Source organism: Plecotus auritus (assembly GCF_963455305.1).
Source record: "Plecotus auritus genome assembly, chromosome: 6".
Classification (NCBI taxonomy): domain Eukaryota; kingdom Metazoa; phylum Chordata; class Mammalia; order Chiroptera; family Vespertilionidae; genus Plecotus; species Plecotus auritus.
This window is the reverse complement of record NC_137773.1, coordinates 97,444,658-97,648,470: the sequence shown is the minus strand read 5'-3', so window position 1 is coordinate 97,648,470 and position 203,813 is coordinate 97,444,658. Positions and strand designations below refer to the sequence as shown.

The 203,813-nt window shown below is 52.2% G+C and overlaps 8 protein-coding genes and 1 long non-coding RNA gene across 27 annotated transcripts; 5 read left to right on the top strand and 4 right to left on the bottom strand.

Annotated features, from left to right (window-relative positions):
* Positions 1-271: 271 nt before the first annotated feature.
* HOMER3 (homer scaffold protein 3) lies at positions 272-8,311 on the top strand. Of its 4 annotated transcripts, none has more exons than XM_080676018.1 (10): positions 272-422; positions 2,103-2,184; positions 2,266-2,422; positions 2,652-2,783; positions 4,724-4,831; positions 5,616-5,740; positions 6,372-6,528; positions 6,822-6,932; positions 7,039-7,125; positions 7,824-8,311. In XM_080676018.1, exons 2-10 carry the CDS (start codon positions 2,171-2,173, stop codon positions 8,013-8,015), a joined length of 1,083 nt encoding a protein of 360 aa, XP_080532144.1. In that variant the 5' UTR covers positions 272-422; positions 2,103-2,170; the 3' UTR covers positions 8,016-8,311. The 4 variants fall into 4 exon arrangements, with proteins under 4 accessions (XP_080532144.1, XP_080532142.1, XP_080532145.1 ...); XM_080676016.1 differs by having other exon boundaries at positions 284-422; positions 6,822-6,947; XM_080676019.1 differs by lacking the exon at positions 272-422 and adding an exon at positions 586-1,067.
* A 550-nt stretch (positions 8,312-8,861) lies between these two features.
* On the bottom strand, positions 8,862-15,794 carry DDX49 (DEAD-box helicase 49). The gene is made up of 13 exons (XM_080676021.1): positions 15,637-15,794; positions 14,712-14,835; positions 13,658-13,743; positions 13,448-13,569; positions 12,938-13,125; positions 12,625-12,765; positions 11,872-11,947; positions 11,526-11,602; positions 11,243-11,340; positions 10,187-10,261; positions 9,637-9,725; positions 9,468-9,539; positions 8,862-9,381 (listed from the first exon to the last, which is right to left on the bottom strand). The coding sequence occupies exons 1-13, from the start codon at positions 15,749-15,751 to the stop codon at positions 9,154-9,156; spliced, it is 1,491 nt and encodes a 496-aa protein (XP_080532147.1). The 5' UTR covers positions 15,752-15,794; the 3' UTR covers positions 8,862-9,153.
* A 273-nt stretch (positions 15,795-16,067) lies between these two features.
* COPE (COPI coat complex subunit epsilon) lies at positions 16,068-30,007 on the top strand. Its single transcript, XM_080676022.1, has 10 exons — positions 16,068-16,240; positions 21,404-21,466; positions 21,674-21,774; positions 23,500-23,652; positions 24,726-24,779; positions 25,264-25,345; positions 26,732-26,887; positions 28,493-28,561; positions 29,602-29,676; positions 29,775-30,007. The coding sequence occupies exons 1-10, from the start codon at positions 16,115-16,117 to the stop codon at positions 29,820-29,822; spliced, it is 927 nt and encodes a 308-aa protein (XP_080532148.1). The 5' UTR covers positions 16,068-16,114; the 3' UTR covers positions 29,823-30,007.
* A 3,161-nt stretch (positions 30,008-33,168) lies between these two features.
* CERS1 (ceramide synthase 1) lies at positions 33,169-54,525 on the top strand. Its single transcript, XM_080671606.1, has 8 exons — positions 33,169-33,493; positions 35,731-35,890; positions 39,951-40,131; positions 41,971-42,132; positions 42,413-42,560; positions 42,776-42,885; positions 52,481-53,117; positions 53,694-54,525. Exons 1-7 carry the CDS (start codon positions 33,245-33,247, stop codon positions 52,521-52,523), a joined length of 1,053 nt encoding a protein of 350 aa, XP_080527732.1. The 5' UTR covers positions 33,169-33,244; the 3' UTR covers positions 52,524-53,117; positions 53,694-54,525.
* GDF1 (growth differentiation factor 1) lies at positions 52,793-54,525 on the top strand (the record flags this gene model as incomplete). The annotated part of the gene is made up of 2 exons (XM_080671605.1): positions 52,793-53,117; positions 53,694-54,525. The coding sequence occupies 2 exons, from the start codon at positions 52,793-52,795 to the stop codon at positions 54,482-54,484; spliced, it is 1,116 nt and encodes a 371-aa protein (XP_080527731.1). The 3' UTR covers positions 54,485-54,525.
* A 284-nt stretch (positions 54,526-54,809) lies between these two features.
* On the bottom strand, positions 54,810-97,099 carry UPF1 (UPF1 RNA helicase and ATPase). 2 transcript variants are annotated; one of them, XM_080671604.1, is made up of 24 exons: positions 96,583-97,099; positions 80,471-80,613; positions 78,687-78,776; positions 76,389-76,556; positions 75,845-76,025; positions 71,256-71,417; positions 70,561-70,645; positions 70,283-70,381; positions 69,432-69,540; positions 69,176-69,335; positions 68,947-69,065; positions 67,705-67,869; positions 67,496-67,610; positions 66,864-67,007; positions 66,243-66,456; positions 61,993-62,110; positions 61,495-61,651; positions 60,749-60,891; positions 59,588-59,762; positions 59,146-59,227; positions 57,879-58,040; positions 57,576-57,793; positions 57,086-57,208; positions 54,810-56,492 (listed from the first exon to the last, which is right to left on the bottom strand). In XM_080671604.1, the coding sequence occupies exons 1-23, from the start codon at positions 96,811-96,813 to the stop codon at positions 57,089-57,091; spliced, it is 3,360 nt and encodes a 1,119-aa protein (XP_080527730.1). In that variant the 5' UTR covers positions 96,814-97,099; the 3' UTR covers positions 54,810-56,492; positions 57,086-57,088. The 2 variants fall into 2 exon arrangements, with proteins under 2 accessions (XP_080527730.1, XP_080527729.1); XM_080671603.1 differs by having other exon boundaries at positions 70,528-70,645; positions 96,583-97,078.
* Positions 97,100-122,109: 25,010 nt separating this feature from the next.
* On the bottom strand, positions 122,110-126,774 carry LOC308251261. The gene is made up of 3 exons (XR_013960909.1): positions 126,640-126,774; positions 122,476-122,605; positions 122,110-122,360 (listed from the first exon to the last, which is right to left on the bottom strand). It is a non-coding gene; the product is annotated as an uncharacterized lncRNA (long non-coding RNA).
* COMP (cartilage oligomeric matrix protein) lies at positions 126,649-134,282 on the top strand. The gene is made up of 19 exons (XM_080674402.1): positions 126,649-126,854; positions 127,128-127,213; positions 127,438-127,489; positions 127,896-128,065; positions 128,755-128,892; positions 129,170-129,244; positions 129,346-129,504; positions 129,591-129,695; positions 129,827-129,934; positions 130,123-130,282; positions 130,948-131,066; positions 131,266-131,318; positions 131,416-131,597; positions 131,784-131,962; positions 132,089-132,137; positions 132,397-132,593; positions 133,244-133,416; positions 133,870-134,009; positions 134,118-134,282. Exons 1-19 carry the CDS (start codon positions 126,770-126,772, stop codon positions 134,162-134,164), a joined length of 2,277 nt encoding a protein of 758 aa, XP_080530528.1. The 5' UTR covers positions 126,649-126,769; the 3' UTR covers positions 134,165-134,282.
* Positions 134,283-134,603: 321 nt separating this feature from the next.
* On the bottom strand, positions 134,604-199,428 carry CRTC1 (CREB regulated transcription coactivator 1). Of its 15 annotated transcripts, XM_080674281.1 has the most exons (17): positions 199,270-199,425; positions 165,678-165,794; positions 164,454-164,501; positions 162,858-162,995; positions 161,887-161,948; positions 159,859-159,953; positions 157,674-157,759; positions 155,497-155,537; positions 154,391-154,611; positions 149,879-150,015; positions 147,377-147,529; positions 147,218-147,268; positions 145,036-145,140; positions 141,762-141,848; positions 141,027-141,207; positions 139,364-139,571; positions 134,604-136,499 (listed from the first exon to the last, which is right to left on the bottom strand). In XM_080674281.1, the coding sequence occupies exons 1-17, from the start codon at positions 199,393-199,395 to the stop codon at positions 136,427-136,429; spliced, it is 1,929 nt and encodes a 642-aa protein (XP_080530407.1). In that variant the 5' UTR covers positions 199,396-199,425; the 3' UTR covers positions 134,604-136,426. The 15 variants fall into 15 exon arrangements, with proteins under 15 accessions (XP_080530407.1, XP_080530395.1, XP_080530409.1 ...); XM_080674269.1 differs by having other exon boundaries at positions 147,218-147,529; XM_080674283.1 differs by having other exon boundaries at positions 134,604-139,571.
* Positions 199,429-203,813: the final 4,385 nt, after the last annotated feature.

The following is a 203,813-nucleotide window of genomic DNA, read 5'->3' as shown; positions in this document are numbered from 1 at the left end:
GTCTGCCCGTCTCCTGTGTCTCTGCCTCTCTCCCCAGTGTCTCTGCCTCTCTCCCCAGTCTCTCTGTCTCTGGGTCTGGGTCAATGTCCCTCCCTCACCCCAGACCCCTTACCCACCGTTACTCCCCGCCCTCCCAGCCCTTTCTCCATTGCACCGGGTTCTCCCAACCTCCTTCCCCCGCCCCGCCCCGCTGCGGAGGGCCGGCAGGGGGAGCTGCGGGAGACCTCGGGGATGTGGAGGGGCGGGGAGGCAGGGAGGCGGGGCGGCGGCTGCGTCGGGACCCGTTGCAATGGGACCGGAGGCGGCGCAGGCGGCAGCGGCAGCGCAGACAAAGGCGCGGGCGGCGCGGAGGGCGCGGGGAGTCGGCGCCGCGGGCCGCACCCGACTCCGCCGGGACACTCACGGGGAGCCCAGCCGGCAGGGTGAGCCTGGCCAACAGAGACTGCGTGCTGCCGCGGGGGGCCCCGAAGTTGCAGGGCCGAGGGAGGGCGCGGGGGACCCCGAAGTTCTGGATATGGAGGCTGGGGGCGGTCCGGGAAGCCTGAAGCACCCGGTCTTGCGGGGGCTCAGGGGCCCGAAGTTCCGTAGCTCGAGTCAGGAAGGGACAGTGAGAGAGCTTCCCAAAGTTCCTCGCCCAGCCTTGCAGGAGGCTGCGAAGGTGTCTCCGAAGTTCCAGACCTGGGGAGGGCGCGAAGGGACCCCGAATTTCTGGACCTGGGCATGGAAGGGGGCAGAGGGTCCCGACAGTTCAGGAATCGGGGCGGCGCGGAGGATCCCCGAAGTTATGGGCCTGGGGTTGGAGAAGGCAAATAATATGGTCCCGAAGTTCTGGACCCGGAATCAGGGACGTCACGAGGATCTTGAAATCCCAAGGTTGGGGACCGCATATCCCGAAGTTGTGGCACGCACCGGGCGCCCCACTCCTGACGCGTGTGGGGACTCAATCCTGACTGGGGCACACGGGGTGGGCTTCGCCCGCACAAGCGATTAAGGATCCGGGGCACCGGGCGGGGTCGGGCCCCCTCCGGGAGCCTTATGGCCAGCGGCGTGAGGGGCATGACGAGTTGGTGAGTAACTTTTCCCAAACGTGCAAGTCACAGCAGAAGCGCCCCGGCCGGAAGGGCCGGAGTTCCTGGGACCCCGGAGCCCCAGCCTGACCCAGGACTGCCCCTAACCTCGGCCAAAGCTGTCGCCCCTCCCCCACCAGGGGCTCGGATTTCAGACCCCGTGACCAGGACAGCAGCTGCCCAGGACTCGGGTGGGGGTGCAGTCCCCCTCGGACCACGGAGACCACTAAGCCCGGGTGTCCCTTCCCCCAATTTGCCTCCCCTCCCCCAGGTCCCTCCTGAGTCCCCTGCAGATACCCTGGATGCAAGTTTGAGGGGCAGGGGGAGGGTCAACCCCCCCCCCATGTCCCTGTCCCCCGCAGCTATTCCTGGCTTCTGTGGGGTGGTGGCTAGAGAGAGGCGTGTGGGGAGCCCATATCCCAACCTTGGTTCCGCTCAGCCCCCTTGGGAGTGAGTGGTGATGGGAGATCTGGTAGTGGGTACCAGGGTGGTCCTGTTTGGCTGCATCTTGTCTTTTTGACAAGGATGGGGGCTCCCTAATTGGACTTTGACACTAAGTCTGTGCCTGTCCTAGAGTGGAAATGAAGGGGTCCCTCTGGGAGGCCAGTGGGATTGGTCTCCCAGTAGGCACCTGGTGATGCCACAGTTTTTGCTGGAGGCTCTGGCTTGAGGAGCAATAGGTGAATGTGTGGGAAAGTACTGAACGGGAGCTGGCTTTGGCCTCCTCAACCCACCCTGAGATTGAGGGGGCTTCACCAAGGATTTAATAACCCAGATGATGCTAGGTTTATGCTGAGATGTCAGGGGCCACCTCTCAGACTCCTCTCAGAGAGCCATCTCTTGCCCAGGGTGTTGTAGGAGCTTCTCCAGGTGGAGAGAGTCAGGGTCTCCTTGATCTGAGTGATCTACTGATTCTCTTACCTTTTTGGTTGAAATTCCATGAATGGTGCACCTGGTGGTGAGTCCTGAGGTTGGACCTGCTTGGCCTCCCTCAGCCTGTCCTGGGGGGACACTCACAAGTCCTTTCTACCCCAGAGGCCGAACCAGCAGCTCCTGCCACCTCTCTGGCTGCCCCTTGGAGCCCACCTAGCCCAGCCTGACCAATGTCCACAGCCAGGTGAGCCCCTGCCTCCACCGGCTTGGCCCTGAGCCCTCGGGGGAGTGCCTAGTGCCCACTGAGCACCCTCTCCCCATGCAGGGAGCAGCCCATCTTCAGCACAAGAGCACATGTGTTCCAGATCGACCCAGCTACCAAGCGGAACTGGATCCCTGCGGGCAAGCACGCACTCACTGTCTCCTACTTCTATGATGCCACCCGCAACGTCTACCGAATCATCAGCATTGGGGGTGCCAAGGTCCTGGCAGGGCCTGGTTGGGGTGGTGGGCCTGGATCTGGTTGTTGCCTTGCTGTGTGCCCAGGGACAGGTCTAGAGGAGCCCTGACCCTTTCTGGGCCTCAGTCTCTTCCTCGTGAAATGGCTCAGACAAGGACCTTGGAGGCACTAATAGAAAGTGATACCCTAGTTGCTCTCATGTTCATTATTAACAGTTCCATTGACCTTGAACTTTCCTCTCCTTTCCTCAGGCCATTATCAATAGCACCGTTACCCCCAACATGACCTTTACCAAAACCTCCCAGAAGTTCGGACAATGGGCAGACAGTCGTGCCAACACTGTCTACGGCCTTGGGTTTGCTTCTGAACAGCATCTAACCCAGGTGGGCCTCAGGGGTACATGGTGGGGGGGGACAGGGCTGGGTATGTGTCATCTCTTGGGTGCACTGGGGCCCCTGGTCAGGTGCTGGGCCTCCACCTTTCCAGCTGCAGAAGTGGACAAGCCAGAAGCCCTTCCCTGTTCCCTGACTCACATCCCAGCTCTGCAGGACACCTACAATTTCAACACACCTTGCCCCTCTCTGGGTTCCAGGAATGGGCTGGGTGCTTCCCCATACACACTAGCACTATATCATCCCTTCCCTCCACCCTCTGCTGTCTTTAGACATCAGTATTGTTTTACCCATTGTTTCCCTGGATGGTTGGTTTGTGCTTTCTGAGTCCCGCTGAGGGCATGACGATTTTCTTCTATTAGCTTTTGTTTTCCTTTCATATTTAGGGCTTGAATTTATTTCTGTGGGTAGTGTATGGTAGGAGTATTTATTCCCACAGTAGTATCCAGTTGATCTTGGGCCATTTTATTAAAAAATATATATTTTTTTATTTTTACAGAGAGGAAGAGAGAGGGATAAATAGATAGAAACACCCATGATGAGAGAGAATCATTGATTGGCTGCCTCCTGCACACCCCCTACTGGAATCCATAGGTTGACGCTCAACCACTGACCCACACTGGCCCGGCGATCTTGGGCCATTTTTGAAAAGACCATTTGCCCCCAGTGAATTGTGCCAGCCCCTTTGCACAAATCAAGTGGCTGTATATCTGTAAATATTTCCTTTATTTTTTAAAAAATATTTTATTGATTTCAGAGAGGAAGGGAGGGGGACAAAGATAGAAACATCAATGATGACAGAGAATCTTTGATGGGCTGTCTCCTGCATGCCCCACACTGGGGATTGAGCCCGCAACCCGGGCATGTGCCCCCGACCAGAATTGAACCTGGGACCCTTCAATCCACAGGCTGACGCTCTATCCACTGAGCCAAACCAGCCAGAACTAAATATTTCCTTTAAAAAGTATTTTCAAACTGCCCTAGCTGGTTTGGCTCAGTGGATAGAGCGTCGGCCTGTGGACTGAAGGGTCCCAGGTTCGATTCCGGTCAAGGGCACATGCCTGGGTTGCAGGCTCGATCCCCAGTGCGGGGCGTGCAGGAGGCAGCCAATCAATAATTCCCTCTCACCATTGATGTTTCTATCTCTCTCTTCCTCTCCCTTCCTCTCTGAAATCAATAAAAATATATTTTAAAAAAGTTATTTGCAAACTAAGGAGATTTATTTTAAAGTAAAAAAATTAAAAAAGGGTATTGTACCCTAACTGGAAAGCTGATATGGGCAGCAAATGTAAAAACATTAATACAGCCTGGCCGGTGTGGCTCAGTGGTTGAGCATCGATCTATGAACCAGGAAGTCATGGGTTGATTCCTGTCAGGGTTCAGGTTCAATCCCCAGTAGAGGGTGAGTGTGAGGCAGCTGATCAGTAATTCTCATTATTGATGTTTCTATCTCTCCCTCTCCCTCTCTGAAATCAATAAAAATATATCTTAAAAACAAACAAAAATTAATATAAAATGAGAATAGGACAGTCACTTCCTCACTGGCTAGGGCTGAGACCCCAAGACCTGCTTTCTCTTTGTCATACAAGGATATTTGCATGTGTTCCACATATTAAAGACAGATTAGCACCCACCTGAGGCTTTCCTTGCTGAAATAAGCTTGATGGAGAGGGAAAGGCGATTCCTTTCTCAGGGTGCCTCAATGTAAGCCTCCCCCATGAACATCCCACCCCCTGCTCTCAAGCTCACTCTGCCCTTTGGGACATCATTTTCCAAGCCTTTTTCCACTTTCCCAGTTCATGAGATGAGGGGATGCACAGCATTCCCTTTGTGAGTGACAGGGATGGTTCTGGCTGGATGGTAACTGGCTGGGGCCCCAGGGGAGGGAGCCAGGGGTTTGTTGACTGATTGTTTCTGTCCCCCCTCCTCAGTTTGCTGAGAAGTTCCAGGAAGTGAAGGAAGCAGCGAGGCTGGCCAGGGAGAAATCTCAGGATGGGGGGGAGCTCACCAGTCCAGCCCTGGGGCTCTCCACTCACCAGGTCAGCACTCCCTGTCCCATGTCTGCCCAGCAACAAAGGGAGGAGAAGGGGGGGTCTGTTCCTGCGTTGTGATGTGCTGGTGCCCAGAACCAGATGCTCACAAATTGTGGCAGGGACCACGGAGGAGGAGTGTGGGTGCCATGGAGCATGTCAGGAGGAATGTGGCCTAGCTTTGGGTCAGGGAAGACCAGAAAGCCAGCTCAAATGGCCGGAGTCAAAACCTGGAAGTTGAGATGGCTGAGGGGGTGGAGTAAAGAACTGTTCCCAGGTAGTTTCCCCCATGAATTTACTCAGTGTAATTTATTAACCACCTACTGTGTGCCAGGCCCAAAGCTGGACTGGGGTTACAGAGATGAAAAGGCAGGCTGGTCCCTGTCCTCAGGGCTCCTGAGGTGAATTCATAAGAAATTCAGCATGGTGGAAAGGGCTTCCTGAAATGGATGTTGAAATTTGGCCCCAGGGGGGTACTGTTCCTAAGGTTTCAGATTGCTCCTCATGCCCCCCAGGGCACATTTCGAGTATCTCTGGGTTTAGACTGACCTGCGTCAGGTTTGCTGCTGGGGAATTGGTGAGAGCTCAGGCAGGCAAGGTTGGGGGCCAGAGTCCAGAACTCTGGTCTAGGGGGACACGGGGAACCATGGAGGATGGGTGAGAGGGGAAGGATGCCTGCTCTCAGCCATGACCTCAGTAACATCAGTCTTGACCCTAACCATGATCTTCTAACCGGTCCTTGACTGAAATCCGCCCCCCCCCCCCGTGACCCCGCTTCTGTCCACACCCTTAGGTGCCCCCGAGCCCCCTGATCAGCACCAATGGTCCCCCCAGCGACGAGAAACTGTTCCGCAGCCAGAGCGCGGAAGCCCCTGGCCCCGCAGAGCGAGAGCGGCTCAAGAAGATGCTGTCAGAAGGGTGAGGGGGTAGGGCGGGGTACAGGGTCGCGGCAGAATGTAGGGCTGCGCGTGCAGCTTCTCAGAAGCCGCCCAGGCGCGACGGGCGGCGGATCTGACCCTGGACCCAAAGCCTGGGGACCCAGAGGCGGCTAACCCCAACAATCCTGCCCCTTCCGGAGTTCGGGAGCCGACCGCGCCCTTGCACGCGCTCCGGCTTTGGCCACGCCTTCCGAGGGATGACCCTGCCCCCGCCCCGCTCACACCTCCTCCGGTTAGTTCTAACCCACGTAGCCTCCCAGCCCCACCCCGTTCTGGCTAGGTCCCCTAGGGCTGACGCCGGGCTCAGCCGCATTCCCATTGTCTCACTGAACAAACACCCGGCGCCTATACTGACCCCGCCTACGACAGGGATCGCACCTCCCAGTTCCATTCACCCCTCCGGCAGGACCTGCCTGCCCCGGACTTTCGCGCCTTGGCTCCGCCTCCACGCCCGCCCCGCCTCGGCCCTTTGTCCAGTTACCAGCACTGTCCAGCATGGCCCCGCCTCCTAAACAGCCCGCTCTAGCTCCGCCCCCGCCTAGTGCTGCCCCGCCCCTAGCCTAGCACGGCTGGTCTGGCTCGACCCGAAGCCGACCCCTGCGTCCCCGCAGCTCCGTGGGCGAGGTACAATGGGAGGCCGAGTTCTTTGCGCTGCAGGACAGCAACAACAAGTTGGCGAGCGCCTTGAGAGAGGCCAACGCGGCCGCCGCCCAGTGGAGGCAGCAGCTAGAGGCACAGCGCGCAGAGGCCGAGCGGCTGCGGCAGCGGGTGAGGGGACCCTTCTTCCCTCTCAGAGACCCTGGGCCTCAGGCAGCTGTGGAGCCCCTGCCTGAACATGTCCTGTCCTGTGTTCACCAACTGGCTGTGTGAACTCTATAAGTTACTTTCCTGAGCCTTAGTTCATGCTCTGTAAAATGGGTCTGATTTAGAGCCTACCTCAAAGGGGTGTCAGATCCTAAAGTCTTCCCTGCCAGGGGTGGGGTGGTAACCCCAAGCAGAGGGTGCGGGACTGAGCAGAAGGCAGATTCCCCAGAGAGTTGCTGATCATTCTGTCCACCCAGGTGGCTGAACTGGAGGCCCAGGCAGCCACAGAGCCGACCCCAGTCAGTGAGAAAGAGGGGCCAGGCCAGGCGCTGGAACAACTGGAGTCCTTAGTGCAAACCAAGGACCAGGTGAGCACTGAGCATGTGAGTATGTGTGTCCCCAGGCCTCACCTTCCCTGACCTCCCATGGGAGAGCCAGGACCCCCAGAACACCCTGGGAACTCTTCTCCACTAGGAGATCCAGACGCTCAAGAGCCAGGCTGGTGTGCCCCGCGAGGCCCCTGATGCAGTGGATCGGGAGGAGACGCAACAGAAGGTGCAGGTGTGTGTGGTTGCCAGGAGATGGGGTGACTGCACTTGGGCAGCCAGCTTCTGGTGTGAGACAGATTTGGTATCTTCCCTTCCTGGCCGGTCCCTTTAGCTTGTTTTTCCATCTGTAAACGGGGTCAGGAAGACATCTACCCTAAGGTGAAGGATTGGGAAGAGCAGATGCATGGAAGGTCTGAGGTGGTTTGTAAACAGTTGTTATTGGTACAACGTTTTAGATCCATTTACTCAACAAGCACTTTTTGAATCCCTGCTGAGCTTTCTTGACCCCAAGTCCTCACACCTCCCCAGCCTGCATTTGAACACAGGTCTGGCTGGCCTGGCTGTTGTTAAAAACTTTATCCAAGAAACATTCATTGGGCATATCCTCAAAGGCTCTGAGATAGGGAGGATATCAGTGTGTCTAAGGAACCACAAAGCCAGTGAGGCTGAGTTGGAAAGAGAAAGGAGGAAGGGGATGTGTAGATTTCATCCCCAGCCTGATGGGTCACAGGAGGGCTTTCAGAAGAGGGACGTGATCAGTTCTATGGTGTTCAAATTGGCTGGGGGATCAGGGAGTGTCTTCAGCACAGGTGGCAGGGAGGAGATCAAGAGATGGAGGGGGACTTGGCCCACAGTGGGAACTGTGGAGATGGCACTCAGAAACTGATGCCCCAGTCAGGGCTGGTAACCCTGCCCACTCTCTCCCTGCAGGACCTGGAAACCCGCAATGTGGAGTTGGAGCACCAGCTGCGGGTGACAGAGCGCAGCCTGGAGGAGGCTCGGGCTGAGCGGGAACGGGCAAGGGCTGAGGTGGGCCGGGCTGCACAGCTGCTGGATGTCAGACTGTTCGAGCTGAGTGAGCTGCGGGAGGGCCTGGCCCGCTTAGCTGAGGGTGCTCCCTGAGCCTGGCCACCAGTCCTTGTAGGAGCTGGAGCCTATGGGAGCAGGTTCTACACAAATGCTTCCCATTTGGGGCATGGGCTGGCCGCAGGCGGCCCAGCAGGCCACTTGCCCTGGCAGGGACCAGGGCTGACAGCCAATGGAGGGCCTGGCTGCTTACAGCTTAGGGGCTGTTGGGGGCTTTTCATTGTATAAGATTTCTAGACTCTCCACCAGGGCACATGCTGGTGCCCAGATTACATTTCTAAGCATGACTGTGTGTGTGGTGTGTGGACACTAAATGCTGTCATTGGACCTTCTCCCGTCTCCTCTCCAATACATCTTAGCTGTCCTCTGTTCATGTAGGGCTGGAAAGTCACTTGAGGGGAGCAGGATGAGGCTCAGAGCCCAATGGGGCCGGTGCCTAGACCACACAGCTGCCTGGTCCTGCTGCCCCCATCCCCTGGGGCTCAGCTCATGTTGTCTAGACCAGTTAGGACTTAGGTGGCCCTAGTTAAGCCTCGCTTCACTCCGGCTGCAAACCCTAGATTTGATGTGGTGCTAAAGCTCCTAGACCACAGCCATGTTCTTGAGAAGAGGATGCTCTCACCAGCCTCATGGCCACATTTGAAGAGGTGCAGTTGCTATGTCCATTTTCAAACGAGGAAACAGACCCTGAGGGACTTCATCAACCCAAGGTCACCCACCTGGAACAGCCAGCACTGCAGTTCAGTTTTGGGCCTGGCCCAACTGGAATGAAGAACTGCGGCGGGGGGTGGGGGGGAGGAGCGACATGAGGTTCCTGGGGACTTAAAAGGCACAGGAAGCCATACCCTCCTCTCCTACTCCTGTTCCCCGAGTCAGACTGGGTAAGGCAAAAGACCCGTTTATTATCTCCCGCAAACGACACACCTTCACGTTTGGGTCCACAGCACCCCCTTCCGTGACCCTGGGCTGGAGTCACTGTTTATGGAGATGGGCCCAACCACATGGCCAGTGTTCTTCCCTTTATAGCTTGACTTTCGGCCAAGGCTTCGAGAAGGGGCCAGCTGGGGCCACAGGGTAGAGCAGCCATGTACTGTACAATGTGGGTGTCCATGGGCTCCACTGAGGGGGACTGGGCAGCTTGGGAGGGGGAAACTGCCCTCCAACTCTCCAACCCTCAGTTTGATGAAGGAGTCTTAGGCTGGGCAGGTAGAGGTGGAGTGGGCCTTAGGCGAGGCCCTGGGGCTGAGCGGGCCTCAGATTGAACCCTGGGTAGACGGCCCCTGTGGCCAGTCCCACCGGCCTTATGCCGCTGCAACGCGTGCTCCACCTGCTCCTTGAAGCGCTGGTTCTTCCGCTTGATCTTGGCCAGCTCAGCCTTGCGCTTGGCCTCCAGGTCAGGGTCCTGGCTCGGGGAGGACAAGAAGGTGGCTGAGCTGGTTACTCCCTATCTCAGGAACCTTGCCTCCCACCTGCTGGCTCAGCCCTCACCTTTCCCTCCAGGATCAGCTGCTTCCGCTTGTTAATTTCCTTCTTTTCATCAAAGTTGGCTGCCTCAAGTTTCTGGGGTTGGGGGGGAGAGGGAGAGGCTGTCATGGGGAGTAGTTCCCATCTTGAAGAGAGCACCCCGGGTCCCAAGGATCAGCTCTTGGACACTCACAATCTCACATTCTCTCCGCACCACGTTGACCTGTGTGAGAATCTGCAGCACCTCAGCCTCCTCCACCAAGAACTCCTCCAGCTTCTTCTCTGTGGGGACAATGGTGGCGGGGGGAGGAGGCAGACATGACAGGGAGAGGAATTTCAGCCAATAGTGAGTTCCCAGTGTGAGGGGGCGGGAATGCAAGGTGTCTGGGGGTCTTAACAGATACAAGTCAGGTGGGCAAGATCTGGGACTTCAGACCTAAGTAAGATATAGACTGCTCTTTAGTGTGTGTGTGTGGTTACCAACGCTAAGAACTGGATCGGGGGAAAAGTACTTTTTTTGGACAGTATTCTTTAAAGTCAAGTTGTTTCTGAATTTGAGGACAGTCACTGGTGATTAGACATGCCCCAAAGTCCCTGCCCACCAGATGGCCATTATGGGGAGCTTCTCTTTCAATAATTGGGCGAAAGAAACTTCTTTGGGGGTTGTATAGGAAGGAAAGTGCAGTCTAAGTTTGCTCGTGTGAGAATGTAGGTGGGTATCCCACTCCTGCCCCCTTACTCACTGATTTGCTCCTCGATGGCATGAACCAGGTGGATGTCATACTGTGTCACCAGTGTAATGGCCTGTCCCTGCCGCCCTATAAGGACAAACCACAGTCACCTGCTATGTGCCAGGGGCCAGGATGAGGGGTCAAGAGACAGGTCAGGACTCCTCTTGAGAGGAACAGAACTTGGTGGGTAGGTGGGGGCAGGTGAAGGAAGCCTGGGGTATCAGGGCTTGACCCCCAGCAAGACCTGTGTAGTGGGTGATCTGTCTCAGGGGAGCTGCAGGACATCAGGGAGAGGTGGCTCTCTTGCCAGCTTGGCCCTAGTTGGAGGCAGGTGATGTGGCCGATTCCCTTTTTGGCATGGCTGCCAGGGAGCCCAGGCTGAATTATGTCAGCAATAAGCCGTGACAGGCCTCAGCCCAGATTTCTGCATGCCAATTTCTCCATCCCGTTTCTGTGACAATGACTAGTGCTGGATCAGCACTGACAGCTGACAAGGCCCATGATCCTTGGAGCAGACATCATGTTCTCGTTACCCATCATTTGACAAAACAGTAAGGTCCAAAAAGCTGATGTGATCTGCCTGAGGCCACAGGACAGGAGAGAAGGGGCTCCACTCCAGGCATGAGAAAATCTCACAAATGCAGTACCCCTCCCTGTTAGGGCTGAGGATCAGAGAGATGGATGCCTCCTTGGTCACTGGCTAGGGTCACAGTGAGGGGTTAAACTTGGACACCAAATCCCACAGGCAACATCACATCCACCAGGGCTCATGCACCCACTCACTGCAAGGTCCCAACTGGCAGCCCTGATAGCTTAAGAGGACTGAAGTAAGCCAGCAGGGACTGATGAGGATTGGGGCAGTATATGCTATGTCCCCAGAAGACATGTAGGTTCCATGAAAAAGCCAAAGTACCCCCACCTTTGCTTTTAAAAGGACAGTTCCCCAACAGCTTTCACCTGGGGCTGTATCCCCACCCCCCACATGCCCCACTAGCTCATGACTTTGGCTCCTCAGGGTGTGGGCAATCTGGAGGGATGGCTCCCCGAAGGCCATCCCACCCTACTTACCTGCACGGGCTGTCCGGCCAACTCGGTGGATGTAGATCTTTGGGAGCCCAGGGGTATTGTGGTTAATGACCACCTGCACTGTGGGAATGTCCAGGCCCCTAGAGGCAGAGGCCGATCAGCACCACTGTCCACATGGTAAAACCCATGCTGGGACTCACCCAAGGTCACTTAGAAGTGAAACGGGTTGCCTAGTCCTTGCCCAAGGCCAGCCTTCCTTCCCCTCTGGCCCCTCTGGGGGTGTCACCGGGCCAGCATGTAGGAGGGAGTGTTCTGGGCTGCTCACCGGGAGGCCACATCTGTTGCGATCAGGATCCGATAGATGCTGGACTTAAACTTGGCCAGGGCAGCAAAGCGTTCTTTCTGAGCCGAATCAGGGAAGAATTGGGGGAATGGGGGTGGGGGTCAGGTATCATCTTAGTCAATGAGCACTTATTGTATGAGGCCTAGGACAAGGCTGAGGCCAGGATGGTCCTGCCCTCACAGGGCTCACAGTCCAGGGAGGGGGAGGACTGTAAAAAACCAGACAGGGCAGAGGGGGTGGCAGGAAGTGCTCCAGGCAGAGGGAAGAGCCTAGCAAAGGCCGGAGGCTGGGAGTCTCAGGCAAGGAGGGCAGATGGGGTTCTCCTCACCTGTTTCATCATAGAATGCAGAGCCACAGTGGGGAAGTTGAACTTGCGTAGCATCATGCACAGGACCTGGCAGGTCCTGGTGGGAAGAATGCACTTTCAGCCCCTACAAAGCTGGGGTCCTGGGAAAGCACTCTTTGCCCCCGCCCCGGTCTAGGACACCAGGCAGGTGCCCCTGCACAGATAAGTAAGGACAAGCAAGGTGCAGGGTGTCTTGCCCCCTGACATCCTCTCTGGTGACTCCTCTCCTAGCCTAAGCCAGCAAGAGCCAGCCCCACACCCAGACTTTTCAGGTAGCCAATAAGTTCTTCAGGGTCCCATCAATGGGTTATGGACTGCCCACCTACTGGCTCATGTCAGAACAGTCTACAGTGTCTTGACAATCCCTTCACATGCTTCAGAAGAGTCTAAAGTCCCCTGGGACTATGGAGAGCACAGCCCCGGGTGTGGGTGCTGCTGCACTGGGCCTCAGGGACCTTAGACCTAGTGAATAGGCTGCTCCAAGGATGGGGACAGCCTGGCCTTTCAGGTTAAGGGCAGATCTGAGGAACCCCCATTCCTGGCTCCACCTTTAGAAGAGGTGACCCTGGTAAGTGGCTTGTTCTCTCTGAGCCTCTTTGAGCAAATCTCCCAAAACCTCTGGTCTGAGCAGAGGCCCTGGAGTGCAGAGACTGGCTGTGTGCCCCCCGCCTATGACCTCAGGCCACCTGTGGGGCCTCTATGAAAGTCTGTGGGAAGCGGGCCCACCAAGCTCACTTGCATGTGTTGGTGAAGATGATGATGGACCAGTCTTCATGCTCATCCTGGAACTTCTGGATCAGGTGGACCAAGTAGGCGTCCTTGACCTTCTCAGGCACCAGCAGGTAGCGCTGGTCTAGCTGTTCTACCGTGCGCACCCTGGGAAAGGGTAGGCCTCAGTTTCCCCTTCTGTTGAATTTGGCCAATGCCCTGCCCACCTATGGGCAATAATCTTCATTGGGTGTATTGGGTGTAACCCCACCACCACCTCTGCCTGCCCGCCGCCCCCCCCCCACCCTCCAATACCCCCAGAATGTGGCTGTGGACTCACGGGGCTTGAGCCTCCCAGAAGAAGGGCTGGTTGGTGGCCAGGCCCTGCAGCTCCCTTAGTGTGTCAGTCAGGGTGGCACTGAAGAGCAGCATCTGCCTGCGGGCTGGCACAGCTGCCAGGATGGCTTCCAGGTCTACGGTAAAGTCAGTGCAGCCCTGCTCCAACAGCCGGTCTGCCTCGTCCATCACCTGCAATGCCAGCCGTAGTGGGTAGTGGTAGTGGGTCTGGGGTGAGTGTGCTGTCCAAGGCTGGCCTGCCTCCCCCATGTTCCTCCTTCCCAGCTTTGACCATGAGCCTGGGAGCACTCTCCTTTGAGGTCTTGGAGGTCCTGCTCCATCACCTGTCTCAGCTCAACTGTTACTTCTTTAGACAGGGCCTGCTCCCAACCACCCTCACTGGGTCTACCTCTTGTGGGTCTCTGAGCTATCCTTGTCACATTTCTAACATTCTACTGGATGGCCTGTGGGACACGTTTTCCAAATGGATGAATCAGTGCCCAGGCCAACTCACCAGGAAGCGGATTTTCTTGATGCTGAACGTGTTGGAGCTGCGGAGGTGGTCAGCCAGGCGCCCTGGCGTGGCAATGACCACATGTGGTTTCCGGGAGAGCTCTAAGGCCTGGGCCACCATGTCTGCAGGTGGAGGGCAAGAGATGGGGCTGGGCAGGTGGTCCAAGACTGCAGGGGTTCCATACCCAAAGCCTCCCTGGGGCCCTCGTACCCATGCCGCCAACGATGATGCAGTCTTTCAGGCCCAGAGGCTTCCCCAGGACCCGGAACTGCTCTGCGATCTGGTAGGCCAGCTCCCTGTGGGTGTGAAGGAGCCGGGCTGGGTAACATAGAGGTTCTGTACCTGTCTCCCATTCCCATCTCCACCCCCAGGGCTTCCTGACCTGCTCTCCTCTGTTCACATGCCCTCCATGGCTTCCAGTCTCCTTTGGACAAAAACTCTGACAATTAGCGTTGGAGGCCTGTGTGGACCCTTCCCCCTTACCAGACTGGGCCCCAGAACAGCCCAGGGCCCCTCCCCTACTAGCCTCTCCTCCTCCCATGTTCTCAGCAATGGCCTTGACACCAGTCACCAAAGCCTGAAACCCTCCTCCCCTGGGGTAGCCAGTGTCCAAGTGCCCTCCTCTCTGCCCCTTGGCCCTGGCTTCAACCAGGCCTTTCCTCAGCCCACGTCCCCACTTCCTGGCCTCTTGTCTTGCCCTCTCCCTCAGAATCAATTCTAACCTGGCATTCAAGGCCCTTCCAAGCTGGCTCTAATATGCCCAGCCCCCAATGCCCTTCCTGTTCCCTGCCCCTCACACCTCTGCATGAATGTACTAGCAGTTCCCTCTGCCTAGATTACTTCTCCCCAAACTTGTCCCTTTGGGAGACTCTTCTCATCTTTTAAGGCACCCCTGACTGAAGCCTTCCTTGACACCTCCCATTCCCAGGCCACACTCTCATAGCATGCAGTGCCTACCTCTCCTGTCATTACAAAACTTACCATGTCAACCACCACATCTTTATGACCAAGCACAAGAGATGTGCCTATTCTTAAGCTACAAGGCTACTGACAGTTCCCGCCTGGCCAGTGCTTGCCCTGAGTCAAGCTCTGTGCCAAGCTTTTTTCACACACAGTCTTGTTTAATTCTGCAACACTCTTAAGAGGGGGACATGATTTCTGTCCCCACTTTGCACACAGGGTGAGTATGGCAAAGCGAAGGAAAGTCGCTTGTCCAAGAGAACACAACTGGTTAACTCACCCAGGAGGCCTATGGGGGGCTCACCTGGTGGGTGTCAGGACAAGGCAGAAGATGCCATAGGGATCCTCAGAGAGCTTCTGCAAGATGGGCAAGACAAATGCTGCCGTCTTGCCACTGCCTGTCTTAGCACAGCCCAGGCAGTCCCGACCTGGGCAGAGGGCAAAGCAACATCAACAGTTTAGGTGTAGACAAGTATTCCATTGAACAGTTACTGATACTAGCCCATGCCCTTTCCATTCCAGGCATACTGACAAATTCTAGGAAGGAGAGACCATTACCATTCCCATTTAACAGAAGGGGGAACTGACACTCAAAGAGATTTGCCCAGGGACACAGCTGGTGAGTAGCAGACTGGACTGGAACCCATATCCATGACCCAAGATGCTACTAACTAGTACCTCATTTTGACAACCCTCCCCACCACCACCGTCATCTGAGCCGGGGGAACTTGGAATGCCCTCCTCCAATCTGCATCTTATGCTCCCTATTGATTCTTTCACCTTTGTTTACGAGCATTTAGTCCAACTTGCCACAGCCTAGGCTTCCTGCGGGCATCTCTGCAATGGCAAAAACTGGCTTGGGCCAGAAGAGTAGGGAGAAGTGCAGTCACGGAATCAGAGTCCTGGATCTACCAGTAATCGTGACAGCCTCGGTTTCCATTTGTAAAATGAAGACAGTAGTGCAAGTTCTAATCAATTTTCCCAGTACTATCGGTTAGTCATTCACAAAAACCTCCGAGTTCTGAGACTACAGAGGTTTCAGGGTTACATCACTTGTGCGCGGACACACAGTGAGTCGTTAACAACACTGCCATGTCTGCCTCCGGAACCAGGCTCCCCGAAACGCCCGAGGCTGCCCCTCGCCTCTCCGGACCAGCATGGGTAAAGAGAAAGGAGGCGGCAGCAGGAGCGGAGATGCCTCCTAGGGAAGAGGCCCGGCCACAACTCACCTTCCAGGATGGCGGGGATGCAGCCGAGCTGCACGGGTGTGGGCTGCTTCAAACCCAGCTGCCGACATTGTTCCACGAGCCACGAGGACAGACCGAGCTCAGCGAACCCGGCCATCCTCGCTGCCTGACGCTGAACTCCTGTAAGCCGCGCTTCCGGCGCGTGCCAATGACGTATGAAAATTTCCCATTGATTGGTCCGACTCTCTTAAACTCTCTATGCCATTCCCAGTCTCGACCATATCCTTACCAGGTTTTCCTGAATCCCATTGGCTCGCAGGATTAAATCAAACTACAATTCCCGAAATGCCCTGAAAGACGCACTTGCATCACCCGCCCCTTTACTCTGGTTTAGGAATCTCTCATTGGCTCATCTTCAGGCCGGAACGAGTAAACTACATTTCCCAGCGTGCCCCGCGGTGACTCCCCACTTCCTGTAGACGTGTCCCTCCGGAAGAGGAGTGGGTGACAGCAGAGCGACATGGCGCCTCCGGCTCCCGGTTCGGCTTCCGGCGGCTCCGGAGAAGTGGACGAGCTGTTCGACGTGAAGAACGCCTTCTACATCGGCAGCTACCAGCAGTGCATCAACGAGGCGCAGCGGGTGAAGGTGCGGCCGCTTTGGGGCCGGGGACTGAGGTGGAGGAGCTTCCTGCTGGCCGCGGGTCGCGCTTTATTTTTAAAAACTCTTCTGGCGGCGTTTATCCCCCACGCATCTCCTCAGAGGCGGTGAGGAGTAATCCTCCCATGACAGAACCCGAAGCAATAGCAGTTTTTACTTCTCAGAGCGCCTGCTCTGCGTCCTGGAAGGCGTTTGAGTTAGGGGCTTATGCCACTATAATAACAATGGCAGTAATTCTCGTTTGTTGGGCGCCCACACTGGCCGCCATACCCTCAATCCCGGTGAAGTAGGGACTGTTGATCTCATTTTACAGATGAGAATACCCACTCTCAAGAGAGAAATGACTTCCCCAACGTTACCCTGCCCCACTAGCCCGGTTATTTCTTCCCAGACGTGGTCATTCATTCATTCCTCAGTGAGCATCTCCGTGGGTCAGGCAGAGTGTTCGTGCTGAGCTCAAAAGAGTCACAAAATAGACAAAATTGTCAGCTCTCTTTTGGGAATCTTAGCCTGGCAAGGGAAACAGTAAACAAATAAATTAGTAAACAAGTCAGGAGGTGGTGTGATGGAGAATGAGGGAATGAGCATGGCCGTTTGAGAGCTAGGAAATAAATCCTCAGGCAGGGCCCAGCCAGCAAGGAGCTAATGGCAGGAGAGGGAGCACAGCAAGGGCTGTTAGCAGGACCTTTAAGAGAGGGACATGGACCTTCTGTCACTTTGAGTGAACCATTGGAGAATTTTTTTAAGAGTGGGGAATATGGCAGGGTCTTTGTCTGTGTTCACAGCCTAGTATTTCAAAGAGAGTAAACAAAGAAGCGAGGGAATAGTACAACTTGAGCACTATGTGTGGGCAAGGGGAGATAAAAAGTACTCAGTCCGAAATTGGGGAAGGGGTGGCTGCTTAAGGTGGGAGTGGTTCAATCAGGCCTTGCCTTTTCCATTGTCATTTGAACCTGAGACTGAACTTTGAGAAGCTTCTAACCCCGTAAGTTACTGCAGAGATGCTATGGCAGGTGTGAGCTTAGGGTAGTCAAGGCATAAGAGGCCAGTGTAGCAGAAGTAGGGGGGAGGTGTCGAGGGGGAGGATGGAGAATGGTGTGGGCAGGGTGAGAGGCAGCAGGGTTTTGAATTTTATTCCAACTGATTAGGATGCCATCAGAGCACCAGAGAAGGGAGTGGCAGACATCTTCACAGAGGCAGCCAGATGATTGGGAGGAATTTGGATTCTGAAGTAGAGAAGGCTTGCTTTCCATGCTTCTCATCTTCAGCAGTGAACCTGAGGTCTCTGAGCATCTGCACAATGGGGACTTCAGGAAGCTGTTAGGGTTTGTTGAGATAACATTTACACCATTGTATTAATTTTCTGTTGCTGCCTTGACAACTTACAACAAAGAGCACAAAACAACATTAATTTATTAATCTCTCACCGTTCCTTAGGTCAGAAGTCCAGTATGGCGCTCACCATGCTACATTCAAGGTGTCATCCAGGCTTTGTCTTTTCTGGAGGTTCTAGGGAAGAATCTGCTCTCAAACTCATTCAGATTGTGGGCTCACCACCAGGGGTCACTCTTAGCTCCTAGAGGCTTTTCTCCAATCTTCAGCCTGCCTGCTTATGCTCCACCCGGTCCAGTCCCCAATTCCCTTCTAAGAACCTGCCATGGGGAAAGTCTGAATTTCCCCTTCTGCTGCATTCCTTCTGCCTAGTCTCTGCTTCGAGGGCTTCTGTGATTAGACTGGGCCCTCCCAGGTAACCAGCATACTCTTTCTATTTTAATCATATCTGTGAAGTCCCTCTGGGCAACCTTATTTGCCCGCCATCAGAACTCTATGTACCTCCTTGCTAGGGTGGTCTAGATTGTGAGAAGATTGAGATTGACCTGGGCTCAGATCCCAGTTCTTTCATGTTGTCTGCAACTGGGGCTGAGCTTCTGTTTCCCCTCCTGACACCTCTCTCAGTAGGGTCACTGTGAAGTTCAGCATTGCACTCATGTTCACCTTTTGGCTTCTGCCATGTGTCTGTGCTGCTTACGTCATAGCAATGCATTATTTGAGTCTTCTCACATCATGATATGCAAACTTTACATCGCTGCTGAAGGAACCAGTGTGATCTGCTATACGTAGGGAGTGACTGGAAACAAAGGAAACCGTACCAGTGATCCCCCTCGCTGGAGGCACACACAGCCCAGCTTCTGAGCCAGAGACATTGCCAAGACATATCTCTGAGGAATCCGGAGAATGGGAGCACTGTCCCTGCCAAACCATCTACTGTCAGTGAATTCTGGTCCATTGGAGCACCTAAGCCTCTTAGGCAGCTGGTGTTGCATTGAATGCTACCCCAAAAAGATATGTCCAACCCAGATCCTATTAATGTGACTTATGTGGTTCAATGAAGGGTCTCTAGATGAGATCAGCTGGGGTTTAGGAATGCCCTAAATCGTGTAATTGGTGCACTTCGAAGAGGAAGGCAGAGTGAAGTTTGAGGCAGACAGGGAAGATGGAGGCAGAGGTTGTGGTGATACAGCCATAAACCAAGGAATGCCTGGCACCACTAGAAGCTGGACGAGGCAAGCAATAATTCTCCCCTAGAGCCTTGGGAGGGAGTGTGGCCCTGCTGACACCTTGATCTTGGACTTCTGGCCTCCAGAACTGTGAGAGAATACGTATCTGTTGTTTTAAGCCCCCAGTTTGTGGTAGTTTGGTACAGTCTCCCCAGCAGCCTCAGATGGGCAGGACCTGAGGTGGTTCCAGGTGGAACACTGGTATGTCCTAGCACTATGTCACCATCATGCCCCTGTTTGTTGGACACTTTTCAAGCGCCCAGAAGATGGCAAGCACACCAAGGTATTGGGGACAAAACAGAAGAAAACCTCAGAGGAGCTGACATCTAGTGTGGTCAGGTGACTCTCATGGCCAGTAAGGGGAGGGGATGCAAACACCCCCCACCCACACTCTATCACAGGCCTCCCCAGATAGTACCTCTTGCTCTCAGGCTTCACTGCACCTATTCACTACCTGGGGGCAGGTAGGACCACCTGGTGTCAGACAGCATTGACAGGCATGGGCCTTCTGAGTTCCCAGGTAATTCACATGAGCTGTCAGAACTGGGGACCCACAGTCCCACAGAGCGCTCAACTGACCTGGTGCCCCTAGTCTGTACATCTGTCCTTTTTTTTTTTTTTGAATGTTTTTATTGATTTTTTTAGAGAGCTAAGGGAGAGGGATAGAGACATAGAAACATCGATTAGAGAGAAACATCATCAATCAGCTGCCTCTTGCACGCCCCCTACTGGGGATCTAGTCTGAAACGGGCATGTGCCGTGACCTGGAATCGAACTGGTGACCTCTTGGTTCATGGGCCTATGCTTAACCACTGAGCCACACCAGCCTGGCTGTCTTTGTTCTTACGCCTTTCAGAAGCTCTTCTCTTTCCGACTGATTGAGAAGGTCCCAAGTGTCCACATGTGGCTCTTTGGTAAGACCTTGGCAGTACTGCAGGGTTGGTGATGGTGGTGCCCATTTTACAGATGGGCAGGCTAAGAGTTTCCTCTGGGACTCAAGGGTTCCCCTAAGGTTCCCCCATTGTGTCCTTTTTTCGAAGACACCAAGAGCCAGCATGTCTGTTGTTTTTTTAATTTAATTTTGTTATCCTCACATGAGGATATTTTTTTCCCCATTGCATTTCAGAGAGAGTGGAAGGGAGAGGGAGAAGGGGAGAGAGACACACACCAACTGGTTGCCTGCCGCACGTGCCCTGACAGGGCAGGGGGTGGGGGGAGGTGGCAACTCAAAACCTAGGTGCGTGCCCTTGTCCGGGAATGGAATCCAAGACCCTTTGATGCATGGACTTTGTTCTAACCATTTCGCCACACCAGCCAGGACAGCATGTCTGTTTTTATACTGAAAGTAGTGTGGGGCCCCCATATGGGTTGTCCACACCAGTATCCATCTCTGAGCGTCATTTGAAAGTCACTTATTCAGCAGATGTGCCAAATCATGGCCAGATCCCCAGCCTGGTCTCCAAGGTCGAGAAAGCCCCTGGGACCCTGCAAGTGAAGTAGGCCTGAGTCAGGCTGGGACCAGGAGCCAGGCTTCCTGTTTGTGGTCTCCCTTGGCCTGAGAGGAGGACACTCGCTCACCAACCTCACCCCCACCCCTCAGGCTGGGGAGAAGAAGGCATGGTGACAAGGATCTGGTTTTCACCTGGGGGAGGGCAGTCCTGCTGTGTCCCCACCTGTGGAACCCCAGACCCTGTGCTGTGGCAGCTGTATAGGCCATCTCTCTGTGCTTGCTGGAGAGGCCACCTGAGGTGGCTGGGCCCTCTTCCCACCTCACTTTTCTCTCCCAGCCCCTCAGGTAGCCTATGCCAGTGCCCCACACCCTCTGGACTATGCTGCTCTGTGTCCACCTGTCCTAGGCATCACAGGGCCTCCGGGAAGTTGGCCAGCACCCTGGGGTCCAAAAGCTGTTCTCCTAAGAGAGGGTCCCTCGCCTGCCTCCAGCCTCCCGGGACCTTCCTCACAGTCCCACAGTGAATGCTGTATGAAGTCACCTCAGTTCTGCTCCTTGGCTCTCTCTAGTGGTTAGGCCGAGGCGGTGCAGTCCGTGGACCTTGTCACCAAGTACAGGGAGGTCCCCGAGGTCTCACCTGGACCAGACTAGACACAGATGTCCTTGTGCTGGGGCAGCAGAGCTGAGCTCTCCCAGAAAGGTCTTTTGTGTGAGGCAAACCTTTGTCTCTTATATGTGTCATGTTAAATTAAAGTTTTAAAACAAAAGCAGGACAGGAGCAAGCTACATGGAAATATTTGTCACAAAGTAAAGTCCTCGTCACACATCTCCACCCAGGTCCCATTGTTCTCCTGCATCACCTGTCCCCTTGACTTGTGGCTAGAGCAGTTACGGCACTTTTGGTGCCCAGTTCCTTACCTGAATGAGTGCTGACAATTGAGCCTCCTTCCTGGGTTGATGTCAGGATGGGACAAGATCAGGTGCCCACCATGCTGTGTGCCCTCCGTGGAGGCTGCTCTCCTGCTGCCCAGGGGCACAGGAAATGGAAAGCCAGAGCCTGGACTCCACCTTGTCTGCTCATGGCCTCTGAGGGCCTGTCAGGCACATGGCCCTGTGGGTCCTGACCTGCCTCTGTTTCCACAGCCGTCGAGTCCCGAGAGAGACGTGGAGAGGGATGTCTTCCTGTACAGAGCGTACCTTGCACAGGTGAGCAGAGGCTGACTCCAACATCCCTGGGATGGGAGAGTATGGAACAGTGCGAAGTGGGAGTTGGGCAGGATGAGGAGTCCCTGGGGGTGGTGGGTGTAAGTTCTAGGCATTGGAGCTTCATTAGGGTGATGCTGGAACCCTGAGAAGCTCTCTGTGTTCCAGGGCAGGGCGGGTGGAGCTGACAGCGTGCTTGTCTCACCATAGAGGAAGTATGGCGTGGTCCTGGATGAGATCAAGCCTTCCTCAGCCCCTGAGCTCCAGGCTGTGCGCATGTTTGCGGAGTACCTGGCCAGCGACAGCCAGAGGTGAGGATTGGGGGTTGCGGGGGAAGTCCTTCCTCCCTGCCCCCTCACCTTCCTGTGCTTCGGTCTCCCCTACCTGGGCAGCGATGGATTGTGCTGGCACCCAGAAACTGAATGTGACTTCACTGGAAATGGGGTCTTTGCAGATGTAAATAGTTAGGGTCTTGAGGTCATCCTGGATATAGGATGGGCCCTAAGTCCAGTGACTGATGTTCTCATAAGAGGAGACAGAGGAGAAGGCAGATGCAGAGATTGGGGTGAAGTGGACATACCAACAACTGCTGCGGCCGCCAGCACCAGGAGAGACCTGAAACTGACTCTCTGTTAGAGCCTCCAGAAGGAGCCAGCCCTGCCCACACCTTGATCTCAGACTTCTGGTCTCCAGACCTTTGAGAGAGTAAATTCCTGTTTTGATTCCCCAGTTCATGGTGCTTTGTGCTGACAGCCTCAGGATACTAAGACAAGCAGCCATCGATCCTCCCACCCTGTACTTCACTAGTCAGGGTGACGAGCCCCATTCTCATATGGAAGGGGAGATAACCCTGGGGGCCTTCAAGGAGCAATGACTGCTGCAACCATTACAGAAAAGAACCCACAAGAAGCACAGGGCATGGGGCGAGTGCTCAGGAAAACAGTGGCACCTGGTGCCGCCATCCCTTCAGCACAAACTGCTGCCCCCTGCAGACAGCCGGCAAGCAGACGGTACAGACAGCACCAGAGCCCATGAGGCTAACTACAGTATGTGACAGGAACAACGTACCATGCTAATGTCACAGCGACAACAGCAGGCAGCATGTCCACACCCTGTGTGCCAGGAACCAGGCAGGAAGCTTCCAGAGATGGCTTCAGGGGCTCCTCGCTCTAATCCCAAGTGGTCTTTGTACATGATCCCACCATGCAGGGCCGGAAATAGGCTCGTATGAAGTCCTTTGTCCTTCAGCACCCCCTTGGTGGGTGTGGACAGTGACGGGCATGTCCCTGCCTTCTAGAGGCCCTCAAATGCATGCACTTGGCCAATAGCCCCCCAGCACCTTATGGCACATGCATTTGAAGAGACTGGACCCTAAATAGCAGTGGTGATGCAGGCTGGACCCACACTTCCTTTCTCTTGTCAACTCTAGAAGCCCACGACCTCCTTTAAAACACGGGGTCTTAGCTCCATTTTCCAGTGAAGCAGAGCATGGCTCATGCCCCCCTGGGGCTGTGGGGTGTTTAGCTGATCCTTGGTCCAGCCTCGGTTCCAGGTGGGCTGCCAGCCCCTGGCCCAGCATAGCATGGCGCCCACCTGTCAGGAGTGGCTTGCACGCTGGGCCGGGACACAGGACTCCTCAGGAAGGCAGCGACATCACTGGTGTGAAATTCACTTGTGTAGCCTCATACCCCTGCACAGGCACCCCTGACGAGTCAGCCTGTCCCTCTGTGTCAGGGCCACAGCAACCTGGTAGCTCTGAGGGCCAGAGGACTCTAGGCCTGGGTCATCATTCGTGCTGCCTAGTGGGCATGGCTCCTCCTACACCACATCTCCCCCACGAGGCCTGGGTTTCCCCGTCTGTGTGAGGGTGAGAAGTGCCTCGTGGGAAGGCGGTGAGGCTGGCATGCAGTGGTGCTAGACAGAGACAGCTGGTCCTGTTCTGTCCCTTCGCTGCTGTGCACCCCTGGGTATGTTTGCTCGTGTAGCAGAGAGGCTGTTTCCTGCCGCGCTGGGCCCTAAGCACCTTGTCTTAACAGGGACACAGTCATCGCTGAGCTGGACCGAGAGATGAGCAGGAGTGTGGATGTGACCAACACCACCTTCCTGCTGATGGCTGCCTCCATCTACTTCCATGACCAGAACCCGGATGCCGCCCTGCGAGCCCTGCACCAGGGGGACAGCCTGGAGTGGTGAGTGCCCCAGGCTTCAGACTGCTCGGGCCTCTTTGTCTGTTGTCATGGGGATGGTGAGGTGGAGGCTGCTTTGAGAGATCTGCAGGGTCCAGGCCTCCATTCAGGCTGCAGTTCCCATTCTTGGTCCTTTCTGCATGGCTGGGCCACTGCTGAAAACCCTGTTCTGACAGCAGAGCAGAAAGCACCTTTGTCTTTGCCCGTGGTTTCTGCATACACACCCCCTTTGTGTTCTGGCCCTGGCCTTTCCACAAACTCCCTGGGCCCCCCAGCCCTCCCCTGAGACAGACCCTTGTTTAGGGCACTCCTGGGCTGGGGCAGTGCACCGCATGGTCAGCTCCACCGCCCACTCCAGGAGGCCACTCTGGGCCTACGCTGCATCCAGGGTGCGGTGTCCAGAGCTCTGGTCCGAGGTTGCAGCTGCCCTCTCCCATGAGCTCTCTGGTGCCTGCCTTCCTGAAGTTAGTTGGTCACCACATTTGTTACGTATCTGTTTACATCCCAGCTCACTCCAGAAAGGGGTTTGCACCAGCTTAGAAACAGGTTGTGGTGCAGAACAAACAAGGCAGTGGACCCTGTAAGTGTTTCTCAGGCTCCTATGAGGGCTGCTAGGTCATGTTCTGATGGAAAAACTTGAGAATGAGTGGCCACATAAGTAGTGGACAGTCACAACTGTCTAGGGCCAAAAGGGAGGAAATGGGTTCAGGAATTGTGACTGAATTTGGGAAGGGAGGTGTGTGGCATCGGTACGGTGCCCAGCCTGGACAGAGTGCCCGTGGGCCTGGAGTCTGTACCCTTGGTACCGCACAGAAGCTCCCAGCCCAGGCATGGTCAGTGTGAGATGTGGGAGCCAGGGCCCTGGGAGGTGGAGTGGGGCTTGGCCCAGTGAGGGATGCCCAGGTCTAATCCAGCTCTGCTGGACTAGTGGCCAGCCTCAGTGTCCCCCTCTGCAAGGCAGGGATGGTGGCCTGAGCACTCATAGGAATGTACTGGAAGATGGCACCCACATGGAATGAGCCCTGATGAGAGTGGAGTGGGGAGGGTGTCCACTGACCATCTGCCCTGTCCCATAGCATGGCCATGACAGTGCAGATCCTGCTGAAGCTGGACCGCGTGGACCTCGCCCGGTAAGCCCCTCTCTACCTGTCCCCACCTGGGGCTGCTGGACTGGGGCCTGTGCATCAGGTTGTCTGAACAATGACAAGTCCACATCAGGACCCCATGTTCTCCAGAAACTGGTCCTCTACCCTCAAGGGGGCACTCAGAATGGGGACTGTCCCAGAACCCACTTTGAGACCCGGAACATGGTGGCATGATTGTTTATCCAATTATTTCATTCCATTCCATTGGATGACACACCATCCTCACCTGCTTTCCCTGCAGGATTGCGGGGTGGTGATGCCCATGCCTCAGTTTCCCTCTGTGATGTAGGTGTTGGGGTGGGCTTTTTGAGTGTAGTGGAGCTGGCATGTCCAAGCCGAAGGTGGGGGAAGGGTGGCTGGGCCAGAGACCATGAGCCAGCATGTGTGTGCACCCCATGACTAAGGAACACGGGTGTGTTGGGGGGCACCAGCCATGTCACTTTGCTGCCTCCCACCTCTCCACCCCCAGGAAGGAGCTAAAGAAGATGCAGGACCAAGATGAGGATGCCACCCTCACCCAGCTGGCCACTGCCTGGGTCAACCTAGCCGTGGTAAGCCCCTGGCCGTGTAGGGCAGTGGTCAGCAAACTCATTAGTCAACAGAGCCAAATATCAACAGTACAACGATTGAAATTTCTTTTGAGAGCCAAATTTTTTAAACTTAAACTTCTTCTAACGCCAGTTCTTCAAAATAGACTCGCCCAGGCCGTGGTATTTTGTGGAAGAGCCACACTCAAGGGGCCAAAGAGCCGCATGTGGCTCGCGAGCCGCAGTTTGCCGACCACGGGTGTAGGGGACTTGCAGGCAGGGTGCAGGAGCATCGGAGCGCCCGGAGGTGGCCCCCTGAATCCAGTGCTGCTGCTCCCATGGGGGAGTACAGATATGGGGTTCCATGGGTACACTGGACTGATGCTTATTTGGTGCCAGGGTCCCATTACCCAGAGGAACCGCCCTGTCCAGGCCACCCCTGGCATGTTTCCCACTTTACTGAGCCTCAATCTCAACCCCATTCCGGGCTTCTCGCAGCCAAGTGGCTTGGCCAGAGTCAGAGTGAACAAATTAGGGGCTTCAGCCAGACTTGGGGCACATCTGTCCACACGCCTCTCCAGGGATGTGCCCCCTCCAAGGTCTAATCCTGTGCCTGAAGCTGCTCAGCTTGCTCTCTGGGCTCCTAGCACTGGGCGCTTGCCAGTGTCCCCTGGCACCTTCCTCCATGCCCAGCCCCCTCCTCACATGCCTGGGCACCCCATCTCTCGTCTCCTGGCAACAGCCCCTTTTCTGGTTTCTGGCACTTGGCTGCTGTTCCCTGAGTTGCTTTTTTGTGCTGTTCTCTGAGTTACATTGTGAGCCTTGTAAAATGTGCTCTTCACCTGTGTCTACACTGCCCTCGGGGGTGAGGCCGCACCCAGGCAGGTTTCTAGTATGTGTTCGGTGTAGTTGGATGAACCCTCTGACAGCACTCTCTGGTAGCCTTGCCTGTTTTTAAAAGCACACCTTGGTCTCAGCTTCCCTTGCAAACGTGGCCCTGCACCTTTAGCAAGAGGGCAGAACTCAGAACCTGGTGGGCAGGGGCAGGGCTGCTGGTTACAGAGAAGAGGCCACCCTTGACAAACCATGTGACCCAGTGGTGTCCACTTGACCTCGGCCTGGATGCCCATGGGCTAACTCTCCCTTTGGAAGCTTCAGCTTCAAGTCTGTAAACTGAGGGCTGGGGGAGCCAAGTATGAGGTGGCTTCTTGCTCTTTTGGCCCCTTCGGCAGAGCCCAGGCTGTGTGGGGTCTCTGCACAGGGTCAGTGTCCAAGGAATGACTGCCATGGGCTGGCCATGCCAGAACACCCATTGCAAAGTGCTGGAGTTGCTCTGGCTCTGAGGGAATGGGCTGGTGTAGGGCCAGGCAGCAGGGTGACAAAGCAGTGATGTCAGAACTGTCCCCACAGGGTGGTGAGAAGCTGCAGGATGCCTACTACATCTTCCAGGAGATGGCCGACAAGTGCTTGTCCACTCTGCTGCTGCTCAATGGGCAGGCGGCCTGCCACATGGCCCAGGGCCGCTGGGAGGCTGCTGAGGGTGTGCTGCAGGAGGCACTGGACAAGGTAGGGCCGGCCCAGCCCATTCCCCAGGGCTCCTGGAGAGGATGGCAGGTGACATGGGCCACATGGGGATTTCATTGCTGAATCAGCTAAAAGTCATGATTATAAACAAAGATCCTGATTCAAGCTTCTCTTGGAAATGGGAGGACCTTGTCAGCTGGGGTCTGAGTTGGCCTGAGCTGAGCAGACAGCCATGCCCCAGCCCTTCCTTGCTGTTACCTTGGCTGCCTGGTCTGGGGGCCTCAATGTGACGCCTCATTTGGTCAGTATTTGGAAGAGACACCCACTATTCCCTATGAGGGAGGGGAGAGTGGGCTGCAGGCAGGAGGTGGGCCTGGACCTTGTCAAGAAGAGGAACCAAGAATATTCCTATGGGGTGGCCACACGTCTCTTCTCGCCCCTGACACCTGAGATCTTTCACTGTATTTTTATAACCAGAAAAGATATCAAAGCTCCTTCCATTTTTAGGGAACGTCTTTTTTGTTTGTTTTTTGTTGTTGTTGTTGTTAATGCTCATCCAAGATATTTTTCCATTGACTCTTTTTTTTTAATTTATTTTATTTTTAAAAAATATATATTTTATTGATTTTTTTTTTACAGAGAGGAAGGGAGAGGGATAGAGAGTTAGAAACATCGATGAGAGAGAAACATCGATCAGCTGCCTCCTGCACACCCCCTATTGGGGATGTGCCCACAACCAAGGTACATGCCCTTGACCAGAATCGAACCTGGGACCCTCACTCCATAGGCCGACGCTCTATCCACTGAGCCAAACCGGTTAGGGCGACTCTTTTTTTTTTAGAGTGGAAGGGACAGGGAGAGACAGAGAGAGAAACAACGATGTGAGAGACTTTACCCCGTCGATTGGTTGCCTCCCACACACACCTCGAGAAGCCGGGTCTCCGCAAAGAAGGGCAGCATGGGTGGAGTGGGCCTACAGCGGCCACGCATCCTGGATGGTACATCTCTGCCCCAAGTGCCCCAGCAGGGCTCTCCCCCACATCCTTGCCTTATAGCCTCCAGGGGCTCTGGCTGAGGTTCCTGGCGGAGGCATTGGCTAACCAGTTCCCAGAGTTTTCTGTGCCTTGGAACCCAGCATGGGCCAGTGGGATGATGTCACCCTCCTGGAGGTTCTGGTAATTTCCCAGCCGCTTCCTGCCAAGACCTCCAGGGAACAGGTGGGGTCTGAGACCGCAGGCAGACCCCACCCTCCAGCAGGAGGGAAGCTGGCTGTGGCAGCACTGAGGCTGCCTCTGGCCGGGCTTTGTTACTCTGAGGTTTGAGATTCGTGTAGTAAATAGGCCCCTCCCAAATGGTCCCAGGCAAGGGGCACTGTCCTAGTTTGATCTGATGAGGCACCAAGTTCAAGAGGGAGAGCAGGTGGGAGGACCCTGAGTCACCACCTTGCAGACTGGCCAGTGTGGGGAACACTCAGGGTCTTGGAGCCTTGAGCCTGTCCCACCTCTGAAGGTGTGACCTTGTGCAGGTCACATCCCCACCCCAGGACGGTGGGGGAGGGCCATCGTCCTGCCCGAGATGGGGGTGAGCAGGTCGAGTTCGGGGCCTAGAGATGCTGACCCTGCTTGCCCGGTGTCTCCGTGTTTTTAGGATAGCGGCCACCCGGAGACGCTGATTAACCTCATCGTCCTGTCTCAGCACCTAGGCAAGCCCCCTGAGGTAGGTCCCTTCCCCCAGCCAGGTGCAGGAGGGTTGTCTGGCCCTCACGAAGCCAGCCTGGGGAAGGTGGGGGTTTTTGGTGTGGCCTCTGCTCCAGAGGAAGTTCGGGGCCTCAAGGTCTGGACTTCAGGGTTGGCCTGGGGTATGGGCAAAAAACTACTCCCCGTGGGCAGGTGCAGTTGCCATTGCTAATGGGGCCTTGGGGGTTGGAGTTGCAGCTGCTCTCCCAGGGCCCTCACCCTGGCCAGGGCCACAGGTCATCTGATCCCAGGGTCCTATGAACAAGTGGGCCGAGGCTTAGAAAGGGCACTAGGGCTGGGACCCTGACCTGTGTGTGCTACCTCAGGGTTGGGGGTGGACAACAGGGTGGAAAAGGGGCTCAGGGGAGTGATCCTCACCTTATCAGGGTGAGGCGGGAGGAGGATGCTGGAGCACTGCTCATTTAGGTGACTGGTGTCTGGCCCAGCTGGCCAGGGGCCCAGCCAGGGATCCGTGGCAGTCACTTCCTGGCCCTTATAGAAGAGTTCTTGGTCAGCCTCAGCTAGGGTGATGCAGGCAGCTAGGTTGACCCTTCCAGTCACCATAGAAACGGACCCAGACTCCTGGTCTCAGGGAGACAGAGCCAGACAAATGCCCCAGCCCCATACAGTCAGGGCTGGGCTTAGCGGGTGAGGCAAGGCTGCCAGCAAAGGTTCTGCTGGGGGCTATGTTTCAGTTCCCAGGCCTCTGCGTTCCTCAAACTCATCTTCCTTCCCAACTCCATTCCCCCTGACCTACCCTCCACTCTTCCTGGCCCCCCGCCCTCGGCCAGGGCTTCAGGTCCCTGTGTAGCCCACTCTCATGAACGCTGTGGTAATCCCCCATTCATGTCCAAGCCTGGGCACTGTTCCAGGGTGGGGCAAAGGAGGACATGTGGGGAGATCCGGGCTCCTGGCAGGGAGTCTGCTGAGTGGCCCTTACCCCACCCCACCCCTGCCCTGCAGGTCAGAGCTACAGGGGGTCCCTGTGTTCAGTTAACCTCAGTCTCACCTTCCCCACAGGTGACAAACCGCTACCTGTCCCAGCTAAAGGATGCACACAGGTTCCACCCCTTTATCAAGGAGTACCAGGCCAAGGTGAGCCCCAGACCCCCCAGCCCACCAGGGAGGGCCTGGAACTCAGGTTTTGACTCACTTGTGTTTCCTTTCTCTTTTGCCCCCATTTCGTGTTGAAGGAAAATGACTTTGACCGGCTAGTACTGCAATATACTCCCAGCGCCTGAGGCCGGCCCAGATGCACTTTCCTCAGTGGGAAGGTGAGGCCCAGCCGTGCTGCCCTCCCGCTGGGCACCCGCCTTCACCCATTCTCCCTCACTGTGGCTGGTAGGGGCAGACGCTGGAAGCCCAACCCTCTTCTGTCAATAAACATCTCCACCCCGGGTCTCCCCACCTGAACCATGTTTGCTTTAACCACTTTGAGAGGGGCGTTTGGGAACCAAAGCTGGGACAGGAGGGGCCTGGGCACAAGGTCCTGGAGACCAGGGTCTATGAACGGCAGCTGAAGGGACTCCTTTGCTCCTCAAAAGAGCTGCCCCATGCTGCTGAGCTGAAGGCACAGCTGTGTTCCCTAAGCCCAGTTGGCATCCAGGGACACTGAGGCACAGCGAGGTCACAGCCATCAAGAGGAGCAATAGGATTCAAACCCAGGACCTCCAGGTGGTCTGTAGGTGGTGAGGGGGCTGGAAGTGCTCAAGCCTCAGCTTGGGTAAGCAAGGAAGGAGTGTACTGGGTCCCTGTGGAAGTAAACATCAGCCTCCCCAGGCCCCTGCTCCTTGGAGTCATCAGCCAAGTTTGAGACCTGCTGTGATTAGGGCCCTGGGTGCTGGAGCACCAGGGTGGAAAGAGAAAGGCATAGTGTTTGCCCTTCGAGATAAGAGGAAGCAGGACAACGGAGAGGGGTGGGTAGGTGGCCTCTGGGATGAGGTTACCATCAAGCTATGTCCACCCAAACTATAAGTTGCTGCCAGGCCGGTTCTGGGGGACAAGCATCTTAAGCAGCAGGAACAGCCCATACAAAGGCCCTGAGGCCATACTGGGCTCCAGGAGCTGGACAGAGTTTCTTGGCCTTTGTCCCTGGACCAGTCTCTGGTTCCTTCCCAGGAAGGAGATAAGACACTTGGGTTCCCCGTGCCTGGCCTCATCTGCCCTAGGTGGCTACCCAAACTCAGTCCCTGGTTGCCAGGACAGGACACAGCAAGGGACCCCCTTCAGTAGAGCTGGCCCCTAGCCTTTCCCTGCCTCTGTGGAGCTTAGCAGGGCAGAGGTGCAGAGAAGGCCTCCTCAGGCAGGGGCATCAGTGGGGAGAGAGGAGGCCTGCCCTCTCAGTTGGGGCAGGGAAGCAGCACCAGCCATGGGACTTCAGCAGCCCCTTACCAGGCCCCTGGTGCCTGGGAGCCCTGGTTTCCAATTGCCAGCACCAAGAGCTACTTTCCATTTTGGCCCTGCACCTACCTGTTGGTGGCCTATCTGGGCCCTGCCAAAATGAAACTAGAGGCTGAGCTGGGCTGGTGGGCAGAGCCCTCTCCCATTACTGATGGACACTAGATAGTGCTGGGTGGTTGGGAAGACCCAGGGCTACTCCACAGGCTGAGTTGGACCTATGGGGGCATATCCAGCCAGCCCAGGACCTCTGAGCCTCTCTGCCTGCCAGGTTGGCTGTGGAATTAGTCACCCAATGGGATGGGTGGAACACCGCCCCCCCCCCCCCATCCATTGCACATTCAAAAATAGGAGGTACAGCAGGACAGATGGTGACAAGTGCCAAGGAGAAGACTGATTGGGAGTGGGGGTCAGGGAGGTACACTGAGCAAGTGTCATTTGTAGGTAAAGCCTGAAGTTAGGGAGATGCCCTGCCATTACCTAGGGCAGTGGTCAGCAAACTCATTAGTCAACAGAGCCAAATATCAACAGTACAACGATTGAAATTTCTTTTGAGAGCCAAATTTTTTAAACTTAAACTTTTTCTAAAGCCACTTCTTCAAAATAGACTCGCCCAGGCCGTGGTATTTTGTGGAAGAGCCACACTCAAGGGCCAAAGAGCCACATGTGGCTTGTGAACAGCAGTTTGCCAACCACGGACCTAGGGGAACAACATTCTGGGCGGAGGGAACAGCCAGTGCAAAGGCCCTGAGGCAGAAGTGTGCCTGAGGTATTAGAGGACCAGGGAGGAGCCCAGTGTGGCTGTAATGGAGCAACGTGGAGAGGAGGGCAAGAGGGCAGGTGGTGAGTCACAGGAGTTGGGCTTTTACTCTGAATAATGGAAACCAGGAGGACTGTGAGCAGAGAAGGCTCCTGCTGACCTCTGTGCGGGGTAAGGAGAAAGCCAGGGTGTCAGATGGGGCATGAGGTGGCCAGGACCACATGAGACTGCAGGTGTAGAGAAGTGGCTGCATTCAAGAACATTTGAAGGTGGGCCCACAATGTGCTGCAGGACTGGTTGGGGGAATAAGGTGAAGAAGAAATGAGGGCCCTTTGACTCCTACCTGTTTTCACCTGTATACCTGAAAGTCAAATCAGGCTGGTGGCTGCATGGGATCTAGCCTAGCTCCTGCAGAGCCCACACTGATGCCTGCACACTGCACCTCAAAGGCTAGGGGATAGCATCCCGGAGGTGGGTAAAGGAGGAGCACAGGTGGGTGGGAGCCCTGGGGACTGGGATGGGGGCTGTCAGTGCCCTCAGTGATGGCTGTTGGGGGGCTTCAGGCAAAGGGCCCATCAGTGGATAGTGGAAGGTTATCTGGGGTGGTCCCAATAAAGCCTGGTCTTGATCCAGCCTCTGAGTACCCGCCCCCCAAGTGGGCACCCACTCCTTTGGCCTCCCCACAGCCTGTGTTAACCTGCTGCAGGGGAGTCCTGCCAGGTCCTCAGGGTCATGGAAGTCTATCAGGTGGACTTCAGACACGGCCTAACCTCTCAGGCCCCCCGGCCACTCCTCCAGCGGACCCCCTGATGCCTGCAATCTACCTTACACTTGAAACCCCTGAATCCTGGTAGGTGCAGAGGAGCAAGCCTGAGTCCACATTCAGGTCCCTAGTCCAGGAACCCTGGGTTGGAGGGTGGAATCTTCATCAGGTGTTTCTTCACCCTAGAGTGGTCAGTATTCTCTTGAGAACAGAGGCCTTCATTTACAGTAAACCTACTGAATGTAGTGAGTTCACTGGATGCACCAGGTCCATGTGCCTGGCTTCAGGGAATGGTGAGGTCTGAGGGTGGAGGGCTGGGGAGGAAAAAGTGCCTGCTTGCTGGTGCCTCCTTGCCCCTTGTCGTGGGCACAGCATAGGGGTGGTGGGCACAGCATAGGGGTGGTGAGCCCTGGAGGCTCTGCGCCTGGGTTTCCTCCGCTGGAAAATGGGGCCGAAAATGGGTTTCCTCTGCTGCAAAATGAGACGCAACGCGGCAACACCAAGACTTATCCGCTGGTGGTCCCTGCCACTGCCTCCTGGGGACCCAGCACCTGCGTGCCCCCAGATCGTGGACGCCGCGCCTGGGCCCAGCGTCCCCTGCTAAGGCGGAGCTTACGTCTGCCCCGCCCCTCTGTCCCAGGGCTCCGGCCGGCGCGCCCCCCGCCCGGCTGCAGCGCGTGACGCGGGGCGCGCAGCTCCGGCGGGCAGGCGCAGGCGGTGGAGACAGCCGGCAAGCGAGCGGCATGGCGGCGGCGGCAACCACGGTGGGCCCGGCGGGGCCCGAGCCCATGCCAAGCTACGCGCAGCTAGTGCAGCGCAGCTGGGGCAGCGCGGTAGCGGCGGCGCGGGGCTGCGTGGACTGCGGCTGGGGGCTGGCTCGCCGGGGCCTGGCCGAGCACGCGCACCTGGCGCCTTCCGAACTGCTGCTGCTGGCGCTCGGCGCGCTCGGCTGGACGGTACTGCGCTCAGCGGCCACCACGCGCCTCTTTCGGGTCAGTGCAGCTAGGGACCCGAACATGGGCTGGGGGACCCCGGGCCGCTGTGCACCCCTTTCTGTCTCTGCGAGCTGGGTCACAGAACGTGGGGGCCTCGGGCTGTAGGAGCTCTGGATGCGGGGTCCTGGGCCGCCCCGCGCCCTTTTCTGTCAGTGCAAGATGGGGGTGGGGATGGATGCGGGGGTGTGGCCGGCCCGGGAAGCCCGCGATGTTGGATCCGTGACACGGGTGGGGTGTTCATGATGTGGGGGAACTGGAGCACGACCCGTTCCGGTCAGTGCGGGGCAGGAGGCCTCTGTGTATAGCGATGGAGGCCTGGTGGCATAGGGTCGGTCAGCGTCTGGAAACTCCGGGCCATGCGGGGGAGGGCGGGGGGGTGGGCTTGGAGCCCAAGCTGGAGCGGGTCCAGGGCCTGTGCAGCCGGCAGAGCCCCCTTGTCTGTGGCTACAGGATAGGGTCAGAGTTGCCCTGTCGCTGCCTTGCGTCTGTCTGGAGTCAGCGCCCGCCTCCAGGGAGGCAAAGACCTGGGTTCATCTGCCTCGCTGGTGGTCGCAGCCTTGGGGGGGCGGGGTGGAAGGGCCTGAGGCTGCCTCCAAGAGGCGCTGACGGAAATGCCCAGTTTTCAGTGAGCCTGGAGAGGCCACGGCCCCGGCTGGACTGGAGGGTGACCATGAGGTGACATTGGCGCCTGGCCTCCCTCCCATCCTTGGGGAGGGGTCTGCTTTGGGAGCTGCTGGGAAGGGGTTTGGCCCCCTAGCTCAGCTGCCACTCCCTCCTGGGCCAGCTGGAGTCACCGCGCCCCAATCTGGCTGGACGTGGCAGGGGCGCAGGGACAGAGCGCCCAGCACCAACAAAGGGGCCTTTCTCTGCTGGCTGGGAAGAGGCTGGCTCTTGTTAAGTTGGGATAGGGTGTTGTCTGGCTGCTATTGACCCCACCCCCTCCCCACATCACCCACTTAGGAGAGACCCTGGCTGTCACCCTGCTCAGGGAGGCGGAGGCAGTTATGACAGTGTCCCCTCCATAGTTAGCCCTGGTCCCAATTTGGCTTTATTGCTCCCCCACCTTCCCAGTCTCCAGCTGGAAATGGGAAGTCCAGGAGGATGAGGGCCAGTGCTCAGGAGGGGGATGTGGTCACTCTGGGGCCACCAAGGTGGAATGGGGTCCCCTCCCATGTTCCTGAGGGAGCTGGGCCGGGACAGCAAGGTCAGGTCCCCCCTGACTTTTGGAATTTCTGGAGGTCGGGCTCCCTTCCCTGGCTGCCCTCTCAGCCTCTCGCCCCAATTCGAGGCTCGCCTTTCCCAAGAATAGGCGGAGGGGCTGCGCAGGCCGCCAAAGCTCATCTTTTTGGCAGCAGCCTGGTTGCCAAGGGTTACCAGAGCTGGCTCTGGCTGTCTCTATGACAACTGGAGTTGCTCCAGCCCCCTCAGCCTCTGGGAAGGGGGCAGGACTTGGCCCGACAGCTCTAGAGCTCCGCCCCTGAGGAGCTTGAGGCCCCGCCCCACCCTGGACCCCAGAGTAAAATTCCTCAGCACCTCATCATTGCATGTCCCCACCTTCCTCATGTCTTCCCTGATGGCCCCTCAGGTCACCTCGTCTCACTGTGCTGCCCTTTCCTTGCCTCATTATCTCTTGGACAAAAGGGAGAATTTCCTCATGTCCTCCCCCAAATACCCACTCCATCTTCCCCAGGCCCTGGTTCCTCTCTGGTCTCCCTAAATTCCTCCTCTGAGGCACCCTTTCCCTCACATTTCTGCCCCATGAGGATCACTTGCAGTTCCAGCCCTCCACGTTCTGCCAGGTGTTCCCATATTCCCCACCATGTTCCCTTCACAGGCTCACAGACAGCTACAGCCCCTCCATGTCTTTTCCTTAATCCCCTACTGTTTGTCATACCCCCAGCTCCCCATTACCCCCAAGCTGCTTGACTCCCCTGTGCACACCCCGGTGACCTCCCTTGCTTTATGCTCACATGTCCCCCTCTGGGTCCTCATAGCCTATCCTCACATTTCCCTCAGATCCCCCCATCACTCCCCTCTGCACACCTCAGCCAGACAGCTGGGCACTAAGTTTAGCCCTTGGCAGACACACATGGGCTCTGGTTACTCCAGGCGGCTGTGGGTATCCAACGGCCCCTCCCCAACACTGCCCAGCTCGGGGAATCCCTGGGCCTTGGTCTCCCCGCCCCGAAGGAATGGCTCCTAGCTCTGATGGCCACCCATCTTCTCACCCACAGCCCCTGGCCAAGCGGTGCCGCCTCCAGCCTAGAGATGCCGCCAAGATGCCTGAGAGCGCCTGGAAGTTCCTCTTCTATCTGGGCACCTGGAGCTACAGTGCCTACCTGCTCTTTGGCACTGACTACCCCTTCTTTCACGACCCGCCCTCTGTCTTCTATGGTGGGTCCCTAGTGGGGTGAGGGATAGTTCTGCTCTAAACACTGAGGAGAAGGGTACATGGGGAACTGGCATTCATCTGCCATCCCATTCTGGATGTCTGCCCCAGACAAGGGTGATCAAGGGGGCCTGGGGACATGAAAGGGGCACCTGCACGTATTACAGCTCAGGGAGGCATTCTAGAGGAGGTGACCCCTTTTGTGGGTCCAGGTGGGCACTCCAGGTGTCAGGAACAACACTTGCAAAGACCCTGGGGCATGCACAAGCTTGGTGCGTGAGAAAGAGAGGAAGGTAGCAAAAGTTTGAGTGTATTCTAAATGGGATAGTTTATGGATTATAAAAAGCTTCCTCTGGCTGCCATATGGAGATAGCAATCTTTTTTTTTTTTTTTTGAGAGAGAGGAAGGAGACATCGATTCATTGTTCCACTTACTTATGCATTCATTCGTTGATTCTTGTATGTGCCCTGACTACGGGTCAAACCTGCAACCTTGGCGTATCAGGACGATGCTCTAACCAACCAACTGAGCTACCTGGCCAGGGCTGAGATAGCAAAGTCTTGGGTGAGGATGGTAGCAAGGCCCAGGGGGGAAGGGAGGGACCAGTGTGGTTCAGACCAGCTTGGCAAAGAGAGAGAGACAGAAGTGGCTGCACCGTGGATTGGGTTCGATGTGGGGGTAGTCAGGCCTGAGCTCTGGCGGGATGGACAGGAGGGTGACTGCAGTGTCCTCTGTCACCAACAAGCAGGCCAGTATGGAAAACATGGCCTGTGATTTGGGGTGGGAGGGCTCTGTTCCTATGCTGACCATCCGGGCCGTGTATCATGGATGTGCTTCCTGCCATGTGACATAAACAGCCTGAGAGGTGGCACTGTAGGAGGGCCTGGCATGGAGCCCTGCATTGCAGGATCCTGGTAACAAGCACTGGGTTTACTAGGCACCCGGCTATCTTCACGGGATTGTGCTGCCCACATGGCCATTTTCCTGTGTGCCTTTCCCACGTGATAAGTTTCTAGAGGAGAAGTTTTAGCTGTTATTCAGTGTTCCTTTATGCAAATGAACCATAATTGAACTCCCTTAAAATTTCAGGCATGGGAGTTGCCTCTGGCTTCTTATAAATCATGCTACGATACCATGCTTGCAAGTTAACTGCTTCTTTGAAGGCTCATTTTTTGAGTACCAACTGTGTACCAGGTCAGAGAAAGCCCCCCCAATGGACGGTGAAATAGAAAATCTGTTAACAGTAAGTGCTGATGAGAACACTTTGGGGAGTGTGGGGTGTCTGTGAGGGGAAGGCATGTTCTACAGCAATGAGGATAGCCCCACCAAAGGTGGCTTTTGAGTGAGGACCTGGAGGAGCCTGAAGCAGATGGGAAACACATTCCTGGTGCATCAGGAGCAGAGAGCTCACCTGGCCAGGGCAGGGGGTGAGGAGGGCAGGTGGGCAGAAAGGGTATTTACCAGGGGGCTGTGAGCAGAGGAGGGGGCTCCAACCAGGACAGGACTGAGCAGAGGAGAGAAGTTGTTGGTTTGAGAAATGTTTTAGTCTGGCCAGTGTGGCTCAGTGGTTGAGTGTCGGCCTATGAACCAGGAGGTCACAGTTCAATTCCTGGTCAGGGCAAATGCCCAGATGGTGGGCTCGATCCCCAGTAGGGGGTGTGCAGGAGGCAGCCTATTGAAGATTCTGTCATCATTGATGTTTCTATCTCTTTCTCTCCCTTCTTCTCTCTTGGAAATCAGTAAAAACATACGTTTTTAAAAGAAAAATGTTTTGAAGGCAGAACTGGTAGGATTTGCTGCCAAACCAGAGATGGGTGTAAGAGAGGGGGGTCTGGGCTCCTCAGTGAAATGGGGGTCAGTAGGGTTGGGTCTAGGGGCAACCAGGAGCTGGGTTTGGGAAGCCCAAGGCTCTGATATTGGAGGTGGGAGAGGGGGTGATATGAAGTGCCCAGAACAACAGGTGGGACATATGAAGAGGAGGCTGGAGGTCCATGGACAGAGCCCGCCCTCCAACATGTGGGGTGGGGCAGATGAAGTCTGGACGGTGAATTATATGCCCTCCCTCCCCCCTGCCTCAGATCTGGGGCCCGAGGCTGGAGGGGGATGCTCATCCACTGTAAGTCTTACCGGTGTAATAGGGGGAAGATTTCCTAGTGGACTCTGTGCATCCAGGCTCTGCATGCTTTCCTTGTAAAGAGGTACAGAGGCATCTGGCAGTTGGGCTGGGGGGAGGAGGGCCTCCATTGCAGCATTCCCAATTTGCTGTCAAACTTTGAGAGGCCCCTGGACGTGTTAAAGTGGGGGGGAGATTAGATCTGATTCATGGGGAGTTTTGCTTTCTTTTATTAGGTAAAATGCTTGAAACATAAAAGTAACCATTTTGGCTAGACACAAAAAGACAAGTACTGTGAGTCCACTCATAGGAGGTCCCGGAGGAGTCAGATTCATAGAGACAGGACCTGGGGGAAGGGTCGGGGGAGGGGGTGTTCAACAAGGACAGTTTCAGTTTTACAGCAGGAAAGGGTTCTGGGAAGGATGGTGGGGATGGCTGCACAACAATGTGAATGTGCCTAATGCTGCAGAACTTAAAAATGGTTAAGAAGGTTAAAGTGTAAGTGGGCCGTCTGTTTCTGGCTTCTTTCACTCAGCATCGTGTTGTTTTGTTTATATATATATATATATTTATTTATTTTAAAATATATTTTATTGATTTGAGAGAGGGAGAGGGAGAGAGAGATAGAAACATCAGTGATGAGAGAGAATCATTGATCGGCTGCCTCCTGCACACCCCCCACTGGGGATTGAACCCACAACCTGGGCATGTGCCCTTGGCCGGAATTGAACCTGGGACCCCTCAGTCTGCAGGCGGACACTATACACTGAGCCAAACCAGCTAGGGCTCGGCATCGTGTTTTCTGGGTTCATCTACACAGTGTGTCAGTGTGTCTGTCTTTTTTATGGCTGAGTGATATTCCACATGTGGAAGGACCACATTTTGTCTGTCCTTTGTTTGTTGATGGGTTGTTTCGACTTTTTGGCAACTGTGACTAGTGCTGCTGTGGACATGCATGTACAAGTGCCTGTCTGAGTCCGTTTTCAGTTCCCTTGAGCACACGCCTAAGGGTCTGTGTTTTCACAGCCTTTGAGCCCCCGTGGGGAGAGAGTACAGTTGGGAACACTCTCGGAGGCCAGGAGGAGCTGGGGCAGTGCTGGGGGCCTGGACCAGGGTAGGGGCAGTGGGGGGCCGGGGAAGTGAGCTAAGACATGGGCCGAAGAGGGCCCCAGATGGGGATCTGAGTGGATCTCCTTTGCAGGAGTGGCCAGAGCACAGATGAAGGGTCATGAGGCAGGGGCATGGGTACAGTCTAGGAAACTTAGGGCTCCAGGGGGTCACTGAGTTAGGGCTGGGGCAGAGGAGGAGCGCCCAGTGAGCAGAGAGTCCCAGGGCAACTGGCAGAGCCCTTGGCCCTGGTAATGGGCAGAGAAGAAAGGTGGGGGGTCAGCGTTGCCAAGCAGGGGTGAGACCTGAGTGAAGGTGGCACAAGTGCCAGGAGTGAAGGAGGCAGCAGGAGGAAGGGAAAGGAGGCCAGGGCCCTCCTGGGAAGAGCCGTATTCCTTGGCAGCAACAGGGTCTGTGACTTCTGCTTCAGCTGCTGTGCCAGCACTGTGAGGTGGGCAGCAGCCTCCATCCGGTTGGGAATTTGCTGGGGGGGCCGGGGCGGCTGGAACAGGAACGTGCCCGCTGGCTGGAGGGTGCCTGGTAATTCAGAGAAGACGGGAAGGGCAACCAGGGCAGAGTCGGAAATCCTGCAAGGGACTGATTTCCGGGGTAGGAGCACCTTCTTCTGTAAAACTGAAACTGCTCTAGAAAATAATGCTTATTAATAAAAGGTAACAGGTAGAGAATTGGGGATGGAAAACCAGTGGCCGGTACATCTGCAGAGACACGCGGCTTGCCCCGGCACAGGGAGGACTCCCGCCTGGCTCGAGAGCGTGTGGGGGTCACTCAGGTCACTCGTGTGGAGGCCCTGCAGGTCCCTGATGACACAGTCTGGCTCTCCCCAGACTGGACACCTGGCATGGCAGTGCCACGGGACATCGCAGCCGCCTATCTGCTGCAGGGAAGCTTCTACGGCCATTCCATCTACGCCACGCTGTACATGGACGCCTGGCGCAAGGACTCAGTGGTCATGCTCGTCCACCATGTGGTCACCCTGGTCCTCATTGTCTCCTCCTATGCCTTCCGGTGAGTCCAGGAGGCGGAGGGCACTGCATGAGCAAGGGCGGGAGGCTGGCACAGGGCAGCGCTAACGCCTGGGGGGAGCATGGGGGCGGGTTCCAGAGAGATTCCAGAAGGATGGGGTGGAAAAGGTGCAGGGAGCCCCGTCCCACCCATCCCCCTCTACCCCCACCCAGATGGCACCCTTGACCAGGTCACATAGCCAGTGTTTCCTGAACACCTGCCATGTGGCAGGTGCTGCTGGGAGCACAGCCATGAACAGATAAACCCTGAAGTTTGAGAGCCCACACGTGGTTACTGATCCGAACTACGACCTGCTGATGGTTTTCAAATCCACCCCATTTCAAAGGCAAAGGAATAAAAATATCTCGCCAAGGCCTTTGTTACATCCATCACATGTTGAAATAACAATATTTTGGGCATACTGAGTTAATTAGAACACATTATTTTAATTTCTCTCTTTTTTTAACATGGGTGATAGAAAATCTAAATGAGGTCTACACTCTTGTTCAGTTCCTATGAGCCTCATTGCTCTAGCTGCACCCTCCAATATAGTAGCCGCTGGTTACAAGTGGCTATTTCAACTTTAATGAAGCTTAAATAAAATCACACATTCTGCCCCAGCCGGTTTGGCTCAGTGGATAGAGTGCCAGCCTGCAGCCCAAAGGGTACCGGGTTCGATTCCGGTCAAGGTCATGTACCTTGGTTGCAGTCTCCTCCCTGGCCCGGGCCCTGGTCAGGGCACATGCAGGAGGCAACCAATCAATGTGTTTCTCTCACATCGATGTTTCTCTCTGTCTTCCCCTCTCTCTTCCACTCCCCCTAAAAAAAAAAAAAAAAAATCAATGGAAAAATATCCTCCGGTGAGGATTAACAACAACAAATCACACATCTGTCCCTCAGGCACACCACCCACATTTCAGCTGCTCAGTGGCCACATCTGGCTGGTAGCTCCCATGTGGATAATGCAGGTATAGAACATTCCTGTTGTTCTAGAAAATTCTTAGCACTGCTCTGGAGGATAAAATCAGATAACAGCCCCCACCTCCCAAAAAAGGAAAACGAAAGAAAAAAAAGACTAATTTGTTTGAAGGAATTAATGATGGAGAAAAATCAAGTCAGAAGGTAAGGACTGCAGGGATGGTGAGGTATAGGTGGGGTGGGTGGTATGGGGTGACAGGTGAGAGAGATAAGGAGGTGAGGGAAGACTCTGCCAACACCAGGAGGTACATGTTAGGTGCTGGGAACAGCACGTGCAAAGGGCTTACAACAGGAAGGCCAAGTGGGGACAGAGACATGGTGAGAACGACCCATGGCCCATGCAGGCTGAGTTCAGGACGCTTGGCTCAAGCAGCGGTAAGGGGGACACCGGGGAGGGAACAGGGACGGCTCTCAGGCTTCTTTAGCCCCTAGTGGGAACCTGCATTTCCTCGGCACCTGCAGCCCACAGCCAAGTTCAGGTAAACCCTGTAGACCTGCGAATGTCGGCACGTGTACGGGGATCTGGACACAGAACGGCCCTGGCCTGTGGGAGTCAGTCGTCATGGTGGGTCAGAGGTCACAGAAATGAGGAAGGATTAGAGAAAGGACTTTCAGGCAGGCTCCTGGGCCACCTGGAGGTGAGGTGAGGTGAGGACCCAGGTGGACTGTCCCCTGGTGAGCGCAGTCTGGGTGCTGCCACTGACCTGGCCCTTAGGGGGGTTGGGCAGGGCAGGTGAGCCAGAGGGGTGGCTCCGAAAGGCAGGGAAGGTGTGCCCCAGGGGCCTGTATTGGGGTCCTCAGTGCAGGGATTTGGACCCTATGTGACCTGCCCTTTCCCCTCTCCGGCCCGGCTTCCCTTCTCAGGTACCACAACGTGGGCATTCTGGTGCTCTTCCTGCATGACATCAGCGACGTGCAGTTGGAGTTCACCAAGCTCAATGTTTATTTCAAGTCCCGTGGAGGCTCCCACCATCCTCTGCACGCCCTGGCTGCGGACCTGGGCTGCCTCAGCTTCAGCCTCAGCTGGTGAGCTGGCGGGAGGGACAGGCTTGTGGGAAGGGGTGGGGCCTGGTGATGTTGGCGGGGCCTGGCAGGGATGGGGAGATGAGTGGAGTGGGCAAGGAGTGTGGTTGGGCAGGAAAGAACAGCAGGAATAGAGATAAGGGTGGGGCATCCAGACAAGGATGGGTGAGGATGAGCAGGGACAGATAGATGAGGCCAGATGGCATTGGACAGAGACGGTGGGGCCACCACCCACCCGCCCTCTCTTGCCCACAGCTTCCCTGACCTGTTCTTCCCACCACAGGTTCTGGTTCCGCCTCTACTGGTTCCCACTCAAGGTCCTGTACGCCACATGCCACTGCAGCCTGCGCTCTGTGCCTGACATTCCCTTCTATTTCTTCTTCAACGCGCTCCTGCTGCTCCTCACTGTCATGAACCTTTACTGGTTCCTGGTGAGTCGGCCTCCAATTCCCCCCTCAGCTGGCAGTCCTGTCCCCTCTCCTGGGCCGTGGTCCAGGTGTAGGCCCTTCTCAGGCACACCGGGGGCGGGGCACATTAGGCCACGGGAACAGCCGTGCCAAGGGCCTGTGGCAGGAGTGCGTGGCCCTCCGAAGGGCAGCGTGGTCGGGGAAGGCTCTTTTCTTACCTGTGTCTTCCCCTCCCACAGTACATCGTGGCTTTTGCTGCCAAGGTGCTGACGGGCCAGGTTCAAGAGTTGAAGGATGTACGGGAATACGATGCAGCAGAGGCCCCGAACCCCAAGCCCAGCAAAGCTGAGTGAGTTCGGAGGGGCTGCCGCCCCGAGTTTGTTCCTTTAGTCACATCTGTCAGCCTGAGTGCGCACTGCGGGCAGGCACTGGAGACACAGCAGCGATGAGGCTATAGCAGACGCTGCCCCTGGAGTCTACGTCCAAAACAGAGACTGCAGTAAAGGCATGGGTGACGCAGTGATGGAGACAGTGCCGTAAGGATAGATATCAAGGAGGCAAAAGGGAGGTCAGGGTGGAGCAGAGGGGTGAGGGGTAAGAATCAGGGCGTCATTAGTGGAGCAGTGAGGGCCAAGCCAGGGAGCCCTGTGGGTGGTAAGGAGCAGCCATTGGCCAGGCAGTGGAGGTAGGGAGGGGGTGCCACGGGCAGCTTAGGCAGCCCATGCTCTGTCCATGCTGCTGCTCCCTGGCCCCCTGACTACCTGAGCGGGAGATGGCCCAGGTGGGAGTCCTAGGGAAGGAGAGAAAAAGGCCTGGTCAAGCATCCTGGAGGCAGGATGCCCAGAACTTGTCAGCCCTGGGATCGAGCCCCTGGCCTGCAGGGCCCCAGGAGTGAACAGAGGCAGGTTTGTGTGTAACAAGCAGGGTCCAGGGTGCGCAGTGCCCCAGAGGCAACGTGAGGGGTGTTTGAGCAGGTGGGAGGTCAGGGTGCTGACCAAGCAGACCTCCAATTTAGCCTCTGGAGGGAATGGCGGTTGTGGGAAAGCAGAGGGCTCACGGCTTAAGGAGGTGGTCAAGGTGGGTGGCCAGGAGGATGAGAGGAGCAGAGATTTTAAAATCTACGTGAAAGACGGGAGACGAGAAGCAGAGGCCGGGGCATTGCCCGATCGGAGCATGGGATCAAGGGAGGGCTCTCAAGGCCTGTTCACACAAAGGGAAGCACTTTGTACCACCAACATGGGCTACAGGCGGGGTGCACCTAGGCCAAAAGCCAGCGCTCAGGGTAGGGAGGGATCGGACAGGTGGATGGAGATCACGGACACGAGAGGGCTTGGCGGCAAGTTGGGTCCCCCGTGGTTAGATCCCAGCTCCGTTGTAGAACTGACCAGACTTGCCTTGGATGTAGGCAAAACTGAAATAGAAGAATCAAAGGTGACCCAAGACTTCTGGCTCGAGCTGCCATTTACCAAAATGCCATTTACCAGGCAGGGTTCTGTGTGCCGGTGGGGTCGGGCAGGCGTTCCTTTGGGGGGTGTTTGTTGATGTCCAGGGATCATGAGTCAGGAATTCTGCTGAGAGATCAGTGAGGCCTCAGCAAGGAGTCTGACTGACCCTCAGAGGCATCCGGAAACAGCAGTGGCTGAGGGAACTCCAGGGGCGGGGAAGGAGAGGCTCCCGTTTGGCCAAATCTAAAAATCTGAAAGCTCTTCCTGCTGCAGAACAGTAAGCATCCGTTGGAGAGTCCTTGTAAATGCAGAGCCCAAGGCCGTACCCCTAGCCTCGCCTGGTGCTGCTCCCTGCTCTGTCTCCCAGGGAACGTCCGGCCAGAATGTGGGTTGAGGGCCTGGTACCTGCTAGCATTCCCACTAGGATAGCAGAGTATGAACTCCACACAGATAGGACAGGGTGTGCCAGGGGACACACTGCACGGTCAGTTCCGTGGGCAGCACCAGCAGACCTCGATTCCCCAAGGATGGCTAGCGTCGGCGCAGTTGGGTATAAAGATGGGGTGGTCAGGACGCCTCAAAACCATCAGGTCATGGAGAACAAGGAGACTGCGGACCTGTCCCAAATGAGAGGACTGAATGCCAGGTGGGATCCTGGACCAGAAAAAGGACAGCACGGAAAAACGGGAAGCCTGCAGTCAGTTCGTGGCAGTGTCCCGGCATTGGCTGCTTAGTGGTGACACGCGTTCTGTGGAGATGTCAGATAGTAACACCGGGAAGCTGGTCAGTGCTCCACTCGAGTTCTCTGGACTATCTCGGCAACGTTTCTGCAAATCTAAAATTATTCCAAAATAAAAAGTTTATTCAAAAAATAAAAGGCACGAGTGACATACAAAACAGCACTGGATGTTACATTACTTTCCTGGGGCTGCTGTAACCAAGTACCACAGACTGGGCGACTTAAACAACAGAAACTTACTCTCTCACGTTTCTGGAGGTTCAGAGTCTGAAGTCAAGGTATCGGCAGGGGCGCCCGCTCTCTGAAGGCTCTCGGGGAGGGTCCTTCCTGCCTCTTCCAGTTCCGGGGGCGCCAGGGTCTCCGTGGCTCGTGGCTGCATCACTCCGACCTCTGCCTCTTTCTTCACATGGTCTTCTCTTCTCTCTTGATTTTCTGTGTTAAACGTCACTTAATTACATCTGCAAAGGCTCTTTTTCCAATAAAGCCACATTCACAGGTTCCAGAGGTGAAGGTGTGGACCACCCTTCAACCTGCTAAAGCTGTTAGGGCTCACACGATTAGACAGCTGAAGAGAGAATCAGTAAGTTAAAAGCTGTGAAGAAATTACCCAGAAGCAGCAAAAACAGATGGCAACTATGGCAGCTAGAATTTTAAGAATGACCTGGTCTAGCTGGATTCTAATAGGAGACAGGTGTGGAGAGACAATATGAGAGACATAATGCTGAGAATTTTCCAGAAAGTGGCAAGACATCAATCATAAGCAGGATGAATAGAAAGGCATCCATGCCCCAAACACATCATAGTGAAAATGTGAAACAGCCGCAGAAAAGAAGAGATGGCCTATGAAACAGACTAACAACAAGGGATGCTGGATGACTATGGAGTCAGTATCATCCCAAGTGCTAAGACGAAATAACAAGCAACGAGGAATTTCGTACACAATTTTAAAAATAATTACTCAAGCCTTGGACAGTGTTCCCCGTGGTTAGAGCTTCTGCCCACACACTGAAGAGTTGTGGGTTCGATTCCCTATCAGGGCACCTACCTGATTGTTGGTTGGGGAACATGTGGAAGGTGGTCAATCCATCTCTCTCTCTCTCTCTCTCTCTCTCTCTCTCTCTCTCTCTCTCCCTCTCTCTCTCCCCACTCTCTCTCCCTCCCTCCCTCTCCCCCCCGCCCCTCCCCCGCCCTCTCTCCTGCCCTCCCTTTCACCCTCTGGAAAAAAACAATCGAAAAAATATCCTCAGGTGAGGATTAACAACAACAAAACACACACCAAAAAAAAAGAAGTTACTTAAGAGACAAGCAAACACTAAGAAGTTATATTTCAGGAAACTTTCTCAAGAAGCAGATCAACAGAGAAACTGACACATATCTGGGTAAACATTTTATTTTAATTCCCTAATTTGAGAGAGAAAATAATCGGAACTAAAATATTAAACATCAGACAAGGATGGGGGTTCGCATTCTGCAAGGGGTGGGGATTACCTTTCAGCGGTATTAGGGACTGCGTTCACACTGTCAGAGTGAACAAGAAGCAGGCACCAAGGAAATGCACAAAAGAAAGGCTAGAAAAGGCTGCATAAATAATGCAACACAATTGGGTAGAATCTCAAATATTGGGCATCCAAATAAACACATGAATAATCATGACAATTAAGAGATTGGCCTTAAAATATATATACTGTTGCCCTAACTGGTTTGGCTCAGTGGACAGAGCGTCAGCCTGCGGACTGAAGGGTCCCAGTTTTGATTCTGGTCAGGGGCACATGCTTGGGTTGCGGGCTCTTCCCCAATCAGGGACATGCAGGAGGCAGCCAGTCAATGATTCTCTCTCATCATTGATGTTTCTATCTCTCTCTCCCTCTCCTTTCCTCTCTGAAATCAATTATATATATATATTTGTGTGTGTGTATATATATACTGTTAAAAGTTAAAAGACTTCAACTCCAAGGTACATAAAAGTTGCAAGTGAGCCCTAACCAGTTTGGCTCAGTGGATAGAGCATCGGCCTGCGGACTCAAGGGTCCCGGGTTCGATTCCGGTCAAGGGCATGTACCTTGGTTGCGGGCACATCCCCAGTAGGGGGTGTGCAGGAGGCAGCTGATTGATGTTTCTCTCTCATCGATGTTTCTAACTCTCTATCCCTCTCCCTTCCTCTCTGTAAAAAATCAATAAAATATATTTAAAAAAAAGTTGCAAGTGAAAAAGGACAAGGAGAGAAATTCGGGTGTAATTCTTGATCTGGAATGTTCCACATGACGCAGTCCTGAACCTCGGGGTGATGGGACCCCGAGAGGTACAGTTCATGCTTTGTGCTCCTCCCCCAGCAACTCAGAAGCAGGTGAACAGATGTTCTTTCTTAACACAGGCACATTTCTCAGAATTGACCACAGCAGGCCACAGAGCAAGTGCTCATAAACCAGGATCATACAGACCATATAAATAAAAACTCAGGTTTGAAAACAGTGAGACACTGACAACTGAGAATCACTTTGAAGTAATGCAGGGAAACAAACGGTATGGCAATTGTGTAGTACTGATCCCTTCCTCTCCCAGCCCCGTCTTCACTCCTACTCCCTCCCTCCGTTCTCTCTCCTGATTCACCCCCACAGCTGGGCCACTGGTCATCTGGTAGACCAGTGGTCGGCAAACTCATTAGTCAACAGAGCCAAATATCAACAGTACAACGATTGAAATTTCTTTTGAGAGCCAAATTTTTTAAACTTCTAATGCCACTTCTTCAAAATAGATTCGTCTAGGCTGTGGTATTTTGTGGAAAAGCCACACTCAAGGGGCCAAAGAGCCGCATGTGGCTCACGGGCTGCAGTTTGCCGACCACGGTGGTAGACCATCCTCCTGGACCGATTTCAGCCCCCTGGGCTGCCCCCTCCCCCCCGCAATGCCCTGGTCATAATCTGGCACCTTGGTCTGAAGGGCATCATCCTCAGGGGCGGCCGGGACTGCCATCCACCAAGGGCCCTCGCCCCATCCAGGGTCTGGACCTACCAGATGACACCTGGCTGCTTTGTACATCCAGTTTTCCAGCACTGCCCCCACCGTGTCCAGTGAGCTGTGACTCGTGTCTGGCTCATGCTGCTGCACCAATAATGAGCCAGAGGGTCCTTGGTGATGCCCACACAGTGCCAGCATGCCTGCTCTTCCTTGGTTCTCCCTTCTCAACCGTCAACTGCCATCACCATCATCCCCTGGCTGACAAGCTGGCCTGTGTGTCCCCAAGGAAACAGGAGTGGCTGGATGAGACATCCACCCTGCACTGGCTGGCTGCTTCAGTGGATGGTCCATCTCCCTCCAAGGCCACCATCCAGGGCCAGGGACGCCCAGCCTCTTGCCTGTTCAGGACATTCTGATCCAGGAGAGAGGCCTTCTTTCTCCAGCCTTCTGCACCAGCTGCCCACTTACTGCCTCGCTTGCAGCAGAACCCCTCCATTCTCAAACCCACCCCACTCTGAGTCCTCCACCCACTACTCCCTGAGACCACTCCTATTTGGCTCCACCAAGGCCTTCTTGGTGCTAAATCCAGGGTCACCTCCCCTTCTTTTTTTTTTTTTTTAAAGCTTTATTGAGACAATTTCACATACCATATACTTTGCCCATTCACCCTGTATAATTAAATGTTTTAGTCCATTCACAGAGTTGTGCAAACATTACCACAGTCAGTTTTAGAACATTTTCATTACCCCCAAAGAAGCCTTACACCGAACCGAGGACCCCCCTCAAGCATTTGTCAGTCTACTCTGTATTTTTTTAAAATTAAGAATTAGTATTTATTGAACAAGAAACAACAACAGATCTTGAAAACAAAAATATGATGGATGACATTTTAAACCTGCACCAGAAGTACTGGGGACAAGTCAAGAGCAAATTGTTATTATGATATAGAGTGGACTTCTCCAAAATTAGGTAAGATGTTCAGAATGTATGAACTGAAAGTTAAAAAACGTGTGATAAATGCAGAAATTCCAACATGTGACCAATTGTTGGTCGAAAGCAGAAAATAGAGTGGAGGGGAAGTAATAATGAATACTATACACTTTTCTTTTTTAATATATTTTGTTGTTTTTTACAGAGAGGAAGGGAGAGGGATAGAGAGTTAGAAACATCGATGAGAGAGAAACATTGATCAGCTGCCTCCTGCACACCCCCCACTGGGGATGTGCCCGCAACCAAGGTACATGCCCTTGACCGGAATCGAACCTGGGACCCTTCAGTCTGCAGGCCGACACTCTATCCACTGAGCCAAACCAGTTAGGGCTATACACTTTTCTTTAAAAAAATATATTTTTATTGATTTCAGAAAGATAGGGAGAGGGAGAGAGAGATACAAACATCAATGATGAGAGTCATTGATCGGCTGCCTCCTATACGCCCCCTACTGGAGATCAAGCCCACAACCCAGGCATGTGCCCTGACTGGGAATTGAACCGTGACTTCCTGGTTCATAGGTCAACACTCAAACACTGACCCACACTGGCCAGGCTTTCCCCACTTTTCTTTTTTAAATATATTTTTATTGATTTCAGAGAGGAAGGGAGAGGCAGAGAGAGAGAGAGAAACATCAATGATGAGAGAGAATCATTGATAGGCTGCCTCCTGGGGACCCTCACTGGGGATCGAGCCCGCAACTTGGGCATGTGCACTGACCAGGAATTGAACCGTGACCTCCTGGTTCATAGGTTGATGCTCAACCACTGAGCCATGCTGGCCAGGCCCCACTTTTCAATGGAAGAACAGTTCCTATACATGAGACTGTACTTGCTACTCAATCTGACGCTGAAGTTCTAAGTATTTTTTCAAGTCATCCAAAATGTGTTAGGCGAGTCTTTCTGCTCAGGCCTGCCAGCTGGGTCCGGTGAAGAACACAGGAAGAGAGTCGTCATCTTGTCCTGGACTGGCTGAGCATGGAGGTTTCACAGAGCTGTTAGATTCAGCAGGGCCGGCTGGATCGAGCACCTATGGTTTCCCCAGGCAGCTGTGGGACTTCTTCTACAACAGTTGGGTCTTCACTGCTGGATCCACATGGAGACCGCTTCTGGATCCACCAGGAAAGCCACCGTAAGAACTATAATTACAGCAGACAGGCCCAGTCGGATGAGGCTCCCTATGGTGTAATCTGATATGGCACCTGGGGAATCTGTCACCCAGATCGAGAGCTGATCACTGGACTCTGAGGCCAAGAAAGGAGCCCTTGTTTGTTAGCACACGCAGTGTAGTCCCCAGGGCCACTGATCGTCACCCTTTGAAGGGAGAAGCCTGTCTCCATTCCTACTAGATCTGGAGCTTTATGGGTGTTGAAGCCTTTTTTCACAAGAGCAAACTTGTTAGATTCAATCACAGGCCTGGGCTTCTGGCACTGCAGAATCACGTTTTCTCCTTGGTCACCTTACCCCTTTGGTGGGCTTGGAGGGAAGCTTTAGGTAAATATCCATCTCTTCTTGTGTCTCTTTGGCCAACACACAGCCCAAATAAGAGGAGGGAAAGGAATTCAGGGCGCATGCTGACGCTGATGCTTGACCCAAGGACCCGTCTTCAGTAGGGGTTTTAAACCATAGGAGGGAAGGAAAGCTTGATGTGGGTGGTGGCATCTTTGCTCTGCTTTGCTCTTCTGAAAAAAATTTTTTATGAGTCTATTTGAGCCAAACTGATGACATATGCCAGGAAGCAAGTTATCTAATGCTCCTCTGCTCCCCATTCTTGATGTTCTTCACTCCCTCTTGGTGCTTCCTGCCTGGTCTCTGGCTTCCCCACCAGCCGCCCTCCCCTAGGGCCCTTTCACTTAATCCACCCAAACTTCCAAGTTTCTCTGCTGGCTCGCAGTGCGCCTTTGAGCACCTTTCTGTCTCCAGCGTCTGCTTGACATTCTAAGCAAAATGTCATTCTTCTAAAATATCCCAAATCAACCCCCAGGCCCACTACCTCTCCCGAACACTTGTCCATCACAGGTGAGGGCAACTCAGGGTGAAAACCTTGGGAAATTCCAGGAAGCCCCCTCGCTCCCCTTTTCCTCCTTATTCTCCAGGAAACATCCAGAATCCATCTCAGTTACTGGCTGCCCTCTTGTCCCACCTTCCTCCCTTGCGTGACTCTTTCCCCACAGCGGTGCACTGAAGCTGGAAAGTTTAACTCTGATATCTACAGAGGCAATGACCCCTCCCCTCCAAAAAAATACTAAAATTGTTTTTGATGAAAGAGGGGCACTTGTTCATAAAACAATCCAGAATCACCAGGAAAGCTCTGATAAAAAGGCATGGGGCAGAGGTATGATCCCTAAAGGCATTAAACGTACTATAGCCCTACCCAGTTTGGCTCAGTGGATAGAGTGTCAGCCTTCAGACTGAAGGGACCCAGGTTCGATTCCAGTCAAGGGCACATGCCCGGGTTGTGGGCTTGATCCCCAGTGTGCAGGAGGCAACCAATCAATGATTCTCTCTCATCATTGATGTTTCTCTCCCTGTTTCTTCCTCTCTGAAATCAATAAAAGTATGTTTTTTAAAAAGTACTATGAAAGTACAGGAATTAAAAATGTGGGGGAACACAGCCAAATCATCACACTTGAGGTCACCAGGAGGGAAGGAAGGACTGTTGGAACACAGTGGGACACTTGGTAACCATCTGGAGATTATCTCGCATCAGTTCCCAGGGCAAACTCCAGTGGTTCAAAGATGTTGACGCAGAAGTGGAAACTGTGAACTCCGACCAGAGCCAGAAATGGGACACTGTCATTGGGCAACTGAACTATGTATTAGAAGAGTACAGAAGCCAGGAACCTCCTTCTGCTTGTCTACAGGACGGACAGGCAAAACCAGAAAACAACAGACACATGGAGATCCATGTAGGGCTTATCTATAACCTCACAGATAAAGAGCTCCTGCTGGTTCAGTGAGAGAAAGAGCAGTGACCCACAGGAAAAGCAATGAGGATAGAGTTAGTGCTCCCAGGAAGGGACAGCCAGTGGCTCCAGCCCAAGGGAAGGATGGATTAAAGTGACCTAAACTATCATCTCCAGGAAAGTCTTCGTTCTTATGTAAAAGAGTGTCTGCTAGTGTCTATAAGATTATATCCCAGGATGTCTAGATCATGAGAACATATTATTGGTTCAAAAAATTTAATACGCCCAGCTGGTGTGGCTCAGCCGTTGAACGTTGACCCATGAACCAGGAGGTCATAGTTCAGTTCCCAGTCAGGGCACATGCCCAGGTTGTGGGCTCAATCCCCAGTAGGGGGCGTGCAGGAGGCAGCTGATCAATGATTCTCATCATTGATGTTTCTATCTCTCTCTCCCTCTCCCTTCCTCTCTGAAATAAAAAATAAAAACATGGAATGAAAATAAGGGCTGCAGTGTAGACAGATGGTGGATGGAGAAGGACAGGGCAGGGAAGCCTGTCTAATGGTGCTCTGAGCCAGCCAGCGCCACTGGAGCAGGCAAGCCTGCCTTGGAGGGTGGCAGAGGCCTCTGGCAGGCCTGCATTTTTGGAGGGGAGGAGGATAAAGTGCAGGGTTGATCCGGGTTGAGGAGGTGGGAGTATGTCAGGCAGAGGTGGGTGGGTGGGATTTGCTCTCCAGTGGCCGTCCAAGGGCCCAGGGTGGGAAGGAAAGGGGGAGGAGAGAGTTTAATTGCGGGGAGGAGCCAGACTAGGAACTAGACTGGGAAAGGCAATGTGGACGGCAAGGCAGGCGGGTCAGGGAGTACGTGAGCGTGTGGGGTCCCTAGGCTAACCGGAGTGGGTTTTGGCCCCCAGGAAGCCGCTGAGGAACGGTTTGGTGAAGGATAAGCGCTTCTGAACCCTTCGACGCCCGTCCCGCTCCCCTGGACCTCACCCTGCCCCACCTTGCCCCCTGGGACGGCTCCCCTGCTCCCCAAGACCCTGGCTCCTTCCAGCTCCGCCCCTCCCGGGCCTTGGCCACTCCCGGGACCCCTGCCCCGCACCCCGGAGACCCCGCCCCAGGATGGGTTCCTGGCAGGATTCAGCACTCCGGCCACGCCCCCGGGGACCCTGACCCAGCCCAGCCCCGGACCACGAGCACTCCTCCGGACGCCGCCAGCGAGAAAGATGCCACCGTTGCTCTGCCGTCCTGGCCACCGCATTCTTCTCCTCCTCTTCGCCCTGCTGCTGCCCTCGCCTTTCCCGGCCCGCGGCCCCGCGGCCCCGGGTCCCGCCGCCTCTCTGCTCCAGGCTCTCGGGCTGCGCGACACGCCCCAGGGCGCACCAAAGTCCCGGTCCGTACCCCCCATCATGTGGCGCCTGTTTCGTCGCCGGGACCCCCAGGAGGCCAGGGTCAGCCCACGACGGACGCCCCCGGGGACCACCGTACGACCGTGTCACGTGGAGGAGCTGGGGGTCGCCGGAAACATCGTGCGCCACATCCCGGACCACGGTGAGTGGTGCCTGCTCTGGGGATGTGGGTCTGGGAGGCCAATACCTCCTTGGGCACCCCAGCCCCCCACGAGCTTCCAGTGACTTCGAGGGTCTCCACCTACCCAATCCAGCCCACGAGCAACCTGAACCCCTGTACTCCATCCCTTCTCCCGTGGACACCTGCGGGGACCCGGGTGAGTGGCCACAAGGCCAGGCTGCCTTAAACCCGGCAAGGCCTTTTGCTTGCAGCTGAAGCCCTGCCCCCACTCTCCCTCACTCCCGCTGCTTCACAGCATTTGAAGCCTTCCTGCAGATGACACCCCGCCCCAGCGTCGCTTACCCAGGCGTTTGCTCATCTCTGCCCCCTGCCTGTGTTCCCGACTCGGGCAGGCCACCCTGCATTGGGCAGGTCTCTTCCATGCAAGCGATGACCCGCCCACACTCCATCTCCCCCTCCTTCACACCATATGATGCCAAGTAACAGATGGTGCGCCCTCAGCCTCAGGCACTAACCTTCCCTCCAAGTTCCCAACGGAGACACATCGCGCGTAGGCGGTGACGCAACGAGAGCTGAGCCCTCTCCCGGCCTCCATAGGTGCACGCGCCCGGACCACGGAGCCTTCGGCGCCAGAGCAGTGTCCGAAATGGAGTCTCATCTTCGACCTGTCGTCTGTGGAATCCGCCGAGCTCCCAAGCCGAGCCCGTCTGGAGCTGCGCTTCGCAGCGGAGGAAGCGGCTGCGGCGGAGACAGCAGGCGGCTGGGAGCTAAGCGTTGCGCAGGCGGCCGAGGAAGTGGGCGTAGGCCCAGTGCTGCTCCGCCAGGTAGTGGTCTCTCTGCGAACACCAGTGCGCGCTGAGCTGCTGGGCGCCACCTGGGCCCACAACGCCTCAGTACCACGCAGCCTCCGCCTGGTGCTGGCGCTGCGCCCCCGGGCCTCGGGCACCTGCGGGCATTTGGCTGAGGCCTCACTGTTGTTGGTGACCCTTGACCCGCGCCTGTGCCACCCCTTAGCCCGGCCGCGGCGCGAGGCTGAGCCCTCACTGGGTGGCGGCCACGGGGGTTCCTGTCGCACCAGGCGGCTCTACGTAAGCTTCCGCGAGGTGGGCTGGCATCACTGGGTCATTGCGCCTCGCGGTTTCCTGGCCAACTACTGCCAGGGTCAGTGCTCGCTGCCCGCCACGCTGCCCGGGCCCGGTGGGCCGCCCGCGCTCAACCACGCCGTGCTGCGCGCGCTCATGCACTCGGCAGCCCCCGGTCCTGCCGGCCTGCCCTGCTGTGTTCCCGCGCGCCTGTCACCTATCTCCGTGCTCTTCTTCGACAACAGCGACAACGTGGTCCTGCGGCACTATGAGGATATGGTGGTGGATGAGTGCGGCTGCCGCTGACCGGACAGGAGCGGGGACACAATAAACACTGGGTCGTTTGAGCTTCTGTCTTTGGGTCTTGTCACCTGGGGCTGGGGGAGTGCTGAGACATCCATCAGGTTGGTGGGGGAAGGGCGGTCTGGAGCCACCGGCCATCTTAGAAGGCTGTATATAGGGGGACCCTGGGAGTCGCCCCCCCACCCCCCACAAGCACAGGCACAAGGGGCAGAGGTGCTTTCCAGTCTGCTGACCCAGCCCTTCTTAGCTTTGCCCTTCAGATTGCAGGACCCCAGACCAAGTGCTCTCTCACCCCCTGTAGCTTATCCAGCTGTGACACATGCAAGAGTTGTTTTTAACATTTTATTGGTGACAAAAGAGCTTAAAACAAATTGACCAAAAATCAGAAGTGACATTGCCTTGGTACAAGATGCTCCTTGATTTGGAAAACTCAAGAGTAATTGCTGCTAGAAGGTGAACAAAAGCCAACAGCACAGAGCGAGGTAGAGCACTCCAAAGAAGGAACAGGGCAGTGCGAGGGCACACGGGTCACAGCAGAAGCCTATCCAAGCGCAATGCCTCTAGGTGGCCTACCAAAAGCCCTACAGCAATGGGACAAAGAGGCCTTGCCAGAAGGAAGGTGCTTGTGTGTCCCCGTTTCTCCGTGTACCAGATGGCATCTGGAGGTTTTGGGATAAAGGCCAGTGTCAGACGCATGGGGAAGGGATGCTGGGGGTCGTGGTCACTAGGACTGGGTAAGCAGGAAAACAGTTTTCAACTTGGTGGTCACCAGGGTGATGAACACCTACCACACAGGGGACCTTTCCCAACTACAAGAACTTCCACAATGCAGATCCAGGTTGATGCCCACTTGTACAGCTGAAGTGACACACTCCCCCAAGCACCTTCAGCACAGAACCAACTTATTTCTGAAACTTCTTTTCCCAAATAAAGTGAAAACCACCCCAACTCATTGAAGCTATGCTCACAGGTAGAAGGGCTCAAAATTTGGGAGTGGGGTGAAGGGGGTGGGGGCGAAGGCTGTCGGCTTGTCTGATGGCCACAGGGCCTGTGGGCACCTCCCTGAGGAAGAAGCCCCTGGGCGAGGAACAACGACCTCCCCACCCTCCAGCCTCATGGCTGGCTTTGCTGGGGCCCTTCAGGGGACTGAGTCCACTGCATGTGAGAAGTGCCTTGCTTCTCGGAGTCCAGTGGGGCCTGTGGGCCCAGGTGATGTTCTCACTGCCCTGACGCACAGGGAGAAGCTGATGGAAACTAAACTGAAAACAAAAATCTTCCTCTCCATGATCGCGTCACAGGTGTTCATCCTAACCTCGTTGTGTGGCTCGTTTAAACTTCGTTTCTGGAAGCTTCTTGCATCTCCCAGGTCCACCACTAAGATTTGAGAGACAAACTCAGGAAAGTATTTTTCAGTACTCCTTTGAAAGAATCTTTAAAAAACAAACAGAAAACCCCAAACACCACATTTTCTTTAAATGAAAACCCTCTCAGAACACAGGCAGCGTGACTACAAGGTCTCGGTGTGGACAGAACACGCGCCTCAGCGGGGCTCTCTAGGCAGCGGGGCTCTCTAGGCACGGCTGCAAGGAGCCTGTTCAGCACAGAAATGTGAGTTGTTCCTGGTAAAACGTAGTCCCCTTTCAATAAAAGAGAAAAAGAAAGAAAGAACAGAGGAAAGGGCTACTCTGAGATGAGGGTCTTCCTCCCTCCTCCTGGTCGCAGACCCAGGTGTAGACGCGGCGAGCTGGGCCTCCTTGGCGAGCTGGCTGCAGGGCTCTCGGGCTGGCCGGCCCCACCTCCGCTCTCCCTCTGTCTCCTCGCCGCGGTGCCAGCAGTGGGCGCTCACTATCTCGGGCTGCTCTCCCTCGGGTGCTCCTCTCCCTCTCCTGTTGCTCACAGTGGTGCTTCAGTTTTAGCAGTGGAAAACAGGTATCCATTTATTTTTATTTTTTATTACCCAGAATAAGATGCTGATGGACTAAGCCACAAAGCTTAGCTCTTCCGCTGCCACCTATAGAGAGAGAGAGAGCACAGACTATCAGAGAAGGTAGGAGCCCAGCCTTGCCTGGAAGGCAAGGTGCTTTCTCCCTACTTCCACTAAGCACCTATGTTTTCACCTGTAAAATGGGACCTCACGTGCTGGACAGCCCTCAGACCACTGACTTTCCAACCACAGACAGAAGGCAGTCAAAAGCTAAGGCTACAGCCTGTGCTATAAGAGTGGCACCCCTTCTCCCAGCAGTACCAGCACACAACTTTTCTTGGCACACCAACAGATGGGAACTACAAGACATGACTCACAGGCACCTTCTGCACAAGTTCTGTATGCACCTAGTGCCAGGACCCGTCACCCTCACAAGCTGTCAGTCAGGGAAAGGGATGTCCTCCTCCCTGCCTGCCCAGGGGACTATGGGCCTCCACAATCAGCCTTTCTCAGGAGTTCTAGGACTCTCAGGAGAGGACATAACACAGGGAGAGGTGCAGGGACCTGAAGTGACAGGTCACAATGATGAGTTGGCCCCTCCTGGACTTGAGACTCCCACATTTCCTGAGTTTTCTGACAAGTCCAGGGCCCGGTGAAGCCCTCCTCTGGAGTTGGCTTGCCTTCTAGTACTGGGACAGCCCCGTCACTCCACCATGCTGGTACGCCCGCTCCCCCTGGTACGTGGAATCTTGCGACAGCGCCACATCAATCTGGGACTTAAATTCATCACCAAGGTAACTGTCCTGAAAGACACAGTTGGAGAGATGAGCAGCCAGAGAACTGGCTCATGTCCTTGCAACTTTGAGAATAAAGTCGTCCTGAAATCTGAGCAGCAAGAGACCCATACTGGTTACCTCACCACTGAAACAGGTGACAGGACTGTTTGAAGGGGCAGCATCATGGATAGAATGTTCTAAACCCGTAACACCACTGCTGAGGGCAGCCATGCAGGAGGCCATCCTCCTCCTGAGTCCTTTGGGGAGGGTGTCAAGGGTAAGGGTGTGTGCGTGTGTTCATGTGTGTGCGTGCGTGCGTGCGTTTAGGGCACCCTGGGTTGGCCTAACTTTTCTGCAAGTGGGATGTGTTTCAAGTTCAGTGCAGCCAGCTCACCTGGGACAGCTCAGGCTGGGAGAGACCAGGCTGGCTCATCTGGGAGGGTTGGCTCATGGAGATGTAGCCCTGTGTCAGGGCCCCCTGAGAGAAGGGCTGTGATGCCACATCCTGGCTGGCCTGGCTGCTGGGCAGGTTCGTCTGGCTGGGCCCAGGAAGGCCAAAGCGGTTCTTCTGGCGTCCACCGCGACCCGCCTTGCCTTTTGGGGTGCCTCGGCCTGAAATACAGTGTCCAGGATTCCTTGAAGGAGGTCTAAGCCTAAATGACAAGTGATTTTGCTCCGAGGCCTGGTGCTCGCTCACCTGCAGCTGGCCCATTAGCCTGTCCAAAATACCCTGGAGGTGGCATGGGTGGCATGACCAGGTTGAAGGGGATGGGAATGTTCATGGCGGCCACATGGCTGGGGCCAGCACTGATCATGCCGAGCTGGTCGTGGGTCTGGAAGTACATGTTCGAGGGCCGGCCTGTAAGAGAGGGTACATGGCAAGTTCTCCACTGTGTACAGGTGAGTCTGCTGCCTACTTCCCGTCAGCTACTCTGCCTGCAGTGGGATGCCTATCCCATCCTGTTACTGCTCTGCTTGCAGTTTTTAGGGTGTCCCCACAGTGAGAACTACCTGCTGCAGATTCCCACCATCAACCCCTTCTCAACCTGCTGGAAGGGGGGGGGTCTGGGAAACCACCTTTTTTTCTAGGGGATTCTGACACAACTACAGGGACCTGACAAATTGAGAACTACCACTCAATATTTCAAATAAAAATGGTCCTTTCTGTGCCAAAACATATGTTCATACCACACATACCAAAAAGCAAGAGAATGCCTAAGCTCCACAGCAACTTGCTGGATGTGCTGATGAGAGGATTGTTGTTGTTAGAGAACACGATCCAAAATCTGAACCCAGAGGCCAGGCAAATACAGGGTCAAAGAAAGGGGGCTGCCGAGAACAGGTGAGAAGAGGAGCTGGGGTACACCTGCCCTCAGGATGAATACCGAGCATAGGAGGGAACAAAGCCCACAGTAAAAAACGTGGGCAGGAGGCACTGAACTGAGTGACAGGGCGCTGTGTCACCCTCTGTGGTGATTGGGGTGGGGAAGGGTCCCAGCAGGCAGGAACCTGGGGGATGAAAGGGAATCATCTACACTGGCTCAGGCAGGAAGAGGTGTTCCAGCCAGCAGGGGTCAAACTCAGCCTTTGGACACAGAGATTCCACGTAGGAGACGAGAACATGCTCCCAACTCAGAGCTCTGACAAAGCAGAAGGAGACTTCAGGAAGGAGACAAAACCTGAAATGAGGTTGCAGGCCACTTGGAGGAACTGCATGTGAGAGTTCCCATTGAAAAGGGGAGCACAGGGCAGGTGGGGTGGGGGCATGGGGGCAACCCGGCAGAACTGGGTTATTTAAAAATATCTTATTTTTAGAAACTGCCAAAGACCAACACTTTGATCTCAGAGGAGGGAAGCTGAGAAGGAACTCGTTGTCAGGCAGGTTTCTGTGGACAGATGCAGTGCAGGCTTGGGAAGGGTCAACATCCTCAGTGCTGGCCCAGGCTCCCACAGAGAGGGCTTACCCTGGCTGCTCCGATCATAGACCGATCCTGGGATGATGGCCTCCCGGGCATCATACATAGCTGTGGTCATGAAGCGGGCTCCCTGCAGAGGGTTTGGGTAGGTGAGAAATCCCACTCCTCTTTAAATAGCTCAGCCTTTGATACTCAACATTCCATCTCTGGCTTCGGTTCAAGCAGCCTTGTACCCTTCACCCCCCAAGGCACCCTGGGTTCACAAGGTTTCCTAACTGCCTGTGTCTCACTCCTAGATACCCCCAGGACTTCGCCCGTACACCCCCAGCCCTCAGGACACTGGTGTGGGGAGCCAGCACGCATTGCTCCTCTTCACACACTGACATGCACACGCTTTCCACAGGCTACACCAGCCATTGCTCACTGCCAGGTGCCAAAATGGGGGCTTGGAGGAAAAGGGGTCCCATCCCTCCTATCGGCCACAGCTCACAGGGTTGATGGTGTTGACCAGCTTCCGGGGCTTGCTGAATTGCATGAGGCTCTCCCGCAGGTTATTCAGGGGCCCCTCCACCAGCACCTTCTGCTCCTTGTAGTAATTCAGCAGGTGGTTCCACAGGGGCTGCTTGGACAGGGCCTTAGGGTTGCCCACAATGATGACCCCATATCTGCAAGGTGTGGGCGCAAAGAACATGGTGCTTATGGCCTCATAGCAAACACCACATAGAACAGTCTGAGGCCAAACAAATTCAAAACCCGAGTCCAAAGTCACTGAGGGCCACCCTCAGCCTCCCTGCCTAGATACCTGGCACTGGAGCCCACCCGACAAGCTGTTAACATTGCACTGAGTTTATTTGGAAGTGGATTTCTAAGGGCTCAGATGACAAAAACTCCGGTTGGCAGGTTAGCTCAGAGACTAGTTTCCTTGTTGTAGCCTCAAGTCGGCCTAAGATGCCTCAGGGAACCTGACAAGGCATGTAACTTGATGCCTGAGACTGGGCCTAGCTTCTGTGGACACTTACCTTCACCCAGCTGTGTTAGGGACACGTCCCCATGCTGGCCACCTAACCATAGTGTACAACAGAAAGGGGTAACCATGAAAACCAAGTGTCCTGGGTGGGGAAAGAATTGATGTAGGAACATGAGCCTGACCTTCAGCTGGCACAGGGGCAGCATGGGAGCCTCCTCATTCTCCAAGTCTCTTATGCTGTTACCATTATTTCAGAGCAGTTACATCCCAGAACCAAAAAGGAGTCAAGGCTAAAACGTTAAGACTCATAGTTCAACAACTCAACAGGGACACATGCCTGGCACTGGGTTTGAATCTCAAGTCAGAAGGGTCAGAACGAACATTGTCCATGAGACTGAGACCACAGAAAACCACCAGAAACACAGAAGCAAAGTACTTGCAGGTGAGCTCTCCTTTCTAAGTTGTTGCTGTAGCCCTTGGACCTCAGGAATTGGCGAAGCCCCCATCCCAGGCCCTGTACTGCCAGCCCAAGGTGTGGCTGGGGTTCGAGGACTGTTAACAGGACGACCAGTAAGTGAGAGGCCTCCCAAATTCACACCCTGAGTAAAAGTCCCTCTGAAGGACCCTGAGACAGGAAGGTGGCAATTGCCACCTACAAGCCCAGACAGGATTCAACCATTGTACCTTGCTCGGGTCAGGGCCACGTTAAGCCGCCTAGGGTCATTTAAAAACCCAATGCCTTGGTGCTCGTTGGCTCGCACACAGGAAAGGATGATGAAGTCCTTCTCACGTCCCTGGAATGCATCCACACTGGCAATCTCCACCTCCTGCAGGCACACATGGTCATGGTCAGTCAGCAGGCTGCCCTCAAGGACCCCGTAGGCAACATGAAGCATGTCCAAATGCACCACTGAATTCCTGGTCCCTGGCCCTGCTCTCCTGGCCTTCCCGCTTTGTCTTTTTATTTTTGGTAATCTGTTTCCCAATAATAAAAGCATACTTGCTCATCATAACACCCAAGACTATTCCCAAGTTAACAGAACAAAGACCACATGTCACTGTCAGAACCATACTTTATACTATGGTTCATTTCCACATGGAAAAATAATTATGTTGTCCTGCACCCTCATGAGATACACTTAAGACATTTTACCCAGGTTTTTACCCAAAAGTGGACAGCATTTTCATGGATAAGAAAAATCCACTACAAAGTAGCACACACCACAGCCCTAATGGTCAACCCTGGAGCCTTTTAATGTTATGCTCTGAAAAGTATCCTGAGAAAAACAACTTTATGAACCTTGTCTCACACTTCTAACTCTTAAGACAGTCTTGATTTGCAGGACGCAGCAGAAAGGTTAACATTCGAATGCAAACCTCCCTGGCCAGGTGATCAAGGTCAGTGTGGCAGAGGGAGATGAAGCTCGCACCTGGTACAGCTTGGTGTGCAGGGAGCCGCTGAACTGCATGTATTGCACCAGGTAGGAGCGCTGGCCCTCATAGGGTGTGATGATGCCAATCTGGTCCGGCTTGGCACCTGCCTTCAGCAGCTTTGTGGTGATCTTCTCAACATTTGCAGCCTCCGTCCTAAGGAAACCAGGCATTCAATTCCTTGGGGTGCACCTGTGGGCTCCTGAGACCAGAGGCTATGGGAGGTGCAGGGGCAGCTATGCCCACGGTGGGGCGATCCTGTCCTGGACCAAGAGAGTCATAGAGGACAGAAAAAGCTCACCACACATACATACAAAAAGAATCTGCTCAACATAAAACAACACACTGAAAAGCAAAACGAGAACATGCTGTGGCCTGAGAAACCTGAATAGAACAGAGTGAGGAGGGCAGTTTCAGGCTAGCATCACATACATTAATTAAGAGATGGCCAAGCTGCCACTGAAGCAAGCTGCTGTGGCAGGCAAACCTCTGCATACCTGTTCAGGTAGGAGGTACCCGAACTGGCGATCTCCTCCTGGCCCTGGGTCACATAGAAGAACATCGGCTTATCAGGTTGGGGCCACTGGAAGTCAAACCCCTTCTTCACTCGATCCGCTGTCATTGGGGTGGGAAAAGAGGCAACACTTCCCATCAGAGAAGAAAAACACAGCCAGAAGCCATCCGAAGGATCCCCTGCCCAAGAGGCAAGGACTGAGTGAAGTTGTGCACATGACACTCGACAAAGAGCTGCTCATTCCCTGAACAGGTCTTACTGGTTAGTGCTTTCTACAGCTAATTTACGAAACCTATGCTCATGCCCATGAAGATGTTCTCCTATTTCCTTCTAGAGCTTTACTACTGCCCTCATAGGACTCAAAAGCCTCTACAATTGGCTTTTGTGGATGAGACACTGTTGAGCAACCTCTCCTGTCAGAGGAGCATGTCTATCCAGCAAATCCTTGTGAGGAAACCAATGTTTCTGCATGACAATAGCCTAACATCGACATGCAAGTATACATGGTATGATGCCTTTGCATGTCAAGCTAGAAATGAGATCAAGTTTGTCTCTATCATTCAAGTGACGACAGAGGTCAGCTGGTGAGTGCAGTCGCCCATTAGCCCAGGGTCTGCTGCCAAATGTCTTTTTTTTCAAAGTTTATTTTATTGTTGAGAGTATTTCAGATGTCCACATTTTCCCTTTTGCCTCCCTCCACCCATTGCCCACCCTGTCCCAGGCCTTCACCTATTGTCTGTATCCATGGGCTATGACTAATTTGTACTTCTAAATCCCTTCACCTTTTTCACCCATACCATTTACCCCCCTCTAATCCTGCAACCATCAAAATGTTCTCTGTACCTATGAGTCTGCCTCTGTTCTATTTGTTCATTTTGATCTTTGGATTCAATTGCTGATAGATATGTATTTATTGCCAGTTTACTGTTCCTATTTTTATCTCCCCCCCCCCCTTCTTATTAAAGAAGACCCTTTAATATTCCATGTAATACCAGTTTGGTAGTGATTAACACCTTTATATTTTTCTTGTCTGTGAAGCTCTTTATCTCACCTTCAATTCTAAATGACAGTTTTGCAGGGTAGAGTAATCTTGGTTATAGTCCTTGCTTTTCATCACTTTGAATATTTCTTGCCACTCCCTTCTAGCCTGCAAAGTTTCTGTTGAGAAATCAGCTGACAGTCGTATGGGAACTCCCTTAGGGTAACTGCTTTTCTCTTGCTGCTTATAAAATCCTCTTTGTGTATAACCTTTGGCATTTTAATTAGGATGTGTTTTAGTGTGGGCCTCTTTGGGTTCATCTTGTTTGGGATTCTGTGCTTCTTGGACTTGTAAGTCTATTTCTAAGGGACGTTTTCTGTCATTTTTTCAAATAGGTTTTCAGTATTTTGCTCTCTTTCCTCTCCTTCTGTCACCCCCATAATGTGAATGTTGGTAAGCTTGAAGTTGTCCCAGAGGCTCCTTATACTATCTTCATATTTGTTGGGTTCTTTTCCTTTTTGCTGTTCTGATTGGGTGTTTTTTGCTTCCTTATATTCCAAATTGTTTTTATTCTTGGCACCCTCTACTCCACTGTAAATTATTAATTTCATTTAGTGTATCTTTCATTTCTGACTGTTCCTTTTTTATGTTGCTTATGTTTTCATAAAGTTCCTTCAAGTTCTAAGTTTCTTGAAGTTCTCAGTAAGTTTTTTAAGCATCTTATAACAATTATTTTGAACTCTGTATCAGGTAGTTTTCTTGCTTCCATTTCATTTAGTTTTTTCTGAAGAATCTCCTTCTGTTCTTCCATTTGAGACAATTGTGTCTGCATTTTGGCTGCTTCCCAGTGTTTGTTTCTATATATTAGGTAGATCTGCTATGTGTCCCGGACTTGGTAGAGAGGCTTTCAGTAGTAGGTGTCCTGTAGGGCCCAGTGACTCAGCCTCTCCACTCACCTGAGCTGGGCACTCGGGTGTGCCCCTGTGTGAGCTGTATGCACTGTCCTACTGTAGCTATGCCTTGATTGATGTTGGCATCACTGGGAGGGACTGACCCCCAGGCCAACTGGTTGTGAGGATCAGCTGTGACTAGAACTGAAGAGCTGCTGTACAGGAGCCAACCCATGGAGCAGGACTTTAGTGGGGCTTTGGTGCTCACCAAGTCCACCCCTTTGAGTGTGGTAGGGTTGTAAACTGGCATGGTCTGAAGCTGACCACCAGGTGCACAGACTCTGGGGCCTCCCGGGAGGTACAAAGTCAGCCACTGTCTATGCCCTTTTTGGGGCCACCCAGCATGAGCTACAAAGCAATCTGCAGATGGCTGCTACTTGTGTTGGGCTTGAAGATGTGCAGGAGAGGCCAACCTCTGTATCAAGGAAAGCTGTTGCTAGTGCTCAGCCTGGGGTCACTTACTGAAAGATATGGGGCACACTCAGGCCAGCTGCTGCTTGCTTGAGAAATTTTAAGAAAGTCCAAAGCCTGAGGCAATAGAGGCCAGTTGTATGGAAATAGCTTGGATGAGCCTGCAAGTAGGGAGGTGTGGGGTTTCAGGGAATCACCAGAGTGGGGTGAAAAGTATGAGCCAGGTTGATGGAGATTTAAACTATGGTGCCCTGCCTACTTGGCTTGGGGGTGGGGGTTGCGGCGGGGGGAAAGGGCTCAGCAAAGAAACAATGGCCTCGCCCTAGCCGGTTTGGCTCAGTGGATAGAGCGTTGGCCTGCAGACTGAAGGGTCCCGGGTTCGATTCCGGTCAAAGGCACATGCCTGGGTTGTGGGCTCGGTCCAACCTGCAGGAGGCAGCCAATCAATGGTTCCCTCTCATCATTGATGTTTCTATCTCTCTCTTCCTCTCCCTTCTTCTCTGAAATCAATAAAATTATTTTTTTTTTTTAAAGAAAAAGAAACAATGGCCTCTGCCAGCATTTCTGTCTGGGAGAAAACTGCCCCTCCAGCTCTTGCTCTAATTCTAGGCAGGTTGGTTTCTCCTTGAATGTCTCGGTTCCTTTCAAGCTGCTGCCCCAGTGCTAGAGCTCAGAGGGAGTGACTCCTGAGAAAGAGCTCTTTAAGAGAAACTGCCTGGGGCCAGCAGTCTCCATGCCACTCAGCCACAATTCCTGCTGATTCTACAGCTAGGAATTGTGGGGACTTCTCTTCTGGTACTGGAACCCTTGGCTAGGGGGCCTGGTGTGGGGCTGGGCCCCTCATTCCTCAGGGAAACCTCCATAGCCAAGATATCCATCCTGATTTTATTTTATTCTAAAAATTTTATTGATTTCAGAGAGGAAGAGGGAGATAGAAATGATGAGAATCACTGATTGGCTGTCTCTTGCATGCCCCCTCCCCCTCCACTGGGGATCGAGCCGACCGGAATCAAACCTGGGACCCTTCAGTCCACAGGCCGACACTCTATCCACTAAGCCAAACCAGCTAGGACTGGTGACATATTTTATAGCTTTTCCCACAACTGTGGGATTCACTCAATTCTCCACCAAAGCTGGACAGATGGTGCCGGGTAGGCCTGTGATGAAAGCCTCTCTCCTCTGCCCTGTGCACGGGACAGCCTTTGACCCAAGTGACTTTGCAACACCCTCGCTAGCCGTTAGGATGAGAAGCACCTACTGACTCCCCTCACAGACACTGTCACCACCTTAATCTCATCAGAAAAACTAGTCAGCACTGGGAACACTTAGCTCATGCTAAGGGACATGAGGATTCTAAAATATTAATTTTTGTTGAATCCTCAGATTTTATCACTAGTGGTAAATACTGTTAGTTGTTTTTCTTAAAGTCATAAGTTTGCTTTGTTCTCAGGAAAATAAATACTCCCCCAGCTGAATGACCAGTGAGTCCTTCATTCATCAAGTACCTTGCATACCCACCAGTGTCACAAGAATATGCACTTAGGGTGTTGGTTGCCATAGCGTGTGGCAGTGATGACATACAGTAGTCTGATGGCACCATCCAGACTCCGTTGAAATCCCTGCTGGTTCCCAGTGCTGCTTTTGAACAATTAGTGCAAGTGTCAGCACAGCAAAGGGCATATGCCAACTTCACTCTGAAAGGAGTCTTGCCTTCCCATCTTGTGGACCCCAGGGCATGCGCTCTGAGAACTGGCCATCCACTCTGCAGAGTGGACATGCTGTACTCCTGACCATGGCACCTCTTGGAGGCACCCCTCACACACAAATGGTTGCTAGTAAAGCAACTCAGGAAGGAAGTGACCGCATGTTTCCACTGACCCCGTCGAGTATTACCTGCAGTGACACCGTTCTGCAGAGAGCCCTCGTAGAAGATGTTGGAAGGGAAGGCACTGAGTGCAGGGTGCATCCGATACTGAACTTGCAGGCGGATTGGACGAATGCCGAGCACCACCAGGCGCTCAAACAGTGACTGAGACAGCCCGGCCTTGGCTGCCTTCTTGCACATCACCACGGGGCCCAGCTGGCAGTGGTCACCCACAAGGATCAGCTGTGATGAGAGGCCCACACAGGTGAGAGGTTCAAGCATGAAGCAGCTGGGACATCCATTCTCAGAAGACTAAGGGGCCCGGGGTCCACATAACCACCAAGTCATGCAAATTCCAGTGGTAAGATACTGACTGGGCATGGGAAACTGTCCACCACAGACATGAAACACAACTCAGACATTCATTCAGGACCCACACAAAGATGCTCTTGAAGACCCCTTAAAAGGCTCACCATGCATCCTTGAGCTCTGTCAGGGTGTCCAGGTTTTTTTAAAAAAAACAAAAACCCAGCCTCACAGGATGTTAAAAATTACACACAACCTCCAGCATTAAGAATTATACAGAACTGGAACAGGAGAGAATGCACACCAGTTTTCAAACAAGAACACCATGAAAGGGGTTGGCCCACCTGTTTGGCTCCAAGGACCACAGGGACCATGCACTCTGGCTCCGTGGCCTGGGTGCTCTCATCGATAAGAATGGAGCGGAACTGCATCTTGGCAAGCCTGGGGTCCCCTGCACCCACACACGTGCAGCAGATGACGTCCGCATTCTGGGGAAGAGAGTGTGTGAGCATCAGGGGCACCTGTAACAGTACAGGTTACCAGGCGCCAAAGGGCAGGTAGGCATGACAGAACATGATACCACTCTGGTCCCTGCCCTCCGGACAACCACGAAAACAAGCTGTCTCTCCCTGACAGCACTCACATAAACTTTTGAGATCCTAAGTGGTGGGCCTTACCAGAGAAAACCTCTCAGCACAGACGGCTCGGTGCTTAAGACAGCCTCTGGGGAGCAGTGCTGAGCCGGGGAACAGGTGCTGGGCTGGGATCCACTTTTGGTTGATTGCTCATGAAATAACAGACCTACCCCGAGGGTACAGACCAAGATCCCAAGTTCCCAGCAGCAGGGAGGCTGGCAGGCAGTAGAAACTACTAAAAAATCATGTCTGCATGGTCTCAGGGTACCTAAGCTTTCTTCCAAAAGCAGGCACAACCTAACTAAAGGTGCCCTTATATGCCCTAAGGCCCAGGACCTCACCATGAGCAGCTCCCTTTCAGCTGTGCGCTTCAGGGCTCGGTACCGCTTCTCATCGGCAGATGACAGCTCCCCAGTCTCGTCCTTCAGCTGCTGCAGCTTCTGCAGCTCTGGCATGCTGGAAGCACAGGCACAGCAGTGGGCATGGAGGACTTGCACCAGGGCCACACAGAGGAGACCTCCTCCCCTGCAGCCAAGTACCTGACACCCACCTATCCATGTTCCTGATCTGGTTGTGCAGGGCCAGGAATGATACCGGGGAGTCAATGGCCTCGCGGCTCTTAGCGCAGAGCCGCACAACTTTCAGCCCAGTCTGGTGGATCTTCTCAGTCAGCTGATCCACAGCTATGTTACTTGGAGCACAGACGAGCACAGGCCTTAAACATAAAGCGAATGAAGATCTCAGTTCTTGCCCAGAGGAGATTAATGAAATGCTATGTACCTAAGACTGTTGTTTTGAATCACAGGCAGTGCAGACAAATCTAAGATTAAAAGCCAGGAGCCTAGCTGGTTTGGCTCAGTGGATAGAGCGTTGGCATACTGACAGAAGGAAGGGTCCCGGGTTCAATTCTGGTCAAGGGCACATGCTCCGTTGATCCCCAGTAGGGGGCGTGCAGGAGGCAGCCGATCAATGATTCTCTCATCATTGATGTTTCTATCTCTCTCTCCCTCTCCATTCCTGAGATTAAAAAAAAAAAAAAGAAAAAAGACTAAAGCCAGGAGTGGCACAATGCAGGAGCTAAAAGCCCAGCCAGTCCAGGGCTCCCTGTCCCCAACCAGTTTTCACTCTACTCATGCAAAGTATTGCTAATAACAGACCTGCATCCTCACCCCTCTCCATCTCATGGTGAAGACTTTCCAAGCTGAGGTACATACAGCACAGCACCACCTGGGTGAACTGACAATACTGCCTTTAAGAGCAGCAGGCTTGCCCTGGCCAATGTGGCTCAGTTGGTTGGGTGTTGTTCCATGTACTAAAAGGTTGCTGGTTCAATTCCTGATCAGGACACATGCCCAGGTTCGAGGCTCAGTTCCCATTGGGGGACATGTAGGAAACAGCTGGTCAATGATTCTCTCTCATCATTGATGTTTCTATTTTCTATCTCTTTCTCCCTTCCTCTCTCTAAATCAGAAAATATGTATATGTACACACACACACGTATATATAAATCTTTCTTTTTAAATATATATTTTTCATGTTGTTTTTTAATTTCAGAGAGAGCCAAACAACTGGTGTAGCTCAGTGGTTGAACGCCCACGCATGAACTGGCCATCTCTCTAAAAAATTTAAAAAAAAATAAAAATAAAAGTAAAAATAAAAATAAGAAGATCAACAGGCTGCAGGTTGTCTTGTTAAAAGCAACCAGAGGCCTGATCTAATACAAACAATGTAAAACACAATGAGCAGGTAACCCTCCCAAAACATTCCTGCAGTCAGGCCTGCTGATCCCTACCCATTGCCCTGCCGTGCCAGGTGGTAGACAATGGTGGCGGAGGTCACTGTCTTCCCTGTTCCTGGCGGTCCCTGGATCAGGCTCAGCGGTCTTTGCAGCACAGTCTTCACAGCGTAAACCTTCAGATACAAGTGGCCATTAGGGGGTACAGATGCCCTCGGGGCACCCCCCTCCCCATATCCAGCAGCTCTTCAGGCCAGGCCCCAACCATCTCCAGGTTGATAAGAACCTGAGAGTGGTTGAGGTCAGGCAGCCCCTGTGCAGTGAAGCGCTTGGGCAGCTGGCACTTGATGATTACGTCCTCCACCTCGTGGCCAAGCAGTTTATGGTAGATATAGCCTGATACAGAAGTTTCATCGACGGCAAAAGTCTTCAGTGCACTCTGCATCCTGTGGCGAAGTAACAGGTTGGCTACATGCTCATGTAGGCTGGTGGTAAGCCCACCCCAGGAAAGGAGAATCATCTAGAGCTGGAGGCAGACGCACCTGTCAAATGAGGTGGACTTCCACACGAAATCCACCTGGAAGTTATGTGTCACCTCCACAGGTGCACCCACACTGCTCCGCAGCTCAATGGCAATCTCATCGCCATAATCTGCAATGCTGAGTTAAGGTTCATCCTTGTCATAAACTGGGTTTACCTTTCTGAGGAGCTCTTATTTGGTTACTGAAAAGACATATCCCTCCCATTGTTCCAAAAGGTGACAACACAGCCAGTGAGACCCATGTTCTGACAGATTCTGTCCAGTGTCCCTGTCCCCTGCAACTTCCCCCCACCCAAACTACCCCGTGAACCTTGGGGTGTCATCCAGGATGCCAGGATGGATTGGCCATGTCTAGGATCCAGGTTCTGACTGTGAGCTTCAGAGATGAGGTGAACATCTCAAAGCATCCTGGCTCTAGGTAAAGCAGTGCTTCTACTAGTTTTATATAAATGTGTGCCCTCAGCCCTAACCGGTTTGGCTCAGTGGATAGAGCATCGGCTTGCAGACGGAAGGGTCCCAGGTTCGATTCTGGTCAGGGGCATGTACCTTGGTTGCGGACAGATCCCCAGTGGGGGGTGTGCAGGAGGCAGCTGATCGATGTTTCTCTCTAATCGATGTTTCTGGCTCTCTTTCCCTCTCCCTTCCTCCCTGTAAAAAATCAATAAAATATGTATTTTTAAAAAAATGTGTGCCCTCAGAGTCCAAATGAAGGGCTCAGTGGCTTGAAACAAACATGACTCAAAGGGGTCTCTCCAGCCATGGCCATACTCTCCACCCAAGGCCCCAGGACTGGTCTCCACAGTGACCAATACACAGAAACCCTGTGCTAGCTATTCTTCACACAAAGGATACTATCAGGGACCTTGATGACGTGGCCGATCCCTTTCCACAGGGGCGCCAGGTCCCCTTTGTACCGCAGGCATATCTCATCCCCTTGCATGAGCCGCATATCTTCCAGGAAAAAGAGAGCAAAAAAGTTAGCGTTTTCAACATGCGCCTAGGCTACCATTGAAGAGTTTAAATTAAGGGATATTTTACAAGGGCAAACTAGGAATTATGCTATTTATGGTCACAAATATTTTAAAACTTAAAATCACCTCTTAACCAAATTATGACTAAATCCTCATTACCAGAGTCAGTCTTGGGTAAAGTGAAGTAGGCGATTCTCTTCTTGTTAAGGCCCAGGTCCCACCTGACCGTGATGTTATCTTGAGTCTGAGCACATGAAAAATAAGAGCCCTGTTAGCCTGTGACACAGACATGGCCTGGACTCCTGTGTCTGGGTATCCACAGGCATGTGCCCTACGGCAACTCCATGAGCCATGATGCTGGGGTGCATCAAGCAGCATCCAACAGCCTGAAACACCAAGGGCACCCCTGGGAGAGAAGTCATTAGGACCTGAGAACCTGCAGAAGACAACCAGGATCCCCCATTCGACGTCTGCTCTCAAGAGATCCTCAGAAGAAGAGAAGGAAGCCAGCAGCTGAGGACACGGCCCAGGAGCCCCGCGGCTCTTACTTCCTAGACATGATCTTCGTGGGACTAGCACAGAGTGCCCTCTGCAGACCGCAGCTCCTTGGATCTGACGCTTGTGGCAATGGGCAAAGACTGCGAACCCGACTGTGAGGGACTTTTGTGGAATTTAAAATCAGGCTAGTGTTTAGCTCTGAGTGACAGAGCATCTGCCTTCGATCCATGGCTCCGTCTCTCTAGGCACTGGGCCAAGGCCCATGACAGTGTTGGCAGCCTGCAAGTAAAACCATCCTAACAGTCTCAGGAGAGATGTGTTAAAACAACCATACCCTCCTGCACACACCACATCACCTGTGACTCTTTCAGTTTCTTGTCATAGTCAGCCTCCAGCTTGACCAGAGGCCCAAATATGTTCTGGTACTGGTAGGCATCCTCATACCGCAGGAGGACATGCTGCGGCTCCTCATCCACTCCGGGCTTCTCTAGGTCCTCCAAAGTGGCAGAAGGATTCTCCTAGAAGACAAGACCCACACCGAGTTTGTCCCCAATTTCACCTGTGTATGAAATTAACTACATGCGAGCTCACCAGTCACCAGAGGGATGGGGAAACACCCATCACTTCTCAGGACAAGCCAATGTTGGGCTGATGCTGAGAAGGGTGCCAGCAGTCAGTGGTGTCAACCCTGTGGGAGAGCCCTCATATCAGGAAGTTCACGTGGCATAGGGAGCTGGATGCCGGTTGTTCCTAACATTCCCTAACAAGGTTACACCAATAGGGGTAAGTCTTGGTGATGATACTCCAGGAACACAACTAACATACCTACACCATCAAATGGCTGCGTCCTCCACAATCATCTGGCCCTGAACTGGGAGGGACAGCACTTCTTCCAGGCTGCCAGAAAGACCTCCAGCTCCTCTGGCTGTGTGAGCAGAAGAGGAGCCTTAAACCTCCCCATTTCCTCCTGATCCTACATTGCACCAATAGGGCTACACACTCTTCCCTGGCAGGGACAGAACAATATCTGGGCTGCTGAAATATAAATAGGAACAGTGAAAAATTGTGATAACTTGAAAATGGAAGTGAAAAGACACCTTGCTAGACAAGGTCTGAAAAACAATCTTTTAAAAATATGTTTTTATTGATTTGAGAGAGAGAAGAAGCAAGAGGGAGGGGGAGAGAAAGGGGGGGAGGGAGCGAGGGAGGGAGGGAGAGAGAGAGAAAGAGGGAGGGAAGGAGGGAGGGAGGGAGGGAGGGGGAGAGAGAGAGAGAGAGAGAGAGAGAGAGAGAGAGAGAGAGACATCAATCAGCTGCCACCTGCACATCCCCTACTGGGGATTGAACCCCGAGCCAGGCATGTGCCCTGACTAGGAATTGAATCAGTGACCTCTTGGTGCATGAGATGATACTCAACCAACTGAGGCACACTGGCCAGGGCCTGAAAAATATTTTAACTTGCACTCGAAGTAAAGATAAATTTACATTTAAGATTTCTGGTTATACGAGTGCCTAATTAAAATTTCTATACTTGTTATTAAAACTTTATAGCAAAATCTAAACAGAAAATCAGAGAAGGGCTTCCCTAGAGAAATGGCTATGCAGGCAGAGCAGGTGCCCCACCATGACACCTAAGGAAGGCCCCTCTCTCCTTCAGCTATTGGGTTGAGGGTCTCTGACTTTTGGGACTGTGATCCCTTTCCCACTGCACACACACCACAGTTTGGTATTTCCCTGGCTCAGATACATCAAAGGCCCAGCAAAGTTTTGAAATGCACCCACAGGGGAGAGAACCAAGATGGCAGCATAGGTAAACACCTATATTTGCTGCCTCCCACAACCACATCAAAATTACAACTAAAATACAGAAACATCATTCAGAACTGCCTCAAAGTTGGCTGAACAGAAGTCCTACAACTAGAGAAGTAAAGAAGAAAGCACATCGAGACTGGTAGGAGGGGCAGAGGCCGAGAACAGGCTGTTCTAACACTCACGTGTGCCTTTTTTTTTTAATCAGGAGGGATATAATCTCTGCAGAGGCTGCCTGTGAGGAACAAGGGGTCCCAACCCTACCAGCCCAGGGTTCTAGAGCAGGGAAGAGAAGTCCCCGTAACTATGGGCTGTAAACATTAGCAGGGGTTGTGGCTGAATGACACAGAGGCTGCTGGAGACCCAGGTGTTCCATTTAAAGAGTCAGAACACGAACTTACTCGGACTCCCAGCACCAGGTGGCTTTGGGGGACTCAGACACATATGGGGAGCAAATGGATTGTCTGGCATCAGGGCAGAACTCAGGGGCGGCATTCTCCCAGACAGGGGTATCACAAGGGTCATTGTTCCCATGCTGGGGCCTCCCATATCGCAGGGCTGGCTGGCAGCCATATTTGAGTCTCCATCAACCTGGAGCATACTGTTTGCTCCATTCTGGGGATTCCTTGAGACCTGACCCCATCCAATTTGCAGTCCCACCCAAGCTGTTTGCAGCAGCTTTTCCATATGAATGGCCTGTCCTGCGTCAAACTTCAGACTTTGCTAAAATCTCTCAAACAAGCTGCAGCTGGTGACAATGTGCCCCAAACCTATCAACAAAAGGCCCAAGACCTGGCATTAGCATCAGTCTACCTTGCTTCACAGCTGGGCCTTCCCTGGGCACCTCCAAGCTCAGTACAAATAGCAAATAGCAGCTGCCTACAGAACCCTCTGTAGCTCCTGCCAGGTGGCCCCAGGCAGTGACTGACTGCACCTCACTGGAGGCCCTGGAGCCAGTGCACCCAGTGGACAGTTTCAGACCATTACAGATTACAACTCTACTCATCCACAAGAGGCAGACTCAGTGAGCACCAAAGCCCCAAATAAGCAAGACCTGCACCATACGGGTGTTTCCTGCACAGTAGCTTTCCCACTGTAGTTGCAGCTGGTCCTTATAGCCAATTGGCCTGGAGGTCAACTCCTCCTAGTGACACCAATAGCATTCAAGGCTCGACTACGAGACTGTGCACACAGCCCACACAGGGGCGTACCTAGAGTGCCCAGCTCAGGTGACCGGGGAGGCTGAGCCACTGGGCCCTAAAGGACATCTACTACATAAGGCTATTTTTATTCTACCAATTCCAGGAGACATAGCAGCTCTACCTAATACATAGAAACAAACACAGGGAAGCAGCCAAAATGTGATGACAAGAAACATGTCACAAATCAAAGAAATAGAAGCAAACTACTGGATACAGAGTTCAAAACCATGGTTATAAGGTTACTCAGGATCTTCATGAGACTTTCAAGGGATCTTAGTGCAAATTTCAAAGACATGAAAAAGGACCAGTCAGAAATTAACATGTTAAGTGCCAAGCCTGTTTTGTCTTCCTTTCCGTTTAGCCCGCGATATCCAATTTCACCGATATGCTGGCAGCACCAGTGACTGACTGGTCTGGACAGAAAGTATAATGTCAGTCACCGGTGACTGATATGGCGCTTAACATGTTAAGCATACACTAACTGAAATAAAGAATAATTTACAGGGATTCAACAGTAGAGTAGAAGATTTCAAGAATCAAGTCAACAATTTGGAATATGAGGAAGTAAAAAACACCCAAGCTACCATAGCCAGTTTGGCTCAGTGGATAGAGCATTGGCCAGCGGACTGAAAGGTCCCGGTTTGATTCTGGTCAAGGGCACATACCCAGATTTTGGGCTCAATCACTAGTAGGGGGCGTGCAGGAGGCAGCCAATCAATGACTCTCTCATCACTGATGTTTCTCTCTCTCCCTTCCTCCTTGAAATCAATAAAAACATATTTAAAAAAAAAACAACACTCAAGAGCAAGAGCAAAAGGAATAAAAAATATGAAGATAGTGTAAGGAGCCTTTGGGACAACTTCAAGCGTACCAACATTCACATTATGGGGGTGCCAGAAGAAGAGGAGAGAGAGCAAGATATTGAAAACCTATTTGAAAAATGACAGAAAACGTCCCTTACCTGGTGAAAGAAATAAGACTTACAAGTCCAGGAAGTACAGAGTCTCCCAAACAAGAGGAACCCAAAGAGGCCCATATTAAGACATCATAATTAAAATGCCAAGGGTTAAAGACAAAGAGATAATCTTAAAAGCAGAAAGAGAAAAACAGTTAGTTACCTATAAGGGAGCACCCATATGACTGTCAACTGATTTCTCAACAGACTTTGTAGGCCAAAAGGGAGTGGCAAGAAATATTCAAAGTGATGAATAGTAAGGATCTACAACCAAGATTACTCTACCCAGCAAAGCTCTCATTTAGAATTAAAGATCAGATAAAGAGCTTCACAAACAAGAAAAAGCTAAAGGAGTTCATCACCACCAAACCAGTATTACATGAAATGTTGAAGGGTATTCTTCAAGAAGAGGAAGAAGAGATAAAAAATATGAACAATAAAATGGCAACAAATACAATATCAACAATTGAATTTAAAAATAAAAATAAATGAACAAGAAATCTAATGAACAAAATAAACTGGTGAATAAAATAGAATGAGAGATATGAAAGCATGGAACAGACTGACAAATCTCAGAGGGAAGGGGGACGGGAAGAGATTAACCAAAGATCTTACCTATGGACCAGACAGTAGGGTGGTGAAGGCCTGGGGAGGGATGGAACTAGGTGGAGGGGAGCAATGGGGGGAAAAAGGGGACACCTAGAATACTCTCAACAAAAAGATTTTGAAAACAAAGAAAGAAAGATGGAAACAAACAAACAAAAAATAAAATGCACTCACAGTCCTATCTACTAAGGCCCAGGCTCCTCTGGACATGTCCACCCATAGCTGCCCAGGGCAAGTTCCTGTCAGGACTCCTCCTGGTAGAAGCTCCAGAATCCTTCCAGAATGTCCTATTTATGAAGACAGCACCCCTTGCCCTGCCCCAAGTCTATAGGAAACTAGTGCTGAGGAAGACTGCATTCTCAATAGGCCTCACCTTCCAAAGCTCCTCCAACTTGTTGATCTGCTGGGCGGTAATCTGCCGGGCCCGAAGCTGCTCCTGCTCTGAAGGGATCTTGACCAGCCAGGAGAGGAAGCAGCGATCCTGGATCAGGGGCTGCCACTGCGAGCTGTCCCAGTTGATGTCCTTGAGGCTGCTCTGACTGGCACAGGGCTGCCTATAGAAGCCCCGAGGAAAGAAGAGCCCAGGTGAAGATGACCTCCACCCCAAGACTTACCTTTCACCCCAAGGTGGCAGTCCCTATCTTTCATTATGTGATCACATTACCTTTAAATTGTTAGTAATAAATTGCATCTCCCCACACACTTGAGCTCTGAACTCTTAAAACTCAAAACAGACTTTGGTTTTATAGAATCATTTTTATGATTTAACCAGAATACACCCGCAGAGTTACTTGACAGTCCTAGCTCTCCAACAAGCCCCAACCCCCGAACATCCCAACATCTAGCCAGTCAACAGAAACTATTTTAAAGTTCCACTGAGTCAGAGCTGGCCCCCAAGGAAATTGGGGAGCCCTCACCTGCACAACAGCACCACCACTGAGTCAGCCTTGGCAGGGATGAAGCCAAGCAGGAAGACGTTGCGGCAGCCACAGTTGTAACACTCCAGGACTGTCTCACCAAGGGGCCCATCCTTGTGCAGAGTCACCTCTTTGCATTTTGCCCTCACAAGGTGATTTACAATGTGGCTTAAATCAGGAAATGATAAATAGTTAACACTCAAAAGTTTGGCTTTTCACCACTTCCAATTCTTGAGTCCCTGTTAAAAGTTCCGGTACCATTCACGGTCCATTAGCAGGGTTGGTCACACCTCATCCATCTGGTGTCCCAGGAGACCAGCCGCCCCTGAACTGGCTCCCCATTGAGCACAAATCCGCCTTGAACCACTTTTAAGGAAAACTTTCCTAACACATTTCACAGTTTCTGCCTCTTACCTCCCACCCCCTCCAGTTCCTGCTTTCTTAAGTCCAACTATTGGGCCTCACTGAGTCTACAGCTGCTGCCCCTTTCCCAACTCCTCTTGCTCCTCGTAGCTTCTCTGATGCTTCTTTCAAAATCACTTCTCTGGCACAGGGCTGCCTACAGAAGCCCTAAGGAAGTGACCTCTGTGCTGGCTGCCAGGAACAATGACTCCTAATATGCTGCAGGCCAGGAAACTTGATAAGCAAGAGTATTAAAACCTGAGGATTATAAAAAATATCAAATGGGGGGCTCAGGACTACTCTCAGGAAGCACAAGGGCCAGCAATGAAATCCTCAGGAACCCTGCTGTCTCGGTGTGTCCAGGACTCTGCCATTGTTCTCATTCCCAGGCTACAACTCACCTAATTCATGGACTGTGCCACTGGGGCTCACGGATGGTACAGGCCCTACCTCGGGCTTTTTGTAGGTTTATGGAACACTACTTGTGGCAGCCCTCTCTTCACATCAGTAAACCCTTCCTGTCACGAGGTTAGGCTAGAACCCTCTCTGGCCCCACAGTCTGTCATCAGATAATCTAACCAACCATCACCGCTCTCAGCACCCCCCAAAATCCTCCACTCCTCTCTGGAGCCACCGCCACTGGGCATGTTACAAGAACCAGTGGTTTCCTCTTATACCATCTGTATCCACTTCACCCCCCTACAGTGGCAACAGGACCCTGTCAGCTTTCACTCAAGCCTTGTAAAGAGCATGTGATGCTGGTTGACTGAGCCTGTTTTCTCATGGAGGCCCTTCCCTCACTTCCCTGATCTTAACTGCTGACCAGAAGCTAGGGTTGCCAACTAAGACAAGATTTATTTAATTGCTTTCCCTGCAGGAGAGGAACTAATGCAAGCATGGTAACACAAATTGTCCAGAACGTTCTGAAAATAGGACTAGAATCTCTTTTGGTCACCTTAGAGATGCTTTTCCTTTTAAGTGTTTTAAAAACATTAGCCCCCTTTCTTGCCTTGCTCAGAACCCCACAATTTGCATACTAACTGTGAGATGACCCAAGACCCAATCACTCTGTGTCCTTAGGCAGCATGATGGTAAGGCAGGGCCCACGGGTGCTGAAGGTACAGGAAGGGTGGATGGGGCTCTGTGCACATAAACCTGCCTGTAGATTTTTGTCACTTTACTTCTCCAAAACATGAACCTCAGAAGATGCTGCTTCCTTGCTGGAGACCTGGAGCCCTGGCCCACTGAGACTCTGCTCTGCTTCTTGTGGCATTGCAGTGAACCCGAGGTAGGGGCCAAGGAGTCCAGCACTTGAGCTAGACAGACCGACTCTCCCTAGAAACTAATCACCACCACCACACTGCTCTCACCCCAATACCAAACACAAGCACGGGCTCAGTCACAAGTGCTGGTGATCAGGAGGGAGTCCAGAGCCACCGCTGGTCAGATGAACTTGATTTAATCTGATGATTCAGGATCTGGCCCGTGTTAGCCTCTAAACTACTCGATGAGCTCAGGCCTGAGGGAGCCTTCTCAGGAAGTGGCTCTCATGGATGCCCGTTACTGTCTTGGGAACATCCTCCCCGGGCACCCCATAATGAAGATGAACAGGAATGCAAGGAGCTCATCTTGCAGAAAAATATAAATAAAAACTAGGAATGAGAAATTAAGCCAACCATACTGGCATAATAAAAAGAATGAGAGAATAAATCAAGGGTAAATACATTAAGGCATTCACACAGCACCATCTGTTTCAAGTTAAACCCGTCACAGAGAAGGAAAAAAACCCAGGTTTGTTAGCATGATTTTATATTGTGCTTCACTTTAGCATTTCCATAATTTACACACAAATCTGAGCACAGTCTGATTAAAGACACATGGTAGTCTGATACCTACCTGCCAGAAGTATTTCCACGTCCATTACAGAACCACTTCTTGCTGGTATTACAGTAAACCACGCAAGCAGGATCATGTATTCCGCAGTAACTAAAAAGTAAAAATGAACAGTTAAAGCTGGAAGATCGCTCTCTGGTTTTAATTTGGTAGAATGTAAAATTTTTTCCTCTTACAACATTTTAAAGTTTTTCATTAAAAACATACTCAAACCCAACAATCCTACTAACAAAATCCAATCAGTTAACTGTTGAGGTTTCCTGGTCCTGTGAATGCAGAAAGGAGTTGGGGTGCTGTCGAGACGCTCAGAGATAACGCAGACTGCAGCAAAACCCCTTCCAAGTGGGGAGCAGGCGCTGTAAGTCCAAGTGAGCCCAACACCCCAAAGGCAACCTGGTCACCCCTATGGCCTTCAGTTTCATGAATGTAACTTATGAAAGGGGTGTCCATAGGTAGCTCTGGGCACTTGGAAAGTGAGCTGTGACTATGCTTTGCTCACACTCCAGCAGAGGGCATCATGCTCCCAGGAACGCTCAACTCAGACCCAGCAGCAGAGGCTCCTGGGTGATAGAGCTCAGCTCCAAAAGAGCACATCAGGAGCGTCCACCACCACAATACCCACCCCCCATCTTGTTTTTCTGTAAGTCAACATACCAAAAACAAAACCACTGGCTCTCCAAAGAGTCTGTATGTGTATGAAGCCAAGACTCAGTCTCAAACCAGAATGTGCTCAACCAAGAACCTTCCCCCCAAACCCTCCACACATGGACAGCCAGGAGGGCCAAGGGGTTGTATAGACTTTAACCACTTGCAGCTTCACCAGGACTGGCAACTGTGTATATAACAGGAACACTAATACATCACTCATATATATGCAAAAACATTTGTAAATGAGCCCTGGCTGGTGTTTCTCAGTGGTCAGAGCGTCAGCCCATGCACCAAAGGATCACAGGTTTGATTCCCAGTCAAGGGCATGTACCTGGGTTGTAGGTTCAATCCCAGACCGTGGTCAGGGTGGGAGGCAATTAAGTGATGTCTTTCTCTCACATTGATGTTTCCCTCCCACTCCCCACTCCTACTCTAAAAAAATCAATGGAAAATAATATCCTCCAGTGAGGACTAACAAACATTTGTAATGAGAGTGAACAAAGAGCCAAAATACGGTAAACTGGGGGAAGTGGGGGCGGGAGGATGCAGCACTCTGTCCCTTGGTGGGTAGACACTGGGGGCAGTGTGCACAAAGGGCAGGCAGGGCTGAATACAGCCCCAGGCCCAAAGCTGCCCCAACTGGCTGAGTGCCCTAAGCAAGATCATTTCACCTCTTTTGGTCTCAATTTCCTCTTGTGCGTGTAACAAAAAAGCAAGAATAAGTCTAAATGTAAAGGATGGGTCCTGCTCTAGATGAGAATTCCAAATTTGGTCAATATGCAGGTCTCCCACTGACTGTCCACTTCCAAGTTTTCAGGAAGCAGACATTTTAAAGAATCCAACAGTAATCTCTGTAAGAGAAATCTTAGTGGCTCTATTTACCTTATAAACCCAAATGCTCACCCAACGAGAAGAGTTCTTCCTGATGAGTGAGTGAGGCAGGTACCAGGAACACCCCCAGGACCTGAGGAAGGCTAAGAGGGCAACCTTTCCCTACCTGCTGGAATAACCAGGGGTGACAGAGGGTACTGAACCCACCCTTCTGCCTGGTAACGTGTACACAGGCCTAGCAACCTCTTTATTCCCAAGGACATGTGACCAACAGCAGTCTCTGGGATGCCTCTGCTGTTGATGCTCACCTGCAGGCATGTACTGGTAGGTCCTTTGTGTAATAGGTATCTTCTTCATCTTCTTCGAAGTTCAACTCGGCCAGCAACTGGCTGGTCTTGGCCACACTGTCATCCACAGCCCCATTCTGCAGGATGCCCTCAGGTCCTCCAACCTACCACAGAACAGTAGCATCACCATGCAAGCCTATAGCCTTCAGGCATTGGGCATGTGGCTTCTCCCCAAGTGAGTAGCCATGGCAACCCTCCTATGAAGCACTGGCCTGCTCTCCACTTTGAGACAGTTTAGTATCTTCTGCTTTGACGTTTCACACTCTCCCCTTCCCTATCAAACCTACTCAGACCTACCCTAGCCAGTATGGCTCAATGGGTAAAGCGCCAGCCTGTGAATAAAGGGCCCTGGGTCCAATTCCGGTCAAGGACACGTACCTTGGTTGCAGGCTCCGTCCTGGCCGGGGCACTGGTCAGGGCTCATGCAGGAGGCAACTGATTGATGTGAGAGAATATTTCTATCTTTCCCTCTCTCTAAAAATCAATGGAGCCCTAGCTGGTTTGGCTCAGTAGATAGAGTGTCAGCCTGCGTACTGAAGGGTCCCAGGTTCGATTCCGGTCAAGGGCATGTACCTTGGTTGTGGGCTTGATCCCCAGTAGGGGACATGCAGGAGGCAGCCAATCAATGATTCTCTCTCATCATTAATGTTTCTATCTCTCTTTCCCTCTCCCTTCTCTGAAATCAATAAAGAAATATTTAAAAAAAAGGAATGATATCATATTTTTTAAAAAATCAATGGAAAAATATCCTCGGCTGAGGATTAAAAAAACATCAGAAAACAAAAAAAACTATTCAAACCGAAACAGGGCAGACAGACTCAAGCTCCATGGAACCACAGTAACAACCAGGATGCAGAGGGAAATGCTTTGTTTCCATCACTGAGGGCCACAGAAGCAAGAGAACTTTCTACAAGCCAATTATGGTCCCCTCTGGGGACAGCTGCACAATGTCAGGCTAGAGGACCTAGAATCCCATACAGTGAAGGGTACGCCCAAAGCCTAAGCCCCTGAGTCTAGGTTGTGAGCCCTGGAAAGCAGTTATCTCCTTAGTAGACAGACTTCCTCCATCCCAGTACCCTCTCTGGAAGGCAGCCCTTTCTTGATTACAAATTAGAAATTGACCTTCCGAATTCAGTTAATAATCTTACTAAATGTATTACCTTTTATGTTATAACAACAAAAACACACAGACAACTTTAAGTAACTAAGCCATGAATTTCACAGGCACTACTGATAAGCTCACAAGTCCATTCAGGGGTGCACAGACTCAGCTCCCCCAGGGGAACAGGAATCCTAGCATCATCCCTATAGGAACCTCAGGTGGCAGTCAACAGTCTGGTCATCTCCTCCCAGGGGCCACACAAGGCTAGGTCAGGCAACAGGAGCTTTGTGTGGTAAGGAAGCCTAGAGAGGGATGATAGGAGCCCCAGGGCAAACATCAGCCCTACTAGTGACCCGGTGCATGAAATTCGTGCACATTAAAAGGAGATTAATTAGAAGAAATAATTTAATATTGCTATTTGCCCTTTCTCTATAATAGAAGCGTCAGAGATGAAAGAAAATTAGCAAAATGTATATGAAAACGTTCCTCCTGTCAGAGTCTGGGGCTCACCACGGGACCCAGAGTCAAGTCCCCGCCCACCCACATGCACCTCAAAATCGTGAGACCCAGACCAGGCCTGCCCCCCGCCATTGGGCTAGATCCAGACCCGGCCAGTCCCACTCTTGTCAAGCCCTGCCATGCAGGGGGCGTGGCCTCAGGTCCCCTGGCGGCCTGAGATCCCCTGGCAAGCCCCGCTGGGTGGGGGACATGGCCTGAAGCCCCCCGTCAATCCCCACCCGGCGGGGGCGCGCAGCCTCAGGTCCCCCAACAAGCCCTGCTGGGCAGGGGGCGCGGCCTGAGTTCTCCCGACCCAGCACTAGGGGTGCACCTTGAGGTCCCCTGTCAAGCCCCGCCAGGCAGGGGGGCGCAGCCTCAGGTACCCTGGCCCGGTGCTGGGGCGGGGGGGGCGGCCTGAGGTCCCCTAGCCCAGCAACAGGACGGGAAGCACACCTTGAGGTCCCCCATCAAGCCCCGCTGGGTGGAGGGCATGGCCTCAGGTCCCCTGGCCTGGCGTGGGGGTCGCGGCCTGAGGTCCTGTCAAGCCCCGCCAGATAGGAGGCATGGCCTGAGGTCTCCTAGCCTGGTGCCAAGGCGGGAGGCACGGCCTGATCCCCCGGCCTGACGCTGGGGTGTGGGGAGCAGCCTGAGGTCCCCATCAAGCCCCGCTGGGTGGGGTGCGCGGCCTGAGGTCCCCCAGCCTGGTGTCAAGGTGAGAGGCGTGGCCTGAGGTCCCCTGTCAAGCCCTGCCAGGCGGGAGGGGGTGCGGTCTAAGTTCCCCCGGCCTGGCGCTGGGGCGGGGGGAGCAGCCTGAGGTCCCCTAGCCCAGCACCAGGATGGGAAGTGCACCTTGAGGTCCCCTGTCAAGGCCTGCCAGGTAGGTGGCATGGCCTGAAGTCACCTGTCAAGCCCCATGGGGCGGGGGAGGGCACAGCCTCAGGTCCCTGCTGATTGCTTGTTAAGGCTCCTTATGGGAACTTGGCCTCAGCTGTGGGTGCAGCCATCTTTGTGATGGAGTGATGGTTAATTAGCATATTCCCTCTTTATTAGATAGGAGGATTCCCTTGCAGAACTCTGCTACCTAGAGCCAGGGGACCAAAAACCAGAGCCAGCACAGCCTGAGCCAGCAGTGCCACACTGTCTGAATCACCTGTACAGCCCCTAAGGACAGCTATTCTCATGAGAAGGGCATTACATTTGGGGTGTCGGGAAGTCAGCATCCTGTTATAAGAACACTTATGTCTGCAATGGTCTCAGCCAAGATCAGAACCCTATTTCAGTGTCAGCCACCACATTAATATACTTTTTCAGGACAGCAGCAACCAGGTTAATTATAAGACTAGAGGCCCGGTGCACAAATTTGTGCACAAGTGGGGTCCCTTTCCCTTGGGGTGTCCTGTGTGGATCAGGCCCCAGCTCATGCCCCCAGGCTCGCAGCCCCAGCCTCACAGCCCCGCCCCCTCATCTGTTTTACCATCCCACCTGCAGGGCGACTGGTTGCCCCCCATCAGCGCCTGGGAGCCAGGCAGCAGCCCCACCCCCTGCCGCCACTGCGGCTGGTCACCATCTGCAGGGCAACAGGAGGGGTGATCAGGCCCTGCTCACACCTGCTTTAGCCTGATGCCGCCTGCTCACCTGCTCCACCATCCCACCGCAGTCCCACTCTCATGGGGGCCCATCGGGGCTGGCAGTGCCTGCACTGCAGCCCGCTGCCAGAGCCACATCGCTGACACCTGCCATGTTCCGCCCCCTGGTGGTCAGCGCACATCATATTGAGGGGTCAAACTCCTGGTCTCCCAGTAGAACGACCGCCTGAGGGGACAATTTGCACATTAGGCTTTTATTATATAGGACTGTATGCTTTGTTTGAAAAACATTTTTTTTTCAGAGTCAAAATCAACTTTTAGATTTTATGCAAAAAAAAACAAAAAACACAACAAAACTATAACATCATTGCAAATACCTCTTTGTGAATCACTTACTTTCTTTTGAAAAAAATATGATAAAATACACAACATAAAATATACCATCTTAACTACTTTTAAGTATACAGTTCAGGGGCATTTAAATATATTCACATTAGTATGTGACCATTCTCACCATCCATCTCCAGAACTTTCCATCTTCCCAAACTGTGTTCCCATTAAACACTAACTCCCCATTGCCCTCCCCCCCGGCACCCACCATTTTATTTTCAGTCTATCTGAATTCGACTCCTCTAGGAACCTCATATAAATCAATCATAAAGTATTTGTCCTTTTGTGTCTGGCTTATTTAACTCAGCATAATGTCTCAAGGTTCATCTATGATGTAGTATGTGTCAGATTTCCCTTCCTTTATAAAGCAAAGTAATATTCCACTACATAGATTCACTCCATTTTGTTTATCTAGCCATGTGTCAGTGGACACTTGGGTTGCTTCTGCCTTTTGGCTGCTGTGAACATGGTTGTACAAATATCTCTTTAAGAGACCCTGCTTTCATTTCTTTTGGTTATACACCCAGAAGTGGAGCTACTGGGTCACAAAATCATTTTATGTTTAACTTTTTGAGGAATCGCTAGACTATTTTACTCAGTGGCTATACCTTTACATTACCACCATAGTGCACAAAGGCTCCAATTTGTCCACATCCTCATCAACATTTGTTATAATATTTCTGTTTTTGTTTTTAAAAAAACAAAAAGCCCTAGCCGGTTTGGGTCAGTGTATAGAGCCTCAGCCTGTGGATCAAAGGGTCCCAGGTTCGATTCCGGTCAAAGGCACATACCTTCACTGCAGGTTCCTCCCTGGCCCAGGCCCTGGTCAGGACTCGTGCAGGAGGCAACCAATCGATGTTTTTCACATCGATGTTTTTCTCTGTCTTGCCATCTCTCTTCCACTCTCCCTAAAAATCAATGGAAAAATCCTCAGGTGAGGATTAACAAAAAACAAAACAAAATAAAAACAAACAAACAAGAGTCATTCTAATGGATAAGAGGTGGTATCTCATTGTGGTTTTGATTTTCATTTCTCTGATGGCTACATCTTTTCATGTGCTTGTTGGCCACTTGTATATTCTCTTTGGAGACATGTCTATTAAAGTCCTTTGCCCAATTTTAATTTGATTGTAAAATTTTTGTTGGATATCACTTCAAAGAGTCACCTCTTCATCTAGTAATGCCTCTTCTGACACATACAGTGGCAACACTGGTGTGAGGCTGCCAAGAGGACTGGCACTGCTGGCTCACAATGTCTCTTGATGTGAATGTACCTAGACACATTCGTGTTGGTTTTCTGAAAGTGTGTGGCCAGCTCATGGCACCTGGATTTCAGTTCATGGCAGTGTGGGGGGCATATACACTGAGTGGCCAGATTATTATGATCTCTGAATGCATAATAATCTGGCCACTCAGTGTATATCCTATATAATAAAAGGCTAATATGCAAACTGTCCCCTCGACCAGGAGTTCAACCAGCAGGCAGGCCGGACCCCACCCATGCACGAATTAATGCACCGGGCCTCTAATACACACACACACACACACACACACACACACACTGACTGGCCAGATTATTATGCGTTCAGAGATCATAATAATCTGGCCACTTAGTGTATATCATGTTGCAGGAAGGCGCTAAGAAGGTAGTCTAGACCAGGATCAGCCTGCAGGCCACCCTCTTAAGCTCCGAATAGTATTTATATTTTTAAATTGGACTAAATACCTAATAATAGTTTCAATTTTGTTTCTTGTCCCACAAAGTCTAGTGTATTTACTATATAGCCCGTCAAGAAATTGTTTACTGACTCCTAATCTAGAAGAACTCCTAAGATCTCTTATCAGGTAGTACAAGCTTTAACATATAAAGAAATAGCCCAGGTGGCGTGGCTCAGTGGTTGAGCATCAAACTGTGAACCAGGAGGTCACAGTTGCATTCCCAGTTGGGGCACATGCCCTGGCTGCAGGCTCAATCCCCAGTATGGGGCATGCAAGAGGCAGCTAATCAATGACTCTCATCATTGATGTTTCTCTCTCTTCCCTCTCCATTCCTCTCTGAAATCAATCAATCAATATATATATATAAAGAAACATTCTTGGTGGTATCTGAATCTTTTCCTGAAACATCAAAATTACTAGTAGTATGTGAAATAAAAGAGGAAAGTGCCTACCACCTGGGTGGCCCTCATCCTACCCACTCCTGCCTCACATTTCACCTCCCCTTGCCAGGGAGAGGGATAAGGCACCTCAGGAGCATGTGAGGCTTGTAAGGGAGCCTGACCAGCCAAGCCTGACTAGCCACGTGGCAACCCTCTCTAAACCACACTGATCCCTTCAGGCTTAATAAGGGGCGGAAATCTAAGTCCACTTTTGGAACTCCAGGGAGACAACAGAATATGGATCCAAGTAAGGGGTACTATCCTCACCCCCCCATTAAAGTCAAGGAGAAGTACAGATTTCCCAAGGCCCCAGGGCCCTGAAGCTGCCTGGCTGGGGAGTGTGGTATGACACTCCTCACTCACATGCCTGAGTGCACACATGCATGTGCAAACACTCCTAGCTCCCACTAGCCCTACTCCTGCCCAGCTGTGAGCTGGCAACAACACAAACTGACCTCTATAGCTGGGTTGTTAGTTTCTCCCTCTAATGCCTGTAAAGTTTTAATATAACATTAACTTCAAAAATACATGTGACCTTGCCGTGGCCAGCATGGCTTGATGGTTGGAGCATCGGGCTGCGCACTGAGGGTCTTGGGTTTGATTCCTGGTCAAGGGCACATACCTGGGTTGCAGGTTTGATCCCTACTCCCGATTGGAGCAAGAGTGTGAAGCAACTCATTGATGTAGCTCTCTCACATTGATGTTTCTCTCTGCTCCCTACCTTCCACTCTAAAAAAAAAAAAAAAGTCAGCCCGGCCAGTGTGGCTCAGTGGTTGAGCACAGACCTATGAACCAGGTCACGGCTCGATTCTGGTCAGGGCACACGCGCCGGCTGTGGGCACAAGTTGTGGGCTCAGTCCCCAGTAGGGGGCGTGCAGGAGGCAGCCGATCAATCACTGATGTTTCTATCTCTCTCTCATCACTGATGTTTCTATCCCTCACCCTTGCTCTCTCTGAAATCAATAAAATATATATTTTTAAAAATCAATAGAAAAATATCCTCACTCCTCAGGTGAGGAATAAAAAATAATAATTAGCTCTGGCTCGTTTGGCTCAGTGGATAGTGTCGAACTGTGGACTGAAGGGTCCCAGGTTCGATTCCTGTCAAAGGCACATGCCCTGGTTGTGGGCTTGATCCCCAGTCTCGGGGGCGTGCAAGAGGCAGCCAATCAATGATTCTCTCTCATCATTGATGTTACTATCTCTCTCCTTCTCCCTTCCTCTCTGAAATCAATAAGTGTATTTGAAAAAAATAAAATCCTCACAGCTTCATTAAAAATAAAATAAAAGCATTGAGGATTAAAAAAAGTTTTGACCTCAGAAACCGTAATTTAAATAAGTTAAAGCACTAGAGAGTAGCTGGCACAGAGAAGGCCCACATCCCATGTCAGGTGATACAACGGGAGGAGTGCAGGGTGTCCTCGTCCTTAGCTGGCACAAGACTGAGGTCCTCCAAGGTCACCAAGCCCTCACTTCCAGTCAGGACCTCTGGATCCTGCTGGGCTCAAAAGGGGCAGGGCCTCCCTGCACCCATGGGCACCCTAAGCCTACCTTAGGAACCACATCACTGGGTAAACAGTTCCCTCTTCACCTGTGTTCTAGACACTCACTATATAAAGTCTATCTATGAGCTGCTGAGCTGATCAACGCCCGAAAGGGTTTTCTACCAGAGTCAGTTCCATACACCCCACTACAGAACTCAGACGGTGAGTATCAGAGCGTATGAAGAGAGGTCATTTCATTCTCACAGAGGAAAAGCATGTACATTCAAAAACTACCACTCAATGTGCTGGAAAAAATTATACCAGTATTTACTCCAAACTTCGTAAGCATCATACTACTCAATATGAAACAGACCTCAGTCTCTCAGCAGGAACCAGGGGCCCTTGCCACTCACTGTCCCTTGGTCTCTGCACACCTGGCTCCTGGTCCTTCGGGTCTCAGTCCATAGGGCACGTCCCAGGGAGGCCTACCCTGATCCCATCTGGGGGAACCCAGTGAGGCCACTATGCCTGTCCTGCTCCCTGCTATGACCCTAGCACCCAGAACTGAATCTACATCCCAGGAAGCTCTCATACTAGTAATGTTGGTTAAATCAATACTTCTCATCCAAAACACAAAGGCTGTAAAGTGATTCATCATTTGTTCTTTTATACCCAGGGTTTAAATATAAAAGAGGGAGTGGGAAATCACCTTTCCCTCAGAGTGGCCTAAGGCAGAAACCTCTGAGCCCTGCAAGAAAAGAATAACAGAAGATTCAGCTTCCCCCAACTTTTGAAAAAGTTTCAAAATGAAGTACCCACATACCTGGGACCGGGATCCATTTCGCCACAACTGCTCTTTCCTTCTCTACACACACACTTTTATTTTCCTGATCCACTTCAGAATTGTGGAGCCCAGGACAATGGCTTCCTCCCCATAATCACAATAGAGGCATACCATGTTTTATTGCGCTTTGCAGATCTTATTTTTTGTTTTTGTTTTTTAACAAATTGAAGGCAAAATCTCCCAGCAGCAAAAAGATTACGAATTACTGAAGACCCCAATGATGGTCAGCATTATATAGCAATAAGTATCTTTAAAGTAAGGTATGTGCATTATTTTTTTAGACATAAAGCTATTGTACATTTAATAGACTACAATATAGTATAAACATAACATTTATACACACTCGGAAACCAAGACAGTGGCATGACTGATTTCAATGCAGGGGTCTGCAACTGCACCTACAATGTCTCCAAGGCATACCTGTACAGACATCACACTCAGGAGCAATACTGATATAGTACTGCTATCTAATACTCACAGGCACATTTCCCAGTGTCTTAATAATGTCCTTTATGGTTGTTTAAATTCAAGATCCAATGAATGTCTTACTGGCGATGTCTCTTAGCATCCTAATCCATTAGTTTTAACCACATGAAATTGTGAGCTGACCATTTTGGATTTACAATGAAGACATGGTCCCACCCAACAGAGAGCTGGGTTCTAGATAAAAGGTACTCGCCCTCCTCCCCCTTAGTGGACCCTTGTTTTGATCAGCATGCTGAGTCCACCTCTGTAATTCATTTCCATGGTCCAGGATATTGAACATGCCCCCAGTCACCTTGGGCTGCCTCTTGTCTGCCCAGCAAAGGAGCCTGAGGAATGAGTAGGAACGCACCCCACACATATAAGGAGAAGAAGTCAAGGTGTATCCAGAAGGCAGGACACCTCACAGGGCAATGACCAAACTGGACACCAGCTTAGTGGCATGAAAAGAAAAGAATGGGGCTGCCCTGGAGAGCAGGACAGGTAAACATGACAATCACATTAACGCTGGACCTCGAAGGGGTTTAGACCAAGCAAAGGCGACACTTTCTAACCCGTGAAGAATCTGATTGTGGAGAAAGGAAGCCCCATGTATTAGAAGGTCCCGAAATATTGTTGACACCATTCACCTGACAACAGCAGTAAAACTACGAAGGAGAGGTGCCCTTTTTTGTTTCTAGAAATACAGACTAAATACTATAGGGCAGTGGTCAGCAAACTGCGGCTCGCGAACCACATGCGGCTCTTTGGCCCCTTGAGTGTGGCTCTTCCACAAAATACCACAGCCTGGGCGAGTCTATTTTGAAGAAGTGGCGTTAGAAGAAGTTTAAGTTTAAAAAATTTGGCTCTCAAAAGAAATTTCAATCGTTGTACTGTTGACATTTGGCTCTGTTGACTAATGAGTTTGCCGACCACTGCTGTAGGGCAATGGTTGGGCATCGCTAATTCTCATGGAGCAATTAGCTGAAGGAAGGAAGCTGAAGTGACACTTTAAAACATTTCAGTGAAGAAAAACATAAAAAGGGGGAGAGGAAAACCTTCATAACTGTCAACTCAAGGTAATGGATGGACAGGGTTTACTTTCACTACTTACACATTAGAGAATCCATAATAAACATTTTTACACAATATAGGTGGCGACCTGAAATCCCCAGAAGCTCTATCAAATGCCTCCCACCCAAGGTGAGGAGAGCCACCTCTCCAGGCTCACTGTCATCCCTGGCAGCTGAGCTCTGCAAGGAGCTGAAGTAGATAGGCAAGTGCCATCAGTGACAAAGGGCTCAGAGCTCAGCAGGCAGCCTGCATCTGTTGTATGTCTAGAAGCCTCCTGGCAACAGTCCACAGGGATCCTGAGAAGCCTGGCTCAGTTGCCCAACTTGCAAGCTGCTACTGGACCAACACATATAAAAAGGCACAGGACCCTTCGCAAGCCACAGGTCCACTCGGCCTCTCATATTTATCAGACGCAGCAGCAGCAGCAGCAGCAGCAGCAGCAGCATTCTGCTCTCAAGGAAAGCTCTTCTGGCAAGAAGAGTTCAAGGACCCCCTGAGACCTGGAGACTCAGCTAGACTCACTGTCCCCTCTGCACTTCCCAAGGCCACACTCTGCTCTGGGTCCCATTGAACTGTGAGCTGGACAGTTCTGCACCACCACAGCTGCCCAGAATCTGCCTCCTCCAGCCCCCATGCTCATCACTCTGGTGGGGCCACTCCATCCAGGAAGGCCCTTGCCCCTTTCATGTGGGGCCTCCAAAGGGTATGCTATCCTCACTCATACCTCCAATCCAAGGGGAGCCTGCCTCAGCCCTGGGATCCTAGACCCTGATTACAACCACAGATACAAACTCATGTCTGCTCTAGTCATAACTCCTTGTGAGGACTCAGAGGTAACGAGGCGTCCAGTGCAGAACAAGCATATGCCCAGGAGGAGGACTGACCACTGCGGCAGCCTGGTACCGTAGTAATTGACACATTCACTTGAGTGCACGCAGCACACATCCAACCACAGCGCCGACTAAACTCTTCTCCTGGCCTAGGCCACACTCTTGTAGGGCAGACCACTCCCTTTTCTGGGCCCTCACCATCCCTGAAGTCAACTACAATCTGGGCAGCACCTGTCATTTCTAACAAAGTAGCTGCAGTTGGCAGAGGACTCACTGCTTGCTGTGCCTGAAGACGGCACAGCAAGCAGAATTGCTGAGGGCAGGAGTTAGGGACCAGGCTAAAGAGGTTGCCCGATGGCCTGCACAGAGGGGACAGAAGTAAATGTGAACAGACCTATGAGGATGCCCAGGCCTCAGTTCCTGCCTCTGAACAACCCCTGTGCAGAGTCCAGTACACGGGAAAGCACATCTTCTTAACATATGACTGGGAATGGCTGAGTAGGGGTCACCCAATTTCCCTGTTACAGCTATTGACCAAAGACTATAAAGATGAGCAACAGCAAAAATGGAGGAGCCCTGTCTTGTGTGGCTCGGTGGGTTCATTTTTTGGTCAAGGGCACGTACCTGGGTTGCAGGTTCAATCCCTGGCCCTGGTCGGGGATGGGGGGGGGGGTGTCAATTGATGTGTCTCTCTTACAGAGATGTTTCTCTCTCTCTCTCTCTCTCTCTCTCTCTCTCTCTCTCCCCCGCCCCCATCTTCCATTCTCTCTAAAAATCAATGGAAAAATATCCCCAGGTGAAGATTAACAAACAAAAAATAAATTTAAAAATGGAGAAAAAAAAAGGTGGCGTGAAGGACAAATCAAAGGCAGCAAGTGACTATGGTGATGGTCAGACATACTCCGGAAATTTACTAGAAAAACACTGACTTGCACATTTAAAAATGAGAGGGCTCTACAGTATGCGATCATACCTCATTGTAGCTATTAGAAAGCTGTCTTTTCTGGTATGTGGAAGCTGGACTGAGAGAGAACTTTAGTTTTTAGTTAATATTGTTATTGCACTGGTGTTAATTTTCTCCATAATCTTCCTGAATATGGGTGAAGAAATGGGTAAATTGAGTAATAAGTAATTTCATTTATTCACCATTAACTGACACAAAACCTTCTTTTGTTCTTATTGCTAGTTAAGTTCTCAGTATCTGGAAACAAACCTGGGAAATACAACAAGGGGAAAGTGATGGATGAACACTTCTTGGACTCCTGCAAGGTTACCAGTGTCTTATCTCTGATTTTCTCAAGGCATGCTGAACTGCATATTCACAAAACCAGATGGAAAAAGTCACTTTTAGGAACCCCTGAACTGTATCACTCCTCCTCTTCATAAGCTACAGGCCAGTAAGCAGAAGAAAATATGTTTCCCTGATGGTCAAAGATATGTGGGGGACAGCCTTCCATGAATTCTGAAGGCAGCAGGAGTATGGTTTTGAAGAACAGGTTACAACTCTTTATTAAAGTATCTTCCCACTTGAAAAGGAAAAAGAAGCCCAAGTTTGTGTTCTCAGGACTGCAACTGAGGAAGAGTCGTCGTGTATCTGGTCACCTGTTCACAGCCACTGGTTGTTTCCAGTCTGGGGCTCTCATGAACGAAGCTGCTGTAACACTCTGAGCAGCCCCACATTTGGGCAACTGCCTTGTTTCTCTGCTGGGCCACAGAGCTGTGGGTGACCAGTAAGGTATGAGAGTTCCAAGTGGTATTTCCAACTTTTTAAAACCAAAAAAACGAGCCACTCCAGTAAGTGGACAGTGATATCTCCATGTGGTTTTTACCTTACAGCGAGATACAACCGACATACAATAAATGACATGTTTAAAGTGTTTAATTTTATAAGTTGACAGATGTTAATGGATGTAAACACCCATATTCACCACCCCCAAATCCCCTAGTGCCTTTTGTCATCTCTCCTTTCTTTCTTCCCTCTCTCAACCACAGACCTGCTTTCTATTACTCAAAGTCCACTAGCACTTTCTAGAACTTTATATCACCAGAATCATATAGAGTATATACAGACAGTCCCCAGAATTATGATTTTTTTTTACTTTATGATGGTGAGAAAGCAATGCACATTCAGTACAACCATACTTTAAATTTTTATCTTTTCCTGGGCTAGTGATATGTGGTACGATATACTCTTAAGATGCTGGGCAGCTGCAGCAAGATGATTTTGCCCAACTGTAGGCTAATGTAAGTGTTCTGAGCAAATTTAAGGTAGGCTAAGCTAAGCTATAGCATTTAGTAGGTTAGTTGTATTAAATGTATTTCCGAATTATGGTATTCTCAACTTACAATGGGTTCAACGGGATGTTAACCCCATTATAAGTTGAGGAGCATCTTTTCTTTTGTCAAGGTGCTTTTTTTCACGCAGTGTAATTATTCTAAGATGCATCCACATTGTTGCATATATTGACAGTTCATTCTTTTTTTTTGATTGAGTAGTACTCCCAAATCTTAGATTTTCACCATAATTCCAATGCTTGGAGGAAAAAACAATTATAGAAACAGTTAAGAGGAAATAATTCAACTAGACAGACCAGAAGGGTTGTAACACCAGCTATTAGGCAAAGGACTTCTGAAACTACCTTTCCCTGTCCTTTGAGGGTGGGGGAAGGACCCACAAAAGGATCAGCTGTGCAAAAGAAAACTGTCTTAAGGACACTTGGCAAGGCTGTGTCCTCACCACTTTTCATTCCAAGATCTGGAGGGATCTGAAAAATATCATTTTCATTTCACAAACAAGAAAATAAGTCTTACTTGAACCAACTCAAGAACTCAGCAGGTGTCATCCCTGCCTGCCATTCTCTCACCCTGGCTGGGACATTCTCTCATTCTGCCTCTAAACAAACTTTCAGGTAAAACCAACTGTGCAAAACTGACAGTCAGGACTATCAAAAGTGGCTTCACATTGGATAACAATCTGGCAGCTCCTGAAGGAGTTACCCAGCAATTTCACTGAAGACATACATCCACAAAGAACCTTGTACACCAAGGTTCACAGCAGCACTATTCATAAGTAAAAGTGGGAACAATCCAAATGTCCACCAACAGATACTAGTATGTGGATCAGGGGTCTTCAAACTTTTTAAACAGGGGGCCAGTTCACTGTCCCTCAGACCGTTGGAGGGCCGGACTATAGTTTAAAAAAAAAACTATGAACAAATTCCTATGCGCACTGCGGGCGCGGGACGAGTCGGCTGCTAAGCAGGACAAGCAGCGGCACCCGGCGGGCCGGATAAATGTCCTCGGGGGGCCGCATGTGGCCCGCGGGACCGTAGTTTGAGGACGCCTGATGTGAATAAACAAAATGTGATCTGTCCATACAAAACTGGCTACACAGCACTTGATGCTTTACAACCAACCACTCATGCAGTAAGATCAAAAGGCATTCAGAATAGGAGGTTTTTTGAGTCTCTCTGAAAGCCCCATCATACAGTTGGTTACACAGATAACTCCTGAGGACAAACAAAAAATCTTTCCAAATGTTGTAGGTAGCCAATGCCACCAACTGGCAAAGGAGATAACCAACTTTTTTTCACTTTCCTATTCTAGCCAACTTTCCCTACCCTAAATTCAGGGTCTCCTCTTTGACAAAGGATATTACTCCCCTCCCCCAAATACAAATCAAGTTAGGCTACAGGAGAATGGGTATCAGGGTTAACTACCAGTAAGAAAAAGCAGTCTCTTTTGATATCATCAGAACTCAAGTGAGCTCAACTGCAATGTTTACCTCCAGTGAAGTTTTAATGCTTTTATTTTGTACAGCTCAGTGTTCAGGTGGAGGAAAGTAAATCGATTATTTCAACTGAAAGAGAAGGACATGCTCTCAATTAATCAAAAACACCAGGAACAAAACTAGAACCAGAGCTGCTCCAGGTTGGCTATTTTGTTTTGGCTACAGTTAAAAAGGATTTGTAATAAAACCATTACCTTTTACAACCCTGACGGACCTAGGGCAGGTCACCCCACAAATGGTGGCACACTGCTCAACCAAGAAATCTTTATCCTAGGGCTTCCAGACACAACACGGTGAGCACAAGTTACAAATAGTACTTTCTGGCCCATTCATACTGGAGTCCAGATTTCATGTATGTTTAAAAGTTACAAAACTAAAACTGCTATGCCACGTTTTATAGCTGTGGAAACAGAGAAGTCTAGAGTCAAGACTACAGGTATGATCACCCCATTCTTCTCTTCAGGCAAACTCTCCCCTCTCTCCTTCCTCCCTCCACCACATATAAACAAAACTGAAAAAACAAAAAACATACATACTTGCACACCTGTTCTCCCTGATGCCCCACCCATCAGACTTCTATTTTTAAGGAATCGGGTTAGAATGAGTCAAATGTTTTCTGCTTCTAGAAGGGACTAAAAGAAAGCCCAAGTGGGTGGCCTACCCACAGGAGTGACTCAACCAACTAGATAGACACCCAACCAGAATGCAAGCCCTCATCCCCCAGGACAGGTTTTGAGTTCACTCTGGCTGAGAAAGGGGTGGCTCCCCCAGCCTTGGCACTGGGTCCTCAGGCCATGGGACACCTGTGACAAGGTGAGCCTTGTAGCTCTTCCCTGGCTGAAAATTCAGGAAAATAAATCTGAGGGAAATGCCAGGCACAGGAAAACCTGCTGAATGGAATCTGAGGTCTAGAGGATGATGGGGACATTCCCTGGGACCGCAGCCCAAGACCCTAGCCAGGCCCCACACAGATCCAGGAAGTGTACGCCTGATATTTCTCATAACCCAAACCCAAATTTAAAATACCCAAGCAGCTTTCGCTAAATGTTCATATCATTAAAAACAAATTTCCGATGTAGCAGATCCATTTACGTAAAACCCACTATCACTGCCCACTGGAGGAACAAACTCAAACCTAACTTTTCCAAGGCAGAGCTATGGAGTTATGTAACACGACAGTTTCAGCAACAGGCAATGCAAGCAGGAAAAACAAAATGCAACCTGCCTTTAGAATAGCATCAATAGCCAGCGAGAATGGGGTTCTCCACTGGAAGCAAAAATTCCCTTTCTGCTCTAGGAGCCTCCACTCTCCCCTCGCCAGAGTCCCTGGGCTTGGGGAAATTTGATCTGGAGGCTTGGTGTGTGAATGCGGGGTGCCCAGATGGCTGCGACCACAGGTGGGGGTGGGGCAGGGCTCCGGTTCCACCGAAGCGCCGGGACCCAGGTGGAGGGGCACCCAGAGACAGGTCACCCAGAGACAGGTCACCCCGACTTGGCCGGAGACGGACCTAGAGCAGGTCACCTCGGACATGCTCAGAAAAGGACTTGTGGCAGGTCACCTAAGACCTGGCCTGAGCTAGATCCGGACCGGGTCTTAGAGGTGCTCACGGCCGATCACCCAGACGCAGAGACCTGGAGCAGGTCTGCCATGCGCCCAGTAAGGAGTGCGGCAACCGGAATAGGTTACGCTGGACCTGGTCAGAGTAGCTGGTCCTGAAACAGATTACTTCGGAACCGGCGGGAGTGAGGGATCCGGTACAGGTTACTTGGGGGCCAGCCTGAGTCGGGGAACCGGAGCAGGTCCCCAGGCGCTAAGGCCTGGCCCGGTTTCCGGCGCCGCCATGTGCCGCTCACCTGAACGTCAAGCTGTCCGGCCCCAGCGCCAGCACCCGCGCCGACCGGGACCCCCGGGCCGCCACCTCCGGGGCCGCCGGGGCCTCCGGGAGGCGTCTGCGTCTGGCTGGGGAGGGTGAAGTCTGTGAACTCGAACTCGGAGCCTTGTGTGTCGGCGCCGAGAAGCTCGGCCTCCTCGGTGTCCAGGAAAGTGAGCGTCTGCGAGCTGGGCCCGTACGCCTCCACGCTCATGGTGCCAACGCGCAGGGCCCGCAGGCCGGCTCCGCGCTGCACTCGAGCCCGCCGCCGCGCTGAGGCCTAGGCCGCAGGCTTTGGGCCGCAGCCGCCGCCTCGCCCGCGCCCCTGGACCGAACAGAAACGCCCACCGCGGCTCGAGCCTGGCCGCGAGCCGCCGCCGCCGCCACCTGTAAGCCCCTCAGCGTCGCTGCTCCGCTCGTAGCCGCCAGCCGCTCGCAGACCCCCACAGGAACGGCCACCACTGCCGCCGGTGCTGTGCGCGTGCGCGAGCCCGACGCCAGCGCAAGTGCGCGTGCGCGAGCCCGACGTCGACGCAGGCGCGCGCGCTCATTGCCGTCGCCTCCAACCGCGCCGGGACACAGTGTTTAGCGAGCCGACAAGACGCGCAGCACGCACGCGCGAGGGCGGGGCTTCCAACTGCCTGCGCGTTGGCTGCCGGGACATGTGGTCCCGCCCCAACCTCTGCTTCCTGATGACGGGGCGGCGGGCATGGGGGACGGATGGTCTTCGTCCCTTGGGTTAATTGAGCACTAACCGAATGCCCTACGTAGGTGGAACACCCAGTTGTGGAGGCTTGGCGGGACGGCGTAGCTCTGTCTCTCAGAGACGTCCCCTGTAAACTGGGTTGCCTGCACAAAAATAGGTATTCAGTGTGCATTTGTTGAATAAATGAATCAGGACCTTCCTTAGCACGGAGCCTGGTGCTGGGAATGGTGTCTGTTGCTTCGGATAATAATATTAAGAGGCAGTATATAGCAAAGTGATTGGGAACACTTGCTCTGGGGTGAAATCCTGACCTGGCCACCTTCCGGCTGTGTGACTTTGTACAAGTGACTTCACCTCTCTGAGCCTCGAGTTTCCTGGGAAAGGGAAATAATAACCATTAAGATGGGATAAAGAATAAATGAGCTTGCCTGGCCGGTCAAGGGCACGTGTCTGGGTTGCAGGTTTGAGCGCCAGCCGGGGAGCGGGGAGCGTGCAGGAGGCAAGCAATGGATGTGTCTCTCTCACAATGTATGTTTCTCTCTGTCTCTCTCTGTCTCTCTCTCTCTTTCTCTTCCCTCTTCCTCCCTTCCACTCTCTCTGAAAATCAATGGGAAAAAATATATCCTTGGGTGAGGATTAACAACAAAAAAGAAAAATGAGCTACTAGTTACTCCCTTAATATTTATGAAGTTCCACGTGGACAGGGGTTGGCTTTGTTCATCACAAGGTCTTCCTCATGCAGAGAATAATAACCACATGTAATAGGTGCTCAGTAAAAGGCTGTCCAAGTTCAGCCACTGGTTTATGAACCTTAATCTCCTTAAATTCTGAGGCTCAGCTTTTTGGAAAGTTGTCTTGGAGAACCCCCCACTTCCCTTTCTGTCCCAAGATTCTGGGGCTCTGTAAATATGGGCAGTCAGCTCACAGGACTCCTGGTTCCTGATCCTTCATGGTTCCTAATTTTCCAGTATTCCTGTCATGACATGATAAAAGGTTCCTTTTTCTTTTTTTAAAAATATATTTTATTGATTTCCCACAGAGAGGAAGGGAGAGGGATAGAGAGTCAGAAACATCGATGACAGAGAAACATCGATCAGCTGCCTCCTGCACACCTCCCACTGGGGATCTGCCCGCAACCAAGGTACATGCCCTTGACCGGAATTGAACCTGGGACCCTTCAGTCCACAGGCCAACGCTCCATTCACTGAGCCAAACCGGCCAGGGCAAAAGGTTCCTTTTTCTTAACATCTTTTCTGGCCTCCTATGCACTGAAATGTGGGGATATGGAAAATTAATAATTAGGTCCTCCCTCTCCAGGAAGATACAGTTTAAGGGGGAATCCCAATAAGTCAATAGATAGTTTCAAATAAATCCAAAGCCCATCCAACTAATCATTTCAGGTGCCTCAGGAGGGAGCCCAAACAGATAATGTGGTCTGGATCAGCTGATCCTCAGGCCCCAGTGACATGGTAGCCAGGATTCCAGATCCATTACTTAGCCCTCCTTTTCCTGTCACCCCAAAACCTTCCTCTCCCTTCCTCTGATGGAGCCCTCATCATAGCTTGCATTGATCATAACTGTGATTAAATTATTGTCAGTGTGCTAATTTGTCTAATGGACACCATTTCTTAAAATATATTTTTATTTATTTCAGAGCGGGAGGGGGAGGAAGAGAGAGATAGAAACATCATGATGAGAGAGAATCATTGATCAGCTGCCTCCTTCACACCTCCTGCTGGGGACCAAGCCTGCAACCTGGGCATGTGCCCTGACCGGGAACCAAACCCTCACGTCCTGGTTCATAGGTTGATGCTCAACCACTGAGCCACGCCGGCCGGGCTGGACACCATTTTTGTAAAGGATGCTGTGGGTGCCTTGACGAGAATTTTTACTGGCTGGTGCATCCCTGTGCCAGCTACTGCAAGTATTGGCTGCTAAGAGCTCATAGCCATCCCTTGTGAATTGACATTGACCAAACTGCCTCATCAGGATGGTCCCACACCTGCCAAAACACACACACACTAGGGAAGCTCACACCAAGGACTGAAGGGTATGGGACACAAGAGGCCAGACCCCTTGCACCAAAATGGGAACACTCTAGTGGTTGTCAAATTCCAGGGCTCCGCCCTCACCCAGATCAGAGCCTCCACTCCAATTGAACCCACTTCCTTGCCTCCTCCTTCCCTAACTTGTCCTATATCCCTTACTCCCTCACACATTTCCCCCAAACTCACATGAAAGTGAATCCCATCTCAGGCTCTGCTTCTAAAAAGCAGTAGAAGCTAGTTCTCTGAGGGCAGGAACTCTGTCAGTATTGTTTGCTGTTTATGTTCAAGGACTGGCACAATAGGGAACACACAATAGGTGCTCAGCAAATGTTTTACGGGACAACTCATGAGCCCTTGTCACTGCTTGGAGAGAAAAAGAAAAAGTCCTATTACCCATATTTATAAGTTGAAGGGATGACTAAAAAGATCACATTTTGTAAAAATCTTCTATTCCCAGTCACCTCTAGCACATTTCTCCCACAACCCCTCCCAGAAATGGCTATCATGACAAAGACTGACACTATTATGTGCTGGCAAGGATGGGGAGGAACCACAACTTTTGTCTAGGCTGCTGGATATACAAACCAGTGCAGCCACTTGGAAAGGCATTTTGACAGTTTCTTCAAAACTTAAATGTGCACCCATCATGGGAGCCAGCCATTCCCCTTTTGGTATTTACCGAAGAGAAATGAAAGCAGACCTTGAATACAAATGCTCACAGCAGTTTTATTTGCAACTAGAGGCCCAGTGTACGAAATTCGTGCACGGGGGAGGAGGGTGTCCCTCAGCCCAGCCTTCACCCTCTCCAATCTGGGACCCCTCGAGGGATGTCCGACTGCCCGTTTAAGCCTGATCCTGGTGGGGATTGGGCCTAAACGGGCAGTCGGACATCCCTCTCACAATCCAGGACTGCTGGCTCCCAACTGCTCACCTGCCTGCCTTCCTGATTGCCCCTAACCGCTTCTGCCTGCCAGCCTGATCACCCCCTAACCACTCCCCTGCCAGCCTGATTGATGCTTAACTGCTCCCCTGCCAGCCTGTTTGCCCCTAACTGCCCTCCCCTGCAGGCCTGGTCACCCCTAACTGCCCTCCCCTGTAGGCCTGGTCACCCCTAACTGTCCTCCCCTGCAGGCCTGGGTCCCCCCCAATTGCCCTCCCCTGCAGGCTTGGTCACCCCTAACTGCCCTCTCCTGCAGGCCTGGTCCCCCCCAACTGCTCTCCCCTGCAGGCCTGGGCCCCTCCCAACTGCCTTTCCCTGCAGGCTTAGTCGCCCCCAACTTCCCTCCCCTGCTGGCTTGGTCACCCCTAACTGTCCTCCCCTGCAGGTTTGATCACCCCCAACTGCCCTCCCCTGCAGGCCTGGTCCCTCCCAACTGCCCTCCCCTGCTGGCCTGATTGCCCACAACTGCCCTCCCTTGTAGGCCTGGTCCCTCCCAACTGCCCTCCCCTGCTGGCCATCCTGTGGCAGTCATCTTGTGTCCACATGGGGGCAGGATCTTTGACCACATGGGGGCAGCCATTTTGTGTGTTGGAGTGATGGTCAATCTGCATATTACTCTTTTATTAGATAGGATAGAGGCCTGGTGCACGGGTGGGGGCCAGCTGGTTTGCCCTGAAGGGTGTCCCGGATCAGGGTGGGGGTTCCCTTGGGGTGTGAGGCAGCCTGGGCGAGGGGCCTGTGGTGGTTTGCAGGCCGGCCACGCCCCCTGGCGACCCAAGCGGAGGCCCTGGTATCTGGGGTTTATTTATCTTCTACAATTGAAACTTTGTAGCCTGGAGTGGAGCCAAGCCTTCTGCTTGCTCTGTGGCGGCAGCCATTTTTTTTTGGATTTATGTATCTTCTATAATTGAAACTCTGTAACCTTAAGCGGAGGCCTGGGCCGGCCAGGGTGTGTGGAAAGCTTGGCTTCCTCCATCACCGGGGCAACCCTAGCCTCCTGCTCTTTCCAGCTCTGTGGCTGCCACCATTTCTGTTTGGGTTTATGTATCTTCTATCATTGAAACTTTGTAGCCTTGAGTGGAGGCCTAGGCGGCAAGGGCAGGCGGAAAGCTTGGCTTCCTCCATCGCCGGGGAAACCCAAGCCTCCATCCTGCTCTCTGTGGCCGTAGCCATCTTGATTGGGTTTATTTGCATATTTGCTCCTGATTGGCTGGTGGGCATGGCTTGTGGGTGTAGTGGAGTGATGGTTAATTTGCATATTACTCTTTTATTATATAGGATTGTCCCAAACTGGAAACAACTATAATGTCCATCATCAGGAAAATGGATGAACATACAACAAAATACTTCTCATCGATGAAAAGTGCGAACTACGGGCATTCAAAACAATACGGATGTACCTCCAAGGCATTATGCTGAGTGAAAGAAGCTAGCCCTAAAAGGCTAACACTGTATAATTCCATTTATAAGCTTTCCTAGAAAGTACAAATGAATGAATGTAAACGGACAGGAAACTGGTCAGAAGGTAGTCTGGGGAGGGGTGGAGGGACGGGATGACAAAGGCAGGCGAGAACATTTGGGGTGATGGCTGTGTTCATTATCTTTTTTTTTTTTTTAAATATATTTTATTGATATTTTACAGAGAGGAAGGGAGAGGGATAGAGAGCTAGAAACATCGATGAGAGAGAAACATCGATCAGCTGCCTCCTGCACACCCCCCACTGGGGATGTGCCCGCAACCAAGGTACATGCCCTTGACCGGAATCGAACCTGGGACCCTTCAGTCCGCAGGCCGACGCTCTATCCACTGAGCCAAACCGGTTTCGGCTGTGTTCATTATCTTGATAAAGGTGACGGTTTCACAGGTATAGACATATGCCAAACACACTGAATTGTACATGTTAAATGTGTGCAGTTTTTGGTATGTCAATCATAAGTTATTAACACTGTTTTTAAAAAGTAATGTCCATGACAGTATTATCTGAAAAATGTGTGTGTAGGAAAAAAACAGGGTAGGGCAAAAGTAGTTTTACAGATGTTCGTATGGAAAATAATACAATAACTAATAAGTAATAATAGAAGAATAAACTGTTTTGCATCCTGACCATTGCAAAGCCACTTTTGCCCCACCCTGTATAACAAAGAAATTAAAAGCTGTGACTCACAGATCCTTGTACACACATGTGCATAGCAGCACTAGTCACAGTAGCCAGAAGGTGGATACAAACCAAATGTCCATCAACAAATGAATGGACGAACAAAAATGGTCCATCTATACAATGGAATATTATTCAGTCATGAAAAGGAGTGAAGCGCTGATGACACACTACAACATTGATGAACCACGAAAATATCACGCTGAGTGAAAGAAACCAGACTAAAAACCACAGAGTGAATGATTCCATTTGTATAAAACTAGAGGCCCGGTGCACAGCATTCATGCACTGGCAGGGGGGTCCCTCAGCCCGGCCTGTGCCCTCTCGCAGTCCAGGACCCCTTGGGGAATATCTGCCGAGGGGTCCTTAGCGCTGCAGCGTTGGTGGGAGAGGCTCCTGCCACCTCCACTGTGCTCTCCAGCAGTGAGTCCAGCTTCTGGCTGAGCAGCACTCCCCCTGTGAGAGCGCACTGACCACCATGGGTCAGCTCCTGCATTGAGCGTCTGCCCCATGGTGGTCAGTGCGCATCGTAGTGACCAGTTGTTCTGCCGTTCGGTCAATTTGCATATTAGTCTTTTATTATATAGGATATCTGGAACAGGCAAATCCATAGTAACAGAAAGTGGACGAGAAGTTTCCAGGGACTGGGGAAGGGGGAGATGCTTAATGGATACTGGGTTTCTGTTTGGGGCAATGAGAAATTTTGGAAATACGTAATGGTGATGATTGCACATTTGGTGAATATACTTAATGCCACTACATTTTACAGGTAAAATGGCAAATTTTATGTTATATTTTACCAAAATGAAAGTTTAAACAATGAAATTCAAATAAAAGGAAAAATATAACACATGGCTCTGTTCTAACTATGTAGGATAGACCAGAGGTCGGCAAACTCATTAGTCAACAGTGCCAAATACCAACAGCACAACGATTGAAATTTCTTTTGAGAGCCAAATTTTTTAAACTTAAACTTCTTCTAACACCACTTCTTCAAAATAGACTCGCCCAGGCCGTGGTATTTTGTGGAAGAGCCACACTCAAGGGGCCAAAGAGCTGCATGTGGCTTGCAAGCCGCAGTTTTCCGACCACAGGGATAGACCATTGCTGACTTTGGGTTAACTCAAAGAGAAGGTCTGGATTCACATCAGCTCACTGTGTGACCTCTCTCAAATGTCTTGGCCTCTCTGTGCCTCACCTGTGAAACGGAAATCTAATGCTACCAACCCCTCATAGTATGTTATGTGAAGAGCTGGGAACAGCACCTGGCCACCAGCCATCAAATGTCAGTTCTTTGCAAATGCTTAGTCTTCTTTACTTTTCTACATTTTAACAATTCATCATTGAAAAAAAACAAAACCCACAAACATTTCATTTTTAAAATTTTTTTTTATTAAGGTATTATATGTGTACATATCTTACCATTGCCCCCCCACCCCACTCCCATACATGCCTTCACCCCCCAGTGTTTTGCATCCGTTCCCACAAACATTTCAGACCACACAAAATCCCTTAGGCCTCTGCCTCAGGTGTGTGTTTCTCTCGGCCCAGGTAGATCTCAACCAATCCTTGGTGACTTAAGCCAGCTTGAATTCACCCACCAGTCCTGAATTCACAACTGTGCTCCACTGGCTGGCCCCGCCCCTCCTCGAGTTCCATGCCAGCCTCCAAGTCAGGGGTGGGCAAACTTTTTGACTCGAGGGCCACAATGGGTTCTTAATCTGGACCGGAGGGCCGGAACAAAAGCATGGATGGAGTGTTTGTGTGAACTAATATAAATTCAAAGTAAAGGAGCGGAGGGGAGAGCAAGAGAACCCTCCGCTCTTTCGGCTCCGCGGGCCGGATAGAACAGCCGAATGGGCCGGATCCGGCCCGCGGGCCGTAGTTTGCCCATGGCTGCTCCAAGTAGAGGAAAATGGAATTCTTCTCTCATAGTAAGAAAGATCCCTTGAGAGGGTAAGCAGCCCATGGCTACCACAGGGAAATTCCAGGACTTTAGGAAAAGGACATTTAGGATCCTGCAGCTGCTTTCCTCCATCCAGCCATCAGCCTCTTTGAAACCCTCTGTCAGGCTCCAGTCTCCCACAGATGTGGCCCTTGAGACCCAGCCTTTGCTGAGAGGTGGCCAGCCCTGTGGGACTGTGAACTGGACCCTGTCTGAGGCTCTCCCAGGAACAGTGGGAGCTTGTGGGTTTCTGTGGGTTCCCCTTCTGCAGCTCCATTCTAGCTTCAAAGGAGCCCCTTGTGGGACATAGATGTGTGGCCAAGGCCCTGGTGATGCTAGTGGGAAAAGAAAAATAGGCGTGTGTGTATATTTTATTGCCTCCTCTGCTCTCTGAACGGTCTCTTTGAAGGTGATGATGGGTTCACAGCAGGCCTTGGGTGGGGGTACAGTGGTGTGGCCACCTTGATTCTAATTCAACCACAGGTTGCTTTTGGGGAGGATGTGCTGAGGTGTCTGGAGATGTGGGTTATGGCCTGGCATCAAAGCTTCAGCTCCCACAGAGACTCAAAGCTGCTATTGAGGGCGTCAGGGCCAGCCAGGGTCTCCTGGAGGAAGACAGCCCCTGGAGACCCCCTTCATTTCCTCACTAGGCTGCATGCTGGCATATATTTTGGGTGGAGTTTCACCATGGCTATTTTAGAAGGTGTTGGGCTGGGAAACTAACACACACCGCCCAGGGGGCCCAACCCCATGCCAGTGTCCCCAGTTTACAGATAGCTGTGTGGCCTTTTCTAGTGGGAAGATGGACAATAAACAAAGTCATCAGAACTCAGTAACTCCAGCCAGCGTGGCTCAGTGGTTGAGTGTTGGCCTATGAACCAAGAGGTCAGGGTTCGATTCCAGGTCAGGGCACATGCCTGTGTTGCGGGCTTAATCCCCAGTGGGGCTGTGCAGGAGGCAGCCGATCCATGATCTCTCTCATCATTGATGTTTCCATCTCTCTTTCCCTCTCCCTTCATCTCTGAAATCAATAAAAATGTATTTAAAAACAAAAAGAACTCAGTAACTTGTGTGGTGTGTTAGAATGTGATAAAGAATGAAATGAAAAATGGACTACATCACACCCAATAGGATGACCGTAATCCAAAATGGACAATAGCAAGTGTTGTCAAGAATGTGGGGAAATCAAAACCCTGGTACATTGCCAGTAAGAATGTAAAATGGTGCAGCCACTGTGGGGAAAAGTCTGGCAGTTCCTCAAAAAGTTATATATAGAGTAACCACATGACCCAGAAATTCCACTTCTGAGTATATAGCCCAAAGAATTGAAAGCAGGGATTCAAAGAGATACTGTACACACATGTTCAAAGCAGCATTATTCACGATGGCCAAAAGATAGAAACAACCCACATGCACATCAACAGATGAATAGATAAAAAGAATGCAGGTAGGCTCTATTTTCAATATGTATATATATACTAGTGACCTGGTGCACAAAATTCATGCACATTAAAAGGGGATTAATTAGAGGAAATAATTTAATATTGCTATTTTCCCTTTCTCTATAATAGAAGTGTCAGAGATGAGAGAAAATTAGTAAAATGTATATGAAAATCTTCCTCCTGTCAGAGTCTGGGGCGCACCACGGGACCCAGAGTCAAGTCCCCGCCCACCCACATGCACCTCAAAATCACGTGAGACCCAGACCCGGCCACCCCTCCCCCCCGCCATTGGGCTAGATCCAGACCTGGCCAGTCCCACCCTTGTCAAGCCCTGCTGGTCCCCTGGCCCAGTGCCAGGATGGGGGGGGGGCATGGCCTGAGGTCCCTCATCAAGCCCTGCCAGGCAGGGGGGGCACAGCCTTAGGTCCCTCCGCCCAGCACTGGGAGGGGGGCTTAGCCTCAGGTCCCCCGTCAAGCCCCACTGGCAGGGGGCACAGCCTCAGGTCCCCCATCAAGCCCCACTAGGCGGGAGGTGTGGTCTGAGTTCCCCCAACCCAGCACTGGGGGTGCACCTTGAGGTCCCCTGTCAAGCCTCGCCAGGCAGGGGGGTGCAGTCTCAGGTCCCCTGGCCCGGTACTGGGCTGGGGGCACTGCCTAAGGTCCCCCATCAAGCCCCGTGTAAAGGGCGAGGGGTGCACCCTGAGGTCCCCTGGCCTGGTGCCAGGGTGGGGGGCGCGGCCTGAAGTCCCCTGTCAAGCCTTACCTGGTTGGGGCCACAGCCTGAGGTTTTCCCGGCCTGGCGTGGGGCAGGGGGAGCAGCCTGAGGTCCCCTAGCCCAGCACCAGGATGGGAAGTGCACCTTGAGGTCCCCTGTCAAGCCCCACAGGGACGGGGGAGGGCGTAGCCTCAGGTCCCTGCTGATTGCTTGTTAAGGCTCCTTATGGGAACTTGGCCTCAGCTGTGGGTGCAGCCATCTTTGTGATGGAGTGATGGTCAATTTGCATATTGCCTCTTTATTATATAGATCAGGGGTCCTCAAACTTTTTAAACAGGGGGCCAGTTCACTGTCCCTCAGACCATTGGAGGGCCAGACTATAGTTTAAAAAAAAAAACTATGAACAAATTCCTATGCGCACTGCGGGCCCGGGATGAGTCGGCTGCTAAGCAGGACAGGCAGCGGCACCCGGCGGGCCGGATAAATGTCCTCAGTGGGCCGCATGTGGCCCGCGGGCCATAGTTTGAGGACGCCTGATATAGATTATTATATAGATTATTGTATATAGTTGTTGTTGTTGTTAATATTCACCTCAGGACATTTTTTACATTGCTTTTCCGAGATAGTAGAAGGGAGGAAGGGAGTGGGAGAGGGAGAGAAAGAGTGAAATACCTATATGAGAGAGACACATTGACTGGTTGCCTCCTGCATGTGGCCCGACTGGGGGCAGGGAGTGAACCCGCAACTGAGGTACATGCCCTTGACAGGGGGAACATACCCTTCGGTAGACAGGCCAGCTAACCACTGAGGACCCCGGCCAGGGGTCTATTTTCAGTATTTTGAAGAACCTCCATACTGTCTTCCACAGTGGCTGCACCATTTTACATTCCCACCAACAGTGCCCAAGGGTTCAAAAAGCTCCTTATGGGAACTTGGCCTCAGCTGTGGGTGCAGGCTCATCAGCATTGTTGTTCTCTGTTGATGCAATCCTCATCAGCATTGTTGTTCTCTGTTGTTTTTTTAATATATCTTTATTGATTTCAGAGAGAGAGGAAGAGAGAGGGAGAGATAGAAACATCAATAATGTGAGAGAATCATTGATCGACTGCCTTCTGAAAGCCCCCTACTATAGATTGAGCCCACAAATGTGGCATGTGCTCTGACCAACTGTGGCATGTGCCCTGACTGGGAACTGAACCCTGACCCCCTGGTGGTCAGTGCACGTCATAGCAACTGGTTGACCCATCGTTCTGGTCATAACTGTCGTAAAGGTCACTTAGGCTTTTATATATATAGTTTTATTGATTTCAGAGAAGAAGGGAGAGGGAGAGATAGAAACATCAATGATGAGAGAGAATCATTGATCAGCTGCCTCCTGCACACCCCCCACTGGGGTTCAAGCCTTCAACCTGGGCCTGTTACCTCCAGGTTCATAGGTCTAAGCTCAACCACTGAGCCACACAAGCCGGGTGATTTGTTTGTTTTTCATTGTGGTAAAATACACGTAACAAAAAATACCATTTGAATCGGGGTTTTTTTTTCCCTCATCTGAAGATATGTCTATTGATTTTTAGAGAGAGAGAGAGAAACATTGATGTGAGAGAGAATCATGGATGGGCTGCCTCCCTTATGCACCCCACACTGGGGATCGAGCCAGCAACCTGGGTATGTGCCCCAACTGGGAATCGAGCTGTGACCTCCTGGTTCATAGGTCAACTCTCAACCACTGAGCCATTCTGGCCGGGCCAGGGCTGATCATTTTTAAGTGTACAAGTTCATTGGCATCTAGTATATTCACAATGTTGTGCTGCCACCACCACTATCTAGTTCCAAAACTTTCCCATCACCCCCCTAAAAAGAATGGGCATCTGTATTTTACCTGGCGATCCTAGCCCTGTGGCAAAACAGTAAATGCATTTTCTTGTCCATCTCGTAGGAATGTGAACTTTTCTTCCTAATCAAAATAGAAAAGGGCCCTAGCCCTTTTGGCTCAGTGGATAGAGCGTCTGCTTGAGGACTAAAGGGTCCCAGGTTCCATTCCGCCAAGGGCACAAGCCCAGGTTGCAGACTCGATCCGCACCAGTAGGGGGCGTGCAGGAGGCAGCCAATCAATGATTCTCTCTCATCATTGATGTTTCTATCTATCTCTCTCCCTTCCTCTCTGAAATCAATAAAATAAATAAATAAAATAAAAAGAAAATGATGCAGGGGCCAAACCAATGGCAATATGTGATATACCTGAGGCCTCAGTAATACACTCTGGCCAGGCCTCCTCGTCCACCCAGTAGCTGGATGGGGCATCCATTCTGTCAGGCCTGTGGCAGTACATGATCATTCTCCAGGCCCTATCTGGTGCCTGTATGGTTGACCAGAGAATTAAACAGAGAAGTCAGGGACCCCTCCTGCATCCTCCCAGGGGTCCTCAAACTATGGCCCGCGGGCCACATGCGGCCCGCCGAGGACATTTATCCTGCCCGCCGGGTGCTGCTGCCTGTCCTGCTTAGCAGCCGACTCGTCCCGGGCCCGCAGTGCGCATAGGAATTTGTTCATAGTTTTTTTTTTTAAACTATAGTCCGGCCCTCCAACGGTCTGAGAGACAGTGAACTGGCCCCCTGTTTAAAAAGTTTGAGGACCCCCGCTAGGCCTTTAATGGTGGCCTAATCTCCATGGGTGGGATATTGTTTCCGTCTTACTCCTTGGGCTGCGATGGGGACAGCTTCTGAAGGATTCCTATGGCCTTTCCCACTCTTGCATTTCCCAGGCCAGTCACTCAATGGCAGGAGGAACTTTCTCTGACTTTTTAGCATATTCATTCTCATCAGCTCTAATCACACACTTGGGGATGGATGAGCGGGTCCATTGTGAGTTGGACTTCTTCCAGGACTCAGTTCACTACCTGGCACCCCACCACTGTACCCTCAGTCTGCAGCCATGTCTGCTAGTCCTTGAAATATCTGGGCACCCCCTTCTGCAGTGAACAGTCACTGGAGCAGAAGCCCACAGGTCACTGTGGTGAGGGACTGGGTGGGGGGTTGTGACAGTACTCACCACAGAGTCCTCCCTCCGGGCACCTGACCAGCTCTTCAGTCCAGCTCAGGTCTGCTCACTGGCAAAGGACTCGTGACTCTTTACTGGGGCACCCTCCCTCAGTGTCCTGCTGCTCTGCTCTTTCTTTTTTTGGACTGTGAGTGTTAATTAAGCAGCACCCTCAGTGGCTGCCCATCCATCTCACCTTGGGCTATAAAGACTTGGAAAAAACACACACACACTAACCAGGTATCTAACAGCCCCAGGCCACATCTCTGGGATGACCCCAGCCCCTCTTAAAGGGCCTGCCTGAGAAAACTGTTGGTTTTCTCCTGCCAAAAGAACCGACTGTTGGTTGCAGCCATGCCTGAAGGTGGGTCCCATCTCCCAGCCTCTGTGGGAGGGGACTAGCTGAACTTCCCCAAGTGCCAGTTAGCAAATCCAGATGGGTTTCATGTGGACCAGCCCCTCTTTCTACTCCCTGCAATTTTTCACCTCTTGACTCTACAGAGCCCCCAATCGATCAACTTTCTCCCTGTTTAAGTAGAGAATGTTCCCTTATTCTCTACTTAAAAATGCTCAATTAGCCCGGCTCAGTGATTGAGCATCGACCTATGAACTAGGAGGTCACGGTTCGATTCAGGGTGCACCCCCGCCTGGGTTGCGGGTTCGATCCCCAGTGTGGGGCATGCAGGAGGCAGCCAATCAATGATTCTCTCTCATCATCATTGATGTTTCTATCTCTCTCTCCCTCTCTGAAATCAATAAAAATATATTTAAAATTTTAAAAATGCTCAAAGTTGAGTTCACTGTACCCTTTTTCTTTTTGTCATAGTATGTTACTGATTAAATCTACCCTTACAATTTTAACTAGTGTGCGACATTGTTTATCTTTGACAAGATGGAGTTTCTTCTTTCTCAGAGAAAACTCAAGTTAGGTGTTTTGTTTTTTTAAATATATTTTATTGATATTTTACAGAGAGTTAGAAACATCGATGAGAAAGAAACATTGATCAGCTGCCTCCTGCACACCTCCTACAGGGGATGTGCCCGCAACCAAGATACATGCCCTTGACCGGAATTGAACCTGGGACCTTTCAGTCCACAGGCTGACGCTCTGTATCCACTGAGGTACTCCATAAGAGGGTGAAACCTCAGTTTTATTCTTTCAGCTGATTAGTGAGGTCCAGTCTGATTACTTAGGATTACCTGCTTGTTGGATGTTACCACGGCAACACGTTAAACTCACCATCTCTATGACTTAGGATAATTGGAGGCTCAGGCTCTTGGTGGTGAAGGGCCCACCCAGCCTCTAGTACTTAGGGCATCACGAACATTGATGAGCCCAGCTCTGTGAGGCCTGCAGAGGAGGCCACTACCTAGCTTCCTCCTGGTGCGGCACCTCTGTCTGAATACCTTGGGAAATGGTGTGCGGTCTGGGCCCTCCTGTGGGACACTATCCTATGGGGGTTTCCACAGCCACTCCAGCATGTCCACTGCCCTCGGTTTCCGCCAGGACAGCTCACCCAGGCGTTTCTGCTCTGACCAGCCTGGGCTAGTGCTTTCTCCAGGCTTCTAACCAGTTGCACTCTCATTCCCTGGGGTCCTTGCCCAGATATTAAAGCCCATGTTCCGAGAAAGTGCCCCCAGCAGCTAAAACATAGAAGCAATGTGGTAAGTGTCCATCGACAAGTGAATGGTTAACAAAATGTAGCACAGCCATACGATGGAATACCATTCAGTCATAAAAATGTTAGGAAGGAAATTCTGACACATGCTACCACATGGATGGACCTTGAAATCATTATGCTAAGCAAAGTGAGCCAGATACAAAAGGGCAAATACATAGGTTCCACTTATATGAGTGACTAGAGTCCTCAAATTCCTAGAGACAGAAAGTAGAATTATGGTCCTCAGGGGCTGGGGAAGGGGGATAGGAGTTTGTGTCTAATGGGGACAGAGTTGCAGTTTTGCAAGATGAAAAAGTGCTATAGTTGGATGGTGATGATGTTTGCACAACAATGTGAATGTACTTAAATGACACTGAACAGGACTGTTAGAAATGGTTAAGATGGTAAATTTTATGTTATTTTACCACAATTTTTTTTAAAAGGAGAGAGGATAAAGAGAAACATAAGGGACATGACAACCAAATGGGGACTTTGTTTGGAACCTGATTCTAACACACTGACTGTAAAAAGTCAACTTTTGAAACAGCTGAGGAAATTGGATTATGGATAACACATCAGGGTTACATATGAAAATCCTCGTGTTTTTGGAGCAAAGAAATAGAGAAATGCCTTGAGGTCCTGGATTGCTTTAAAATATTTCAGCAAATAAAGTAAAAATTTTTAATTAAAAATAAAGTAAGTAACCTTGAGAACATAATGTTCAGTGAAAGAAGCTAGACATAAAAGGTCACATGTATGATCCTCTTTATATGAAATATCCAGAACAGGTAAATCCACAGGGACAGAAACCAGATCAGCATGGGAGAAGGGACAGGGAGTGATTGCTAATGGGAACAGGGGTCTCCTTGTGGAGTGATGGAAATGTTCTGGAACCAGATAGAAGTGCTGGTTGCACAACATTGTGAATGTGCTAAATGCCATTGAATTGTTCACTTTAAAATGGTGAATGTAAACTCTGTTAGAAAAAAACAAAACACCACTTTGGAACTGCTCTGCTTGTCCCTGCACCATCTCGGGCAAGCTGCCACCCTCCCTGGCCTCCGTTTTCAGCTAGTGACATGGGGGTAATACCCACCTGAGGGCCGGACTGCTCCCATCTATTCCCAGTATGGCCCCAGCACCCGACCCAGAGATCGATGGGCACCCGGTGGGAGTGCAACAGGTGCTTGTTGAGTTAATAAAGGATGAAAAATGCATCACCTTTGGGCTGTTGTGTGGGGATTTCCAGGGGATTTCTCCCCAGTCAGAGGATGGGGGCGAGGGGGACTTTGCGTGGCTAGAAAAATCCCTGCAGAAGCCAGGCCCTGGAGGGGGGCAGGCTAGATTCAAGCGGCGCTGCAGCAGGAACAGAGGTGTGACGAGGCCTTTCCACTCTGCAGCCAGGCTCCTGGCCCCAAATGCCGTAAAACAGCCCAACTCGGACTGGAAACATTTCCCTTTATATGTTCTTGGAGACATTGGCAGGGCCTGTTAGGAAAATTCCAGGGGAATAAGGAGAGAGTTCTTTGGCATCCACTGCGGGCCGGCAGGGGGTGGCCAGACATAGGGTCTTGGGGGTACCTGGACATTCTGGGGGAGGCTGAGAGGCCCTCGTAGGGCCAGGTGGCCATCAGCACATTATCTGGGTCTGGGAGGCTCCTGCATATGGCGGATCTCCCTGAGCCCTGTGGTGGCAGGGATGGCAGATGGCCTCAACACCTACTCCACAAGAATTTGTATAAAGCTGTTTCGAGATGTTCCCAGCCAGCAAGAGCATGTTGAACCACAGGCTGCTGAGGTCTGGGGAGGGAGCCTCCTGCTGCCTGGCACAGGGTGATGGGTACAAGTCTGATGTGCCCTCTGCTCAAATACCTATCATGGCTTCCCATCACCCTGGGATGAAGGCCAGACTCCATCTCCCTGTCTCCCACCACACCCAGTTCCAGGAATACTGCCTTGTTCTCTGTCACCTCCAGGCCTTTGCTCGTGCTGCTTTCCACACCCTGAGCACCCTTTGTGGCCTCTGACCTGGCTGATTCTTTTTTTTTTTTTTTTTCCTGGTAAGTTAAAGGCTTGTTTTTTTGAAGATTTTTAAAAAATAATTCTTTATTGTTGAAAATATTACATATGTCCCCCTTTCCTCCCCCCCCCCCATTAACTCCCTCCAGCCCACCCCCACCCTGGCTGGTTCTTATCCTTACTTTAGTTGGAACTTGGAAGTTCCTCTTCCTGGCCCCCCATGGCTACCTGTGAGCCTCCCATCACCCTGGCATACATAAGGGCAAAGTTCTTAGTTATAAATCCTGGGGTATTGCTGGGGGCACTCAGGGGACCTCAGAGGGTAGATGTTTCTCAAATGTTGGCACTAGGGCTGGTATGTCCCCTCATCCCCAAGAAGACACAACCCCACTTAGTATGTGCTGGGCATGATGGTACACACTGGGGATAAAATACAATTTGTAATTTGTATTTGTATGAAAACACAAACAAAGAATATAATTTCAAAGCATGAAGAGTATTGGGAAGAAGGTAAAAAAATATTTTTGCTTAGGATTCGGGGAAGGCGTCCTGAGTTGGTGATCTTTAAGCTGAGACCCAGGAAAGTATCATGGAAATATGGAGGATGCACATTCCAGACTGAAGGGATGGTTCATGCAAAGGCCCTGGGGTAGGGAAAGGGCATGGCTATTGTAGGATAGCGAGTAGTGTGGCTGGAGGAGAGTGAGCAAAGGAGGAAGAGACAGGCTGGTGAACAGGTGAGGTGAGATCACATGGGGCTTTGCAGGCAATGGGGAGGAGATGGGTTTTATTCTGAGAATAATGGGGAGCCATGGAGGGTGTGTGAGCTGGAGAGTAAAACAATCTGATTTATAATTTTGAGATATCCCCTTTGGCTCCCATGGGTAATAGGATGGGGCAGGTTCCAGGCAGCAGGCAGGAGTCAGCAGGGTTAAGACCAAGGCAGGGAGGTGTTTGTACTTGTATGTTTTGGAGGCCGAGGGGACAAGAGCCACTGAGGTACTGGATGTGGGAGGAGTTTCAGACACTGCTCAGCTCTCAGGCCCAGTCCTGAGTGGATTGCCTAAGACAGGAAACCTTACAGAGGTGATGTTGGAGACCAATAGTTCCACTTTGGCCGTGTGCTGCACCGTTGGATCCGCATGTCTGGATCAGAATATTCCTGCTCCAGATGGTACTGTGGGCTTGGGGATAAGGAGTGGCCTTTGATGGCCAGACTTGCACAGGACCCACTTGGGAGAGGCAGGCAGGGGGCATGGGCCAAGCCCTTGACCCAAACCTTTGTGTAAGCAAGTGGGGCCCACATTTTCCCCATCCCAGGCCCTTGTGCTCTAGCTGGAAACCAGAACCAAGTCAAAAAGTCCAGATATGGCCCTAGCCTGTTTGGCTCAGTGAATAGAGCTTTGGCCCTCAGACTGAAGGGTCCCGGGTTAGATTCCGGTCAAGGGCACATATTTCAGTTGCAGGATCAACCCCCAGCCCTGGTTGGGATGTGTGCAGGAGGCAACCAATCCATGTGTCTCTCTCACATTGATGTTTCTCCCCCTCCCTTCTACTTTCTCTCTCTCTCTTAAAAAAAAAAAAAAAAAAAGGCCAGATGTGCAGTTGGATGCAGTCCTATGACCGTGTGGTTTGGGGAGGCCCCGAGTCCAGAGGGTCAGGCCTCTGGGTAGCCTTGCTGGCCAGACCTGGTGGGCGGGGGGTTCGGGGGCGGGCAGGATGGTTTCAGCTTTGAGTCTCTGGCTGCAAAGGTTAAAAAAATAAGCACCAGCACTTGCCCCTCCCAGCATCAACCCCAGTGCTGGGTGGAAAAGTAGGCCCTGGGACACCCGCCAACCCACAAGCCTGAGACCCACCCTGGGGCCTGTTCAGGAACAGGGCGGGGGTCAGAAGTTGGATTTCAGCATCTCTCTGGCCATGAGGGGTAACTCAGTTTCCCATCTGAAAAACGTGACATTGATCTGAAATCACACACCCCAGTAGAGCATCAGCGACAAGACCCCAGCGGTCCCAGCTATTCCAGGCTAGGGAGTGAGCAAGTCAGCTGTTTAAAATCAGGTGGGTGAAGTAACTTTTGGGCCTGATTATTTACCCCAGTTGCTAAGAGGAAGTAGTTCAAGTATAGATTGAGAAGACGGAGACTGGTGTCAGGGGCTGGGGGTGGGGGGTTGTTTAATGGGCACAGAGTTTCAATTTTTCGAGATAAAGACTGGAGATAAGTGATGGTGATGGTTGCACACAATGCGAATGCACTTAATAGCACGGTACTGCACACTTAAACATTAAGATAGTAAATTTTATATTATGTCTTTACCACAACAAAGCAATTTTTTAAAAAGAAAAAAGGTGGATACCTTAACTGGTTTGGCTTCAGTGGCTAGAGCCTCGGCCTATGGACTGAAGGGTCCCAGGTTCAATTCCGGTCAAGGGCATGTACCTTGGCTGCGGGCACATCCCCAGTAGGGGGTGTGCAGGAGGCAGCTGATCGATGTTTCTAACTAACTATCCCTCTCCCCTCCTCTCTGTAAAAAATCAATAAAATACATTAAAAAAAAAAAAGGAAAAAAGGTGGAGATTGGAATCAGATCTGCTTCTCCTTTACTGTGGGGCCCTGAGCAAAGGTTTTGCCCTCTCTGGGCTTCTGTTTGCTCCCTGCCTCCCTCCCTCATTCATTCCCAGCTCTGGGTCATGATCACTGCTCTGATCTTGATGATTCATGCCATTCTATTATTTCCCTATTTCAACCCTTTGGGGCCTGAAGCAGCGCTGGGAGCAGCTTTGAACCCAGTGATGGGGTGAGGAGTCTCCTTCCATTGGCTCCTCCTCTGCCATACACCAGCCATTTGGAAATAACAGACTGGTGGCACTGCTGTTCTGGGCCAAACCTATTTCCTATGATGGTCAAGGTTGCCTGATACCCAGGGGAGATCAAGAGGCCAGCAAAGCCCTAACCAGTTTGGCTCAGTGAATAGAGCTTCGGCCTGCAGACTCAAGGGTCCCAGGTTCGATTCCGGTCAAGGGCATGTACCTTGGTTGCGGGCACATACCCAGTAGGGAGTGTGCAGGAGGCAGCTGATCGATGTTTCTCTCTTGTCGATGTTTCTAACTCTCTATCCCTCTCCCTTCCTCTCTGTAAAAAATCAATAAAATACATTAAAAACAAAAACAAAACAGAGGCCAGCAAAGGAGGGAAGGGCCTCAGTTGGGCTGGGAGCTGCCTTCAGCGGAAGCCTCCAGGAGACCTGTGCTGGAGCTGGGACTGCCACCCTTCCCCAGGTCAGAAGGCAGCAAGAGAGGCCTCAGATGTAGCGCTTGGAGCTGGAGGCAGAGGATAGAGGCTTGGGACATTACCATAGTCACCCCCATTAAAGCAGGCCAGACTCAACAGCCTGTGATCCAGAAAGCCCCTGAGTCAGGAATCTGAGGTGGGGGACCCAGGCTTCACCACGTTTAGTATCTAGTGCTGTCCAGGAGGGGCTGACCCCCCCTCCTCCATCTGGGGTCTCCCATCTCCCCCCGCAGTGATTGGCTCTGGGAGGGTCATGGTACTCTGAGCTGGGTCAATGAGAGTCAGCCTTGAGATATCTTCTGGGCCTATCAGGGGAAAGGTGATCTGTTTGCTCAGGACCATGGGGCTGGAGAAATGTAAGCCTGGCCCAGTTTTGCACCCTAAGGGACAGGAAGAGAGATGACCAGGAGATGCAAATCAGAACTATCACCAGATTCCACTTCACATCCATTAGGATGGCCATAATAAAAAACTTAAAAAACAAGTGTTGGCAAAGATGTAGAGAAACGAGAACCCTTGTGCACTGCTAGTTGGAGTGTCCAATGGTGCAGTTGCTGTAGAAAAGTGTGGCATTAATCAGAAAGTTAAGCATAGAGTTAGCATATGATCCAGCTATGTCACGTGCAGGCATATACCCAAGAGAACTGAAAACAGGTGTTCAAACAAAAACTTGCACACACATGTTCATAGCATTCATTATCACAATAGCTAAAAGGTGGAAATAACTCAAGTGACCCTCAACTGGTGAATGGATAAACAAGATGTGGTCTATATATGCAATGGAACACTATTCAGGCATAAAGAGGAATGAAGCTGTGATACATACTGCAATGTGGATGAACCTTGAAGAAATAATGAGAGAAGCCAAACACAAAAGGATGCATGTTGAATGATTCAGTTTATATGAAACTAGAGGCCTGGTGCACAACATTCGTGCACTGGGGGGGGTGTGTCCCTCAGCCCGGGACCCCTCTTGCAGTCCGGGACCCCTTGGGGAGCAGGCCCAAACCAGCAATTGGACATCCCCCGAGGGGTCCTTAGTGTTGCTGCGGAGGCGGGAGAGGCTCCCGCCACCTGTGCTCGCCAGCTGTGAGCCCGGCTTCTGGCTGAGTGGTGCTCCCCCTGTGGGAGCACACTGACCACCAGGGGGCAGCTCCTGCGTCGAGTGTCTGCCCCCTGGTGGTCAGTGCACATCATAGTGACTGATTGTTCCACCGTTGGGTCAATTTGCATATTAGCCTTTTATTATATAGGATGTCCTGAAGAGGCAAATCCATAGGAACAGAAAGTAGATTAGTGGTTGGGGCTGGGGGCAGCGGAGAATGTGGAGTGATTATTAATGGGTAATGGGGTTTCCTTTTGGAAGATGACAATATTCTGGAAGGAAAGACAAAAAAATATTCTGGAACGAAATAGAAGTGATGGTTGCCATGACTAAAAACCACTGAATTGTACACTTTAAAATTGTTGAAATGATAAATTTTATGTCTTTGTATTTTACCACTTCTTTTTTATTTATTTTTTATTTATTTATTTTTTTTTAATATATTTTATTGATATTTTACAGAGAGGAAGGGAGAGGGATAGAGAGCCAGAAACATCGATGAGAGAGAAACATCGATCAGCTGCCTCCTGCACACCCCCCACTGGGGATGTGCCCGCAACCAAGGCACATGCCCCTGACTGGAATCGAACCCGGGACCCTTCAGTCCGCAGGCCGACGCTCTATCCACTGAGCCAAACCGGTTTCGGCTATCACTTCTTTTTTAAAGGAAGAAAGCTGATGGAGAGACATCCTGAAGGCATCATTTGGGCTTCTGAATCCAGCCATGCGTAAAGGCAGCCCTGCCACTGAGGTAAGGCAGCGAGGGATGGACTTTCTCTCCCTGTAACCTCGTTTCAGAGATCAGCTGCATTTGTGCCAGGGCCTCGGAAGCATGAGAACCCCACTCCCTGGCCCTCTTCTTTCCCATGTGGAAGGTGGGAAAAGGGCAAGGTCCTTCCAGCCCAGCAATACCAGTCCCAGTGTGCACTCTCTGTGATCACATTTTGTCCCACAGCAGCCCTGGCTCATGTTCTGAGCTCAGTGGAGGGAAGACATCGCTGAGTCTCATGCCTTGGCTTCCTCACTATGCCACATCGGGAAGCAAAATGGCTAGGGCTCCAGGAGGAGGCAGTCGGGGGCTCCAACAGGCAGTCTCGCTGGGTTCTGATGAGTTCATGCTCAGCATCCAACAGACAGGTTTTTTGTTTGTTTGTTTTGTATTTTTAAGATATATTTTTATTGATTTCAGAGAGGAAGGGAGAGGAAGAGAGAGATAGAAACATCAATGATGATGAGAGAGAATCATTGATTGGCTGCCCCCTGCACGCTGGACCGAGCCCGCAACCCAGGCATGTGCCCTTGACCAGAATGGAACCTGGGACCCTATCCACTGAACCAAATCAGCTAGGGCCGGACAGGGGTTTGAGTTCTGGCTCTGGCTTTCTGTGATCCTGGGCCTGTTTCCCCTGTCCAAAACAGACTGATTGTTTTGGGCACCAGGGGTACGGTCTGCTGGGAGAAGCTGCTGTCCCAGGAGAGCTCATTAATACATGGATGTGTCTGGTGGAATCTGAGCTGAGCTGTGACTCCTGGCATGAGCAGAGGTGGGAGCTAAGCTGGAGAAAGGAGGCAACTCAGCAGTCCACCACTGTCCAGAGGGGATGTGCCAGAGTACAGCCTCCCCTCCATGCCATGTTGCTATTAGCCTTTAAAAGAACATGAATGTAGAAGTAACTTTTTTATTCTTTTTCCACTTGCTGCTGAGCACTCAGCATCTCAGCACGCCTGCTTGGAGGTTGGCATTGTTTCCCGGCACCTGGACAGCCTCACTTAGCACAGGGATTCACTGAGTGGTGGCTGGCTGGCTGCAGGAGTCGGTGATGCTGTGGTCCTCTCCTGTGGCTTCCCCAGAGATCGGGGAGAAAGCACTTCGTAGCTCCGTGGCCCCTGGGAGCCTCCGTGGACAGTGGGCAGGTGAGGGTGTGCCTGAGAGAATGGTTCTGCTGGGGTCAATTCTGAGACTCCATCCTGTGGCCCCTCAGATGTGGGAGGCCTCAGTGCTGTGTCTCTCAGCCCTCCTGGGTCCTGTGGCTACCATCCTATAGTTCTGTGTGTCTGCTTACTGGTGGCCACATCACTCTGGGTCCATGCTCTCTTAACACCATGGTCCCCCATGGCTCTAGGATCCCACAGTTCTGTCGCTTTAGCACTCTGTGGTCCTGTGACCCCAATATCCACAGTTCTGTGACCTTAGCATGCTATGGTCCCATGGCCCTAGGATCCCACAGTTCTGTGGCTTTGGTACTCTGTGGTCCTGTGGCTCCATAAACCCATGATGTCATGGCTCTGTCATTTCTTAGTTCCTTGTCTCCTTGTTCTGTGGTCTTATGGCTCTTGGATTCTCTGGAACTCCTTGGCTCTAGTAATTATTCAACCCAGTGGGAAACAGAGTCAGGAAGACTCAATAGGTGGGTGCCTACTGTGTGCTTTACCTTCCTTCTTTTATTTACTCCTCACAGTGACCTCTGAATGGGTTTGCCACATAGCCAGAGAGGATCCTGGGGAGAATCCATTTATCCATCTAATCTACCCACTGACCTACATATCCACTCACCTTTCTAATCATCTGCTCACCCATCTGTCTGTCCATCCATCCACCCATCCCATCTATCTAACCATTATCCATCCATCCATCCATCCATCCATCCATCCATCCATCCATCCATCATCCATCCATCCATCCATCATCCATCCATGTTCATACACCCATCCATTCATCCATCCACTCATCCACCTACCCACCTATCCACTCACTCATCTATCCACCCATCCATCCATCTATTCACCTATCTTCCAACTATTTTCACCCACCTGTACATCCAATCCATCATTCATTTATTCCATCATGTGTGCATGATGGTGGGGAACAAGAGGGTGGGGCTCATTTGACACACCCACATACCCCGGGTAACCCAGCAGTGCCACACAGTACGCTCAAGCTGCGATGGAGGATGCTGAGGGCACCTTGGAGGTGAGAAGAGGCCGCTAACACAGCTAGAATGAGAAGAAATTCCCCATGTTAAAGGGGATGATGCACCAGGGAGTAGTCACAGCCTAGGTAAAGGGTCCGGAGAGCAGAAAGAGATGGGGCTAGAGATGCCTGTGGAACCCAACCATGGCTCTCAGCTCACAGCTCTGTGCCTGCACAGGGCTCTCATCCCACACTCCTCCCTATGGTCCCACCTCCTCCTCCTCCAGAGCCCCTCTGCTCCAGCTGTACCTCCCTTCTCATTGAACACATCAGGCACATCCCACCATGGCCTTGGCCCCTGCTGTGCCCCTTGCCTGGGGTGCTCCTAGTTAACCAGAACCACTCACCTGTACAGGTCATGGTACCAACATCCCGCTGCAGAGGGGCCTCCCTAACCCTTGGGCTCCTTCTTCCAACTCAGCTGGCCCTACTTCTGTGTGGTGAGTGTTCCATGAAGCTTGCGTGCACTTGTCAGCCTTCGAAGCTATCCACCATGGAGCTGAAAGGCCAAGACCTCCTCCACCCTGCGCGCTGTGTGGGAAGGGGTCAATGTCTGTCCAGTGAATGAAGTTATTTAATTTCATCCCACTGAACGATAATCACTTATTTGGTACCTACTGTGTGCCAGTCTTCCCACTTTGGGGCTGGGGCTCCTCCTTACCTGGTAGCTCCCTCCCCTACTGGCCCATGCCCCAGCCAGGCCCCTGCTCGCCAGGCAACTGATGGGTAAACACACCCCACCCTCAGCCTCCATTCATCCATCACTGGGCTGAACAAGGGCCTCCTGTTAATGAGCTGGGGTGGAAGCCGGAGAGAAACTAGGGGAGGTAGGCTCTGTCCACAAACCCACCATCTCCAGACAGAGCCCAGAACCTGGGGGCGGGGAGGGGGAATCTCTTCCTGTGACCAGGCTAGGTGCCCTCATGAGGAGGGGAGGGTGTGTGTGACTTCCCTCTCTGAGTATGCCAAAATTGAGAGGACATGGGACGAACCTTGCTAAACCTCAGTTTGCTCATCTGGAGAGTGGGGATGTTACCAACTGAGGGCTCATCACTTTCCATGGACTTATTTACTCAGTTCTCATGATGACCATAAGAGATGGAGCTCTTATGGTCTCCATTTTCACCTTGGTTTTAACTGCTACTGTGCAAAAATCTTCAGGCATTTCCATTTTTCATTTCACTAGACAGAGAGAGAGGGACCGAGGGAGAGAAAAACAGGTCTGCAGTTAGCCCCGCAGGCAGTTTCTCTCCCTGTAACACAGACATAGAGCAGGGTGGTCCTTTGTCCTGCCACAGTTATCCTTGGAAAACAAGGAAGATATGGCTGTGCAACATTGTTCTTAGAAATCAGCATCCACTGAATGTTGCATCATTCAATTCCAGTGGGTCTCCTGTTTCTAAAGTTTTTTCTCTCCTGAAGCAACTTTGCTTGCTAACCTTGAGAAGAAAAAATTTACAATATAATAAACTTTTTTAAAAAATATATTTTTTTATTGCTTTTTTACAGGGAGGAAGGGAGAGGGATAGAGAGTTAGAAACATCGATGAGAGAGAAACATCAATCAGCTGCCTCCTGCACACCTCCTACTGGAGATGTGCCCACAACGAAGGTACATGCCCTAGACTGGAATCGAACCTGGGACCCCTCAGTCCGCAGGCAGACGCTCTATCCACTGAGCCAACCTAGTTAGAGCTATAATAAACTTTTGAAGGTGGTCTTTCCACCACTGAGAGAGAGAAAGAGAGAGAGACAGAGAGAGACAGACAGACAGAGAGAGTGAGAGAGAGAATAAGAGAGAACATAAGGAAGAAATTGAGACACAGAGAAGTTAAGCAACTTGCCTCAGGTCACACAGCAGAGCTGGAATATGAAACTCGGGGCCCAAATGCCAGAGTTCAAGACCTTCATCGCTGTGCTCTGCTGCCTCCCGCGATGACTGATGACCGATGACCAGTTCCTTGCCTCCTGGGGCTGCAGAGGGTGGGGATGAGGAGGACAGAAAGAGAAAACCCATAAAAGTGGTTGGCAAGGTTTTGAGTGTTTGGTATTTACAAAATAAAACCGTAGGCCTTATATTTATTGTTATCTTCTCCTTTATCATCATCTTTCAGGAAGCCTGGGACAGAATGGGGACAGGGCTGGGGCAAATGGAGGGTGGGAGAGAAGGCAGAGCTTGCTGAAGGTCACAGAGCAAATCAGGATGGGTCTATTAGGCTCCAGTGCCCAAATGGCACCCCGTCCGCCTGCCCCCTGCCACTTGGTCCTTCAGGAGAGATAGGTCCAGTGGGGCCATCAGAGGCAGGCTGGGTCAGGCTCCTCGACTGTGGCCTCCCTCTTGGCCCTGATGAATTCCCCAGACCCTGGGCCTGTGGCCAGGCCCGCCCAGGGCAGGGCGGCTGCCTTCCCGACATATTTTCCCTCTGGATTCACCAGAGGAGGCAGCTGGGCAATCTGGGGGCGCCCACATGTCTCCTGGCCCAAAAGGCTTCTGCCAGGAGGGGCCCCAGGAGCCCCATCACCAAGGCCCCAGCCCCTCAGCCCCAGCCTGGCCAGGCTCCCAGATCCGCTGGTGTGGTGGGAAAGGGAGCTGGCTGGGGCACCAGCCAAAGGCTCAGGCCAGGAGGTACCAGGCAGAGGGACCTGGGCCAGCATTTCTCATCTGGATTCTGTGACCAAGGGCAGGGAGGGGGATGTGAAGGCCTTAGAGGTCCCGCCTTCCCCAGTGCTAATCCTGGCTGTGTGACCTTAAGGTGTCTCATCTCCTCTCCCAGGAAAATGTGACTAAAAACTCTCTAAGGTGTAAGTGACATAGTGTGTAAGTCCCTTATTGTATAAGGAGGGTGACACTAGAGCCAGATGTTGCACATGGGTTTGCTCATTCAATCCTCTCAACAAGGATCACCCTCATTTTATAGGTAAGGAAACGGGCACAGACAGGTTAAGCAACTTGGCTAGGTCACAGAGCAAGGCTGTGCCTAGCTGAATTTCCAACCCAGGCTATGTTGCCCCGGAGTGTGTCCTAAAGTACAGGGCTGGCAAGGGTTACTATTGTGAATAGCAATGGTGCTGCATTATTTATAAGGAATGATAACAATGTTACATTAATGGGAGCAGGTGCTATCACAGATCACTAAATCCCCCAGCCTCCTAAGGAGTCCCCAGAACTAAACACAGTCCCCAGGGTCAGGCCATCTCAACATTCTCCACCAGGAATACTCTGTCACAGGTCCCAGAGGGCTGGTCACACAAGCACCAGCCTCTGAGTACTGTCCAAAAAGAGCAAGGAGGACTTCCTGGAGGAGGGGGCATCACAGCCAGGACTAAAAGGATAGAGAAAGGTATTTAGAGTGGCAGGAAACAGCAGGCACAAAGGCTGGGAAATGAAGAGGAAGGGGACAATACTAGAAAGTGTATTTCAGGGCTGGTGGGGCCCAGGAGGCAAGAGTATGAAACCAGAATGCCCGTCTCTGGTCCTCTGTTGTCTGATATGCAAACAGGGACATCTTCGGAGACTCTGCCTGAGTTGTTCCCTCTGCCTGAAGTGCCCTTCCCCATTTATTCCCATGGCCCGAACAAGGCCACGTGTGTTCAAGCCTCAGCCTCGTGCCAAGCCTATGGTAGGAGCCTGGCTTCCATGTGCCCTTGTCCCAGCTGCATGAGGCACACGCATGCCTGCCGGCCCTGCTGGAGCCGTGGTTTTCCCAAGAATTCCAGCACCAGCCCAGAGTGGCCCCCAGGTGTGCCAGATGCCAAGAAAAACAGGAGGTGAGCTCATGGCAGGCAGAGGAAAGGCGGGTGTTTCACTGGAATTGCCCAGGCTGGGACCAGCTGTTCCCCTCCAGGCCTACCCCTCCTCACTCACACTCTGTGACTCCCCATTGCCTTCAGAACACAGCCCAAGCCCCACACCACTGGCACTGCTTCTCTTGAGCCCCAAGATCTCTCCACCCTGAGATCAGCCTGTCTACCACGCTCATTTCTGCCTCAGGGGCTTTGTGTATGATGTTCCTCTATCTGGAATGCTTTCCTATCATTTCCTTGCCTGGCCGTGTCCTCCTCATCTTCCTTGTCCTTGTTTGGTGTTCCCTTCTCCTTTGGGGAGCCAGCCCAGACTCCTCCCACCTCACGCTGGGTCAGGCACCTTTTGGAGCTCCTGCATCATAGTCCTGGCCCCTTTGGATGATTGCGTAGCTGCCTCCCACCAACCTGGGCTACCCATGAGGGAGAGGCTGGGTCTGGCTTGTTCACCCAGTATCCCCAGCATCTAGCACAGGACATGACACACAGTAGGTGCTCAGTGCAGACTTGTGGGATACATGAATGTGCCTGAAATTTTTCCCACGTGCAAGCTCCACGTGCGTCCCTCTGCCAGAATTGTCTCCACCTTTTCCCTCTGCTGCTCTGAGTCCTCCCATTCTTTTAGGTCAGTGGCTCTCAACCTTTCTAATGCCGCGACCCTTTAATACAGTTCCTCATGTTGTGGTGACCCCCAACCATAAAATTATTTTCGTTGCTACTTCATAACTGTAATTTTGCTACTGTTAATGAATCGTAATGTAAATATCTGTGTTTTCCGATGGTCTTAGGCGACCCTGCTAGCGGTTCTCAACCTGTGGGTCGCGACCCACAGGTTGAGAGCCGCTGCTGTAGAGCCTAAGACCAGGGGTGGGCAAACTTTTTGACTCGAGGGCCACCATGGGTTCTTAAACTGGACCGGAGGGCCGGAACAAAAGCATGGATGGAGTGTTTGTGTGAACTAATATAAATTCAAAGTAAAGGAGCGGAGGGGAGAGCAAGAGAACCGGATAGAACAGCCGGATCAGGCCCGCGGGCCGTAGTTTGCCCACGGCTGGCCTAAGACCATAGGAAAACACAGATATTTACACTATGATTCATTAACAGTAGCAAAATTACAGTTATGAAGTAGCAACGAAAATAATTTTATGGTTGGGGGTTAGGTTTCTTTGCCATCTCCTTCAGGAAGCCCTCATTGATTTCTCCACAGCCTCTCAGGAGAACAGATCTGACTATGACCCTACCCTGGCATCACCCTCCCCTTGCAGTGGTACTAAGCTAGTCACTTCCACCATTTGGGCTTCAATTTCCCCACCCTTTGAATAGAGGCTGTATGCCTCTGGAGGGTAGTGGTAAAGGGTAGGGATGGAGAGGGTTAACTCCGGAAAACTGAGGTGTTTTGTAGCTCATGAGTGTGGCTGGGCTGAGAAAGATGATTTTCCTGATTAGCAGTAATTTTTATTTTTATTACAGGCTGTTCCCACAGCAACTGGAGCAGAGCTTGGAAGGTATGGTGAAGTCTTGACAAACAGGAGTCTGGGCCCCCCTCAGACTTCCAGCTGGAGCCCTTTGGTTTGTACACCCCTCCCCTGCGGGGAAATGGACACACAAACAGCCAATTGCACAGACTAGGAAACTGAGTGGCCTCCTGGTGCTGGGCTACCAGACTGCCCCCACCAAGCACCCACCAGGCAGAGAACCAGAGATAGGGGAAATCAGACGGTGCTGAGGGGCGTTTACTGCAACTCTCTGGGATCAGGGCCAGGAGCATGCCTCCGTGGACCTGGTTAGGCAGACTGAGGGTCCCTGCTTTCCGTTGACCCCTCATTTTCCTGTAATAATGATGCTTATTTCCACCATTGTGTAGGGGGAAACAGAGGCACAGGGAGACCTCACTTGCCCCGTTTTGAAACAAGAGAGGAGGGAGGGAGTGAAGGGTCAGTCAGCCTGACCTAAAGCAGAGAGGGAGGTGGAGGTGGGTCTTAACCTTTAGTCACCCTTGACTGTTTCCCCAAGTGTGAGTTGAGGGGGCTGCCCCGGGCTTGGAATACAGCAGGCACTCAATAAATAAGTGAATGAGAGGGCTGGAGGGTGGTCCCACCTGACTCTCCACCCCACTGACCCCTGCACTGGCCCCCTATGACTCAGTTTCCCCACCAGGTCCATGCCGGGCGGGGCCTTGAACGCAAAGGCCAGAACTGGCTGTTTACCTTGCGGCTGGACGATGGGCAGGGCGGTGGTGGGCCGTCCCTGGGGCCGGCCTCGCTGCTGGGATAAATAGGCCCCGCCGGCCGGGTGGGCAGCAGAGAGCAAGCCGAAGTCCAGCTCCCCTTCGCTGCCATGGTTCTCACAGCCGCTTGCGTTCTCCTGCTCTCCCTGGCCGCCCTTGGTGCGTCGGGTCAGGGCCAGAGCCAGATTCCGCTGGGTAAGCCGCGCCCTCCCCCACACGGCGCTCCCAACCCCTAAGCTGACAGGAGGATCCGCGGGAGGTCTGGGGTCGCGGCTCCCCGTGGCGGGGGACGGTTAGCGGGGGCATGCGGGATGAAGAAAGCAGGCAGCTGCGGGAGAGCGGGTGGGGGGGGGGGGCGGAGAACCTCTCAAGGAATCGGGTTCCTGTCTGTGGCGGCGGCAGCGTGAGGAGTTGCGTGGGGGAGAGTCCCCAGGCTCGACACCCCATCAGCGCCCCCTATTGGTGCAGGTGCAAACCTGGGCCCGCAGATGCTTCGCGAACTGCAGGAGACCAACGCGGCGCTGCGGGACGTGAGGGAGCTGCTGAGGCAGCAGGTGCGGGCGGGGTTGGAGGGTACTGGAGTCCGGGGCGAGGGGTGAGAGAGGCCTGGAAGAGGCGGGGCTGGGGTCTGGGAAGTAGGGGATGCGCGAGGGCAGGCGACGGGAGAAGGGTGTCCGAGTGGCGAGGGGAGGGGAGGGAGTCCGGGGGGGGGGGTGGAGAGAGGAGGAGGAGAAAAACGGAGCCCCGCTGACCACACACCATCCCCTCTGCACACCAGGTCAAGGAGATCACGTTCCTGAAAAACACGGTGATGGAGTGTGACGCGTGCGGTGAGTGGACCTAAGGAGGCAGAGACCGGGCGGCGGGACAGCAAGAAGTGCTGGGGAGACACCGCAAGCGAAGGAGAGAGAGGGAGGAAGAGAGACGAGGAAGAGAACGAGGCTGACAGAGATGGAGAAAGTGGATGCGGGGTGGGGAGAGACAAACAGGGAACGGAGACAGGGATGATGGGAGGAGGACACACAAAAAGAGGCAGAAGCCGTGCGGGAGGTACAGGGAGGTGGAGAGACGCGTAGGGAAACAGCTGAAGACGCCAGAGCACGGACAGCGGGAGGCTGGAGAGATCCGAGAGAACAGTCCGGGGTGGGGTCCTGATGGGTTCAGCCCTCTGCAGGGGCGGGTGCTGGTAGGCTCTGCCCTCCGGCGTGGTTCTGACTGCCCAAGTCTGCCCCGCAGGGATGCAGCCAGCGCACACACCCGGCCTGAGCGTGCGACCCCTACCCCAGTGCGCGCCCGGCTACTGCTTCCCCGGCGTGGCCTGCACTATGACCGCCAGCGGCGCGCGCTGCGGACCCTGCCCCGCGGGCTTCACAGGCAACGGCTCGCACTGCACTGACATCAACGAGGTGTGCCTGCCCCCACCACCCCGACGATCCCCCAACTCCCCAACGTCCCCACGACCTCCTCGTCAGCTGGGGGTGCTCTCCCAGAGGACCCCCTCACCGTCGGGGGCGCACGTCCAGACGACCTCCCCACCACCGGGGGTCACCCGCTCCGACCACCCTCCTCATCACCAGGGAGACCCGCGCCGATAACTCTCGCCACTGCCAGTGACACCCGCCCCGACGACTCCCCTACCGCCGAGAGTGGTCCACCCCAACGACCCCCCTCACCTCCGAGGCTCGGCAGCCCCAACGACCCTTCCACCATCGCGGAGAGTCCGCCCCGACGACCCCCCTCCCGAAGGGCACGCACACCCCGACGACCACTCCCGCCCTCCGCTGGGGACGGTCGCCCTCACAATTCCTCCCCCCGCCCATGACCACCAAACCTACCGGGTCCCAGGAACAGCCCCCTCCAGGCGTTCCCTTCTCCTCCCCTGGTCCTGCTTCTACCCCCAACAAGGCAAAGTCGCGTTTGATCCCTGGAACGATGGCCTCCGCCCCATGTGTCATCCCCCCCTCCAAAGTGCCGGCTGATGGCCCTTGGACTCTCTAACTCCAAGCCAAAGGAACCTTAAGGCGCCGCTGGGGGGCGACGGGGTTGAGCGGAACAGCTCCGCATCCTCTGACCCTCCATGGCCCTTGTCCTCCAGTGTAACGCCCATCCTTGCTTCCCTCGGGTCCGCTGCATCAACACCAGCCCTGGCTTCAGATGCGAGGCCTGTCCTTCGGGGTATAGCGGCACCACCCACGAAGGTGTGGGGCTGCCCTTCGCCAAGGCCAACAAGCAGGTGAGGGCCTTGGGGAGTGGCGCCAGGAGGAGTCGTGGGTGGGGGGTGCGCATTTTGTTTCGTGAACTTTTGGAGCCACGTGGCCGTTTCCCTGCTTCGCCTCCAGCGAGAGGTGGTGGGGACCGGCTGAACGGAGTCAGTGGAGTAAGGGTCCGAGGTAGGAATGGTCGGTGTTTGAGGCGGGATGGAGGGGAGAGGTAGCATGCAGAGGACACCCGGCACCAGGTTCGGGGGTGTCTGCGTGGGGGCAGTGACCTCTGCGCTCCCTCTCCCCCAGGTTTGCACGGACATTAACGAGTGTGAGACTGGGCAGCATAACTGCGTCCCCAACTCCGTGTGCGTCAACACCCGGGTAAGGCCCAGAGGAGAGGAGAAGGATGGAGACGGGGCAGGGGGTGGGGTGAAGCACGAAGTGGCAGCGTCCCGAACTGACCTCCCTCCGCCCACATGCAGGGCTCCTTCCAGTGTGGCCAGTGCCAGCCTGGCTTCGTGGGCGACCAAGCTTCCGGCTGCCGTCCGCGCGCCCAGCACTTATGCCCCGACGGCACTCCCAGCACGTGCCACGAGAAGGCCGACTGTGTCCTGGAGCGTGATGGCTCGAAATCCTGTGTGGTGAGTGCAGGCGTGCAGGAAGGGGCGTGGAATGGGGAGGCGGGGTTCGGTGACGCCGGAGCATCCGCTCACCTCCTTACTCGTAGTGTGCTATCGGCTGGGCTGGCAACGGGGTTCTCTGCGGCCGAGACACGGACCTGGACGGCTTCCCAGATGAGAAGCTGCGTTGCTCAGAGCGCCACTGCCGCAAGGTGGGCGCGGACAAAGGGCGAGATGTTGTGGGGGGAAGAGGAGGGTGCGAGCAAGAGCGGAGGGCATGGTCCGTCGTGGTGTGGGCGGGGCTAAATGGCACGCTCCTCCTGTCCGCCCTGCCCGCCCCTAGGACAACTGCATGACTGTGCCCAACTCGGGGCAGGAGGACGTGGATCGCGACGGCATCGGAGATGCCTGCGACCCCGATGCCGACGGGGACGGAGTCCTAAACGAGGAGGTGGGGCCAAGGCGGGGCCCAGGCGAGCTGGGTGGGGGTGGCTTTGCCGAGGGCGTGGCCTCAGAGGCTGGACTCTCGGCCCCGGTGCGATATAGGGTTCCCAGAGTCGGAAAGGGGCTCATCTTGGATGTGACCTTTGCCCCTCTTGGCCTGACTCCTCCCTCCCTTTAACTGGTCCTGTCTCCTAGGACAACTGCCCGTTGGTCCGGAACCCAGACCAACGCAATTCGGATGATGACAAGTGGGGCGATGCGTGTGACAACTGCCGAACCCAGAAGAACGAAGACCAGAAGGACACAGACCAGGACGGCAAAGGAGACGCTTGCGACGATGACATCGACGGTGACCGTGAGCGAGGCGGGGGGCGGGGAGGTGTTGCGGGGGATAGCCGGGCTCCAAAGCCGAGGGTTTGACCCGGGATGCTCAGGACCATGGACCATGCTCAGGGGAGCAGAAAAACGCTCTCTATGTCGGATGCTGCAGGGAGGAAAAGCAGGACAAAACCTGGAGTTTAGTGTTGGGAAGGTGCCCTTTTTAAAAAAAAAACAAAAGTTTTTATTGATTGATTTATTTATTTTAGAGAGAGAGAGAAACAGCAATGATGAGAGAGAATCATTGATCAGCTGCCTCCTGCAAGTCCCACACTGGGGATCGAGCCTGCAACCCAGGCATGTGCCCTGACCAGGAATAGAACCATGACCTCCTGGTTCCTAGGTCAATGCTCAACCGCTAAATCATGCCAGCTGGGAGGCGCCCTTTTTACACTTAGGGCATAGAAGCTCAGGGCGTGCATTCAGAGGGCAAGGAGAGGGCCTAGCTGAGCTGCCCCCTAGTGAGGGCCAGTCCCCTCCATGGCCATCTATTCATAAAGTCTTTATGAGGCTGGGCCTACTTTGTAGTAACTGGGAGCTAGGAGAGGGTAGGACTCTGCCCCAGGCTTGCACTTGACCTGCTGAAGTTGGCCTGGCCCCGCCTGATCTTTGGGTCCTGTCGTGTTCCCCTGCTTTCTGCAGGGATCCGAAACGCAGTGGACAACTGTCCAAGGGTGCCCAACTCAGACCAGAAGGACAGTGATGGTGATGGTGTAGGGGATGTCTGTGATAACTGTCCCCAGAAGAGCAACCCAGACCAGGTGAGGGCAGGTCAGACCCCAGTTGGGTCAGACCCCTGGCTTGAGCCCCAAGCTGTTAACAAGACTGCCGCCCATTCCAAAGCAGCTGGAGGGGTGTTCCTTGGGGTCAGGAGGACCTTTGCTCTTGAACTGGGCCTGGGTTGGAGGCTTCTGAGTTCCTTTGCTCTGATTGTGGACCCCTGGACTCCCCCCTCCCCAGAGGGATGTGGACCACGACTTTGTGGGAGACGCTTGTGACAGCGACCAAGACCAGTAAGGAGGCCTTCTAGGGTGGGGGCTCAGGATGGGCAGCCCCTGACTGGGCCCTGTGAGGATCTCATTGTTTCTCTGCCTCCCCAACCCATTCTAGGGATGGGGATGGGCACCAGGACTCTCGGGACAACTGTCCCACAGTGCCCAACAGCGCTCAGCAGGACTCAGACCGCGATGGACAGGGTGATGCCTGCGATGACGATGACGACAACGACAGAGTCCCTGACAATCGGGACAACTGCCGCCTGGTGCCCAACCCGGGCCAGGAAGACTCAGATCGTAAGGCAGGGGGTGGGACCCGTGGTGGGACAGGGTGTGTGGAGCCACTGGGGCAGGTTTTCAAATGGGCGTGGTGGGGCCAGTGGAAGGATGGGCGTGGCCAGTCGCTGGAGTGGGCGGGGCTAGGCATGGAGTGGGGAGCCTGGCGCTGACCTCTCCACCCCAGGGTCTCCCACCTCCTCTCAGGGGATGGCGTAGGTGATGCGTGCCAGGGCGACTTCGACGCTGACAAGGTGGTGGACAAGATCGATGTTTGTCCGGAGAATGCCGAGATCACCCTCACCGATTTTCGGGCCTTCCAGACGGTGGTGCTGGACCCCGAGGGTGACGCACAAATAGACCCCAACTGGGTGGTGCTCAACCAGGTGGGAGCAGGGACCAGGCGGAAGGTGGGAGGAACTCAGAACCCCCGCTTAGGGTGCTAACCTAGGGGCTGGAAAGCTGAGGGCCCCATGGCCAGGCTGAGGCCCTTCTACCTTTGTCCTTATTAGGGGATGGAGATTGTGCAGACGATGAACAGCGACCCTGGCCTGGCTGTGGGTGAGACACTGGGAGGGGAAAGGCTCTGCAGGGAGCTCAGGGGAAGGGCCAGAGTGAGGGTGGGGCGAGGTCAGGTTGGGTCTGGGCTAGAGCAGGGTGTCTGAGGCAGGTCCAGGGCTCGGGCATGGCTGTGTCTGGATTCAGAGGGTAGGTGTGGGGTGGGTGTACTGAGAGGGGAATCTGGGCCCAGGGGCCAAGCTGGACTCTCGGGGGACGGTTCTGGGGAGTCCAGGATCCCATTGGTCTCCTACTTCCCCAGGTTACACTGCTTTCAATGGCGTGGACTTCGAAGGCACATTTCATGTGAACACTGTCACAGACGATGATTACGCTGGCTTCATCTTTGGCTACCAGGACAGCTCGAGCTTCTACGTGGTCATGTGGAAGCAGATGGAGCAGACATACTGGCAGGCCAACCCCTTCCGTGCTGTGGCTGAACCTGGAATCCAGCTCAAGGTGTGCAGGGGGAGGAGGCCTCCTGACCTGTTGTTCCATGTCCTCTAGCAAGCCCCTAAACCCTTCCACAGAACCCCAAAGCTTTTCATAGTCCCCCAGCATCATTCTATGGACCTCCAAGTCTTCCTACCCACTTTCATCTCTCCTCTGGATTCCCATAGGCCCCAAATACCACCCATTTCCTCTCACAGGCCTTCAAACCCTCACCCAGCACCCCCAGTCATCTTTTGGGCCCTGAAACCCTCTCACAGAGCCCTAAGCTTTCCCTCAGGTTCTAAATCCTCCTGCAGACCCCCTAGACTATGTTGCAGATATTTCCCAAATCCTCTAGACCCGTTTATCCCATAGACACCCAAAACTCTCTACAGGTCACTAAATCCTCCTCCAGACCCCCAAATCTTCCCAGATCCCAAACCTATTCACCGACTTCCACACCCTCTCATGAGTCCCATACCACTGTTACCCACTATGACCCACCTGCAAATCTCCATGTGGTGCTCAAGGTGGCTTCCTGTGGGTTTCCCATCCAGACCCCTCCCCCCCCTGCCAAGACTTCTATCATTCCTCTATGACCTGAAGCAACCACCAGGCAGGGTTCTGAGAGGCTCCAGTGGCCTCTGACCGTCTGCTCCTGTTCCTGGGCATGTCAGGCTGTAAAGTCCTCCACGGGCCCCGGGGAGCAGCTGCGGAATGCGCTGTGGCACACAGGGGACACAGCATCACAGGTGCGGCTGCTGTGGAAGGATCCCCGCAACGTGGGCTGGAAGGACAAGACATCCTACCGCTGGTTCCTGCAGCACCGGCCCCAAGTGGGCTACATCAGGTGGGGACCCCACCCCTGCCAAGGGACTGAGTCCATGCTCCACCCTGGCTCCTGGAAGGAGAGACTCTGGGGGCCTTGGTCCCCTTGTCTGTAAAACAGATACAATGCAGGCAGCTAGAATTAACTGTGACTGGCCCTGGGACATGACACCCCTCCTAGGACCCAGCACACAGTGGGGCCTCAGCTAGAAGGTGGGGTCTCACCCACACCCCATTTCTCAGTTCCTACTCTGTGCAGGAAATCCAGTTAGCACCTACTGTGTACAGGATCCTGGATATTCATTCTCTCACACAGGAAAACTGAGCTTCCAGTCAGGAACCCCACCTGCTCTGAGTATGGGTCAGGCAGGAGAGACTCATGGCCCCTACTTTGAGATAGGAGGGGCCCATCTGCCAGGGCAGGACGCCAAAACTCTGAGGTGCTTCACTGTCCCCTGCCCCCCCTCTTCCCCAGAGTGCGGTTCTACGAGGGCCCTGAGCTGGTGGCTGACAGCAATGTGGTCTTGGATACAACTATGCGGGGTGGCCGCCTAGGTGTCTTCTGCTTCTCCCAGGAGAACATCATCTGGGCCAACCTGCGCTACCGCTGCAATGGTAAGAGGAGGGAGTAAGGGGGCGGAATGAGGGGAGGGTCTGCTAGGTAGTGGGTCTGCCCTGCTGGCCTCACCCTTTCTCATTCACCTATCCTCTCTCCCTCCGCAGACACCATCCCGGAAGACTATGAGACCCAGGGGCTGCTGCAGGCCTAGGGATGGGTGGGGACCTGCCATTAAATGACGGCCACCCTCAGGCCTGGAGCACTGAGGGGCAGCCAACCTTGGGGAAGGGAAGAGATCAGAGAGGACAAAATAAAGTGTGTTCGGCAGGATGGTGGCTGTGGTCTCTGCTTTGGGGAGATGGTGGAGTCTGGCCTTACTGCTGACTTCCCTCCGAACTAACTAGCAGTGTCCAGTTGCTGTAACTCACCCACCCCTGAAGTGTCTGCTCCAGGATCCTGGGGGGTTAGTTGTTCCCCTTCCAGAACACAAGTCCAAGTAGCTTGCTAGTAGGGTGAGATTGTGAGGGGTGCACATCTGTGTGTCCATATTCATGCGTGCGTGTGGTTCCCACCAGGTGTACCTGTGACACCCATATTTCATCTCCGGGTTGGAGAACGGGGGAAGGAAAAAAGGGGAGGAGGCAGAGACGAAAACATTGGGTTTTTATTAGGTTTCATTACAAAGGATGCAAAGGTACAAAGACAAAAGCGTCCACGCCAGAGGACAGGCAGGGGCTGGCCGAGTGCGCCCTGAGCCGCCCGCCCCAGCCCGCCACGGGCACCCACACGCACGGCCCATGGGACATCCACAGCAGAGTGTACATGCTGGGGTGGGGGTGGGGGGCAGAGCCAGCCTGGGGACAGAGGGACGGGGGCGGGGCAGGGCTCAGACCGATGAGTTTGCATATATTAGAAGTGCCACCCAGCCCCCTTGGGGGCAATTTCCTGGGGGGACACATTGGGGGCAATGGACCTTGGCTGCCAAAGGCCTCCCTCCCAGGGCCCAGTGGGGAAGGCCATGGCAGTGTCCCCTTGTCCGAGTAGGCAAGAGGTCAGAAGTGACAGGCTACGGTGGACTGGGCATCAATTGCCCCCAAATTCCAGAACTTGGCTCCTTGGGATGAGGTTTTGGAAACTGGCCAGGAGGATGGACAGCAGAGGGAGCCATCTGCAGCCAGCATTACCCTGAAATACAACCCTTGCCCTTCACCCCGATTGGGAGGGGCCCTGAGACCCATGGGTCTGAGCCAGTAAACAGGAGGGAAACTTAGGCCCAGTTCACAAGGGTCTTGCATCTGCTCTCCATGCCCTCAGGAGTACCCCAGCACCCTACCTCCCTCTCCTGGGGAGTGCCCAGTTGCCTGTGGCACGAGGGTAATGAAAGGCCTGAGCCCCACTCAGCCAGCACCCCTGAAGGAATGTCACAGGGGTCCCTAGTCACATACATACTGTGAGACCCCCAGGAGGTGGAAGCCCAGGGACCAAAACAAATGGGGACAGAAACAGACCCAGCTGCACACTTACTCCAGGCAAGCCTCCCAGAGTGGGTGAGGCACTAAGTCCTCCCCCAGCTCTGCAGGCCACATGAGGGCTCAGGTAGCCACAGACCCTCACCTGGAATGCCACCTGCAAGAGTGATGGGCCAGGACCAGGGTGCCCAGTACCACTGACCTTGAGCACCCCATACCCAAGTCCTACACTGGGCCCCCAAAGCTTTGACCACAGCTTCATCAGAACCCAGGGGCTGCTTTGTCAATCCCCTAAAGCCTCCAGAACCTCATATGGGGTTGGGGGTGCCTCCTGTGGAAAAACAGAAAGTTGAGTCCAGTGGAGCAGGCATTGGAGGGATGTTTGGTTATGAACCAGCTCAGGGGCCCCATGGCTCCTTAGCAAAAGTCGCTCATAGGCACTCATCAGGCCCAGGAAACCTGACATACAAGGTCCCCCATACTGAACATCTGGCCCCAGCAGAATGCATGAATGGGTAGGGGGCCTCTTGCCCTCCACACAGCGCCTCATTTGACAGAGCTGACCTCACCCACTCCACTGTGACACATGGGCCTCACAGCAGACCACCCCACTGGATGACCTTCCAGGAGTTTGGCCAATGAAAATCAGGTCAAACACACTAATTACTCAGAACCCTCCTTCACCATGAAAACCCATGAGCAGATAATAGCATAGAGGGCCAAAAAGTCCAGCCCACGCAAGGGGGTGGGGAAGCATCCCTGGGGAAAGGTCAAGAAGCACACAGCCCTGCCCTCGATAGCTGGTCCCAGGGACCCCTGTGAACCAGTGGTGGGGCTGGACCCACTTTAATTAGGGCCCCTTCTACTGTGGCTTGTCCCCACTGGGGAGCTTGGCCAACATTTGAATACCATTGGCTATGAGTCCCCAAATTTTGCTGAGTGGTTGACCTGCCCCGAGTTTTCCACTGAGGGTCTCAAGCACCTCTGCCCCAAGAGACTGGCACTCACCCTTCCTGCCCAGAAGTGTCAAGGGGAGGGGGCTGCAGGACGCTCCAAACAGCGCTGCCTGTCTTCCCCCTGTAAGGGCATGGAGCGGGGAGGTCAGCATGGGCACCTGTGATGAGGGATGTGATCCCGAGACCCTGTCTTCTCCTCCAGTCAGTCCTGGGCACAACCCTCTTCTCTGGAGAATATAGAGAGTCGCTAACCCCAGGATCCATCTCAGCCCATGAGCTACGTAGAGGAACAAACTCATTGCCCTGGGGACTTGGAGGGCAGAGGGTAAACTGAGGCAGATGGGGACAGGCCAGGCAGCTCGAGCTCCCAGAGGAAAGGTTTGTACAGCTAAGGGGGCTCAGCTAAAGCCAAGAGCACTAGGAAGAGGGCAGTCGGGGGACCTGGATGGCCTTTGAGCCCATGTGGGCTCAGTGTCAAGGCTTGAAGTCCAGTCTTGCCCCGAGCTTGTGAGTAGGACATGGGCAGTAGGTCTACATACAGAATATAGGCACAGGCCCGCCCCTCCTGGTGCAGCTTACCTAAAATCACAGTATTTTCACATCACAAGTCAAAAGACTGATTCCCTTAGGCTGTCTTGCCTCAGAAAGTCTTGGCAACTCAAGAATATTTAGTAGAGAAGTGATATTTAAGAAAAAAAACACACAAATTCCCTGTTGCAGACCCCAGGAGGCCTCCCAAGGCCCAGGAAGACGTGGAGATGCCTGGCCGCTGGCTCCTGGTGGGGCCACCTCCGAGGATAGTTCTGCATCTACACCTCTCATAGGCAGAGGATGCATGTTAATACAATGTTACCTGTGCTCCAGGCCATGGGCTTCTCCTGTCTGTCTGCACCTAGAACTGGTGCTGGACAGATGGGAAGTGTGGGCTGACAAGGCTCCCTCACTGGATCCCAAAGCCTTGTTTGAAAATTGCATCCAGGAAGGTTGCTTGTAATTTTATTAAGGCCATTTTTTAAAAAGTTCTACATACAAGTCTAATGGTAACCAAACTCTTCTATGTACATCTAGATGTTCTTTTTTTTAAAAAAGTCCCCATCTATGTCCCCAGTCCCTGCCACAGTAAAAGGATAGGCCCTGGACCTGGACAGACTGACACTGTGCTCCTCAAGCCCAGACAATGGTGGCGGGGCCAAGTGATTGAGGAGGGAGACCTTCTCACAAGTGTGGCTGGCCAGCTGCTTGGATACGTGCTAAGAGCCTGGCCAAGAAGCGAAAAGGAAGGACAATTGCTAGGATCAAATCCAACTCCCACTGAAAGGGCTCCCAAGGCCTAGGCAGAAGGGTGGCTACTAACACCACAAAGAAACACACCAGGCAGAAGTGTCAGCTCAACAGCATGTGGAGGAGTAAGTTGAGATGCAACTTGGGGACTGAAACAGAGATTCCTAGTAAAGCTGCCAACAGAAAAGAGAGCCAGCCTGTCACCCCCTCGAAGGGCCTGGAGGGCAGAGGGATGGTCACCTCTGCCTATCAAGGCACTTTGAGAAGCAAGCACCTAGAAACCCACCACTAAAAGCACGCTGCTCTTTGCCTCCAAACCCAGTCCTACCAGGAGGAGCAACAACAGAAGTGGCCAGGGGGATGAATGTCAGCTGGTTCTCAGGATGGGGATAAGAGACAACCTCATCTGGGGTGTCTAGGAACAGAAGGGCCACAGCTGCTGCCAACCTCAGGGTCTGGGGACACACCAGCCCTGAGGACTGGCGGGCACCTTTAGGGCCAGGCAGAGCCAGGTCTTCTCCAGACCCTTAATAAAAGCATTGGCTCCTTTTCAGAAGTCTGTTACGTAGCCAGAGAAAAGGCACCTCCAGTCACCCAAGCTTCTGTCAGAGTCCTCGCCTGGCACAACCTGCCCTCACTGGGCTGGGCAGCCACTCAACCCTTCTGTTTTGAGATAACTTGAGGTGAAACTAATGAGGCTAGGGGTCACAGCTCAGATGGCAGACTGCTTCCAGTTAGCTTTAAAACATATGCAATGTAGTATTTCAGGAATAAAAAGATGCTCTCAGGCAAGTATTGGCTTGAAAGAGTCAGCTACTCATCTATAGCCAAAATGGAAATACAAACCAAAAGAAACAACAAAAAATACAACAAAAATGCCCTGGCCACCCCCTTCCCACTAGTCTGTAAATAACAGTAACAGTGACCACAGTACAGAGCAGGAAAGATGAAAACAAGTTCTAAACCCACCCCTAGAAATAACCTGACTCCACATTCATTCTCTAGCAGGTCCTGTCATCCTGGCCAGCGGCTTCCTGACAGAGGCAGCCCCAGAGGGACCTGGTGTGGGGGTAGGTGAGGTGGGAGGAGGCTGGGAAGATCTAGCTGCTCTGTTTACATCCACCCCCGTGGGAAGGGTTCTAGCATTCTGTTTGCTCAGGAATATAAAAGACAGCAATCAAAATAGTGTTTATTTTGCACTGGGTCTGTCCCACTCTCTGGTGTTCTCTCTCTTTTGTCGGGTGGGGATGGCTCTCTACCTAACCACAACCTGGGGGTGGCAGGTGCGGGGGTGGAGGGTAGGAACCAGGGATGAAGGAAGGCAGTGAGAGCTGGACAACAGTCGGAAATGCACATTGCCCACCACAGTGAGGAGCAGACCCCGGTGCCCCCAGGCCTGTGGCCCTGCCCAACATGCTTTCTGCATCTTACAGGGACTGATGGCTCATGGCCTGGGGTGGGAGGTGAAAGAGTGTGCACAGGGGGAGTCCTAGAGGGCAACTCACAGCCTCCCAAGAAAGGTGGACAGCCGAGGGAGGGTGGGAGGGGGGGTGCTTGGCGGTATTGCAAGCTCAGAATCACAAGCTCGGCCGTTTGCAGGGACAGAGTGTGCAGTCCCTGGGCTCAGGGAGACTCCGTTGGGACCACTGACCGGCGGGGTGACGGAGCCGGGGCTGGGCAGCAGAGTGCTGGGTGTGCACTCACAGACGGTCCATCCGGAAGGTGTCCTCGGTGGCCGGGTCGGCCAGGACCATGTCAGGGTCGTTGAGCATGTGCAGTCCATCCAGGGTCAGGGGGTCAATCTTGAGTTCATCCAGAGGGAACTGGCTGTCAGAGTCGAAGCTGACATCACCAACCCCAACCAGCGTGCTGGTCAGTTCTTTAGAGAGGCTGGGAGGGGACTCTCCTGTCACTGGATTAGGGGGACACAAAAGTCAACTCAGTCTTGGTTCCCTACCCCCACATTCAGGGAAGAGGGCTTGGGCCACCTCAGGGAACATTTTTAGTTGCCAGGACTGGGGAAGGAGGTGTTACTAACATTATGTGGAGACCAGGGACACTGCTCAACACCACAACGCACAGGCTGGCCCTACCCAGAGAAAGATCCAGCCCCAGACATCAGCAGGTAGTCCCCTCCTGTCAGAGAAGCAGGCTGGGCATGTGCATCTAGGGCCCTCCTTGTGGCATGGAGGAAGTTTGGTTCCTATACAGAGACCCTAGTTCAAACCTGGACTCCCTCCTCTACTTGTGAGGAGTTCCCAAGACAGTTTCCCCATCTAGGAACCAGTATAAAAGTCTCCATCTTGCCCAGCCAGAGTTGCTCAGTGGTTTTCAACCTGTGAACCAGGAGGTTGCGGTTCAATTCCTGGGCAGGGCTCATGCCTGAGCTGTGGGCTTGATCCCCAGTGGGTGGCATGCAGGAGGCAGCCAATCGATGATTCTTTCTCATCATTAATGTTCTCTCTCTCCCTATCTGAAATCAATACACACACACACACACACACACACACACACACACACACACAGATACATGTTTAAAAGTATCCATCTTTCTGGACTGTCAGGGTCATCATGGGGGCCTGGTCCTCCTCAGGTACCTGAGGCACCTTCAGGGTAGAAAAGGAAGTACTGGGTCTATACTTGGGGTCCCAGCCTTGGTGGGGGGAAGGGGGACTCTGGGCATAGACCCATCCATCCTGGAGATGTGAGTGGGGACCACCAGGGAAGGGGTTGTCCACCTCAATCCCACGCAGCCCTGGCTCATAAGGAAACTACTTCCTTCTTCAATAAAACCAAGAACCTTCAATGGAGGGAAGCAGGGGTGATCAGGTGGAGAGGGCATCACAGGTCTGGGCTCTGCTACATGGAGCAGGGCTCCCTCACACACACTGTGCATGTCCCCAGGCACCTGGGCACTATCCTCCGGCCGTTTTGAGACACACATGGCAGCATGTACAATCTGTTACACTCCTGTTGACTGCCCAGGAAGCACCCCTCCTGCCATGCAGGACTCACCCCCTGCCATGGTCACCTATGTTCCCAACACACTCAGCTAACAGTGTTCAGGTGCCTGGGTGGCAGGCATAGGGCTGGGAGTGACTGGCTCTCTCTAGTTCTTGCTCTGAGCACAAGGTGCTGTATGCCTGGTGTGGGGTCCAGGTGTATGTCCCCCTTGCCTGTCTATAGCCCAGCAGCGATTCAAGGTTAGGAATAGGGGTCTGGTCTCCCTGGGTCCACACCAAAGACACCTCAGTTGTGTCATGACTCACCCTACAGGGCAGGGAGTTCATCTCCCCCAGGGCTGAGACCTATGGCAGGGACACCAGGACTGAGACCCCTGCCCAGGACACCTCATACAGGACCTCACCTGTGAGGATGATGTTGGGGATACTGCTGTGGCTGGGATAACCAAGCTGCTGTGTGTCTTGCAGGCTCCCATGGCTGCCCGTCAGGCCCATCATGGCCGCCTGTGAATAGTTGAGTGTAGAACCCGGGCTGTACAGACTGCTGGAGCTGATGGCGGTCTCCAACATGTTGAACTGCTCCAGCTGGAGGGGACACAGGGTGTGAGGCTGGCTACTGAGCACTGCTGCTGTGGGATGGGCTGCCTGAGACTTCTGGACCACCTCTTCTGCAGGATGCCTAGAGCTGTACTCAGGTCCACCCTCTTGAGGGCTGCTCACACAAGTCCCTCTGCCCTGGGGTATCGCCCTCTCCTAACCCACATGGGTCTGCCCACATACACACCCTCAGGGCTTGCAGGATGGATAGATGGATAAATGGATGAATGGCTGAGTGACCAGCTCCAGGCAGCAGCCAACCCCTCCGGTGCCCACATGCCGGATTCTGGCCTCCACGCAAAGCCAACTTGACCTCCCGCAAACTCACATGCATGGCCCACGCCCAATGGCACTGTGACAGCCACTGCCCGTCCCTGCTGGCGTTCATTGACATACCAGGTGCATACGCCAGGAGAGGCAAAGGCAGTCACATGCTCCACTGCCTGTAGACAGGAGGGGCTAGGAGCAGAGCTCACTCCCGAGGGCGGGCGGGGTCCGGGCAAGCATTTGCTGAGGGCGCTGTGGCCCGGGCACCCGCTCACCTGGTGGGACAGAGCATTGGCCTGCCTGGCCGCCATCTGCTGCTCATAGTACGAGTCCCCAAACACGCTGCCCATGGTGGAAGAGTGCTGCAGATAGAAGAGAGGCTTGCTGTTGTCATGATCCCCATGACTAGGTTGCGGGGGGCTGGGGGATTCTACAGGCCGGTTGAGCCCACGGGGAGGCCCCTGAGACCTAGTGAAGGATGCACGAGCAAGGGAGGTGGATGACAACTATTCCAGGGCGCCTACACTCAGCTGGCAATTCCCCCATCTCAGGATGATGGCTTCTTTCTCCTGCCTGCTGGGGGCAGGGTGGCTCACACCCTGACATTTCCCAAGAACGCTAACCCCATCTCCGTTCCTTAAGCTCAGATGTAGGTGACCTCCTTTCTGTCAGACAGATGAGGGAGTGGGAGCTATGAGGATCAGGAACCCTGACAAGTCCCAGAGGAAAGCATGTAACTGGTGCCAAGGCACAAGGTTCCCTATTCAGAATGAGACGAGTACTTGGTGAGCTTTGTCAGGCCTCTGTCCACACATGTGGACAGGATGGGTGCAGAACAAACATAGGACAGGCACTCAGAAAGCCCCCTCTCACCTGCTGACTCCTAGCAGCCTGCCCTCGAGACGCAGAGCTCATTGGTGGGCATGCAGCCCCATTCTTGCTTGTTCAAGGCTGGCCAGGGAAGGGGGCTGGGAGATGCTCCTGGGAGAGAAGCAGGGGGCTAGGACCTCAGAGGTGGTGGAGACACCAGAAAGAGCTTGGAGCCCCTGCCCATTCTGGAGATACTGCCAGGGATGGCAGGATGGAGCCTGGCAGGATCTGGGAGGGATGGCTGGTGTGTGTCCCAGCTGCACCTGAAACACCAGGCCTGGACAGATATATTCCCAGCCTGAACCCAAAGTGTCTCTTCTGCAGGACAGGGTGGCTCATGGAAGTTGCTGCACCATGGCCATTCCCAGGTGTCACAAGTGATGTGTGTCTGGCATGCATCCTCTCAAATGTCTCCACAGATCAAAGGCCCTAGAACCTTCCCTCTGAGTTCCCTGTTCTAGGAAGGTCCCCACATGCTTGACAATGGCCAAGGCTTGAGTCTCAGGCTTCCATTCCAGACAAGGATTGGCCACAAACCCACTGGCTGCTCCAGGTGGTCAGTGGGCTGAGAGCAGAAAGGGACAGATGGCTACCCTGGTGGGCAGGGAGGCTCCTGGGGATGAATGTTCTATTCAAACACCAGGGAAGAGTTAAAAATTACCAGCTTCAGGTTTAAAAAAGGGGCTGAAGGAGGTTTTGGCTGGGTTTGCCCATGAAGGAGGTGGCAGGTTTCTTCTGAGGCACCTGTTCCTGTGGCCTTGGCCCCAGAGAGGCCCAGCATGCACAGGGGACCTCAGGCCATGGTTTCTCTTGTGAGGAGGCCATGAGAGTTTGCAGGAAGGTCCGCTCAGAACTGAAGAGGGAGGCAGCACACAAGACACATCTCAACTGTTTGAGGCTCAGTGCATCTGCTCAAGGCCAGGGAGGCAGAGGCCCATGGAGTTGATAATTGTGTCCTGGAGGACTCAACCTATAGAAGGAAGTCAGGTCTGCCCTCTGCCCAACACATTGCCCCTCTAAGCCAGTGTCTCTGGTTGGGGTCAGACACCCTAATGGCCTCGTCTTCACACCTGAGTTAGCAGCCTGCATCCCTTGACAGATGGACTGACAGACAGATGGTGGCTTGACATGACAGGAAAAGGCTCTGCCTGGGATGGACAACTTTGTTAGAGATAAATCTCTCCTGAAAGAAATCTGCTTGACCCTCAAATTCCTGTCCTGCTTTGAATTAGAGGGATGCTACTCAGGGATTGTCCCCAGGGAGGGCTGCCCATCTGGGACAGGTCCCACCTGCTGCCGCCCCTGCCAGGTTCAGCTTCTCCAGCCTGCTATATCCCACGGTACCACACGATGAGACCACTTTCTGGGAGCCATAGGAACTCAGAGCCGCGGTGCATGAACAGAGAGCATGCAGACATCAGGCCGAGCCCTGGTCTGTCCCAAGCTTACTGCCACCCTCCCCACCTGCCTATGGAGCAAGAGGCTGCACATTGACAGTCCCAGCAGGATCCCTGGTGGCTGTGGGTGTGGAGGCAGTGCCTGAGGGCCCCTCCTATAGCAGATGAAGCCTCAAGTCCTCCCTGAACGGGATGCCCACTGTCCCAATACAGGCCTGGGTTCAGGGTGCACGTCTGAACTGGGGACAAGGGAGCCTGTCTTTCCTGCCTGTCTAGAAGGGCAGCTCTGCTCCTTGCTCTATGCAGAAAGGTGAATTCTATCTTCCCTTGGCTGAGAATAAGGGGGCCTGGGGCACTGCAGGGGCTCCTAGGGGTTTCTCAACTTAGTGATATTTTGGGGACCGAGGGACAGATCCTGGAGAGGCTTCACTGCGAGCGAGATGTCTTGGGCCCAGATGTCAGCTTTTCAAGCACCCCTTCCTCTCTGATGGAACATTCTGGATGGAATATGACTATGGCCGAGTCAGGCTGAGGGGAACCCTGAGGAACCTGGACAGGGTGTGTGCATGTTAGATATCAGGGACCAACTGTGCCAGGTGTGGGAGGGTAACCTGCATCTGACAGGGTTGGTCAAGTCCTGCCTGTTGCCTAGGGCCTAGGGTCAGCCTGTCTCATCTATGGAAGGGGAACAAGGACCTGACAGGCTATAGTACTGTTCAGAGAAGATTTCTGGGGGACACACCTTCCTATGGGATAAAGGGTAGGGAAGGGGGTGAGTAGTCAGCACCCCCACCACAACTGGCTGTCATCTCAGCTGTGCTCCAAAGCAAGGGGAGCACCCCACCCCCCCTCAAGATACCAGGCCTCAGGGTGGTCAGATGCAGGTAAGGACATGTGAACAGGCTATTGGATGCCATGTTTGAGCGACACTTGGGGCTGTCCCCAACCATGGACGAGGAGCTGGGGTGTGGCTGACACTGAGATCCTGTATGTGCCCTGACCAGGGATCAAACCCACAACTTTGGTGTATCGGGACAACACTCTAACCAGCTGAGCTACCTGGCCAGGGCCGGCACTGAGATCTTTAACAGGCTGAGGAGCTCACCACCTCCAGCTGGGGCTTTGCACAGACCAGAGGAGCAGCGGGAACGGGGGGCAGCGCCTTCTCCTCCCAGCCCCATGGAGCAGACGAGATGGGATGATGTGAGGCATGAGGCACAGATGGCGGGCAAGGGCACAGGGGGGTGAGGTGAGCTGGGGATGGAGTGGCGGCATCCCTTACTTGCGGGGAGCTCCCGGGGGAGAAGCCTTGATTGGAGACGGGTGAGGTGGGAGACTGGTTGGCTGGGGAGCCGGCACTAGTGCGGTACTGCTGCAGAGCCGGGGCCTGCGACGACAAACAGGTCAGGACGTGGAGGCCCCAGCCTGGCTCCCAGCTGAGCCTCCCACAAGCCCCCACCCCTCAGTGAGCAGAGGACCTGGGGCCAGAGCTTGGGGCCTCAGGGGTACCTGTCTCCAAACCCAGCTCCCAGGTGTGGGGGTCTGGAGACAGAGAACCTAGAACCGAACATCATGGAATTGTTCTGATGGGCTGTGGGGGAGTAAGGGTTGGGTCCACTTCGATTCAACATGCTTCAAAACACCCACACTACATACATGTGCACACAGCTACACACAAGCACCCTCACACACACGAAGGCAGAGATGGCCTAGGACTGGGCAGGCAGGCGTTGCCTTTTGCTCCTGACTCTGGATGGATCCCTGGCTCTCTCAGTCCCGAGTCTGTACTGGCACTTCCTGCCCACCTCAAGGTGGTGGTACTGATAGCAGGGCTCCCAGCACTAAGAAGTCACCATCACTAGCATGGCGTAGGATAAGCCTGATGGGGTCAGGCTCTCCAGAGACCTCAGAGGGCAGGCTACCTCCTTGTTCAAAGGCAGAGGACCCTGGTTTCTTACCAGGCCCTGGTTTCTCACCATAGATGAGACAGGCTGGGCCAGGATCTGGATTTAAACCCTGCCTGACCTCTCTGAGCCTGCTGTTCATGGAGGCCCGGATAGCCGGCACAAGACCCTAGGAATGCTCAGTCTCCCCCATTTCCAAAGTGACCTACTCTGAGCAGTTTGTGATGGAGGTTGAGCCTGGGTGGGGCATGGGAACTGTGGGTGGCACCAATGTGTCACTTGGTGAAGACCAGGAAAATGTCCAGAGAGATGTTCTTGCCTGGGAGAGTCTGCAGAAACTCTGGAGGAGACTGCCTGTGCCCCAAGGGAGCCAGCAGGCCCTGGGGGTACCAGAAGATAGATTCTCTGACCTGGGAGCCTGGGGAGGCACTGTGTGCGCACAATGTCCATCCAGCTCCATAGCCAGGCCCTACTGCAGGAGGGTGTTGGGGAACTGGGTGCCCAGGTTGGCCCCAACATCAGAGCTGCCCCCACACTTGCTGTGTTAATGCTAAAGGAAAGGCTTGGGTACTTTCCTGTGTGTGGAGGCGCCTGCCTGCTGAGGGGTTGGAGCAGCTTGGAAATGTGGGTCTCTACTGTTATGTCACTGCCTGACCACCAGCTTAGGTGCTGGTGCGGGGGGGCTGTTCTTTGCAGAGCACGTGATGTTCTGAAGGCTTTATCCCATGGCTGTTAACTGAGGGCTGAATGGGGAGGACTCACTGTGCCCCAAACATGGGTCTCTTCCTCTGGATGTGGCCAAAGGTAGCAATGACCACCCCCTTCCCACCAGAGTAATCAGGGTCAAAGTCTGAACAATCAGGAAGCTTTGAGTTTGCAGAGGTAAAAACCTAGCTCAGCCCTGGTAGGGTGTCCAATGGTCTGAGCTGCAGCCCCTGGCTGGGCAGAAGGTCCCATGGTTTGAGCCGCAGCTCCCCTGCCACAGCCCAGGAAGTGGGTCCCATGGTCCTATCCTATAATTGATCTGCAGCCCTGGTCCAGGCAGTGGGGTCCCAGGGTTTGAGCTGAAGCCCCCGGCTCAGTCACTGTGCCGCATCCCTGCCTCCCCTCCAAGTTCACCCCCAACTCTCTGGCTGGCACATGCCTGTTCCTCTGGCCCTGAGAGCTGTGCTCTCCTTACCTCCAGGGAAGCCCTGTTTTGGATGGGAAGGGCAGGGGCAGGTATCAAGGGCCATGGGGAATGGCTTGGCAGCCAGACATGGGTAGCCCATATTAGGTAAGGTTTGGGGCACTGATACGTGCTTGTGCCTTGGTTTCCCCATGTGTACATAGGGTGACATCCTCAGCAGAAATTCCATTGGGTGCTGAGCCCCTGGCAGTGTCTGCTTCAGCCCCAAACCCTGGCAAGGTGGCCTCCAAATGGAACCTTGAGGTGGCTGCAGACAAAACTGGGCACCCAACTCTCTTCGGGCCCTGGGCACCCAATGTAGCCTCCCACAGCCCCACGTTCCTCCTGCATGACCCCATAGCCAGGCCCCAAAGACCATGTCCTGGGCTTACCGAGGCGATGTCGATTCCCATCGGTGGCTGGCCTGGGTTGTCTGGGGGGGACTGGGGGAGAGAGGACGGTACTGTGACCAGGAGCGGGGGCAGCTGGGGTCCCTGCGTCAGGCTTGTGCTCGGCATCAGGGGGCTGCCTGGGGGGAGGTTGATGGGCACCTGTGGAGGTGGCGGGGATGGCTGCTGCTGGGATACTGGTGGCGGGGGTGGTGGGGGCTGGGGCTGCGGTGGAGTTGATTGCTGGGAGCCTGCCTGGGTGAAGAAGGCATAGGGCAGCTGTTGCTCCAGAGATAGGGCATCCATGGCCACGGCCTGTGGGAAGAGAGGGGAATCAGATTCAGGCGTCAGCAGTGGGGGCCAGGCCACAGGCACCTGGTCCCCCGAGGGGCCCTCATGGCCTGGCAAGCTCAGTAACGATGTGATAGATCAGTGGTCGGCAAACTCATTAGTCAATAGAGCCAAATATCAACAGTACAACAATTGAAATTTCTTTTGAGAACCAAATTTTTTAAACTTAAACTTCTTCTAACGCCACTTCTTCAAAATAGACTCGCCCAGGCCGTGGTATTTTGTGGAAGAGCCACACTCAAGGGGCCAAAGAGCCGCATGTGGCTTGCGAGCCGCAGTTTGCTAACCACTGTGATAGATGAACAAAGAGACATCCACACCCTGGACCCGGGAGGCACAGGCCTAAACGGGGCCTCACCCAGGGCTATGGAGGGTCAGCTGGACCTGGGCATTTAATCCAGCTGGCTGCACACTACATCCAACCAGCCTTTCTTTTACCCTCATTGCACACCAAGAGGTAGGCACAACCTTCTGTATTCACACAGGCTCAGGAAATCCTGGCCTCTCTGAACTGAAGTTTCCCCACTGCAGGCAGGCACCAGGTATCACACTATGGTAACCTAGAGCGTGGCCAGCACCTAGCCCCCTCGGAGAGGGGAAGGGACTGCACATCACCATCCTGCAGCCTGGCTCCCCTGGGGAGGTTAGAGAGGGTGCGAGTGATGAAGGTACAGATGTAGCCACTAGGTGATAACCAGTTTAAGCCTTCTCAGAGTTGGAAAGAGGAAAATAATCAGAGGAAGTTTTCAACAGTCCTGAGTCTGTGCAGAGTCCCTGGGATATGCAGGAATCCTGCCCTGTGATGGAGGCAGTACATGCCCGGGAGCTTAGCAGATGCCTAATCTCTAATAAGTACTATCCAGAAAGGGAAAGCAAGCCTGAGAGACTGAGGGTAGAGAAAAGGGGCAGGGGTCACAGATGGAGAGAGTGATGACACAGCTGCCAGAAAAACCACCATGGCTCTTCTGGGTCCTGATCTGAACAAGACCACTGTACAAGCAGACACAGAGGGAAACCAGGCCCAGAACAGGCATAGAAATGTGTGAATGACTTAATTTTGTTATAAGTGAATGATGCCACCAAGGTTATATTTAAAAAACAAAGAACAAAAATGTTATCTGTCAGTCCTAGCTGGTTTGGCTCAGTGGATAGAGCGTCGGCCTGCGGACTCAAGGGTCCCAGGTTCGATTCCGGTCAAGGGCATATACCCAGTGGGGGATGTGCAGGAGGCAGCTGATTGATGTTTCTCTCTTATCAATGTTTCTAACTCTCTCTCCCTCTCCCTTCCTCTCTGTAAAAAATCAATAAAATATATATTTTTAAAAAATGTTATCTGTCAGGGATTTTTTAAAAATAGTCAAGCCCTGACTGGTGTGGCTCAGTTGATTGAGTGAGGTGTCACTGGTTCAGTTCCTAGTCGGGGCACACGCCCAGGTTACAGGCTTGATCCCCAGTCAGGGTGCTTTTGGGGGCAGCCAATCAATATTTCTTTCTCACAGTGATGTTTCTCTCTCCCTCTCTAAAAAGAAATGAAAACATATTTTTAAAAAATTAACAAAATGGACAAATTCCTAGAAACACACAAATTACCAAAATTGACCCAAGAAGAAATAGAAAATCTGGGTAGACCTATATCAAGTAAGGAGGTTGAATCAATAATCAAAAACCTCCCAGTGAAGATAAAAGCTCAGACCTCAGGTGGCTTCGCTCATGAGTTTTACCAAACATTTAAAGAATTAACACCAATGCTGCTCAAACTCTTCAAAACAAACAAAAAACAGAAGAGGAGGGAACGCTTCCTAACTCATTCTATGAGCTTCAACTGACTAAGTAAACAAGAGAATTAAATTACTAAAATCAGAAACGGAAGTGGGAACGTTACTACCAACTTTACAGAAACAAAAGAATTATGAGAGAGTACTATTACTATGAACAATCATACACCAGCTTGCTGCGTGACCTAGATGAAACAGACTAATTTCTATACAACACACCATTACCAAAAAATCAAAATTACAATAAATTGGGGGTGAGAGGGGGATCTCTCTAAAATTTTATTTTTGAAAATTTCAACTAGATCCTAAAAAAGAGAAAGTACCGTAATTGAAATATGCCCCATTCACACAAATGCTAACTTAGGACCTGCCCATGATGGCACAGGGGACTCCAGGCCACTGATTAATGCATTTCCTATGTGTTTAAAAAATTGACAAAAAGCCAAAAATGCTGGGCTGTTTCTAAGGTCTCCCTGGAAGGAGTAGGAGGCCTCCCAGAGAGAACTGGGCCGTTCCCCACCCCACTGCGCCCTCGAACCTGAGTGATGGGTGACAGCGGGGAAAGGGTGGGTGACACCTGCTGTGCCTGCTGCTGCCGCCGTGTCTCCGAACTCAGGGACAGTGGGCTGACATTAGCCGGACGGTGCTGCGGTGAAGAGCCTGGAGTATTCATCCCTGGAAGGAAGGAAGGAAGGAAGGGTTGGCATGACTCTAGCCTCCAAAGGGCCACTCATACACCCATGGTCACTGCTGGGGACAGCTCAATTGCTCAGACAGAAGCCAGAGGGCATGACCTGATTGCCAAACCCAGGATACCCCCTCCAAGGTCCTGATACCCTGATCTTGGGGACCCCAGTTCTGTGTGGTCTCTATTCTCCTTCCAATATGCCATGATGACCAACACTCTCCATACTGATCCTGCCATCCCTCCAGGAGGGGTGTGTCCTGAAGGTCCTGCTGGGCAGCATTTTCCTGACTCTGGACTGCCACATGATTGGCCCCTAGATGGACATGTGACCAGGCTGATCCAATGAGAGACTGACCTAGGACTTCTGATGCAACTCCAAGAGAGACTGGAGGTATAGAGGGTGTGTGTGTGTGTGTATGCGTGTGTGTGGCATTCTGTGGCTGGAAGGGGAAGGATCAGCTGGAGAATGAGGTGGGAGAGGCAGCACCTGAGCCCCGGATGCAGCTACACTGGCACTTCCCCTCTTTGGGAGACAATCAATCTACTTTTTTCCCTAAACTGGCTTGGGTTTTGGTTATCTTCAAGCAAGTCAGTCCTGCCCAACACTGCAGTTTCCTCTTGACCTCCATGCCCTCCTCATCCTCATTCGATGTACATGTCCTTTCTCATAACTGCTCTTCCGGCCAGATCTCCTCTCAACCCTGGATTTGTATAACTGGCATCTCCTCCACCTCCCCATCTCACTCCCCGCCCACCCCCCCCTCCCCCAGTATATTTTCCAAGCTGGACCATTAGCCCCACTGGCATGCCTAAGCTAGATTCTCAGTTACTCTTTATCTTCTTTCAAAACCTACATTCCTGACGGAGCTCCTGCCAAAGACTCTACATCCTTCTCTCCCCTTGGACCCCTCCCCCAGTAATCCAATCCCTGGATACAACTGTTGTGAAGGACTTGAGTGAGGTCAAATTCAGTGTGGCAGCATTTGGGGCTTATGTTATCCCAGGGCACTGTGCCAGACAGGCAACAGGCCTGCTGATGCAACGAGGAGCCCTGGGGGCCTGGCCTGACCACCCAGATTCTGTTTCCATATCCTCAAGATGGAAATGATATCAGCTGTCTTTGCCAGTGAACTGTGAGGCTTTAATGAATTGTGAGTCAATGCCAGTGAAGGTGCCTAACTCATTCATGGGAGCCAGGCCCACCCTGCCAAGGGCACCAGATCAACCTTGTTCCAGCAGGTAAGATGACAGGTTCATGGGCCAGTTAGAATGCACCCAGTGTGCACTGAGGGAGATGATGGACAGCTGCTTGCTGTGTCATCCATGGGAGGAGAGCCAGGTCACTTCCCCTTGGATGCCCTAGTGGCTCCAAGCAATGTGGGGCACCTGGTGCCATAGACTGCTCCTGAGGCAGGGTCTGGGGATCCAATTTCTGCACAGACCTTGGGACCCAGAAATCAGGCTGCTATGGACACAGTGACATCAAGGGAGCCAGGGTCAGAGGCCTGGGCAGGAGTCCAGGAGACACCTGCTCAGAGCACAGTTGGAATGGGTACCCTGGGCAGTTCCCTCATGTCCTCTGAGCGTCTATCACTTCATAGGTCCAGCAGGCTGAGGAACATGTGACATCCAGAGAGAGCAGATGTCAGTGTTCAGTAATTAGCAGAGTCAAATGCCAGGAGTGAGAGGAGCAGTGGGGTGACAGGGGCAGGTGGGCCTGTGGTAAACTGGAGCTCTCTGGCCCATCTTGGGGCATAGGATCTTGACCCACTGCTGCTAGGCCTTCTGATTCAAAAGAAGCCAGAAATCCAGGTTTGTACATGCACTCTCCTGATGCTTAAGTATCTATTCAAAGCACCACACACACAGAGTCGTGGGCTAGACAAAATACACCACTGGGCTGGATTTGGCACTTGGGCTGCCAGCCTCTAACATCTGCCCTGAATACAAAGGTGGTTTTGAATCCTCTGCTAGACTGCAGAGTGAGCTCCTGGCCTCACATGGGGGCCCAGAGGGTGGACGAATGCCTTACTGTTGAATTCTTTTTGGCAACCTGGGTCACCTTTGGGAAAAGGATTGGGGCCAGTTGGAAGGGAAGTCTGGGCAGGCAGGGAGAGCGGCCAGGGGAGGACGAGCCAGGTAATAGGGGCCCATCCCAAGACACATGAGCCCTGAGTGTAGGAGCGGCCAGGCACAGAGCAGTGCCAAGAAGGAGGACCCAGGCCTATTGTCCTCCCAGGTCCTAGTGGACAGCCAGGGAACTGACTTCAGCAAATGTGGAAGGGGACGAAAGGGGCCGCTGTCTTCCTCTCTGATGGGGAGGCCTCTTCCTTCTCTTGGGCTCATGATCTGACTGTTGGGTGAGCTGAGGGGGGCGGGGGGGGGGGGGAGGGGCGGGGCGGGCAGTCTCCATGTGTGCCAGAAGCTAAGGCTCAGCTTGATTTAAAATGCACTCAGAAAGTGAAGCCCCTGTCAGGCGAGCTGCTGGAGCGGCAGGTTTGAAAACAATCCAACACATGTCAGACATCACTGGCAAATACTAGAACCAGGTGGCGAGGGTCCGATCCCCGCCCCCGGATCCCCCTCCCATATGCAGCCGATTCAGGGTCTGCAGCTTTCACATGTGCTTGTTTTCCTGTGCTTGTTTAGACTCTGCTCAGGTCAGAAGTGCACAGCTCCTGGTGGGCGCTGGGGGCTGCCAAGGACTCTCGGGTGGAGGGGGGTGGTCCTCTGGAGGCCACAGTCAGAAGTGGGGGGAAATGGGGCCAGGAAACGGCAGTGTCAGCATCAGCCAGGGAAAGCGGGGGTGGGGGGGCAGTAGTCCCAGAACCAACCTTCCACTCTCTTCCTTTGCATACTGGTCTCTAGGGGCCATGGGTCTTGGGCTTCCCTGAATCTATTCATTTGTCTTTGGGCCTTCGGGGGCGGTGCATGGCTGGGATGGTGCCCTTTGCTCTGTAGCTAAGCCTGGGTGGGCATAGGGCCAGGGGCAATCTCAACATCCTCAGGCCAGAGTCCCACTCCTCTCTTCATTGTCTGGCTTCCATCCCCTTATCTAAAAACCTAGGAACATGGTACTGTCTCCAACACACCTCACATTCTCAGGCCCCATGGGCACCAGAGGTAGGACTGACTCTCCACTACTCCTCACATCAACCCAGCTCCCAGGCCAGCCAATTTCCCCCAGAAATCTCTCTTCAGAGTGTCTGATAGGGCCCTGCTTTGGCCTAGGTGTGGCCGCCCCTCTGACAGCCTGTTCTCCCCAGGCAGTCAGCGCACTTGCAAGTGAACGTGACTCTGAGCATGTGATTATCTCAAAAAGTGCTGCATGGTGCTGTCCACCAAACTCAGGGTGATGACATGTGAATGCGGCTGCTCTGCGGTCCCTGGGCAGGAAGAAGGGAACATGATGTAGTGCTCTCACTGACCACCAAGTCCTGATACTTTTGGACTCACAGAGGGGCCCCCTTGACCCCTCCTGCTCACTGGGCTGCTGGGAGCACCTTGTCTCCTCTCTGAATGCAAATCCACACATCCCACAGTCAACTCAGTGCAGGGGAGTGAGGCTTAGCCCAGGGGACAGGCGAGAACAAAGTAGTAACTCAGGGTGAGTACAGAAAAGCAAAAAAGCAAAGCTGTGTAAGAAGCCAGATGGAGGGTGTGAGCAGAGGCCAGGAGACCTCACTATGGGAAGGTGGTGTGAGCAGAGATGGGGCAGGTGAGGGGCCCCTGCCACCTAGAGGAAGAGGAGGACCATGGGGGAGGAACAGCATGTACAGAGGCTCCAAGGTGAGCTCATTAGCTGGAGAGGAGAGGTGTGGGAGGTGAGGGGCTATGCAAGGACCCGAGCAGAGGAGGGCCATGAGCTGAAAGCTGTTCTGGGTGGAGAAGAGGCTGGGACTGAGAAGGGGAGTGGCAGCAGGTGGAGACTCTACAGGATGAGGAGGGTCCTAGTTAGGCTGGGTCCTGATGGTGGGGCTAATAGACATGCCAGTTGATCAGGGTGGGCAAGAGGACAAAGGGGAAGTCTGGTGGACCCCACTCTCTAAAGCTCCCAGCACTCCTCACAACCACTGTCCCATCCCTAGAGACAACATGAGCCTTCCCATTGTGGGGCCTTTGCCCAGACTGTACCCTCTATCCTAACACCACTCGCCTTGGGATAGCCTAGTAACACCAAGCCCCCATGTGGGGCTCTGCTCCCACTTTATGCCCAGCATTTTGGAAGTGACCCTGCTCAGTCTTATTTCTTTCTCTCTCTCTTTTTACACACACACACACACACACACACACACACACGCCATCCTTGCTAGCAGGTGAACTCTGCCAGGGTAGGAAGTGTCCTCGCCCTCCCGGCCTTACCCTGGCCAGTGCTGCCGATGCCCAGATGTGTCAGGTTGGCAGTGAGGTTGCCGGTGCTGCTGGAACTGCTGAGCGCTGGGAAGGTGGGCTCCTCAGGGTCCAGCGGGGTTGGAAGCGGGGAGGGGAAGTGGATGTTGGTCAGGTCAGGCAGGGAACCCCCGGTGTTGTGGGTGGTAGGAATCAGGGCTGTAGTGTTTTCCTGGTCAGCAGATGGAAAGATGCTGGGAAAAGGCCAGACATAGGGGGGTTGACCTCTTGGACTGTAACTGCTGGTTCTCCCCCAGAAGCTGTGGTGGCAGTGGTGGGGGATTTGGGGGGGGGGCTTGCAAAAAAACACACTAATTTGTGCAAAAGGACATCCTGTGATCAGATGCTGTCATGCTCGAGAAACAACCATCAGCCCAAACCTCCAATGGGAAGCAGCCTATCCCTGCAGGGCAGGGAGAGGGGATTGGATGAGGGTCCTCCTGCTGTCTGGGGACAGTGTGTCCAAGGCAGTGGTCGGCAAACTGCGGCTCGTGAGCCACGTGTGGCTCTTTGGCCCCTTGGGTGTGGCTCTTCCACAAAATACCACGGCCTGGGCGAGTCTATTTTGAAGAAGTGGCATTAGAAGAAGTTTAAGTTTAAAAAATGTGGCTCTCAAAAGAAATTTCAATCGTTGTACTGTTGGTATTTGGCTCTGTTGACTAATGAGTTTGCTGACCACTGGTCTAAGGGGTGGAAGCATCCCCCAGGGCAGTGGTCGGCAAACTCATTAGTCAACAGAGCCAAATATCAGCAGTACAACGATTGAAATTTCTTTTGAGAGCCACATTTTTTAAACTTAAACTTCTTCTAATGCCACTTCTTCAAAATAGACTCGCCCAGGCTGTGGTATTTTGTAGAAGAGCCACACTCAAGGGGCCAAAGAGCTGCATGTGGCTTTCGAGCCGCAGTTTGCTAACCACGGCCCCAGGGCAAGCCTTGCTGGATGGCCACCAGCAGCTTAGCATCCCTCTTGTCTGGACTTGTAGCCTCTCATAAACAGGTGGGAATTGGGGTGGGGTTACCGGCTGAGCAGCCCCTGGTGGCCACAGGCATGCAGGGCAGGTCCCACTGTGACTTACTTGATTCCGGGGACCTCGCAGGACTTGGGCCTGGACCCTGTCTGAAAGAGAAGACAGCAGAGGCTCAGCAGCCTCCTCGTATCATGGTTGATCTCCTCAAGAGGGCTGAGTGACGCTCAAGGAGAAGCAAGCTTATGGGGTCCCAGGGAGTCCCACAGATGAAGAGCGTCCCTAAGGGATTGTGTGTGTGTATGTGGGGGGGTGCCCCAAGGGGCTAAACCAAGAGTTAAGTGGAGAGGATCTCCCTATGGTCCCTCCCAGCTTCACTGTGACTGCCTGGTAAGGTAGCACAGTCCAGGGTTGATGTGGTGCCTTGTCAGAGCTGGTGTCCCGGGGGATCGTGTTGCCTGCTCTTTATATCTCAGCCCCTCAGGCTGTGCCACAGCTGTTGGCCATCAGGCTCTGTAGAGTCCACTGGAAACCTGGGTGGTAACCCCTCATATATTCCTGGATCAGGATGGGAAAGAGAGGGAGTCATCAGGGCAGAGACTGCCTCTGCTCAGCATCTGTCTGTCCACCCCGAGAAAGAACATCATGTGGGGAAGCCTGAGGCAGCTTGGACTGGTTGCCCTGAAACGAAGGGGCTGCCACTGTGGCACTAGCAGACTGGCCTTCCTGTGGTGGCTAGAGGTGTGACTCCCATGGGGAACCCAGCATGCCACCACTTGAGGACCAAAACTCTGGCCACCCTGCAGGCTAGCCCAGGAGAAGGGGTCCTAGGGAAACCCTGGACAGTAAGACCTCTGTGAGCTAGAGCAGCGGTTGCCAACTGGTGGTCCGCGGACCGCTGGTGGTCTGTGAGGTCTGAAAGGTTGGCGGCCGCTGAGCTAGAGACACTATTGCCACCGGAGATCTGCAGGCTCCAGGCCAGGCCTCTAGATTCTCATTCAAGGACAAAGCAAAGAACTCTCTTCCTATGGCAGCAGACATGACAGGACAAAGCCTGCGTGCTGACAGGAGCTCCACTGTATCACATTCCCTAATTCCTGTCTGCCTCTGGGGCCCTCAGGTAGACACTCCTGTTAATGTGTTCTTTAGGGATTACCAGACAAGAATGTGGACCCACTGGGGAGGGCTGGGCCAGCCCACAAACACACCCAGTGAGAAGGGAATGCCCGACTGGCAGTAACTGGGCTGCCTCAGGGGGCTTGTGACCTTGAGCTTTTGTAGGAAACTGGGTGGAAGGGGTTTCTACATGGCCATAGCCTCCTTAATTCTGGGAATAAACATTAGCTTTATTACTAGATTTTTGCAAAACACCTTGACAATGACTTTCTAAAGAATCTTTTGAAAAACATTCCACATAAACAATATTAAGAATTCACCCACCCTTGGCCAGTGTTTCTCAGTAGTTAGAATGTCAGCCCCCCACCAAAAGGTTGCGGGTTCGATTCCTGGCCCCAGTCAGGCAACATGCAGAAGGCAACAAATTGTTGTCTCTCTCACATCGATGTTTGTTTCTCTTTTTCTCTCTCTCTCCCCCTCCTTGCCTCTCTTCTACTCTCTCTAAAAAGCAATGGAAAAAATATCTATGGGTGAGGATTAAAAAAAAAAAATCTCACCAGGATGCTGGGCTCTGCCACCCTCTTCTTACTCCCAGGATGTCAGGGTGTTTCCCCAACACTAGCCATCTTCTCTTTCTTTATGGCAGCACCACATTCGGGTGCAGGGACCCTGATGTCCTTGTGTCATCCTTGTGCAGGGGCCATACTAATCCCTGTATTATCCAATTTTAGTGTATGTGCTGTGAAAGCAAGCCGGGTTTTATTTCTTTTTTTAAAACATATTTTTTACTAATTGTATTTTCAGAGAGGAAGGAGAGGGAGAGAGAGATTAAAAACATCAAAGATGTGAGAGAATCATTGATTGGGTGCCTCCTGCAAGCCCCAAAACCTGGGCATGTGCCCTGACCAGAATCAAACTGTGATTGGTTCATAGGTCGATGCTCAACCACAGAGCCACGCTGCCAGGCTTATTTAATTCTTTACATGCTTTTCACCAGTGTAACAGGCCTGCATTTGTGTTAAATCAGCTGGCATGAGTGGTCAAATCTGAGTGAGGGTTTTACTTTAGGGAGGATGAAGCTCCTTCAGTGTGTTGTTTCATCATCTTTGCTTGGCTGTGCTTAAAAAAAAGACCAAGAAAGAAACCACTTCCAAAAGCCCAAAGGCTCTTACCTTCTTGGTGTCCCATACTTGCTTGGAAAGGTTCTTGTCTGTCTCTGATGTGGTCTCCTCCATTCCTGGGACTGTTAGTAGTAAGACTAGAGTGAGGTGTGGGGAGAAGGAGAGTCAGAAAGGGAATCTCTGCAGCTGCCTGGCGGTAGCAGGAGGGCACTTCCCTGACATACAGTCATAACTGTGATAGTAGTGTGCCCCAATAGTGACTTCTGGGGATTGTACTAAAGTACAAAATGGGTTTCATTAAAACAAAACAAAAACATTTAAAAAAAGTCAGAGAACCTGTGACTTAAGCTCTAGAGCTAAGGGCATGTATTACTCAGTCTCCCAATGGGACTGACTCAGCCTTGGAGATGGCGGGCTATAGAGAACAGCTGAGAACTTCTCTCCGGCTCCTGTGAATGGCCACTGCCCTGTGCACACCCGACTCTCCCTCTTGGGCCATCATCACAGTGTCACATTGCTCAGTGTTGGATGGGTTGAGTGGAGCCTCATGGTAGCTGTGGCCCCTTAAGTTAGTTGAAATGCCAGCCAACCCTAGAGGAGGGAAAGAGGGGAAGAGAGGAGGAGGGAAGGGAAGTTCTGAGACTGGATGGGCATCATTTGAGGCCATGAAACCAGTCGCACCTGAAGGCCCCTTTCCTTGGACCTTTTGGTAACTGTGAGACTAAACATTTTCTTGATGAGACCCAATTTCTTCATGCCTGTTGGAGGTTCAGGCCTGCATTCGTGTTAAATCAGCTGGCATGAGTGGTCAAATCTGAATGAGAGTTTTACTTCAGGGAGGATGAAGCTCCCTCAATGTGTTGAACAGAGCCAGATGGGTCAACCCCGCCTTCTTGAAACCTGGAGGGGCCAGGCTGGGGGGTGGGAGAGCCCTGACTCTGTCACTCTGTCTGGCTCCCTACTGGTAAAGTTCTGGTGGACAATCCTATCAGTAGAATCTCCCTGGTGTTTACACACTTGCACAGTAAACTGCTAATAAAAAGCAATAAGCATTTGGGCTTTAACTGTACATGATTAATTCTCTGGTTTCGGTGTCTTGGGGCAGATAGGCCCCTATGGGGTTTCCTGGGGCTGGCCTCACAGCATCGCATTCCCTCTCTGGATGATGCTGCCCCAGTTTTTAAGATGGCATGTGCCCTCCTGGAAAGTCCCAGTGATGCTGCCCATGCCTGGCTCCAAGGAGAGGTTGGGAGCCTGGGCACAGATCTGCCCAGCCGCAGCGCTATGTACATGGCCCAGTTGGAGAGGAGCCTCTGGGCAAGAGCTGGGAAAGAACCAGCCTTTTCCCCACCCACCAAGGCCAGGATGGGCCGAGGGCAGTGGTTGGCAAACTTATTAGTCAACAGAGCCAAATATCAACAGTACAACGATTGAAATTTCTTTTGAGAGCCAAATTTTTTAAACTTAAACTTCTTCTAACGCCACTTCTTCAAAATAGACCAGCCGTGGGCAAACTACGGCCCGCGGGCCGGGTCCGGCTGTTCTATCCGGCTCTCTTGCTCTCCCCTCCGCTCCTTTACTTTGAATTTATATTAGTTCACACAAACACTCCATCCATGCTTTTGTTCCGGCCCTCCGGTCCAGTTTAAGAACCCATTGTGGCCCTCGAGTCAAAAGGTTTGCCCACCCCTGAAATAGACCCACCCAGGCCGTGGTATTTTGTGGAAGAGCCACACTCAAGGGGCCAAAGAGCCGCATGTGGCTCGCAAGCCGTGGTTTGCCGACCACTGGCCTAGGGTATGGACCACGAGGGTTCTGAGCAGCACAGCCAGGACATGGCCCTCTGGTCAAGCTCTACCCTGAAATTGAACATCTAGCTGTGGCCTGCTTAGTCATGAGCTGACAATGCCCCTTTTGCTTGAGCTTGCTGTCCCCAACATTTGAAAAAAACACGCAAGGTCCCCAGACTGTGTGGCCATGCTGAATCCATTAAGAGAAGGCAATGGGTGTTTACAGGCACTGCTTTCTCTGCCCAGAAACCTCCTACACACTCTTCAAAATCCAACTCAAATAGTACCATCTCTGAAGTTTCCCTGAGTCCCTCCCTTGTCCCACAGCACCAACTGAATCTTTCTTCGAAGATCTGACCACCCATGAGCTGTGACTTCTGGGAGCACAGGGACTACCATTGGACTTGCCTGACCTGAGGAAAGATGCCCATGTACCTGGCCCATACCTCTTTTCTGGTGTGCGTCCTGGGACCCACCCGTAAAGGGCTCTGGCTGGGTGGGTGTCATTGTGCTCTGATGCAGGGCAGAGTCAGAATTGGTCCTGGGAGAGGAGAGAGACAGTGAGCATGGGCCCTTAAGGATGATGAAGGAGGACAGTCCTGGCTCCACTTGATCCAGGACACACCGGATGGGACAGAGAGGGAGCTGTTGCACCTGAGCATTATTCTCAAAAGAACCATAGGAGTGACCGTGACCATGGTTTTTGTCTGCAAAGCCTGTTTGCGGAAGAGATGTCCCTCTGTCCTAACCTGCCTGTCTGTCCCCAGCCTCTCCCATCTCCCCACCCGCTGTGCACTTCTCTGCTTTAGGGAAAGGACAGAGCCTTCTTGCTGAAACCTTTTGGAGAGGGGGCCCAATGGTCCCACAGTGGCCAAGCCTTGTGGGTATAAGACCCTAGCCCATCACTGGGTCCCCTTTGGTGACAAACACCAATGGGCAACCCCACCCTCTGGGACACTCAGTTACAAACCAGGTGTGATGGGCAGAAAGAGGAGGCAGTGACATAAAGCTCAGAGTAGGCCCCAGAAAGAATGCAGCCCCTGGGTGAGAAGGGGATGGAATGGCATGTGTGTGTGTAGGTGGGGGTCTTGTTCCAATCAGCCCAAATGCTGCCAAGAGCTCCATCTTCCGCACCAGGGTCAGGGGCAATCTGCCCCCAGCTACAGGTGCCTAGAGGGAGGGGTTTCAGAACAACCCTCAGCTGCCCAGAACACTATGGGTGCCCAAGGGTAGCTGGGTGGACATGCAAAGGTCCATCAGCACAGCTAGCAATTCGGGGATGAGAATAAGAGCTGCATGCACCCAATGGGGATGACCCAGACACTGAGACACTGAGAGTGACATGGAAGAAACTTAGTTAAGGGAGAAGAGCAGGTTACAAAGGATCAGCCAGTCTCTGATCCCAAGGCCAGCTGAGCAGTGAGGAACCAGTCAGGGTCCTAGCCTCCCCCACCCCACCCTCCACTCCCCACCCCGCAAATATGTGTCTTTGAGCAAGTATTCTGACCTCTCTATGCTCATTTTCCTTGCATCTACAATGGGGATGATAACAGCACCTATTCCACAATGCTCTGTGTGTTTTATATCAGTTACTGTATTGATGGTTGAATAGGGCCTGATATATGATAAGTACTTGGTGGGAATTTAATTATGCTATTGAGTTAAATATATTACATATTGTATGATACACATATATCTTTTTAAGTTTCCTTACTTTTGGTCTTTTTTTTTTTACTGAAATTGCATATACACATACACATTTTCTGTGTGTGGTAAAGTATGGGTAACAAACTTTACCATTTTAACCATTTTTTTTTTCATAGTTTAAATTTTTTTTAATATATTGATTTTTAGAGAGAGGGGGGAAGGAGAGAAAAAAACATCAATTTGTTGTTCTACCCATCCATGCATTCAACTGGTTGATTCTTGTATGTACCCTGACTGGGGATCGAACCTGCAACCTTGGCATATTGAGACAATGTTCTCACCAACTGCACTACCCAGCCAGGGCCCTAACCATTTTTAAGTGTATACTTCTGTGGCATTAAATGGATTCACATTGGGTGCAGCCATCACCTGTATTATTATAGGTATTTATACTTATTATTATTTTAGACCTTTCTAGGTAATGACATTATGGGTGTTTTTTCCTCCTTTGGGTGCATTTATTTATTTTCCTAATCTTCTAGCAATAAATGTATAATACTTTTTATAATCACATTTTCATGAATGTTTAGCAATGCAGGAAACCCCAACATTAAATGGGGAAAAAAAGCAAGCTACAACACTGAATATCCAATATAATCTCAGCTTTGCTTAAAAAAGAAAAATAGAGCTGATTTCTAAAAACTCCTAGATGCTTCTTAGTTTTGTCATTTTACAGTGACTACATAATGATTTTCCAAACACAACCAGGATGAAAATCTGGTTTTGTTTTCAACAAGAGGGCTAGGGGCTGGCTCTGGGTCACTGACCTTCTCCAGCTGGTGTCCGAGGGTGGCGAGAGGTACACAGTACCATAGGGGCAGCTGTCCGCTTGAGTGTGAGTTAAGGGGTCGGTGCTGTTGACTCAAGCCCCACCCTAGCCCCCAAAACCTGGTGGCCAGGCTACTGGGAACCTGCAAACAGCTGGGCCTGCAGGGCGGGAAGGGGGGTGGGCCCTTTCCTTCCTGGCTGCGAGTGGCCCCAGGGGTGGCCCCATCCACCTAGCACTCAGCACTCACCCCCTGCGAGCACACGTGCGGGCTACACCCCTTCCAAGAGGGGCCTCAGCTGTGAAGCTGGGGCCCATAGGGACGGCAGGGAGTCTAGTTCAGATGACCCAGGTCATGACTCTTAATTCTGGGCTGATGGGCGGATCCCAGGGCCTGAGGGCTCTGTCTGGGGCCCAGCTGGTCGGGCTCCCCCAGCCACGGAAATGAGAACCAGCAAAGAACAGACTTCTCTGTTCTAGGAAGCAGGGGGTCCCAGAGCAGCACTCAGACTCTGGGGGGGTGGGGCTGGCTGGCTGAGCAACAAGGGGTGGCCAAGGTCAGGGGGAACTCCTGACACTCTCTCTGCTTGGCTAAGGTACAGACAGGAATTTTGTGTTTTGAGGGGGGTACACCAACATGGCCTTAATGTGTAGTCACTCTGCTCACAGCCTTCCTAGGCCCCACTGCCCAGCTGGGCATTCAAATGCAATGTGATTCAACATCACCTTCCCCAATTCTCACCTCAGGCTGCATGCTCCAGCGGCCACTGCTGCATCCTTGTTCCCTGTGTCCCTCAGTCCCCACCTAGCCAAAGGTTCTTCAGCTTGCCTCACTGCCTCCTCTGGAAAGTCCACTGGGGCAGCCCCAATTCATCCCCAGAGCTGGTAGCTCCATTAGTTAGATGAACTCAGGGTCTTGCAGTCACCAAAAGGGCCCTGCCCCCCTGCCCAAGTCCTCTGGGAAAAGGATATCTGCCGTCCATGTTTGTCCACTGACAGAGGCCGGCGGTGTGGGGAGCCGAGCCGGCCGCGCTCCCGATATACTCTGTCCACCAGCCCATGGTGCCGGGTAGTCCGGCTGGTGTCCAGGCCTGAGGACTGGAAGGGTGTCTGGGGGAGGGGAGAGGGAGAGAAGGAGATGGGAAAAAAAAAATGAGAGAAACCCAAAACGGTTATCAGCTGTAGCCTGTCCCCAGGATCTGACCTCATGGCCTCCCACTCCTGAGACAACCTTGGCCACCATGAGGCAACCCAGAGCGATTTCCTCCTTTGACCAGCTCCCGGCCTCCTAGCACTATGGGGTTGGGGGCAAGTTGAGGACCCTGGACGCTGAGATGGCAGGCGTGCAGTGCGGCAGGCATGCACAGGCCAGGCAGAATGACACAAGCTCGGGGCCAGTGCTGGCCAGGGTGCCAGGGGTGCAGATGGCCTGAGCAGTCCCCAACCCCCAACCCCACCCTCAGCCTCACCAGGTGCAGACAGGCCTCCGCCTTCTCTCTCGGGCCTGGCTGGCCTCCTTTTCCCACCTACGTCATCCCTGGAGGGGCTGCCAAGAGACAGCCCAAGGCTCTAGCCGAGGATGTCAAGGGCCACCTGGCCAAGTGCTGGCTCACTGGAGGCTCCTTGTTGAGCCTGGGGTCAGCCTCAACTGAGATGCAGCCCCCAGTGCTCTTCACCACATCCTGGCAACACCATGAGCTGAGTGCAGGAACTTTTTGGGGCCCTAGCCCACGGCTTGGCAGAATAGGGCTTCTTTTAGCACCTGGGGCTGGCATAAGGTCCCCGGCCAGGCCCTACTCCCTCTCCCAGCTCCATGCCCCTGGAGCCCCCAGGAGCCTGCTCTCTGCCATCCCTAGCACCGTGGGGCTTCTTGCCATCTGACTGTGGTAAGACTGGTAACTTTAGCCAGCTCTGGACACAGCCTGCCCCCCTCCCCAGCCATCTGGTCGTTGGGCCTTCCTCTCTTTTATCTGGGAAGTGGGGCAAAAAGTGGCTGAAATCCTGCTCTTCCCCATGTATCCAAACACCTCACTTGGCATTCAGTATGACTGCTCTCCAGTGTCCAGGATCCCTGTCTCTCTGACCCAGCACAGACCTGCCAGCTTGGGATATGGCAGGTACCCATTGTAGTACTGGGTACTACTGGCCACGACTTGGGCCCAGCTGCAGAGGGAGGGAACCCCACCCTCCAGCAGGGACACCAGAGGGCAGAGGCCATTCATCTCCTCTCAGAGATGCCTGGGGAGCAGAGGGAAAACTGAGGTGGCTGAAGCGGAGCCAGAGGCAGAGAGAAGCTCGGCCTGGCCACAGCCCAGCTCACCAGGCCGAGTCTAGAATCTGTGCACACCTGTGTGCATGTGTCATGGGAACAAACATGCAGCGTTGGTGCACATGCTTGAATTCTTGGGTGGGATCTTTCCATGTGACCACACGAATTTCCCCAGACACGGGGGGGTGGGGGGGTGCAGAGCAAATCAGTTTCCATTTGTCAGACGGGACACCTCCCACCAGGCCAGAAGGGCAGCCACACTGGGGACACCAATAGCCTCAGACCAGGGGCTCATTTACCAGAAAGACAGGAGCCGCTGCCAGGGCATCCCCCAGAAATCCGCTGGGCTAGAATGCAAAGAACCAGACTCTGAGATGCTCCAGCCTCACCCTCAGCCCTGGGACCCAGCAGGCCCTGCACCCTTAGCCCTGGGGCCACAGTGATCCAGGCAGGGCCAGCTTGGGTGCCCAGAGAGATGTTTCCCTCCGGGGAGGAGGGACAGGAAGATAGAGGAAGGGAGAGAGCCAGGGAGGAGGAAGTACCCTGACAAAGAGGTCAGGTTTTGGTCAGCTGGACAGCCCTATGCATCTGTTTTCATGAGGCTGTTCAAAGAGGCCATACCCCAGGGGCCCAGAGGTAAGCAGGGCAGACCCAGAGCCAATCTGGGGGACCCTGGCCAGTGGCCTGCTGCATCCTGGCAGCATTATCATGGGAGGAGTAGGAGTTGGTGGATTACTCAGGTGGGAGCTGAGCTCCCTGAGGACCAGCCCAAGTTCCACCTGGCCTATCAGCATGTGGACAGATGTGATTGTTTCTGGGACCCAGTCTCAGCAATGGGACAAAAGTGTGATAGTCCATGGACCTGTCCCTGCAGAGCAGACACCATGCTGGAGTGGCCTGGCTCTCAGCCCTGGCTCCTTGGCCCACCTTGCCTCCACTTCCACCTGTAGAACAGGGTCAGGCACAGCCCCAGAGAAAAGGCTGGCACTGCGCCCAGGTGGTGAGTTTTATCTCTCGCTATTTATGATAAGAATGTGTATGGCGGCCTTGTGGCCTGCGGGAGCCATGCTGTATAGGTCTCTGCCAAGAAACATTTGCAGACAAGTGGGGTCAGGTCTCAGGGCCTCCTTCTGAGAACCTCTGGGCTTGAGGATTAGTGAGGCTGATGGAGCCAAGCCCCAGAGGCCCTAAGCGGTTCCCGCTGCTGCACAGACGGCCAACAGGTGTAGTGGCTGCCGAAATGCTCGCAGCCAGACTGAGGCCTTGCTGCAGGGTCTGCTGGATGCTGACAGGGAACTGGCCAGGGGGGATCTGGGCAAGGCCTGGCCAGGCCATCCCAGGGACAGGAAAAGAGTAGGAGGGTGTGGGGTGGGAGGGCTGCAGCAATAGTGTGCTGACCCTGACTGTCCAAAGCAGCCATCACACATACAAATTTGCCCAGAGTGGGACGTGCCCCAGGTGGGAGGCCAGGGCAAGCTCCCATAGGAAGGCAGTGTGGGAAGAGCGTGTGGGGGATTGCTCACCTGGAATGGTAAATCCACAGTGCCGCTCCCAATCTGGTTCACATTGGGCAGGGACCCGCCGTAGTACTGGCCACGGCTTGGGCCCAGCTGCAGGTACTGGGACTTTTGGAGCTGGAGCTGTAAGAGAAACCGGCAGCTGCAGCGAGGGCTAGGGGGGCCATCCTCAGCACACCTTGCCTGGAAAGGACCCATGTGGTGGGGTCAGTAGCACCAATCACAGAGGGTGTAGGACCCCATGACTCAGATTCTCAAAGAAGCCAAGTGTCTCTCCACCCAAAAAGGCAGAATCAGAAACCCAAGGTGCCACAAGAGGTCCTCCCCAGGACTCTGTGAACCTCGAGGAGCTTTCTTTGCTGGCTGACACGGCAGGTTTGTGACTGAGTGAGAGTATAGAGCAGGCCTGGAGCCTACAGCCCGAGAAAGCGGCCTCTCACCCACCCGGGGGAGCCATTTCTCATTGTGGCCAAAGGCTTTGTTACTGGGCACAGGCCAGAGGCTGCAAAACGATGCCTGGATAAACACAAGAGAAATCTTTCCAATGGCCTGAATCAGAGGGGTCAGCTCAGAAGTGTAACATTGACTTTCAAAGTGCAGGATGTGGATCCTCCAGCAGCACATAAGACTAGCAGGTCTGCCTGAGTTCAAGGGTCCTGCCCAAAGCCCCAGGCTTCTTCTGCCTGTCCCTCTGCCTCACCAGGACTGGGCCCAGTGGTTGGCTCTCATCTGGGCTGGCAGAATTCCTGCAGTCCTCTGCCCATCACTCAATTGGGGATTTCTCCCACTTCAGAACCAGAAGCCCGAGGTTCCCTGACCAACAACGGCTGCCTCGGACCTGGCCAGGCAATCGCTTCTTCTCTCTCAAGCAGCTGATTCCACTTTTTGGGAACAAGAGCAGATGCCCTGGCCCAGGCAGCACCACCTGTAGCCCATCACACTCTTGTGGGAGATGGGTATCATGAACAAGGGGTGGTTGACTGGGCATGCAGGAAGGGGTGGTGTTGCTCTCCCAGCTGGGGCGGTTGCTAGGGTCAACTCTGTGTACACAATAAGGCCACTTGTGGTCCCTCACCAATAGCTTCTAGTGGCCTCCACCAGCTGGCCACCCACACAACCCGCTTCCCAACTAGTACCCAGCTTCCTGGGGGGGGGGGTGAGGGGGCCGGCCTTAGACACTGGAGGGAAAGTGAAGCCTGGAAACTGGCCACCCACTCAGCAGAGCACCTAACTCAGGTAAACAGCTGTTTCCTGAAAGCTGTGTGGAGCTGGGAGAGAGGCTGACCTTGCTCTGTTCCTACCCAGGTGGTTTTCAAGAGTCTGCGGGGCCCAGCGCAGGGTCTGTCTCTGACATGAATACCCCACTGTGTCCCTCCCACATTTATGAGGAATAACACAGGCTAGGGACCCCACTCATGCCTTGGCACAGGTAACCTCAGACCCGAGACCCACCCCATTCCCTCCTTGTGTTTGAGCCCTGCTTCCACCTCTTAAGAACCACCTCTGGGGCCACAGCCCCTTCTGGCCCTCAGTTACCCCCACCAGTTTCCTCATCTCAGCCCTGGGCCCCTTTTGTTCCCCTTACCATCTCAGCACATGCAAAATGTCCTTCTCATCTGTCCCTGCCCAACACCCACTCCCCTGTAGAGAGCCCTGTGTAAATGGTGACTTCTCCAGCCTCCCTCAGTCCCACCTTGCTGAGAGGATCCCTACAGGGGTGGGGTCGCCCAGCAAAGTGTATATCCCCAGCTTCTGTCAGGGCCCACATCCGTGCTGGTCACAACTCCCCCAGCATGGGTAGCAGCATCCATTGGCTGGGTAAAGTGGAGACCACAAGGGCAGGGAACAGGGAGGGGCCAGTGGCCCTGGGAAGATGTGGTGTGATGGATGCAGCCACTTCTTTAGGGCACTCCCCAGGCCTCAGTCCCCCGACCCCTGCGCCAACAGGCTGCAGTGACACCCCCACCTGTCAGCCTCTCCCAGGCTTCACTCTCTAGACAAGCCAGCCTTCATCAGGCCCAAATGGTGGGCCTTCTAATGAGATTAAGGGGAGTCAGTGTGCTGAAGACTGAGCTCTGTCCTGCAAAGCCAGGTTGGGCCAGCGAGAAGTCGTGTGCTCTGGACAGGCCTGTTTGCCCCTCTCACCACAAAGGCTTCACAGTCTGGCCCTTTGCTTCCCCCGACCACCAGGCTCCGCAATTGCGATGGCTGCAGCTGTGAGGCCTTTGCACTGGTGCTACCTCCTCTATGAGGCTCTTCCCACTGGGCTAGCCAAACACTGAGCACCTCACCCCCACGGGGTCACCTCCTCCACAAAATTACCTGACTGAGGTCTGTCTGTCTGTCTCATCCCATCAGACTGTTGGCCCCATAAGGACCCTGGCACAATGGAAGAGTTCAGCACACATGGGGAACAAGTGAAAATAAGGTGACATATGAGGACAGGAACAAGAGTTGGACACACTCAGGGTCCCAGGCAGGAACCATGTTTCTCCTGTGCCCACATGGGACCCTTACCCCCAACTTCCAGGAAACTGAGGCTCAAGAAAGAACAGATGGCTGTTCGAGTGCAGGGGCTGCATGTGCCCCAGTCTGGGGCCCAATCTGAGAACCACCCATGAGAGGGAAGGAAAGAGCACACATTGTCCCCTTGCCAGCTCAGGCACATGATGCTTCTGGGACCGAGCACTGACTGGGACCCAGGGGGATTTGCACACCCTGGCTTAAGCCACCTTTGGGAGTGTCTCTGGGAGGGAAAGACCGGAGCGTCACCAGGTTCTCCAAGTGTTCCAGCAGTCATGGGGACACATGCAGAGAGCCCCAAGAACCCCTAATAGGATCTAATTTTGAGTCTTATGGAGCCATGGTGGGTTTTCTGGGGCCACCATTCTCTGACAGGAGTATTCACCCAGTTTGTCTGGCTGCATCCCTCTAGGTTCCTTCCCAGGTTCAGCTTGGGCAGCAGGTAGTGAGTTTCAGATGGTAGACAGCCCCTCCTGGGCTCCATTCCCCACACTGGGCCCTCCCCCTATACTGCTCAGTTGAGGTGACATGTGCATGGCTATGAATATCTCACTGAGGCCATGGAGGACAGCACCAAACACCCTGGGCCTAGTTATTCCAGGGAGAGGAGGACTGAGGGTCACCAGCTCTGACTTGTGACTCCCCAGCCTCCATCCAGTGGCTGCAAGAGATAGCAGTGACCACTCATGCCACGTGCCACTGGGTCATGCTGTCTCTCCCCAAGTCTCCCCTTACCCACTATGTAAAGGATTGGAAACCTGGGCTCTGAGGGAGATGGCTGTACCAGCAGGTGCCCCAAAAGGAAGGTCCAAGATAGCTTTTCTTTTTTTTTTCACTAATCCTCATCGGAGGATATGTTTCTATTGATTTTAGAGAGAGAAAGGGGGAGAGAGAGAAACATCGATGTGAAAGAGAAGAATCGATCGGCTGCTTCCCTTATGTGCCCGACCGAGGATTGAACCTGAAACCTAGGTATGTGCCCTGGCCGGGAATTGAACCCACAACCTTTTGGTGTAGGGGATGACGCTCCAAACAACTGAGCAACCTGGCCAGGGCTTTTCGCTCTCTTTTTAAACATCTTTTTTTTTTTTTTTTTTATCAAAACAAAGTTCCCATAACATACAACAAACCATTTTAACATATACAATTCAATGACATCTAGTACATTCACAATGTTATGCAACCATCACCTCTTCCTAGTTACAGAACATTTCTGTCAACCCAAAGGGAAACCGCATCCCCATTAGCAGTCACTCCCCATCTCCCTCCCCCCCAACAACCACTAAGCCACTTTGTCTCCATGGATTTGCCTGTTCTGCACTTTCATATAGATGGAATCACACATTGTGTGGCCTTTTGTGTCTGACTTCCTTCACTTAACACACTATTTTCTAGGTTCATCTCCATGTTGTAGCATGTGTCAGTGCTTCACTCCTTTTCATGGCTGAATAAAGTTCCATTGTGTGGATGAACCACATTGTGCGTATCCTACATCTACTGAGGGACTCTTGGGGCTGTTTCCACCTTTTGGCAATTGTGAATATGGTGCTCCTGTGGACATAGGTATACAATTATCTGTTTGAGTCCCTGTTCACATCTCTAGGTATATATCTCTAGGAGTGGAATGACCAGGTCATATGGTAACTCTGTAATTTATTTTTTGAGGAATAGCCATTCTGTTTTCCATAGTGGCTGTACCATTTTACATTCCCACCAATACTATGTAAGGGCTCCAATTTCTCCACACCCTTGCCTATACTTGTTGGTTTCTGTTGTTTTAACAGTAGCCATCCTGATGGATGTGACTTATCTCATTGTGGGTTTGGTTTGCATTTCCCTGGTGACTAGTAATGTTGAGCACCTTTTCATGGCTTGTTGGTCATTTGTCTATCATCTTTGGAGAAATGTACGTCAAGTTCTTTGCCCATTTTAAAACTGGGTTTGTCTTTTTTTGTGTTGAGTCATAAGAGTTCTTTATATTTCTGAATATTAATCCCTTATCAACTATATGGTTTACAAATATTTTCTCCCATTCTGTGAGTTCTTTTTACTTTCTTGATAGTCTCTTGATGCACAAAAGTTTTAAATGTTGATAGGTTCCAATTAACCTATTTTTCTTTTGTTGCTTGTGCTTTTAGTGTCATATCCAAAAAGCTATCGCCAAATCCAAGGCCAGGAAGAGTTACACCTATGCTTCCTTCTAGATTTAGCTCCTATATTTGCTCCACTTTGAGACTTTGAGTTAATTCTTATTAACGTTGTTGCTGCCCTGGCCCTACATCACAGCCTACCCTCATGCCAACCAAGGGCTCCATGGTGAGGAGCCCAGCCAACCCCCAGAAGAATGCCAAGGACACTGGAGTTTTGAATCACACATCTGCTTAGGGAGGGAGGAAATAATGAATGAATGAGGGAATGAATGAAAGCATCACAGGCTTGTGGCCCAGCAAGGATTCCAGGCTGAGTCACCACCCCCCACTCACCCTCCAAACTGAGTGAGATACTCCCCAGCTGCCTCCTTATTCGTTCCCAAAGTGTAAATACAGAACCAGATACACAAACACCGAGTGAGTCTCGGAATGCCTTTAATCAGGCTCTGTGGTTGCTGCCAAGTTCCTGGCCCCGGCTGAATCAGAGGGTCCACTGGGAGCACGTTTGTTTCCCTGTTGGTGCAGTTGTTGAGCACAGACCTTCCGGCTGGGATGTGTGAAGGGTCCCTCGGGGTCTGAGCTCAGCACAGCTGGATCATGTGGGCCTCTCTCCCAGAGAATGAGACCCCAGACCTGCCAGCCAGCTGGGAGCCCACCCTGAATGAGGCCTTGCTGCAGCCCTCAGCAGGGGAGACAGGGCTTAACCTCCATTTTACAAGCAAGGAAACTGAGATACTGAGGGACAACAGGCCCTGAGGCTGCCCAGCGACAGGAGGGGTCTCAGTCACAATCCAGGCTCTTTTCCTAACAAACCCAACTTCCCACAAGGCCCTTCCTTCTGCCTCTAGGTCCTTGAACCCACTCCACCCTTTTCTAGAACTTTCCATGGAGCTCCTTCTCATCACCTGTATTTCAGCTCATACACCTCCTCAGGGAGTCTTCCCTGACCCCTACTTCCAAAACAACCCTCTATCTTAGCCCAGACTGTATAATAAACTACCAGAGACTAGGTAGCATAAACAACAGAAACTTATTTTTCATGGTTCTAGAGGTTTGGGAGCAGGGTGGGGTTCTGGTGAGGTTGCAGATGGCCACCTTCTCGCCATGTCCTCACATGGTCATTCCTTGGGTGTGTGTGAAAAGGACTCTCTCCTCTTCCTCTTCTCATTAGGGCACCAGTCATACCGGATCAGAACCCCACCCTTATGACCTCATTTCACCTTAATCACTTCCTCAAAGGCCCCATCTCTACATATACTCATACTGGGGATTAGGGCTTCCCACATGTGAATTTGGAGGACACAATTCAGTCCACGGCACCTGCTCTGGGATATGTTGCCTGCCTGTGTCTGCCAGTGGGCCATTGGGCCCTGATGGCTAGAGTCCTGCTTGCTGGGCTTCCCTGGGCACACTCTAGGACCAGTGCCCACCCCAGGAAGTGACTATCCACAGCTGAGAAGCTCAGAGTCACCCCACAGCCAGCCAGGACCAGGGACCTCTGGACTCTCCCAGAAGAAGCCCCCAGGCTACAGAGTGTCCTGTGGGGAGGGGCCTTCTTATGCTTGGCCCTGGATGCAAGAGTTAGTGAGGTAAGGGGGTGTGCTCCTCAGGTGTTGCTGAAGAGCAGAGGGAAGGAAAATCGTGAGCAGCATTTCATGAATCAGTTCCCCAAACATGAAGTGACACAACTGCTCAATGGGGTCATGGGGTTGGGAAATGGATGGGAGCACCTGGAGAGCATCGCAAGTGGCTGCAAGGCTGTGAGATGGACCTGGAACAGAGGATGAAGCAGCTCAGCCCTGTGCTGGGCTGACTTGGAATCTCAGAATGTGACCTTGTTTGAAAATGGAGTTTTTGCAGATGTAATTAGTTAAGGGTCTTGAGACGAGATCATCCTGAATTTAGGGAAATTCCTAAATCCAATGACTAGTGTCCTTATAAGAAGGGAAGAGAGACAGACAGGGATGGGAGCAGAAATCGAGGTGATATAACCACAAGCCAAGGAACCCCAAGGGTTCCTGGCAGCCCCTAGAAACCAGGAGCAAGGCTTGGAACAGGCTCTATTTCAGGGCCCCCAGAAGGATCCAACCCTGTCCACACGCTGATCTGAGACTTCTAGACTCTAGAACTATAAGGGAATAAATTTGTTGTTTTAAGCCCCTGAGACTGGACAGTTGGGAGAGCTGACAGCAGGGAACCTCAAGCTGATACTCCAGGAGAAAGAATGCGCTAGTAAGCCCTGGCTGGTGTGGCTCAGTTGGTTGGAGCATCATCCCGTACACGAAAAGGTGGCAGGTTCAATTTCCAGTCAGGGCACATACCCAGGTTGGGGGTTTGATCCCTGGTCAGGGTGCGTGTGGGATGCATCCAATCAATGTTTCTCACATCGATGTTTCTCTCTCTCCTCTTTACTCTCTCTAAAAACCAGTAAAAAATATGCCCAACCAGTGTTGCTCAGTGGTCAAGCATCGACCCATGAACCAGGGAGTCATAGTTTGATTCTCAGTCAGGGCACATGCCCAGGTTGTGGACTCAATCCCCTGTAGAGGGCATGCAGGAGGCAGCCAATGGATAATTGTCTCCATCATTGATGTTCCTCTCTCTCCCTCTCTCCCTTCCTCGCTCTATCCTGGGTGCACTGGGTGGAGCAACAGAAATGTGGAGCCTTGCTGGGTATATAGCTCAGCCTGGCTGCACACCTCCCTTTGGGTTGCATCTGGACACCATGTCCACAGGGCTGGAGCATGATGCTGTGAGCAATGCAACTTGCCCCCACCTCATCATCTCTGCCTTGTATAAGCCTTGTCTGATCTGGGACAAGTGTGAGGGTTCTGAGTGGGAAGTGGCGGGGGGGGGGGGGGGCGCTGAGCTTTGCAGGGTCCACACGCAGCTTGAAAGCAAAGCCCAGAGACACCAACAAGGGCCAACTGGAAGAACGAGCTACCTTCTGCCATCATCTGATAGAAGCTGTGCTAGACGACTTTTTACATTTCAGCTATCTGCTACCACTAGTTTCATGTCATTGTATCCTTAGGAGAGAAGTCTGACTGCCCTGAATAGCACAAGATGACCAGCACATGCACGCCAACCTCACCCCATCTGTCTGAGCACCTGGTTCCCACAGCACGGCTGAGTATGTTCACTGTTGGCCAGTATCCCCTGAAGCAGGTGGCCAACCCCAGCACACAGCGCAACCCCATCTAAATAGCCAAGGGCACCCAGTTTCCTTGTGATCTCCAGAAGCTCTCTAGGCCTCCTCAGGGGCTATTGGCCCTGCACAGCAGGAGGCTCTGGGGAATCCACATGGCTGGATGCTTTCAGCCAGAGGAGCTTCCAAGAATGAGGCAAACAGAATCTAGTTAACTTCTAAAGATGGTCAGGCTTGAAAAGGGAACTTAGAGCTGCTCATTTATACTGTGACTGCATTATCATGTCACTTGGCTTCTGGAGCTGATAAGATCAGATCTCTGATATACACATGTATAAAATTTTTCAATAGTTTTATTGATTTCAGAGAAAGGAAGGGGAGGAGAGAGAGAGAGAAAAAAACATTGAGCAGCTGCCTCCTGCACATCCCCTACTAGGGGCTGAGCCCACAACCCAGGCATGTGCCCTGACCAGGAATCCAACTGGTAACCTTCTGGTGCATGGGAAGACGGTCAACCAACTGAGCCACACCAGCCAGGCAGATCTCTGATATTTTGTGTGTGTTTTTTTAAAATGATTTTATTGATTTCAGAAGCACTGATTGGCTGCCTCTTACACACCCCCACTGGGGATCAAGCCCCCACCCTGGGCATGTGCCCTCACCGGGAATCAAACCTTGACCTCCTGTTTCATAGGTCGACACTCAACCACTGAGCCATGCCAGCCAGGCTATGTGTTTTTTGTTGTTACTCCTCACCTGAGGATATTTTTTCCATTGATTTTTAGAGAGTAGAAGGGATGGGGAGAGAGGAAGAAAGAGAAACATTGATGTGAGAGAGACATATTTATTGGTTGCATCCTGCACATGCCCCGAATGACCAAGGCCAGAGATCAAATCTGCAATCCAGGTACATGCCCTTGACCAGGAATCGAACCTGTGATCCTTCGTTGAGAGGACAGATGCTCTAACCATTGACCAACACCGGGAGGGAAGATCGCTGATATTTTTAAGACCAAATCCTTTGGATGCTGCAGCTCACAATTTATTCTATGCAGCTAATTAAGCTGAGGAAGCCTGGGAATAAAGTTTTGAACAAGGTTAATAAAATCCCTTGCCTAGCTAGAGAGAGAGAGAGAGAGAGAGATAGGGGTCAGGGTGGTGTACACTTCCAACCCCTGGGCAGCCTCTCAGGTGGTAGGGCACTGGAGGAGAGACACTTCTCCAGGAGCCAGGGGGAACCTGACCCTGGAGCCTCTCTCTGTCACTTTTTAGCACTCTGTGTCCTGGGACTGCCAGAACAAATGACCACAAACCAGGGGACTTAAAACAACAAAATTTATTCTGTCACAGATCTGGAGGGTGTGGTCAGGGATGGCTCCTTCTGGAGGCTCTGACAGAGTCTGTTCCAGGCCTTTCTCCCAGCTTCTGGTAACTTCCGGCAGTCCATGGCGTTCCTAGGCTTATAGTCACACTAGTGGCCTGGTGCACAAATTCATGCACATTGAAAGAAAATTAATTAGAAGAAATATTTTAATATCACTATTTGCCCTTTCTCTATAATAGAAGTGTCAACCAAATTCACAATCAACAATGACAGATGGAAACACATGCGTGCAATTGGCGCCAGCGAGAGCTTTATATGTATCATGCATGCGCAAGTCAACTTAGCCTTTTATATATATATATAGAATAAACTTGCTTAATTAGACCTGCTTTCTGATTTAGCTAAACTTTTTCCAGTCCAGTGAAGCACCCCAACTTCTCTTTCAGATAATTGTCAGCACCACAGCAGTAAATATCAACACAAAGCAGATTATTATTGTAGATCACGCAGGGAGAAAAAAAGGGTAAAATAATATTTAAGTGTAGCAGTGTTTGACTATATTCTGTGCAGTGAGAAAACCTGAAGTTATTTTTAAGGTCCACCATTTCTTACTTCTTTTCAGTAGGGTCAAGTTTCTAAGCTTTCTAAATCTCCGTTTTCTGGCTAATGAAAAGAAAATAGGATTCCACCGAGTCTCCTATCTACCTACACCAGGACTTCTGTGAAGATCAAATGAGATGAGGCATGGGAAAATGCTTCACAGACATTTGGTTATAGTGTAAAATGTTTGCACTAGGCTATAAAGCAAGTCAGGTTTCTGGGCTGAAGGAACTCCAAGGAGGCTAGTTGCTAGGGAGAGGAAGCCAGGTGTTGCTACATGATGTGACACCATTATCCGGCACTCACAGCGACCGTTTCCAGGCTAGCCATGGGGTCTCGGCAGGATCGGCTGTGATTTGGTAGGCTGTTGCTCCAGGGTGGTGGCAGGGCCTGTGTCCCACTTGGGGGAAGCCAAGTGTTGCTTTGTTGGCCAGGTCCGCACTGCTGTTTCTCTGTAAATGGCAAGCAGCTCCTGCATCCAGCCCCTGGTAGTCAGTGCACGTCATAGCGACCGAACAACGGGAAGGACACTTAGCATATTAGCCTTTTATACATATACTAGTAGCCCTGCGCACGAATCCGTGCACCAGTAGCTCTCTGTGGGGCCTGGCCGCTCCGCGCCCACTGCCCAAAGGCTCTCTGTGGCCCAGAGGCCCATCCGCGCCAGGCTGGGTGCAGAACGCTTGCCTTGTCACCGCGGCGATGAAGCAAGCATTCCGCCAGGCTGCTCACACTGCCTGCTTTCAGTGGCTGCCCTCCACCCACCCCCCCGGACTGGGGGACTCCAGTGGGGCTGAGAGGACTGGGCGCCGCCATCTTTGTGATGGAGTGATGGTTAATTTGCATATTACCCTTTCATTAGATAGGAGGATAGATTACTCTCATCTCCACTTGTCTTCACTTGGCCTTGTGTGTTTGTTCTGTCTTCTTGTACGGATACCAATCACTGGGTTTAGGGCCCAACCTCCGGCAAGATGACCTCATGTTGACTTTATGACATCTGCAAAAACCCTATTTCTGAAGGTCCTGTTCACAGTCACCCAATCTTATATCACCTCAAATCCCACACCAAAACCATCATGATGGCAACACCCCAGAATTCTCCTGCAGCCCTTAATGAACCTAAGCCATGCTCTCCTCTACGAAGCCTGTTTCTTCCAGTCACCGGGGGCAAAGGGGTGAAGCCCATCTCAAAAGTGAGATGCCCTCATTACAAATGGTTTTGACCAGGACATCCACAGTACATGAACCTGCCCTGCACACATCAACCTCAGCAAAAATGACTAGGACCCTAAGAGGCAGGTGGCCTGAAGTGTCCTCAGAACCATTTGGTAGTGTTCATTGGGAACATGAACGTGTTCCTGCCCTCTAGACTGGTAATCCCATGTCTGGGAAGCTCTACTGAGGGAAATGTCCAAACCGCAGATTTATGCGAAAAGATGTTCCTTTATCATTGGTCAGTAGAATAAGAAGCTGGTACCACTGCAGGATCAGCCCAGGGCAGGACCTCCACTCCAGTAAGAATGAGAGCATTGCCCGAGGAGTGGGAGGTGGATAGAGGGAAGTTGTCCCTGCTGCATTTTCTGGACCATCTCTAAAAAAGATGGACCCAGAATAAGGCCAGCCTTCCCCCTTTCTAGGGATGTCCCCAAGTCGGGGCTGGGTACTGGAATGTGCAGGGAACAGGGTGGCTAGCAGAAGAACTCTTTGGAACACAGAAAAGGCCTTGGTGAACCACATTACTGGGGTAAGCAAGCCTCCTGAGCTCAAGGCTGGGACCAGACACCCTGGTTTGTCCTCTCACGAACAGAGACCAATATGAACCTGAAAATGGGCCAATGGGATGATCTGGACAGCAAGAGGTTCTATGAGGATAGGGATTTCCCTGGAGGCCATGAAGAGGGACCCCCAAGCTGGACAGAGCTGAGGAAGGAGAGGGAGGGCTTAAAGTGCATAGGCCCCACGGAGGTCAGAGTCTGAGAGGAGGGGCTGGGGAGTGGAATCTCACATAGGGACAGTGGGTCACAGACATTTGCCTAGCATGCTCAGGGGTGTGGAGGGGCACCCCCAGCTCTAGGTGGGCCCCTGGGGAAGGGGAACAGGAGGGACAGGATGGGTGTATCCATGAGTGTTGTGCATGGAGAGAGAAAACTCCAAAACTTGTCATTTTTCTGCCTTACTGAACACACCCTTCCAGGTGTACACACAGCTTGGGGAGAGGGCATGCTAGCACACATCTCTACTTGTGTCCAAGGGAAAGAACCCTTGGCAGTTTAATTTTATAGTTCATCACAAATGGGTAAGAAACCATCAGCTAGGATGCCATTCATGGGAAACAGAGAGACTGCTTTCCAGCAAGGGGCCCCTCGGCCTGGACAGGGAGCCATAGGCAGAACGCTGCTGCAGTGATGTGTCCTGGCCCCCCGCAGCCTGGCCACCTTGAAAATGGCAGGCCAAATTTCTGACAAGGGCCTGAACCACCTGGGGACATGGGGTCCAGATGTGGCAAGGAGGCTGACCTTTCTCATACCAGGGTGTCAGCATTCACCAGCCTCTGGGACCCTGGGCGCCACAAGGTGATCTGCCAGAAACTACCTCAGGACAATGCCAAACAAATGTTTTTGACCAGGACATCCACAGGCTGACACCAGGCTTTGCTCAGGTTCTGTGTTGAAGCTATCTCCCACCAGTAACTCTTTTAATGCTGCCCCCACCCCAGAATGGCAGGGGCCCTGGAAAGATAACACAAAAGTGAGATGCCCTCATTACCATGGGCCCAAAATAGCTTTTATGCTCCATTTTTTAGACATAGTTATATAACCTTGAAAGCCATTTCATGGTTAAGGAAGCCGTTCCTGGGCCTCCCTGGCCCACCCTGTGACCCCCAGGGACCTCATGGCCCTGCCCTGAGCCCCCGAGACCCCACTAGGGCCCTGGGTGGCACCTGCTACAGGGAATGAGGAAGGTGGACCCTCAGGCTGTCTCGCTGCCCTCAGACCACATTCTCAGCCCAGTGACATGGGCCCCACATAAACTGTTTGTGGTCCAGTGGACACTTCCCTGGACAGGCCTCGCTGTGGAGGAATTGTCCCAGCCTGGGGAAGAGAAAGCAGAAACAAGGGCCCAGAAGGTGAATAATATGGGCTTGGGGAGACAAGACCAATGATGGCATGCGTGGCTGGGCAGGTAGACAATGAGGGGAGAGAGACCACAAGGTGGTCAGGTCAGAGAGTTGGCTGGGATGGACTGGAGGAGAGCCTGAGTGCAGCATTGAAGAGTTGAGGGGCAGGCAGGGAAGCATCACAGACTCTCTGCAGGTCCCCCTCTTTTCCCTCAATCCCTTGTCGCGTCCCTGAGCAAGTCTCAGCAGCTTGACCTCTAGGAACCTGGTCCCAGCCTGTGATCTCCTCTCCAACCTTCTCCCCAAACCCCTGTCCGAAACCCTCTCTGCATGCTGCCAGAAGCTCCTTCCTCTCCTTTTATTAAGTTCAACTCATGTCATGCTCCTGTTTCAAATACACCAGGAAGTTGGCAGTTCCTGAACAAGTTAAACAGAGTTACCACAGAATGCAGTTAAGTCCACTCTTCAGTACAAACCCTATAAATCGAAGACCTCAGTCTACACCAACACTTGCAAACCATGTTCACAGCAGCCAAAAAGGTGGAATAATTCAAATGTCCATCGATGGATGAAGGATAAATAATGTGGTCCATCTACACAATGGAATATTACTCAGCCATAAAAAGGAAAAAGCTTTGACACACACTACAGCATGATACTCATGAAAGAAGCCAAAAACAAAATCCCACATGTTGTATGATTCTATTGATATGAAATGCCCAGAATAGGCAAATCCACAGAGACAGGAAGCAAAATAATGGTTGCCAGGGGCTGGGGGAGGGAAGATAGGGAGTGATTGATCATGGTGACAGGCCTCCTTTGGGATTGAAGGAAATGTTCTGGAACTAGATAGAAGTGATGGTTCACAACATTGCCTATGTACAAAATGCCACTGAAAAGTGTACTTTAAAATGATAAATTTTATGTTTTGTGAATTTTACCATAATAAAAAAAAAAACCCTGAAGAAATGAAAAGCATCCCCAGGTTGTGGCCAAGGGCCAAGTACACGTCAGTGTGGAGTGGAGTGATAGTTGTGGCCCAGAGCACCCCTTCTCGAGTCTCCACCAGTGGAACAACAGTGTGGGTGAGGGACAGTCACCAAGGACAGGATCCCTGTCCTCAGAGAAGTTTCCTCTAACCAGGAAGCCACTGTGGCCCCACAGGTATACGCAGAAGAACATGAACTGCTGATCAGAGACCCTCGGGCACATGGCTTCTTGACCATCGCACATCCCCTCTACAGACAACCTGCGATGGAAAGACCTGCCCGGCACCCATGCCAGGAGTGGCATGGTCACTCATCTGCTGCAACCCAGAGGGCTGAGGGTCCATGGGCCCACGTCAGAGCCTGCAACCTGGCAGGTGGGAGTGTGGCAGCCACAGCTGTGGCCTTCCTGAGGCCTGAGAGTATGTCAAAAAATGCGAACTTGTGGCCAACTTAAAAAAAACACACATTTAGATTAACTTAAACATCAGAATTGCTGGATTCTCCTGAAACACTATAAGTGCCAAAAACTTGGGGCCTGAATTCCTGGCTGGTGATATTTTATCAGCCAGAGTAGGACCATGGCTCCCGTCACACCCCAAGCCTGAGCCCAGGCTCTGAGAGGGTCAGTACACCCTGAGGTCACCCAGCTGGCTGCAGACCGAGGGCCGCCAAGCCCAGCTTGTCCCTGCTGTACTTTGCTCCAGCACAGCAGCTGCATGGCCTGACCCAAGGCCCAGAGGGAGGAAGCCCCAACCCCACCCCCAGAAGCAGACCAACTGGGACGGAAAGGTGCAGAGCTAGCAAGCTGCATGTGGGCCAAGAGAGGCCCAGAATGCAGGTCTCTCCCTGAGCCAAAACCCCGAAGAAATCCACTGCTGCCTGTCCAGTGTTTAACCATTAGAGGCCCCAGCTACAGTAGATGCCCCAATGCCAAGAGGCCTGTAAAGTCCTGGGGAGCGAACAGTGGCAAAATCAGAGGGGCCAGCAACCAGGCCTGGAGAGCACAGGATTGCTCAAGAGCTGGAAGCTCCTGGGGAGCAGCCTACACTATACCCCCACCCAGTCCCTACAAGAAGGAATAGCTCAACACAGCCTAGAAGCCCGGCCACTCACATTGGATCCTGTCTTTGTCCTTCAGCAGTCCCAGAAAATCCTGTGTGTTTGGCCCAGCTGACTGATCTCATCCAGGGAGGGCCCACTGGGCACTGCCCAGGTCCAGCAGGACAGGAGGCCTGGGTGGGTACCTAGAGATACAGGGAGCTAGTTGACCGAGGGTGCTGGAAAGGAGGCAGCAGGGGAAGCCAGCAGGCCTGTGCTGGCTGGAATGAGCTCTGGCAGCTTATGTGCTCACCCACAGCATAAACAGGTCCTGGTTCTTCAGACAGAGTCGGGCATCAAATGAAGAAAAAAGATAGAGGATTCCTGAGTGAGAGGTCACGTATAAAACAAGCAGGAAATGGGGGATGGGGGAGGCCAGGTGGCCAAGGAGGTGACACTGAAGCTGGGAAAAGTACTCCAGGTGGGAGGCCCAGCAAGTGCAAAGGCCCTGGGGTCAAAGTGAGCATACTGGGGGAGGTCCAGCATGGAGGTGGACAAGAAGGCCAGGCCAGGCTGCCTACCTACTAGTAAGTGAAGGGAGAAGGGAAGGGCTCAGAGCCTCTTGGGACCTCACTCTGAGTGTGATGAGAAACCAATGGAAGAATTTAAGCCAGAGTGACCTGAGCCACCTTCCCTTGCAGGGTCCCTGGTGCTAAGAGGAGCTGGATAGAGGGGCCAGGTGGGGGCAAGCAAAGAGCCCATCCATGGCAGGTGGGCATAGGACTCCTGAACCCAGTGTATTCCAGGATGGGGCCCGATGTGACATGTGGGGAGCTGAGTGTGGTACAGGCACAAGTACAACCACCTAGGGCAGATGTGACCTGGAGACTCTCCTGTCCCAGGGACTATGTGCTCTCAGGTCACCCACACCCATGGGTGCACTTACAGCTTCCCACTGGGTCCCAAGAGGGTGTCAACAAGCTCACTAGCTCACCCTAATTCTCACCCACACCCACATATGGACATAGCCCCTGGCCAGACCCCAGACACATCTGTCTGTCCCTTTCTCACCCCTATGCAGGCACTTCCTCCCAGTGTCTTCCTCCTCCCCATCGGGTCTCTCCCTAGATCAGTGGTTCTCAACCTTTCTAATGCCGCAACCCTTTAATACAGTTCCTCATGTTGTGGTGACCCCCAACCATAAAATTATTTTTGTTGCTACTTCATAACTGTAATTTTGCTACTGTTATGAATCGTAATGTAAATATCTGTGTTTTCCGATGGTCTTAGGCGACCCTGCTAGCGGTTCTCAACCTGTGGGTCGCGACCCACAGGTTGAGAACCGCTGCTGTAGAGCAAAATTACAGTTATGAAGTAGCAACAAAAATAATTTTATGGTTGGGGGTCACCACAACATGAGGAACTGTATTAAAGGGTTGCGGCATTAGAAAGGTTGAGAACCACTGCCCTAGATGATTATGAAAGGTGCAGCAGCTGTCCTAGGCTTCCCATCACCGCACTTGTCCCTGCACCAGGGGTTGGGACCCCCTACAAGCTTCCCACCACCACCTTCAGGAAGTCTAACATACCTGCAGGAACACAAGGCCAAGACAGAGCTTTCCAGGATCCTGTCCCCTTAGGCACCATCTTTTCATATGTATAGCCCCCATGCAAAGCCTCTGCAACTGCTCTGTCCTCCACCAGGTGCATCTTTTCCTGCCCCGTGGGCAAACATCACTCAGGGCATCACTGGGCTCAATGTGGCCCCTCATCATGTCCCACCAACACCCACTGCTCCAGAAATAGCTGCAGCCACTGTACTTCCGAGTGCCATGAAGCTCAAAGCAAGCACTGGTGTGTCATTGGGGGCACCTCTCCAGCCTGGCACCCATGGCGGCCCTTCAGAGGGGCCCCCCTTCCTCCTCAGCCCCTCACTCCTCCCCTGGCCTTGGTCCTGGAGTTGAGCTTCCTCAAACACGGCTCTCTGTGCTTCTAGGGTCACTCCTCTAGGGAGGGCCCAAATGTCAAGTTACCCTCAGAACTCTCTGTAATATATACATAGGACCATCCTCATCCAGCAGCTCCCACCAGGTTCTCATTCTCCTGGTCCTCCACCCCACAACACTGCTCCTCTGGCCCTGGAGACAGTGCCATATCTTTCCTAAGTCACAGCCACAAACCCAGGGGTAGTCCCATTCCTCCCTCGAGCATCCCCATCATAGTTGGCCTCGTAGTCACCTCTTCCTAAACTCAAAGCCAATCTAGATCTCCCTTTCCCTTTCTTCACAACCAGCTTCAGGATCACATCTAAGCTACCCAGCTTGGCTCTTGGGGGCCAGTGGCAATCTGGCTTCCATTCTCATTCTCTCCTCTCTGGCCACTTGTCCCCCATCCAGAGTCACCATGCACCACATTCACGCCCCACCACAACCCCCCGTCAGGCTCTGTCCCTATACCCACAGTTCCTCTCCTCCCAAAGACCCTTTCTCCCACCCCCTTCCTGTCCCACCCATCACAGAGCTCTCCTTCAGGCAGCCCTCCCGTAGCCTCCTCTCTCCTCTTAGTCAGTAGCTCCTCAGGGTGATCAATCAGCAAACACAACTTCCTCTGCAGACCAACAATGTGCAGGTCCAGTCCTCACCCAGACATAGTTAACCCCACTTATGTGTTTGCTCAGGGTCACAGCTGGGAGGAGAAGAGCAGGACAAGATCCGAAACTATCTACAGTCAATGCAATCCCTATCAAAATCCCAAAAACGTTTTATGCAGAAATAGAAAAACCCACCATAAAATTTATATGGGATCTCAAGAGACCCTGAATAGTCAAGACAATCTTTAAAAAGAACAAAGTTGGAGAACTCACGCTTCCTGATTTCGAAACTTACTACAAAGCTACAGGAGTCAAGACACTGGGGTACTGGCATAAAGACAGACATGTATAGACCAATGGAATAGAGAGCCCAGAAATATATGGTCAAATGATTTTTGACAAGGGTGCCAAGACCATTCAGTAGGGAAAGGAAGTATTTTCAACAAATGATGCTGGGAAAACTGGATATCCACATTAAAAGACTAAAGTTGGACCAATACTTTATACCATATATAAAAATTAACTCAACATGGATCAAAGACTAAAGTTAAAACTATAACTAAAACTGTAAAACTCAAAACAGAGGAAAAGCTTCATAATGTGAGATTTGGCAATGACTTCTTGGCTATGACACCAAAAGCAATCAACAAAAGAAAAAATATGTAAACTGGAGTTTGTCAAAATTAAAAACATTTGCGTGTCAAAGTACACAATCAACAGAGTGAAAAGGCCCCATTCCCATGGAACATGAGAAAATATTTGCAAATCATATTATCTGATAAGGAGTTAATATACAGAATATATACAGAACTACTAAAACTCATCAATAAAATGGATTCAAAATGGGCAAAGGAGCCCTAGCTGGTGTTGCTCAGTGGGCAGGAGCATAGTCCCATACAAAGAAAGGTCTTGGGTTCAATTCCTGGTCAGGGCACATACCTAGATTTTTTAAAAATATTTTTTTATTGATTTCAGAGAGGAAGGGAGAGGGAAATAGAGGTAGAAACATCAATGATTAGAGAGAATCATTGATCGGCTGCCTCCTGCACACCCCACCCTGGGGATTGAGCCTGAAACCCAGGCATGTGCCCTGACCGGAATCGAACGGTGACCTCCTGGTTCATAGGTCAACGCTCAACCAATAAGCCATGCTGACTGGGCCACAAACCTAGAATTCAGGTTCAATCCCAGCCCCAGTTGGGGCACGTGCAGGAGGCAACTGATCTATGCTTCTCTCTTAACATCTCTCTCGCTTCCCGGCTCTCTAAAAATTAGAGAAAATGTTCTCAGGTGAGGATTTAAAAAAAAAGAAAATGGACAAAGGACTTCAAGGAATATTTCTCCAAATAAGAGTTACAAACAGCCAATAAGCACATGAAAAGATGCTCAACATCACACATCACCAGGTAAATGCAAATCAAAACCATGACCTACCACCTCTGGGCTGGCTCATTAAAAAAATAAATAAAATAATAATTGTTAATGAGGATGTGGAAAAATTGGAACCCTTGTGCACTACTGATAATGCAGCTACTGTGAAAAACAGTATGGAGGGCCCTTGAAAAATTAAACATAGAATTATCACATGACCCAGCAATCCCACTCCTGGGTATATACCAACAAAAAATGGAAGCAGGGATTCGAAAAGATATTTGTACAGATGGTCCCCAACTTACAATTTTTCAACTTTATATAATGGTGTGAAAGCAATACAAATAATAAATTACATTAACTATTAACACTCCATTATAAACTAGGCTTTGTGTTAGATGATTTTGCCCAACTGTAGGCTAATGTAAGTGTTCTGAGCACATTTTAGGCTATGCTAAACTACACTGAGTGGCCAGATTATTATGATCTCTGAACACATAATAATCTGGCAACTCAGTGTATATACTATATAATAAAAGGCTAATATGCAAATTGTCCCCTCGACCAGGAGTTAGACCAGCAGGCAGGCCGGCCAACTGCCCATGTCTCCTCCCCCTGGCCAGGCTAGCCAAACCCCACCCATGCACGAATTCATGCACCGGGCCTCTAATATATATATATATATATATATATATATATATATATATATATACATATACACACACACACACACACACACACACACACACACACACACACTGAGTGGCCAGATTATTATGCATTCAGAGATCTTAATAATCTGGCCACTCAGTGTATATTTGGTGGGTTAGGTGTATTAAATGCATTTTGACTTACAATATAGGTTTATCAGAACTTAACCCCATCATTAAGTCGAGGAGCATCTTCATTTATCTGTACACCCATGTTCACAGCAGCATTATTCACAATAACCAAAAGGTGGAAGCAACTCATATGTCCACTGAAAGATGAATGAACAAAATATGATACATATAATGGAATATTATGCAGCCTTATAAAGGACAGTTCCTGTGGCCCCTGACTGTGAGCATATGACACCTGCTACAACATTGATGAACCTTGAGGACATTATACTCAGTAAAATAAGACATACACAAAAGGGCAAATACTGTGTGATTCCACTTATATAAAGTCCCTAGAGGAGTTAGATCCATAAAGACAGGAAGAAGAATGGTGGGTGCCACAGGATGGTGAAGGGGAATGGAGAGTTAGTGCTCAATGAATTTCAGTTATGCAAGATGAAAAATTCTGGAGATGGATGGTGGTGATGGCTGCACAACAATGTAAATGTACTTAATGCCACTAACCTGTCCACTTAAAAATGCTTAGGCCCAGCCAGTGTGACTCAGTGGTTGAGCATCGACCCATACACCAAGAGGTCACCAGTTCAATTCCTGGTCAGGGTACATGCCTGGGCTGAGGGCTCAATCCCCAGTAGGGGGTGTGCAGGAGGCAGCCATTCAATGTTGGTGTTTCTCATTGAAGTTTCTATCTCTCTCGCCCTCTCCTGTTCTCTCTCTCTAAAATCAATAAAAACTTTTTTTTCAAAAATGGTTAAGATAGCCCAGCTGGGGAATCGAACCATGACCTCCTGGTTCATAGGCTGATGCTCAACCACTGAGCCACATTAGCTGGGCTCTTGCCTCCTCTCTTAACCATAACCTGGTTTACAAACACCCCCAGATCCCCCACCCCCACGGTCCCAGGTTTACAAGCCAAGCCTATTTTCCATGTCCATGTAGATCCTCTTCCCTGTCCCCAAAGTCACCTCACTGGGAATGACCTGGGGTGTGGCTTCCTCCAATTTGCTCAGTATTACTCTGCCTCAGTTTTCCCCAAGAGGAAAGGCTGGGAATCTTAGCTCTGTACCCCTGTCTGGTTATTTAATTCTGTTCCTCCTCATGGTTCACAAATGAATTAAATTGCAAGGGTTTGGTGTGACTAATGAAGCACCTTAATTCTCCCCCACTTCTCCTTCCTTATCAATTGCCTGTTTGTTTTTAAAAAGACAAAAACAATTTTTCATAATAAAGTGGAACTCTTTCCAAAAAAAAAAAAAAAAGATAGCCCAGCTGGCGTGGTTCAGTGGTTGAGTGTCGACCTATGAACCAGGAGGTCATGATGCGATTCCCAGTCAGGGCACATGCCTGAGTTGCGGGCTTGATCCCCAGTGTGGGGTGTACAGGAAGCAGCCAATCAATGATTCTCTCTCATCATTGATGTTTCTATCTCTCTCTCCCTCTCCCTTCCTCTCTGAAATCAATAAAAATATGTTTTTAAAATATACTTTATTGATTTTTTACAGAGAGGAAGGGAGAGGGATAGAGAGTTAGAAACATCGATGAGAGAGAAACATCGATCAGCTGCATCCTGCACACTCCCCACTGGGGATGTGCCCGCAACCAACCAAGGTACATGCCCTTGACCAGAATCAAACCTGGGACCCTTGAGTCCGCAGGCCGACGCTCTACCCACTGAGCCAAACAGGTTAGGTTAAAAATATGTATTTTTTAAAATGGCTAAGCCCTAGCTGGTTTGGCTCAGTGGATAGAGTGTTGGTCTGGGAAGTGAAGGGTCCTGGGTTCTATTCCAGTCAAGGGCACATGCCTGGGTTGTGGGCTCCATCCCAAGGGGGGAGGGGTGTGCAGGAGGCAGCCAATCAATGATTCTCTCTCATCACTGATGTTTCTATCTCTCCCTCTCCCTTCCTCTCTGAAATCAATAAAAATATATATTTTTAAAAAATGGTTAAGATGGTAAATATTGTCATGTATTTGTACCACAACTTTAAAAAAGAAAATTAGCACTTCACTTATGTGGGATTCCTGCCAAAAACACACCACCTTAGCCTAATCTCAAGAAAACATCAAACAAACCAAACTGTGACTGATAGTCTACAAAAAGACTAGGCAGTTTTCTTGAAGGGGGTAAAGATTGTAGACAATGCAGAAACCCTGAGCAATGATGACAGATCAGAGAGGATTGTGACACAATGACTAAACGTAATGTGGAAGCCTGGAGGGATCAATCCTAGGCCAGAGAAAGGTCACCAGGAGACATCTGGGGAAATCCAAATGCAGTCTGGAGTCTAGTTCATAGAATGTTATGATGCTGTTGTCCTGGTTGGATCAGCCCACCCTGGTCACGTGAGATGCTCACAGTCAGGGGCCACAGGAACTGTCTGTACTGTCTTTGCATCTTTTCACTAAATCTAAAATTATCTCAAAAGAAAAAGTGAAAAGAAACGAATACACCCCCTCTCCCCAAAAAGGACACTGAACAGACATTCATAGTAATGTCATGGCATCTGTCACATGTCAAGCCATGGCACATGGGTGTGCCAAGTAAGACCCTATTGTTATGCTGGCCCATGGGCACCCCGATGCTGGCCAGGCACAAAGCTAAGAGGTTTGGGAGGGCATATCATTTAATGTGAACAACTCTACAGAGGGAAACTGAGGCACAGAAAGGAGACAGTTGGGGAAAGTTAGTAGAGGCAGGGCCCAAACCACAATGACAATCCACTTGGTCAGGTGCTGAGGGGGGCACATGGAAGGCTCTTGGGCACAGGTGACCCCCAGCAGGCCCCCTATTAGGGACCCTTAAAGTTCCTCCCTCTACAATTGCTGAGCCAGTGGCAGGAATTAGCGGCAGTTTGCCACTTTGGGCATGAAGGAGGCTTCTGGGCCCATAAATCATTCTGGCGGCTGTGCACTGATTCTGTGGCAATTAAATGAGCTGCTCCTGTCCTAATTATAGCTATCAAACCCTGTCTGCCTGAAAGGACAGAGAGATAGAGACAGTACAATGCTCACAGGTATGAAAGGACCCGTGGAAGAGGGCAGCAGGAGTCTGCCTCTTCAGCCACTTGAGAAACACTGAAACTGACTTTAATATGAGGGAGGCTCTTTAGCCAGGAGGGCATGGACACAGTGGCCACTCTGAGCCTCCAGCAGGGTGGACAGCTCTCGTATCGATGTGGGGTGCACTCCACCTCCCCATGTCCCCAACCCAAGGACTAGCAGCCCTGCAGAGCCAGCCCTGGGCACTCTGCCTCCCAGAGACTACCACATGAGTGACCAGTTGGCATGTACCCACCCATTTCCACGTCCAGGTGAGCTGTATCAGATGCACAGAGGAAAGGAGAAGTACTTTGAGTTTTCTGTTTTCATCAAAGTTTTGAGACATAAATTATTTCTTTTATTTAAAAAAGGCATGGCAGAACACTTCCCTGTAATCTCAGCTGGCATAAAAGGACAGCCTGTAAGTGTTCTCAGGGTCTTCTTCCCTTGGCAGGAAGCCTCAGGCACTGTGCACTCAGAAGATCACAGAGCTCCAAGGCTGTATCTGGGAATGGGGCAAACCAGGAGCAGTTAACAGCCTATGAGAAGGAAAGTCTGTCCTTTACTGTAGATTCAACCTTCGGACAGAAGGCTATGCTCCGGATTTGGGGTGAAACTCCCATGACCAGTGAAGCATCAGGATGGACTTGGAGAAGGACTTTCATATCCGGAATTAGGGCTCGAGGTATCCTCTCTCCTTCAGAAATGTCTTTCCTTGTACTGAGGCCACCAGAACATTAAGTAGAAGCCATTTAATATAAACCTCCCTGTTCACGCCCCTGAGAATCAGATTCCTGATTTCAGGTGAAAGAACTGCCAAATCAGCAAGTCTGAATTCATTCCCCTGGTGCCACCCTCTCAGGGGACACCTGCCCAAACACCCTCTTAGGTCCCTGAAGGCTCCTCCTTGCTCTTCCCAGGCCTATCCCTAGATGGTGGTTGGAGGAATCTTTGCTAAACCTGCATCTCATGTCAGGTCCTGCTCCTTACCTTACCTGAGTACGGCCCAACCCCAGAACCAGGCCCATGAAGAATTACCCACTGAGCTCAGCCAGCCCCTGCCACCACTACAGGCTTCACACTCCCCACCTCCATGACTCACCCTCATCCCAGGGGGCTCAGCCCAAATGTCACCACCTCCTAAAGGCCCCCACTCCATTTCATTCTCTGAGCTGTGACCTCAGGGCCATGGCCAGGGACCAGCTGGCCACTGGCATGGTTTCCTCTGACGGAAGGGCTCCATCTGACTTATTCTGCAGGGCGTCCCCAGGGCCCAGCACAGGGTGGGTGCTCAAAAAGTACAAACTAAAGGAGGGCTTTTCTTTCCAAACCCCAACTTCTGCAGGCATCTCATGGGGGACCTCGTCGGAGTACCTGGTGTTTCTCACATCTTCCCAGGGCACTCAGGTGTTCCCAACTGCCCCTGCTTATCCCAACCCATCCTGTAACACACTGCGTGTGGTCAATACAAATTCAAAGTTTCTCCCGGAAGTAGTTCAGCAAAACTTGAGCTCTGCAAACACCACCATGCTACCCACCTGGCTCCGTGCCCCTCAGTGTGTGATTCACTTTCCCAGATGGAGAACAGGACCCCACAACACACTCCCACTGCTAAAGGGGGGAGCCTGACGGTGTGATGGGAAACCTAGGAGATTCTAAAATCTAGCGTGAACAGGAGCCTGCCCTCAGGGAGGTCACAATCCAGTGCCTGCATAGCGCCTGCTGAATGCCCACTATGTACCTGCTCAGTGTCTGCTGAGTATACCCTGTGTGCCTGCTATATACCTGCTGGATGCATGCTGACTACACATGTGTGCCTTCTGTGTGTCCATCTAATACCTGTTATGTACCTGCTGAATACATGTGTGCCTGCTGAGCATGTGCCAAGAGTCTACTAAATGCCTGCCATATGCCCACTGAGTGCTGCCTGCCGTATGTTAGCAGTGCACATGTCTCCAAAATCTCAGAAGCAAGCACACAGTGAGCATCTGTGTGCGGGGCCCCATTTTGAACACACTACAGGGGTTAACCCATCTAAGTGTTGCCGCAGTCCAATGAGGTGGAGACTACTGTCACTCCCACTTTACGAAGAGGGAGTGAAGCTCAGAGGGGCTGTCTGGGTCTAAACTCACCTAGGAGTAAGCAAGGAGAAGCCTGCTGTGGGATTCTGTCAGGCATCAGGTACTTTGAAATCCTTTGTGCCACACTTTGTTCCCATCTAGCAAATAATAAATACTGACTCTCTCCATGTCCTTGGACCATGAGACATTTGATGGGTTCCTTGTTTGTGAACCTGGACTCCCATCTGGCCAGTGGTACCCACCTCTGCCCTGGGGGCCTGACTGGACATGGTGGCAGGAAAGAGGAGAGAAGAGGGGATCAGAGACATCCTGGCCAGAAACAAAAGATGTCTGGTCCCCCATCACAGCCAGGGAGCCACTGCCTTGTCTTCCTTCCTCTCATCTCCCAATAAATGCTGTCATTATTATCTCCTGGCATTATAACTGCCCCAAATCAGCCTTCCCTTTGTCCTCACCATGGGCCACTCCAAGCTTCTGTGCCCACCCCTGCGCCTGGCTGCTTGCATGCATGGAATGAACACAATGCATATCTGGTTTGTAAAACACCAGGGACAACCACCAAGGTCTTAGACTGATGGCTATGAACTGAAGCTTAGCATACACCATGATCCTCCATGGCTGCATTAAGAAATACACAGGCCCCGGGTTCAGACACAGGTTCAAACCCAGCACCTCCATATACAATGAACCATGGGACCTCTCACACCTGTTTCTCATCTGGACAACGGAGGAAGCAATAGGCTCTTCCTCTGGGTCACTGCAACAACCCACTGGGTACATGCACATGGGCTTTAGCACCTCTAGTCCCTCATGTTGCCATCCCGCTGGAACTCTCCGTGGTTCCCCATCACCCACATGCAAGGCCTGGCCCAGAGCCCTCCACCACTCAACTGCTTCCCTCCTAGAGCTCTTCCCAAGCAGCCTGTGCTCCTTGAACCATTTCCTCAGCATGCCAGGTTCCAGCAGCCTGGAAGGCTCTCTCCTACCCTGACTAGCTGGTAAACTCCCAGAGCAGTATGGATGGGAGAATATATACAGCCACTGAGTTTGTCCAAGCCTGGGTCCAACCCCAGCTCTCCTACCTCTAACGCACTCTGAGCCTCTGTCTCCCCCTCTGTAAACCAGAGAGGATGCCAACAGCTGCAGATGTTGTCACATGTCTCATGGAATCGGGGGCCTCCACCCAACCTTCTGTACCTGCATAATCCCAGCATATAGAGGAGCATACAACAGGGCTACTGGGGCCAGCTAGTTCTCTGGTGTAGGGCCATCTTGGGCACTGCAGGGTGTTGAGCTGAATCCCTAATCTTCCAAGTCATGACAACCAAAATTGTCCCCATATGTTTACAAGTGCTCCCCCAGGACTGCACTCAGGCCAGTACCTCTGAGGCCAGATCCCACCCCTGACATCTGAGCTGCATTTCCCAGAGGGTCCTGATAAAAAATAAATCCCCAGCACCAAAGACTAAATCCCAGGCGCTGAGGCTGTCACCTCCCCTCACTGGAGCAACACTGAAGGGAGCCCCAGGTCCTGAGCCAAAACCAGAAACACTCCCAGGACAGACAGCAGCAGAGAAAGGCCAACGCAGCCTTCCACAATGCCCAGGATGGCCTGGCAGTATAACCTAATTAACCCAACCAGGACCACAAGGCTCACCACATGGACAAGAGTCACCTGGCACTGTGTCCGTGACCAGCCTTGGGGACAGTGACAGCAAACACCCTCTCTGACTGTATGGACCAACAATGACCACTGGGCCATCAACCTGAGGGCCAGACAGCCTGCTCACCCCCAGACTGAGGCTGACCCTCTCCCTCTACCTGGCACAACTGTGATGACTACAGCACCCAGGCCTCCTAGCAAGGCCTGCATGGCAGGATCCTCAGACCCCCACTCAGAATTCAGGCACCCACACCGGATCTGCAGAAGCAGAATCTTGGGGTAGCCCAGGAGTCTTATTCTTCAGCTACCGGATGGTTCAAAGGCCCCTGAAAGTAGGAGAACCGACTCCCACCATCCTCCAGATCTTCCATGTTGCTCTAGGTCAGCAGATCTCAAATTGCAGGTGAGAACCATTGGCCAATAGTGGCAAACTCCTTCTGTAAAGGGCCAGATGGTGAATATTTTTTCCTCTCCAGGCTACATGGTCTCTGTCACAATAACTCAACTCTGCCATACACCAGGCATAAGCAAATGGGTATGGCCATGTTCTAATAAAACTTTATTTACAAGAACAGGCCAAGTAGCCCAAGTGGGCTCTGTGAACAGCAGAGGTTCTAGTTTGTGCTTTTAATTTCTTGTTCTGGACACATTATATGTGGTCATCCAGGGGCTGAACACCAGCTTTGCCTCTTCCCAGCTGGGGCCTCAGTTTCCTCATATGTACGGGGGTGGAGGGTGTGGGATGCGTACGGAAGGTTATGGGTGCGTACAGAAGGCAACCGATTGATGTTTCTCTCTCACATCGATGTTTCTCTCTCTCTCTCTCTCTCTCTCTCTCTCTCTCTCAGCATGTCCTTGAGTGAGAATTTTAATTTTTTTTTTATTTTAGAGAGAGAGGAAGGGAGAGGAAGAGAGAGAGAAAAACATCAATCAGTTGCCTTCTGTATGCACCCCAAATGGGGATCAAACCCGCAACCTGGGCATGTGCCCTGACCAGGAATTGAACTGACGACCTTTTGGTGCATGGGATGATGCTCAACCAACTCTGAGCCACTTGGCCAGGCACAAAACATCAACAAAAAAACAACAACAGATTTAAAGATGGTTTCTATAAGGTACCTGGACTCTGCAGGCTCTCAGCCTGGGGGACAATATCTCAGGTTTACCATCACAGATGACCATCAATTGGGTAAAACAACAGGAATTTATACTCTCATAGTTCTGGAGACTAGGTGTCTAAAATACAGATGTCAGCCCGGCCAGCATGGCTCAGTGGTTGAGCATCAACCTTTGAAACAGGAAGTCATGATTCAATTCCTGGTCAGAGCACACGCCCAGGCTGCGAGCTTGATCCCACATGTGGGGCATGCAGGAGGCAGTGGATCAACGATTCTCTCTCATCATTGATGTTTCTCTCTCTCCCTCCCTCTCCCTTCCTCTCTGAAATCGATAAAAAATGTATTTTAAAAAAAGAATAATACCTTTGGGGAAAAAAGAAATAAATAAAATACAGGTATCTGCAGGGCCACACACTCTCTCTGGAGGCTCTAGGAGATCTTTCCTTGTCTCTTCCAGCTTCTGGGGCTCTAGGCATCCTTGGCTTGTGGCTGCATCACCCCAGTTTTAGCCATCATTGTCATATGACCTTTTCCCTATGTGTCTCTGTCCTCTCCTCTTTTCATAAGGTCACCAGTCATTGGATTTAAGACCACCCTAAATCCAGGATGATCACATCTTGAGATTATTAAACTAATTACATATGCAGAGATTTCTTTTCCAAATAAGACCACAGTCACAGGTTCTGGGGGTCAGGACATGGGCACATCTTCTTAAGGTTCAATGTGCACAGCTCATAACCAAGAGAGCACTGAGGCTGCTGGGGCTTTCTTGAGGCAGGGGATGGCTCCCCATCCTCTCAGCAGAGCAGCTCATGGAGTCCTGCGTGTGTGCATACGTGGAAGCTACAGATGGTACCAAACACTTGGAACAGCCGGCACAGAGGCAAAGGATGCCAAAGCCAGGACTGGGGCCAGGACTGGGGGCGGTCTTCATACTCAGCTCACCACTGTGCTTTCCTCCAGCCTGTGCAGAGCTAACCCTATCACAGGTTAGGGCCAGAAGAACACCCCACTTCTTTCAGTGTAGCCAGATCTGCAGTCAAGCCAAGCCACGTGGACTGCTTTGCACGCAGGCTTTTTCTGGCCCTGGGATGCTCAGAGCCTCCTGTGTCCTGAGCCCCTGGCAAGAAGGTGACGCCCCACATGCAATCCACCTGCACATATTTTGCCTCTGATGCCAAAATACCACCAAAATCCACTGATCCTGCTCAAGCTACCCCCACCCCTGAAATCCCTAACCTAGATGCTACAGAGGCCTCTCACACTATCTGCTGCCCTCCCCTCTCATCCCATTGCCAGTTCAGCTCACACCCATCTTTGTAGAACAGATAATGCCCTCAAATAGTTAAATGGAGAGTTACCATATGACCCAGCAACTCCACTCCTTGGTGTACACCCAAGGGAAAGGAAGACCTGCATCCACACGAACACTAGGACATAAATATCCATGGCAGCATTATTCACAATGGCCAACACACATGTCCATTGACTGATAAAAGATAAACAAAATGTGGTCCATCCACACAATGGAATATTACTCAGCCATAAAAAGGACTGAAGTACTGACACACCCTAGAACATGGATGAACCTCAAAAGTATCATGCAGTGTAAAAGAAGCCAGACACAAAAGTCCACATGGTGTATGATTCCATTGATGTGAAATGTTCAGAGCAGGCAAATCTATAGAGATAGAAAGCAGATTAATGGTTGCCAGAGGCTGGGTAATGAGGAATGGCTGCTAATGGGGACATGGTTTCCTTTTGGGGTGACAGAAATATTCTGGAACTAGATAAAAGTAATGGTTACACAACATGGTAAATGTGCTAAAAACCACTGAATGGTGCATTTTAAATGGATGGGTTGGATGTATTGGGAATTATATCTCAATACAGCTACTGAAAAAATAAGCAGCAGCTCAGGCTTCTAACCATCAAACACCTCTCCCTCAGGTGGAATCCAGGGTTCCCAGAGCCACTCCAACCTCACCTCTCTCACTCCCTCCACAAGCCAGCCTCTCTGTCCTCTGACCTGTCCTTAACTTTGCCAAACCCTCCCCACTCAAGGCCTTGCATCTGTCTGTCCTACAGCTGGGGTGCTCTTACCGGCATAGGGGGCTCTGCCTCACTTTCCAGGTGTTAGCCTCTACTCCACCCGCCCCAGTCAGTCCACATCACCCTGCTTCTTCTCTCTGAAAGCCTGTGCTTCGTGCATTTGCAGTGATTCTCTCCTGTCCCCATTAAAACCACACCCACTCTTCAAAAGCACGGCCCTTAATGCTCTGTATGCTACATTACACACCCAACATGATCCCTGGGTCATACTGGACAATCAAAAATGTCATTATGTTGGAACAAACACGCTACCCCAACTTTATAGATCAGGATTCAAAATATAAAAAATCTGCCCTGGCCAGTGTGACTCAGTCCAGGCACCGAAGGATTGTGTTCGGTTCCCAGTGAAGAGCACGTACCTGGGTTGCAGGTTCCCTCCCATGCCCCTGGATAGGGCACATGGGGGAGGCAACCAGTTGATATACCTCTCTCACATTGATGTTTCTCTCACTCTCTCTTTCTCTCTCTCTCCCCCTTCCTCCCTCTCTTCCACTCTCTCTCTAAAAAAGCAATGGAAAGAACATCCTCAGGTAAGGATTAACAAAACAAAACAAAGTAAAAAAAAAAAAAAAAAAAAAAACCTGCTCAAAGTCACACAGCAGAGCACCACAGCCCTTCCCTGCATATCATGCGACCCAAGTCTCAGGGTGGTAGAGGAACACTCATACACCCAACCTCTCTGTGCTACAATACAAAAGTGGTCTCCCCGACATTATACCCTGTCCCCCACTTAACCTGGCCCTTGTGTCCCTGCTCCCCAGGAAGGTGACAGTGTTGATTTGCTTATCACACTGAATGTCTACTGACTGGCCTTTCACATGGGAAGGCACTGCGAGCATTCCATCACCACTGAGGACCGTGTGCGGACACGCAGAAACACGAGTGGCCCTCCTCACTCCAGGAGTGGGCAAGCTGTCCTGCAGAATTCACTGGAGAGGAGCAGCTACCAACAGGGCCATGCCCTATCTGTTAGCATGTGCAGGTGAAACCAAGGTGTCTACTGCAGAGGGAGGTAGTGAGGGAAGGTTGCAGCCACAGAGTGAGGGCAGGAGGGGAGCCTGCATCAAGTGGGTTCACTCACCTACATCAGGCACTGCAGAAATGCCATTTGCCACAGGCAATGGCCAAAAGGCTGGGAAGAAGCTTGTCCATCCTGGTCCCAGGTTCGAGAAAAGCCATCAGCCTACCCAGGTGGCACAGCCATAAAAGTAGGGGCAAAGCTTTGAACTCTATCTGCCCAGGTGCAAAGGCTGCACCCCTGCCCACTCAGGGTTCCCTCCAAACTGAACATTTCTGGGCTCTGGGGCCAGATCACTCACTCCTGTGGTAGGGCCATCCGTGAATTGTGGGGTGGTGAGCAGCATCCCTGTTCTCTACCCACCATATGCCAGTAGCACCCCCTCCCCCCAGTAAAGACAACTAAAAATGTCTCCAGGCATTGCCATATGCCCCTTAGGGGGCAGAAGTGCCCCCAGCAGAGAACACTGCTCTGTCTCTAAAATCCAGTGTAAGCTCATCTCTGCCCGGAGACCATGCCCATCCCACCTCCCCAAATCCTGAAGTAAAGAAAGATAACAGAGAGAGGGAGGAAAGAGATGGGAAATGGTTACTAGGGCTAAGATAAATGCTGTCCCTGTATCTTAAAAATCTTTTCTAAATCCATCAGTGGATGAATGGATAAACAAAATGTAGAACATCCAAACAATGGAATATTATTCAGCCATAAAAAGGAATTAAGTTTTCTGATTCATGCTACAACATGCATGCACCTTGAAAACATCATGCTGAAAGAAGGCAGTCACAAAAGGCCACATAGTATATGATCCCATTTACATGAAATGTCCAGAATAGGTAAATGCATAGGAAGAGAAAGCAGATTGGTGGTTGCCAGCAGCTGGCAGAGGGAGGAATGGGGACTGACTGCTCATCGTACCAGTTTCTTTTTGGGGGAGATGAAAATGTTATTGGAATTAGATAGTGGAGATGATTGCATACTCCATAAATACACTAAAACCCACTAAATTGTATGCTTTAAACAAGTGAATTACATGGTATGTGAACTATATCTCAATAAAGCTGTTATAGAAACCTTTTCAACAATAATCCATTTCTAAGGCAGAAACAAGACCTCCAGTCATGAAGACAGGCATGAATTTCACACAACCCACTTCTTCTTGTCATACTATCTACATTTGACACCTACTTGTGCTAGAACACACTACGTGCTGGAGACAACATTATATGGACACTCCTGCCCTCAGAAGCCCTGACTTGTGGGGTCAATCCAGTTGCTCACTTTCATTCATTCATTCATTCATTCACCAACCATTTCTTCCTCTATGTCCTGAGTGAGAACATGAGCTGCTGGAGTAGGGACAGGAAGCACCTGGCTGACAGTGAGCACCCAACCAATATGTGCCAAATAAATGTATGGAAAGGAAGACACATTCTAGTCTATAAGGTCACAATGTCACAGCGAAAATGAGAAAATAACATGACCTGAAAATTCTATCTGAGGAATCAGATTGAAGCTGAAGTCACAGAGGTAGGTCTGCCTGAAATGGTCAGATCAGTGGCCAAATCCAGAAACCAGCAATGTGGGTATCAAATCCGCTCTGAAGCCCCAGGGTGCAGGGTGGGGATCCCATTGCTCTAAGGAATACAGCAGACATTACCAACACCTGTGAAAAGCATCTTGCCTTCTGACCCATGAGGAAGGGCTTGCTAGACACACTTCACAAAGAACATAAGGCCCGAAGAGCTTAGTACTTTGCTGCGATTAGGCAGCCAGAGAGCTGAGGCCCAGGAGAAAAGCCAGGCCACCAACCTCAGCCCCAACCAAGCCCATGCTCCGGGCCCACAGTGGTTTCCCAGGTGAGGTTAGCAGATAACCAGGCCTGCCTCTACACACCAAACCCACCCAGCTACCTGAGGAAACCTGACCCTCCACCCTGTTCCTAAGGGCCAAGGGGCATCTGTGTGTAGCTGTCCTTAGTCTCCGTGGGAGGAACATCACCTGGTCCCCACCATATAGGCTGCACAGGGAAGGGGCAGCTGTCTCCACTCCAAACTCTAGAACTGAGCACATCTGCCTTCCTGACCCGCTTCAAGTCCCCAAAGGGGAGGGCATCTAACCTTGCCCTATGGAGTCCAAAAGGTCTCTTCCACCTCAGGTCTGCAAGCAGGGTCACGTGTCCTTCCACAGGCTCCCAGGAAATAAGGCAAGGCACCAATGATGTAGAGACGCCTGTCCCTTCAAGTAGTAACAATGCGGGATCACTTGTCCCCTCAGGTAACAATATAGGAGCACATATCGACCATCCCCATGTACCAGTGATGTTTTCAAGCAACGCCCAGTTCATATACCTCAGTGTCATCCTGTCATCCCTAGGTAGAGTAACATGGGAGCACCTAGCCCCCTCAGACAGCAATGATGTAAAAACACCTGTCACCATTAGGTTACAATGATGTAGTGGCACCTGTTCCCTCCAGGTAGTAATGATATAGAGATCCCTGCCCCTCCAGATAACAATGATGTGAGGGTACCTGTCCCCCTCAGGTAGCAATGATGTTGAGACACTGTCCCCGTTAGGTAACAATGATGTAGTGGCACCTGTTTCTCCAAGTAGTAATGACATGGAGACCCCTGCCCCTCCAGGTAGCAATGATGTGGGATCACCTGTCCCCCAACAGATACCGATGATGTGGGGCACCAATCCCGCCCACGACGCCCAAGGAGCGAGGACACCTGTCCCCTCGGGCCAGGCCAAGCCCCGCCCCACCGCGCGCCCCGCCCCCGCCGCGCGCCCCCGCCCTGTGCACGCGCTGGACACGCGCCTTGTCCTCCTCCCTCTCGGCCCTGAGGGGGTCGGCGCGGCAGCCCCCTCACCCGCGCGGCCCGCGTCAGGCTCAGGTCCTTCATGACCTCCTCGAAGGCCGCGGTCTCCTCTGCCTGCTTCTGGTTGTGCAGCGCGATCTTCTCACTGAATTTCCGCGGATTGTTCGAAGTCGCCATCTTCTCGCCGCCACCTCCTCCTCCTCCTCCTCCGCCTCCTCCTCCTCCTCCTCCACCTCCTTAGCCCCCCCACTCGCCAGTGCCACCGCGCACGCGCCGGCCAGGCCCGCGGGCGGCGGGCGACACGCAGGCGCGGCGGCGGCCGGGAGAGCAACGCAGGCACCTCCCGCGCGGCGGGGGTGATGGCGCATGCGCTCGCCCGCCAGCGCTGTCGCGACCCACGGGGGAAGCAAATGGAAATTTCGGCGCAGGCGCAGTGGGCTTCCTCCTGGCCCGCTGGACAGCGGCCGTTGGATCCTCCAAGAGGGATACAGTCAGACCCAAACCCTTTCAAGGACGGGGCCAGCACCCTCCAAGGACAGGGAGCACCCTGAGGCTGAGCCTGGGCTCGGGTCAGTTCAGCTTCGAGAGTTGTTCAGGACGTTGCTCATTCCTGCCTTCAATCACTCAACGAATACTTATTGAGAGCCAGTATGTGTCAGGCGGACGCCCTCATGAGGTGCAAAGTCGGGGAGGGGTCACCAACAAATGACCCAAGAATTTTTTCAAATGGAGATAAATGTGACGGAGAAAATAATTCAGTGGTGGGAGGAGGGTTGAGAGGGCTCGGTGAAAAAGGTGAAAGTGATTAAGTACAAATTGCCAGTTATAAAAATAGGGGGATGTAAAGTACAACTATGAATATAGTCAATAATATTGTAATATCTGTATGGTATCAGATGGGTACTAGACTTATTGGGGTGAACACTTCATAGGATATATAAATGTCTAATCACTATGTTGTACACCTGAAATCAATATAATATTCTATGTCATCTGTAATTGAGAAATTATTTACTTTAAAGAAAGTAAATTATTTAAAAGTAAAAACATTTTGCCCGGCTGATGTGGCTCAGTGGTTGAACATTGACCTATGAACCCGGAGATCACGGTCCAGATTCCCAGTCAGGGCACATGCCCCGGTTGCAGGCTCGATCCCCAGTAGAGGAGTGCAGGAGGAAGCCAATCAATAATTCTCTCTCGTCATTGATGTTTCTATCTATCCCTCATCCTTCCTCTCTGAAATCAATAAAAAAATATATATTTTTTTTAAAGTATTCAGTAATGGGCCCCAGCCGGCTTGGCTCAGTGGATAGAGCAGACTGAAGGCTCCCAGGTTCAATTCCCGGTCAAGGGCACATGCCCAGGTTGTGGGCTCGATCCCCAGCGGGGGTTGTGCAGGAGGCAGCCAATCCACGATTCTCTCTCATCCTGGATGTTTCTCCCCCTCCCTCCCTTCCTCTGTCTGAAATCAATAAATATATTTAAAAAAAAAAAAAAAGAATACTTCTCTATAAAAAAAAAAAAGTAGTCAGTGATGGGCTGGAAGGGGGTGATGTTAGGGAGGGAGGTTCCTACCACCACCACCATCAGGGAAGGCTCGGGGGAGGGGGCATTTGAGCTGAGGCCTGACCCGTGTGAGCAGCCCCAGCCCAAGCCTGGGCATCATCCTTAACACCTTTCTTTCCCTGTTACCTCACATTGTACCAGTTCCTATTCTCTGGATCCTTAATCCCAAAGAACCAGAGCTACAGAGCTTCAGCCTCCTCTCTGTGAATTTCTCCAGTTCAGTCTTGCTCAAGAATACTGGTTTTGCCATGAGGCACTAAAGAAAAGGTCCAGAAATCCCACTCAGACCAGCAGTGAATGGGATACTAGAGTCTCCCAGATGATAGAGGGATGACCCAGTGAAGCAAGAGGGGTTCTGTTTGACACCCAGCTGTCTCTCCCTAAGCAGAGGGACCCCAACCACCATATCAAAGGTTTATATTCAGGACACCCTAGGGATTCTCAGGCATGGGCAGGGTGAAGCCAGGAGGGGCAGCCAGGGGGATGTGGGCAGTTGTAATTGCACAAAAAATACACTTTTTTACTAGAGCCAGGGATGGCTGAGGGGAAATCCCAGTGGAGATTACAGGGGGACAATGACTTTTTCTGAATATGCTTTTAGTTCCACTTTCCAACTGTTTAATTAAATGTCCATATTAAATATATACACACATAGATTTTAATTTGGAGTGTCCTGGGCACTGACACTGCTCCATTTTATCCTCCTTGTTCATATGGTTTTGAGAAACATCATGAACTTTAGCATTTTTGCCTAACCGGTATCTGCCCCCTTTTGGGTATCAACAACTAACTGCCCTACAGGGAATACTCATTCTGACTTTCAGTCCATGAGATGTGAATGAAGCTGGTCTCACCAACTCCCTCTCCCCACAAACACCACTTCTCAAGTTGGAAGCCTTGGACAATCAGTAGAGCCCTCTTTGCTTAGGTGGCTGATTTGAAGGATAACACAAGCCTCCAGTGCCAGAGGTCACTACTTGAAGAGAAATAGGCTAAGAGAGTGAACCCACACAGAGGAAAACAGAGACAAAGGTAGAGAGAGAGACACTGTCTGAGCTCCTGGATCCAACCATGCCTTAAGATAGGTCGGTGTGGTCCAGTGGTTAGAGCATTGGCCCGCGCAATGAAGGGTCGGATTTGATTCCCAGTCAGCAGTACCTGGGTTGCAGATTCATTCCCCAGCCCAGGCCAGGGCATGTGCAGAAGGTAACCAATCAACGTGTCACTTTCATATCTCTATCTCTCGTTCTCGCTCTCGCTCTCCCCTCATTCCCTCCCTCCCATTCTATCTAAAAGCAATGGGAAAATATCCTCGGGTGAGGATTAAAGAAAAAAATAGACAGTCCTGCCTTTTCAGTGTGTCAGCTAATTCTCTATTTTGCTGAAGTTGATTTGAAGTCCATTTTCTGTCCCTGGCACGAACTGAGACTGCAGCTTCTGGGAGTCAAGTGCAGGGCTGGGCATTCTACAAAAGTGCTTCTCAGTCCTGCCACTATCTTGTGAGATTGGAAAGGAAACAGAGACAGAGCACATTGATGGCAACTACCCCATAGCAAGTTAAGAGCCAGAACTAGAACTCAGGCCTGACAGCAGAGCTCAGCTTCCTTCTCTGCACTGGGTTTTTTTACGGTTTAAATAAGATTAACATGAGTCAAGTGCCTGGCTCATAAGTGCTCAAAAGATGCTGGTTACCCTGATCACTTCCATATGTCTGCACTAAGCTGGTTTCCGGGCACAGAAAAAGATTTGGGGGCGGGGGGAGAAGGGAGGGGTTATGAGGTCACAAAACTGGGCAATGGCCCCAGGGCAGAAGTGAGGTACCAGTGCTCACCCTGCTCATCCCCATTCACCCCTCACCCCAGCAGTAACAAAATCCATCTTAAACCCTGGTGATGAGTCAGAGGAAGCCACGAGCCTACTCATTGCACAATGGCCAGAACTTGACCCAAGCCTTCCTCCGGCTCCATTGACCCTTAGTACTGAGGAGGGTGAGGTGGAGGCATCTGGTGACCCAGGAAGAACCCAGACCTGATGTTTTCACTTTCTTAGTTCATCAAAGAAAGCTGCTGCCACCCAGTGTGGCTGAGGTAGGGCTTTTCGGAGCACCCTGTGGTCTTTGTAAACTGGGGTGGATCTCATGGTCCCTATCACACTTGGGGAAAATATCCACCCTCCTTCAGTGACCCACGAGGTTCATGCCCCCCTCCCTGCTTGTTTGTTTGTTTGTTGTTTTTTTGTCTAAAGTTTTACATGTGACTCCCTTTTCCCCCAGTTGACCCCCCACGCCAGCCATTCCCACTCCCCATCTTTGTACATACTACTGCTTTTTCCCAGACTGCTCCCCGCTGCCCCCCAGATCCTTTCATAGCTGGCACCTTCTCATCTTTCAGGCCTCTCCTCTGAGAGACCCTCCCTGAGGGCCCTATCTGAAGTGTGCCCCTGTGTGTTTCCCATGACCAGGAAACATCCCACTCTCTAAAGGCAGCTGTATCCAGGCTCCTGTCTGCTAGCCTGTAGACTGAGCTGAGATCAAAAGCCAAACACCACCAGGCTAGAGTTCCGTGTGTGATGCAGAAAGGACACAGACACACCCAGTTCCCTACTTTTAAGACTTGTTCTCTGTCCCTTGAAGGCTCTGAGTACTTTAGGTCTCATATTATACTTGTCTGTTCATTCTGTTTTCCTGGGTCCCCAGAGCTAACATAAGACGAGGCACAGTGGGGTAATTAGGAAGTGTTTGTTAAATGAATCCTTTTCTGCTGGGAAACTCCTATTCATCCCTCCTCCAGAAAGACTATCCTAACCCCTAAGGAGAGCTGTGTTCCTCACTCTAGGCTCACCCAGTCCTAGGTCCTTCTCCGGCCAGTTCTGACCGAAGGGGCTGGGAGTGTCCAATTGTTAAATAGTTACACTCTAAGTTACAGAGCACAGCCAAGTGTAAGCTAAGAGGTGGGTCCTCATAAGCCACTTCCTACTGCTTCCAGGATTTAATTTTCTCTCATCTGCCCCATAGAACTGCCTGGCTCCAT

Coding starts and splice junctions, on each gene's coding strand:
- CRTC1 (XM_080674269.1), bottom strand. CDS start 199,395: ATGGCGACTTCGAACAATCCGCGGAAATTCAGTGAGAAGATCGCGCTG. Junction 154,612..155,496: donor TGCGAGGTCCCCGGAATCAA/GTAAGTCACAGT, acceptor GCCTTTTCCCAG/CATCTTTCCATCTGCTGACC. Junction 141,849..145,035: donor CCCCCGGGAGCTCCCCGCAA/GTAAGGGATGCC, acceptor TTCTATCTGCAG/CACTCTTCCACCATGGGCAG.
- COPE (XM_080676022.1), top strand. CDS start 16,115: ATGGCGCCTCCGGCTCCCGGTTCGGCTTCCGGCGGCTCCGGAGAAGTG. Junction 21,775..23,499: donor CTGGCCAGCGACAGCCAGAG/GTGAGGATTGGG, acceptor TTGTCTTAACAG/GGACACAGTCATCGCTGAGC. Junction 26,888..28,492: donor TGCAGGAGGCACTGGACAAG/GTAGGGCCGGCC, acceptor CCGTGTTTTTAG/GATAGCGGCCACCCGGAGAC.
- UPF1 (XM_080671603.1), bottom strand. CDS start 96,813: ATGAGCGTGGAGGCGTACGGGCCCAGCTCGCAGACGCTCACTTTCCTG. Junction 71,418..75,844: donor AGTTGGAGGAGCTTTGGAAG/GTGAGGCCTATT, acceptor CTTGTCTTCTAG/GAGAATCCTTCTGCCACTTT. Junction 59,763..60,748: donor GTGGCCCTGACCCGAGCAAG/GTACAATGGTTG, acceptor CACACCTTGCAG/ATATGGGGTCATCATTGTGG.
- DDX49 (XM_080676021.1), bottom strand. CDS start 15,751: ATGGCCGGGTTCGCTGAGCTCGGTCTGTCCTCGTGGCTCGTGGAACAA. Junction 13,744..14,711: donor CTTGTCCTGACACCCACCAG/GTGAGCCCCCCA, acceptor TCACACCCACAG/GGAGCTGGCCTACCAGATCG. Junction 11,341..11,525: donor GCAACAGATGTGGCCTCCCG/GTGAGCAGCCCA, acceptor CTCTGCCTCTAG/GGGCCTGGACATTCCCACAG.
- COMP (XM_080674402.1), top strand. CDS start 126,770: ATGGTTCTCACAGCCGCTTGCGTTCTCCTGCTCTCCCTGGCCGCCCTT. Junction 128,066..128,754: donor ACTGCACTGACATCAACGAG/GTGTGCCTGCCC, acceptor CTTGTCCTCCAG/TGTAACGCCCATCCTTGCTT. Junction 130,283..130,947: donor CGATGACATCGACGGTGACC/GTGAGCGAGGCG, acceptor TGCTTTCTGCAG/GGATCCGAAACGCAGTGGAC.
- HOMER3 (XM_080676016.1), top strand. Junction 2,423..2,651: donor TCAGCATTGGGGGTGCCAAG/GTCCTGGCAGGG, acceptor TCCTTTCCTCAG/GCCATTATCAATAGCACCGT. Junction 2,784..4,723: donor CTGAACAGCATCTAACCCAG/GTGGGCCTCAGG, acceptor CCCCCTCCTCAG/TTTGCTGAGAAGTTCCAGGA.
- CERS1 (XM_080671606.1), top strand. CDS start 33,245: ATGGCGGCGGCGGCAACCACGGTGGGCCCGGCGGGGCCCGAGCCCATG. Junction 42,133..42,412: donor CTCAGCTTCAGCCTCAGCTG/GTGAGCTGGCGG, acceptor TTCCCACCACAG/GTTCTGGTTCCGCCTCTACT. Junction 42,886..52,480: donor CCCAAGCCCAGCAAAGCTGA/GTGAGTTCGGAG, acceptor TTTGGCCCCCAG/GAAGCCGCTGAGGAACGGTT.